Source organism: Arvicola amphibius, chromosome 5 (genome assembly GCF_903992535.2).
Source record: "Arvicola amphibius chromosome 5, mArvAmp1.2, whole genome shotgun sequence".
Lineage (NCBI taxonomy): Eukaryota > Metazoa > Chordata > Mammalia > Rodentia > Cricetidae > Arvicola > Arvicola amphibius.
Window position 1 is genome coordinate 11,680,644 of NC_052051.1, and position 225,529 is coordinate 11,906,172.

The 225,529-nt window shown below is 44.3% G+C and overlaps 3 protein-coding genes across 6 annotated transcripts; 1 reads left to right on the forward strand and 2 right to left on the reverse strand.

Moving 5' to 3' along the window:
- Positions 1–6,328: 6,328 nt before the first annotated feature.
- On the forward strand, positions 6,329–45,982 carry Stau1 (staufen double-stranded RNA binding protein 1). Of its 3 annotated transcripts, XM_038330001.2 has the most exons (13): positions 6,329–6,550; positions 12,794–12,894; positions 29,803–29,941; positions 30,881–31,046; positions 33,903–34,001; positions 36,841–37,071; positions 38,755–38,898; positions 39,588–39,734; positions 40,622–40,697; positions 40,863–41,182; positions 41,777–41,899; positions 42,731–42,816; positions 43,432–45,982. In XM_038330001.2, the coding sequence occupies exons 3-13, from the start codon at positions 29,862–29,864 to the stop codon at positions 43,445–43,447; spliced, it is 1,488 nt and encodes a 495-aa protein (XP_038185929.1). In that variant the 5' UTR covers positions 6,329–6,550; positions 12,794–12,894; positions 29,803–29,861; the 3' UTR covers positions 43,448–45,982. The 3 variants fall into 3 exon arrangements, with proteins under 3 accessions (XP_038185929.1, XP_038185928.1, XP_038185930.1); XM_038330000.2 differs by lacking the exon at positions 12,794–12,894 and having other exon boundaries at positions 6,330–6,550; XM_038330002.2 differs by lacking the exon at positions 12,794–12,894 and having other exon boundaries at positions 6,330–6,550; positions 36,859–37,071.
- A 2,869-nt stretch (positions 45,983–48,851) lies between these two features.
- Cse1l (chromosome segregation 1 like) lies at positions 48,852–96,343 on the reverse strand. Its single transcript, XM_038330386.1, has 25 exons — positions 96,211–96,343; positions 89,262–89,356; positions 82,875–83,017; positions 75,977–76,078; positions 75,745–75,890; positions 75,188–75,278; positions 72,662–72,769; positions 70,739–70,831; positions 67,717–67,884; positions 67,485–67,614; positions 66,700–66,765; positions 65,823–66,025; positions 65,083–65,167; positions 63,235–63,296; positions 60,090–60,226; positions 58,995–59,098; positions 57,564–57,661; positions 54,790–54,940; positions 54,479–54,687; positions 53,934–54,031; positions 53,751–53,836; positions 53,303–53,384; positions 51,857–52,003; positions 50,437–50,668; positions 48,852–49,375 (listed from the first exon to the last, which is right to left on the reverse strand). The coding sequence occupies exons 2-25, from the start codon at positions 89,344–89,346 to the stop codon at positions 49,286–49,288; spliced, it is 2,916 nt and encodes a 971-aa protein (XP_038186314.1). The 5' UTR covers positions 89,347–89,356; positions 96,211–96,343; the 3' UTR covers positions 48,852–49,285.
- Positions 96,344–102,770: 6,427 nt separating this feature from the next.
- Positions 102,771–184,965, reverse strand: Arfgef2 (ADP ribosylation factor guanine nucleotide exchange factor 2). Of its 2 annotated transcripts, none has more exons than XM_038329669.2 (39): positions 184,677–184,965; positions 169,694–169,724; positions 168,966–169,089; positions 162,375–162,521; positions 161,046–161,225; positions 160,436–160,691; positions 156,653–156,721; positions 154,403–154,551; positions 150,252–150,382; positions 147,312–147,546; positions 146,479–146,578; positions 145,012–145,151; positions 143,222–143,330; positions 141,788–141,971; positions 138,918–139,029; positions 138,251–138,456; positions 136,006–136,090; positions 135,731–135,902; positions 134,737–134,888; positions 132,711–132,839; positions 131,532–131,690; positions 130,413–130,560; positions 129,463–129,562; positions 129,267–129,307; positions 129,004–129,173; positions 127,405–127,556; positions 126,446–126,618; positions 125,473–125,633; positions 124,326–124,456; positions 124,067–124,196; positions 123,185–123,320; positions 121,991–122,129; positions 121,832–121,886; positions 119,380–119,494; positions 115,926–116,056; positions 112,246–112,414; positions 110,044–110,182; positions 107,093–107,210; positions 102,771–106,289 (listed from the first exon to the last, which is right to left on the reverse strand). In XM_038329669.2, exons 1-39 carry the CDS (start codon positions 184,795–184,797, stop codon positions 106,113–106,115), a joined length of 5,376 nt encoding a protein of 1,791 aa, XP_038185597.1. In that variant the 5' UTR covers positions 184,798–184,965; the 3' UTR covers positions 102,771–106,112. The 2 variants fall into 2 exon arrangements, with proteins under 2 accessions (XP_038185597.1, XP_038185596.1); XM_038329668.2 differs by having other exon boundaries at positions 154,403–154,554.
- Positions 184,966–225,529: the final 40,564 nt, after the last annotated feature.

Below are 225,529 nucleotides of genomic sequence, written 5' to 3' on the forward strand. Positions count from 1 at the left end.
AAACTGTATTATTACAACACTGTTTGGCCCATTAGCTCTCGTTTCTAATTGGCTAGTTCTTACATCTTAAATTAACCCATTTTTATTAATCTGTGAATCACCATGTGGTTGTGGTCCTCCTGTAAGCTTTTGTCCAACATCCCTCGTGGCGGCTACATGACTTCTTTTTTACTCCACCTGCTCTCTCTCTCTACACCTGTCTGCCTGGAATTCCTGCCTTGCCCTATTCTGCACTGCAATAGGCCCCAAACAGCTTCTTTATTCACCAAATATATTCCCAGCATACAGAGGGGAATCCCACATCAATGCAGTGGGCAGAAGAGGAGTTTATTCTTAGATACAAAGTTTATTCTTTATTCTTGGCACTTTGTAACAAGTCTTTCTCCATCCTGCCAGCTCCCAAATAAAGACATGATGAGACTTACTAGCCATGAAAGCTTGGCCTTAGCTTAGGCTTGTCCCACTAGCTCTAAAATGTAACTGGAAGTTTTTCTTCCACCTACCAGTTTCCAAATAAGCATTCAGAGGCATAATATTAATTACAAACTGTTTGGCCTATTAACTCAAGTTTATCAAATAGCTCTCATAACTTAAATTAACCCATTTCTATTATTCTATATTTTACCATGAGATTCGTGGTTTTTTACTTCACATCTTGCTTCCCCTGTAGCTGCTGGTGTCTCCCAGATTCTGCCTTCTTTCTCCCTTTATTCAGTTTGCCTTTCTGACCTAGCTCTATTCTGCCTTGTCATAGACCAAAGCAGCTTTATTCATCAACCAATAAAAGCAACACATATTTGCAGCATACAGAAGGGCATCCCACATCACTTACAATTTAAATTAACCCATTTATAGTAATCTACATTCTGCCACATGGCTTGTGGCTGTTACCTCTCTTCCTGCACATTCTTGCTCTGTCTCCTGGCATATCCCCCTTTCTTCTTCCCAGAGTCCTCTCTGTCCCTGGAAGTTGCACCTATACCTCCTGCCTAGCTAATGGCTAGTCATCTCTTTATCACACCAATCACAGGAATACATCTTCACACAGTGTCCAAATATCCCACAACAGCAGTTTGCTTTGTCTTTATGAAGACACTCTTTTCCCGGAACCTTGAAGGAAGTTGGGGACACAAGCCCAGGGCATTTTCAGTCATTACCAGGTATTATAATCTTTTGGTCAGTATTGTGCAACAGTTTCTTCTGAGGTTGAAACATTCTATCCTGCAGGGAGCTCCTTAGGCAGGAAGGTAAGGAACTCAAAATAGGTTCAGGAAGCCCCTGAAGCTGAGCAGATCTCCTAGGCCCCATCCTGCCAAAATAATCAGTAAAAGCTTCAAAGAAGAGTCTCAGACAAGACAAGCTACAAAGACCGAAACCTGACAAAACAGCTGCCTGAGAGATGCAGAAACCAGTCCAGTTGCTGGAAGAGGTTTAGACAGATGGAGGCACCTGGAAAGAACACTCTGCAACCTGTGTAGTGTGCTCTAGGTTCCCAGCTTTTGTGAGTTGTGGCCCATGCAGTGGTGGGCCCCGATGATGGAGCTGCGTTTGAGTCATTTCTGTTCCTGTAAGTAACCCCAATAAAATTCATTGGTTCACCAAGTTGGATTTGGTGGTATCTTTACTTTGCTCTGTGGCGGATTTCTTATCTGGGGTGAGTGGACATGTGTGTTGTGTTGCCCCAGGAAAAGGTTTTTCACATGAGAATCAGGGCAGATGCAGCGGCACACGCTTTTCTTCCCAGCACTTGCGAGTGTGAGGCAGGGGGATCTCTGTGAATTTGGGGCCAGCCTGGTCTATAGTGAGTTTCGGGACATCAAAGCCTATACAGAGAATTCCTGACTTGAAAAACAAAACACATTCTCTTGACTACTGGACTGTCCCAGGCAGTCTTAGTCCAGCAATTTTCTTTTCATTTTGGTTTTTTTCTTTTCTTTTTTTCGAGACAGGGTTTCACTGTAGTTTTAGAGCCTGTCCTGGAACTAGCTCTTGTAGACCAGGCTGGCCTCGAACTTGCAGAGATCCGCCTGCCTCTGCCTCCCGAGTGCTGGGATTAAAGGCGTGCGCCACCACCGCCCGGCTTTGTTTTTCTTTTTTTTTTTTTTTTAAAAAAGATTTATTTATTTTGTTTGCAGTGTTCTGTCTGCATGTATAATTTAATACTTTAAATTACTATTGTTGTTTTGTTTTTTTTTGACAGGGTTTCTCTGTAGCTTTGGCACGTGCCCTGGAACTCACTCTGTAGACCAGGCTGGCCTCGAACTCACAGAGATCTGCCTGTCTCTACCTCCTAAATGCTGGGATTATAGGCATGCACCACCACCACCCAGCTTTTTTTTTTTTTTTAGCTTTATCTATTTATTATGTATACAGTGTTCTGCCTGCACGTCTGCCTGTAGGTCAGAAGAGGGCACCAGATCTCCTTATAGATGGTTGTGAGCCATCACGTGGTTGCTGGGGATTGAACTAAGGACCTCTGGAAGAGCAGCTCTTAACCTCTGGGCCATCTCTCCAGCCCCTGGCAATTTCATTTGACTGACCGTGGTAAGAGATAAAACCTCTACGTTTGACTGAAAACTTGCTTGGTGGGTTGCTGGCCTAGCATGGACAAAACCCCAGATTCCATCCCCAGAGCTGTATAAACTGAGCAGAGTGACACACGTCTTTAATTTCAGCACTCTGTAGATGGAGAAAAGAATATCTGGCCAGGTGGTGGTGGCGCACGCCTTTAATCCCAGCACTCAGGAAGCAGAGGCAGGCAGATCTCTGTGAGTTTGAGACTATCCTGGTCTACCAGAGCTAGTTTCAGGACAGGCTCCAAAGCCACAGAGAAACCCTGTCTCGAAAAAAAAAAAAAGAATATCTGAAATTCAAGTTGTCCTAGGCTACATAGCAAACTGAAGGCTAACTCGGGCTATGTGAGGCTGCATCTAAAAAAACAAAACAAAAACCCAGGGCTGTGGAGATGGCTCAGTGGACGATGTGCTTGCCCTGGAAGGGTGAGGACATGAGTTGGGGTCCTCGGAATCCACATAAAATACAGTAACGCAGACCTGGAGATGGGAAGCAGATGGGAGAATCTTGCTTGTGGGCCAGGTAGCCTAGTGTACTCAGTGGGAAGAAGCGGAGACGCTGTTGGCCAGACCAGATGTCTTTGGCCTAAAGCATCTGCTGCCAAGCTTCACAAGAGTTTGATCCCCAAGACCTACATGGTGGCAGGAGAGAACCAGTTCAGGAATGTTGGTCTTTTCTTTCTATACATGTCATGATACACGTATGTACAATGTACATATACACACAAATAATTCTTTTTTTTTTCGAGACAGGGTTTCTCAGTAGCTTTGGATCCTGCCCTGGAACTAGCTCTTGTAGGCCTGGCTGACCTCATACTCACAAATATCCACCTGTTTCTGCCTCCCAAGTGCTGGGGTTAAAGCCATGTGCCACCACCGCCCGGGAACAAATAATTTTTTAAACATGTGTGCTGAAGAATTGACTCAGCAGTTAACCCTTGCTGCTCTTACAGAGGACCTGAGTTCGATTCCCAGATCCTACATGGTAGCTCATGGTCACCTGTAACTCTAGTCTCAGGGGCTCTGATAGCATCTTCTGACCTCCCTGGCACTAGGCACATATGTGGTGCTCATACATTCATGCAAAACACTCATACATATAAAATAACATTTTCAAAAAATTCCTTTAGGAGTATTTTTTGACTCCATGTGGTAGTGTACACCAGCACTAAGAAAGCAGAGGCAGAAGGATCTCTGTGAGTTCGAGGCCAGCCTGGTCTACAGAGTGAGTTCCAGGACAGCCAGGGATATATAGAGTGATACTGCCTCAAAAAGACAGACAAACAGATAGACAGACAGACAGACAGACAGAGAAAAAGAAAGAAAACAAAACCCAAAAAACTACATTTTAAAACTTACATACTACAGGGCAGTGGTATACATGCCTTTAATTCCAGCACTCTGGAAATAGGCAGGTGGATCTGAGTTCAAGGCTAGCTTGGTCTACAGAGCTAGTTCCAGGACAGCTAGGTTTACACAAAGAAACCCTGTCTCAAAAAGAATATTATGTACTAAGACAGAAATTAACCTGTGTGTGCTATTCATCATGAGTGTGGGTTCTTGGTCGCAGAATGAGTTCTAATATAGCCTAGTCTACAGAGTTAGATCCTGTATCAAAAACAAAACCCAAAGCAGACACCAAAAAACAAAACCCAAAAGAAACAAAAAATTCAAACAATCATGCAAGTTATCTCAAGACTGGGTAGACCTGAGCTCTTATGTGTGTATAAGTGTCGGGTGCACACTTGTGTGCACGTGTATGGAGGCCAGAGGTCATTGTTGAGTATCTTCTTCAATCCCTCTCAAACTCCTTATTTTATATACATTACATACATACATATATTTCAAGATAGTGTTTCTCTGTCTGTCTGTCCTTGAATTTACTCTGTAGATCAGGCTGGCCTTGAACTCAGAGATCCACCTGCCTCTGCCTCTCCAGTGCTGTGACTAAAGGCATGGGCCACCCTACCCAGCTCAAACTCGTTTTTAAAGAGTTTCTTACTGGGGCCTAGAACTTACCAATTCAGCCATCCTGACTGGCCAGTGAGTGCCAGGAACCCTCTTCTTAGCACCAGGGGCACAGACAGGCACCTTAGAGCCTGGCTTTTGCATGGATTCAGATCCGCAGGCTTTCATAGGAAGGATTGAGCCATCTCTCCCAAACTTTTGGTGATCTTTCTGACTTTATTTGGGAGATGGGTGGTGGGCCCCCAAAGGAGCCAGAGAGTAAAAGTTAAAAAACCACCAATCACATTGCTGGGCGGTGGTGGCACAGGACTTTAATCTCAGCACTTGGGAGGCAGAGGCAGGTGAATCCCTGTGAGTTCGAGGCCAGCCTGGTCTACAAGAGCTAGTTCCAGGACAGCTAGGGCTGTTAAAAAGGGAAACCCTGTCTTGAAAAACAAAACAAAAAACAAACAAACAAACAAAAAACCCAACCAACCACATACAACCTTCTGTAACTCTCTTTCCAGGGGACCCAACACCTTCTTCTGCTCTCTGCTCCAGGTAAAACACATGCAGGCAAAACACTCCCACACATAAAGAAAAACATATAAACTAAAAGATAAATTCTTGGGCACAGAGATGGTTCAGTGGTTGAAGCACTTGTTGCTCTTCCAAGGGGTCTGGAATTGATTACCAACACCCACATGGGGCTTACAAGCAGTATATACATACTGGCAGCAGTCTCTTTATGAGAGAAGTTCAATAAGTACCATAGGCTGGCCTTGAACCCAGCAATCCTGCTACAGCCTCCCAAGTGCTGGAATTTGCAGTGTGAGCCAGGACTTCCAGCTTTTCTCATTGCTTTCTAAAGAAGCCTTTCTTCTGTGACATCTTCTTGCTATTGACCCTCTAACATGTAGAAATAGTCCAGTGTAATAAGTTTCCAGCAAATTTGGGAACTGCTTATCTGGACTTAGAAGTGCTTTTCAATCTTGCTTCCCTCATATAACACACACGTGAAGTGAGCTAAACACGCTCTCACATACATACTTTAAAAAATTAAAACAAGGGGCTGGAGAAATGGCTCAGAGGTTAAGAGCACTGACTGCTCTTCCAGAGGTCCTGAGTTCAATTCCTGGCAACCACATGGTGGCTCACAAACCATCTATAATGAGATCTGGTGCCCTCTTCTGACGCAGGTATACATGTAGGCAGAACACTATACATAATAAATAAACAAATTTTTAAAAACAAAAACAAAACAAAACAAAAACCTACATGGTGAGCGGGAAATAGAACTCAGTGGTAGAAGTTTGGCTCAATCCCCAGGACCACATCAAATAAAACCGCACCAGCCTCTGTCCACAGAATCACACTCTGTTTAGAGTCCTGTGACAGCAACCAGTAAACACCTGTTCCGCACTAGAATGTGAACTCCACGAGAGCACGGACCTGCGCACTCTCGCCGTTTTCTCGGCTTCTGACCTTGCACACGGCAGCAGGTTCACAGATGTTGACATAAAGGAGTGTCTGCCTAGAAGGAAACACAAAGCCGAGAGAGAAAGGAAGATAGGCCTGCTTTCCCGGCTCAGCTTGAGCTCCTGCAAAACTACAACTCCCAGCATGCCCCGACCAGACGGAACCATGCCGGCCCCTGACGCACCAGCATGTCTAGAGGGCGCAGGCAGGCTGCGGCGCCCGCCGGGACTTGTGGTCCCAGCCGCGGTGGGGGTGGGGCCGATATGGAGGCGGGCGGGGGCTGGGGGCGGGCGCGGCCCCTCCCCCGTCACTTCCTGCCGGGCTGCGGGCGCCGGAGCCGCTCTTCAGCGTTTGCGCTGTCGGTCGTCGCTTCTGTGTCGTCTCCCCCCCCCCCTTCTGATCCCCGGCCCGGCGGCTCCCGCCTCCTCCGCGGCTACACCGCCTCTTTCCTCCCCTGGTCCCTTCTTCCTCGCCCTCCTCCTTTGCTCCTTCCCTTCCTCGCCGCCGCCCAGGACCGCCGGCCCGGGTACGAGCTCCGGGGAAGCAGCCAGGTGAGGCGGCCAGGCCGGGCCTCGGCAGGGCCCCGTAGGCACGGCGGCAGCGGGAGGTGGGCGGCGGGTGGGCTAGGCCTCGCGGGCGCGCGAGCTGCGGCCCAGGCCCGTCTCCGCCCGCGGGGCCTTCCCGGAGGAGGCGGGCCCTCCGCTGCGCTCGTGGGCCCGGTGCCCGAGTTAGGCGGGGGTGCGGGCAGGGGCTGGGCCGATCCGGAGCCCCCCAGGTCTCGGCGCCGTGCACAGTGCACAGTGTTGCGGCCACTGCCGAGCCATGGGACGTGGTGCCAAATCCCGGCTCTGCCCCCTTCGCAAGTCATTTCATACTCTTTTGTTTTTCAGTTGTGAGGGGAAGCGGAGTGGGGGGGGGGAGGTAGAAGACTAATCCCGTCCCGGTCCTGTCCCTGCCTCTTCAGACTGTGAAGGTGCAGTGAAATGGGGCGTGTAAAGCGCTTATCAGCGTGCCAGACCCACATCGTGTCCCAATAAACGGTTTGCATAATTTATTAGCGTGATATGAAGGTATAATTTAGGGTGCAGACTGGACAGAAGTTGACCTACCTTCCCATTTGGGTTTCCTCCGAGGCAGAAGAACCCGCGTGCCCACTGCCAGCGCTTGGGCATTGTGCTTGCCTAGCATCAGAAAGGGGCGCGCGCTTAATTGGGACACTGTAGCAGGCAAAGTATGTATGTAGACATAGCCGTCCTTCTGTAGAACCAGCTGTGGGGACTTGGTCGGTTCCCCCAAGCTCAACAATCTGTCCCATGTTTCCCAGTCACCATCCAGAACCTTGTGATTTCTTTTTCTGTGGAAGTTGCTGGCACAGGCGCCCGTTGGGCTCAGCAGACCTTTCTGGAGCTCTCCTGTGTGTTAGGCTCTGGAGAGGGAGTGTGCAAAAGTGTGAAAGCCCTGCCTTTCTGGTCGCGTCCACAGCTTTTCACGTTCTTTGACTGAACTTTTCTCTCACTCCGGGGTCGCATTTAGCAGTTTCCCTGAAGTCCTGGCCGCACCTCCCTCACTGTGCCAACACTGCTGGCTCTTGTGGAAGCTTTATTTTGTTCCGTTTTACCCGGCGTGATGTGGGGGCACTTTTTCATCTGTCTGTTTACATCTGCTCGCAACTGTAATTCTTGAGAAGGTGTTAGCAGAGTTAGAAACTAGGTCTTTTAGGCATCTCTGCCTACCAAATGTAAATTATGAACGACTTCGACTTCGTTACTTGTTGAAGGGAAAACTGAAAACTGTAGTTGGTGAGTGTGGAGGGAGCAGTCTTGGCTGTTCTGGTGAGTTTTAGAGGACCATCTTTTCTTTTCTGACTCAGCCTTTCTCTCTTTTAGTAAGATGAAGTTCTTCTGTTTTTATTTTTGAGTGTAATAGCAGCAGCAGCTGTGTGGACTTCGGAAGACAACTTTTGGGGTTCAGTAGGTTGTCTGGGCTCCGTGCTGCACAAGCACTTTATATGCTGAGCTGTCTCAAAAGTGTCTGCTCTTTGTTTGTTTGTTTTAAATCTGCTTAGTGACATTGGCTACCCTTAAAGACACGCACACGCAGATTTACGGAAGTAATATAGTGTGTTTGCTGTGCTCAACGACTTTTCTATGCCATAGGATTATTTTGTGTATGTTAGTGTGTGTGTGTGTGTGTGTGTGTTTTACCTTTGTGATAGCGTGTACACATGTGCATGACCCTGTGTGCCTGTGGAGACCAGAGATCAACCTCTGGTGTCTTGCTTTTCTGTGTTATTTTCAGAGACAGTATCTCTGTGCATGATGCTTCTCCTGACCTACCCATCTCTTCAGCCCTCTACCATCAGATTGTTTGGAGCAGTCAATTTCCTTAGTAATTGGAGATGGTTATATCACAGCCATCTCAATAATGCAAGGCAGCCTCTGTTTTTGTTTTGACTCTTCGTAAAATTTGTAACAGTCAGGAAATAGTTTCTAGCATAAATTGTTGAGTACATAGCTCTTTTTTTGGTTGCTTGGTTGTTTTTTTTTCCAAGACAGGGTTTCTCTGTGTAGCTTTATAGCCTGTCCTGGCACTCGTTCTGTAGACCAGGCTGGCCTCAAACTCAGAGATCCGCCTGCCTCTGCCTCCCTAGTGCTGGCATTAAAGGTGTGGGCCACCACTGCCCTGGTGAGTGTAATAACTTTTTAACAGCCCCTAAACAAACGATTCTGCAAGCAGCTCTGAGCATATCCTTTGCCACATCGACAATTAAGGCACTTCCAGGAAAGTGAAGTTATTTTGTTTAGTTTTTTCTTTTTTTTTTTTTTTTTTTTTTTTTTTTTGATGGTGCCTCTAGTTTAGGCTGAGTCCTCCTGTCTCATCCACAGAGGTTCAGAGATTACAGGTGTGAGCCATCAAGCCTGGCTTCTGAAGTTATTTTTAAGTATGAAAATTGAACACTATAGAGGGCACTGTGAGTTGGTTGCCCAGTTTTGGCAATTATCAACTCCTACCTAAGGTCAGTCTCCTTTTTTCTTGAACTCCCTCCTTTAAGATGACTTATTTTGAAACAAACCTTAAACTTACCATAATCTTACTCATTTTGACTTTAACCAGATCACCTTAGGTTAACTGTTAAACTGTTAATAAAATCCAAAATGCCATTTCTCAGTATATTAGAACTGACAGTCTGTCCATCCATCTGTCTTTTTTTTTTTTTTTTTTTTTTTTTTTTAGAGACAGGGTTTCTCTGTAGCTTTGGTGCCTATCCTGGAACTAGCTCTTGTAGACCAGGCTAGCCTCGAACTCACAGAGATCCACCTGCCTCTGCCTCCTGAGTGCTGGGATTAAAGGCATGTGCCACCACCTGTCAGGCTCTTTCTTCTTTTGTCTGGCTTCTTCATTGACCTGTGCTTTATGCACAGCAGGGAAGCAGCTGTAGAGTTAGCAGATTCCCCTCCTCAATGTAGAGCCCAGATTTCAGTCTTTCTTTCTGTTTATGAACTGAGTCAATGTTCCTCAGCTATTGATGACTAATTGAAATGCTGAGCAGTGGTGAATGCCTTTGATCCTAGCTCTTGGGAGACCAAGGCAGGCAGAGAGACCCTGTCTCAGAAGTAAAAAGAAAAGGGTTTTGGAGCTGTAGCTCAGTAGTGGGATACTTGCTTAGCACGCACAAGGCTCCAGGATTAATCTCTAATATTGCAAAACTCCAAACCATGTGTTGTTGAATTGCTGTCTGAAGGGCCCCTGCAGTGTTTACAAACAACGTATTCTTAGCTTTGTGAGCAGTGTGCAACCCCAAGTTAGGGATTGGTATTTCCCTTGTCTAAAAGCAGATCTCTCCCAACGTTGAGGTTGACCAGAATGTTGTAAATGTTTGCTGCTGTTACTCAATTTTCCCTGTGACTGTTATTTCTGGGCTGCACGTGTCCATCAGAGTTTGGTCAGTGCCAGTGCTCTGCCACTCCAGTTGTCACAGCCTGAGTGGCGAAGAGGGGCTGCCTCTTCATATCAATTTAAGAGCCTGTTTTTTAAAAATAATTTATTTATTACCATTTTATGTATATTGGTGTTTTGCCTGTAAGTATATCCATGAGAGGGAGTCAGATTCCCTAGAATGGAGTCACAGATGGTTGTGAGCTTTGTGAGCTGTCATGTGGGTGCTGGGAATTGAACCCAGGTCCTCTGAAAGAGCAGCCAGTGCTCTTAACTGCTAAACCATCTCTCCAGCCCCTAGGAGCCTCTTCTTAATCCCTGAATTCCATGTCTAAGAAGGAAGAAAATATTTAAAAACACTTGGTCTACCAGGTGGTGGTGGCGGCGCACCCTTTAATCCCAGCATTTGGGAGGCAGAGACTGGTATATCTTTGTGAGTTTGAGGCCAGCCTGGTTTACAGAGTGAGTTCCAGGACAACCATGTCTACACAGAGAAACTCTGTCTCAAAAAAACAAAACAAAACCTGTTGCAGTATGTCTTCACTAGCCCAGAATGGAGTATAATAAAAGTTTATGTACTAGGGGTAAAACTCACAGAATTTATTAGGGGATAAACTCACAGAAAGAGTAGTGATCCACAGTCCTCTGTGTGTGTGGGGGGGGGCTGGATTCGACTTCAACAGTCAAGCCCCCCCTTTTTGTCTGCATATGTAGTACATAAGACCACGCCCAAAGTAGGCCAGTATCGTAAAGGTTTTTGGTTGAAGGAGTTCCCACAGCAAAATCCCAAGTCCACTTGGTCTTTCCCATTAGACTTAATGTAAATTTTGGAGTACTTATAATTTTTGCTGTAGTCAAAATACATGTCCTTAAGTTTCAGCCATAAAACATTTATATATAAATTATTTTAAGTTTAGCCATGAACTTGATTCATGGATCCCCTGGCTCGTTGTTTAAACCAGAGCGTCATTTCTGTTGTAATCATGGCTGCTCAGACAGCAGGAACCAGTGTGGGCACCTTTCCTGGAGGCTCTCTACCTAGCCTCTGGGGAACAGGTGTCTTCAGAGTTGACCTGCTCGGTTTTCCAGGCTGCACGTTTTTGAAAACCATCGAACTTACTAGTTTTCTTTGGTAGTTTGTGTGCACTGCAGTCTGACTGCTCCTCACGGCTCCCTCCCAGGGGTGTTATGACGTCCATGCTGTATGGGGCCATCTTAAGTGATACTGTTGCACCCTCAGTTGACAGCTTTTGGAGCTGCTTGCAAGGCCTTCTCTTAGCCTGGAGTTTTAGAGACTTCAAAACTGTCTATGCGGGGGGTGGGGGGGTGGGAAAGTTGGGGGGGGTGGGGGGGGAGGGACTGGAGAAATGGCTCAGCGGTTAAGAGCACCAGAGGACCCAGGTTCAATTCCCAGCACTCACATGGTAGTTCACAACTGTCTGTAACTCCAGTTTTCTGGGATCTGATGTCTTCACGCCAATGCACTTAAAATAAAGTTAAATAAATTATTTAAAAAAAAAAAAACTATCGACAGGATTTTCTTGACTTGTTTCACAGCAGACCTGTTAGTGGATAATGTGTGTGGAATTTTCCATGGGTTTTTTTTTTTTTTTTTTAAACACAAAAGCAAAAACTCCTTACTAGAATCAAAGCTGTGGTGTTATACTGCTCTAAAGTACAGAAATTGCAAGCTAAAGGACTGAACATGAGAAGACCTGTGAGTTGCTATGGTTACTTTCTCCCAACATTTTATTAGAAAGTTTCCAACACATACCGAAGTTTCTAAAATTTTAGTCTTGGCGCTTTGGGTCCCTCCTACTGTACCATTATCACCGACTCCACTTGCACTAACACGCTTGTCTGTTTTGCGCCAGCTGGCGCAGCAGCATAGACACGCTTCAGATGATGCTCACTGGGTTTGTGGCTTATTGCGCTGTGCTGAGGGTGGGCCAAATGCCCCACCGCTTAGCTCCATCTCAGCTGTTAAGGTTTATTTTATTTATTTTTTTTAGTTTTCTCTTTTTGAGATAGGGTCTTTCTTTGTAGCCCTGGCTGTCCTGGAACTTGCCATGTAAATCAGGCTGGCATCCAACTCAAAGAGATCCACCTGCCTCTGCCTCCTGGGTGCTAGGATTTAAAGGTATGCACAACCATGCCCAGCCTGCATCTTTTTTAAAAGTTAAGAGCTTCATTGATTTTAACTTCCAGTTAGGTTTTGACTGAAAAATCTCTGCTTTTAAGGCTAATTGTTTGTTGAACTTTTGCACCAGGAAAATGTTGACCAAATTTTTTGTTCTCACCCTCAGGAAATGGTAGGGTTAGAAGTAGCTCCATGGGGGCTTGTCAAAGGGTCCAGGTGAGGGCTTGACTAGCTCCTGCTGGCAGCTCAGTGCTCTGAACTAAATTAAACCACTGTGAACTGTTTTCAAGGGAGTTAAAGGAAATTTCCTGCCAGTACCTAATATTAATATTTTCATTCTCAAACTAGTGACAGGTTGATTTATTTACTTATTTATTTTGGGCAGGCTGATTTAAAACTGATGTCACCTTATAAGTGGAGGTGACAAACCCCAGGGGTGGGTCTTGTGTTCATTTCTTTAATAAAAGTACACTCCAAAAGCATAGATGGGACGCATTTGCATCTCACTTCCAGGCATGGGGGCACGCATTTTTATTTCAGCAGATGGGAGGCAGATGCAGAGGCAGGCAGATCTCTGAGTTCGAGGCAAGCTTGGTCTATTGAGTGAGTTCGAGGACAGCCAAGGCTACACAGAGAAACCCTGCCTCAGACAAAACAAACCAATCAAAACAAACAAGTGTGCACTCAGAAACAACATTCTTGTGTTCTGTTTGTTCAGTGCTTCATCCTCAGCAGACAGGTGCTGTCTAAACACTGCCACAGTGAAGTTTACTCTGCAGTAAACTAAAAGGACTCCCTGACTACTTGCCTGTCATCCAGGTAAGGGGTCATGGCGCCTCAGGGGGTGGAGTTAGTAAATTGGGCAACAGATCTGTAGGCTTCAAATCTAATCTGCCTTCGCTGGGTATGTTAGCCTCTGACAGAGAGGGCTGCCCAGCATTCTGTATATTACAACATCAGCAAGCAGTATTCCCATTTCTATCAGGGAATTCAAAACTTCAGTTAATTCTACTTATGGAAAGCATGGATTTCAGGCAAGTGTAGTAACCTAAGCCTGTAATCCTGGCATCTGGAAGGTGGGATAGGAACATCAGGAATCCAAGGCCAATTGTGACTGCACGCCACGTGTGAGATTGTTCCGGTTTCCATGAGACCTGTCTCTCTCACACCCTCCAAAAAAGATGTGGAGCTGTACAGGGGCGCACACCTCTAATCTCAGCACTCGGGAGGCAGAGGCAGGCGGATCTCTGGATCTCTGTAAATTCGGCCTGGTCTACAAGAGCTAGTTCCAGGGCAGGCTCCAAAGCTACAGAGAAACCCTTTCTCAAAAAAAAAAAAAAAAAAAAAGACTTTCTTTTGAATTATAATATTCTGCTTTATTGGAAAACACTAAGATTAATTAACTTTTGAAGGCTGTTGGAATTAAACTTTTTTTTTTTAAATAGGGTTTCTATGTAATCTCAGTAGTACTAGAACTCACAGAGATCCTCTTGCTTCTGCCTCCTGTGCGCCACTGGTGATGCATAGCTTTGGAATTAAATTAGTTTTTTAAACTTTTGTTTGGGGTAATGGTTTTTCTGGGAGGAACAATTAACGATGACTTCTCATTTATGATATGTATTTTTATTTTTTTTTTTATTTTTTATTTATTTATTTATTTTTTTGGTTTTTCGAGACAGTGTATTTTTATTTAAATGTATTTATTTTATTTGAATGAGTGATATACATGTGTGTACCACATGCTTGCCTGGTTCTTGTGGGGATCAGGAGACAGCATTAGATCTCCTGAAAAATGTGACATACCATGTGGGTGTTAAACATCTAACCTGGGTCCTCTGTGAGAGCAACAAGTGCCATCTTGTGAGCCATCTCTCTAGCCCAGTGACTCTCAACCTGTGTGGTGTGACCCCTTTGAGGGAGGTCCAACAACCCTTTCACAGGGGTCTCTTAAGACCTTTGGAAAACAGATATTTTACACTATGATTCATAACAGCAAAATTATAGTTACAAAGTAGCAATGAAAATAATTTTATGGTTGGGGGTCACTACAATATGAGGAACCCTTCTAGAGGTTGAGAACCACTGCTCTAGACCCTAGAGCAGGCCACCCAAGAGTTAACGCTTGTATACAGAAGAGTCCTCCTTGCCTACTTGACTTTGGCAAATGTGATATGGGACCACATTCAAGGCTTGATTTGTGTGCAGAGATCTGAGCAGTCAGGTGTTTGCAGGCATCAGTTGTAGATAGTTTTGTTGTCTAGCAAGTGAGTGGGAGTAGGACTCCTTAAGTTAACCTTTCCTGTCTTTGTTTCTCTTGAGTCCTAAGTACATAGTGGAATGTCTTGTAGTTATATGGTTACATTTCTTTCTTGTGCAGTTATTTATGTATCCAGGACTGTGATCAAACACTGACTTGACATTGATCTTAAAGCAGTCATTTTGGGAATTATTGTGTAGGAAGCTAATAATGACTGACATATATCTGTGCTCATGGCTGTCCTTGCTACAGCTGTTTGGATGATATTGGAGTTTGTGGATTGTTTCCTGGGAGGGGAGGGGAAGGCAACAGTGAGAGGTGAGTTTTAATTTCAGAAAACAACTGAATTGCAGTTAGGGTAAACATGTCTTAGATAAGGGTCTTAGATGGAGTGGTGACTTAGTGGTTGAGAGCTTTTCCTGTGCTTCCCGAGGACCCGATTTAGTTCCAGCACCCAGATTGAGGGCTTACTACCACCTGCAGTTCTAGCTCCAGGGATCCTGTGCCCTCTTTGACCTTTGTGGTTACCTGCACTCAGGTGCACATATCTGCCCACACTCTACACACACACACACTAAACAATAAATCTTACAAAAAAATGAATAAAAGGTTTCTTTAGAATTGAGATCACTTCTACAAAGGGGAATGATGTGTTGATTATACAGAAACATAAATACTACATTACCTGCGTTAATTAGTGAAAAGTTGGTTAATTAGAAGTCTCCATGGTAAGCAAGATGGCTCAGTGGTTAAAAGTGCTTGCTGGGCAAGCCTGATGACCTGATTTCAATCCCTGAATCCCATGATGGAAAGAGAGAACCCATTCCTGCAAGTTAATCTTCTGACATCCACACACATGCTGTGGTATATGTGTGCCTATACACACAACACACACACACACACACCCACTGCTAATTTCTTCTTAAGGGTTTATCTAATCTTGGTGCCTCGTGCCTGTGATTCCCAACACCCAAGAAGTAAAGACAGAGGATTGCCACCAGGCCAGCCTGGACTGTGTAGTGAGTCCTTGTTTAAAACAACAACAACAACAACACCAAACCACGACAAAAAGTGCTTAACTCGTTGCATACTACTAATAAGACTTGGGCTGGGCGGAGTCCCAGCACATGGAAGGCAGAGGTAGGCAGATCTCTGTCAGTTCCAGGCCAGCCTGGTCTACAAAGCAAGTTATAGAAGAGCCCAAGGCGAGAAACCCAATCTCCAAAAAAAAAAAACAAAAACAAAAAACAAGACAAAACAAAACAAAAGAATTGGAAATTGTATTTGAAAGTTAGTAAGACTAATGGCCATTGCACATAACTCTGGCCTCTTCTGACCTGTTCCTTGTGTATTAAATCATTCCAGTGTGCTCAGTGTCATCAAGTGGTCCTGCATTTACAGCCGAGTGAGGAACATATTTGCACCTTGCCACTTTGTAGCACATTATTATGCAATTAAAAAACAAAGGAACAAGGTTTTTGTGAGGTTTACATGCTAATGTACTTTCTTCATACCAGAAAAGGTGCTTTACACTGTAAAGTGGTATCTGTCAATTAAGGTGAGGCTCTACTCTTGTTTTTATTATTACTTCTTTGCATGTGTGTTTGTATGTATGTATGTATGTGTATATATATGTGTGTGTATGTATGTATGTATTTGTGTGTGTATAAGTCTATTTTAGCTAAGACCTCACTGTGTAGTTCAGGTTGTCATCAAATGAGTCTCTTGTCTCAGCTGTGTTGTATGAGGCCGCTTGTTTGTTCCCGACTGCTTAGCCCCCAAATAACCACACAGAAACCATATTATTTGCAATACTGTTTGGCCAATAGCTTAAGTGTATTTCTGGCTAACTCTTATCTTAAATTAACCCATCTTCATTAATCTGTATATCGCTAGGAGGTTGTGGCTTACTGTGTAAAGTTCCGGCATCTGTCTCTAGCAGGGCTACATGGCGTCTCTCTGACTCAGCCTTCTTTCTCCCACAGTCATTTCTCTGTGGGTCCTGCATGTCCAGTTCATACAACATAACATTAAGCAGTCCAGGCAAGAACAGTTTCCTGCCCAAATGGCTAGCAAACTCCCTAAGGAGCCTCTTCAAGGCCCATCATCCTTTTGACATATTGGTGCTGCCAGGAGCAGATATGTCTCATTGTCATGAAAAGTCCTAAATTCTTTTCAAAGTCCTAATCTCTTTTCAAAAGCAACATATCCTTAGACTCAAATTCTGAAGTCAAGATGCCTTTATGTTAGTTTAACTTAAAGGTCCATACAGCAAAATGTTTCTCATTACATAGCTCTTTAACAGTCAAAAAATTCAAAGAAAACACAATAATATACATAATCTAGACTCTCTGTGAATTTTCCATCTTTAAGTGGCTTGTTTTTACTCTATTACTTTAATATTTATTTTATTATCTTTATTCCTTTAATCTATGACTGTCTGTACTCTGTCCCTTTAAAGACTTTGTTTTATTATTTTAAAACCATTTACTTCTTTTTATAACTCTCTATACTCTTCTTTCCCAATCCTATATACATTTTTAAAAACACACTGTGACCCATTTAGAGGTCTTTTTCATTTGAATCTGCCTTTACTGCATATCTGTAATCGTTTTCTGACCAGAACTACTTTTTTCTTTTTTAATTAAATGCTAAGCAGGCATGGCTAGCACCAACATGGCCCTGCCTGGTGGCTCCACCTGGTCCAACATGGAGAAAGCATGTTTACTGCCTCTGTGACTGCCCGGTGGGAGTCATCCTCACCACCTCAACTCTGGTAACCAGTGGGCCCATGCTGCCACCAAATAACTGGCAACACGCTGCCCACAAACCCCATTTAAATGCTTGTTCTCTTGAAAGAGCCAGAGTTCGCACTGGCAGCACGGTCCAGAAAGCCATTGTTTCAAAAAGGCAGGGCTTTTTTTTCCTGCTACCACTGAATCAGAAAAACCTCCCTTAAAGTAGCTGTGATGTTAAGCTGTGTTTAACTCTTTTTTTGAAATTATTATTTAAATCACTGCTTGGCCCATTAGCTCTAGCTTCTTATTGGCTAACTCTTACATCTTAATTTAACCCATTTCTATTCTGTGTATTGGCATGAGACTTTGGCTTACCAGGTAAAGTTCCTGCATCTGTCTCCAATGGGGCTACATGGCCTCCTTCTGACTCTGCCTATTTCTCCCAGCATTCAGTTTAATTTTCCCTGCCTAGCTCTACTCTACCCTATCACAGGCCCAAAACAGCTTCTTTATTATTAACCAATGATATTCACAGCATACAGAGGGGAATCTGCTCTACCCTATCACAGCTGAGTGCTAAGATTATGGATGCCTGTCATTTTTCCCAGTGAGACTGTATGAGGCTTTTTTTTTGTTTTTGTTTGTTCGTTTTAAGACAGGGTCTCTGTGTAGCCCTGACTGGCCCTGGTGCTCAGATGAAAGATACATGTTTTTATGATACTCTGGTGTCAGCAAGCTCATATGAGGCCCTGGTGTTCAGCAGATGAAGATCTTTGAAAGAAGTGCTCTAAGCTCCTCCGTGTCATTCTTCTGTGTTGCGGTGCTTGTGTGTAAGTAAATGTCGGCCTGAAAGGAAAATGCTCTCCAGCTGGGCTCTAAAGTCCTTCAGTAGGCGATGGCGATGCGGGACAATGGAGGAAGTTGGACCCTCACAGACAGGTGCCTAGTGAGCCCTAAGGATACTCGTTCCAAGCTCCTAGCCTCCTTTGTCTATGAGTGACAGTTTGATCTCTCACAAGGCCCTCATGTACCAGATAGGAAACAACCCTGAAAGGTAGGTTTAAAGGAAGGTGGTTTGTGTGAAGGGTTATAGCTGCAGCAGTGGAGATGCTAAGATGCCGACAGCAGTTGGAATGCCATGGTCCTCAGGACTGCTTTTAACTCGACAGATGCCAGTAGTGGAGAGCTTTGTTCTCTGAGCGGCTGACTACATGGCGTATTTTCCACATTTACAACTGTGTGTTTGTACTGGTGCACCGGTTCCTCTGCCCTCTAGATATATGAGGTCACTTTTACATTGATCAGATGTGACAATCAGAAATACCCCGCCATTGCCAGATGTTCCTGGAGGAACAGAGTTGTTCTCTTAACAGCATTGCCTATCATTCTCTCTTCAGGATCAAACATGATACCCAGGGTTACATTAGTAAGTAATTAAAGAGTGACTAGCAAATGAGTATTGCTTGGTGTCTATTATTATTATTATTATTATTATTATTATTATTATTTTGCCTGGGTCTGTGACTGAATCTAGAGACCTCCTTATATATGCACAGCAAGTGCAACTTCACCAGCCTCCACCCCTAGCTTCTTGCCTGGTGAGTTTTAGTGCTGACTATGTGAGAATTTAAAGCTTATCGAGTTGTTGTATACTACGTTTTTTTCTTGTGTGTTTTTGTTTTTTGAGACAGAGTTTCTCTGTAACACAGTCCTGGATGTCATGAAACTCACTTTGTAGATAGACCAGGCTAGCCTTGAACTCATAGAGATCTGCCTGCCTCTGCCCCCTGAGTGCTGGGATTAAAGGTGTGCATCACCACCGCCCAGCTACATATCATGTTTTAACTGCCCCCTGTCCCATGTGTCATGAGAGGCAGTGGTGGCCAGGCCAGAGCTTGACACTTGGTGTCTTCATTTTGCCATATACCTTATCCATCCATCCATCCATCCATCCATCCATCCATCCATCCATCCTTTTTTTTTAAATATTTATTTATTATGTATACAATATTCTGTCTGTGTGTATACCTGCAGGCCAGAAGAGGGCACCAGACCCCATTACAGATGGTTGTGAGCCACCATATGGTTGCTGGGAATTGAACTCAGGACCTTTGGAAGAGCAGGCAGTGCTCTTAACCTCTGAGCCATCTCTCCAGCCCCTCCATCCATCCTTCTATCGACATGTTCTTGTTTGGATTCTGGAGCTTGCTGATTGGCTAGACTATCTGGGCAGCAAACCCAGGGTTCTTCCCCAACACTGGGATGAGTAGCTGTGTTCTGTCACTGGTCTTGACTTTTTGTGAGTTCTGGGGATCAAATTCAGGTCCTCATGTTCACATGGCAAGCACAGCTCACTGAGCCACCTATACTTTTTTCTTCTCGTTTTTTTTTAAAGATTTATTTATTTATTATGTATACAACATTACTTCCATGTATGCTTGCAAGCCAGAAGAGGGCACAAGATCTCATTATAGATGGTTGTGAGCCACCATGTGGTTACTGAGAATTGAACTCAGGACCTCTGGAAGATCAGTCAGTGCTCTCTTAACCTCAGAGCCATCTCTCCAGCCCTCCCCTCAAGTTTTTAGCTGCTTATTTCAACCAGTCGTTAACTCTTTGAGGTGTATTTGAGACTAGCATTTTGGGGGCAGTCTCATTGAAAGCCTGTTTGTTCTGAGCTTGTAAAATCCTCATGTATTTATGTCTGGAGCTGGAAATGTTGTCATTGGGCCTGCTTTATATAGTAGGAGCCAAAAAGGATTCCTTTGGGCCCCACCCTTTCTAAGTTTAAACATTCATTCAGTCTAAGTTCTGCCACAGGTTGGGATGATCCTGTTGGGATGGGCTTTGTTTTAGTCCTTTTCTGCTCCTGACTCTGGTTGGTGTTTACATTAGGAGTAAACTGATTGGCTCCTGCCAGTGAGTAAAGCTTTCAAGAAAGACTTCAGGGAGACTGGGAGTGAGCCAGGGAAAGAGAGGAGCTCTTTCTCCAGAACAAGGGCACACTCGTGAGTCCACACTGGCAGCTTGTCTGCTAAGAACAGTGCTGCATCTTGGATGGTAGTAACTTTTTTTTGTTCCACTCCCAGAGTAAACATGTGGTGCAGTACAGCAGCACTGGGGACTGAGGGCGCGAGGTCGGTCAAGCTAGGCTCTGGGGCGCTTCTTTGGGGGTTTGCTTCCAGTAACTTACTTGTTCTGGTTTATCTGTGGGAGAGGCATGGTGGTAAAAGTCATCGTGTGGTTTTTCTGCCAGGGCATGGTTAGATAGTTGGTGTGTGCTGGAGGCTGCCTGGCTGCCTGTTTCCATAAAATCCTAGCACTTTCAGCTCCCTTCAAACTTCCTCTGCTTTGTGAGAAATGGTCATAAGTGTGTATGGAATTGTTCCTACTCTTATATTTTTATTTTATGTATATATGTCTTACTTGCATGTATATTTGTGTATGATGTGTATGCAGTGCCCATGGCAGTCCGAAGAATTGGAGTTATATGTGGTTGTGAGCCACCATGTGGGTGCTGGCCACAATCTGGAACTCTTAATCACTGAGCCAACTCTCCAAACCCCCCACTGTTTGTTTTATTTTGTTTTGGGAATAGGGTCTCCATAGGCTTGTTAGTCTAGAACTCATTGTGTATACCAGCTGGTCTCCAACTCAGAGATCCACCTGCCTGTGCTTCCTGAGTGCTGGGATTGAAAGTGTGAGCCACTATGCCTGACTTTTTATTTTTTATTTTCTAAATTATTTTATTGTATTTTGCCTATAGATTGATGTCTGTGCCAGCTATGTGAGCATGGTAGCTGTGGAGGCCAGAAGGGATGTTGGACTTCCTGGAGCTGGAGTTAGAGTGGATGTGAGCCTCCATGTGGGTGCTGGGAATAGAACCCGAGTCCTCAGCAAGAGCAGCCACTACTGAGCCCCTCTTCAGCCCACCCCAGCCCCTGTTTCCTGCAGCCTTGCCATTCTGCAGTCCATCACTCGCACCTGCAGTGGTCCTAGGGCAGCACAGGGTCTATTCAAGTCACTCCAGGATTGTGAGCCTCGAGGTTGGTGCAGTGATTTTCTGGCTTAGAATCTATAATTAGATGAACCTCCTAATAAAGAGAAAGAACCAGCAACAGTGAGAAACGCCTCCTGTAAGTCAAATGATGAGAGACAACAGTAGTTCCTAGTGACCAGCTAATGGTGTCACTACCCAGGTTGCTTTCAATTTCTCACAGGTTTGAGACAAGGAGGCCTTTCCATATCCTATAAATATTAAGCACTACACATCGCCGATTGTCTTTGCAGCGTGACCACACATTGCATGGGTATGGCAAATCATCTTAAATCACTGCAGGAAATGCAAACCAGGATGAAGTTGCATGAGAAAGAGCTGTAGACTTCTAACTGATCAGCATAGCTACATGTTGCGTGAACTGTTTTTGTAACTGAGGTAATGCCAGGATTGACTGGCATTTCAGCAATTACTTTTCTGCCTCTGTAATTTAGCTTTTTATTTTCTTTCCCTCGCTACTTTCATGCAGAGCTTTAGATTCCATCGCTCTGGCTTTAGCTGCATCGAAAGCTGTTAGTCTGCACGTTGTTCATTTTTCTGAGAGTGGCCTGTCTCATGGTGAAGTTTTTATTCAGACTGTATCTGCTGCTTGCTCTGGGAGCCAGACACCGAACAAGGACGGGTGTCTTCTTGCGGGCTTTCCTCCCCACACCTGCACTTAGACCAGCTCACAGCCCTGCAGCACGTCATCCAGCACAGCAAAGAAGGGCTCGGCCTCTCCTCATCTGGCTTCCTATCTGACAGGCAGCTTCCAGAGGTGGTGCTGAGGTGCTCCACTTTCCTTTTAGGAAGCAGAAGGAGGTATTGCTGTCTACTCTTCTGTGTCCAGATAGGGAACCCTAGTTGGATATGGGGTAGACAGACATGTAACTGCTCCAACCCAAACCTCCTCTGTTTCAGAGTCTTGGAAACTGGCAGAAAGACATGGTTTACTAAGCTAACGCTAGGACAGCTAGGGCTACACAGAAAAACCCTGTCTCAAAAGCAAGCCAAACAAACAAACACAGAAACACATTAATTGATTGATTAAATAATTCATTAATTAATTGAAGTACCATGACCAAAGCAACATGGAAAGGAAAGGGTTTATTTGGCTTACACTTTCATAGTTATTGTTTCCCACTGAAGGAGGTCAGGGCAGGAACTCCAAACATGACAGAAACCTAGAGGCAGGAGCTGATGCAGAGGCCATGGAAGGGTGCTACTTACTGGCTTGCTCAGCCTGCTTTCTTTTGGAAGCCAGGACTACCAGCCCAGGAATGGTACCACCTGCAATGTTTGGCCCCACTCCCCATCAATCACTAATTAAGAAAATGCCCCACAGGCCTGCCTACAGCCCAATCTTACGGAAACATTTTCTCAAGTGAGGATCCCTCTTCTCCTGTGTCATGACTCTAGCTTTTGTGGTGTGGGAGGTCCTTCTGTCTATGTGTTGCTTTTATTGGTTAGTGAATAAAGAACTGGCTTGGCCTATAGCGTGGGAGAAAGAAGGCGGAGTTAGAGACACCATGGAGCCGCCAGAGACAGATGTGCTGCAGCTTTGCTGGTAGGCCATAACCTTGTGATACACAGATTAATAGAAATGGGTTAAATTAATACATAAGAGTTAGCCAATAAGAAGCTAGAGCTAATGGGCCAAGCGGTGATTTAATTAATACAGTTTCTGTGTGATTATTTTGGGTCTGAGCAGCCGGATGGCCCTTTCCTCCAGCACTTTGTCAAGTTGTGTCAAGTGTTAACCAGGACACTTGATGAGGCTTTGTTCTCTCTTATCGTGTTGTTCCAGATTTGGCATCCAAAGCTTTTGTTCACCAAGTTGTCTTGTATGTAGGCCCTTAATTTTTATTTTGAATTAAAGTGAGTTTAAGTCAGGAAAATTGTAGGGTAGTTCAGAGCACGTAAGGAGGGCTGGTTAGAAACTAAAGAAAGAAACAGATTTCTTTTGAAAAGGGATGCATTTAAAGGTTTTCAGATCTGGTCACTAGGAAATGAAGAATAACTAAAGATGTCATGAGTTAGGAAATCTTGACACACTTGGAGGAAGAACGTACAGGTGGTTCCTTTTTCCTTAGTGTGATGAGATCATTGCACACGAGTGTGAGTGTGAGTGCTCCTACACCAGGGCACCCTAGCAAACTTTACAGCCCTGCCTGGCCGCTACCCTTCTGTGGACACCGTCTTTTCTCATTTTTTTAAAATAAATCTGTCCATTAAAAACATTGTTTTACTTTAATAAATCGTGTGTGCGCGTGTGTGGACACTTGTGTGAGTATGGAGGTCAAAGGACAATTTAAGACTCAGCTCATCTGGCTTATTGGCAAAGGTCTTTACTCTCTGAGCATATTTGCCTGACGTGTAAATCTGTTCTTTATTTTTTAATCTGTGCAGCCCTGGCTGTCCTGGAACTCACTCTATAGACCAGGCTGGCCTCAAATTCAGAACTTTACCTGCCTCTGCCTCCTGAGTGCTGCGATTAAAAGGCGTGCAAGTCTGTTAAGATACTGGCTCTTTCTGCTTAGCTGTTCCACAGCTTAACCTGCTACATCAGAATCCTTTAGCCCGCCTCACAGGATGACATTCCTGATTGTCACCTCACTTCTCTCCAGATGTGTTTGACTGTCCTAAAGGGAAAAGCACAGACTGTTGTACTCCCCTGGGATTTACTGCTTTTTCTTTTATTTGTTTATTTTTTGAGATAGGATCCCTTTATGTAGCTCTGACTGTCCAGGAAATATGTAGACCAGGTTGGCCTCAAACTCATTGAGATCCATGTGCCTCTATTTCCCAGGTGCTGGGATTGAAGGTCTGCTTCACCACACCCTTCCGCTATGTTTTGTTTCAGTGTGTTCTTTGCTTGCCTGGAGAAGTGCCTTACCATAAAGCCCAGGAGGGCTTGAACTCCGGGTAACCTAGCCTGTCCTTGAACTCAGAGCAGTTTTCATGAGTCAGCCTCCTGAATGTTGGGATTACAGTTGGGTTTTGTTTTGTTTGCTTGCTTGCTTTCTTTCCTTCCTTCCTTCCTTCCTTCCTTCCTTCCTTCCTTCCTTCCTTCCTTCCTTTTTTTTTTGAGATAGGGTCTCATTATGTAGTTTTGGCTACACTGGAACTCACTGGGCAGACCAGGCTGGTCACAAATTTACAAAGCTATGCTTGTCTTTGCCTCCCATTTGCCAGATTAAATGCCTACATCTCTATGCCTGGCTACAGGTGTAGTTTTAAAGAGCTAAATTATTTATTGTGTATCCTACATGTATACACCTATGCCATACCTTGCACGTGGAGGTTAGAGGACCGCTCTGTAGAGTCAGCTCTCTTCCTGCCTTCCAGGCTTCAAACTTAGCCGTCAGCCTCACTGAGCTATCTTGCCAGCCGTGTGTGTGCTCTTCCGTTTGCATGTGGTTCACTTTGTAAGACTCCCACCATGGTCATGGCGTTTTACTTAGATAACTGTCAAAAGTAGATCACAGTGGAGAACAGCAGGCATGACTGGGAGATAGAGATGCACCCTTAGCTGAGCTTTGGCATGGCAGCCTGCTCAGGGACCCTGCTGTGGGCTTACAGGCTGCTCCAGCAGCAGTGCTTTGTCAGGCTCCGGATTTGCCCATCCTAGGTGTGTGCTTTCTCTGTTGTTGTTAGTTCGCAGTGCTGGGTATGGAACCTACCACTTAATGTATGCTAGGTCAGGGCTGTTTCAATGAACGGTAGCCCTAGCCCTATGAAGACACAGTACTCACTCACTTTCCTAGGTTTCTCGGCTATAGGTGGTTCAGGAATGATTCTGGTTTTGTCTTCTCTAAGCATACATTCTCAGCATGCTTTGCAGTTTTCCATCCCTGGGAAACTAGAAGTCATACTGCTGCTAATGTCCATGAATTTGGTTACTTTTCAATTTATTTCAACATGGAAAATCCAAGGAGAAAAATGCAAATTTATCTTGTGAATGAGTCAGCTGTCAGCATGGTTTAGCCTGAAAATGATTGTCCAGCCTTCTCTGATGGCGTATACAGACAAAGTTGTCTGGTTCTGTACTACTGCACATGGGACTGTGGCTCAAAATACAAATTTTCAAACTGCTAAGAATAAGCTCACAGATTTTAGACAATTGCCTTTATTTTTATTTCTTTTGGATTTTCGAGGCATGGTTTCTTTGTGTAGCCCTGACTGTCCTGACCTAGACCAGGGTGGTTTTGAACTCCCCGATCTGCCTCTGCCTCCCAAATGTGCACCACTATGCCTGGCTCACTGAGAATTGCCTCCACTTTTTTTTTCTTCTTTTTTTGGTTTTTCGAGACAGGGTTTCTCCGTAGCTTTGGAGCCTCTCCTGGAACTAGCTCTTGTAGACCAGGCCGGCCTTGTACTCACAGAGATCCACCTGTGCCTGTCTCCCAAGTTGCCCAACCAATTGCCTCTACCCTTGCAAGGTAGATCAAGAAAATACATGCTCTCTTGGAGTATTTGGCTCTTTCTTTTCCTTCCAGATTTATTTATTTTATGTATGAGTTGCTCTATTTGTATGTACACCTTTATAACAGACAAGGTCATCCGGTCCCACTGTAGATGGTTGTGAGCCACCATGTGGTTGCTGGGAATTGAATTTAAATCTCTGGAAGAGCAGCCAGTGCTCTTAACCACTGAGCCATCTCTCTAGCCCAGAGTATTTGGCTCTAAGTCACATGAGATTGTGTAGGATTTGGAATAAACAATTCCCAAGTGCTATGATTGATTTGCCATAAATGTTCTAACCCTTGGGACCTCTTGTTGTCTGCAGCCTTCCTCAGGTCTTTCCTGCGTACTTCCCTTCTGGGGAAGGAGAGGAGGTGGGAAGTCGGTGAGGCTGCTCGTCAGCAGTCTGGGTGGGGCTGCTGGTGCACGGGACCTTTGTCTCTAGGGAGATTGGGCCTCCTCAGTTATCTTTTTCTTTTTTAACCTTGGAGAATAAAAGACTATCATGTGAGACAGTTGTTAGAGATTCCATACTTTATGTGTGTATGCGTGTACATGCAGGAGTTTATGTGTACCTTGTGGGGATCAGAGAGCAAACATGGGGTTAGAGACAGTTGTGAGCTGCCTGGTGTGAGTGCTCAGAACTGAGTCTAGGTCTTCTGCATGAGCAGCATGTGCTCTCAGTCTGAGCCAGCTCCCATCCCTTGCTTGAATTGTCACTGCCTTTAGTTCTTTCAGTCTGTCTGATATCTGATTAAAATTAGGAGCGAGAGCCGTTAAAAGCAGAGAGCTTAGTGGTTAAAAGAAGTCACTGTTCTTCCAGAGGACATGGGTTCAGTTCCCAGCACCATATGGCAGTTCTCAACTGTTTGTCACCCCAGTTAGGGGATACTACACATTCTTTGGTCTCCTCAGGCACTAGGCACACATGTGGTATACATACAGGCAAAACATCCATACACATAAAATAAAAATCAGTCTTTACAAACAAGCATAATTGTATTTGAAGGGTCTCTTTCTGTTGGTGCGTTACAATAATGTGAGATTGTCTCAAAACGAGAAGTGAAAAAATATCTATGTTGTTGGGCAGTCCTTTTAAACCACACCCACCAGAAGTGCCCAGGGTCCAGGTTGGCAGCCGTACGCTGCACAGTGGGCCACTCTCCTCGGCCCTGGAGGTAGTTTGTGCTTGTTCTCAGTACAGCTGCTGACACTTGGAGAGATGCTCAGGGGTGTTGATGGAACCAGCTTTTAAAACTAGGCACAACTGCTGCCACAGCTGGGGAAAGGAAGGGCTTTCTTAAAAGCACGGGAAGGGAGGAATCTGGCAGTCTGTCTGGGCTAAGAAAGTCTTCTTTCAAAAATGTGTCTTGAGGCTGCCCAGTATGTCCTGATGGCTTCCTTAGCGTCGGTCCTCCACTGTGAATGGCAGATTCCTCCTCGCCATCTCAGTCTGTGGTCCCTGACTGGGTGGTCTCAGAGGACTCATGCAGAGATGCTTCCCCATACAGTGTTTTAGGTTGAGGACAAGCATGGTGAGGTGCCTTTTCCCTGGGAAATGCTGTGTAGTTTGTTCTGAGCGCAGGTTTTTAGTAGAACCATGTCAGCGTAGTATGGCAGTGTTGCTTATCATAGTCCATCAGCAGTGTTGCTTCTGTATCTCCTGATGATTAATAAGGGTGAGAAGACCCTGCCTACATGCAACCTGCTGGATCATAGTGCTTCAAACAAGGGCCTGAAGCAAATTAGGAACCTAGGGATGTGTTTGGGAGGCACTTGCAGGAGGCTGTGGCTGGTGGGCTCTAGTTACAGTCCCCAGTCCTTGGTTATCAGGAGAAATTTCGAGCATCTCAGGTCAACCTTTTTGCCTTTGATTTCTCTGTGGTGGTCTTTATCTTCTCTCTCAGTCACAGCTGTTCAAAGTGATTGAGGGTTTCTCATTCTGTAGACCTTGAACTCATAGATCAGCCTGCCTCTCTGCCTTTTGAGTGCTGGGATATAAGGTGTGTTCCAACACTGCCCAGCAGTTGAGGGTGTTCTTAAAATGCAATTATGTCTGTCTGTCTGTCTGTCTGTCTGTCTGTCTGTCTGTCTGTCTGTCTCTCTCTCTCTCTCTCTCTCTCTCTCTCTCTCTCTCTCTCTCTCTGTCTCTCTCTCTCTGTCTCTCTGTCTCTCTCACACACACAGACACTGAATTCTGTTATGAGGAAGAACAGTAACTCATTTGACCTTGTGATTGTGCAAGCCCATTCATATTCTTAATGAATTTGATTCATAGTCTAAATTTAGTTGAGCCAGTTTTAATATAAAATCAAAATCATTCTTATTTTTCTGTACATAATATCTTAAAGGCATTTAAAGGTGAATTTTCTTTTCTTTCTTTCTTTCTTTTTTTTTTTTTTTTTTTTTGAGATAGGATTTCTCTTTGTAGCCCTGGCTGTCCTGTAACTCACTCTGTAGACCAGACAGGCTTTGAATTTAAGAGAATTGCCTGTCTCTGCCTCCTAAGTGCTGGGATTAAAGGCGTGTGCCACCACTACCCTGCTGCTGCTGCTGCTGCTGCTGCTGCTGCTGCTGCTGCTGCTGCTGCTGCTGCTGCTGCTGCTGCTGCTGCTGCTGCTGCTGCTTCTTCTTCTTCTTCTTCTTCTTCTTCTTCTTCTTCTTCTTCTTCTTCTTCTTCTTCTTCTTCTTCTTCTTCTTCTTCTTCTTCTTCTTCTTCTTCTTCTTCTTCTTCTTCTTCTATGTATATTGTTTTGCCTGAATATATGTCTGTTTAGTACTTGTGCACTTGGTGCTTTTGGAAGCCAGAAGAGGGTGTTAGATTTCTTGGAACTGGAGCTACAGATCTTTGTAAGCAACCAGGTGGTGCTGGGAATCAAATCTGTGTACTTGGGAAGAACAACCAATGCTCTTAACCACTACTCCATCTCTCCAGTTCCCGGCATTAATCAAGCTTGCTATTGCTAGTGTTGTTCTGTTTGTTGTGCTTGTTTGTTTGTTGTTAATTATTACGTATACACTGTTCTGCCTCTGTGTACACCTGCATGCCAGAAGAGGGCACCAGATCTCATTACAGATGGTTTTGAGCCACCATGTGGTTGCTTGGAATTGAACTCAGAACCTTTGGAAGAGCAGCTAGTGCTCTAAACCATTGAGCCATTGAGATAAGCAGCTCAGGCTGGTCTCATTTATAATCCTTCTGCCTTAGCCTCCCTAGTGCTGAGATTATAGGAAAGCAAGTGTTTGTACTTGTATGACAGTGCTGAGTGGAGGTAGTGGACAACTTGCCTGCATTGCTTATTGAGATCTTCAGGTTAGACAGTAAGCACCTTAACCTGCTGTGTCATCTCCAAGGACCAGAAGGGGTGTTTTCTCATTTTTAATTACTGATTTATGTGTGCAAGTGTTTACCTGCCTACCACTGTTGCCTGGTGCTTCCAGAGGCCAGCAGAGGGTGTTAGATCCTTGGGAGCTGGAGTTAGAGTTTCATCTTGTAGGTACAAAGAATTAAACCTGGAACCTCTGGAAGGGGCACCTAGTGCTTTTGATGGCTCAGCATCTGTCTAGCCCACCCTACTCTGTGTTGTTTACGATGGGGTGTGGAGTGACAGTAATCTCTTCAGGCTGTTTGAACGGTATGTGCAGATGTGTGTGCTATGCGTGGCGTTCAGAGGTAGCATCAGGTGATTTCTCATGTAGGAACCTATCCCTACAGCTCAGGCTCATGTTCTCAGCTAGGTTGGAAGCCTGCAATCCTCCTATTAGAGCTGGGGTTACAGGTGTGTGTGGGAGCCAGGTTCCTTATGTTGGTGCAGGGATCTAAACTGGCCTCATGATTAGACCGCAAGTGGTCTTCCTGCTGAACTCTGTCTCTAGCCCTAGTCTCTGTTTTCTCATGTGGATGATTTTGAGGTAAAATCTCTCTCTTGGTGTATATGAAAATGAACTAGGTTTCCTGTCATCTGGGACCGTAGTTCAGCCCTACTGTAATGTCAAGTCAGAGACATCTGGATGTTTCCTGGTTCTTATTTGTCTTCTCCAGACAATCTGCTTGCCTCGTCTTTCTCAGGTTTTACCTGTGGTTCTGTACACTGTAGATTGTTGGGTTTCCTGATGGATGTCCAGGGGTAGAGGACTCGGCTCTTTTCAGTACATTCTCTGAGTCTGATTTACAGGCATGCTCATCAGTGTCCAGGACCTGAAACTGTTCTTTGTATGATTTTGTGTTGCAGAAAGTATAGCTCCTACCACTGAGCTCAATGTACTTTGCGTGAAACTGGAAAGAAAACCAATGTATAAGCCTGTGGACCCCCACTCTCGGATGCAGTCCACCTACAGCTACGGAATGCGTGGAGGCGCCTATCCCCCCAGGTATGTGCTGGGGTGGAAATAGCTGGGATGTCTGTAAATTGTGACAGGAGTCATGATTTGGCCTGACTGAGGCTGTCACTGGGGTTAGGGTGTGCCATTGGTGCTGTCTTGGCAGATGGCCGGAGCAGGTTCCTCGGGAGCAGCTGCTCACACTCAACCGTCTGGCCACCCTTCTGAGCATGCAAGGCTTCCTGTCTACTGTTTGCTGACTATTGTACTTTGTCAGACACTAAGACTGATGAACACTGAGAAGTACTGAAACCTAGTGTGCTTCCAGAATGCCTGTAATCCCAGCACTCAAGAGGTGGAGAGGTGGAGGCCGAAAGATCACCTGCTGCATAGTAGCCTGGCCAGCCTGGGCTACATGAGATCCTGAAGTGTTGTTGCAAGCCTTTGTTGTAAGGAGTGAGATGTTAGTGAATAGATCAGTGATCAAAGTAGACGTTTTATTTTCCTCCCTTCCATTGATGAAGTGGGAAGTGGCAAAACCTCAAAAATACAGACTTTGAAGTTGAAGGAACCGACTCTTGAATTTGGTGTTACTGAAATTTCAGAAATGAGGGTCCTTTCTAAAAGGCTTCACCCTTAAAACCCCCAGATTCCTTGGGAGATGTGCGAGTGCACACTGAAGGCTCGAGAGCGTAAAGTGAGCTGAGTTTGTCTGAACGCACCCTGTCTATCCTGGCCCCTGTCAGTACAGCCGTGCACGGAGAGTCAGCCATGAGCTTGACGTCAGTGTGACTCGTCCCCTGCTTGTCTGTCCTCTGCAGCAGCTGCAGTTCAGTGTGAGCCTTGAGGCAGCCTCCACTGTGCTGAGCAGGAGGTATTTGTAGCTGCAAACACAAAGAAGAGACCACAGTACAGGAAATGTGGGATTTGCTGAAGAAGGCATGGGTGACTTACCAACTGGAGACTGAAACCCCCACCCTCTATTTGTAGGTACTTTTACCCATTTCCTGTTCCGCCGTTACTCTACCAAGTTGAGCTTTCCGTGGGAGGACAGCAGTTTAACGGGAAAGGAAAGACGAGACAAGCTGTGAAGCACGATGCTACCGCCAGAGCATTGAGGACTCTGCAGAACGAGCCTCTACCAGAGAGGCTGGAGGTGGGTGGACACAGGCCTGGGACAGCCAGCTGCTCCTGACACTGTCGGTAGTTATAGGCTGATAGCCATCGACATTCTGTGGCCTGCAGATGTCTCCTAAATATCTCCACAAGAAAGCTGAGCAGCCTTTCCTTTCTTTCTACTCTGGCCCAGCCCGAGTGACATGGGCATGACGGGAGTGTGCTGGGGAGGCTGGGGGCTTCCTCAGTGCTGACACCTGAGCTGTTGGAGCTGCTCTCTTTCTCTCTCCTTCCTTTCACTGTGTAGCTCTGGTTGGCCAGAACTGGCAATGTAGACCAGGCTGGCCTCAGACTCACAGAGCTCTGCCTGCCTCTGCCTTCTAGTGCTGAAATCAAAGCTGTGAAGCCAGCACACCCAGCTAGAACCCACTGATTTATGGTATTAAGTTAGAGAATTGCTGTCTTTCTAGCACACTGTCCCAGAACACGGTACAGGTTTTTGCTCACCCTGCAGCTTGGCAGGGTTATAGGTGTGGCAGCTTGTGCGCTCTGCTTAGTTTTGGCACAGGAAGCTCACCAGGACTTGGGAGGGCCTAGTGACAAAATGACTCCCTCTGGCAGCGACCTTAGTTCCTGTTTAGTTCCCTCTGCAGGGACTGTTTGCACTTCCTCACAGTTTGGTGACTGCTTCCTTGGGCTGGAGAGATGGCTCAGTGGTTAAGAGCACTGACAGCTTTTCCAGAGGACCTGGGTTCAGTTCCCAGCACCCACATGGTGACTGTCTGTAACTTCAGTTCCAGAAAATCCAACACTTTCACAGACATACGCAAAGGCAAAATACCAGTGCATATAAACTAAAAATAATTAAAAAAAAAAAAAGAGCATCTTTGAAGACAGGAAATGGAAACTGGTTCTTAAGGCTCATTCCCAGAAATCACAGCCTGGCTCCTGCCATGTTTTATAGGCTAGGCAGGCCTGGAGCCAGAGGAGGGAGACAAGGAGCCTTATGTTTTATGTTGTTTTTATTAAAGGTCACATTAGATAAACTCACAGCTTAATTCTTGTACATGTATAATCCAACTGTTTCTTGGGCATTCTCAGTGTGGAGAAGCCACTTCTGGAAGAGAGGAGTGTTTGTGAATTTGGGGCCTTTGTCTTATTCTCCTGTTGTGAAAGGTTGGTGCTGACCACACACTGAGCTACGCTGTCAGCCCTGCGCTGCAGCTTAAGACTTCCATGGTTAGGAAAGGAATCTGAATGTTTTGTTTTTCTTTTCTGTGACTGAAGAGTAATTCTTTTTTTTTTTTTTTTTTTTTTTTTTTTTTTTTTTTTTTCCTGGTTTATTTGAGACAGTGTTTCTCTCTGTAGCCTTGTCCTTTGTCAGCCTTGGAACTCACTAGACCAGGCTGGCCTCCAACTCAGAGCTCTGCCTGCCTTTGTCTCCCAAGTGCTGGGATTAAAGGCGTGTGCCACCTCTGCCTGGCAAGAAGAGTAATTCTTAAATTGTCAGTCAGTAGCTGCTTGAGCAGCTCCGTGCTAGTGAGAGTGTCTCAGAGAAGGGCGGGGCCTGGTTCCTTCACAGAAAGTTCAATTTCAAACTAAACCTTTTAGATGCTCAGCTTTCTAAGGCACTTGGTTGTAAAATGGGCTTTAAGAAGTGCACTATAAGAAGCAGGCGCAAGACCAGGGAGTGGTGTGCCCCTCTGTTCCCAGCTGATTAGGAGGTTGAGGCAGGAGTGTCCCTTGAGTCCAGCTTGAGCAATATGGCAAGCCCATAAGGAAAAGAAGGCCAGGGCCCTTCCTGTTGAGGAGTAAGTACCCATCCAGGCACTGGACACACGGTGCTGATGAGGCTGCAGTGAAAGAGCCCTTGCTAGGAAGGAAGCGAACGCATTGTTGAGGAGGAGGAGAAAGCACTGGTGTGGATCTGTAATAAACAGGTGTACTGCTGTGGAGTCTGCCTGGATGGTGTCTATGGGTTAGTGGTCAGTGCCCAGGAGCTTTGCTTCTCTTATCTTACGTGACCTTTACGGCTTGCTTGCTCTTTTGTGGGCGGGTCTGCTTGATGAACTGACCCACACAGCAAAGCCTGTTAGTAAGTTCAGCCAGGAGTTCCTGTTAGGGCTAATCCTGGAAACAGAAGTTGACAAATTTGGCAAAAGAAAGCTACGGTGCTAGGCTAGCAGCTCTGGCCAGGTCCAGATCTGCTGGTGCTGTGTTGAGCTAGCTGTCCAGAGTCTGCTAAACTCTGTAGAACCCATATTCCCAGCTAAAGAGGTGGCCTTGGGCCCCTCTGAACCCTCCTGCCAGGAATGAGGACTGGTGAACTTTGGTACCAAGGTGGACTCTACCCTGGTTGAGGAGACTTTATTGGTTTGTGCCTTGGCTGTTTGCCTGCTGCACTGTGTGAGCCAGCGCTATTGGGCATTCTGGTCCTCTGCATTATTTACAGACATGGTTTCCAAGGCCTCTATAGTATGCCTGTGCGCCATCACCAAGGGCTTTTCCTCCGACTGACTCTGGCTTGTGGACTTGGCCATTCTTACTCTCCCTAGAAGCACTGGTGCCTTCTATAGCACCACCAGGCCCATTGTACCCCAAGGCACTGCTGTGGCTTATTATAGTGGGTTTACTAGCTGAATTTGGACAGTATTTGATATGAAGCTGAAGGTTCAGTTCCATATGGCCTCCATCTCTGGTTCATTGCTAACTCTGTAAAGCTGAGGTTCAGTTACTATAGATGGATTAACTGAAAATTGAGTATTTTTTATTTTTTATTTATTTATTTTTTTTTGAGACTATAAAGTTCTGGCTATCTTAGAACTCAGCCTGTAAACCAGGCTGGCCTTGAACTCAGGGATACACCTGCCTCTGACTCCTGATTATTTTTCTGTAGATGAATGGAAGAGAATCAGAAGAGGAAAACCTCAATAAATCAGAAATAAGCCAAGTGTTTGAAATCGCACTGAAGCGGAATTTGCCTGTGAATTTTGAGGTAAGACATGCACAACATTGTCTTTACCAGATCCTGTTAGGATTCGTGATGGGGTCCACTTGCTCCTAAATCCTGGAGTAGTGCTTAGCTAAGGTGGCCCTTGATACTGATGGGCTAGACGGTCCCCTCAGAGCAGGGGTCACTGTCTTCCTGCCAGTGCCTGTGGTCTCTGCCCCGAGGAACATGAGCGCGCTATACTCGTCTTCACACTGCACACAGGCCCTGCCTCCCCTTGCTCTTTACCTCCCAGATCCGCCTCCCTAGGTGTAGACTCAGTGAGACTGCTGTGTGACACGTACCCAACAGTAATAGCCTGAAGGAGGATTGTTGGTTTTTTGTTTGTTTGTTTTTTTCCTTCCTTCGAGACAGGGTTTCTCTATAGCTTTGGTGGAGCTAGCTCTTGTAGACCAGGCTGGCCTTGAACTCACAGAGATCCACCTGCCTCTGCCTCTCAAGGGTTGGGATTAATTGCCTGGCATGAAGCTGTTATCTTGTAGAATATTTTAATTCTGCATTTATAATGTCCCCTCATTTTATTTCATAAAATGCATATCTTCTCCTGATGCATGCTTCCCATTCACCCTTCATCCCATAGCCAGGTCAGGGTAACTGTCCTATGATCTGGCAGGTGATGTCTACTTCCCACCATGGGGCAGAGGCAGGGTGATCTGTGCTTGCCTCCCAGACCAGCCTGTGTGAGGACTGTCCTTGTTCCCTGCTTCAGAAATCAGATACTCCTGTCTTACATGCTGTTTTCCCTTGGGGAGGCACTGTGTTGCTGGTAGGGTAGGAAGGAGACATGACACAGAATGACAGGGCTAGTTAGTTGCTGGGTGGAAGCTGTATCCCAGACTCTCCCTGAGTGTTCCCTGTAAGAAAAGGAAAACATGCCCTTTCTTAGGGTAGTATGGCACGAGAATGCAGCTTTAGAAACAGGAGAGAGTATGACCACTATGAAGGGGTCCGGCTCCCCGGATCCCTGCTCAGGATCACCCCTGAATTCCTGATAAGTTTGTCAGCCATTTTTACTGGTCACTGCCCTGCCTGAGTCTCAGAGCTTTTTGGTGCCTTTTATTGTGGTGGCATCTGGGGATTAGATTACCCCCTCTTCCACGTTCACAACTTGCTTTTAGAAATAGGTAGCATTCCAGAGACATGTCAAGCAGCCACCAAAGAGAAATCATCAGGGTGCCCCCTAGTGATGGTCTTGTAAGGTGTACTACTTTTTTCTTTTTCTCTTTCTTTCTTTCTTTCTTTCTTTCTTTCTTTCTTTCTTTCTTTCTTTCTTTCAGATTTTATTTATTATGTATACAACATTCTTCCTCTATGTAAGCCCGCACGCCAGAAGAGGGCGCCAGATCTCATTACAGATGGTTGTGAGCCACCATGTGGTTGCTGGGAATTGAACTCAGGAACTTTGGAAGAGCAGACAATGCTCTTAACCTCTGAGCCATCTCTCCAGCCCCTACTACTTTTTTCATGCTGTACTAAGATACTACAACCAAGGCAAAAAGAGTTTGTTTGGGCTTCTGCATCCAGAGCAGTAAGAGTCCATCCATCATGGCAGCAAGTGGGTAGACGGGGCTGAAAGAGCAGGTGCTAAGTCTATGTCTTCAGTGGCAAACATGAAACAGAGAGGTGGAATAGGACGAAGCTCTGTATTCCCAATGCTTATCCATGGTGATGTGCTACTTCCTCAGCACCTCCTTGACCTCTTCAGACAGTGCCACCATCTGGGTACCAAGTGTGTTCTAGTGCCTGTGGCTGTGGGGATATTTTCATGCAAATCAGTACATGAGGTAATGATGTGGAAACATTGTGGTTCATCTCTAGGTGGTGCTGGTTGAAATATTCCTGCTGAGTGACTGTCGGGTCAGAAGGGTCACAGCCGTATCTGTTGGTGGAGTGAGCAGGGCCTGCCTTTTCTGTTGCTTGTGGCAGATTGTCTGGCCCATACTGGATTCTCAGAAAGTATTGTTGAATAAATGAACACAATAGTTAATTTCCAGTCAGGTTCAGTGTGGGCTGTGAGGTCAGAGTAAGCCAACATATATTAATTTGATCTGAGTACGTGTGCACCTGTGGGCTCTTCTCCCATGAACAGCTGTTTCTTTGACGAACTTTGTTTCTTGGGCATTTCTTTCAACTGCTTTCACAACTGTCAGATTTGACAGGACAGCCTGAAGCAGGACAGGTGTGTGACCGGAAGGACGTTAAGCCCATGCCGTGATCGTACAGGAAACTGAGCTCTGCTGTCACCTCACACGCCCTCTTCCTGCACTCTCCACTGTTCTTGGGGTGTTTTTACTGTTCTGCCATGCAGCCCAGGGCCTTCTTTCAGTCTTGTCTTTGTGGTCACCTTTCATCTCTGACAATCCTCAGCCTCGTTCTTCATGCATGAGCTTGGTGTGTTGGAAGGCTAGTTGAGTGCTCTCGTTCTGAGGGACTAGATCAGGATGTGCATCTTTTCAAAGGTAGAGTCCTTCTCAGAGCACCGTGCACCACCACTGTCCACTGGTGCGTTGGGTCAGGGCTCTACAATGGATGTGGTCCTTGCAGAGAGTCTCTTTCTTTCCTTGGGATGTGGGACCTTTTGAGGACACCCTTGAGTCTGGGAATTAGTGAGCATTCCCAGTGTCATCTGTGGGGTTGTCACTGACAACCGTCTGAATTTCTAAGCCTCTGCTCTGCTGTCAATTAAACCTGTCCTTTCTCTCCTTTGATATTCTGCATGTGTTCACAGATGGTATCAGATCCTCCACATGCATTTCTTCGAAACAAGTGTGCCAAGCAGTGTGCCCTACCACCTTTAACAAGTGTCTGTCACGCTTTCACTCAGTCTTTCCCTCTGACACAGGTGGCCCGGGAGAGTGGCCCACCCCACATGAAGAACTTTGTGACCAGGGTTTCAGTCGGGGAGTTTGTAGGGGAAGGAGAGGGCAAAAGCAAGAAGATCTCCAAGAAGAATGCAGCAAGGGCCGTGCTGGAGCAGCTGAGGAGGCTGCCACCTCTGCCTTCTGTGGAGCGGGTGAAGCCCAGAATCAAGAAGAAAAGTCAGCCTGCATGCAAGGTGAGAGCCTGTATGGCAGGGCTGCAGTGTTGCAGTAGTTGGGGTAGAAGCTTGGCTGCTGTCCAGCATCACAGTTTGCAGTAGATGCTTCCCAGGCAGCACATGAGCTGCAGGTGGAGTAGAGATGGTTGAGAACAAGCACATCCAAGTGTCAGGTTCATATGGGGGTGGGCATCAAAGCTTATTGGTCTCTGTGGAATGGGTGGGGCAGTAGACCACCTGTGGATTCTTATCTTGAGCCACCTCTAATTCAGGGCTCAAAGTGGAATTGGCACACACTGGGCTGGGTCTTAGGGAGTAGAGCCCATAGAGACTGTTCTGAAAGAGTTTTGGATATTTGAATGAAACTTAATGGGTCTATAAAAAAACAATGACCGAGCCCATGTGGGTGGGGGGGAGACAACATTGACCAGCTGGGTAGTGGTGGTGCACACCTTTAATCCTAGCACTCAGGAGGCAGAGGCAGATGGATCTCTGAGTTCAGGGCCGGCCTGGTCTACAAAATGAGTTCTAGGACAGCCAGGACTGTTACACAGAGAAACCCTGTCTCACAAACAAACAAACGCAACGTTGAACATTGACCCAGGGGGCTGGAGCAGCAGTTAAATGGCTCAGTAGTTAAAAGCACTGGCTGCTCTAGCAGAGGATCCTATCCCGGTTCAGTGCCACCTGGTGACTCACAATTGTCTGTAACTACGATTCTAGGGGTTGTGACTCCTTCTCTCCGTGGACACCAGGCACACATGTGGTAATACATGCAAACCAAACATTCATACACATAAGATAAAAATAAATTTTTATTAAAAACAAAAAAATGTTGACCCCTGTTCAGCACTTAAAGGGACAGGACTTGGGTCATCCACTGCTCATTTTCTTACATCTTACCATGCCTCTGCCACTTTACCAGTTTTCACCTGTGGTGTCAAGTCATTTTAGTCACCTGACACATGCTTTGGGGAAGGAGCCTCCTTTCCCAGGCTTCAGCTGGCATGTGTTTAATTCATAATATTGTTTTGTTTTTGCAGTACTGGGGATTGAATGAGGGCCACAGGTTTGCTGGCCATGCCCTCTACCACTGAGCTGCATCTTCCAGTTAAGGGCTTACACAAGCTTTAGTGGTTTCTAGGTTTTAGTGACTGAGAAAGCTAGATTGTGGGCCCTGTGCCTATTCAGCCAAACACGGGTGATGGCCCTGACTCCATCTTCCCTTTCTGTCATTCTCGACCAAACACTGTGGTCCCACAGCCCTTTTTTACATGGCAAATTCCAGTAGGTGAATGTCCCCAGTCATGAGGACTCCTCTTCATCACGCAAGAAGTGGAAGAAGACACGTGCGAACATTGCATGTTGTGCCGGGTTGGGGCATGCAAAGGGATTCTGTCCTTGGGGGATCCTGGAAGTTTTCTGAGCAAATTTTGGGGGGAAAAATTCCTTTTCCATTTTCTGTGAAGACATGAGTGCTTTCCCCTCACAATGAAATGTTGAAGTCCATTTTCTATGACACAAAAATTGTTTTAGTATGACTATAAAGCACGTTCAGTTTTTAAAGGGTTTGATTCTGAGCCATTACACCAACACTGAGATTTTTGTCTCCTGTCAACTGTTGACTCTGGATGGCTGATTTCTTCCTGTGAAATAGAAACTATAACGTAGCACACTGTGTCTGCACTGTTTGCTCTTCAGCTACAGACAGCCCCGGATTATGGCCAGGGGATGAATCCTATTAGCAGACTGGCACAGATTCAGCAGGCCAAAAAGGAAAAGGAGCCGGAGTACGTGCTCCTTACAGAGCGAGGCCTTCCACGTCGCAGGGAGTTTGTGATGCAGGTGGGTTGGTGCAGCTGTGGACAGCCCTTCCCCAACCATATCAGTCCCCGATGGTCCATACTCTACCAGCACATACTGTCAGTCAGGCCATGTTGCAGTTCATTGGGCCTGGCAGTGCATGCATTTAATCTCAGTACTCTCCAGGCAGGTGGGTCTGAGTTTGAGGCTGGCCTGGTCTACACAGCAAGACCCTACCTCAAAAACCAAACCGAAACAAAGGCAAGAAAATGAGGATCCATATGGTAAGAGGAAGTTAGACTGGCAATTTGCCTTAAGTGATTGGTCTAGACTCTGCCTAGGCCAGGGAAGGAGTCCCTGTTAACCCTCTCAGTGTTCTGGCAGATTTTGATTTTTAGCAGCCAGATACCTGTGGTTGGAATAGCTTTAAAAGAGAATGCTGGAACTTGTCCAATAGCCAGCCCTCAGGAGAGTGGAGGAGGAGGCTTCACTGTGGTTAGATCTAGACACATACCTGTCTTTGTAAATATGCTTTTGGGATTGTGGCACACATTTCCATATAGTATTCTTTAGTATAGATTTTAAACATTTCTAACTTGATTGTGGCTATCACAGGTATAGTTTTAGAGTACACAAAACATGTAGCAAAGTCATTCTCGGGCTTTTGGCAGCAACCAACCAGTTCCTGTTGTGTCTTAGGTTTAGTCACAGGTCTTTGATGTTTTCCATAGGTAAAGGTTGGGAATCACACTGCAGAAGGAGCGGGTACCAATAAGAAGGTGGCCAAACGCAATGCTGCCGAGAACATGCTGGAGATCCTGGGGTTCAAAGTTCCCCAGGCGCAGCCTGCCAAGCCAGCACTCAAATCAGAAGAGAAGGTGACTGCTGGGACTCTCACTGCCAGGTGGCCTAGCTCCCTGCATGGGCAAGCCTGGGGCAAGGCTTCATCTTCCCTGCAGTAAGCAGCCTGCCCCCTGGGGTTCGTCCGTTGTTTGCAGGAGGGAAGGTTCCTGTCCAGTTCACCGTGTCCCACGCGTGGTTTGAAGTCTGTTTAGTGTCACTGTGGGGTGGATGTGCATTTCTGGAGGATGTCCTGCTCTCTCCTGATGGGTAGTTGGGATTGGAACGAACAAGTATGGCTGTCATTTGTGCTTCACGGGGGTCTGCATGATGTAGTCTTCTGCTCCTGTGGATCTGGCTTTGGCTTTTTTTGGGACTAGATAGCATGGTTAATAACAGGCCAGATCTATAGTTTGGCTCCAACCATTGTCTTGTTGGGGTTGACTAAAGTAGGACTGAGTCTCTTCTGAGCTCTGCCATTTCGTGACCAAGAAATAGCTCCCACTGTGCCTGTGAAGTCAGTACCTGGGACCCAGACATTCCATATGGAATTTGCATAGACCTGGATTTGGCCTTCAGAGTTCTCATTTGAAAATCCTGTAGAGTACATGTAAGCACCCTTGCCTTGTGTCTGACAGTTATGCACTAAATGCCTCTGTGTCCTTTGTGGAAGTACTGTTTCTGGATGTTAGTTCTGGGTATTGTAAGACATACACACTTAGCACCAGTATAGACCCTACTGGGCTGAGCACTTTCAAGCCAGCATTCTCTGGTCCTTGGCACAGAGTCAGCTCTTCATTCATGATCTGCTCCATGTGATTGCCATCATGGGCAGGCATGAGAGTTTGTGTGGTGGGGGACATGACAGACTATGCACACAGACCCCAGTGCTTGTCCATGCTCACTGTCATTTTTCTTTCTTAAGACCCCAGTAAAGAAACCAGGAGACGGAAGGAAAGTAACGTTTTTTGAACCTAGCCATGGGGATGAAAATGGAACTAGTAAGTGTAACCCTAACCCTCTTGGTCCAATGTGCTCTGGGTTTGCATGGTTCTTGTGTGACAGTGTGAAGCACCAGTAGGCACCACCTTCCTAGTACTGGGATGGTGGGAAAGGTGGCACTGTAACTTCTTGGGTGGCTGTGGTGACCTGTATGTCCCTTATAGGTAATAAGGAGGATGAGTTCAGGATGCCTTATCTTAGCCATCAGCAGCTGCCAGCTGGAATCCTCCCCATGGTGCCGGAGGTTGCCCAGGCTGTTGGGGTTAGTCAAGGACACCACACCAAAGATTTCACCAGGGCAGCTCCGAATCCTGCCAAGGCCACGGTAACTGCCATGATAGCTCGCGAGTTGTTGTACGGGGGCACCTCGCCCACAGCCGAGACCATTTTAAAGAGTAACATCTCTTCAGGCCACGTACCCCATGGACCTCGCACAAGACCCTCTGAGCAACTATACTACCTTTCCAGAGCCCAGGGATTCCAGGTGACCGTTTGTCTTTTTTATAGCATCTTTAAGTCAGGTTCTTTCTGCATAAGATCACTTTTGTAGTGTTTGCAAGATCCTGGGTTCTGTCCCCAGCACCACAGAAACCAGAAAAAGTGAGATCATATGCTTTGTCTAAAAGATTGGAAGTACAGCATGATTTTTTGCACAGAAGTAAAACAGGAATAGTTGTGGGGTATGACAAGGTAAAGGTGCATAATCAAACCTTGAGTTTTGGGGCTGGAGAAATGGCCTTAGAGGTTAAGAGCACTGGCTGCTCTTCCTAGAGGATCTGAGTTCAATTCCCAGCAACCACATGGTGGCTCACAACCATCTGTAATGAGATCCGGTGCCCTCTTCTGGAATGCCAGCAGAACAGTGTGTACATAATAAATAAATCTTTAAAAACAACAAGAACAAAAAAACCCCTTGAGTTTGATTGTTGGTGGGAAGAAAACCAACTCCAGCAAGTTGTCCTTTAGGTCTACAGGAAGAGAAGATATTTTTCCTTAGGAAGCAGCATCAGCATTTAAAACCTAAGTAGGCTCCTGAAGGACTCTGGGCTGTGTCCCACATGGTGCTCTTTCTCCTTAGGTTGAATACAAAGACTTCCCCAAGAACAACAAGAACGAATGTGTCTCTCTCATCAATTGCTCCTCGCAGCCGCCCCTCATCAGCCATGGCATTGGCAAGGATGTGGAGTCTTGTCATGACATGGTACGTTGGCCCCAGAGGTGCCTCAAAAAGCTGACTGGGGCTGGGCGGTAGTGGTGCACGCCTTTAATCCCAGCACTTGGGAGGCAGAGGTAGGCGGATCTCTGTGAGTTCGAGGCCAGCCTGGTCTACAAGAGCTAGTTCCAGGACAGGCTTTAAAAAAGCTACAGAGAAACCCTGTCTCGAAAAACAAAAAAAAAGAAAAACAAAAACAAAAACAAAAAAAAAAAAAAAAAAAAGCTGACTGGGCACCCGGCACGTTCCTTCTTTGGGCTGTTAGTGGTCTCAGGAAGAGAGACAAAGTTCTGTAATCTTACTCACTTCCGCCCCTGTTCTGGCAGCTGTAGAAAGCCCCCTTTTAGGGAGTCTGTTCAGATAAAGTTAAACCCTAAAAGAGAAGAGCCCCCACACGAGCTTTGTCACTTACTGGATGATAATGCTGCATGAAGCGGAACATGGGAGTCTTGTTGAGAGCATGGTAGGTTACTGTCAGGTGAAAAGCCAAAAGTAAATATGTGGTATAAGAGGAAAATGGCAGTTTGGTGCCTTATCTTAAAAATTCAAACATTTTATCTGGGCAGTGGTGAAGCATGCCTTTAATCCCAGCAGAGACAGGCAGATCTTTGTGAGTTCAAGGCCAGTCTGGTCTACAAAGTGAGTTCCAGGTCAGCCAGGGATACAGAGAAACCCTGTCTTGGTTGTTTGTGGTAGGGTACTTAGAACTTTTTTCTTCCCAATAAAATATGTAAGAAGTTGCTAGCAGTTTGTTGGCATCCCTTTCCATGTGAGTTTAGCCTGTGCTCTATGATTTGACTGTTCCTTCCCCTCTCTTAGGCTGCATTGAACATTTTAAAGTTGCTGTCTGAGCTGGACCAACAGAGCACAGAGATGCCGAGAACAGGAAATGGACCAGTGTCAGCGTGAGTGAGCATATGCAGAAATTGTTGCCACTGTTGGTTGACTCTGAGGAAGTATTTGCCAGAACTGCATTCTGGCTTTAACACCTACCTGCAGGGCCCCAGAAGTACCCTTCTTTATCTGACTCTCCATAGTCACATGATCACGATTTTAATAATACATGGTGACACACCTTGCCTTCATTCAGTCCCTCCTCCAAGGACTTCTCCAAGTCCTTCTCACATATTATTTTTATTTACTTTTTTTTATATGTAAGGGTATTTTGTCTGCACAGGCCAGAACGAGTATTAGAGTTATAGATTGTTGAGATGCCATGCTCTAGAAGAACAGCCAGTGCAGAAACTCCAGCCTTTCCTGTGTTTATGGAAATAACCCTTTTAACTAAATATTTTTATGGAGATGGTGGGGACTAAACCCAGAGTCCTTGGTCATGTCAGGCAAGTGTCCCCAGGAGCGCACTGTCTCTTTCCTCAGACACAGAATACATTCCTTCCTCCCTCCAGTTCTAGGATGACTATGCTCAGCTCCCACAAATGGGGCCCTATATTTGCACGCTGCATGTAGTCAGCTTTAGTTCTCATTTCAACATTCTTGCCTTTGTCATTTTTCTCTTAAAGGTGTGGGAGGTGCTGAACCTTTTCTGGCCACAAACCATTATAAATCCCAACATGTATACTGAAAATACTGGGAACTGCTTTCAAAATTTGGAATTTCTGATAACTCTAGTGGGCCGAGACATGAATATAGAAGGTGGCAGCAGTAGCAAAGAAGACACAGAGACTCCAGGTGGTGTGGCCTTGGTTGTGCTGGGCTGCTAGTGACAATGCTGTGCTCTGCCAGCCATCAAGAGAGACCAGCCCCATCACCTTCAATTTTTATATTGTGATAAAAGAGAAACAGAAAGCACGGCCTATTCTCATGCTGGCTCATTCAGATACTTCGGACAAACCTGGACAGCCACGCCAGAGAGGCCCCGGAGCGAAAAGCACCAGAGAAAAGCCAGTTCTTCCTATCCTGCATAACAGACTCAGCGTGCTCAGCCTGCCGCAAGTAGTGCCCAGCTACTGTAACCACTGCTTTCTCAACAGTGATACTGTTTCATTTTTCCTTCGGTTGATATGACACTATATAATTTTCTTTTCAGTTCCTCAGTTGCATCTACTTATCTAGCACAGTTTAGAAACTTGTCTGAGACCGATGCTATCAGTCTAGCAAAGATCACAGGCCTGCTTGGTGATGCGTCTGTCCCTCAGAATCCTTTACAGCCCCCCAATCCCCTGTATAAATTGGACAGCTTAGGAAATTTAAACTTTAGGTGATCTTTTTATTTTATTTTAAGCAGCAGACTTAAAAAAATGAGCCCAGACCTTTAAAGATTATTACATAAATCGTCAGTGGGCATGTCTTTTAAGGAGGTAGCTTTTTACCACACTACCGGACATTACCTATGGGTCCAGACCCTGCAGGCTGGTGTCCCTGGAGTGCCTAATGCAGTCAATTCCAACCTCCTTGGAGGGGAAAGGTTTCCTGGTGCTGTGCTGCTGTGCACAGATGCAGGTAGGTGAGCTGGCCCTGGTGGAGAGCATTGCAACCTCAGACTCAGCACTGCTTCCATATTTGGTTTAGCTGGAACCTTTTCACCCATGGAATGTAAGTAGTCTTTGTCAACAATAAATGGTAATACTAAATTTTTTTTTAATTTATTTTCAAACACCACTACTTCTAGATCAAACCTCTTCTGGTTCATTACCCATCCCTCTTTTTTTAAAACAAAAAGGAGAATATTTGTAATGCTTGTAAATCTGGGCAAAAATCTGAAGACCTAAAAATCTCTTTATATTAAACTATTGATCAATAAACAGCTACTAAGAAAGTCTTTTTCCAGTTGAGCAGTAACTGAAGAAGGCTGTGAGGAAGGGATGTGGCAGCTGGGGGAGTCAGACTGAAGATTAAAATAGGGGATTACTTTTTTTGTGTGTGGTTATTTGAAACAGGGTTTCTCAGCCTTGGTTTACTGTCCCGAAACTCGCTTTGTAAACCAGGCTGATCTCAAATTCAGAGATCCACCTTCCTTCTGAGTGCTGGGATTGAAGTCCTGCACCACCATGCTGACGAAATTCACTTTTAAAGGCCACATGTATGAAAAATTAATGGCATATATTCAACATGAATGCAGCAAAATGAGACATTTTATCTTCAAAATAAAAATCTGCCATAAGCCAGTAGTTCCCTTTGAGACTCCCTAGTGCACAGACTGTTAGGCAAATCATACTCAAATATTTTCACCAACTGGGGACCAAGTATTCAAATACATGAGCATGTGGAAGCCATTCTGATTCATACCCACATGGCTTACAGGGACACAGGTACCTTGCCAACTGAAGAATACGACTAAACCACTGATGAAAATCGTCCTTCCTCCAGTAACCACACCTGCCTATAGATCCTCCTGTGCCCCTTTTGCAGCCAGACATCTGAACTGAAAGGAGCACGCCAGCCCAGCCCTCCTGCAGAGCTCATTCTCTGTGGCCCATGCTGCTGTGTTCTCTGAACGCTTTTCATTTAACTTTTACCCACAAGATGTGCTTCATGGCTCCTGATGAGCTAGAGAGCACTAGAGGTTACATTTTGAAGATACTACACAGTATTTCTGAGTCAGGATCTCTGAGCTTCAGACACCAAGGCACAATGGCTACACAGACCCCTTTACCTCTTTAGGCTAGGGATGGTTTTATCTCCCTGCCCTTGCATGTTTTATTGTCCTGTAAAAGTTATTTCACTGAACTTCCTCGGACACTTTTGACCTTGTCCTCACAGGATCTTTGTTGATACTTAAAAACTCAACATGCCCACTTATTCAGAAGTGTTCAAGTGTCCTTTAGAAACTTTGGCAATACTTAAAAATGGGGGGAGGAGGACCCAAGAAGATGAAATGCCAGTTGACAAGTAAATGGATTTGAATATTGTGGTGTATTTCCCAATATAACATTATACAAAATAAGAGCAAACTAACTGATTATTGCCATAGTCAACAACAGATATGCTTGGGTAAGCAATGTTAAATCCATTTAAGCAAAAAAGTTTGTGTGTGTGTGTGTATGAAAATAACTCAGGCACGGCTTTGACACTCTTTAACAGCAATAAAGTCAATACAAATGGAGTCTAAAATGTGACCTCATCTGCTAAATTTCCATGGCTGGAGAAGCTAGTGTCAACCCAGTAAAGATGAGAAGAAGAGCAGCATTAAAGCTATCTAGTCACACCCCGGGTGTTCCCAGAGCAGCAAGCAGATAGACTACACTGTTATGAAAGGAGGCTTTATCAAGTGGGAAAGCAAGACAGAGGACTGGCATCAAGCAAGAAATACTGAGATACTATCATCAACAAACAATTATCAGCAAAGAATGACAGGAGCTCTGAAGACCAGATAAACTGTAACCTGTTCAGTTTTGGTCCCTTATTTATTTTTTGAGACAGGCTTTCTGTGTATAGCCCTGGGTTTCCTGGAACTTGCTCTGTAGACCAGACTGATCTTAAACTCAGAGATCCACCTGTTTCTGCTTCCCAAGTGCCACCACTGCCCAGATCCCTCTTCAGTTTTTTAACTAAAGAAACAAGTCTAAGAAGAACAAAGAAAGAACACAGAAAAGCTTAGTACACTGTGGGTTTTGGGCTGAGGATGCATTTTTATACCAACGGGCACAGAAAGGGAGGCTGCCAGCAATACATGCTTCTAGAATGAAAGTGGATAGGCAGCCCAGGACACTGGAAGAAGTCATGTGGGAATCCCAGCAACTGAACCATTTAACTGAGAAAAGTGTCACCAACACCCGGCAAAAAGATAAATCTTAAGGCATAATTTTTACAGGGTAGTGGCAGGGCACACTTAATCCCAGCACTCAGGAGGCAGAGGCATCTCCAAGTTTGAGGTCAACCTGGTCTGCAGAGCTAGTTCCAGTACAGTCAGGGCTGTCATACAGAGAAACCCTGTCTCAAAAACAAAGCCAAATGAAGAAAGGACTTTCAGTATCATAGAAAAAGGCAAGAACCAACCAAAAAAAAGCCAAAGGGAGAATTTGTCATGATTGCAAATTTATGAGGGTACACACCTGAATTTTGATCAGGGGGTAGAAACAGGATCAGCCAGTCAGAAAATGCCCAACTCCAGGTTTAGTGGGAAACTGTGCCTCAGTAAAATCATGCAACAAAGAAAAATATTTTGAAATTATTTTAAAAGTCCCTTTGTGTTTGGCAATTTAATCCCAATACTTGGGAGGTAGACACAGATGGATCTCTGAGTTCAAGGCCAGCCTGAACTACAGAGCTAGTCCTAGGACACCCAAAGCTACCCAGACATCCCATCTCAAAAAAAAAAAAAAAAAAAAAAAAAAAAAAAAAAAAAAAAAGTCTTGCTAAAATAAGACAGAATCACATTATCAGAGAGAATGGACCCAGAGGCAGCTATGAGGGACACTGTGACATTACTCTGTAAAGTAAGGCCCTCATTTGATGCACTTGTCAGCCGTGGTATCATCAGAAAGATGGGGTGGTAGTGGTCAGCAAGCTCAGCGAGAATGAGCCTCTGCTCACAACCTGCCCCTGGCCTCCACCAACACAGACCATGGACCAGCAGCCTTCAGTGCTGGTCCCCACAGGTTTTCTGCTTTCACCGCTTTGTGTCCATTATTTGTCTCTCAGCCTGAGGTGGCTATTGACACCTGCTTCACAGTAAAGCACAATTAAGAGGCCAAGTCGAGTGTTACAGCTGCAGCTGTAGTGATACTTTGTTTGTATTTTAATGAAGCCTTTCTGAAGTACAGAGAGTAAAACAGCTGCAATGGTCAACCTTACAGACCGGGCAGTGGTGACACACACCTTTAATCCCAGCGCTAGAGAGGAATGTAAGATGGGAGGACACAGTCTCATCCTGAGATTCCTGGAGGCAGGACTGGACTGAGGTAGAGGTAAGAACTACTTTGCCTTGCTTTTCTGACCTTCAGGTTGAGCTCCAAAATTCTGTCTCTGGGTTTTTATTAATCGTGCTACAGACAGCCAGTGCAGACTTAACTTAAAGCTCCCCTACCGTCTGTCAGCGCACCTCACCACCTGACCTGTTAGGGGCAGACACCTGGCAGGTTAGATAAGTGCTCTACCACTGAACTATATCCCAAAGCCTTACCTACCCAGATTTTAAAACTCTACTGGAGAATGGCATCATAGAATCTTATCAAAAACACATTTAAGCAGAGGTCAATGAGATGGCCTAATGCATGGTTCTCAAATTGTCCTAATATGGCTCCTCATGTTGTGGGGACCCCCATCATAAAATTATTTTGTTCATAAATGTAAATTTGGCACTGTTATGAACCAAAATGCAAACATCTGATCTGCGACTACTAAAGGGGTTGAGAACCACTGGCCTAATGGGTTAAGGCACCTGCAGCCAAGCCTGATGACATGATTGATTCTGAGGACTAGAATGTTAGGAGAGGACTACAAGTGCAGGGTGTGCACACGTGCTAAAAATAAGATGTAATAAATATACTAAGTGGACACGGAACAGGAGGTAAGAGCATTGGCTATGCAAACCTAAGGTATGAGTTTGTTCACAGCATCTGGTATAAAAAGGACGTAGCACAGTCCCTGAAGCTGTCTTAACTCCACAGGACCTCCAATGGTCAGCACACAGACACAGAAGCTGCAGTCTCCCTTCCACAAACAACCCCAAAACACACTTCCTCTGTGTTCACAGATGAACTGAGGAAGGAAAAACTGAATTGTCAGTTCTGGGTGCACCCAATGCCTTCCATGTTACTGCTGCACCTATGCAATCTGTACTCCATGATTTGCCAAGAGCTAATTACATAAAAGACTCTGAGCTACACACACCAAGTCCAGAGGGGAAAGTGGAAAGATTTAAAGAAATTCTTCATTTTTATGAAAGCACCAAAACCCTGTCCTGAAGATGCTCTTAGATACACATTTTGTGTTTTTAGTTGCTGATTATAGACTTCAACTATGAAATGTGCACAGCATGGTAAGTCAACAAGTGATCCTTTACTTTTTCGCATTTCCAATAAAAGCTTAATGAAACGGACAACAGTACAAATGACGAGAGAAATACAAGCTTTAAAAGAAAGGGCTTAGAAACAAGTCTCCAAAGGGAAGGTCTGCCAAAAATCTGAAATAATCCAAACCGTGCAAATGCTCAACATAGACCCACCCATGGCCATACATGGCATTGTAAATACTTGTCCCATGAAGCCACAAACCAGACAAGATACCAGTTATGTTGATGTTCAACACAAACAGCCTCGTTTGCTTAGAGCAGTATTTACTGTCCTCTGTAAGATGGAGTTTGTCACAAATTCAAGAGGTTGAAAACCTTAACTGTTTCACCAGAGCTGTGCTGAGGAGTCCACATGGTTCCTAAGAAACCATCCTGGGCCCATGGGGTCAGGAAGAAGCCATTCACAGCAGGGTAACGCTGGCTGCCTGCAGGTAGCCTTGAAGGTACTGCAATGCTTCTGCGTTGAGGCTGGTGCTCACCATGGAGGGAACCTGTGAAGGAAAGGAAGCACATGGTGTTGGGAGGCTCTTGTGTTACACACAGACTGGGACCTGAATGAATGCTTGCCGCTAGGTGGGGAAGGGCAGCTAGTTCCTGTTCCTGTTCCTGTCCACAGGAGGTAGAAATAACTGACTTCATTCCTTCTAAACGGCTGGGCTTAAGGCAGGTGAGAAAAGGTACTGTATGGGTAGAGGTAAGTTTAATCCCCAGGACTCATTTAGCAGAAGGAGAAAACTGACTAGTTGTCCGGTGACCTCTACAAACGTCTCAAAAACTAAGGTAGATGGCCTCTGAAAAATCCAAGATTGCCCTCTGGCCTACACATACACATATATACATGGTAGACCCATAAAGAATTACTGTTAGGGGTGCTTTGGCTGATAAAAGATCTTTGTTGTTTTTGTTTGTTTAAATGGGTAAGAGCTGTCCTGCAACCAGGCTATCCTGAACTCCTGACTCTGCCTCCTAAGTGCTGGGATTAAAGGCTTGTATCACTAACACCTGATAAGGTTTTTATGTTCTTTTAGTTTATGGACAAATTATGTATCCCAGGTTAGCCTAAAACTCAGCTATCCACCCACCTCATCTTTGCAAGGATGCACCTACTACCCATGTTTGGCAAAAGAATAGTTAACAAAGCCTAATTAAGTACTTCTGTGTACTTATAAAACAAGTAATTTACAAGATGTTGGTAATTATTTTAACTGGGTTTGTCATGCTGTTTTTATAGGTGAAAAAGAAACTAATATAGTAGAAAAATGCTGAAAGACTAGCTAAATACAGCTAAAAGGCCAGGATTAGATTGAATCCATGATCTATTACCTAATTTCTGAGTATGTTGCAGGTTTTTTGTTTGTCTGTTTTTATTTTTTGGAACAGGGTTTTCTGTGTAGCCCTGACTGTCCTGGAACTCAGAGATTCACCTGCCTCTGCCTCCTGAGTGCTGGAACTATGGGTGAGAGAGTTCCTCAGAATCCCAAGGTGTAAGAGTAAGAGCTACTGATGTCCTGACTGGCCAGTCTTGCCCCCAAGAATGAGACAGCACACTTACCCTTCCCGGACAAGCCGTAGACAGTTTGTGAAGTGACTGTGCCAGGTGGATTTTGGGGTTGTTAACCATCTGACCCACAGGGTCATGTTCTTTTTTACCAGCAAACGCTAGCTGTGAGAAGGCAGTCTGGTACCCTGGCGTATCTTCTATGTCAATAAAATGCTCTTCATCAGGAATGGTATCATCTTCAGGTAGCTCAAAAAGGCCAATAAGAGATTGTAACAAAGGAGTCCTGGATGTAAAAAGGAAAGAAAAGCACAGAAAATCATGTATTTATTTTTAATTTTTGTGTAACAGCCCTAGCTGACCTAGAGCTAGCTCTTGTAGAACAGGTTGGCCTCGAACTCAAAGAGATCCACCTGCCTCCTGAGTGCTGGGATTAAAGGCGTGCGCCACTACCATCCAGATAGATAGATGGCTTATGTACAAAATTCCAGAAATAAAAGAAATGAAAGAAGCTGGGTGGTGGTGGCGCACGCCTTTAATCCCAGCACTCAGAGGCAGAGGCAGGCGGATCTCTGTGAGTTCAAGACCAGCCTGGTCTACAAGAGCTAGTTCCAGGACAGGCTCTAAAGCTACAGAGAAACCTTGTCTGGGGAAAAAAGAAAAAAACAAACAAAACAAAAAAGAAATGAAGGCATGAAGACCTCAGTGGTTTCCAGACCAGCCTATGCTACATAGTAACAATCTATCCCAAAATAAAATGGCTAGGGATAAACAGTACTGAATAACAAGCTTGGAGAGAACCAGAGTCCAATTACTAAAGCAAGACAGGTTGGTAAGGCAGCCTTGGTGGCATCAGCAAGCTTCTGGTTCAACAAGAGACCAAGCCTCAATAAAGTGTGAATGAGGAACACATCCCAAAGGTCAACTCTGGACAATATACAAATGAACCCAGACAGGTGTAGGTTCATACACACATGAACACATCTATAAACATATCCCTCCAAATCAAGAACTAAGGCCACTGACTGGGGCTGGAAAGATAGCTAAGTGGTTAAAAGCAATGGCTGATCTTCCAGAGGTCCTGAGTTCAGTTCCCAGCACTTACCCAGTACTTAACTATCTGTAATGGGATCTGATGAGCTCTTCTATAGAGTGCTCACCTACATAAGTAAATATAAATCTTAAAAACAAAAAAATCAAGGTCCTAGTCAGAAGGTGGTGGTGCATTCCTTTAATCCCAGCATTTGGGAGGCAGAGGAAGGGAGTTCAAAGCCAGCCTGGTCTACAGAGCAAGTTCTACAACAGCAAAACCTGTCTTAAAAAAAAAAAAATTTAAGAACCAAAACCAGGTCTACCATTAGCACTAGGAGTTGTAGGTAGTTGTAGTTGTTAAAACTGACTAGATCAGAACACAATCTGCAGCCACAGACACGGAACACTTCACTTTCCCCTACTCTCAAAAGGGAGGACTCACCACAGCTTGGTGTACTCAGTGTCCATCATTGGTGGACATTCGGTAAGTAATTTGGTTATGCCAACTGCACAGATTTTTTTCTCCACATTTCCAGATACTTTCTGAATCTCTGGAATAATGATTTTTTCCAAAACCATTCCAAACATTCTATTAATAAAAGCAAAACACATCACTCAGTATCAGACAAGCACTAAGTGAAATAATTAGATGTTGTTTCTATTCAGTGGTTTTAAATAAATGAAATAAAGTACTACTGTCTCAACTGACTGCCACGGTATCTTGATTAACACACTATAAGCCTTTCTTTAAGCAAAATCTTTGCAGCTTTTGGGGGCAGTGCAGGTGGGAAGAATTACACGCTTAAAATGTTACTCAAAAATTCCCAATTTTTTTTTAAAGTTGCTCAAGAAATTTTTAAAAAATTAAGAACACAGCTAAGATACAAAAGCCAGAGCACCTACCACTGGCAAGGACCAGTGTACCAGTTCTGGATTAGGAAGTTTCTGTCTGTCTTTGCTTAAACACCTATAAGCACATAAATGCTGATAGTGCATTTGATCAGTCCTTGAATATGCTTTTGATAACATTATGGAAGTAAAACTTCTCACATTCTAATTAATGCAAAATCCTTATTTTGTAGGTTTCAAATTATCTTAAGTACAGAAAATAGATCAAAGGTGGGGTCTTTACTGCCTTATATCAAGAGGACATTAAAAAAAAGATTTATTTATTATGTATACAATGGTCTGCCCGCATGTATCCCTGCAGACAGAAGTTGGCACCAGATCTTACTACCGGTGGTTGTGAGCCACATACGGTTGCTGGGAATTGAACTCAGGACCTCTGGAAGAGCAGTCAATTCTCTTAACCACTGAGCCATCTCTCCAGCCCCAAGAGAAAATGTTTTGCTCTGTGTAAAAGGGTCCCAAAGGGCAATGGATAAGCTTCAGACTGCCCCACGATCCCCTACTACTAGAAATTGCATTTTCTTATACTAACTTTCCAAGATAATTGATTTTAAAGTCAATCTGCACAGTTTTGGGATATTTTCTCACATGATTTTCCCCTTAACAGCTGTCCTCTATCTCTTCTATGTTAGTCTCCTAGTTCCTTATAGGTCACAATATCAAACACATTCTGTGAAGTCAGAACCAAGCTTCACCAACTGCAAGGTTCTATCACTGCCACCAGCTGCTGCCCTTGAACAGTGCATCTCTTAGTAGATAAGTCTTTTAGTAGATGCTGAGCTGTGTGAAAAAAATGTCAGAAGAAAGAAACTTGGGAAATGATGCATTTCTATGTCCAGGAAGGCTTCCAAAACCTATCCCCAAACCAGAACAACAAAGTCACCGTCACCATCACACACACACACACACACACACACACAACTAGTTCATACTAAAGAGGTCAAACAATTTTCTTCTTATAAACAAAGCCGTAACTCACTTAGGTTGTATGCCATCAAATATTTCTTGTAATGCTAATGCTCCATACTTAATGCAATATAAATTAATAAACACTAAGAAACCTGTAGAAAAAGAGACAAAGTATTATTAGTGGAATTAACTGAAATTTTAAGAAATTTCTCTTAAAACCTGCCAAGGGAATGTATATATCAGTTCAGTACTTGCTCCCAAGACACCCCAGAGTGGCCTCCTTGTCAGGACCACAGTCTTCTGCATCTCCACATCACTATTTCTACTGAGAGGGGTTTTTCTCCCTACACTTACACAAACCAAACACCAAACTTTGGAACATAATGCATTTCAAACTAAGCAATTGTTTGGGAAACAAACATTCTCCCAGATATTTATATGTAATATTTATGACTGATAAAAGGTTTGCCCACCACCAAGAGTCTCAAAATACTCAGTTTTCCAAAAGATGCGCTTACTCTTGATAAACTTGGTGGTCTTGGAACTCTGCAGTCTCTGGAACAGTAGAATAAAGATCTGCTTCCTGTACTGGTCAACTGACTCACTAAATACCCGAAGAGAAGAACACAGATCATCAGGTCAGGCCTATGAGCACGTAACACAATCTTTACTTCAATACACAGAGGGTTAATATGACTCACGGAGGCATGTGCTCTATTATGCTGTTGAGAAGATAGAAGCCTTGGTGATCATTTGCTTTGGATGCAATTAGCTTCTGGAAAACACCCAGTAACCCAGGCTGCAACAAATCAGATAAAAAAATGAGCACCCAAAGAGGTTGTTACTTTGGAAAGTGGTTACCACTGAACAATGCAACCAGCCTCACTCTTTTGCTCTTACTAGTGAACTGAAAATCATGTAGCATTGGCCAAAGATGGAGCCAAAGATGACTTTGAACTTTTAATCCCCCTGCTCCATCTCCCCAGAACTGGGATTCTATCTGTGTACAACCATTCCCAGCCTTTCCTAGCTCTTATTTTTGAACTGTAAAGGGGTGAAGATGACACCCTCTTACCATAATAACCCATTCAAGGTAAACCTTTGAAATTAACCTACTGGCTCTTATTTTTCAACTACAGATATAATAAGCAAATAATAGCTGATATCAACAAAGTATACATTACCATTCCTATTAATCACATCTCATTTTATTGAATTTAATTATTTTAAGGAAATCCTGACTCACAATTTTGTCAGCTGCAGCACTTGCTATTGTACTTGAGCCTCGTTCTAAGAATGCCTGGAGCAGCCTCACTAGAGCAGGAATGTTTCCTGTTCTTTCCCAGAGCACTGGCTGAAGGAGGTGTGGAAACAAGGCCATATATGAAGATGGGATATCATTTTTGTGTGTTTCCAGAAGCAAAGACATCACTTGAAAGACGTAGGGAATAAATTCTGTTGATGAAATTCAAAGAGAACCGTTACTGGCAGCCTGCACAGCTGTGGTGTAAAGGGCAGCACTGTATAACCACAGTCTCAGCACATCTGCTAGCTTACCTTGTACATCATTTTGTAAGATTTCAGTGAACACTAAGAACAAAGCCTCCTCAAAATTCACAACAGCAGCAGGGTTAGCTTTGCAGGTTATTCTTATAGATAAGCATATTGCTTCAAACATGTAGTGATTAAAATGAGGTTTGCTGGGATTCTGAAATAATAAAACCAACGAAATACCATCAGAAAAATCCAAGTGACTATATCACCTAGATAGAGCACAACACACTTGATCCTCCTAAAAACCGGTAAAATAGATGTTAGCTCCTTTTAAAATGGCATCAAAGGGGGGCATGGTGAGACACACCTTTAATCCTAGCACAAGGGAGGCTGAGACTGGCAGAATTCTCTGAGCTCTGGGCCAACTACATAGGTAGTTCCAGGCTAGCCAGGGATACACAGTGAGACCCCGTCTTAATGAAATAAAATGAAATAAAACAGTGGAGCTCAAGCTATGACTCAGTGGTTCTGAACACTGGCTGCTTTTACAGAGGACCTGGTTTTGTTCCCAGCACTTGGGAGTGTGGTGGCTCACATCCATCTGTAAAATTCAGTTCTAAGGAATCTGACACACCCCTCTTTTGAATTTGGTGGATACCAAGTATGCACACAGTACAAACACTCATACACAGAAAAACAAGTAAATTACCAGTAAGAACGAAGGAAAAAAAAAAGAACTAAACCAGTGTGTGTTTCTTGTTTTTTATTTTGGGAGTGTTAATGCTGGGAATGAAACCCAAGGCTTGGCACACTCTAGGGAAGTGCTCTACCACTTAGCTAGCTAGGTCCTTCACAGTTCCATTTGGATTAGGTAAGCTGTAGTCCCCAGGTCTATAAGAGTTATCTTAAAGCCAATTGTCCTCAGAGACCCACACTACAGGCAGTGGGAACAGCCCACTCTGGCCCTACCCGTCCAGGACACCTGTGTGTCGGGGCTGCAGACTCAACAACAGCAGTCCTATCTTCTCAAGCGCTCTTGCAAAGTCACCACGAGCTGGCTAGAGCAGAAGGGAGCACACACAAGATGTGTGTGTGCTCACACAACCCTGCCTTGTTCTCCCTCCATTCCTGAAGTCCCAAAGCAGTTCTACACTAAGAAAGGAGGCAGAAGATAATCAGTCTGCTGTCAAACTAATACTCTCTCACTTTTTAAGAGAAAAGGTCTCACTATGCAATCTTGGCTGGCCTGAACCTTAGAGACCCTCCTGCCTCTGCTTCCTGAGTGCTGGCATGAAAGGTGTGAGCTATCATACCTCACCAACTCTACTACTTCTTATGAATTCAAATACTTTTCAGAGCATATCATGTGTGTGTCCCCATACTTTCATAAAAGCATGCCAACATGAGGCCAGAAAATGCTCAGACCTCCTTGTTTGAGCTGCTGCGGGCCATGATGCAAATACTGCAGATGTCAGCCCACCAGATGAGTAATTCTCTGATGGAGGAGAACCCAGTTCAAGCAAAGCTTACAGGACCGTAGACTCTGGAGACTGGCTGCTTTTGTCTATAAATTCACATGTGCAAAAACAACAATGTGGAATCTCCCCATTATTCTGCATTTTCATGTAACTTGTACATGTAATTTCATGACTACATCTCAATCTTATGGGCACATATATCTGTACATGGACAGGAAGATAACTTCCTAAGATGTATTATTCAGATAAACAGAAATACACTAAGATATGCTTCATAACTAGATCTATTGTTCCACGAGGACTGGAAAACACTTAGAAGCCTGTTTTCTTTACTCAGACTAATGTAGAAAACCATTTCTCCCCAGTCCAAAACAAGCTACATACATTTAGCTGATTTAAAACCTCAAGATCAGTCGGGCGGTGGTGGCGTACGCAATTAATCCTAGCACTTGGGAGGCAGAGATTAAGGCCACCCTGGTCGAAAGAGTTCCAGGACACGTTCCAAAGCTACAGTGAAAGCTAGTCTCTTAAAGCAAACAAAAAATTAAAACATTCAGGAGCAAATTCAAACTAGACTGTCTCTGTAAACAGATCTTAAGTTAAAAACTTTGCAGATATGCACAAAGACTGAGTTACAGGTGTCTAACCAAGGTTATTAGCACAAGCAACCTAAAATACTATGCCTGCTTCTCTTGCCAAGTCTGACTGGTAAAGACCCACTCCCTATGTGAATTCCTTAGCAGCTTGTCTCTTTGGCACTATATATATACCCCTGGCCTCAGGTCACAGCCTAGACACCAGAAACCCAGAAGCCAGCTGTTGTCATAGTTACTCCCCTCAGATGTTGCATTTGTAACCTTTTTTTTTTTTTTTTTTTTAATTGAAAATAGTTTGTTGTTGAACTTGTATATAGGAGAGAATTGTAACTAGAGAACAAAAGCTGGGAATAAAGAGCATGACCCCCAGAGGAGTCTCCTTCCCTCAGATAGACAGGACATTTTTCTAAGCCCTGCTGTTCTGAAGGCATTCTTTCTGCAACCCTGGTGTAATTCAGGGAGCTGGTCTCAGGCTGCAGGACCTTCTACAACACCTGGCCTGGTGCCCAGGGGCACTGAGCCCAAACATTTCACAGGAAATTTAAAAGCAATCCCATGGGCTGGCAAGAATGCCCAGCAGGGTGAAGGCACTTTCTGGCAAGCCTGACAGTATGAGTTCAATATCCAGAGTATGAGTTCAACATGGCATAAGGAGAGAACTTCTGCAAGTTGTCCTCTCACTTCCACACACATCATAGCATCAGTGTGCCCACATACACAGTCAATGTTTTTTAACATGCACTCTCATTCTCAGGGCCGTTACCTTACTAACAGCTAACAGCTTCTGTGTGAGCTGACTGATGAGAGTTGCGATGTAGGGGATTATGGCTTCTTGCAGGAGGGAGAAACTTCTCATGATAGCTGTAAAATATAAAAACCGCACAAACAGTTTAGTTAATCATTAAAATAAAAGTGAATGGAGGAAAAGGCCACTACTTAATCAAATAAAAATCTAAGATGCTTAAATATTCCCTATATACCATCCTCCATTTAAAAATGTCTCCCTTCTTTTATATCAGGCTAAAGGTTGGCAACATTTAGGTGGAGAATATTAAAGCACATCTACGAGACCAAGGTTTAAATAATTCAACAGGGAACAATAAAAACATTACTAGATAAGTAAAGGAGCCAATAAAGGAGGAGGAAGGCACAGTGGGGTGGCAAGGATAGCAAACCAGAGCATTCAGTAACAGACCTCAATCTCATGATTTTCAATTAGAAACCACTGGAAGAACTATTAGCCAAGATCTAAAATAAACAATCTCAGCTCACAGGAAAGTAGAAGAAAACTCTGGCTACTGATCTCCTTAAAGACATTAAAAAAGCAAAATACAGAGTCCATACTATAAAAACTCTGCACATTAACAGGTGCCTAAAAATACGTGGCACAGGAAAGGCATATACTGGTAAGCTAAATATGACTATTATCATTACATAGACTAATTTCCAGATTCAGTGTTTACTAAAAACCCCTGCTACGACATGCTAGTCCCAAGCAACAGAATCCATTATCTCTTCGTTCCAAGTTGTGCACAAGGTGTTTCCTCTACCTGAACAAACACACACATCAACACAGCCTAAGTTAAGGCAGTCAAAGGATGTGACACTATTTTTTTGAAAAGGTAATGTACCATGCACACTAGGAACACAGTAACAAAGACCATAGATCATTTTGTTGTCCTCATGGTGTTGAAGCCCACATATATAAAGTCCCAAAATCCTGATGGGAGCTGCAAGATCAGGGAGTTCCTTTGGCAAGCAAATGCCATGACCTAAGAGCACTAAGGCGTTTGAGGTGTGACAGTGAGAAAGAAAGATTGCTCCCAGAAGATAAAGCTGGTATAAGGGACTTTCCTAAGGCAGTGCATGGCAGATCACTACTGCTGCCAGTATTCCCACTCAGCAGAACACAGCTGACTTTGCCCTCTAAAAGTAACTCTAGGAAAGGAAAAATGAAATTTTGCTACATTTTTTACACAAGGAATAGCACTTCATCAACCTAAACTAAAACATTTTTGAAAAACTGTTAGTTAATAAAGTAACATAAAAAAAAAAAAAAAACCAAACAACCACCTTTTTTGGACAAACAGAACCTGGTTCTTAAAGTATGAAACCTAATGTATAACTAAAGTGTTTACCTTGTAATCTGAGGTTAGATACTTAGTTATGGTCTGTACACCAGGGAAACGCCTACCTTTCATAATATATTCATTTTCTGAAGAGCCAGGAAGTGTGAGAGCTTTGAAAAGGTTTGTTAGCAGAATCTCAACAAACGGTGCGATTTCTGCAGCTGTAAAACTATAGATGAAAAAACAGCTTTCAGTCACTGCCAACTGTCAAGCTTTTCAGTGGGGAGCCCTGGGCACCTACTGCAGCACACTCCTTGGCATAAAGCAAGCATCTTTAACCACCGAGAACTGGTGCGCAACACTGATAAATAACTGCTTACATGTGCACATGTCACATTCCTAATTAGGCATACTGGAGTAACTGAACAAATAAACACACCAGGTGAACCGAGTATCATCGCAACCTGCAGTCTTCTTGGTTCCTATCTACCACCATGGAGAACACCACCCACAATCAGGAGGGTTTCAGGCACCCTCTTTTCTTGGAGGTGCAGCACGTGCCTGAAGATGGCTCACAGGCCAATCTTTCATCCTGAGTGGTAACTGAGAGTGTTTGTGCTCAAGGCTGGGTGAAGAGCAGGGCCTAAGACTGTGTTCCATGTCTTACCTAGAGCTTGGTTTCAAGAAATAACACTTGAAAGATGGCGTGAGAAACCACAGAGACCCCTCCTCTGCATTTCATCCTCATCAGGCCACAAGAGCTGTTTTCTTGGCACCTACCGAATGACTCACTCGACTGAACTGTAAGTCTAGGCTGAGATCAAGGAGACACTGCAGAGATAGGCTGCTACACACACTGAGCTGCCCTCTGCTTTAGTCTCAATCTCATGGACACTGAATACTCAAGTCTCCCTCCATGTTTTCCTCTCTCCTTTGGGTGCTAGAAGATTACGAATAAAATTTGCAGCCTCTTCATTATTTAAGGCCTCTGACATACCAGTTTCCATTAACCACACTACTGTTATTTTCCTTTGCTCTAATCCATTATCACAATGAGTCTTTTTGGAATGAAAGAAGGTAAATGAACAAAAATTACACATGTACATTTTTCTGAAGACTAATGACATTATGAACACATCCAAAGACATTTCAAAGCAGTAAGGTATACCCTCGGCCCTAAGCTAGAAAGTATGGGAATGAATCAGAAATCAAATACTTACAGAGTGGCATTATTTGGACCTCTCATAGTAAACAGCCTTTCGAGAGCATGTGCAGCGTAAGTATGAACAACAATGCTTTCAGCCTGCAGATGACTAATCAAGAGAGGAATAGAAACTAAAAGGTGCTCTTTTGGTACCTGAAAAACACATTAACAAATCTTCTAAATACAATTATTACTTTTTAATAAAAGACAATAGAAAAATGGGGTGTACTGACATTAAAAACAGCACCCCCCTCCACCAAACTCTGCTGTACTGTAGAACGATATATTGTTAAAAACGTGAAACATGAATGGTTTGAAACCCACTAATTTTTAAAAAGATTTTTTTGTGGGGTTGGGGGAGTTCTGACAGGGTTTCCCTGTATAGCCCTGACTGTCCTGAACTCACTCTGTAGGTCAGGCTGGCCTTGAACTCACAGAGAACGACCTGCCTCTGCCTTCCCAGTGCTGGGATTAAAGGCATGCACTATCACCACCCCGCTGAATAGATTAATTCATGTATAAGAGTGCATACATACTACATGCACACAGGAGCCTGTTTGTCAGAAGAGGGAGTAAGAGCTCCACAAACTGGAGTTACATAGAAGTTGTAAACCACTTTTCTAGCTACTAACCTCACTGAATTTTTTTCCTCTCCAATTCTTTTTTTTTTTTTTTAAATTCATTTATTCGTGCATTTTATGTATATGAGTGCTGATTCTGGTCCCATTATGGATAGCTGTGAGCCATCATATGGGAATTGAACTCAGTACCTCTGGAAGAGCAGTCAAGTGCTCTTAACCACTGAGCCATCTCTCCAGCCCCCGAATTCTTTTCTGAACACAAAATCATACAGGCAAAATCTAATAGATAAGTGAATACACCAAAAGAGCTTTCAACAATTTGAAGAACTATACTTTAAAATAATTCAAAGTTATTTTAAACATACTTTAAATGTTTTAGTTTTGTGTTTGTGATGGCACGTGGAGGTGACAGTACAGCTTACAGAGGGCTGCTCTGCTCTGTTCTATTTGGGTTTTCAGAACTGAATTCTGGGTGCCTAGCTGGGCCACAGGTGCATGTCTTTATCCTTGAAGCAGCTAAAAATCTGCTAAGGGAAACACCACAGATAAAGGCTAGAAATATGGCTCAGCAGTTAAGAGCTCTAACTGCTCTTCCATAGGACCTGGGTTTAGTTTCCAGCATCCATATGGTGGCTCACAACCATTTATAACACCAGTACCAGAGAAGATGATATCCTATTTCTGACCGTCAAGGGTAACAGGCATATATGATCTACACATAAAATAGTAAAATAAATTTAAAGACATTTTCTTTGGATATCACAAATAAACAGCATTCAGTTGTCTTCCTTAGTGAGAACACTGGTAGTTATTTTGAAGCCACATACTTACATTTTAGGGTAAATTAAAGAAATATAAATAGAATATGATTAACGTTACATAAAAGCTGAGTATGATGGTGCATATTTATAATTCTTGGAAGGAGTCTGTGGAATTTAAGGACAACCTGGTCTGATAGTCAGTCCTACGCTAGTCTGGAAAATAGTAGGACAATGTTGTAAAGACAAAACAAAAAAACTCAAAACAAGGGGAAATTTTTTTCTTATGGTAAATTTATTTCCTTTCCAATTCTCCCTATGAAAAAGCCTTGATCCAATGACATCTCACTGGCAATATCCCTGGAGCCACTGGGTGGTCTTCTCCAAGCTGCTGTTTGAGACAAAATATCCCTAAGGAGCTTTGGCTGATATGAGCCTTACTCCATCCTGCTCTGCTTCTCAGGCTCCTTACAGGGATTACAGATATGGCATCAGATGGTGGTCTTTGAATAAAATTTTAACCTTTGAGAGGAGTTCTAGGAAGAAAATGTACAAGAGGAGCCTGGAATATTTTGTCATTTGAGAAAAACTCTCAGAGGTTATAGAGTCTATATCAAGAAGACACAGAAACCTACACAGAAGAGGCTTGTTGGCCAAAAATCGGCAGCTAAAACACCCTAAAGCCTGCATGTGTAACCCTACAAGAGTGTTTTCTTCTGTAGAGACCGATAATTATACTATTCATTGACGCAATAATGGTGATGTTAAGATACAGTAAAAATCACAAGTGTACATGTTTTGAAAGAGTAAGTTAAGATTATTCAAAAAATACCAGGAAAGATTAAAATGCTATTAAAAAATGAATTGGCGATAGCAATTTTTCTTCACATGAACCAACTGATAAATGTTATTTCTAAAAGTGGACAGCTGTGATTGTGTCTGCTCTGATGGAATGAAAGAAGATGTATCTAATACATTTCTCTTCTCTTGGGAGGCCACATCCAATCCAACTACCAGCTCCAACAAGATCAAAATACATATCAATTTTTGGGTAAAGGTGCTTGCAGCCATGCCTGACATTTCATACACATGGCAGAAAGAGGGACCACTCCATCCAGTATTCCTCTGACCTCTGTATTTGTGCTGTGGCATGCCTACCTACCCAAAATAAATTTATTACTTCAAAATAGCAATACAGAGACTAGAGGAATACGATACTACCATAAGGATGCAATCAACAAAAGCAGAATGTGCGACTCTGCGATTTCAGTGACTATTCTGACAAATACGGTAAGTAGAGCAGGTCTATGACAAAGTAGGCAATATCAGAATTGTCAACTATAAGCAACCTAGTTTGGATCAATTTTTTTTTTTTTTTTTTGTTTATTTGTCGAAACAGGTTTCTCCGTGTGGTCCTGGCTGTCCTGGAACTAGCTCTGTAGACCAGGGTAGCCTTGAACTCAGAGATCTGCCTGACTTAGCCTCCTGAGTGTTGAGATTAAAGGTGTCTGCCACCACCACCCAGTCAAATTTTTAATAAAACTGTTATAAAAACACAAGATACTAAGGTGGGTTATAGAGATCAACACATGAGAACGCTTGCTTGTTAGCATGTGTGAAAACATGAGTTCAGTTTTCAGGGTAAAAAGTGGAAAAACAAGACATTTAAGGGAAATTAAGCATCATCTGGAATCACAGGTTATTAAAGAGAATTTTTTTTTTTTTTAGTTAGCTGCAGATGTCAAATACTGATTACACAGGAGACTGGAGAAGTTGCTGCATAAAACTATTAAATGCCAGGTGGGGAAAAAGCACTACTTACTTGATTCCTAAAAATCATAATATATTTGATACCATCAGCTTTAAGAACAGGAAACTCATTCACTATTAAAAAAAAAACAAAAAACAAAAACACAATTACATAAGATTACTCACAAATCAGTGACATCAGAGCTTAAACAATGGAGCTACTACTGGTCAAGTGACTGGAGTTTGGCTGCTGCGCAATGTATGTCAGTGTCCCAACAATTAAGCTGTTCTGAACTCACATCATTCAGTTGGGATTTGCTTTCAATTCCTCTAGTGAAAGAAAAACAAATTGGTGATAATAAAATACCAGCCAGCTGTTGCTAATCATAAAGCCAGCTGGACAATGGAGGCATAGAAGCTTATCGAACTACTGTTGACCCCTGTGTGTATATATACTTTCACTGTGTAACTCTGCCTAGTCTGCAACTTGATATGTATATGTGTATATATATATATATGTGTGTGTGTACATGTATGTGTGTGTGTGTGTGTATACATACATACAGAGGGAGAGGGAGAGAGAGAGGGAGGGAGGGAGGAGGAGAGAGAGGGAAGAGGGGAGAGATAGGGAAGGAGGGAGAGAGGGAGGGAGGGAGAAAGCATGCATGAGTGGGCTGGCCACAAACTCATAGAAAGTTGGCTGCCTCTTGGTAAGGGGATTAAAGGCATGCTCCAGAGATATCCTGAGTTTGTGCATAGCACTGTCCTTCCTATCATGGTTGCCATGGGAGAACAGCAGCCATGGCCTTGCACTACCCAATGGCCATGGGCCTCAGCAAGGATGATAAGGGGACAAAGAACATCAGCATGCCGACACACAGCCAGCGATAAAGGCACCTCACCAAGCACCCAAGTTCTTGCGGGACATGAGGCTTTGTAGCCTATGAGTGGCGTGCCATGGAGCTGCTCAAGGTGTCCAAGGACAAACTCGGTATGCACTCGGTATGCACAAGCAGGAAGAGCTAAGCAACGTGCTAGTGGCCATGGGAAGGTGGTAGCCAAAGACTGATGACTCCCACCCCCATAAACGCTGGTGACACACACATACACACAAGAAGGTATGTTCCAGAATGCCTGGCTATATACATTCCTCTTACCAAAAAAGTTTAAGGAATTATCTCAATTTACATCAGCATATTCATAAACATGGGAAACTTTTCTTATCAATTTCACATACTTTGAAACTAAATTTGATTTCTTTCCTTGTTTTTTCAAGGCAGAATATGCTCCATCCCCATATGGCCTTGAACTTGTCCTGCTGCTTTAGAAGTCTATGAACTCCTTAGTCTTCTTGCCTTAGTTTTGAAAATGCTGGGATTACAGACATATCCCACACCCACCCACCCACCCACCTACCCATCCATCCATCTACCTGTGACAGGGTCTCACTATGTAGCTACAGTTATCCTGGAACTCAAGTCTAGATCAGACTGGCCTAGAACTCAGAGACCTGGTGCCTCATGGGTGTTGACAATAAATCCATGTGTTACCAAAACTGGCTAAAATTTTTATTTAATGTGTTTTGCCTGCACTTAAATGTGTGCTAGAATTAAAGATGTTCACCACCACAACCATCTTAGAACTTTTAATTTACTTTCTTTTCCTTCCTATATAAAAATCACAGTAAGAATATAGCAGGATAACAAAGCTGAGTTTCAGTCTGCCTCCTTACTACTAGTTTCTTCTAAAACAAAGTATTGTCAAGTTAATTTTACATAGAAAGGAGCTGAGGAAACCCCGTCATTACTGCCTCTGAAAATTCCAATGACACAGAGCCCTGAACTTCTGCCATATTATTGTAGCAAAAACTGAAGGTACAACATTATAAGTTATAGAAAAGAAACAATTTCACAAAACTCACCATTATTTGACTTTAAATCAGGAAGTATGTGATTCACAAAAAATTCAGTTAGGTTTACAAGTTCATTGGCTTGTGTGATTCCATGCTGAAAAAAATACATAACAGTAAAATAACACAAAATATCTGCATACAATAGCACAAACTTAGGAGATGAGAACTTCATTTAACCCTCTATTGTTGTTAAGTATAAATGTTTTACTTCATCTATGTCTATGCCCCACATGTATGTCAGGTGCCTGAGGAGGCCAGAAGAGGCTATCCAGTCCCATGCAATTGAAGTTACAGAAGGCATGAACCATGTAGATGCTGGGATTTGAACCCAGGTCTTCTGGAAAAATAGCCGGTACATTTAACAACAAAGCTATCTCTCCATTGTTTTTCCTTTTTCTTTCATGAGCCAGGATCTCACTACATAGCACTGAGGGTCTTGAGCTCATGGTTCTCCTCTAGCCTCTTGTGTGCTGGTATTATCTCTTCAGTCCAGAGATGAACACTTCAATACCCAAGTTCTTAGATATAAAACAAAAGTGTCTTAAGACAATAAATGTTCCTAAACCAATTAGTTTGGCTAAATTATGTTTTATACAGTGAAGTAAGAATGGGCAGTGTGGATCAAGAGGCAAGTACGCAGTTCATCCACATATTAAGAGCAAGAGGCTGCATTAGCAGATAGACATTTCTTTTTGAGTCCTGTGGTAGCTAAGCTGTTTCAGAAACAAAACCAACAAGAAAAGATTTACCTTCTGTGTTTGGGCTTTGGATGCCAAAGACGTGACAAGGTAAATGGCTGCATCTTTGTGTTTCCAGTTGACAGAAGGATTTTTTGCATATTCCTGGAGCATAGAATTAACATAACCAGAGAAGATTCCTGTCACAGGACCTTCAAAAAATTTGCATAATCCTCGTACAAGATCACAAGCAGCCCTGCGTCTAGTATCAATATCTATAAAATTGAAAGAAAATGTATCTTGGGACAAAGAAGCAATCAACCAGTCCAGTTTTTAAGAAACTGTCAGCAACACAACAAAAAGAACACACTTTTTCCCCTAAAAAAAACACAAAATGAGAATGAAGCTAAAGTGGTTATAATATCATAAATTCTACAATAATTTGAAAAGACAAAAGATTTAAGACTGTTTTATTTTGATAAAGACTGAACCCAAGCAATCAACGTAGCAATGTAATCAATATAAGGGTTCTACTATGAGCTATATCCCCAGTCTCTAAGAATTGGATCTTTCGAAACAGGACCTCATATAGCATATGATGGCTTCAAACTCGCTGTGTACCCGAGGATGACAATCTTTTGCATGCAGTGGGTACATATATGTATGTTTCTGTGCATGCACAGGCATTTTTAGTGTGTACAGGCTAGAGGTCAATGTTGAATGTCTTCCTTGATCACTTAATACCTTTTTGTGTATATGAGTGTGAAAGCAGATGAGGGGACGAAAGGAAGGAAGGAGACAGACAGACACAAAGGTCAGAGTTAGAGAAGGAAAAGACTCTTAATAAAAGCTGAAGCTATACTATTATCTATTTCCCAATTTATTAGAAAAAAAAAGCCTTAAAATTGGCTTGCTAGGTGACTAATAACTAAGAAAACCAAATACATACCAGAGCCTTCTAAATCCCTTCTTATGTACTCCTCAGAATTATCTTCAAATGCCTCTTCATCAGCAGCTACACAGAAAGTTGATTATTTGAGACGGCCTCCAGAGAACACGTCATCACAATCTACACATGAACTGCTGTTCTACAAGTATTCTTTCACTGTGACTTTAGCAGCAAACACCCCAAAAAGTGAGTATTCGACAAATCATGATTGTAATAAATATTCTTTATTATTTATTATTCCTAAAACCCACCTTCATCGCCAACATTCAAAAGTTTAGGCATCATTCTAGGAATGCCTTCTATTTTGCCAGTAAGTACATTAAAAAAAAAAAATGCAACTGTACTCACTATTATTTGATAAAATATTTCATGGATAAACACAAGTAGCACAGACATCAGAATAAAGATATGTCCTTCAGATGTGTCTTGAAAACTCACAATTGAAACAACAATAGCTAGATGGTGGTGGTGCACACCTTTAATCCAGCATTTAGGAGGCAGAGGCAGGAAAATCTCTGTGAGTTCAAGGCCAGTCTGGTCTACAGAGTGAGCTCCAGGACAGGCTTCAAATTTACACAGAGAAACCCTTTTCAAAATACCAAAAGAAAAAAGAATAACTGCACACACATACACACACAAAATCATAACAATCAGAAGAAGACATCTTATTAAATTAATGTTAAACACCTTTAAATAGGGGAGGAGGGGGATCTCAGCTCCCAAGTTTATACTTTAAAGAATAGCTTTTACTCCCCTGAAAACCCTTTCCACTCTCCCATAATTACCTCTAAATTCCATGTTAGGCACAATAACCTTTTCACAGATACTTGTCAGCGTGTTCTGGTCCTCAAACAGATTCTTATAATGAGGTCTTTCGCAAACTGAAGCCAGAAATTGAATTGCATTGCTTACCAACTGAAACAAAAGACAAAAATAATATATTTAAAAGCAAAACTACTTTATTTTTTTATGAAATAAACAAGGAAGAAATATTTCTTGTCTCTAACATCATCTTACCAAATCGTATTTAACCTCTTGACCTGTTGTAACTAGTAAATTCCAAATGGCTGTGACAAAGCGAGGCAGGTATCGCTGAAACTCCTCATCATACTTCTGTGCATAGAGCGCAGCATTATCACAAATCTGAGACTTTAAAAGCTCCAATAAGCCTGCTTCCTCTTCATCCTCACATGAGAGAAAAGACAAAACTCAAAAACATACAACTTTTAGGTTGATATAAAGGAAGGAGAGAAGCTGTAATTCAGGCATAGGCATCTTTAAAAATTAAATCCAAATCAAGTATTGTACTGCACGTGTGCTGGCATCACTCTATGCTAGGTTTTCAAAGAAACAAGTGATAAAACCATTACTTACAAATCACTGACAGTAACTCTTAACACCTCCTACCTTTTGATTTTTAAGACAAGGTTTCTCCATGTAGCCCTGGCTAACCTGAAACTAGCTCTGTAGACCAGGCTGTCCTCAAATTCACATAACTCTGCCTGTCTCTGCCTCCTAAAGGCGAGCGCCACCACTGCCTGCCCCCCCTTAAAAATAGTCTTTCAATATGTACTAGGCTAGCCTCAAACTAATGATCCTTTGACTTCAACATCCCGAGCATCAGAAGACCTACATCCTCACATATTTGAGCTGAGTAAGCCTTTTTCTCCTTGTTGTTGATAATGAAGCATTTAAAATGAGACTGAAAAATATGTGGAGACTAAAGAAACATCTCAGTGTTGAAGAGCACTTCCCCTTCCTGCTGAGGACCCAGGTCAATTCCTAGAAGCCAAATGTTAAGTTCATGACCAACGAAAATCTCAGTTCCAGGATGTGATATACATTTGCATGTGTGAGGAAAATACACAAAAAATAAAAGTTAAAAATCTAAAACAGAAAAAAATACTATAGAAGCTTGAACAGTAATTATATATACTTCCTGTAGCATGGGTTTTTAAAATCTATATTATTTTCAAGTTTTATGTGCACAGGTGTTTTGCCTGTATGAATGCCTGTGCTTCACGTGTATTCCTGATGCCAGTGGAGATCAGCAGGGAGCATTGGATTCCCCTAGAACTGGAACTACAGATGGCTGTGAACAAGTATGTGGGCACTGGGAACTAAACACAGGTCCTCTGTGTCAGAGCTGCTGATGCTTTTAACCATTAGGCAATCACATCAGTGCACTCCCATTTTACTATTATGTTGCTACTCCACAGAGGATTATCATTTTATTACTAAGTATACTAATATGTGCAATGCCCTATCTCCAAACAAAGTAACACTATAAGGTTTGTATGAACACTTTGCTATAAAATATTTAACAGCAGGGGGAACACTTGCTCCTCTTGCAGCCCTGGGTTCACTTGCCAGTATCCAAACAGAAGTTCATAACCTTTGGCAATTCCAGTTCCAGGGGATCAAACATCCTTTTCTGACCTCCGCAGGCACAGCACGAATGTGGTGCATATATGTATGCAGGCAAACACTGACACACATAAAATATTTTTAAAATAGCAGAATGCCTTTAATTAATATAACTTTAAGTAGGGTTCACCAACTGCATTGAAACTTATTAGTGCAGTCTCTCCTTGTGCCCCTCATGCTTTGAGTTCAAACCTGAGTGACTCTGGCACATTTTTGATTAGCTGTATGGACCAGTTTCTCCTCCACAGAGTTAGACGTTTCTCAACTCTTAAGAACTTTGCAAATATATGCTAGAAAATAAATTAACAATAAACTAAATATAGAGTTGGGAATGGTGAAGCATGCCTTTAATAACCTAACTTAGGAGGCAGAGGCAAAAGCATGTGAGTTCAAGGCTAGCCAGGTCTACAAGAGAGTTCCAGGAAAGCCGGGGCTACCCAGAAGAACCCTGCCTCAAAGGGAGAGAAAATAAATAAAGTCATCAAGCATGGCAACAAATGCTATTTGCTGAGCTATCTTACAAGATCCCCAACCCACTTTTTTTGTTTCATAAGACAGGGTCTTATAGACGAAAATAGGAACATATTCAATACAATTTAAGTTTATATCAATATACAAGAATCTAAATCAATGTAAATAGCCTATAAATAATAGCCCACAAGTATTCACTCTATTATTTGCTATTATTAGTGTAGACTCAGGGATCTTTTTAAAAAAGGGAGGGGAGCCGGGCGGTGGTGGTGCACGCCTTTAATCCCAGCACTCGGGAGGCAGAGGCAGGCGGATCTCTGAGTTTGAGGCCAGCCTGGTCTACAAGAGCTAGTTCCAGGACAGGCTCTAGAAACTACAGGGAAACCCTATCTCGAAAAACCAAAAAATAAAGGGGGGGGGGGATTGGATGGGATAATAGATTAGTGTGAGCTTACTCACACTAATAATAATAGTGAGTAATAGAATGCATGCATTCTCTCTCTCTTCCAGCTGTGGGAATTGGTTGCAGTTCCCCAATCAAGCAGAGGACTGTGATCTGTGAGTCTACCCCTAAATAAATAACCCTTTATTACACTCAATTCTGAGCTAGTGTGGGATTTCTTTTTAGCATCCGTCTTCAGGGTCTCATAAACCTGAGAATGACACTGAACTCCAAATCTTCTAACGCTGACGGTGCTGAGATTACAGGAAAGTAGGCCCAACTACGGTAAGAAATTCCCTACATATTACATAGTCAAATTTCTTACATTTGTGGAATTTTACCTAGTAACAATCCATGAGTAAGTAAGTCTTCAGACTAATTTTTTTTTTCCTTTTACTGCTGTTGAACCCAGGGCCCACTCATGCCAAACAAACATTTCAACACTGCATTTCATCTATACACCAATATAATTCTTTTTTTTTTTTTTTTTTTTTTGGTTTTTCGAGACAGGGTTTCTCTGCAGCTTTAGAGCCTTTCCTGGAGCTAGCTCTTGTAGACCAGGCTGGTCTCGAACTCACAGAGATCCGCCTGCCTCTGCCTCCCGAGTGCTGGGATTAAAGGCGTGCGCCACCACCGCCCGGCCCAATATAATTCTTAATGAAGGGAAAAAAAAACTTTGACAATATTTTAAATACTTACATCAGTCTGTAGGAGCTTATTATCCAATGTCAAAAGGGTATGAAAGTTGTTCATCCAAGTTTCCATATTATCTTCAAAGAATTCAGGGAGATCCTAAAGAATAATCGTGGACTTGAAACTTTTGATAAAATGGCGAGAGTAACCTATTTCCCCACTACGATAAAACATCTGGCCATGCCTCTGGGCTCACATATGGACTGGTCCATCTGTGACTGTGGCAGCTGATGTCTGTCCTGCAGTCTCAGGCCTCTGAAAATCACACCACGGTACCTACTGTGTTTCCCCAGTCTATACCCACAGATTTCTTAGAGATTCGATGAGGACTGGCATGAAGCCCATGCTCACAAAGCACACTCATTACCAACACAACCCCCTTCCCTTCCAATTAGTGATCTTATTGTAAGATGACCACAGTCCAGACTCTGGTTTCTTGTAGAGTTGCTGATTTTCTCTAGCATAGTACAGTACAGTCTTCTGAAGAAATAGGCTTCCTATCTGTGACAACTCAAGCTTATTTTTCCTGATTTTTCAGATAAACAAAACAAAATGACAACAACAAAAACTCAGTAGTACTCACTTAAGAATTTTGCTATCCAGTTTAATACATACATTGTTTGAAGACATTTGTCACCTTCACCTAATAAAAATGCAATTTCTTTGGCGAGGGCTCCCTGACCACTGCAAATACTACCATGTTCTAAATGTTAAGAACAGGCAGACACTATGCAGTACAAAGGACAAATTCAGTTTTTCTATCTTGGTGCATGAATGTGCACCAGTTAATATCCCTTCCTTGTCCTGAAGTTCTGATTCAAGAATCCCTGCATCAAGAACAGGCATACACCATGTGCATGCATGCACACAGAAAAACAAACCTAAAGAAAGAAAGCTTAAGAGAAGCTCAGGTTAAGAGCACATCCTGCTCTTAGAAGGGTCAGAGTCTGGGTCCCAACACGCATGTGGTGAGTCCCAAACATCTGCAACTCCAGTTTTGGAATCCAAATCTAGTCCTGACCTCTAAAGACATCACACTTAGCACATACTCAGACACACAATAAATAAAAATAAAAAATAGGTAATTTTTAAAAAGCCCGAAAGGAATAACTGGAGATGGTATCTTGATAACAAGCACGACAGACATTTCTTGCTGTAGTGCAGTGGTCACCAGCACTCCCTCTGATATATCTACGGTTCTTATTCCTGTCAGAGCTTTCCCCATCTCTCACCAGCCTGCAATGAGATGGTTCAGTGGTTAAGATCACTAGCACCCACATAGTGACTCACCACTACCTGTAACTCCAGCCCACTCCTGGCCTCCTCAGGCACCCACCCAAACATGGCAAACATTCACACATACAAATAAATAAAAACTCAAAAATCACATTGATTTATTAATTTTTGTCTCTGTAATGCTTTTAAAATTTAGGGCAGAGATGTGAGGTGGAGGAAGGAGATGCTGAAGGGACGGCTAAGTGATTTTTGGTTCCCAGAACTTAGCCATTTCTCCAACCCCTAATTTTAAAATGATGTTAAGATTTTTGAGGACTTCCTCTTGTTCACTGACATAAATATATAGTTTTTTATTATCTATTATCTTTATAGCTTGTTCAAAGTAGACCCGTTGTAGAGAGAAAACGTCCTGACAGCAGTTTCATGAGAAAATGAAGCTGTTCCCCACCACCACCACCTCCAAGAACTATTAACAAATAGAGAGAAAAAAAGGAAAGAAAGAAAGAAAGAAAGAAAGAAAGAAAGAGAGAAAGAAAGAAAGAAAGAAAAGAAAAAGGCTTGGGGGTGGGGCTACAGAGATGGTTCAGTGGTATGGAGCACTGGGGTAGACTGTACATTTAAAGTTGAAAGAGAGAGAATGAGAATGAGAGAGGAAAAATGAGAACCAAAAGCAAGAAATCAAATGAAACTTACCTGAAAGTTTAAACTATAGAACAATTTCGAGATCAAGATCAAAGAAGAAAAAAGAATCCTCAGGGCAGAGGCGTCATTTGCATGGGTGCTGCACAGTTCAATGGTAGCCTTGGAAGGGAATTTAGGAACATGGTTTTAGTGTATCATAAAATCAGCATGCTGAGCTTAATGAAATAGCCTTATGCTATGCTGAGACTACACTAATTTCTTCTCCAAATAAGGCCTTTAAATAGCATATATTCACTTAAGAGATTCTGAAAAACAAGTTAAAAGTATATATTTTTAATTTGACTGTAAGAGTATTACTGAAGAATCCAAATTGTAACACTGAGCATCTTTCCATCAGCTATGGGCACATATATAAATACGAAGCAAAAACAGTTTCCACATGCTGTTATTAAGAAACTTCTACTGTTTGGCATTTAGATCATTTCCAACTGAGCATTATACTAATGCAGCAATGCGTTTATCTTTACAATGTTCTGCATGCCTCTACTTCTGAGTCAGATTCTACATGAGTTGTGCAAAGCGGCACATAAACAGCACAGGAATGAGTTTGGGAGGCCAAGAGATCTGCATAGAACCTAGACTCCATCATTCATAAGGAATATTACTCTAGTAGTGCGTTACAGCTGGGTGTGATAAGGCAAGTCGAATCCAAGTACAAGTAGAAAGATTCCAAGATTCAAGGGACATTTGGAATACAACCACGACATGCATGAAGCCAAGGGTTTGATCTTCAGCACCACACAACCTTGTCGGGGTAGTGAAAGCATGAAACCTAGCTACTTGGGAGGTGAAGACAAAATCCTCAGATGTTCAATGTCATCACTGATTATATAATAAGTTCAAGGAGAGCCTGAACTATAAGAGACTACCTTAAAAACAAACAAACAATAGCCAGGTGTACCTCACACCTTTAATGCCAGCACTAAAAGTACAGGTAGGACACTGAGTTTGAGGCCAACTTGGTCTACAGTAAGTCTAAGTTCTAGGCCTGTTAGGGCTACATAGTGAGATCCTGGGAGGAAAAAATGTGGTGTCACCCAACTTCTAATTCCTGAACTCAAAGGCTGGGAGATCTCTTCTGTTTGAGGCCACAATGGTCTACAGAGTGAGTTCAGGCTAACCAGAGCTACATAGAATAGAGAGGAGGGCTACAGAGACAACTCAGTACCACAGTGGGTAAGAACCTATAGTTCCAGAGAATCCTAAAGGCTTACACATAGTGCATATACATGCAGGCAGGCAAAACATTCATATACAAATAGAAAAATAATCTAAGAAAGGAGACACCCTGTCTCAAAGCCACTGAAAGAATGCCTATTGTGTAGAGAATGTATAAATATTAAACAATAGGATTTTTATATGCTAAAATTTCCTGTGCTTTGCACATATATAAGAGGTAAGTAAATGTTACTTTATTCTGGAATGCAGAATTTAAAATATTAAGGTTTTCTCAATGAACTGCAACACCCAAGAAAAGTGGCAACATTTCTAACAGAATATGCAAAACAATGTGGTCATTTCATACACTGTAATCTGGATAGAGCTTTTTTCTTTTCCAGACAGTCTCACCATAGAAACCAAGCTGATGGGGAGGGAACCTGCTCAGATATCCCAGATAGCTTAAAATTTCCAATCCTCTTGCGTCTGCTTCCCATGCGCTGGGATTACAGACATGTGAACTATACCCAGCCCCTGACTAAGACTTTTTACATTGTTAGTAAATAAAAATCTTTGCCAATCTAAAGTTGGAAAACTGATTACATTGCCTTAATTTCTGAAGAAAAAATTATTCAAACACTAAAAACCCTTATATAAGTTCTATATCTGAGTACTGACTACAACACAACTATTCTCTGTGAAGGTAAGAAATGAAAAGCATTTCTGTCATCAAAGAAGTCAGACTTAAGCCGATGGGCTTAAGTTGCATTTTACTAACAGTATTTGTGCAATCTTGTCTGAGAAAAAAAATGTTAAATTTTCTTTCAATTTTATAGGATTCTTATAAACACTAAGAACATTCTAAAGAAAGTACCCTGTGCTCTGTAAAATGACGTAATTAATTAAATTCCACATGTGTCAAAAATATCAATCTCTCTTTACAAATATAAATTCACTTACTTGGGTGAAATGATAGGATGCTTCGTTTTGTTTTTAAGTATCTCTACAAAAATAAGGGAGCAGACTAAAAAAGTGTCAGTAACATAATACTTGTACAACATGGAAGCTCACTCCTCACCATGTCCATTTCTGCACAGGGTTGCAATTTTTTTAAAGGAAATACTTCAGCACTTGGGAGTCAGAGACAGGCAGACCTATGTGAGGTCAAGCCAGCCTGGTCTAAAGAGCAAGTTTCAGGACAGACTCCAAAGCTACAAAAACACCATCTTGAAAAAAAAAAAAAAAAAAAAAAAAAAAGGCACTATCACCAAGCTTTAAAAGAAAAAAAAAAAATCTCTAAAATGTATACACATATTTCATCAATTTAAAATACTAGGTAATTTTCAAGACATACCATACCTTAAACAGATTAGTCAAAGGCAAAGCAAAGGCATCCAAAACAAGTTTAATTTCAGTCCATAACTCGTTTGACTTAAACTCATGCCGGTATCTAGAAAAGGAAGAGGAAGTATAGGAGTACAACTTTCTGTTAATTTAGATGACCAAGGACAGACGATTAGACACCTTCAACCAGACAGCCTTCTGAATTCAATGTACAAATATCTAATAACATAATAGAAAATAGGGCAGTGTGAGATAAATGTCCTTTTCTGTTTGTTTGTTTTTTCAAGACAGGCTTTCTCTGTAGCTTTCAAGCCCGTCCTAAAACTAGCTCTACAGACCAGGCTGGCCTTGAACTCAGAGATCTGCCTGCCTCTGCCTCCCAAGTGCTGGGATTAAAGGCACGCACCATGCACCACCACTGCCGGTTGAGATGAACATTCTTAAGAAGCAAACACAATAATGCTCTGCCACTTAAGGATGTTCATACTCAAAGGAGTAAGAAGTTACACCACAGAAAGTTATACTAATGTAACAGAAAAAGCATACTAAAGAATAAACTTGCATATTAATACCTTTTAAAAAGTGAATGTGCTGTACGAAGGACTCCATTAATAACATGGAAATCTCCACTCTGAAAGCGATTCACCATTTCTGTCAACAAGTCAGGCCATTTCTGAGGGAAATCTTCTCTCCCTATGATGCTAATAGCGTCACTCAGCTAGGGAAGGAAAGGTTTAATTAGCAGAGAGCCTCAGAAAGGCGCACCCACCTTCATGGGCCTAGCCTACAAGTAAGAATCATCACCTGCTTCTGAATCTGCTCTGGGCTGCTCAGCATCAGATGTACTATATTGGCTTTAATAGCCACTCGATCAGCCTCACAAATTTTATTTGGTTCATCTTCAACCTAAAAGAGAAACATCAACAACCAAGTGATGCAGGATCCACATTCACATTCATCTGAGTTCACAGGTAAAAGACAACTAATTTTTGTTATCTCAGGTTACCAAGGAAAATAGAGAATGTGGCCATTCCTCAGACTCCTCCTACAGGAATAACAACAGATTTTAATAATGGCAAAAGCATGAACTTTTTCCTTAGAGAAATGTATATTTTGATTATACCAGAGAAGTCTATGCTCAGGGTCTATCTTTCCAAGTATCTCTTTTTCTCTTAAGCTTCATGTTTAAATTCTACATTAATTTTTTTTCCTTTTTGGTGTTTTCAAACAGGGTTTCTCTGTATAACAGCCCTGGATGCCCTGGAACCTGCTCTGTAGACCAGGCTGGTCTTGAACTCAGAGATCTGCCTGTCTTTGCCTCCCAAGTACTGGGATTAAAGGTATGTGCCACTACCACCTGTCTTAAAATATCTTAAACTGTTTCAAAAAGAAAGAGAGAGAGGGAGGAAGAAAGGAAGGAAGGAAACAAATACATATTCTTTTCTAAATGTAGTATCTGGTATAAAAACTACTGGGCTCTCTGACTCCCTGATGACAATTAAGAATTCTGTTTCTTGCCAGGCATGGTGGCGCATGCCTTTAATCCCAGCACTTGGGAGGTGGAGGCAGAGGCAGGCAGAACTCTGTGAGTTCGAGGTCATCCTGGTCTACAATGCAAGTTCCAGGATAGCTAGAGTTACGCGGAGAAACCCTGCGTTGAAAACAAAACAAACCAAAAAATAATACTGGGTTCTGAGCTGGAGATTGTTGAACAGGTAAAAGCATGTACTACTCTTGCACAGTAGACGGGCTTGGTTCCCAATACCCACAGTGGCTTACAACCATCTATAAATCTAGTTCCAGAGATCTGACACCCTCTTCTGGCCTCCTTGGGTACCAAGTAGGCAAGAGGTATGCAGACATACATGCAGGCAAAAAAATCCACAAGCATTTTTTTAAAAAGAATTTTACTTCTTAGATGAAACATAGAGATGGACATCTGCAATTCCAGCACATAAAGGATGTGACAGGTACTGCTTCACCGAAGAGTGAGTGTAAAGTCTATACTGTCCCTAAATTAAAAAAAAAAAAAAAAATGGATGGATGGAGATGGTTAGTGAGATGGTTCTACTAACAGTGAGTTTAAGGGTTGTGTTGTCCCTAAATAAATAAATGGATGTATGGATGGAGATGGTTCAATGGGTATAAATGTTTGCCAGGCAAATGTGAGGACCTGTGTTCAAGCAAATTCCTCAAATCCAGATCTATAGCATGAACATCTATTGTCCTAGTGCTACCCAGAGATGAGAGATGAGAGAGGGCAGAAGCCCTAGAAGCCCAGGGCCAGTAGAACATGCAGAAGAAAACTAACAAAATGAACATAGAAGGTAAGGACAAAACTCAGATGCTATTCTCTGACCTCCAAATGTGTACTGTGGCCCTCTTGCATATGCACTTACACTAAGTACCCGGATGTGCTTGCATGTGCATGCTTGAGCCCACAGCATATGAACACGAACACAGACACAGACACAGACACACACACACACACACACACACACACACACACACACACACACACGGGAGGGGGTGCTGAGAGCATGGATAATAGGAAGAATGCTTGCACAGCACACACAAAGTTCTAGGTTCACTTTAAAGTACTAAATAAATTAGGCATGGTGATGCATGCCTGGAATCCTAGCACTCAGAAAGTACAGGCAGATGCGTTAGGAATTTAAGGTTATTCTTGGGGACACAACATATTTTGAGGTCACTCTGGGTTATGTGAGACCTGGTATAAAAAAAAAAAGAGTTGGGCAGTGATGGTGCATGTCTTTAATCCCAGCACTCGGGAGTAGAAACAGGCAATTCAAGGCCAGCCTGGTCTACAGAGATAGTTCCAGGACAGCCAGGGCTACACAGAGAAACCCTGTCTCGAGGTGGAAAAAAAGGGAGAGAAAGAAAAGGAACAATCAGAAAATAATTTGAGGTCTAGGGTGTGGGTATATTCTGGAAAACATGGCTAGGATGCATAAAACCTTAGGGTTGATCCCTAGTAACACCAAAAAGAAGAGAAGAAGGGAGGGAGGGAGGGAGGAAGGAAGGAAGGAAGGGAGGGAGGGAGGCACACAGGCAGGTAGCAAGGATGATGTGGGATGCCCTTCTTTATGCTGTGATCATATCTTATTACCACTGGTTAATAAAGAAACTGATTTGGCCAATAGCCAGGCAGAATATAGATAGCTGGGAAATCCAAGCAGAGGCAGAGGGAGAAAGAAGGCAGGGTTGGGGGCTGGAGAGATGGCTCAGAGGTTAAGAGCACTGACTGCTCTTCCAGAGGTCCTGAGTTCAATTACCAGCAATCACATGGCTGCTCACATCCATCTATAATGAGATCTGGTGCCCTCTTCTGGTATGCAAGCATATATGGAAGGAATGTTGTATACATAATAAATAAATCATAAAAAAAAAGGCAGGGTTGGGGAGAGACACCACCAGCTGCCAGGGAAGCAACATGTTAAGGGAACAAAATACAAGCTCAGGAGCCTCATGATAAAATATAAACTAACAGAAATGGATTAATTTAAGAAGTAAAAGCTAGTTGGGAATATTCCTAAACCACTGGCCAAATAGTTGGTAATTAATTTAAGTTTCTGTGTGATTACTTGGGACTGGACGGCTGAGAAATTAAAGCGCAGTCTCCAATTACAGAAGGAAGATTTCAGTTTACATGTAAGCTAATCAGCAAGTGATTAAAATCTATAGATTTGTCAATGCATGTTAAGTAGTCATCTTGTGTTGTTGGGGGTTTACTTGTTTTTTGAGATAGGGTCTCTATGTAGCTCTGGCTGGTCTTGAATTAAAGTTTCACTTGTCTGTCTCCAAAGGCTGAAATAAAAGGCGCATGCCATCATGCTTGGTCTATTAAGAGTCACCTTTAAAAGCAACAATTTTATTCTCATCTTAAAGATCTGTCCTATGAAAACTCCTTGTCTGTTACTAGTTAAGAGTATACTCAGAGGTACACCTCTTAAAGATTACCATAGGGGTTGGAGAGACGGCTCAGAAGCTAATCTAGAAGATTACTCATCCAGAAGTCCAAAGTTCAATTCCCAGAATTCCCAGCAACCAACCACAAGGCAGCTCAAAACCATCTATAATGAGATCTGGTGCCCTCTTCTGGTGTGCAGGCACAACACTATACATAATAAATAAATAAATATTAAAAAAGATATTATAGACTCTCTTTGGTTTTAAAGATAGAGACACTCAGAATGCTGACGCACAAGGAATGCTCATGAATTTGAGGACTGCCTATGCTACAAAAACAGACAGCCTCAAAAAGCCCTTCCATCCCTCCTACCCTACAGAAAAGCTAGCATGCCTGCAAACTGCATGGACTTTCTAAGATTTAAAATTATTTCTTCACCACATAGAACAATATTTAATGAATAATATAAACTTTAACTGCATCCAAAATGGGGGCATGTAATCCCACACTGGATCTGAGAAAGCTTAAAAGAAAAAGTTCCAAACACACAAATATAGTGATATTATTTATAATTTATATATTTATCTATTTATAATTTATATGTATAGTTTATAATTTATATGTATTTATAACATTAAGAGCTTTCCTCGAGATCAGAGTGCAAAGCTAGCCACACTAGTCAGCCATGGTGGTGCACACTTTTAATCCCAGCACTAGAGAGGAATATAAAGTGGCATGAAACAAGAACACGCTCTTTTCAGTCTAAAGATTTCATAGCGGGGGCTGGAGAGATGGCTCAGCGGTTAAAAGCACCGACTCTTCTTCCAGAGGTCCTGAGTTCAATTCCCAGCAACCACATGGTGGCTCACAACCATCTATAATGAGATCTGGTGCCCTCTTCTGGGGTGCAGGTACATATGCAGGCAGAATGCTGTATACATAATAAATAAATAAATAAATCTTTTTTTAAAAAGATTTTCGTAGAGGTAAGAGCTCTCTAGTGTTTGGTTGCTTTGCTTCTCTGATCTTCATCTTGAACCCCAGTATGTGTCTCTGGGTTTTTATTATTTGTGCTTATGTTATGTTAGGTTATGTTTTCAAGGGGTAAACAGAGATATATTTTAGATAGCCTACAAACACTTCAAAGATACACAGACATTTAAGATGTTTTTTTTTTTTTAGAAAATGGTTTACATTTAAGATGTTTTAATGACCTAAGACTTTTCATGAGAGTTAGACACATCTGCTCCTGGCAGCACTAATTTAACTCAAAAGAGGATGATGGGCATTAAAGAACCTCTATATGGATGGAGTTTGCTTTGGTTGTGGCAAAATTAGTCACTTGGCAAGAAACTGCCCTTGCCTTGACTGGTGACAGTATGCTGTCCAAATTGGATGGGCAGGACACAAAATAATGCAATTGCTGAAATTTGTCAAGACAAGTTAAGATAGTCTATCAGACATGCTAAGTCTGAAGGCTGAAGATGGATGCTCCAACAGAGGAACCTAGGCAGCCAGCTGCATCTAGCTTTTCTATAGTTTTGGAGGTTGTTTGCTTTGCACTTCCTGTTTAATTAGATAATATATCCTCAGGTCTCTGATGGGGTTGAAGATTGGATAGTTATAGTTTTCTGTAGCTTTAATAGAAAATAAATCAGGGGGGACTGGAGAGATGGCTCAGAGGTTAAAAGCACTGGCTGCTCTTCCAGAGGTTCTGAGTTCAATTACCAGCAACCACATGGTGGCTCACAGCCATCTATAATGAGATCTGGTGCCCTCTTCTGGCATGCAAGCATACATGGAAGGAATGCTGTATACACAATAAATAAATAAATAAGTAAATAGAAAGTAAATCAGGTACAAAACTTTGACTCACTAAATAGATAATATCTCTTGGACTCCATCAATAGATAATGGAGTATTTTCTTTAAATTTGCCAAATACTAATGGACTAAACATTGTAAATGTATTTCTTTCTTGATAATTGTTCTTATTGCATATAATTTTACTGTATTAGGTTTTAAATCTTTCCTTCTTATTTAGACTAAAAGGGGGAAACGTTGCAGAATATTTGTTTAAACTATGAAGAGGTAGGTGTCTTTGCCAAGGTGCCTTCTGATTGGTTTAAAAGCTGAATGGCCAATAGGTAGGCAGGGAAAGGTTAGACAGGACTTCCTGTGAAAGAGACAACTCTGGGAAGAAGAAAGGTAGAGTCACCAGCCAGACACAGAAGCAGAATGGGCAGTACAGAGAGATGAGGTAAGGAGCGATGAGATACAACATAGATTAACATAGACGGGTTAATTTAGTTGAAGAACTAGTTAGAAACAAGGTTAAGTTATAGATCGAACTTTCACAATTAGTGAGCTGGCAGTCCAAAGAAAAATCTGTTTACACTTGAAGATATTTGTTTTATAAACTTTTTCTCTTTTTTTTAATTTGTGTTAGTGTCTTGCCTACATAAGTATACGTGCACCATCTGCAGGCAAGAGCCCCTTGAAGAAAAGGGCATCAGATCCCCTGAAGCTTCAATTCTAGGCAGTTGCAAGCCAGGCAGGTACTGACAATCAAACCTGGGTTCTCTGTAAGAGCAGTAAGTATTCTTAAACTGTCGGGCCATCTTTACAGACCTGTTTTATAAATTCTTATGTCATCAACCCAAAAGACTACAAATAAGAATTTTATCTTTAGGCCGGGCGGTGGTGGCACACGCCTTTAATCCCAGCACTCGGGAGGCAGAGGCAGGCGGATCTCTGAGTTCAAGGCCAGCCTGGTCTACAAGAGCTAGTTCCAGGACAGGCTCTAGAAACTACAGGGAAACCCTGTCTTGAAAAAATAAATAAATAAATAAATAAATAAATAAATAATTTAAAAAAAAAAAAAGAATTTTATCTTTAGACAACACACACTATAAACAGATATTTAGATAGGTAGTGATACAGTGAGTTCCAGACCAGCCAGGGCTACACAGTAAGACCCTGTTGTGAGCGACTAAGGAAATCTTAATTACTTTAAATTTTACTTTTTGAGATGGGATTTCACTGTGCTACCCGGATGTCAAGACCTCAGTATCCTTCTATTTCAACCTTAGAAGCTGGGGTTACAGAAACATAACATACCCATCTTAAACTCCTTTAATTATCCATTTAAACTGTCTTCCCATCCTAGGTCTGTCTCTTAACTCTCTTAACAACCTGAGTAATAAAGTTTAAGAAAGTTATGTGGAACTTAAATAACAGGAGTTTTGGAGAAAGAGACTGTTTATCATGAATCTACATCTGAATATACTAAGAGAATTTATATAAACTGTAGTGAGAGCAGCAGGCTGCTTCCTGCCGCCCTGCTCTCGGCCGCCTGGCTAGCTTACGCCCCGAAATAACAACACACAAACTGTATTCATTTAAACACTGCCCAGCCCATTAGTTTCAGCCTCTTATTAGCTAATTCTCACATATCTTGCTTTAACGCACATCTAATAATCTATGTAGCACCACGAGGTGGTGGCTTACCGGGAAGATTCTAGCATATGTCCATTTTGGGCCAGAGCTTCATCGCATCTGACCCAGAGAGAGGAGGCAGGGCAATTGCCCGAGGCATCTGCCTCACTCCCAGCATCCTGTTCTGTCTACTCCACCCACCTATGTTCTAACCTATCAGGTCAAGCAGTTTCTTTATTAATTAACCAATGAAACAGCAGATAGATAGAAACACTCCTACAATAAACCATATCAAATATATGAGTATTTAATTTTGTATGCCCAAAATACTTACAATTCTCCAGTTTCTTTTAATGTAGTTCTTGAAGGTTACTGAAGCACATACTTTAATGACGTTATCCTGTGACTTTTCCAGTAATGTTAAAAGCAACAGTGGGTAATTCTGATTTCCTTCTACAGATTCAAGAAATTTCTCAGCTGTGAAAGAACTTCATGTTAGACTTGTTATAATTAAAAACATTCACACTCTATACTTATAATGAACTATGTCGTTATTTAAAGTATAAAAATAAGGCAGTGGTGGTACACACCTTTAATCCCAGCACTGGGGAGGCAGAGGCAGGTGGATCTCTGTGAGTTGGAGGTCAACCTGGTCTACAAGAGCTAGTTCCAGGACAGGCTCCAAAGCTACAGAGAAGTCCTAGCTTGAAAAACCAATAAAGAAAAGAAGAAAGGAAAGGAGGGAGGGAGGGAGGGAGGGCTGGAGAGATGGCTCAGAGGTTATGAGCACTGACTGCTCTTCCAGAGGTTCCAGCAACCACATGGTGGCTCACAACCATCTATGAGATCTGGTGCCCTCTTCTGGACTGCAGGTGTACATGCAGGCAGAACACTATACATAATAAATAAAATAAAAAAAAGTATAAAAATATATTTAAAAAGGAAAGATTAGATGATGAATGATGGTTCAAGATTTAAGCTGAGCTCCTAGGAGAGGGTCTAGGCCAACCCAGGAACTTTTTGAACTTTAGGCCAACTGGAGCCTTACAAACAAAACCCAGATACATACATAGAACCAACCAACAAACCACTGCAAAGATTAAAACATTTTTCCTACAGGGTAACATTTGTGTTAGTCATTAAATAGTTTTACACATATTAGATGAAATGTATACCAAAGCCTTTGTTTTCAAATGACCTCAACTCAATTCTCCCACATTTATGGTGGCCTACTCAGATGATTGCCCACCCAAAGTTGCTGCTTCCCAAGAAAGTACTAGATGTTACTGTAAGTTAGTTACACACCCTGCTTCCTTCCACCACGATTATTAGATTATTAAGATTATTTATATGAACAGCTATTACCAGTGAGCTAAACTGTCACTATCACCCATAAAGCCTGTGACTATAAGCTCATCTAAGATCGCAAAACTAAGACAAAAGATTTTTACTTCTTTTTAAAAAGACTTATTTATGCTCCAGATTAATAGTTTACAGCTTTGATCTCAGCACTTGGGAGGCAGAGGCAGGTGGGTCTCTTTGAGCTTAAGGACAACCTGATCTACACACTGAGATCCTATCTCAAACAAATAAACAAAACCAAAAAACAAACAAGGATAGGAGAAAGATTTTTTAAAAAATTGAACATGTATGAGCATTTTCCTGCATGTATGCACATGTGACTGCAGCAACCACATTGGCTTCCCCAAACCTTGTTTTTCACCTACCATGTCCTTCATAAAGAATTCAATGCTGAATAAAAATTATAATGTTGGTTTTCTTGTTTGGGGTGCTTATGTGATTTTAAAAATTTGTTTATATTTACCTATTTTTAAACTGTGTGTCTGTTTGCCCAGCTTATGTGTGATGATATTCTCTTCCACCATATTAGTTCCAGAGACCAAACCCAAGTCAGCCAGCTTGGCAGCAAAGCACCTTTACCCACTAAGCCATCTGGTCTACTCTCATTTACTCACAGACAGGGTTTCATGTAGCCTCAGCAGCCTCTAATTTGCTATGAAGCTAAGAATGAACCTGAGTATCTGATCAAAAGCTGGGATTACAGACATGGGCTACCATGCCCAAACTATGAAGTGCTGAGGACCAAATCTCCAGGTTCAAGCATGCTAGACAAGAACTCTACCTACACCCACCCCTAGCCCTCAAGCATTCTTCTCAAAAGTTCATGTTTTTGTGTTTCCTTTAACCCACTGATGGTAAGACAGTTTAGTGTAGAAGGCACTTTACCACATGTCTGAACTAGTCTAACAACCCAGGTTCTATCTTTGGGAACCAGGTAAAGATAGGAAGAGAGAACCAACTCTACAAAGTTGTTCTCTGCTCAGTCCATAGAAATGTGCAGTGATTTCAGCTGATAAAACAGAAGGTCAACCCACCAGAATGAATGCATTCTGATGAAGGTAAACCCAGATGAAGGGCTACAGCCTTTGAATAACAGCTGTTCTTAAAAGCAAATTTCTTTTTTTTTAATTATTTATTTATTATGTACACATATTCTGTTTTGTGTGTATGCCTGCAGGCCAGAAGAGGGCACCAGACCTCATTACAGATGGTTGTGAGCCAGCATGTGGTTGCTGGAAATTGAACTCAGGACCTTTGGAAGAGCAGGCAATGCTTTAACTGCTGAGCTATCTCTCCAGCCCCAAAAGCAAATTTCTTGTGATGCCATAAACAAACACTCTTTCTCCAAGTGGAACTCAACACAAAAGATTCAGCAGTGTATAAATTATTATTATTAATTATTATTATTATTATTTGAGACAGGGTTTCTGTGTGTAGCCCTAGCTGGCCTCGAACTCAGAGATCTACCTGCCTCTTTAATCCCAAATGCTGGGGTTAAAAGTGTGTGCCGTCACCACCTGGCTTGGAATATAAACTATGGAGCACAATTTTTCCCATGTACTGGTGTACTGGGTGACTTCTCCCCTACTCTGTGGGACCTCCAGTGAGAAATTTAGTCATGCAGTCAAAATTCTTGGTTTCCACAGTCTAATCTACACTCCACTCCCTGAGATAAATTTAGAAGCCAGCTCCCTGCAATTATTTTGGCAGGACATTTGATCGAGAAAAGTGTTTTTCAAATAGGTCACATTTGGAACCTTCAAGGGTAGAGGTTGGCATGTCCAAGCTTGTTTGATTCCTAGTCCTTCCTGATAAGGAGACTGGGTGTTCCAAATTCACCTGCAGCTGACTTAGGAAAGTACTAACCCAGAAAAAGCTATTAATTCCTTACACTTACTTTCACCTCAAACTTATTGATACAGGACTTTAACCTAGGAAATTGACTGTTAACAGGAAAAAGGCATCATTTTTCTAGCAAGCTCTGGAGAAAAGTAATCCCTTTCACACAGGTGGCATGAGGACAAGCACTGACAATTGGCATGGCAGTGGAAAATTGTCAGGCCCTGAATTTTGTACTATATAACCATAATTTCCCCATGTTCTAACCATTTAGGGTGATGGATGTAATTCCTAGATCTGAGAAGTCCCTTTTAGCTAGCTGCATTCGCGAAAATGCTAATGTAGACCACACTCCCCATATCTGATGTCAGCATCAACCCTGATCACAGGCACCACAGCCTGGCAGGTAGACAGAGGGAGACTGCCAATCACTGTGTCCTTCATCCCTTTTACATTTATCTATCACAAACCTCTAGTTTAATGAATTACTCCTACAAATGTAGTATCATGCATGATTTCCCCTAGTCCCTTCCTAGGATTTAAAGCTTCCTAAATCAGTTCTTTTGCCTCTTAATGCTGCCTGGGAGTCTTTCTAACCATGCCTTCCTGGGACCATAAAGCAAGCTGACAAGTGTTATTCTGGGTAGTTCTCATCTATTTTGATGGCCCTGAGAAATTCAAGGCTTGTAACTTTGCTATTACCAGAGAATAGCCATTGTGTGTGGGTGTACATATAAACTGGAAGCTTTGCAGCACAACAGAATAAAGAAACTGGCATGAAGAAGTACAGAGTGAGATTCATTTTTTGCCCTCTGATCCCAAGCCTTCCGCTGGCTATAGATTTCTGAACCTTGAAGAGTGCCTTGGGAATGGACCTCAAAGGCTCTCGTTAGTCCTCTGCCACAAATACACTGTGACATATCATCTGTCCACCTACCCTAAATTAATTAAAACTTTTCCATGTTGACATGTATCTGCATAATCAAGAAACCTCAAAAGTCTTCCAATTCCAGGCACGGTGATGACCAAAGTTTCTCCTATAACCCTAGTGTTTGAAAGGCAGAGACATGAGGATCTGTAGGGCTCACTGGATAGCAAGTCTAGCCAATGGGTAAGTTAGGTTCAGTAAGAGATTCTGTCTCAAAAAAATAGATGGTGGTGCATGACTTTAATCCCAGTACTTGGGAGGCAGAGGCAGGTGGATCTGAGTTTGAGGCCAGTCTAGTCTACTGCAGAATGAATTCCAGGACAGTCAGAGCTACAAAGAAACCCTATCTCAAAAAGCAAAACAAAAACAAAAGGTGTGACAGAGGTAGAAACTTAATGCTGACCTCTGGCCTCCATAGACAACAGAGTCTTCCAATATCTATATGCATCCATATGGCTGTTGCCTCCCAATCAGAGCTGGTATCCAGCACACAATGTATCTTTATTACATCATAAAGTTATAGACAGTCTAGCAAGCATGGGGCCTTGGATTCCATTCTCAGCACTGAGACAAGGGGGTGGGAGGTCCGCTCAGATACATACAGACTTTTATCAATCTTTAATGTTAAATTTTTTTTAGTGAGTGTCAACATAGGCTTTCTGGGAAATTCTAATAAGATTAAAGCAATTAATTTTCTTTTATTCAGGAGCACATCAGGACATCAGTGTGACTTCTCAGAAAAACAGACTGGCCATGGAGGTGGCTCAGTTAGGTAAGTGCTTGTCACTCAAGAATATGCACCTGAGTTCCATTCCCAGGACCCACATAAAAAACTGGGTACAAGAGAAGAGAAGATGGCTGTAATCCCAGGGCTATTCAAATAAGAACAGGTGGATCCTTGGGCTTGCTGGCCTGGATGGCCAAATCATTGAGCTCCTGGTTCAGAGACCCTATCTGAAAAAATATCACGGAAAGGAATTAGACAGCTGGCAATTAAGAAGAGCCCTTGATTCTCTCCAGAGGACCCAAGTTCAATTCCTAGTACCCATGTGGCACCATACAACCATCTGTAACTCCAGCTCCAAGAGATAAAATTCCCTCTTCTAGTCTCCTTGGGCACCAGGCACACACATAGTGTATATACACAAACACAGGCAAAACTGGTATACACATAAATCTTTTTAAAAAAGAGGAAGATAGGGCTGGAGAGATGGCTCAGAGGTTAAGAGCATTGCCTGCTCTTCCAAAGGTCCTGAGTTCAATTCCCAGCAACCACATGGTGGCTCACAACCATCTGTAATGGGGTCTGGTGCCCTCTTCTGGCCTGCAGACATACATGGAAGGAATGCTGCATACATAATAAATAAATAAATAAATAAATAAATAAATAAATAAATAAATAAAATTTTTTTGGGGGGAGATTACCAACTGTCTGTTCATAGACCTTTCTGAACCACCACATTTTCAAAGTCTTTTGAAGTTCGCTGTCATCATTCAAAAATAAAGGTAACTCATATTGGTATCCTTATTTTTCAGGCAAAGTTGAAAATGTGACCATATAAAGCTGATTTGCATCATCCTTAGAGTTAACATATCTCAAACAAATCAGGCAGTGGTGACATACTCCTTTAATCCCAGTGCTCGGGAGGCATAGACAGGTGGACTTCTAAATTTGAGGCCATTCTGGTCTACAGAACGAGTTCCAGGGCAGCCAAGGTTACACAAAGAAACCCTGTCTCAAAAAACAAAAACAAAAAAAATATTCCAAACAATTACCTTCCCTTAACAAGGACACATATTACATTCTAACCTGGCTAGAATCCCTTCATTTACTTTTGTATCTGACTCTTATGAGCATATGAGGTTGAAACTCCAAGTTTATACAAGTTACTCTAGGTCTTTGACAAGACCAATTAAATCAAAGTACCAGAGAAGAAAAGGATCTTAGTACTTGATTTCATTCATGTAATCACCTTTTCGGAATTACCCCCATCTTGATGCCTTTATTGTTATGCTCCTAAACTTGGCAGATTTAAATGAGATTTTCAGAAAGTTCATGAGACAAAGTTTTCTAAACACACTAGTATTTTTTTTACACAAGAAGATGTCAAATAAAAGCTACTTTACAACAAATATTCCACCATGTGTTATAGCTACTGTAAACAGTCAACCATGTCACATGAGCCAGCCCTGAGAAAATAAGCAAACACACACACCTTTATTTATTTGTTTATTTATTGATTTGTTTTTTTGAGACAGGGTTTCTCTGTAGTTTTGGTGCCTGTCCTGGAACTAGCTCTTGTAGACCAGACTGGCCTCAAACTCACAGAGATCCGCCTGCCTCTGCCTCCCAAGTGCTGGGATTAAAGGTGTACACCATCACTGCCCAGTCTCCTCCTCCTCCTCTTCCTCCTTCTCCTCCTCCTCCTCCTCATCATCATCATTATTTGGTTTTTCAAGACAGGGCTTCTCTGTAGCTTTGGAGTATTATTATTTTTTTAAGATACCACCAGGTAGACTGCACAAAAGCACAAAAGATTTGTGCCACGTGTCTCAAAGAATGAATCAACTAAAGAACAAAGACATCTTTACCTGGACGTCTAATAGCAGGATCAGGATCCAAGGTTTTCTTCAAATACTCTGTTAGTGTCTGCAAATTTGCATCACTGAGCTCCATTGCTCTGTATCTAAAATTTAAAAACAGTCCGTTAAGTGATCAACTGAGGAAAAAGTAAATAACAAATAAATCTTTTTGTTACTGTTTTCTTCTATTTTGCTTGAGGCAGGTGAGCCTAGAATACTGTTAGCAGGTCAGCCCAAAACTCATTAGACCAGGTAGCCTTGAACTTGTGCCATAATTCTGCTTCTGTATCTTTATAAAGTACATGAATCAGCACACTCGTCTATGAATAGTTTTATATCACAACCCTTTTCTAAAATTATACAGTTGGAGTGGGTTTTTTTTTTTTAAATTGAAGTGGTAGGGGCAGGATCTTTGAGACAGTTTTTCTTACAGACCAGTCTAACTCTGAACTAGATATTTAGCTGATGATGACCCAAACCTTTATAAATAAAATGTCAAAATTTTGCTTATCTGGGTGTTTTGCTTGTATGTATGTATGTGTCTGCAGGACATACATGACGACAAGAGAGAACTCCTGCAAGTTGTCTTCTGACCTCTACATGACACAGCACACACATCAAAGTAAAATGTAAACCAGGCAGTGGTGGCAACCACCTTTAATTCCAGCACTTGGGAAGCAGAGGCAGGCAGATTTCAGAAAACCTCTCTCTGCCTCCCCAGTGCTGGCAATTAAAGGCCTATGTTACCACAGCTTTTTCTTAAACCAAAATTAATCTTCTTGCCTGGAACAATAATAAACAAAAAGAGACCACACACACACACCCCAACAATATGCTGTAAAATTTAAAAATAGGGGCTGGGCAGATAGTTCAGCAGTGCTTGTACACTACTAGTCCTGCAGAAGATCTATTTCAGTTCCCAGTACCCACACATCAGGCAGCTCAAACGTCTCTAATTCCAGTTCCAACAGATATGATACCTTCTGGCACACATAGTCACATGAGCATACACGTAACTATTTTATTGATTAAACAAAATGAGGGGCTGGAGAGATGACTTAGAGATTAAGGGCACTGGCTGTTCTTCCAGAGGTTCTGAGTTCAATTCCCAGCAACCACATGGTGGCTCACAACCATCTTCGATGAGATCTGGTACCCTCTTCTGGTATGCAGACATACATGCATGCAGAACACTGTATACATAAAAAATAAATAATTAAAAAAACATAAAATGAATTACAAAAAAACAAATGTACAGGCCAGCAAGAAGATTCAGGGGAATCTAGGTTTGATTTCTGGAACTCATTTAAGGGGGGAAAACACACACACACACACACACACACACACACACACACACACACACACACACACAAAATTATCCTTTGATACCTGACATAGAATGTGATCCCCAAATATTTATATAAAAATACCAGTGAAATAGCTCTGTAAGTTAAGGCACTTTCTACTAAGCCTGATCAGAAACAACACAGTACAAAAAGAGAACCAACTCCCTCAACTGGTCTTAATTTCCACACATAAGCCATGGGCATGGATGTGCACACAACAAAAAAAAAAAATTTTTGTTTGTTATGGTTTTGTATTTTGAGACAGGGTTTCTCTGTGTACCCCTGGCTGTCCTGGAACTCCCTTTGTAGACCAGGATGGCCTCAAACTCAGATATCCATCTGCTTCTGCCTCCAGAATACTGGGATCAAAGGTGTGCACCACCACCGCTGGACTGAGAAAAAAATTTAATTCTTATAATTCTCCTGTGCTAGAAATGAACAAATGCTAAACACACATACATCCCACTGAACTACATCCCCAGTCCTCACATTACAAAGCTAAATAAATGGCTGACATAGATATAGCTGATAAAGAAAAACACAGCCCAGGAAACTGCAGAGCATGTGACCATGGTCAATAATAGTGACTTTAGGCACAGAGAATAGGTTTTAAGTGTTCTAACACATAAAACAGGAGGTTAACTAGAAGAATGAGCACTTGAGACTCTGGGTTCAGTCATATCACTTAGCTTACAAAAGAGCTGTTAAGGCTGCAGGTGATTTCTAAAGCCAGACTAGTAATGGATACAGAGTAGTTAACTATTAAACTCAGCAGAACAGTGCATTTAAAATAGATGAATTATATGGTATATACAACATACCTCAATAAGCCTTTTTAAAACCCACTTTGGGGGACAGCAAGATGGTTCAGTAGGTAAAAAGCACTTGCTGCTCAAATCTGAATTTCATCCAAACCCCAAATAATGGTGGAAAAAACTACACCCAATTGTCCTCTGACATGCATGCCATGACATAGGGTCTACCCCACTCCACCCCACCCATCATACACACAAAATAAATAAAAGTAAAAAGTGAAATAAAAACCATACTTCTGCTTAGATTTGATTATGTTGTTGGTAGCTTGTAGACCCCAACACATGCTAACAAACTGAGAAAAGAAGCCTTTCCTAGGAAATCATACACCAAATTATCCTTAGGCTAGTTACAGAGGAGAAAAAAAAAATTTGTTCAACTGGGCAGTGGTGGCCTTTAGTTCCAGCAGTCAGATCTCGTGCCACAAGGACATGTGCTCAACTATGTTTATAGCAGCATTACTTGTCATAGCTAGAACCTGGAAACAACCTAAATGCCCCTCGACTGAAGAAAAGATAAAGACGTGGTACATTTACACAATGGAGTACTACACAGCAGAAAAAAATGACATCTTGAAATTTGCAGGCAAATGATGAATCTAGAAAACATCATTTTGAATGAGGTTATCCAGACCCAGAAAAACAAACATATGTACTCACTCATAAGAGGCTTTTAAACATAAAGCAAAGAAAAACCAGCCTACAAGTCACAATCCCAGAGAACCTAGAAAACAAAGAGGACCCTAAGAGAGATATACATGGATCCAATCTACATGAGAAGTAGAAAAAGACAAGATCTTATGAGTAAACTGGGAGAATTGGGATCATGGAAGAGGGCAGAAGGAGAGAGGGGAGGAAGGAAAGGGAGCGGAGAAAAATATATAGCTCAATAAAAACAAAAATTTTTGGTGTTGGGGAGATGGCTCAGCAGTTAAGAGCACTGGCTGCTTGCTTGAGTATGCTTTCTATTGCTGTGGTAAATACCACGCTCAAACTTGGCAGGCCGTGGTGGCACTTGCCTTTAATCCCAGCACTCAGGAGGCAGACGCAGGTGAATTTCTTGAGTTCGAGGTCAGCCTGGTCTACAAAGTTCCAGGACAGCCAGAGCAAAACAGAGAAACTTGGTCTCAAAAAACAAAAACAAAATGCCATGCTCAAAAAGAAACATGGGAAGAAAGAGTTTATTTTATCCCTGTTGTAATACATCAGGCAGGGGAGTCAGGGCAGGAACTCAAGGCAGGAACCTGGAGGTAAGAAATGAAGCAAAGGGCACATGCTTGTAATCCCAGCACTCAGGCGGATCTGTGTCTACAGAGCGTGTTTCAGGTCAGTCAGAACTCTTACACAGAGAAACCCTGTCTCTAAAAAACCAAAAACGAACAAACAAAAAAAAAGTGAAACAGCAGAGGCCATGTAGGAGTGCTATTTATTGGCTTGCCCAGCTTGCTCTTATACAACCTGTCCAGAAATGGCACCACCAATAGTAGGCTAGGCCCTCCTGTATTAATCACTCATCAAAAAAATTAATAATAAGCCGGGCGGTGGTGGCACACGCCTTTAATCCCAGCACTCGGGAGGCAGAGGCAGGCGGATCTCTGTGAGTTCGAGGCCAGCCTGGTCTACAAGAGCTAGTTCCAGGACAGGCTCTAAAAAAAAAGCTGCAGACGCCGGGCAGTGGTGGCGCACGCCTTTAATCCCAGCACTCGGGAGGCAGAGGCAGGCGGATCTCTGAGTTTGAGGCCAGCCTGGTCTACACGAGCTAGTTCCAGGACAGGCTCTAGAAACTACAGGGAAACCCTGTCTAGAAAAACCAAAAAAAAAAAAAAAAAAAAAAGCTGCAGAGAAACCCTGTCTCGAAAAACCAAAAAAAGAAAAAAAAAGAAAAAGAATTAATAATAATCCCAGAGACTTGCCTACAGGCAACCTGATGGAGACAACCCATCAACTAAGGCTCCCTCTTACCCAATGACTCTTGCTTAGTCAAAGTGCTTTAAGAGGAGGACCTGGACTTGTTCTCAGTGCCCACACTGCAACTCACAACTGTCTGTAACTCCAGTTCCAGGGAATTTTGTGCCCTTTCTGGTATCCTCAGGCATAAGGCACACACACCCGTGGTACATGAAGACAAATACTTATACACACAAAAAATAAACACACCTTTTAAAAAAAATCTTGAATGAGGAGCTGAAAGTCTAGCCTCTTCCTATAGGTCCTCAGTTATAAATGAAGGTTTTGGGAATGTTACATCCCAAGGCCATCTTAAAGAAACCCATAATAAAATGACCCAAGATGTCTGTCTTTTCCTCAGATATGTCTACTGCACTAAGAGAAGCATTTCTGGGAAGAGGGAAAGAAACCCAATACAAAAACGCGTAATAGCCAGGCGGTGGTGGCGCACGCCTTTAATCCCAGCACTCGGGAGGCAGAGGCAGGAGGATCTCTGAGTTCGAGACCAGCCTGGTATACAAGAGCTAGCTCCAGGACAGGCTTATCTAAAGCTGCAGAGAAACCCTGCCTCGAAAAACAAACAAACAAAAAAAAACCCAAAAAACAAAAAACAAAAACCCGTAATATACATTTAAGAGTATACCTACCCTTGCCTTAAAATTTTTACAAATTTATGTGTATATCTCTCTTTGCATGTTTCTGATTTCATGTATGTACACCTGAGCGCTGATGCCCAAGGAAACCAGAGGCCATCAGATTCCCTGGAGCTAGAAGTAGGGGCAATAGTAAGCCACCTGTGAGTTGTTGGAAACCTACCTCCAGTCCTCTGCAAGGGCAATACATACTTTGACTGCTAAGCCATCTCTCCTGTCCCCCAAAATTTCACCATATGCATTTATTGTGTGCCACATCATATGTGCAGAAATTGGAAGACAATGTGCAGAAGTCAGTTCTCTCCTTCAACCATGTGTATCACAGAGAACAAACCCAGGTTGTCTAGCTAGGTAAGGGTTACTTACCCTCAATCCATTTTGCCTACCCTCTCCTTAGCTTTTTTAAAGAACAGTTAATAAGTACACTTCAAGAGAACAACAGTACGTTGGACAGTAACTTGAGTACCTACTGCCTTTCTCTGATTCTACTCACAGTAATCCACCACTCTATCAAATAAATCCACACTCCTTACACTACCTACAAAGTCCCATGAGATCTCTCTCCTTCATTTACTGGATTTTCCCATAATATCCCAACATTCCCTTAGTTTCTGTCCTTGAAAATTTGCATGCTATTCCCTCTGCCTGGAATACTGTTCCCTCACTCTTTCCTAGATAGTCTCTGTTCAAATGCCACCTGTTCAGAGACTTCTGTCACTTGTCACTATCTGAAATAATCTAATTCGTGTTCTCGCCCCAACTAGAAAATGAGGTCCCCAAAGAGAGAAACCGTGTCCATTTCTGCCCCTTCACTGTATCCCTAGGGTTAAGTAGAATGAAGCTTTTAAACAAATAAAACAATAAATCAATTCCACAATTAGAGTACTGTTCGCTCACACATCCAATCCCGGGTGGAGAATGGTTTCCCAAATCCCAACTAAAAATCTAAGCAGCCCAGAGGAGGGAAAAATTCCTATGTGCACATGGAAAGGTGAAAAAGGGTTGACTGTAGTAGCCTACACTTGCAGAAAGATGAATCTGGGGTCAGCTTGGGCTATGTAAGACCCTTTATCTATAACTTAAAAAAAAAAAAAGGCCTTCCATGTCTTCATGAAATAACAACAGGGGTATCCGTCATGTGGCACACAGCAACAAAGATTATTTTTGAAGGGTTTACATCAGAGCAGACAAGAAAGGCGAGGAACAAACAGTAAGAACTATCTATAAGGTCAGTGCTGCGGAGCAAAGCCATCTGGGTGATGAGAGCCGAGAAGTGAGAACTGATGCCTAGGAGGGGAACCTGAAAGGCACGGAGGCAGCCTCCAGCCTCGCCCAGACCTAAGATCACGGAAGGCGGGGACGTCTGTAGTAGGACGGGGCCGAGAATCTTAAGAGCAGGCCAGCATGTCTACAACGCCGCTGGAGAAGCGGACAGGAGGCGGGCGGCAGCTCAGGTGAGCCCTCTGGGAAGCACAACCAGCCATCGGGGGAACCGTGAAGCCACATCACCCAGGGTGCAAGTGTTTGATTTGAGGTGCGGGTAAAAACGCCATCTCAGAGATCGCTAACCTCTGCGAGAACACGGGAGCCACCCCCAGCATCACATCATCAAAACACGAAAATTTTCGTAGAGCGGCAACGACTGGCCGTGAATTACACGGCTAGGGAGACACTAAGTGTGCAAGAGGCCAGATTTTCCGACTCGAAAGCCGGTGCGCCCCAGGAAGGGGGAACCCCATTTGACTGTACTAGGAGCACGAACGATTCAGCCAGGCGAGACCCCGAGGCCCAGGTCCACTGTGGTGGAGACCGAAGGCCCGCGAAGCCTCCTTCCAACCCAGGGACCGGACCCACCCGACCAACTCAGGCCTCGGCGCCCAACACCGTTCACGCTGCGGGCCCCAGCGCGCCGAGAACGGACGCGCGGGCGTGACCAATCAGCGGACGCCTACGGAGCGAAGGGCGGCGGCGCGGCCATCCAGCGCGGCGCTGGAGGGGAAGGGGCGGGAGCTGCGGAAGCTCGCGTGAGGCCGAGCCTCGGGCTGCCCTCGCTTCCCGGAGCGGTCAGGCCCGGCCCTGAAGCGGCGTGCGGGGAGGCGCCGGCGTGCGGCCTCCAGCACAGGCCCGGACCCACTTCCCAGAGCTCGTCCCCCTCCCTCAGCCGCGCCCCCGCAGCCACCCTGTTCACTCCGTGCCTCACCTCGTGCGGACACCGAGACCGAGACGGGAATCCCAAGCGAGAGCTGCAGCCGACGCTACCCACTCCTGCCGCTGCTCCGCCTCACATTCAAACCCCGGCAAAATGGCGCGGTGGCAAAGGTGGCGGCCACAGCGCATGTGCGAGCGAGGCCGAGCACGGGGCGTGGCCAGGGATAGTTTTGGTCCCACCCCTACTGGAAGGGCCAATCGGAACCCCGCTCTGGTCTGCGGTGCCGTCGCAAGACACCGTGCCCTTTGACGCAGGCTGCTGGTGTGGATTTCTGGGCTCAGACCATGGTGTGTTCTACAAGTGGTTTTAATGGCTCTTAACTGTTGGATGGAATGTGCTCGTTCCCGTCAGAGAAGGGAGAGACCGTCCATCCTAAGACAAGCAGAATAACCGAATGAGTAAGAATTTCAAGCTAAGGGACAGCCGCGCAATTAAGACATAAAACCAGCCTGGGCTGCCTGACTGTAGTAATCCCGCAGGAGGGAAGGCAGATACAGGAAGATTCCTGGGGCTAGTTGGCCGGCCAGTTTAGCTAATCGGTGAGCTCCTGTTTCCATAAGAGATACTGCCTCAAAAAAAAAAAAAAAAAAAAAAAAAAAAAAAAAAGTTGGGAGGAACTGAAGCAGACACGCACACACACACAACACACGATTTTAGACAGAAGCTGGAGATGATAGCACGTGCCTGTTATCACTTGGCACGTAAGAGGCAGAAGCAGGAGAATCACCATCTAATCACCAACGTGGTCTACATAGTGAATTTGAGGCCAATCAGAGCTAGGGAGTGAGATCCTTTCTCAAAATATTTTTTTCAGGTGATGTAACCGGTTTCAGCTTGAAGATAACTGGGATAAACAGGGGAGGCCCCTGAACAAGAGAACATTACCTTTTTTTTTTTTTTTTTTTTTTTGGTTTTTCGAGACAGGGTTTCTCTGTAGCTTTGGAGCCTGTCCTGGAACTAGCTCTTGTAGACCAGGCTGGCCTCGAACTCACAGAGATCCGCCTGCCTCTGCCTCCCGAGTGCTGGGATTAAAGGCGTGCGCCACCGCCGCCCGGCGAGAACATTACCTTTTTTAAAAGCCAGGAGACAGCGGTGTGATGTCGGCCTGACAAGCACTGGGCAGAATAGCTGTTGGAAGCCAGCCTGAGCTAGACTTCGGACTAGAGAAAAGATTCGGACCAAATGCGGGGTGGGGAACACGGATTCAGCAGCCAGCTCAGCTTCCTTTCTCTGTTCCTCCCAGCTCCAAGCTTACCCCACTTCACAGCATTAATATTTGCTGCTACCACCTCTGCCTGGATGCTCTTCTAGATCCAACAAAGCCTGGCACCCTTTGCATTTGGTTGCAGGACAATGACAGCTCCCCAGGGATGCTTTATCCCTCTGAAACTGCCCACTCCACCTTAACTTGAACTCGACAGCACACCATTTAGCCCTTAAAAGATTACTCAACTTTACTTGAATTTCAGGGAACACTTATTTTTATAATGGATATTAATTGAGACCATTAATAACCCTAAGAAAGCATTATTTATATAAGGTTCCCATTAAGCTGGACATATTTTGTTTTGGTTTTGGATTTTCTAGACAGACTTTCTTTATAGAATGCTGGCTGTCCTGGAACTCACTCTGTAAACCAGGCTTATCTCAAACTCTCAGAGATTCGCCTCCCTTTGCCTTCTGAGCGCTAGGATTAAAGGTGTGCGCAGCCACCACCCAGCTGGACATTCTGTGTTTTATCTAGCAGGCTTGATTTCATTATATCTTTCTTTTTTTTTTTCTTTTTGGTTTTTCGAGACAGGGTTTCTCTGTGGCTTTGGAGCCTGTCCTGGAACTAGCTCTGTAGACCAGGCAGGTCTCGAACTCACAGAGATCTGCCTGCCTCTGCCTCCCGAGTGCTGGGATTAAAGGCATGCGCCACCATCGCCCAGCCTCATTATATCTTTCCGAGTTAAAATGTTTTTAAAGATTTATTTATCCAGGGGAGGGGTACCTGGGTGCATGGTACACGTGCGAAGGTTAGAGTACAACTAGTGAGAGTCAGTTTTCTCCAGCTTGTAGGTTCCAGGGATTGAACTCTGGTCCTCAGTCTTGGCAGCAAGCACCTTTACCCTCAGAACCAGCCCTCATTATGCCTTCTGTATGGCTTTTATAGGTCTCTGCAATTAATTATCACCCACCAGCCCAAGAACTCTTATGAAAGTGCTCAGGGCTTACTACTGTTGTTTATAACTGTGACCCCAATACCTAGCCCAACCTAGCTGTTCAATAAAGATGTGTTGAATAAATTTTTTTAAAGATTTACTTCTTTTTATTTTCTGTGCACCATGCATACAGTGCACGAGGAGGGCAGAAGTAGGCGTTTGTTCCCCTGGACCTGGAGGTTAAGGATGCTTATGAGCCACCATATGGAAGCTAGGAACTGAACCTGGGTTCTCTGAAAGAGCAGTCAGTGCTTTTAACTGCGGAGCCCCCTCTCTGGCCCTGTGTATTGGGTATTCCCACAGGAATAGGTGAAATGCCGTGTACAAATACAGCACATTTACTGTTGGGGCATTAATACAGATAATGGTCGCTGGAGCTGGAACTTGATGCTTCGTTCCTGCTAGCAAGCACTCTGCCACTGAGCTACACCACCAGCCCATAAACAATTATCTTAATCATACTAACCTACTTCTCCCAAACAACTATTTTCTTCTAGCCCTGGGAAGTAGAAAGCTAATGAGTTGCTGTCTTTCATCTTTGAGGCCATTCCTAAGGCCTGGAGCTAAAACTCAGACAGAGCATTGCCTGGCCTGAGCAAGGCCCTGGATTTTGTTAGAAACATAAGTTCAAGGTTCTGAAGAAAGAGACCGCCACTCCCATTGAAATGTCTCAACAAGGCAAAATTTTACTTTGATCTAGAGTCTAGACCCATGATTCTCAGCCTTCCTTATGTTGTGACCCCCCCAAACATAAAATTATTTTCGTTACTACTTCAGAACTGTAAGATTTTGCTACTGTTATAAATTGTAAGGTACATATCTGTGTTTTTTGATGGTCTTAGGCAACCCCTGTGAAAGGGTCATTCGAGCACCAGGTTGAGAACCGCTGCTCTAGGCTATGGATTCTAGAGTGTGTTGCTCACAGAAGAGCAAGCAAGGGGTAGCAGGCAGTAAGTGTGCTACATTTTCTTTTTTGGGGGGGGGGTTCGAGACAGGGTTTCCCTGTGTAGTTTTGGTAACTGTCCTAGAACTAGCTCTTATAGACCAGGCTGGCCTCAAACTCACAGAGATCCACCTGCCTCTGCCTCCCAAGTGCTGGGATTAAAGGCTTGCGCCACAGCCGCCCGGCATGTGCTATGGTTTTAATTCTGTGCAAGTGGTAACTGTGTCTTTTCCTCATTGGCTGGGGTCTGACCACACATTCTTTCTCCACTGGCTAGTTTCAAAAGGAACTGAAGAGTCAGGCAAGGTGGCACACACCTTTAATCCAAGTTGAAGTCAGTTTAGTCTGTAGAGCGAGTTCCAGAACAGCCAGAGCTAAACAGAGAAATCTTGTCTCAAACAAACAAACAAACAAACAAAAAATCAAAACAACAAAAAAAACAAAATGGAATGAAGGAAACTAAAGTAAATAAAGAAGAGGTAAAGAGATTTGATTTTTTTGTCATAAAGATAAATGTTACAGTGTATTATAAAAAGACTCTTAAGATTTCTTACAGGATTCTTACAATTTGATGCTCAATCCCAATATCACACACACCACACATACAAAAACACTCACCATCACCACACCCAACACACACACACACATACCACATATACATATGTACACCACACACACGCACCACACATACCCTGAATGTAGGCTGATGTTCTGCATCTAGCATCAGTCAATAACTGCAGCTTTGGTAGGTAGCTCTCAAGCTGAGCCTAAATGATCGGGTCTGTGTAAGGATAAGCGCCCCCCCCCCCCACGTATGTCTCTGTAGCAACAGAAGAACCCTGCAGTGGGTGCCTCAGAAAGGCTGATTGCATGGTGAAGCTTCACAAACACTAACACCTATGTTTAGTGTTGGCTAAAACTGCTAACGATTGTTACACAGGAAAACCCTGTCTTGAAAAACCAAATGATTATGTTGGAAGCAAAGACAGTAACTGAGCAGAATTTCCAAGTATTCATTCATACTGTTATCTTTATTTCCAAATACTAACAAAGCAATCTGTCTGAAGTACGGAAAATCACCCTGCAAAGATGCATTTCCTACTGTACTCCCCGGGAAGATCATCTTTATCTGGATTCAGAAGGGCGTGGGTATATCTGCTTGTGCTTGCAGAGAACAAGCCTTCTTTTGGCTCCATCACACATTTAAAGCCCAACTAGGATGAAAGAGTGGCCATCACTAAAATCAAGAAGCATCCACTGGGGTTTTGTTTGTTTTAAATAGAGGCAGAGGACTAGAGAGAGAGCTTAGCAGTTAAGAGTTGTCGCTGCTTTTGAAGATGAGTTCAGATCCCAGCACCACTCAGTGCCTGACAACTGACTGTAACTCCAGTTCCATGGGTCCAACTCCCTCTCCTGTCTCCACAGGCACTGCACTCATGTGATACACAAATCCATTCAGGCGAAACGCCCATTCGCATCGCATCAAATAAGAATAAATCTTTTAACAACAAAGAGGGGTCTTTAGTTCTTACTGAGTACAGTCAATGTGGCAGAAACACCCCCACTGTCCAGCTCAGGATGTGGGCTGGATAGAAAAAAATGATGTGACGTCTTGAACTCAGAGTGCTGGGATTAAAGGCACGTGCCACCACCACTGCACGGCCTTGAAGTAAGTTTAGAACTGCTACAGCTGCAGTTCATTTGCTTGTCTAGCATACACTAACCCCCGAGTTTCATTCCCAGTGCTCCATAAAACCAGGTCTGGGGTGTGTTCCTGTAGTTCCAGCATTTGAAAGACAGAGGTAGAGGGACTGCTATGAGTTCAAGGCCAGCCCGAGTTACAGACTAAGACCCTGTCACAACCAGCCAACCAAATAAATGAGGTAGCTGAGATTGCAAGTATGCACCACCAGGCTGAGTTACTGTTTTTGTAGTGTTAGAGATTAAACACAGGATTCAACGCATGCTAAACACACTCTACTGCTGAGCTACGTATACCACCTCAGGCCCACCCATATTTTTCATGAAACCTTTCCCAACACCATCACTGCCGAATCCTCATTCTCACAGGTGATGCTTCCTGAGACCAGTGCCCTCCTTGGAAGGCTTCATTCCGGCCCTGTTCTACCTTCTCCCTCCTCACAGGTAGTCTGTCCACAGGCCAAGGTTAGCTCATCCAGACAGTGGTTCTTTAAGGTCTCCCTGAAGTCACACAGATCTGTGGAGAGACCTCTTGCTCAGTCACTTCTAGGGGGTGTGCTAGGAGGGACAGACACATACACACACACACAGCTTTGCAGTACTGACCGAAGATTGAGGAAATGCCGGCCATGGGCCACTCCTCCCACGCTGCCATGTGTCGGTGTGCAGCCTGGTGGAGCCTGAGAATTCTACCTTTGAAGCTGTTGTTGTTATAGTTCATTGGTAAAGCCAGCACGCATGAAATCTTGGATTTGATCCCCAGAACTCCATAAAGACCAGTGCAGTGCACCCCTCATAATGACAGCATTATGGGTATGTGGGGGCAGGAGAATCAGAAGTTCAAGGTCATCCTTTGCTACATAGCAAGTTCAAAGGCTAATTTGGGATATAAGAAATCCACTCCATAGGGAGGGGGAGGTAAACAGGAGGTGGGGAGGAGGCAGAAATTTTTAATAAAATTAAAAAAAAAGAAATCCACTCCATAAATAATAAATACTGAAAAAGACTGGGGACGTAACTCAGCGACAGCGCCTGTCCTGCCTGGCCTCTGGAGCTCACCCCTCGCCATCAGACTCAAAGGGGCCATTGGTTTTATCATCGTCTCCCTTCCACATCCAAGGGCCGTCATGGAGGAGAAGGCAGAAGGAACTTGAGGACTAGGAACGGGGGCGTGTTGGCACTGTGTGCTGTCGCACTCTGGGACTCACAACGGCTGTGCAAGAAGCATGAGGATGATACACTGTGATGATCAGACCACCCCAACAATGGACCCCAAGAAATTAGAATCCTCCAGGGAAGCTCAAGCTAGGAAAGGAGAAGGCATAAAGCCTGGGCAAGCCGGAGGGAACCCCACCACACACTTGACTGCCCTGCCAGGTCAGTGACTGGTGAGACCATGCCTCGGCCAGGACTGCTGTGACGCAGACTTCTTGCCCTCTACTTTCATTTCTATTTTGTTAATGTGTGGGTGTGTGGAGCGCCAAGTGTGGAGTGGTCTCTGTCTCCACCTTCATGTGGGTCCCAGGGGTCAGGCTCAGCTCACCAGGCTTGCAGATCAAATCCTTTATAAGCCATGTCCTCTGCCTGGAGCCAAGTCCCACCACCAACTGGGAATGACAAGTTTGTATCAGCTCTGGCAACAAACTCAACCCAGTCCAACCTATACGGCTTGACAGAATATAAAGTATGACATTAGGATCAGCTTTACTTTTTAAAACTTTATTGATTTTCCACCTGATCAAAGCATGGGGTATTTAACAGTATTATACATAATATTTTTACATAGAAAACTTTACATAGCATTTCATATTATATAATTCTGCTTTATTCTTTCAAAAATGTTTACATCCATTGGGCAAGGAATGCTTTTCATTAAATTATCAATATTAAATGCACTTAATCATTGTGTATAGATGAAATCAAAGTAGCTAGTAACTAACTTTTAGGCATTTTCAAAGAGGAAAAACATACATTTTGCACATAAAGAAATGTTTGAGGCAAATATGCAAGATAAAATTTTTTAAAAAATTAGAACACTGAGAAAACCCACACATTTGATGAGTGTCATTTTCTGAGAGCAAGGATTTTCAGATGGAGTCATTCTTTACGATGCTCAGCTTTGGTTTTTTGTGTTTTGTCTTTATGCTTCCCAAACCACAAAGCTGCTAGTAGACAACTCCAACTGCATGTGAGCTTTAGCTGTGTCTACTGTGTCTACCCTCCCACAGTGAAACAGAGTTCAGGAGGATCCAGTGCCTACTTCCACCAGTATCCACTAGCATTGTAGCAACAAACACCTGAGTGGGGCGGCCACATCTGCATGTGCCAGCATGTTCTTTTAGAAGGAGAAAGACAACTAAATATATAGCCATAATCACAAAAGAACAACAAAACTTTTTTTTGAAGGTGGTGTCTTTATAGTTTTTCTCATTTCTTTTTCACAAAAGTCACCTGTTGGAGGAAAGTGTTGTGTTTCCAGATATCACTATACAACTTTCCTAATGTCCGCTTTATACAGGATGTTATACAAGATGAGGGAAGGTGTGCTTGACTCTAGGGTGCACACCAGACATCGCATCCCCACTCTCTGTTTGTTGCTCAGATGCCAAAGCTGGTGATTTCCTTAACAGAACTGCTTGGAACCGCAGCTTGGGAACAGAAACTTCTTCAGAGACCAACACTTAAAGCATTCTGATAAAGAAATAAGGCCTTGGAAGATAAGCTGTTCCGCCCTTCCTCCTCTGTTGCAGCCAGGCAGCATCTGCCTGTGAGGGTACACAGCTGTTCCCACTCTGCACTGATGTCAGTGGGCTCAAGCTACATTTGCCATGGGAAAGTCTAGAGTTGTTCATCACAAAGAATTTATACCGAATGGCTTGTTTCTGGAGGTCAGGGACACCACTGTCCACTGACAAGAAAAGTTACCCTGAATGGTTTTACACTGCTTTTAAAAGATCTATTGCTGTACAATTCAAATGCATCATTCAGAAACATCAATCTTTTTACACAACAAAATGATAAAGAAATTCAAGCCCGAAAAAGTCAGTAAGAAAACACACTGACACACTCCCCACCCTGTAAGGGACAAAAATTACAGAGGAGGCAGGGAACACTAGGGGCAAAGGGCTGGTGTAGATGGGTGGAATGTCACATGACAGGGGAGGAGAGACACCAGCCAGGGACACAGCTTAGGCAGGATGCACCCACTGAACATACATGCATGTTCCCTGATTACATGTGTAGTACAAATACTGCAGGGACCACTGAGAGCTGAGGTCATGCTGAGTGGCAACACCAGGGAGGACATCTCAGGTGCAGGTCTGCGGTGCAGCAAAAGCTGTAACAGACTCGAAGACACGTCAGTCACATGTGCTCACACGTGCACTTACACCAACATTCTCCCACAATCCCGCCCTGCGAGGTCATGGCCCTCTCAGCTGATGTGTTAGTAATGATCTCAACCTGCTGCTTTTTTTTTCTTTGGTAAAGAAATTAAAATACTTTTTGGGAAATAAAAGCATAAACACAAGTTCTGCTGGCCGAACTGAGCATGTGGCGAGGCTGTCAAAAACAAGAGAAAAAAACAACAAAAGCACCAGGAATCCCTCTCTAGAAAGAAAAAAGGGTCCAATTCTACAGACGCACTCCCAAGGGATGACTAACTTCTAAGGCACCAGAGTTGACAGAATACAACCCCAATTTGTAGGACTTGATGCAGGCAGAAGTCTGGATGTTTCCACTGCATTTCATGACACAGCTTAGCACTCAGTGCTGCCCCAGGTGAACAGTGGGGGAGGGCAGACAAGGAATCGTGTGTTGTCTTTTTCACCGGCTCCAGATCGATTAAGCTTCCTCTAGCTTTGCTGCTGTGGGTGTTGGGAGCGCTCAGAATTCTCTCTATGCAGTTCTGGGCATGACACCCTTACCAGTGTAAGGACCCCAGAATCTAATCTCGCCAAAGACGCCAGCTCCTGGCTCTAGTTAACAGAAGCTCTAGGTGCCACCCCAGCCATTGTCACAGTCCAGCTGTGCTGGCCCCACAGAAGCTCTAGATCCACTCATGGCAGGGTGGGGGGCACCAGAGTGACCCTTATTACTCTAAGTTACTGTCCCCTCCTCTGATGGTCCCTCTAACAGGGACGGCAAAGCAGCCACACTAACCATCAGACACTCTGCTGAGGAAAAACTACAAAGGTTTACTCAAGGATAAACAAACTCTGGGTCAGGTGTTTCATTTTCATTACTATTTCATACTAGAGATTTCAGAGAGATGTGCAATGCATTCTGGAAAATTTATCTAGAAAATTTAACGGAACACTCACCCACAAATACTTCAAGGAAGGCTAACACCTTCATTAAATTCTTTTTTCCCTACAGACTTTGTCTCCCCACCTTACTAAAACAGGGAGCCATGAGGCACTACATTTTCTTCAAACCTTGCAAGCTCTTTACATCTACTAAGTTCTGCCTTTAATCAAATCTTCAATAATATAACTTTGTAAAATACTTTAGAAATCACTCAGACAATAACAAAACATAAGAAATAACATTCTTTTCCCTACCTTTCTTAATCTAAATAGGCTGAGCCAAAACTGACACAAACATTCAAACTTCTCTAATACATTCAAACAACAAAACACCCAGCGTACTTAGGCGGCAGTTAGCCTTTACAAGGAATTTTATTAACACACTCTCCAATAAACACGAATCTATACAGCGATGTTCATTACATCCAAGGAGAACGACTTCCTCCAACAAAACATTTATCGCCAGTCTTGGAACTCTGCGAGGAAACGGTGGTTTTCACGACAGATATGTCAGCGAAACGGAAAGACAGATGGAGAACTGACTCTCCATCACTCTGTTACTGGTATGCAATGGGTTAATGAGACACCATGAGCCTCTGCTGGAGACTGAGGAGGCCAGTGTACAGGTCACCACTATCCAGGTCTGAACCCCAACAGGGTGGGTGGCTCCCTGTTTGCCAGCCAGGATGTCATGACGGATACTCTGAAGAACCATAGCAGTGACCATGGGAGCCAGTGCTACCATGTCGATGACAGTGCTGCGGGCACTTGTGATGGCTCTTCTGGAATCCATATCTTATACACCAGGCCTATCCGCAGGAAGAACTTCCGAAGAACTGCTCGGAGCTCAGGAATCAGGTCAAACTGCATGATTTCACACAAGTAGGGGTAGTATACTGAAGCGTGTGCTTTGAACTTGCAGTGGGAAAGCAGAAAGCCAAGTTAGACACAGAACATTTCTTTGGTTTTGCACCAGTTTTCCAAAGGTATTTATCTCAGTCTAAACAACAATATTCAACAACACTGCTGCAGCTTTTTCTTATTAAAACTTGCTGCAGCTAAAATTTGTTTTAGCTGGGAGACGTGGCATATGACTAAAGCAGAAAGACTGCAGGTTCTGGGCCAGTCTGGGCTACATAGTAAGACTTCTCATGGCCAGGCAGTCGTAGCACACTCATGAAAACGAGATCTGGGTGTGACTTAGTTGGTAGAGTGCTTACCTAGCATGCATGGGGCCTTGAGTTCAATCCCAAACACCCCCAACACCACACAAATCAATAAGTAAATAAATCTTTTTTTTCCTGGAACTCACTCTGTAGACCAGGCTGCCTCTGCCTCCTGAGTGCTAGGATTAAAGACGTGTGCCACCACTGGCCGGCTTGTAAATAAATCTTATAATGCTGCAGAAGTAGAGGCAGAAGGATCAGGTGATCTTCAGCTCACAGGGAGTCCTAGGTTAGACTGGGCTATATGAGGCTCTATCACAAAACACCCTCAACGAACCTGTCCATTTTAATGATACTGAGTTTTAGTCTTGCTGTCCCCAACAGCCACACACATGGTTCACACTTCATCCCTTCTCAGCTGGGGTTCCTGGGAAAGGCCCTGTCATCAGAAGGCACCCACTTTCCTAACGAGCTGTCTACACAGTCATCTCAACTGGAGGAAAAGCACCTACCCCGACCAGAGTCTGCAGGAGACATTAGCATTCACTGTACCTTTTCATCGTTAATTTTGAGGGTTTTGGTTAGGAGTAACAGCAGGAGATTCGTCCATGCTTCCCGATGGCTTTCAGAGTTCACAGTAGTGAAATAGGCAAGTGCTTCACTGCAAACCCTGGAATTAAGAGACAGGCGTGTCAAGACAGTAGTTGGCATTTCACATCCAGTGAAGAGTCAGATTCCTTCAGTGCCCTACTGAATACCTACACTGGCTGTGCCAACCTGGGCAAACCACCAGGTCTTCATTTTTTCTGTCACATGAAAGCTTGGCTCTGGCAAAGGCCAATGTGAAGCTCGGTCAGTCTGTAGCACATGAGGTACTGAGGACTTCTTCACTGTATATATTAACTGTCTCCCTTCTCACCCGTACCATGTGAAATTGCTCCAGACTTAAATGTTGTGCGGCAGCCCTGACAAGAGATGCTAGGAGCCTACGCTTTAGGCTTGATTTAATGACAAGGGTATGGAGAAAATAAGGCGGGAGAATTATGAGTTCAAACTAGCCAGTTTTCGGTGGTATATAAGGAGATTCTGTCCCAAGGAAGGGTGAAGAAGAACCATTGTAGCTCATAAAATCAAATAATTCTTTCAGTCAAGACTTAGTTCTGGGGTTGGTGGCACACACCTGTAATCCCAACATTTAGGAGGCAGAGGAAGGAGACCAGGAGTTCAAGGTCATCCTTGGCTATGTGGTCAGTCTAAGGCAGCCTGGGCTACATGAGATCCTATTTCAAAAGATCAAACAAAAGTCTATTATAATATTCTCACTGTAAGACAGCTGGAAAGGGTATAAAATTATTACCGTAAGAGAGAAGAAAGGAACTCCATTGTTTTAAAGGACACATGACAATATTTTATAGCTGATTTCTCCTCTTTCATCTCTTTTTATGGGTGTGTGTGTGTCCATGTAATGCTAAAAAATGACCCTATGATGTCTACCACTGCACTATGTAGTCAGCCCCTCCTCCCCAAATAGCTGTCAATATTTCATTATAGGAATATACCAAAATCAAAATATCGAAAATTGATACACCCACTTGACAGTTAAGATCCCCAGAATGATGTTTCTGTGTGCCACTACTAGTTGTGTTGGAGACTGCTGCCTTAGTGCAGGGAGCCAATGATGTGCGTTACTGTAGATTTCAGAAGAGTAAAAGAGAACCTGGGGACTTGAGGTGCAGCTCAGTGGTAGAGAATGTACTTAGCCTGTTGAGGTCAAATTCACGCCCCAGCATCAAAGAGAACTAGGAAACATGAGGCTCAGCAGCCTTTTGGTAATGGCCAGGAAGTGGGTGGAAACTGGCCTGCAGTTTACACTGCTACACTTCTGTGTGATGAACCTGCTAATTCTATGACCCTGTATCTTCCTGGAAAGAAGGAATGACAGGATGTCAGGGCTGACAGCAACTCCTTGGACCTCCTCACAGGAGAAACCTACCCACCTGGGTACCAGCCAGAGCCAGGACTTCCCTCAGTCTCAGCACTCAGAGGTCAGAAAACTTTTTACAATTCCAAGGTGGGGTTGGAATGCAGAGGAATAGCCCTGCCTATTCTTTTCAGGATTCTAGGACCTGAATGGATGAGGCAGTAGAAGCCAATCACAGAATTATGCTGAGTAGGAATTTCTCTCCTACGCTTTTGTATGTAATCCTGGCTGGCCTGCTACTCAAAGGGATCCACTTGCTTCTGCCTCCCAAGTTCAGGACAAAAAGTGTGTGCCACCACACCTGGCTTTTTTTTTTTTTAATTTATTATGTATGCAGTGTTCTGTCTACACATATGCCTGCAGGCCAGAAGATGGCACCAGATCTCATTCTAGGTGGTTGTGAGCCACTAGGTGGTTTCTGGAAACTGAACTTGGGACCTCTGGAAGAGCAGTCAGTGCACTTAACTGTTGGGAAATATTATTTTCAGGTGTGTGACTTTTGTTTACGCTGCTTATGTTCAACTCTGTGAAGCTGTGATTCTTTGCCTGTTTAAAACACCTGATGGCCTAATAAAGCGCTGAATGGACAATAGTGAGGCAGGAGCCAGGACAGGCGGGGGCTGGTGTTATGATCCAGCTGCCCTCACTCCCCTGACCGACAGTAAACTACCTTGTGGTCTATAATTGACAAGGATGTTTGTCTTCTTTCTGGCCGGTGGTTTTTCCACAGAAGCAGTAGAGGTATAAAAGGCTTTAGCTGGGGCAAAATAAAGGTTGTTGTTTTTCCACCTGAAAAGAAGCCTCCATGTCTCAATCCAGCACCCTCCCTCCCCGCACCAGTCTTGGCATCCATGCTGCGTTGGTGCGGCAGGCTAGCAGGCAGAGAGTAAAAATAGAAGGAGAAATCTGGGAGGAGAGGGAACGAGGAGCAAGAAAACAAAGAGAGGCTGGGTGGTGGTGGCGCACGCCTTTAATCCTAGCACTCGGAGGCAGAGGCAGAGGCAGGCAGATCTCTTGAGTTCGAGGCCAGCCTGGTCTACAAGAGCTAGTTCTAGGACAGGTTTCTAGAAACTACAGGGAAACCCTGTCTCGAAAAACCAAAAAAAAAGAAAGAAAGAAAGAAAGAAAGAAAGAAAGAAAGAAAGAAAGAAAGAAAGAAAGAAAGAAAAGGAGAGGAAGACATCAGGGGCCAGCCACCCAGCTACATAGCAAGCCACAGAGAAAGCAGTAAAGGAAGGTCTACAGAAATAGAGAAAGAGAAAAGTCCAGAGGCCAAAGAAAGTCAGGATAATTTAAGATAAGAAAAGCTGGCAAGAAACAAGCTGAGCTCAGGCCACAAGTTTATAGCTAAGAATGAGCCTCCATGTGTGATTTATTTGGGAGCTGGGTGGCGGGCCTCTCAAAAAAAGTCAAAAGAGTAAAATACCCACAACACTTAACCCCTGATCTATCACTCTGGCCCTCTCCTATTCCTTTTAATTCATAGAATTATTATGTAAAATTAATGGGAAAACAATCTTACGTTAAAAGTCGCTGCTGTATTTCACCCCAAGAATTCCTGCGGTCCTCGTCGACATACATTCTAAACAAGATCCTCAAACAACAGGCCAAGCTGCTGGTTTCTTGTTTGAGAAGATTGGGTTTGGACTTGCCCTTGAAGCCTAGAGAGACAAGGCAATCAGGTCAGCAGTGCACATTACCAGCCTGGACAATTGAGATGCCATGGGAGAGGTAGTCCTCTAGTTACGCCAAGAAACCGTGAGGCAGATGGTGGCAGTTATGACTCTCCAGCGTGACCTGTGCAGGTGCAGTGCTTCTTCCATTTAGTGTGATAAATATGTCAGTCTATCTCAGACCCAACAGCTCTATTAAGAATTCTAGCACTCATGTCAGGCGGTGGTGGCGCACACCTTTAATCCCAGCACTCGGGAGGCAGAAGCAGGCGGATCTCTGTGAGTTTGAGGCCAGCTTGGTCTACAAGAGCTAATTCCAGGACAGGCTCCAAAACTGCAGAGAAACCCTGTCTCAAAAAACCAAAAAAGAAAAAAAGAATTCTAGAGATCAGGCTGGCAAGAAAGCCCAGTGAGAAAAGGCACTTACTGTGTAAGCCTAGAGACCTGAGTTGACTCCACAAAGTTGTCTTCTGACAGCCACAACACACATGCTATCGTATGTACACACCTTCATGTTATGCACACACAATAGTTTTTAAATTTTCAGAAAGAAAGAAAGAATTTCCTTTAATCCCAGCACTTGGGAGGCAGAGACAGGTGAATTTTTGTGAGTTCAAGTTCTAGGATAGCCAGGCCAACATAGTGAAAGCCCATATCACCAAAAAAAAAAAAAAAAAAAAAAAAGATTGATGTGAGATTCCTCTCTGTATGCTGTGAATACCATTGGTTAATAAAGAAACTAGTTTGGCCTGATAAGGTAGGTAAGTGGGGAAAATTAAACTGAATGCTGGAGAAAGGAGGCAGGGTCAGAGAGAAGCTATGTAGCCCTACCAGAGACAGATGCCAGAACATTACTGGTAAGCCACTGCCACATGGTGATAACACAGATTAATGGAGATGGGTTAAATTTATATGTAAGAGTTAGCCAAGAGGAAGCTATAGATAATGGGCCAAGTAGTGATTTAGTTAATATAGTATCTGTGTGGTTATTTTGGGTCTGAGCTGCCCTGCAGCTGGGAAAACAAACTAAAGGCCTTCCCTTCAACAGATGATGGATGTTTTTTGCCTACAAAGCACCACAGGTTTTTTTTAAAGTATGAAAATATGTTTTATATATGATAGATAAAATATTAATGTAAAATTAATAATTACATTCATAATTAGAATTATCAAAATGTTAGTATATAAAATATTAATATATATAAAAAACAATCAGCCAGAGATGTGCCAATTACTCTGGACAAAACCTTCCCACAGGCAATGGGCATGGACAACAGTCATTTAAGATGGGTAAGGTAGCGCGTGCCTTTAATCCCAGCACTCAACGTAGAGGCAGAAAGATCTTTGAGGGTCTACAGAGTGAGTTCCAGGATACCCAGGTCTACACAGAGAAACCCTGTACCAAAACCCAAACCAAACCAAACCAAACCCACACAAAACAAACTAAACAACAACAACAACAACAACAACAAACCCTCAGAGTCAGGCCTAGTGGCCACAGCTGTAATCTTATCAATCAGGAGGCTGAGATGGGGACTACCATGTGTTTCAGGTTGGACTGAGCTACTAGCAGGTTCTAGGATAGCCTGGGCTCACAGCAAACAATTTTGTTTCGACAAAACAAGGTATCTGGGGAGAAGGTTAAGGGATCCGTAACAAAAGTCTGTAGTATGTTTTGGCAAAGTTCAGAATTGTAAGACTCCTACACTCTCTATCCCTGGAAAAATATATAAATATCATATAGGCTGGTCAGATGGTTCAGTGGTCAAGAGCACTGGCTGCTCTTCCAGAGCACCCAGCTTCAGTACCCAGCACCCACATGGAGGCTCACAGCTGACTGCAACTCCATTCTGAGAGGATGCAGTGCCCTCTTCTGACTTTCTTGGACATCAGGCATGTGGTACACCAACATACATGCAGGTAAAATGCTCATACACATAAAAACAAACAATAAATTAAAACAATATTAACATCAGAACGCTCTCCAAAGACTTTAGCATTTTAGGATGGTAGCTGGTATGGCTTGTCACAAGCCTGTCTATGTGCCTCACCTGCTCTCCAGAGAACAGTTCGCTGCTCATAGTTGGAATTAAAGGCCTTGGAGAACGAATGGGACTCCTGCAGGCAGTCCAACAGCTTGAAGAGGTGCTGGGAAGACATGAACTTGTACATGCCCTGATTCTCCGTCTCGATGTGGATATCTGCATCCAGTGTGTCTTGCTGGAGGGAAGAGAGAAGATGGCTGAGTGAAGACTTTAGCATTGTTATGGCAGATAGACAAGACAGTCCAAGTCTCTCAGAATCACTCTTGGAGTGCTTCCACTCAGAGTCTGTCTCTGGCTGCATTGTGGCGGGCTCGGGGCCCATGTTTCCAAGTTGTCAGTCAGTACTGTCTGCTGCATAAGCAGAGAGTGTGCTTCAGTACCTCGCTACAACACTGTGCTTTCTCTTTTCAAATGCGATCAAAGTGGCAGAAGGCCAGAGTCCCAAGCTAACAAGGACAGGGAGAGGAGAGCTAAGCCCATGGCTATTGGAGCTCAGTCAGATGACCACTCAAGCCCAGCGATGGCCTTAAGACTGGCTAAACATGTGTGCAGTGCTCCAAACTGTAAGTCAATGTGCAGCCTGAAATCTGACACACGCTCAAGAGACTTTTATATTTCTGGAAATTTCTAGGAATTGGCCATCCTCCCTGTAAGAGGCTGAGGAGGAAAGACTGTAAAATGTCCTAAGTTGATCTAAAACTCTGGAGCAGTTGTTGTCAAAACCCCAGCTGATGCCAGATGTACTGACACACACCTACCTGCTATCCCAGCTGAGACAGGATGATCAGGACTAGCCTGGGCTACCCAGTGAGTTCGAGGCTGAGCTGTACAGTGAGACCCTAATTTAAAAAGCGGATGCTAAACTCCATACAAGATTTGGATTGGTAGAGAAATCTTGAAAACATACAAGATTGGAGGGCTGACATTCCCAGCTTCTAAAACACTAAAAAGCTACAGTAATCAGGTTAGCATTCTGCTGGCACATAGATGGCAATGAATTAAGCAGCATGGGGACACAGAAATAGGTAAAGTGGCATCTGAGACAAATGCCAGGAAAAGAAAGACTGCATCCGTGCTGAGGGCGCAAGACCATCACACACCAGAGACAAAAACTGGGTTCCCACCTTACACAGTATACAAGAACCAAAGCATGTTTGAAGATCTAAGGAAACATCATGTAGAGCACTCTTTCTTTTTTTTTTTTTTTTTTTTTTTTTTTTGTTTTACGAGACAGGGTTTCTCTGTAGCTTTGAAGGAGCCTGTCCTGGAACTAGCTCTTGTAGACCAGGCTGGTCTCGAACTCACAGAGATCCGCCTGCCTCTGCCTCCCGAGTGCTGGGATTAAAGGCGTGCGCCACCGCCGCCCGGCTCTAGAGCACTCTTTCTTTTGAGACAGGGTCTCTTTTATGTAACCCTGGCCATCCTGAAACTCACTCTGTAGACTAGGCCAGCCTTGAATTCAGAGAGCTCCTCCTGCCTCTGCCTCTAGAGCGCTACGATTAGAGGTGTGCACCAGCACCTCTGGTCACTCATATAAACATCTTAAAACAGCTAGAGAGGGGGCTCAGCAGTTAAAGAGCTCTGGCTGTAACTCACATGTTGGCTCTCAACTGACTGTAACTCCAGTTCTAGGAGATCTAACGACCTCTCCTGGCCTCCTTGGGCAGCAGGCACTTTATGCACAGATACATACGCAGACAAAACTCCCATACACATAAAATAAAAAAAAAAAACTCTTAAAACATGGTTCTATAGCTAAGTATTGTGGGGTGCACCTGTAACCCTAGCACTGGGGATGTAAAGGCAGGAGATGGAATATAGCCCAGCCTAAGCTAGGAAGCAAGTTCAATGCCAGTCTTGGCAGACATGAGAGCCTGTCTCAAAAAAACAAACAAGCCAGGTGGTGGTGGCATACTCCTTGAATCGCAGCATTTGGGAGGCAGAGGCAGGTGGATCTTTTGAGTTTGAGGCCAGCCTGGTCTGCAGAGGGAGTTTTCTAGGACAGTCAAGGCTACACAGAGAAATTCTGTCTTGAAAAAAATTAAAACCAAAACCAAAAACTGAAAACACACATAGAAAGGGAGAGGAGTTTCCGGTCATAACTGATAAGGAATGAGCATGTGTTATACACACATAACTTGGAGTTTAACAGTAAAGCAGTAGTTATAAAATGGTGAAGTGCCCACCAAATTAGATGGTAAACTCTACTACTGTTAAACACACCACATGAGGGGTGGAGATGGGACATTTTCTTTTTTAGTGAGTAAGACTACTGTACTGCTGTGTAGTGGCCTGTTTTAGCTTCTGCAGCACTGGGATTACAGGCAAGCACTGCCACACCCAGTATTAGTCATCATGGCCAGAGGAGCAACTGTGCTATGGAATGGCCACAGCAGAATAGTATGTGGCTATATGTCAAAGAGACACTGCTGTGCTGTGTAATACAAATGAACTCAAAACTCCCTGCTAATTTAAAGGATCACACCCCAAAGTTCACACTCTGTACTCTTTATATGAGATGCTCTCAACAGGCAAATCCAGAGACAGAAAGCCGATGAGTAACTCGCAGGGTCAGAAAGGGGGATGATGGGGACTGCTGATGGCCATGGTACTGTTTTCACAGGAAAAAATTCTCAAGTGACAGTGTCTACACGCCTTTGTAAAAACAAAGGACTGGACTGCTTAGCTTAAAAAAATGAAAAGGACAGAACGTGCAGCTGTGTTAAATTTAGCAGTACTTATCCACTTAGGTGGCGACAGGGCGGAGGCTCTGCCTGGTTACAGGTTGCTGGCTGACTGCAGCCCCTCACTCAGAGCATGCTAGCCTCAAGCAGCAAAGTCTCCAATGCAGCATAAGGTTATTGCCTGGATGCTGGACACTAGTTCTGCTTCTAGAATCGTTTACATGCAGAGAGCCTCACATACAATACAAAGATATGCTTCCTAAAGAAAAGCTGGGGATGCTACGTTTATTTTGTGTGTGCATGGGTACCACAGCATGTGTCTGGAGGTCAGAAGGAGTCACTTCCCTCCTATTACCATGTAGGCCCTGGGCCCCAACTCAGGCTGTCAGGGTCAGTGGCAAATGCTTCATTCACTGAGCCATCTCACTGGCTTCAGGGGTTTTTATATACATATTGTCCTTCTCACATTTTTGTTGTAGTTTTCTTTGTAATCCCCTGGCTTGCTTTTGTTTCTGTTTGTGATTTCTGAAACAAGGTCTTATGTAGCTCAAGCTAGTTGCAAAATTACTGAGTAGCCCAGGCAGGCCTTGAACTCATGACAACTCTCTGGCCTTAGCCTACTGAGCACTGGGATCTCACACATGTGCCACCACACAGCCTTCTCAGTTATTGATGATAAAGCTTTATAGCAAAGGTGGGGAGTTTCCCTGAGATAAATAAACCTTTCCCTAGCACCAAGAGAGGGTGGTACCTGGACAGTGCTATGCTGGTGAGCCAACTCTCAGGGGAATAAAGACCTTTGCCTTTCAGTGTTCTCTGTGGTATATGTTGTTTCACTGTGCCCAACTGCCAGTGACCAGCACAATGTTTCTAAATGTAAGGGTGGACAGAGATGAGCATGATGGGATCGGGACTGCCCATCTGTGCTGGCTTCAACATGCTGCTGGTACTCACAGCCTCCCATGGACAAGAGTGTCCCAGCCCAGGCCCTGGGGTAGTTACCTGGGCAGCAACCATGTGCTCTGCATCCTCCTTTTTGCTGGTCGCAGGGTAAAACACGATGTTGTCAATGGTCTGTATCAACTCCAGCTGAACCACACACTTGATGAGGAGACTGGCCAACAGCTTCTGATCTACATAGATGATAAACATCAACCCTGACAATGACTCAGTACTCTTCACTGAGCTCTTCCTGTGTGCCCAGAACACTTGGTGCTGTGGCATGGCAATGAATGAAAACCCTGCTCCCCCAACTCCCACAGTACCCAATAGGTAGGACCTAAGAGTGGTGTTCGGTGGCCTGACAGGGTAGAGAGAGGTGAACCACCAGGGTTATGTTGCAAGCTTAAGCAAAATGCCAAATGTCTCCCCCCAAAAGTGGTTATGAAACAACAAAAGAAAAAGGAAAGCAGAAAAGGAGGGAAATTCAGGAAAATTGAAAAGGAAAGTAAGAGAAATTGAACAAAGATCTGAAGGTGAGAGAATCAACTGCAGAACCTGTGTCTTCCAGCAAGTTTCACCGTCAGCCACAGCTCTCCTACATTGCAACTGTGGGCTGCGCCCTCATGGCAGGCAGCCAGGGTGCCGACACCAGCTAGCTTCTGCAAGCAGGCATACCTCAGTTTATAAGGGTCCGGGGAGCTCTTCTAAATTCTTAGTTTCTTGGCCACTTTTGTCCATCTTGGAAGTGGTGCAGCTTTCTGCATCTCCTGCTTCTCTACATCTTTGACATGCTCTTTAGGGCACTTGTACCCATGAGGTTCTAGATTTGATCCCCACCCCTGGGGTGGGGTATGAGGAGGTGCTCTTTTACCCCGTGGAATAGTGAACCTTTGCCTAATCACAGTTCTTTATTCTGACTGTTCCCTATTCTACAATGCAGTCCTGCCATGAGAGGCTGACTCCATGTCTCCTGTGTCTCCAGCTCAAGGGCTTGAGCATCTCAAAAGTGCTGTCCGATTCGTGGTCCACTAGGTAAAGTGAGACTCTCTCTCAGCGCATGAGAGAACTAGAATGTTGGAAAGTCCAGAGCAGCAACAGGAAGATGGAAAGCAGTTGTCTTTTTAAACGTGGGTGTATAAGTCTACAACCGTGTAACAACTCTCTCTGCAGAATGTTCCAACTTTCGTGGGAATGAAGAGGAGTCAGTTCAGGGGTAGAATGTTTCCCTAGCATGTAAAGCCATGGGTTCAATCTCCAGAAACACCTAAAATAGGTCTTTTTTTTGTTTTGTTTTGTTTTGTTTGTTTGTTTGTTTTTTGGTGGGGGGAGGATTTTTTTAATGTATATGAATGTTTTCCCCGCACAGACATTTGTGTTGCATGTGCATTACTGGTACCCAAGGAGGCCAGAAGAGGGCATCAAATCCCCTGGAGCTGGAGTTATAGAAGAGTTATAGAACTTCCAAGTAGAAGTGGACCCAAATTTAGGTACCTATAAGAGCAGGCAGTGCTCTTAACTGCTGGCCACCTTACTTTCCAGCCCCCTAATCAAACTTTAATTTTAAAAAATACAAAGTCATCTAGGTGTGGTGGCACACACCTATGATCCCCAGTGCTCAGGCAGCAGAGGCAGGTGGATCTCCTTGAGTTCAAGACCAACCTGGTCAAAACAAGTACCAGAAAAGCCAAGGCTACACAGAGAAACTCTGACTCAAAAAACAGAAACAAAACAAAAACACAGTGACATTAGCTGGGCATGGTGGCACACCTTTAATTCCACACTTGGAGGCAGAGCTCTAAATAGCAAACTCTGACCTAATAGCAAGCTCCAGGACAGCCATGACTACATGCAGAGAACTTGTCTCCAACAAAAATTATAAAGAAGTTGTAGCTAACGGTAGTAAAAAAACCAAACTATTCAACCAGGGATGGTGGCCATATCCTGGAGGCTGAAGCAGGAGTTGGGAAGACTGTAAGTTTCAGACCAGCAGGACTAAAGTTAGATTGTGGTTCACAAAACAAAACAAAAAAAAGAATCTGTGCAGATATTTTGGGCTCAAAAGGGAGGCTGAGTTGGGAAAGCAGGAGAAGAATTAACTGCTGCCAGCAGGCACAGCAGGGACTCTAGTCCCAAATACCTCTCCAAATGCAGACATCTTGCTCAGAGGGTCTCCTACTCAGAGGAATTTATACCTGACCCCATCCAACTAATGACCTGATTTAGAGGTGATGACAAATCAGGAACCTTTAATCCTCTGGCTATGAGCAGTCACCAAATGACAGGACCTCAGTACCAGGGGCCTTCTTTCAAGGATACTTATTCCTTCAAAAGGTAACAGGGATCACATACTGTCTTGTCCTACTGTGATGCTTCAGAAATCAAGTCAGTGTTTACTTCACAGCCTGGCATGTGGAGAATGGGGTGGAACTGCTCTGAAGACAAACCACGGGGAACACCACTTCAGACAGAACTGGGACACTGTGAAGTGTCAAAACTGTCTGGCCCTGTCTACTACACATTGGTAAGTTATAGCACCTGCCATTCAAATGCAAAGTGGCATTCTTCAAAGGCCAGCAGAAAGACCAATGAACTCACACATGGAACAGGACAGCGTGTGGCACATCAACAGGGTCATACAGTGCAGCCCTGGATAGCATGGAACTATCTATACAGATCAGGATAGGAGCGTCAAACCCAGAAATCCACTGCTAGAATTAAAGGCATGTGTCACCATGCTCAACGCTACAGACCAGGTGTGTTTTCTTTGAAGTCACTGGAATTGGTTTGCAGAGCACTTACAGCCCCAGGTGGGCATGACAGACACAGAGAGCAGGTTCTCACAGAAATGGGAAAAGGCTCTGGTCAATCATAATTAAACAGGAAATCACTCTAGAGACATATAATTTTATTGAGATATTCTCAAAGATCATGCAAACAGGAGCAACCTTAACAGATGGCAATCTGGAAGCATCCATCAAAATACCAAATGTTCTTACCCTCTAACCCCACTGCTAGTTAATTTCTAGGAATTTTCTAATGATGTGTGTTAAAATATGTCATGCAGAACAGTACACAAGGGTGACAGTCACAAATGAAGCAATAATTAAACAATAACTGTCCATTATTAAGATTCATTTAAACAAAGATGCATCTATATACTGGGGTACAGATAACAGTAGGAAGGAATGTAAAAACTATGTATTGATAGTGAATAATGCATTAAGTGAAAACGCACTATCACATACTATCCTATAACTGGTATAAAAAGGAGAGGAAGACATGTGTGTGTAGGTACATATGTGAATATGTACATGCATGTATTTGCAAGTATATGGATAAAATGACTTGAGAGAGGCTGAAGTGAGCCTGGCAACACTGTGGCATTGGAAAGAGGAAGAGCAGGAAGAGTAGTGTTTGTTGGCACTTCTGTGCTTTCCAAACATCTGAGTCACATAAATGTCTGGTCCAGTTAAAATAACTAAATGGCAACACACCCAGAACAAAAGAGTCTTACTTGCATATGGTGCACCCTTCCAGCTGTCATCAGTGGGGTTGGAGAACTGGCTCTGTCCTCTCTCAGAGGCATTTCTGTCTATGCTGCTCAAAGACTGACGGTCCAGGTCCAAATCCTAATGTAAATCAGAAAAAACAAAAAGACAATGTTTGCTTCTCTTTGGTGTCCAGCACAGATGTGACTTTTAACCAACTTTTAACACCTATGGCTCATGTTAAATTAGTTAAAATTTCAGTCTCCTATTTAAACTCAAGACATTTCTTTACACATTATAATGATGAGTGTGACAGGTTTTTAATTAGGTCAAGTTCAAAAATAAACCAGCAATGTTATAGCTTCTGATATTAAAATGAATATTTAAAGACAGAACTAAAATGATGAACCAACAAGATGGCACAGCAGGTAAAAGTACTTGCTGCTGAACCTTGTTACTTTAGGTTTTTAGAGACAAGGTCCCCCTATATAGCCCTGGTTGTTCTTGAGTTTACTATATGGTCCAGGCTGGGTTTGAACTTACAGAGATCCATCCACATCTGAGCACCACCATACCCAGCAAACCCAGAAAATATTTAAATACCATGCTTTACTTTAAACTGAATAAACTCTTGGGCCAGTGAGATGGCTCAGTAGGTAAAAGCACTGGCCACTATATCTACTGTTCAATCCTTGGAATCCACATTATGAACTGAGAAGCACTTCTCCAAGTAGTCCTTTAGATACAGGCGGGCACACAAACACACACAATTAAACAACCTAGGGCTGGAGAGATAGCTCAGTGGTTAAGAGCACTTGCTGCTCTTCCAGAAGAAGTCCTGAGTTCAATTCCCAGCAACTACATGGTAGCTCACAACCATCTGTAGTGAGATCTGGTGGTCACTTCTGGCCTGCAAGGATACATGCAGGCAGAACACTGTATACATAATAAATAAATAAATGTAAAAAAATCTGAAAATAAAAATTGAATATACGTTGACTTCATCTATCTTCATGTTTAAGGCCCAAATCCTTTTAAAATCTAATGTTCTTAGTGTTATTTGGGAATGCAAATGAATCACACACCTTCCTAAAATACCAAAACAAAAATTGTTTTTGTTTGTTTTTGTTTTTCAAGACAGGGTTTCTCTGTGTAGCCCTAGATGTCCTGGAACTTGCTCTGTATTGGGAACTCACAGAGATCCGCCTGCCTCTGCCTCCTGAATGCTGGTATTAAAGGTTTATGCCACTACTGCCCAGCTCAAAACAAATAATTTTAAAGAGATATTTAAATTAGAATTTTTCAGTTAAGAGCATTTGACTGTTCTTTCAGAGGAACAGAGTTTGATCCCCAGTACACAAGTCAGGCAGCTTCACAACCACCTGTAACTCCAGTTCCAGGGGATCCGAATCCCTTTTCTGGACTCCATGGGCACTGTACTCACATGCACAAATCCATACTCATACACAAAGATATACACATATCACAGTTTTTTAAATTAAAATTTATGTGACTTCATACAAAAAATACCTGGGTGGTGGTGGCGTACGCCTTTAATCCCAGCCCTCAGGAGGCAGAGGCAGGAGGATCTCTGTGAGTTAGAAGCCAGCCTGGTCTACAGAGTGAGTTCCAGGACAGTCAGTTCTACACAGGGAGACCATGGCTCAAAAAAACCCAACAACATCACTAAATAAATAAATAAAACAAAAAATAAGATGATCACTTCTTTGGTGAGCAGGGCACTGTTAATTCAGGACAACAATAAGCAAGGAGCTGTTTGAGGATTTCAACAGTACTGCGCAGCTCCTGAGAAGACCTTCTTAAAAAGACACAGAGACATACTCACAAGGCTCTGCACTCACCTACCTGCATAGAGTGCGAGCCCATGGCATGTGCAGACACAAAGGACAAGAAATGCACGTGGGTTTTTAATGCAGGAGACTTATTTTAAACACTTCTGTATTTTGTAGGAAATGATAAAGGCCTACTTAGTTCTTGGGGAGATGAGGCAGAGGGGCTCACTATGTATCCCCTGGCTAGTCTGGAACTCACAGAGATCTGCCTGCTTCTGTCTTGAGCACAGGGATCAAAGGTGTGCACTACCACACCAAGCAGGCATGTTAACAGGAGATCTTGTGAACCTTGTGAACTTTTTCACTCCTGTAAGAAAACTATAAAGCATATAGGCTGATCGTTTGATGTGGGTTTTTCCCCCCCCAAGGCAGGGTTTCTCTGTGTGTTAACTGATGTTTTAAATTACATTTTATTTGTTTATTTTAAGTGTTGGGGTGGCCTAGGAAGGGGAGGGTGTGCCATTGTGCACCTGTAGGAGTCAGTCCTCTGCCTCTACCATGTGAGTCTAGGGCACTGAACTCAGGCCATCAGGCTTGGTAGCAAGTGCCTTTACCCAGTGAGCCACCTTGTTAGCCTAGGCTGACTAACCTTATTAAGATATGAGAAGAGAATAAAGGAACCTACCAAATGTTTATCTGATGAATCCTCCTCCATTCCCGCAGGTCTCCATGTGAGCAAACTTAAGGGAATAGGAGACAAGGCAAGGATCAGCATAAGTTGCACCCGGGAGCCAGGCAATATGTCCCCTGGACACACGAACATGGTAACCGCCTTAGCACTTACACATGTGGAATGGTGGTTTTGAAAATATCCAACATGCAATTGCAGGTTTCGTCCCAAACAGCAGGGCTGAACTTCTCTCCATTGGATATCACTAGGTTCTCTAAGCAATTAGTACCTGATCGCGCCAACTGCTCATTATCTGCAAAATCCAACAGCATCTGCCATTAAACTTTAACTGTTGTCCTGACACCAACCAAATGGAATCCAGGTCTGATTGAGCCATGGTCTTTATCTGATACTGTGAGGTAAGGATTGGAGCTGGAGGTCTGTAGGTTTTAATGAAACCAGGCTATAAAGAATCACATATTATAGCTGAAGTATGCCATTAAGAGGCCCAAATTGGGTTTGGAGAGACAGCTCAGTAGTTAATAACACTGGCTGCTTTTCCAGAGAATTTGGATTAAATTCCCAGCATCCACATGATAGCCCACAACTACTGTAATTTCTACCCAAGGGATTCCTTTCATGGCCTTCATGGACATTTAGAACACACTTGGTACACAGACATACATGTAGGTAGAAAACTCATGCACATAAAATTTTAAAAATGTAAAAAAAATGTATTTTTAAAGAAACACAGTGATCCAGTCAGTTTTGCTGGTAGGGGTGGAGGAAGATGAGGGTTTTACTGCTTTAGTTAACTGGCTCACATACAGGAAAAAGCAGAATATGCAGAAAAATAGTGTTTCTGATTTAATCACTAACAACATTCCAATTTTTGCCATCAAAATAATATAGCTGTTTGCTGCCTACCTTAAAATGGAGTCACTTTTCAAAAATCTTACATGAATTTAATTAAGTTTTCCCAGGCCAAAATGGGATCCAGGTCTTACTAATCCATGATCTTTATCTGATATATAGCAACATGAACATATAACTACTCAAACGAAGGATGTCCACAAGTCCACTGATGAAGCTGTTGATTTTGATTCCAAAAATACTTTTAAAAATATTGGACTATCAAAAATTACAATATATAAAATCCGAAAGCACAAAAGTACATATCATCTTTTAGAACAAAAGCAGTGAAATCCATCTTTAAAATGTGCTGCATAAAACAACCTGGGAAGGGACTAGTGGATTAAATTATACACAGTATCCCTTGGCATTACATCTATACTTTCATAGAAAGAAAATTAATATTTCATTAGGCTCCGTAAGGGAATGTTACCCCCTCCCCAACTTAATGAATACCTTGTTTAACGCACCACTGCAGCTGCGCAAACACATCAGAGAGAAGCACTTCATTCAATGCCTCGTAGAACTGGGTGAAGACGTCACAGATAGCATACAGTGCATGATTGCAGGTGGTTGTCATCCACTCTGATTTCTGGGAAAAAAGAAAAAGATGAATCTTCAAAACCAGCCTCTGTAGTGAGATGACTACTCCTGTAGCTAGAACATCATTTAGTGGAAAGTACAAACATCTCAACACTGTCTGCAACACTCACTCAGAACCACTATCTACAGAAACAGCCGTGTGAGCAAACGTTCACTGAGGAAGATGTTCAACACCATGACAGTCATACGCAGAACAGTATGACTGGAGAAGGGCTTGTCGTGTCCATGTTGTGTCCGGCTGTTATGTCACTGCGAGTCCTTAGGGACCAGATGATAGGACAAAACAACAAAGGTGAGCAGCCAGGAGCCTGCAGAGCTGGCAGGCAGACTCCAGGGCCAGGTGGGAAAACCATAAATTACTCCTTTCCTTTCTCTCCCCAGAAAGAGATCTCCCAGGACTAGCTGACGCTGGTCTAGGAGGGACATCCATCTGTCTACTTGACAAAACACCTTAAGAATTCAGTGTTTTCAGCCGGGCTGTGGTGGCGCACGCCTTTAATCCCAGCACTCGGGAGGCAGAGGCAGCGGATCTCTGAGTTTGAGACCAGCCTGGTCTACAAGAGCTAGCTCCAGGACAGGCTCTAAAGCTGCAAAGAAACCCCGTCTTGAAAAAAAAAAAAAAAAAAGAATTCAGTGTTTTCAAACCCCTGCTATTTGGCAATGCAACCCCAGGAAGGTCGGCCAGGCTTTGGGCCTATCACATCCACTTGTAGGCAATGTCCTAGCTCCACCCACCTCTGACTGTTGCTCAGGGAGTTTCATGTTGTCAAAAATCCGAAACACGATTCTGAACAGGTCCTGCCACCAGTGTTTTGCAAAGGTGTGGCCATAGCTCTTCATGATCTCAAACATGACGGTGAGTCCTCTGCAGGAAAGGCAAAGGAGAGCCGGTGGGGAAAACACCAAACCAAGATGGGGGAGGGAATGAAGCCAGGGACAAGAAGCTGACTTATTTTAATGACGTCAAGGTCCAGCTGCCCTGAGGACCCGTTACCTGGTGCGCACATCTAACTTGCATCTGTTAATGATGCAGGAGAGCTCAAACAGGATGGGAAACCAGCCTCTGACCCAGACTCTGTCACCAGGAGCTACATTCATGTCATCGCTTGTGTATTCTTGCAGTACCTGCAACGGAAATCATTTCTCAGATGCAGCCTAAGCAAGCAGTAGTGATCAGAAAGGCAACCATACATGGACTGAGCTCCAGACAACCACTTTTCCCCAAATTCTCTGTTCAACAGCATTAAAGGGGAAGTCCCAGAGAGACTGAGAAAGATATTGACCTGCCCATTTGAGGTGTTATTCCCCTATGAACCTATGAACCTGAGTGAGGAAGCTCACAAAAGCACTGGGGCAGAGAGTGTTATATTAAGAGTTGTGCTAAAGGGCTGGAGAAATAGTTCAAAGGTTAAGAGCACAGGCTGCTCTTCCAAAAGTTCTGAGTTCAATTCCCAGTAACTACATGGTGGCTCGCAACCATCTGTAATGAGATTTGGTGCCCTCTTCTGGAATGCAAGCAGAACACTGTAGACATAGTAAATAAATCTTTATAAAGAGAGAAATAAAAAAAGAACTGTGCTGGGCTGGAGAGATGGCTCAGCAGTTAAGAGCATTGCCTGCTCTTCCAAAGGTCTTGAGTTCAATTCCCGGCAACCACATGGTGGCTCACAACTATCTGTAATGAGGTCTGGTGCCCTCTTCTGGCCTGCAGATATACACACAGACAGAATATTGCATACTAAATAAATAAATAAATAAATATTAAAAAAAAGAACTGTGCTAAAGATCAAAGGCTGCTAACCAAGTACCCAGAATACCTTGTGTCCAGAACATTACTGCAAGACACAATACTCAATAGCAGTGTCTACTAGTTACTAAGTGCTTGCTATGTGCCCATTTACTGAGAAGCTGCCCAAGGTCAGGTAGCCAGGGTCTTACAGGCTCTGTAGACCAGGATGGCTTTGAACTTAGAAATCAGCCTGCCTCTGCCTCCTGAGTGCTGGGATTAAAGGTGTGCACCACTATGCCATGTATTGGACACACTTTTCTAACACACTGATGGGAAGGGCTTTGTCAACAGCAAGGGTATTGGCTCCACAACTTTCTGGTTCTTCCCACAGAAACAAAGACGGGAGACACACCCGAGGCCTCTCTGAGACATATTTCCCACAGAAGCGGATGAGCCGGATGGCCTCCATGCTGGTGTCAGGGAAAGCAGCATTGCAGGCAAACTCTGACAAGCACTTCACAGCATCCTGGAAGGAGTCGATGGCTGCAGGGAAGTGGTGCTGGAAGATGGTTGCTGGGGAGACATAAGGAAGCAGGGTTTGGAAATGGAGGGCAGAGCCAACTGTCTTCATGAATCAGGGCCTCTGGAGAAGCCTTTTCACAGCGGTTCTACTTTTTCTGTGCCCCAATTTCTTCTTTGACAAAGTGGAAAAAACAAAGATTACCCATTGTAGTTCTGTTTATAATTTCCATGAACACAAATAAGAAACACTAAACATCTGCTCCCATGGGAAGTAGGAGCTTTCTGTGAGCCTGTTGTGTTCTCATCAACCAGTGATCACGAGCCTTTTTCAGCTGTGTTCTTGACGCCTTGTGTACTGTTAAGGTATCAACACTGAACCAGCAACCAACAGAACTGCAACTCCTGCCTATAGCAAACTTGTCTTTCGGAACAAGACATATCAGTATATAGTCAGAGCTCAACACCATGCTCTAGGTCATTTCCAAACTGAAAGCACCAACAGAAAGCACAAACAGGTGAAAACTGCACTTGGCAGACTGCAGAGACGACCCCTGCTTGCCGTGAGGAGGGCGCCACCTTGTTCTACCTCAGTTCAGAGTGTGTCTTGAGTGGCTTGGGTTTTCTACACTGTAGTGAGTCTGTACCTTCAGACATAGGACTTGCAAGGTTGAGAACTGGCTGTATCGCCTTCATTGGGTTGTTGTGAAGATGAACACATGCTTCTAACCCTGCCCAGCATGTTTATTCCAACACAACAGAACTAGAACAAGGAAGCTCCCATAACAGTAAGATGAACAATTAAGAAGGGGTTATCTGCTAGACTTCAAGAGGGATGTCAGAGGGGAGGAAACCGAGACACTTACAGACAATGTGGCCAGTGGTTTGGAAGGCCAGTTCCACAATGTTCCCATCGTGGTCAGAGGCTGCCTGGTGGAACACAGCAAAGATGTTCTTCCAGCCTGAGCGGATGTTGGCGGCTTGGGAGCTCACCATCTGGGCGATGCAGCGGATCACCATGTCCCGGATGGTAGGGGACCTTGGCAAGAGGTGGGAGGGTAGGAAGATAAGACACATTCTGCCCTTTCAGGCAGCACATTAGAAAACCATGTTTTAAAGCACATAGTAACGCATATTTGATTAGGCTCAGCTTCTCCTCCTACACCACTATAGAATTAGAGCAACTGACCATCCTGCAATCACAGAACCATAAGGTCAAGGAAAAAGTGCTACTTGGTGTCCAGCAGAAATAAGGAATGGACAAGTCTGGATTTATAAGGATTTGTGCTGTGGAACCAGAGTTGGGACTATTTCTGACTTCTTGTTCATTGACAATGAACAGGCTGCAAAGGCCTGTGTTCACTGACCACATGGCAGCCATTCAGAGAAGGCAGAGAGAAAGTCTACAATGTAAAGATGCAACGTACAACAAATAAAGACTGACTGCTTACCTAGCCAATTTCAAAATCCCAGGAAACAGAATTCCTGATTTTTTTTTTTTGCCACAGACTTTTCAAACTTGCTGGAGATATGTATGCATATAAATTTATACATATACACACAGATGCACATGTACATAAATCAGTGTGTGTATGTGGTGGTGCTGGGGAATGCATGCTGGGGATTGTAATAGGACTGCAGACATTCTAAGCAGGGGCTAAGCTAATTCCAAGCCCTTGGACTATGTGTTGATTAAAGAGGTTTTTACGCAGTTGTTCAACCTACTACCAAGAAGAGAAAGAATCCATCATGTGGTTGGTGGTGGGAGAGACTTTCAGACAGCAACAGGAAAGCTGACAAGGGTCTTTACAGTAAAGTGCATTACCTATTTTTCTTCATTATATGCTCAAAAGGCCTCAGAAAATCCTTCTGAAATCTGAAGTTGGCTAATTCTCCTTTCTCCAGAAACTTCATGGAGAGTTGCCTCAGTGAATCAACAGCAAAGATGGCCACATCTTCATTGGGGTTACAGCCAACCTAGCAGAACAGGAAGTGAAAAACAGGTTCAGTGGAAGTGTTGTGGATGTGGGTTCTACATCAAAGGCAGGCAATCTACCTGCCCACTCTCTGGGAGACACATCTACAAAGACAAAGAATGTTATTTCTTGGCTGAGGGATGTCAAATGTCAACTGTCACAATTAAAGACCAGCGAGCCTCCAGCCTCTTTCCTGGGCTGGGATTACAGGTATGCACTGCATTCTAGCATGTGGTTGTTCTTTCTTTTAAGTATTTATTTATTTTTGGTATGTATATGGTATATGTATACATGTGTGCAGTGCATGTGAGGTGAAATGTTGACATCTTCTTCTATTGTTTTCCCCTTATTGCCTCAGACAAGGTTGCTTACCAATCCTGAGCCCACCAATTGGCTAGGACAGCTGGCCAATGAGCTCTACGAGCTGGTCTCTGCCACTACCTGGGGATACAATGTGCACTGCCTAGTCCAGCTTTTATGCGGGTTCTAGGGATCAAACTCAGGGGCATGATCATGCTTGCATAGCAGGACTTTGCAGACCAAGTCATATCCCAGATCTCTGAATAGAATGAAATCTGGAGTGGAGAAATGAAGCCATGGCTGGCTTACTCCAGCACCTGTCTGTTTTAAAACAGCTGTTTGTTCTAGATGTCTTTGGCTTGTCTCTGACTTAAAATAAATCATAGCTTTTCCAACAAGGTTTTGGAAGAGGAGTGGCAATGAAGCCTGTGTATAAGAAGTTCTGATACTGAATAGTGTGTGAACACGGCTCTACTATGATCAGTAGGAAGGGACTGTAGAATTTCATGCCTCCAAGCACCAGCAGGTTTGTCCAGCTACTATAATGGTGTTACCCTGTCCTGAATGAGTTTATTTTTAAAACAGAGTCGCAATAATATATGCAAATTGGCTGCACATGATGGTATATGCCTTTAATTCCAGTACTTGGGAGGCAGAGGCAGGCCAACCTGGTCTACATAGTGAGTTTCAGGACATCTAGAGCTACACAGTGAGACTCTGTCTCAAGAGACCTTTAAAACAAAGAAAAAAGAAAAAGAAAGGGTTATATCCAGGTTGGCCTACAACTTGCTATACAGCCAAGGATGACTGTCAACTCCATGCTGGATTACGGCATGCGCCACCATGTCCTATTTGTGTAGTGCTAGGGACTGAACCCAGGGCTCTGTGCATGATGGGCAATCACTCTACCAAGTGAGCTACTGTTCCAGTCATGGGTATGGATAGGAAAGTATCTTCATACTATTGGACTTTTAATTCATTTTACATGACTCCTATCCAAACATAAGCACAAGATTTATTCCTATCAAGCTGTCCTTGATTTCACAGGGAAAAATGAATTGAGGGCAAATTCCCCAAATGGAGCCAACTCTTCCCATTCCTGCTTTCTATCAGTTGCTGCTAAGTGCTCTTTAGAAACGAGCAGTTACCTTGTTGAAGTGCTCTCCAATGACATGCCATATCCGAGACCACTGCAGCCGGATTCGGCTCATGTTGTAGTAAGATATCTCCACAATCTTCTGCAGGCTGAACATCCGGGGATGGTGAGGGGAGGCCAGCTCATCCATGGACACAGCACACAGCCAGCGGACAAAGTCAACTGGAGACAGCAATGCATGGGAAGCCCGGTGAGAGACATTCACACCATCACAACAGGAGGCATATACAGTTCTCACAAGAGTAAGACACATACCTATTGCATTTCCATCCAGTCTGGTAGAGCCAGTAAAAATTCTAGGGAAGAAATTGAAATTTCTCAAGTACTCAGATAAGGAAGAGAGAAAACATTAACAGTTAAACAGATTGGATTCACCACACCCAGAAGCTAATAAATGACACCAGGTGCAGGTGGTGTCCTGCACGGAGTCCATGGAGAACACAAGCATTACCTGTCCACTGCAACAACCACACTCTGGGAGCTGGTTTCACCAACAGACTCCTGGAAGCTCGCCATCTGTCTTTTATCAACACCACCACTCACCAAATTACCTAAAATACAATGCACAAAATTTAGGCTGAGCAACAGTGGGGCACACCTGTATTCCCAGCACTAAGTGGGAGAGGCATAAGGATTACAAGTTCAAGGCCAGCCTCTGCTACAAGTAAGTTAGAGGCCAGCACAGGACACGGGAAACTGCCTCAAAAAAGCAAAGCACATAAACAACAGGAAACACCCTTGGCCTCAGGCAAATACCACCCGTGCCCCAAAACTTAAACTGTACTGGCTGCACTGTGCCACTCCACTGTACTTGGACCAAGCAGCCTCGGCTACCTCCCTACCACGTGACTCTGCTCAAGTCACTTCCCCTGTGCTTTAGTTTCTCAGTTCTACACAAAGGGAAGGCAGCAGCTCCCATATCATTGGATCATTATGAGGATCAAATAAGCTAAAATACTTAAACTGGATGCTCAGAATGTGGCCTGGCACATTTGCTTGACGTTTTGACTATTATAATCATTACAGAGCTGACCAGAGTCCTTTAATCCATAGCAGAGATGGGAACAACCATTTACTCTAAGAACATGGATGAAGTGTAGTCAGGATCTAGCCTCTCCCAAGTTGAGACACAGACAACAGTGAAGCCCCTACTGCAGGGGGCCCCAGCAAGGCCCCAGGTGGAGAAGGAACAGGAACAGCACCCTACTCATGCTGGAGAACCAGATGCTTTACTCAACTCAATCACATCAAGGCAGCTGAAGCAGCATGCCCATGGAGACACACACATGGCTGCAGCTGCACAGGAAGAGGACGGACACAGGGCAATCCTGATGTGACAAGGAGAGCATCATCACTGTTAACCTGTGAATCTGTGCTGGCCAGCTGGGCCTGGTGTCTTACCGAGGCCAAGACCCAGGAATTCTTCTCCTGCCAATGTGTGGCCCTTCAGGCTCCCTTCTCTTTCCCGCCCGGAGCCAGACAGATAGCGAGTCTTCACCCCAGTTCCTATCAGCTGAGCGAGCTCCAGCTGGCTGATGCACTTCAAGATCTAAGAAGAAGGGGTGAGAAGTGAAGCCTTTACAGCCAAAGAGAGGATGCCTAAGTCTTCAGTCTCTGTGTTTCCTGGAACACACAGTTTTTCACACTAAGAATAAAACAGGCCCTTCAGATGGCTTCCCTAAGGTCAGAATCGCTGGCTAAGCAGTAGCAAGAGTCCTGTCTATACAACTATGATTGTGGTTTTAAAAGCACACTATTAGACACCATTGTTTTCTAACTATTAAAAAGCAAACAAACAGCCAGTGGTGGTGGCGCGTGCCTTTAATCCCTGCACTCAGGACACAGAGGCAGGTGGATCTCTGAGAATTCAAGACCGGCCTGGTCTACAGAGCTAGTTCCAGGACAGTTAGGGCCACAGAGGGAAACCCTGCCTCAACAAACAAATAAAGAGCAAACAATAAACAGAAGTATTGGTACAGCAGGGTTACACACATGGTCAAAAATACACGTGTATGTGTAAACCTTGATTGAAGCAGGGTGCTATTTCCCATGAAACTCAACCTGTGTGGTTGGACCTAGCTTCTACTCCCCAACCTGTCTACTTTCGTCCTCGGACACTGCACAGAGCCTCCCTGGTTTCCACACTATTCCTTCATCTTGTCGCCTGTCTTGCCCGGGGGGTCTTCGCATTTCTGTTTTTCATGTTTTGAATAGTACTTCTCTCAGTCCATTCCTTCAGCTGTAATCAGATATGTGCCCCACCAAAAAAAGTTTCTTAAAACTCTCCTGATCCCACCCCAACACCAGCCCAAGTTGCACTCATTGCTGTCTGTCATTATGCCATGTGTCTGCTGATTGTTATCTGCCATCAGTGTCAAGAGGGCATAAACTCTGTACTCACAGGCAACTTTCAGACTCATGAGGTAAAGGAAGGATTAACTTAATCAACAGAACTAAGCAGAAGAGGAAAAGAAATAAATAAGAGGCTGAGCTATCCCAAGAAAAGGCAGGGACGCATACCTCATGCCAAGAGTTGCCAAGGTAGTTGCCATCAGTGTGAGCCACAGTGATGAGCGTCTTTATGGTGTCAATGTTCTTCTGCTTCATTTCTGTGATGCTGGAGCTGGCTGTCAGCAGGGAGAAGCGAGCAAGGGCCTGAACATAGGCATCTCGTTCCAGCTGAAAGAGAAGCCCAGAGAGCACTGTGATGCCACCCTCAGTACAGCCACTCACATAGTAGGCTGGTATACTGAGCTTTTTTCTGCTGTTTCCAAATGTACACAGCAGGCTTTTGGCTCACCAGCCCTCCAGCCATCCCATGCTGGCCTCCTTCCACCACTGGACCACCTGAGGCTCTCTGCGCACAAGCACAGGTGAGAACTAGCTCTTTGCAGCGACAAATCACACACTATCTGTCCTGTGTTCTAATCTCTTTGCTGGATGCCAAGACTGTCAAATAAATGCTATTATTTACAGCAATTCTGTAAGGTGGATATAAATAAGGAGCTAAACAGTGCCTCCAACAGTGTTGGAGGGAGGGGCAACATCACCTGGCTAGAGAAGTACCAGAGTGGGCTTTGAAACTTCAGAACCTCAGGTCTTGATACAAAAGAAAAATCCCTAGAAAGATGGATGGGGACAGAAGACTGAAGTTGTTAGAACAAACTAATGGGCACATTTTCACTGACCTAGAAGCAAGGTGTGGAACAGACACCAACCTTGTGACTGCACAACTGCTCAAGACTGCATTGATGTTGAATGTTTCAGGATTCAAACAAGGTTTATATCAATGTTGTATTCAACCATCTGCTTCCTCAGAACAGGGTAGGAGATAGGGAAATCATAGTAAAAATGGGTTATAAAAAGCAGCAGCAGCAGCTGGGGGAATGCTGAAATAACACTGAGAGCTTCCAGGCAGCTGATCACACCATGCACTTTACTAGGGAGCGATGCCCTCACCAGACACTTCAGCACCAGGGCATGTAAGTGCAGCACATGGACAAAGAGGCTGTTCTGTCATTGCTAGCTGAGTAGTTAGTTTTGATCTGGACCTAGAGTATTCCCCCAAGCCACAGTTGTTACTCAGTGGGAATGAATAAGCGGTTTGCTAAAACAGTCAACAGGAAATGCCTGGTAGTTCAAAGCTTTTACAATCTGCAAAAACACACCATCTCTGGAACCCCATTCACTTCTACCCACCTGCATTCCAAAGATGCAGGCGATGCGGACTGCACACCTGATGCCTTCCAAACACAGGGAGGCCACCTCTGTGTCATCACAGTTCTGCAGGCCAATGCTATAGGCTGCCAGTAGCGGCGTCCACACCAGCTGCCAAGGAAGCAAGTTTCAATAACATCCAGAATTTCAGCATGGCAAGAGCACTTAGAACAGTGGTTCCCAACCTTTCTAATGCTGTTAACACAGTTCCTCAAGTTGTAGTGACCCCCCCCAAACCATAAAATTATTTTTGTTCTTACTTCATAACTACAATTTTGCTATTGTTATAAATTGTAAATATCTGATAGGCAGGATCTTTGATATGTGAGCCCTGTTAAAAGGTCAGTTGACCCCCAAAGGGGTCAAGACCCACAGGTTGAGAACCAATGACTTAGCGTCTATTGTGTCAGTTAGAGGAATAGCCAAGACGCCATGTTCACTGTAACTCTGACTTCAATCTATTCCATTAACAATATAAAACTGCTTATGAACTGTGATCACTATAAATGAATGTACTATTTAATAAACAGTGTCAGATTCCCATGAAACTGGAGTTCTGGACGGTTGCTAGGAGTGGAACCCTGGCCGTTTGCATGAGCAGCCAGTGCACTTAATGGCTGAGCCATCTCTCTAGTACCCCAGAGTCAGTTCTCTCCACAGACATTAGCGATCAGAATGATGTGTACAACAAAGCATGTAAGTGAGCTGGACTAGGTGTACACGCCTTCAAACCTGATCAAATTTAGTGGATCTCTGTACTCAGAGGCCAGCCTGGTCTACTGGTCTACTTAATAACCTCCAGGCCAGTCAAGGCTACATAGTGAAAAAAAAAAAAAAACCACTGAAATAAAAACAGCTAAGAGAAAAAAGATGTTGCAAGGTAAGCTCCGTGGGTAAAGAAGCTTCTGCCCAGCAGAAGACACAAGCTCAACCCAAGGACTCACATGGTAGAAACAGACTGATGCCAACAAGCTGTGCTCTGACCTTCAAAGGCAGGCTGGGGCAAATGCATTTTTAAAATTACACTATTTGTGTGTGTGTGAGGGTGTGTGTGTCTTTTCTAAACATTTGAAAGTAGAGACCAACTGCTATCTCTTTTCTTCCACCTGTTCTTACCTGATAAACTAACCCTGAAGCCAATAGGGTGAGCTCACATGAAAACTGGCCTTTTATGGCTGAGGAGAGGGCTTAGTGAGTAAGGGCACTCACACTCGCCTCCAAACCTGACAGCCTAAATTCAACCCCTGGAACCCACATGATAAAAGAAAAGCACTCGGGCTGGAGAGATGGCTCAGCGGTTAAGAGCACTGACTAATCTTCCAGAGGTCCTGAGTTCAATTCCCAGCAACCACATGGTGGCTCACATCCACCTATAATGAGATCTGGTGCCCTACAGGCAGATACTGTATAAATAAATAAATCTTTAAAAAAAAAAAGAAAAAGAAAAGCACTCATTCCTCTCACCTCCCTAAACTCTATGGTGTGCATGCACACAATAAAAGTACTATTAAAAACGAAATGGTCCTGCTAGGTGGTGCTGGCGCATGTCTTTAATCCCAGCATTTGGGAGACAGAGGCAGGTGATCTCTGTGAGTTCAAGGCCAGCTTGGTCTACACAGCTAGTTCTGTAAGGACAGCCAAGATTACACAAAGAAACTCTGTCTCAAAACAAAACAAAACAAAAAACCCAAAACAGTCCTTTCATAGTGTCATGTGCCTGAACAATTATTAATTTGCTCAGTCCCCATCAAACCAAATAGTTAAAAGATGGAGAGTGACAGACCTGACCAAGGCCAGCCACATGGCTACAAAGTAGCAAAGCCAGGATTCAAACCCAGATGGTAGAGAGCAGAGGCCATGGCTGTGCTGGCATCTGCAGAAGGGACTCCCTGTTGAAGCACCCCAGTTTTCCTCTCCATTCTCTCCCACTATGGCCTTGCCAGCTAATTTAGAGCAGAACAAGTGCAGAATTAGGCCTGGCAACATGCCAGTTTCCTAGGATACTCACTTTGAACATTGGGCGGACATGGTCCAAGTGTGTGGCACTGGTAAACGGAGCTTTGGCATGGCTCACGGCCTCCATAAGCGCTTTGGCCGTTTTAGCCATCTGCTCCATTTCCATATTGTACAGTAGTCGCCGCTGCTTTTCACTAGCTACGTCTGCAAAGAAGGAAGAGCACATACAGAGTGCGTGCCGTGTGCCAGGAACTGCCTCAGGTCTTAATGATCAACTCTTAAGTCTCCCAATCAGTTTATAAGCCTGTTACAAATATCCCCATTTTACAGATGGGGATGATGAGGCTGACTGGTTAGGTGTCAGGGCTCAGAACTAACAAAGCTGCAGCTTGGCCGGGGTAGTTAGGCTCCAGGTCCTGTGCTCTAGGCATTGCACCTGAGCTTTTCAAACAGAGACTGATGGCACCACAGAGAGAATTAAGAGTTCCAGCCACAACTGACAAAATCATCATGAGTTCAAGCTTTGCGAAGCACTTTGGGGAAGACAATTTAGCTCTTGGAATATGCATTTTAAATTCCTTCTTGTTCCTAATTACAAATGTAGGAAGAATGAAGAACCACATAATCATAATTAATTTAATCACATTACTATTCGGGTGTCTAGATATGCAAATTAAATTTATCACCAGCAGTGTACTTAATCATACTTTCTGATGTACTCAAAAGGCAGAGCTGAGCCCCACGCTGAGACAAAGACTTACAAGCAGCTAAGGACTGCTCTGGGGAGAACTAGTTTCCCCAGGTTGAGAACTAGCTCTGAAATCATAGACTTACAAGCAACACTAAACGGCCTCAGCAGGTTGTATTTATGTATTTGTATGTATATGTAACAATGACAGAAAAGAGGTCCTGAATCTGAAAGGGAATGGGGTGGGGGAGTTCTAGGAGGGGACAAAGGAGGAAAGGGACAGGGAAAATAATGCAATTATACTTTAATGACAGAAAAGTTAGTGCTGATGGGCAAGTCTGCAGAAGGCAAGCCTTACTCTGCTTGGTAGATTTGGTTGCAATTGTGTGCTCTTTTGTCTCCTTCATTGCAATCTTCTTGCCTTCTATTTCTTCGTAGATGCTGGACAGATACTCCTCTGGTAGGTCTTTACTATCATTGATACCCCGGTTCATTTTAATATATTGTTCTTTTGTCATTTTATTCTTTACCTGAAATTTAAAAAAAATTAAAAAAAAATTTTAAAACACTGAAATACCCACACAAATTCAGTTATGTCTGTGGTTATCATATATGAATCACAAGGCATTTTACCTGAGGGCTGTGCAAATCCGTAGTTAGCATAATAATGGAATATGCCAGGACGTACGCAGTGTCAGCACTAGCAAACAGGGTTTGCCTAGAAGAAAAGAGCCCAGATATGAAGCACAGCCAGTGATGTCAGGCAGGAAGAATGGCAGTAGTGGGGTCCTGGTTACCAAAAGCAGGCCTGCTGCACCAGATGATGTGGAATCAAGGAAGAGTTTTCTGAACAGGAATTATCACTACACAGGAGTTAACAGTCCAGCGTACAAAGGGAGCTAAACAGCTTCAAGTAAATTTTTTCTTTTTTTAGTTTTTTGAGACAGGACTTCTCTGTAGCTTTGGTACCTGTCCTGGAACTAGCTCTTGTAGACCAGGCTGGCCTCAAATTCACAGAGATCCACCTGCCCCTGCCTCCCAAGTGCTGGGATTAAAGGTGTGCACCACCACCGCCCAGCTAAAGTAATTAAAAAAAAAAAAAGCTTTAAGGAGCACTGTGGGCAGAGTGCAGGCAAACAAGCGCAGGCTGCCAGGAGAGGCCTGCAGCACCAAGCCTGCTAGGGGCTGAGCTGGGATGAACAAACAACTCTATCCTTTGTATGCTAGGAGCTTCTTGGGCCTCCACTGAAGAGCATTACTTATGGCACAGGAGCATCACATAAATTCTTTCTTAGTTATTATTTACTGATTCCATTACCCATTGTGATACTTAACAGCAGAAACACAAAGCAAAATATTTATATTGTTTTAAAGCATATGCCTGAGGTCTGACATTTTTGTGTTAGGCAAAGAAAGAAAGGCAAAACTATGCAGACACTAAGCCACATTAAATGTGAACTGGAGATGGAAAAATTGATCTATACACACTACCCTACCAGGAAAAAGAAATCCCAGGATGTACAGCAAAAGGAGAGCCAATAGGATCTGATCAACTGACTAGAGCAAGGTCTCCAGGCTACAAACCACTGCATCTTCACATCAAGTTGTCATGTCTGTTGGGGTCAGATCACCAGAGGCTGCCTTTTGGCCACATACTGGCAGGATTGGGACTGATAAATATGAAAATGGAATTGACCTGGGACAAAAGCGTCATCAAAATGTTTCCCTGAGAGTCCCCGTAGTATGTATGCTCACAGTGCACTCACTCACACTGCTCGTGCAGGGAGGTCCATGAGGCCTCAGACAAATTCAGACTTCTTGGCTTGGCTAGTTATTAGCTGACTAATTTTGGACTGGATTCTCAATCTTTCAGAGAGCCTCAGTTTCCCATCCGTAACACAGGCCTGCCACTGATTCAGCACAGCAAATGAATAGCAGGGCTTAATGACACTTAGCCCTTTCTAAGTTTGGGTCAGGACACAAAGCAATGGGTCCCACCAAGCTTCTCCGCACATACACATTTCCCCATGCAGCTTGCCTCCTCCCAGCTGGTTCTCTGCCTTCCCTAGTTAGTCCTCACTTTTGCTATATGACACTTACATCCCAGCTCTCTTTCTGCCTCTACCCCAGTTAGTATCAAAGTTTCTCTAGTTCCTATAAAAACAGCAACTGACTATTAAGCAACTATGATTAGGGCTGATGAGATGGTTCAGCAGGTAAAGGTACTTGTGTTGATGAACTGAGTTCAATTCCCAGAAATCACACTAAGGTAGAAGAAGTGAACTGGTTCCAAGTTGTCCTCTAGCTTCCACACCCAAGTCACGGCACTCGTGCCCCTCCACATACTAACATTATCATGTACAATAATGAACAAAATAAAATTTTAAACACCCAAGATAAAATCAAGTACTTGTTGGAAGGTTTTATAATGTTACACAGCCACTTCTATAGTTTATTTATCAGCATGTAATCAAAAAACCCTCTGCATTCTGCACCATGCTAGCTGTTGTTAGAGAAGAGGTGTTACTCACAAGTGAAAGAAGACTTTACCTTAGCTTTGTAACCTGCCCCCTTCAATGCTGGTATTGAACCATCCCTAGTCCTTGCTTTGTTTGTTTTAAGACAAGGTAGCTTAGGTTCTCCCCCACCTCTCACTTCCCTTTGCCTCTACCTCTTCAGTGTCAGCACGCCCAGCTAGCTACAAGATCTCAGGCAAGTTACTTAACCTCCTTGTCTACAGCATAGGAACATAGATAAGGTTGTTGCAAAGTCTTCTGGGGGATACTGCTTAGAAGAGCTTCAATAATTAAACCCAAACCCCAAGGGCAAAACCTCAAAGTGCAAAAAGGAGGAAGTAGTTGCCATAGCGCTCACTCACCCTTGGTTACATTCTATATATCGAGCAGCAAACTTCTCCATTAACCGGTCAATCTTCTGCGCTTCCCCAGGCAGGCGGAAGCCTTCCAGGAATGTCCTCAAGGCTGAGACAAACTCTTTTTCACAGAAGTCCAGTTGGTCCACATAGGCATACATCACCTCCTTGTTGAACCTCGTGCTATCACCCAGAAATTCGCCAACCTGGGTCTGAAATACATAGATTCACATCTAGAAACTGTCAAATGTGGGTGATGGCTGTGGTGCTGATGGCTGGAATACAAAGGTGCTAAAGAGCCCACAGCAGCTGACTTCTGGGAAGCAGGGAAAGATGGCCCCTGCTTCCGTATGCACGACAGCTTGTCAGAGAGAGGAAGAGAAGGAGAAACATGAGGCTTACATATGGAGGGCAAGAGACATACCCAGCAAAGAATAACTTCCAGCAGTCAAGGGCCACTTTGGACTCGGACACTGTCCCTCAAACAAGGAACTGTGGGTCAAAGTAGGATTCATTCTCATCAGAGAATGCTGTACAGTGCCAGGAGAGAGCAAGACTGCATGAGCCAGGGTACAAAGCAGTTTTCACTCAGGGCCAGTCAAGCTGGAGGTACAAGCCAGTGAGATACAACATCAGCCCATAGGGCCACATGCTGTGCCTAGCCCCGACTTACAGAATCTAGCCGCTCCTCCTGGTGCAGAAACTGGGCAATGTCCTCTACATCTGTCCCCAGCATGCCTTGCTCTTGGAGAAACTGGATTCCTCGCTTGGGCTTCTTGTTGAAGCTGTATCACAAGGAGAGGGGACAGGACACAGGTGGCTGACTTAAAACTCTGGGTAGAGAGAAAGCTAGCAGGGATACAGCAACTGCCCCACAGCTTTCCCAAGTTCTACCATCAAGTTTTTTCAATTTATTTATTAATTACTTATTTACATGTGTGCACATGTGATCAAGTGTGGACTTGGTCCTGAACCTTTTATGATCAAGTTTGACGTCAAGCGCTGTTCTGCTTTTGGTTTAGTGTTTTTTAAGACAGGATCTCACTTTGCAGTCCAGGCTGGCTTCAAATTCACAGGAACCCACCTGTCTCTCTGCCTTTGGAGTGCTGGGATTAAAGGTGTGTATCACTATACTTGGTCTTATATTTTGTTTTTCGAGACAAGGTCCTCACTGTATAATCCAAACTGGCCTTGAACCCATGGAAACCCTCCTGTCTAAGACTCTTGGGTACTGAGACCACAGTGAACCACCACACCTTAGCAGCTCTTAGTTTTTGATCCTCCAATTACAGACTTAGCTGTCTGTCAACCAAGTCACTCTCCCCATCTTTAACAGTAATAGAACCCTGGGCACTGAGCTGGGCACAGGAGCCATCTGGAAGACAGGAGAGTAGTAACACAAAATTCAAGCCACTGATGAGACAGCAGCAAGTATGGGGACTTCTGACTCAAATAAGGGTGTGTTCTAGCATATATGTGTGATGGCCGATACTGCCGCAGTCATCTGATATCAAAATAGGTCCTAGATATCCAGAAGACTTGTCATAACAGTCTCAAACTATCGCTTTGGCACTCCCATCCTTTGCAAAGTAGGTACTAAATAGTTACTTTATGCTTTCTAATAAGGAGAGGCAAAATTAATGGATGAGTTCATTTTGCCAAACTTGCATGGGAGAGGAACAAACACAAATAGGCAAGAGCCATGAAGACACAAATGAATAAGGACAGGAAAAATTGGACTTCTTTAATCAGCATGGCTGTGGGATGCCTCTTGGAGGAGAAAATAGTGTTCATGTCTGAGGGATTAGAATGACAAAGAACACTAAGAGAACAGAAGGAGCTCTTCGCCATGGTGACCAGGGGACTAACACCAGGCCATGTGTGCCAATGTGCTGTCAGAAGAGGAGGACAGGCAGGAGGCAGAGGAGGAATGAGGCTCATGTTTTCAACTATCATACCACTGTTCTCTCGGCAGTGAACTCCATAAAAACCTGTTATTTTAGTTGCCATGGGGAAAACAAAGCACCCCAGGGATGGTGAGGCAGGAAAACACAGAACTCAGCACTTCCATGCAAAGCCTGAGTACTTCGCTTCAACTGTTAAAGGGAGCTTGCTCATTATTCAAAAGTAAATAGCATAGAAGATAATGTGTTAAAGTGCACAGAAGACTAGGAAGAAACAAAGACTGAGCAATTATCACAAGGATGGGTCACCATAATGTGTAGAATGTCCTTAAGTTTCAAACATGTGTGTTCAAGTATGGTGATGGCTACAAATTACAAATGGTTCAGAAAAACTTACACACAGCTAAAGCAAACACAGTGAACATGAGTTTTCTGCTCAGGGAATAGACAGTGGCTTCTTCCAGATGCTTTTTGTTTTATTCTTAAATTTTTTTTGAGATTGCATTTATTGTTATTTTATGCATATGAGCATTTTGCCTGTATGTATGTCTACAAGCCACGCCCATGGTCGTGTTCCTCAGAGGCCAGAAGAGGGCATCAGACCCTCTGAGATGAGTTAACAGAAGGCTGTGTGTGAGCTATCAAATAAGTGTTGAACACTGAGCCTAGGTCATCTGGAAGAACAGCTAGTGCTCTTTTAACCAATGAGTCATCTCTCCAGTCCATTTAGTTTTTGGTGGTTTTGTTTTCTCAGAGTTTATAATGTAGCCCAATCTCAACTCAAGGCTATCCTCCTGCCTCAGCCTCTCAAAGACTAGGATTACAGGCCTCAGTCACTATGCGTGGACGTTTTCTAAAGTGTTTTTTTTTGTTGTCAGAAAAGGCAAAAAAAGGCCTCCTGAGCTGAACAAAGCTGCTCTGTACAAAGCGAGTCTCCTCCTTTCACACCCCTATGCTCTCTCCACACCTAGTAGCAAAGCAGGGCCCTCGTCACAGGTATTTCCCCTGCAAGAGTCAGCCTCCAGTTCCTTGCTGTGGAATAATCCCCTTCAACACAATTTATCACTTAAATTGGTATAATAAAACACTGACTGGCTAGTAGCCAGGCAGGAAGTATAGGTGGGGCGACCAAACTAAGGATGATGGGAAGGAAAAAGGTGGAGTCAGAATAGTTGCCAGCCAGAAGCAGAGAGAATAAGATGGGCATGATGCACCAAGAAAAGGTACTGCCACATGGCAGAGCTTAAATAAGGACTATGGATTAATTTAAAAATGTAAGAACTAGCCGGGCGGTGGTGGCGCATGCCTTTAATCCAGCACTCGGGAGGCAGAGGCAGGCGGATCTCTGAGTTCAAGACCAGCCTGGTCTACAAGAGCTAGTTCCAGGACAGGCTCTAGAAACTACAGGGAAACCCTGTCTTGAAAAAAACCAAAAAAAAAAAAAAAAAAAAAAAAAAAAGGTAAGAGCTAGTTAGTAATAAGCCTGAGCTACTGGCTGAGCATTTATAAGCAATATTAAGTCTCAGTGTGTTTATTTGGGAGTTGCTGGTGGGACAGAAACTTCTACCTACAGGTCCTAGAGAAAATGTAGCTTTGTCAAAAGCCCTGAGAGATGGCACAGCCCAGCAGCCACACTCACAGCTCGATGCCATGCTCAATGATTTCCTTCTGTTGTTTGATGACCTCAAACTGCTCTGGGTCATCCTGAATGGTTGTCTGAGTCCCTGAGGACACTGTGGATTCCACTGATGTCACACTGCACCGTCTTGCCATGTCAAGGCCTTTTCCATCTCCCATTTCCTGATCTGGGAGCCTCTCCTGACCTGCAGTGACATAAAAGCAAACAAAACCAACTAAGCAGATAGAATAGATGTGGTTGAGCAAGCTCCAGCTTTGGTGCCCCTTTCTCAGATCTACCACAGGTTTGCATTCTAAGGGGCAAAGATGCCAAGCCTATCACTTAAATACTTTCCTCAGTATCACACAGAAATTATTATTATTATTATTATTTTGGTTTTACGAGACAGGGTTTCCCTGTAGTTTCTAGAGCCTGTCCTGGAGCTAGCTCTTGTAGACCAGGCTGGCCTCGAACTCAGAGATCTGCCTGCCTCTGCCTCCCAAGTGCTGGGATTAAAGGCGTGCGCCACCACCGCCCGGCCACACAGAAATTATTTAACATAGAACTCAAATTACTTCTAAAATTCACAAGCAAAGAAAATGCCAAAGCAAGACACTTAATAATAAACGTAAGGACTTGCCTTACCAAAATCCAAACTTCCATCACTCTATATAATTCAGGAGTATGGTGCCTACGCAAGCATGGACAATTAGAAGAGAGCAAGAAGACTCAGTGAAATTCTCTGGAACCAGGCCTGACTCAGGGTGGTGGCAGGAATGAGTCAGGAATGGAGGCCCAGGTAGGGCCAGGTCATGGCACAGAAGAAGAAGCCTGCAATGTCTTCATGAAACTCCAGCTCCAGAGATCTGACACCCTCTTTTGGCCTTCTTGGGTACCCGCACTTGTGTGCACAAACTCATTCACAGACACAGACACAGAAATATATATATAGTTTGTTTGTTTGTTTTAAAGTAGGGCTGCAGAGATGCTCAGCAGTTAAGAGCACTTCCTGCTCTTCCAGAGGGCCCAGGTTGGAGTCTCACATCAAATAACTCACTCCAGTTCAGGAAATGTGGCCTCCTCAGGCACCCACACACATATGGCACACATACATAGAAAACAAAAGCAAATCCTTAAATAAATGAAATAAAATCAATCCTTTTGGCTGAGCAGCTCAGTGGTAAATCCCCTTACTAGCATACATGAGGCTCTACGCTCAGTCTCTAGCACCAAAAGAAGCAAAGCTCTTTCTTATTTACGTGCTATTGTTGGAGTATCTTAGCACAGCTACAGAAAAAGTGAACGAACACCCCACATGTATTAAAAAGCACGAGCTTTACAGTAACTGCAGGAATTTAGGAAACACAACAACTGTCTACCACAATCCCAGAATGACATATCCCCACCGTGGTGAGCTGCATCTGAAAGGAGGAGCTGCACACATTGCTCGCTTACCCAGGGTGGCCTGGTGGTTGGGGTTCACGTACAGATCCTTGCTCCATTCCACCATGCACTTCAGAATGGACACGAGACATTCCAGGCCTTTCTTCCTCAGACTGAGCTCCTAGAGGCCCAAAGTGAAGAGTACAGAGCCTTACCACACTTTACAGTGAGCAATCTGGGGCTCCTGGGCAGTCCTGTGAGGCTGCCAGGGAATCACTAACAATCAGCACTACTACAAACAAACCCAGGGAACTATTAAGAGTTGACATGTGCTAATGGTACTTCAAAAGCCCTAGTCATGACTCTAATAGTGTCATCACGGTAAGCATTCAAGTATGACCTGTGTGACTTCCTAAGTGCAAAGGGCTATCTGTATCTTTTTAAAATTGTCTCTGTGTGCATGCATGAATATGTACACATGTGCACACATGAATATGTGCATATGTGCACACCTGTGAATACCAGAGGACAACTAGAATATCATTCTCAGAAATGCCATTCACCTGGCTTTGGGTCTCTCATTAGCCTGGGGCTTACTAACTAGGCTAGACTGGCTGGATAGCAAATTCCAGGAATCCATCTGTCTCTGCCTCCACAGCACACTGGGGTTATAATGTGTGCCATCATGTGTGTATAATGTGTGCATGAGCTCTGGGGATCAGACTCTGTCTTCACGTTTTCCAGGCAAGCACTTTACCAACTGAACTCTCTTACCAGCCCCATTAGTTGAATTTTCTAAAGAAAGTTTAGGGCTGGAGAGACGGCTCAGTAGTTAAGAGTATTTGTCATGCAATCATGAGGACCAGAGTTTGGACATCAGCAGCCATTAACAAGCTTGGTGGCCTGCCCATGCCTGAAACCCTGGCTTTGTTAGGGGCAAGACATGAGGCTTGCTGGAGATGCAGGCTTCCTGCCTAGCCAAGAAAATAAGAGCTTCAGCTTCAGAGAGACCCTGCCTCCAAGGACCAGGAAGGAAGGAAGGAAGGAAGGATGGACGGACGGACGTACTCTGTTCACTGCTTGTGGAATAAAATACTTGCAAGAAAAACAAAACCTGATAATATTTTAAATAACAGTCTTAACTTGTGATCTAAAAAAAATTCAATTACTTAGCACATAAAAATTCTGGATAGAACATATACCCTAAATACTGACAACTGCATTTCATTTTAAGGTAAACTACAGATAAATAAGAATACTAATTTTACTTAAATAGGGTTTTTGTTTTTTTGAAATAGAGTCTCAATATATATGCCAGGCCTGCTAAGAAATTGTGACCCTCCTGCCTCAGCATCCTGAGTGCTGGAATTATAGGACTGTGCCATTATACCTGCTACATAGTTAGAATTTCTTACATTTAAAAAATGAACACAAGTTATAGACAATCTCGAAAAAAAAAAGGGAAGAAAAAGAAAAAAAAGCCACTGTTTTAGACTCACAATACTTTAGGCAGCACAAATCTTCCTGTGGTCTTAAGGATGGCTCTGGCCTTCCTCCAAGTTTTTCTTTTTTCTTTCTTTCTTTTTTTTTGCCCAGATGCCAAGATTCTGCACATGCCACTCAGGGACTGAAAACTGCTTTTCCCCCAGGGTACTCTAATGGAGACTTAACACAGGCACTCTCCTCTCCGCAGCACATCAACTGACAACTCACCTCTTTACTGTCCTTTCACAACAGCAGAAGCTGTGTGTCTGTCTTTTGTCCCTTAATGTAGGGCAAACCCAGTGATAACTGTATGGCGCAGTCTATGACGTCTATTTCAGAGTAAACTTGACAGACAGCATGTACCTTGGAAGTTTTACCTGTAGAGGCGTCATCCCCAGCTCATGTCCACTTCTTCCCTGAGCGATTTTGGATAAATCATTTACTAGACGCTCGAAAATGTTAGCAGCATTTAAGTCACAGTCATAGTTGACATAAATATCCACAACACACTGGGCATCTTGGAAAATAACACACACATATTAGAAATCTGGATCAAAGACAAACGATTACATTTTCTTTCTTTCTCTTTCTTTTTTATTGTTGTCAGTATGGGTACAGAACCCATGGCTTTATGAATACTAGACAAGAACTCTACCACTAAGCCCAGCTGTACTTTCTTTGCTAAAAATAGACTCTGTGAACCTTTGCCCAAGGTGGCCACACCTTAAGAAATACGCATCAGTAGCATGGGGTGGGGTAGTCTACTGTTCTGAGGCCTGCCCACCTCTGTCCTCTCAGGAACTCCATTTCACCTTGCAGCAGGGGTCAAAAGGCAGTGTTTGCCTGTCTGCAGAGTCCTGGGATGTCAGGCCCAGAGGAGAGCAGCACCAAAACCAATCTGCCATGATTACTAAATTTCTAGAATTTACAAAACCTGGTGCTAACATCAAAGATCCCCTGAGCCAGTTCTTCTACAAGACAGGTGAGGTGGGCCTTTCTCAGTCAGTATGAATGAACCTTTTTAAAGAGATTAAAAGGCATATATTTTGCTGGCAGTAGTGGTGTACACCTTTACACCTTTAACCCCAGAACTTGGCAGGCAGGGGCAGGGGGATCTCTGAATTTGAGCCCAGCCTGATCTACAGAGTAAGTTCTAGGATAGCCAGGGCTACACAGAGACACTCTGTCTCTGCATGGAAACTCCCATCCCCAAATATATATTTTTTATTAATTTTTTAAAAAGTATGTGTAAGCCGGGTGGTAGTGGAGCACACTTTTAATCCCAGCACTTGGGAGGCAGAGGCAGGTGGATCTCTGTGAGTTCGAAGCCAGCCTGGTCTACAAGAGCTAGTTCCTGGACAGGCTCCAAAGCTACAGAGAAACCCTGTCTCAAAACAACAACAACAACAACAACAACAAAAAAAAACTATGTGTAAGTTGGGTATGGTAGTACAGACTTTAAACCCCAACACAAAGAAGGCAGAGGCAGGGGGATCCTGGGCTACATAAGTAAGACTCTGTCTCAAAAGGGAAAACAATGTATATATGTTGGTTTGAAAGTTTCTGCATATGGATGTAGTGCCTAAAGAGGCAAGAGGATGTCAGATGCCCTGGCAGTTGTGAGCTACCTAATGTGGGTGCTGGGAAGAAAACTTGAGTCCTCTATAAGAGAAGGAAGGGCTCTAAACAGCTGAGCTATCACTCTAGCCCTGCAAATGAACTCTGTAATGGAAAGACTTTCTCAATCATTCACTAAAACACTACAAAAAGGAACTGATGATCTTGATACGTGCTTGGCAGACAAAAGCTTCAGAAGCTGTTCTGAGTGTCCTGGGTGAACGTACCTGCACAAATCCTCGTCAGGGTCTGAATGACCATCCAGCGGTGCTCAAAAGAACTTGTGGATGTTTCTAAAATGTTTAGGAAAATCTCTTTGAAAAAGACCTGTGTGACATGAAGACAAGGAAGAGCAATGAGCAGTCTCCATTTAGGACTCAAGATGCCAACACCTTTGGGCCAGGCAGCTTTTCCACTATGCAGAGCAGCCCAGACAGATGCAAATTGGGAGTCCAGCCTGGATGGTGGACCGTTAGCAGGGCCTCTACCCAGAGCTCAGGAGCTAGGACAGGGTCCGCATGTGTTGTAACTTGAGAAAACCCAGAAATTTGTATTTGTGAAATATAATGTATCAATCTGACAACTAATTCAAATTATTTCAAACAATTTGAGCCCAGACAGACATTGGAGTGGGGATGGGGTGGGATCTGAGCTGAGAATATAGACCATGACCTTAAATCGCTGGTGAACAGAACTTTTCTGACAAGGTCTTTCCCACTCACTCAGGTTCCACTAGGAGGGCTGGCTAGTAAAAGGGGTATCTTACTATGGTGGCTAGGCCACCAGCAGCTTACTTGCTTGCTTTTTCTGGAGACAGGATCTCATGTAGCTCAGGCTAGTCCCAAGTGAACTACATAGCTTAGGCTGTCCTTGACCTCCTGATTGCTCGGCTTCTAGCTCATTAGTGCTAGGATTACAGGCCTGTGTCATGCCTGACTCACAAGCAGGCTTCTTATCTGGCATAGGATTACAGGTCTGTGTTATGCCTGACTCACAAGGAGGCTTCTCATCTGGCATTAATGTCCCCAAATAAAAAACACTAACTGAAGTATGTATGTACCTCTATCTGCATTTTCAAGTGCATCTTGAAGTTTGAAAGGAGAGTAAGAAAAATAGCAAGTGAGAGCTCAAAGACATCAGGTACTGAGGACACGCCATTCTTGGACAGGGCCACACACAGGTACTGCTTAATGGCAGTGACAAACATCTCATGGCTCCTGAAGACTGGGCCAGCGTTCTGCAGCACAGAGAGCAGCAGCTGCAGGGAAACCACCTTGGAACGTAGCTCGTGGGACCTGCAAAGGCAACAAAAGACAGTGATGGTGTGCTAGTAGGTGGAATGTTAGACCGGAGGATGCTTTTAGTTTTGTTTTGAGACAGGTTCTCATTATGTATAGCAGACCTGGAACTTGTGATCCTGCCTCTGCCTGCCAAATATTGGGCACAGACCAAAACAGTATATTACTTGAAAAGCCTTTGATTTTTTACCAGCTACTATGTGACCAAGGATGATCTCTAACTCCTGATCTGCCTGCCTCTGTCTCCCAAGGTTCAGTACTACAGAGATGCATACCATGCTCAGCCACGCAGAACCTCCTGAGGCCAAGATTTAAGAATTAGAAACAGCAGAAGCTAGAAAGATGGCTCAGAGGTTAAGAGCACTGGCTACTTTTCCAGAGGTCCTGAGTTCAATTCCCAGCAACCTCATGGTGGCTCACAACCATCTGTAATGAGATCTGGTGCCCTATTCTGGCCTGTAGGCATATATGCATTCAGAACATTGAAAACATAATAAACAAATCTTTAAAAAAAAAATAGAAACAACATCTACATGCCAACAGGATAAAGGCAGAGAGGATAAGATGGGCCCCTCAGAACCTGTAGGCCCTCTGAGAACAAAAATGATTCCTTTTTGTCTGTTTCCAACACAAAGTGGAAACGGGCAGAACAAGGTGAGAGTTGAGTCTGGAGAGCCAGCTCTAGGCTGGATCCATGCAATTACTTCACAATATTCTGCTGCAGATTCAGCCCCATACTCTTCACTCTCCACCTGCATGAAGACAGGGCTGTAATAACACTGTTGCCCTCACAGGATCTAGAATCATCTAGGAGATAAGCCTCTGAGTGTGACTATGGGGGGGTTAGATTAATTAAGGGCAGGACCAACCTGTAATACGGTGCCATGCCATGGGCGAGGGTACAAGACTGCATAGAAAGGAGGGAGGAGCCAAGCACCAGAATCCATCATTCTCTACTTCCTGGCAGTAGATGCAAAGTGACCAGCTGCCTAAAGCTCCTGCCACCATGCCTTCCCCACCATAATGAACTGGACCCTCAAACTGTGAGCCAAAACAAACACCTTGTCTTCTGTCAGGAATTTTGTCATAGTAATTAGAAGAGTGTCCAATCCAGGACTCTTTATCCACCAGCCTCACAGACTCCTCCTACCACTAGCCCAAGCAGGGTTGTTAAGAAAATTCACCAGGTACCATGGTGTACTTCTTTAATCCCAGCACTTGGATAACAGAGGCAGTTGGATCTCTGTGAGTTATCAGTCCAGCCTGGTCTACATAGTAAATTCCAGGCTAATCAGGACTACATGGGACCCTGTCTCAAAATACAAACAAACAAACAACAACAATTAAAAAAAGAGCAGGTGGAGAGATGGCTCAGTGGCTAAGAGCACTTGTTGCTTGAAGACTCAGGTTCAATTCCCAGCACCTATAATTCCCCTCCAGTTCCAGGGAATCTGGAACTCTTCTGATCTCCAAGGTCACCAGGCACATACCTGGTACACATACATACATGTAGGCCAAATAATTGTACACATAACATAAAATAAATGAATCTTCAGGTCTAGAAAGATGGCTCAGAAGTTAAGAACACTTGCTGCTCTTTCAGAGGATCCAGGTTCAGTCCCCAGCACCCACATGGTGACTCACAACCTTCAATGACCCCGGTTCCAGAGGATACAAGAGGCACCCACATGGTGTACACACATGCATACAGGCAAAACATTAACATGTACAAAGCTAAAATAACAATAGAGAGAAAATGATTTTTTTCTAGCTGGGTAGTAAATTCCTGTTATCCGATCACTTGGGAAGTTGGGGCAAGAGGATGCTGAGATGAATTAGGTCAGACTAAGTAACATAAAGAGAAGCTGTCTCAGAAGGGCAGCTGTAGGGAGAGTGGGTGAGTCGGGGGAGGAAATGGCTCAGCAGGTAATGGTACTTGCTGCCTGAGGACCTGAGTTTGGTCCCTGGAATCCAGGTAAAGGTGGAGGAGAGAACTGATGCCACAAAGTTGTATAATGATTTCTGTGCACACCAACACAATCACACACACATACAATCATAAAATAAAGTTTGAAAAAATGGAAAACATTCATAGCCCTTTTCCTAATGGTTGTTATGATGCTCAACAGAAAGACTGAGGGTTATAATGATGAGCAGCCGGGATACCAACAGCAGAGACTGGGAAGTATACCACCCTGTACGTAGAACAACATCTACTTCACTTCACTGTTTTTCACTGTAGTTCATCACTTGGGCAGCCCTGGAGTTGCCCTGCAGTGAAGGATATAAGAACTAGAATCGGCTCTAAATAAAGCCGGTTTTCTTCTCTCCACAGTACAGACACTGTTGGCCAGCCACTTCACTGGGAAGAGACGCTAGGCTCTAGGGCTTAAATCTTTGTTCATGGAGCTGAGGTTTCCAGTCAGGGCCAGGAATGGAGTCTATAGGCATCTTGTCCCTTCACAGCCTCACAAGGAAATTAAGGCCTTAGTCAGTACAAGACAAACAAAGCAAGAACAAATCTGAGTAAGATTATGGATAGTGGAGACATCGCAGGGGAACGGGGAGGTGTAGGGACTGCTTGAGTCTGGAGAAATGTGAAACTATCCCATACCTACACTGTGGGAAACGGGAGGACAAAACACAGAACACAAACTCCCAGGTTACAGGGTAGCAGATGACCATAGCTGCTGCAAGCTTACTTTGGATCTGGGGGTCCTTCCCCGAGAGGTTTCATGGACAGCTTGCACAGGGAACGAAACACCAGGAAGGCATCCTTCTGCAGAATGTGAGAGAACCTAGCAGCCACTTGATGTCCTTGAACATCTGGTTCCTAAAGTTAGAAACAAAGGGAAATTCAGGAAGAAAAGAATTATGTCATGAAAACCTAAATTCCTGTATTTATTCAACTGGAAGGTAGAGTGGGGGGAGAAGACACAAAATAGATGCCCCAGTTGTGTCATCAGAGAAACTGTAGACCTTGTGAGCCAGGCGGACACACACACACCCCTGTCGTCCCAGCACTGGGAATGGAGGCTGAGGATCAGGAGTGTAAAGTCCTTCTCAGCTACACAGTGAGTTCCAGCTCATAGAGGCTGTTCAAGAACCTGTCTCAAACAAACAGAAAAACAGCCAGGCAATGATGGCGCACGCCTTTAATCCCAGCACTCAGGAGGCAGAGGTAGGCAGAACTCTCTGAGTTCAAGACCAGTCTGATCTACAAAAACAGTTCCACAACAGTCAAGGCTACATACAGAAATCCAGTCCTTTTATAAACACACACACACATATGTTTATTTATTTATTATGTACACACTGTTTTGCCTGCATTCCAGAAGAGGGCACGGGATCTCATTACAGATGGTTGTGAGCCACCATGTGGTTGCTGGGAATTGAACTCACGTCCTCTAGGAAGAGCAGCCAGTGCTCTTAACCTCTGAGCCATCTCTCCAGCCCCAGAAATCCTGTCTTGAAAAACAAACAAAAAACCCAAAAACCACAGTGGCCAGCAAGATAGCTCAATGGGTAACAGCTCTTGCCATTCAAGCCTGAAAAACTGAGTTTGATCCCTGGAACTCACATAGCAGTAGAAGGGCAGAGAGCCAACTCTAGAGTTGTCCTCTGATCTCTTATATGTGTGCTGTGGCATCCAATGCCAAAATATAATTACACACATCATACACATACGCTCTCAAGAAATGAAGGAAGGAAGGAGAGAGGAGAGAGAGAGACTGGGTAATGGTGGTGCACATCATTAATCCTAGTATTCAAGAGGCAGAGACAAGCTGATCTCTATGAATTGGAGGCCAGCCTGGTCTACAGAGCAAGTTCCAGGACAGCCAGGGCTATATAAAGAAACCCTGGTGTGGGGGAAGGAGAAGAAAACAAAAACAAAAAAGATATTTGTAAGAACTCTAAAGCAGAATGATTGGGGAAAACATGACATGTACTTCAAAATCGACTTAAAAATATTACATTTAGCCAGGTGTGGTAGTGCACACCTTTAATCACAATATTCAGAGATGGAGGCTGGCAGATCTCTGTGACTCTGAGGCTAGCCTGATCTACACAGTAAGTTCCACACCAGCCACGGATATCAGACCCTGCCTCAAAAAGTAAGTAAATAAATACATTTAGGGTATATATAGAGAGGTTGCTCATTAGTTAGGAGAACTTGATACATTTCCAGACAACCAGTTTGATTCCCAGAACCAAAATGGAAGTTCAAATCATGTGTAACTCTAATCCTAGGGAATTACATGCCCTCTTTGGCCCTCCCCAGGCACCAGGCATGCACATGGTGTTCAGATATTCATGTAGGAAAAACACTCAATACACATAAAAATAGATTTTAAAAATTATATTTAAGCATAATAAAGTAAATATATACAACATATAACAAAGATCAACAGCCTTTACACACAGAGATTCTTAGAATTGATTACAGAAATGTAGAAACCCTCCTCTAAAATGAAAACTGGGCAAAACAGACGAGTAAGTAATTACTAAGAAAGTCAAATAGAGGGCTGGAGAGATGGCTCAGAGGTTAAGAGCACTGTTTGCAGTTCCAGAGGCTCGAAGTTCAATTACTAGCAACCACAGGGTAGCTCACAACCATCTATGATAAGATCTGGTGCCCTCTTCTGGCGTGCAGACATACAATAAGGCAGAACACTATGTACATAATAAATAACTAAATCTTAAAAAATAAATAAATAAACGTAGCAGGGTGTGGGATCACATGCCTTTAAGGCCAGTATAGGCAGAGGCGGGCAGATCTTTGTGAGTTTGAGGCCAGCCTGGTCTACAAAGTGAGTTTCAGGACAGCCAGGGCTGTTACAAAGAAACTGTCTTGAAAAAACAAAGAAAAGAAAAAGAAAATCTAAACTTAAATAATGATATTAGGGTGGGATTGTTCTCTTGTCAGAATATAAGGATTCAAATGAATGCTGTCACTCAGTTTTAATGCAAGAAGAGAAAATGGCTTTCAACAGACTAGAGGAGGGAGGGTAGGATATGAGCGGTACCTTCCCAATTGACTAAAGGCATAAAGCTTTCAAATCATTCATTTGTTGGTAACAGTCTACACACACACACACACACACACACACACACACACACACACACACACACCCCTCCCTACCTCGGTACTGCTCAGCCTCCAAAATGCTGGCCCATCAGGCATGTGTTAGCATGTTCATTTAAAACATTTCCTCTCTTGCTCTGTGTGTTATGTGTATATGCACTTTTTTAGAAATTAAATTCAGTTATATTTCACTCTGAACCAGAGCCTAGTTCATGCTAGACAAGCACTCTGCCTCTGGGATAATTCCTCAGCCCAGAACTACCAACTCCTGACTCAGTGACACTGCTTAGAGAAATTTACCCTTAAAAGAATGAAGGGCTGAGGAGATGGCACACAAGCATGAGAACTTGAGTTCAGATTCCCAGCACTCACATCAGAGTCAGGTACGGGAGCAGGTATCTGTAACTCAGGTGTTGGGAGGTGTGAACAGACAGATCCTGGGCTCGTTAACCAGCCAGTCTAGCCAATCACCGAGTTCCAGACTCAGAGACTTTCTTTCAAAAAAGTAAGGTGGAAAACAACAGAGAAAGACACCCAGCATTGACCTCTGGCCTCCACATTGATGTAGGCGGGTCTTCTGTCTATGTGTTACTTTCATTGGTCAAATAAAGAGACTGCCTTGGTCTTTGATAGGGCAGCAGCTTAGATAGGCAGAGTAGACAGAACAGAATGCTGGGAGAAAGAAGCAGTCAGGCAGACGCCATGATTCTCCTTCCCCCAAAAGGATGCTGGCTAGACTTACGCCGGTAAGCCACGACCTCATGGTGCTACATAGATTATTAGATTTGGGTTAGTCAAGATGTGAGAATTAGCCAATAAGAGGCTAGAATTAGTGGGCCAGGCAGTGTTTAAATGAATACAATTTGTGTGTTGTTATTTCAGGTGTTAAGTTAGCCATGCAGAAACCAGACGGGATGAAAAGCAGGCCTGCTCGCCTCATCACTAAAGAGTGGCGCCCTTGGGCACCAATTGTAGAAGGAGCTGTGGGCCACTTCCAGCTGCCCAGCTCCTGACCACCGGCTAGCTTTACCCAAAATAATTACACAGAAACTGTATTCATTTAAACACTGCCTGGTCCATTAGCTCTAGCCTCTTACTAGCTAACTCTCACATCTTGATTAACCCATTTCTATTAATGTGTGTAGCACCATGAGATTGTGGCTTGTCGTGGCTTACTGGCATGAGTCTAGCCAGTGTCCGTGTCAGGAAGGGGAATCATGGCATCTGCCTGACTGCTTCTCTCTCCCAGCATTCTGTTCTGACTACTCTGCCTATCTAAGCCGCTGTCCTATCAAAGGACAGTCTCTTTATTTGACCAATGAAAGTAACATATAGACAGAAGACCCACCTACATCACCACATAAGCATAGGCAAGCACACATACACATATGCATTTGCTTCTCTCTCCTCTCCTCCCTCTCTCTCTCTCTCTCTCTCTCTCTCTCACACACACACACACACACAGGATTAGGCATATATATTCATAAAAGAGACAGAAGCAGACAGATCTCTGTGTGAGGCTAGCCTAGCTATATAGTGAGACCTGGTTGCAAAGAAAAAAGTTCAATAGTGACAGTGTGTATAACCAACGTTAGCAAAGGCAACTGTGCTTCACAGAGTATGAGACCAGGTCTGTGCGACAAACACCTGCAGGGCCCTCTTGCATAGCCATTTCTCTGACAGAGACCTAATTCTGTAACCTCTAAAAGCGTGCAAATGAAAGGGTGTCCGTATGGGATATGGAATATGAGATGCACAATGACATACCAGATTATCTGCTGAGGACAGTGACTGCCTGTCGTCGGCTATGCCATTGGTCTGTGAGTTTTCATCAACTCCTGGGTGAACAGCGTATTCCTGGCATTCTAGGGTACCCAGAACTCGGTCAGGCTCCATCAGACCATGCTTTTCTGCTGCTTCTTAAGACATAAGTACAAAGTCATTGCCCAGTGAGTGTACCCCAAAAGGCTGCATGAACCAGACAGCACTTGCTCACTGACTCAGTGCTGCATGCCCCCTCTTCCTAATCCCTACAACACAGTGCTGCTTAGGCTTCCTGCCTTACTCTTACCCACAACCTCACCACCAGGGCCACAGCAGTGCCTATCTCCCCACAGGGGTTCACTCATAGCACCTGCAAAGCTGTGAGGTACAGCAGTTCTGCCCACCCATCCACTTCTGAAAAAGACAGGAAGTAGCAAAACATGAAAACCAAGATTTTATTTAAAGGGTGAAGGTTAGTAACACAAGAATTAAGACACAGTTTAAAAAAACCAAAAAACAAACAAACAAAAAAACTTAGTCTCAAGGAAAAACAGACCTGAGCTTCCTGGAAATCAGGTAAAAAACAGAAATTACATAAATGTTATCATTCAACTAAAGAAAACATATCTATTCCTGAGCAAAACAATGACTGTGGGAGGAATCTATTACATATCTTCCTCATATATGCACATGACACTGAAGAAGAACTCAAGCAGTCTTCAAAATGTTTTTTGTTTTGTTTTGTTTTTCGAAGACAGGGTTTCTCTGTGTAACAGTCCTGGCCATCCTGGAACTTACTCTGTAGACCAAGCTGGCCTTGAACTCAGAGATCCACCTGCCTCTGCCTCCTGAGTGCTGGGATTAAAGGTGTGCGCCACCACACCCAGCTTCAAAATGTTTTTCTAAATAGAAAATATCTTAAAATTATATCTATTTACTGTGGGGGGGGGGGCAGAAGACAACTTGTGGGAGTCAGCGCGCTCCTTCCACCATGAGGGTCTCAGGGACTGAATGCAAGTCCTCAGGATTGGTGGCAGATACACCTTTCCCTGCCAAGTGATCTCAATGGCCAGTAATAGTTTTATAAAGCATATATTTACTCGACATGTAATTGACCCAGTGCTACTACACAATAGGCTGAGGTGTGACACGGTTGACACGGCCTGTGTGATGGATGGCAGGAGCTACTTAGTTGCTACAGGGCTAAGTTCTGGGATCTCTGGAAGAGCTTGGCTGCACCCTAGTTAACAAACAGAAGGCTCAGAGATATGGCCTTCAAACTATGACATGAGGCTGGGATGTAACTCAATGGCAGTGTGGTATGTATAAGGCCCTGGACTTAAGTCCAGCTTGGAACTCACTATGGGTTCTCCTGCCTCAGTCTCCCAAGTGTGGAGTATATGCATGGGCCACAACACTCATACAGAATTGAATGTAGGAGGTGGAGAGATGGTTCAATGGTTAGGAGCACCGGCTGCCTTTCCAGAGGATCCGGATTCAAACAGTCCCAGCACCCACATGGTAGCTCACAACTGTCTGTAACTCAGTTTGGATCAGGAATCTAACACCGTCACACCAATGTGCTTAAAATTAAATAAACTTAAAAAAAAAAAAAGAATTGAATGTAAACCATGCCCCAGTCTGAACACATACACATAAAAAACCTGAAACACAGTATGAAAAGAATGAACATTTCCATGCCTCATGTATCCAACTACATAATTGTTTGTGTTCTATTCTCTCTCTCATTTAAAAAAAACTCTTGATTGCAAGCTGCTACCATTTTTTTTTTAAGATTTCTTGTCCAATTAATGGCACTGGAACAGTATTCTACATGCAGCCACTGACTGAGTACAGAGTAAAGACAAAGGAAACAGCATCAAGGCTAGCTCTATAAGCTGACCAGCACTGAGCGCACCATGAGAGGCAGCACTGGAGGCTCCCAGTGAGCACCACCTTCCTGTGTGCCTAACACCTACTGCTGTGTGGACTGGACACATAATGTCCGGTCTTGACATCTTAGCAGTTCTGCAGCAGAAGACATATGGAGTGGACCCCTGTGTCTCCAGGTAGAGCTTCTAATACTCCTTTACCTCAACAGAACAGAACTAATCACTGTGTGTCAAGTGCAGGCTGGGAGGCAACAGCAACTCGGTTTCCAAGAATTCCAAGAGTTCACTGAGGAGAACCAGATGCTGCCTGAGGGGCTCCACACACAAAGAGGCGTGAGTAAAGGCAGGGCTGTCCACTCACCTTTCACAGCAGATGTGACCACATCCTCTAAGATGTCCTTCACCACCTCCTGGGCTCCATCATCAGTGCCTACATACACCCCAAACACGAACACAGAGAGGGTGTTTCCAGGGAAAGAAAGGAAGGAGGAGATTATGGCAATGGTCTTCTAGAGTCCTGTTCTAAAGCTCAGAGGTACAAATGTGTTCCCTCCACTGCCATCTGCCAGCAGAAAGGACCCCCTCAGATGTAGAACCTAAGGGAAGGATCTGCTTGGATTTCAAGACTCACTCTCCAGAGCACTGAAACCCTGTCCTGTCCTCTGCTCCTTCCTATGACCCAGCTGCTCAGCCCAGGCCGTCCCAGTCCCAGTGAGAACCAGAGTTGATTGGGTTTCTCTGTGCCTGCACCAAGCAGCTCTGGCGAGTGCCATGTTAAACTCCCTGAGTCAAGCCTGCCTAGAATTCAGCATGAGCTTCCTAACCTGACACTTGAGGATTGACTGCATTGAGGCGTTTATGGAGTGAAGAGAATGAACAAGCTCTGACTAGAATATGGAAATTATATCACTGGTTAGAAAACACCATATTAAGCAAAGGTATCATCTTGAATGAGCAACAACAAAGAGCGTGAGAGTGCTTCCTCAGTGAGGACTCAGTTCACCACCACTTCTGCCAGACCTGAGCTTGGTCTTTGAGGTTCTGGGGAACAGTGCTAAGCATGTTCATCTTCAACTGTCACTGAACACCCATAATCAAATCCACTCACATGAGATTACTGACATCATATCCTTCTTTTGGAGCAAAGAACCTGAATGGAAACTAAGAAATGACCCAGTTACAACCAAAATCTTCTAAATTCATTTCTCTATCTCAAAACCATGATTTAGACTGGATTAGTTACCCAAGCCTCTAGTTGAGTTTTCACACCATCCTTCATGACTTTTGCCCCATTTATGCTCCACTTACATCATCACAATGCAATGACATTCAATTTCCCTTAAACAGTGAACAAATATCAACATAGCAGGTGCTAATTATACTGTAGCAATACATGCTAAAGTGTGTAACTATTAAAATACAAATTGCTCACTTACCACCCATATAATCATCTACATTATGATATGTAAATATTAAGGCTAGATATTCCAGACCTGGCTCTTCCACCTTCTCGTACGGGGGACTGAACCAGGGCCTCGCATATTGGACAAATGCTCTACCATGAAGCTCCACTCTAGCCCATGACTAGGCATTTCTTTTTGTTCATTCTTTCTTTCTCTCTTTCTTTTGTTTGCTTTTCAAGACAGGATTTCTCTGTATAGCTTTGGCATATGTCCTGGAACTTGCTCCATAGACCAGGCTGACCTCAAACTCACAGAAATCCACCTGTCTCTGCCTCCCGAGTGCTGGGATTAAAGGTCTGCAGCACCACTGTCCAGTGACTAGGTATTTCTAGGTTCCTATTTAGTTCCAACACACTGATGCTAGGACTTCATAAAATTATGCTGATCATTTCTAAATTGTACTATCTGCTGCACAGCACCTTGTACACAGTCAATGTCCAAGAGACATAAAGTCATATTATCAGAGGCTTGGGTGGCTCAGTGTGACCAGAGGCTATAAAGTGATAGCTGACAGAAGCAGGCTTGCAGGTGTGTGTCATTTCCTTACCAATTGCTCATAAAATCTTTGAATCAGTGACTAATAATTGTTAACTGAAAGACTGTTCAATAAGTAACACATCTGGCATCTATTAGAAAACCTGAAGCCAAAGCTGGGTGGGTGGTGGTGGCACCTGCCTATAATCCCAGCACTCGAGAAGCAGAGGCAGGTGGATCTCTGTGAGTTTGAGGCCAGCTTGATTTATATATTGAGTTCCAAACAGCCAGGGCTACATAGTGAGACCTAGTCTCAGGAGGAAAAGAGAGAGAGACCCTGTCTCAAAACAATAGTAAAAACATCTCTGAAGTCAGGCCTGGGGGGTTGGGGGGTGTTAAGGCTGCAGCACTAACTACAGGGACGTTTAAAGCAGAAAGATCACAAATTAAAGAACCCCTTTAATTCCAGCACTTGGGGGGGGGGGCGGTGTAAAAGCAGATGGAGCTCCGTAGGTTCTAGGCCAGCCTGGTCTACTACACAGTAGGTGCCAGGGCAGCCAGAGCTATAAAGTAATACTCTGCCCAAAAAAGGAGGAAGAGGAGGAGGTAGAGGAGGAGGAGGCAGTGGTAGTAGAAAGAGAAGAGAAGTAGAAGAAAACGGTTCTTTTAATAAAAGACTAGAGAGAACTGTTTCGCACAAAAGTAGGTTCAATAGGGGCCTAAGGTGAAGGCTCTGGAGATGGTGTGCTTGGCCTGCTTCCCAGTGTGGGGATTTAAGTCCCTCAAGCTTCCAAGCTTCCATCCCTCACCTGTAAACTCCGAGTGAGTGTGCTGGGAGAAGGCACTCATGCCCCTCCTAAGGAGGACTGCTCATTCCTGTCACCTCTCTGGCCCCAGAGACTAAGTCCATAATGAAAATTTCCAATTAACCAAAAAGAAAGCACTTTCAATTTGCTAAAGCCTTCTCATTTCCAAAAAGAACAGTAAAAGTTCCACATCAACATTGCAGACTTTCCATTTAGACGGCAGCAGGGTCGCCCTTTGGCTCTGTACCCAAGGGCTCCACACCCACTGTCAGCGACATGCAGACAGGGAATAGTGGGGGAAAGCACATCTGTACTAACAGGCAGAGGTACCACCACCATCATCACTGGCAAAACAATACGGTTCACCATCTGCACAGCACTGACTTGGACAGCATAGCCTGATTCACTATGAAGAGGATGAAGCTAACATACAGAAGAATGCCATACAATGATGTTCTTTATCACCATGACAGACAGTAAGAAGGCCAACACCAGAAGACCAGACTTCATCCTTGACCTTGGTCCAAGACTGTGAGTCAAAATAAAACTCTTTTTTTTCTTTATGATTTAAAAAAGAAGCTGGGTGGTGGTGGTGGCATCATCAGTCATGTGACTGAAGCAGAGATGACATCAGCTGAAAAGACAGATCAGATACACTATGTAGAGCAAAGGCCGTGAGTGAAGAATTAGAATCATCCAGGAAGACAAGGTTTTGAAAGCCGATGGCTTTTGGATCTGGTTCAGACCACTGGCTTAAGAAGAGATGCAGATATTCCTAGCTCATCACCATTTTTTGCTTAATAAATCATTTACTATCTGATTATAACCATATATTGGCATATTATTTTGTTTAAAAATGGAAACAAAGGGCCAGTAAGATGACCTCCTGCCAAGCCTGACTCCCACAAGTAGGAGTCTAACCTCTATAGGTGCTCTGCAGCACATGCATAGCCATGCTCATACACAAGTGCACACAAACACACAAACCAAACAAAAAAAAATTAAAGCAAAAAAAAAAAAATCAAGTGAATTTTGTTTGATGACTAGAAGACAACAAAGCTGTCTCCATGCCATCAACCTACCTGCCCATCTGGTGTCCTAGCTCCTCACAGGGGCTATGCATGGCACCAGACTGCCAAGTACTAATTAATCACCTAGTTAACTCCCTGTGGAGATGAAGGGCCCCAAACTGCACCTACTGTGCTAAGGCTGACAGGAGCAGCAGCAGGCAGTTCCATTCCAGAACGTCCATCAGGCCTCAATGGCCGTGCCCCACATAGTCAACAGAAAAGGGGAGGCTAAGAAAAAGTCCAGAATGGACAACCTGCACCCAGGGGTTTCCTTAACTGCTAGCCCACACTTCCTGGTGTGCCCCACAACCTCAGGAGGATACCTACTCACCCCTGGAAGGCTCAGTGGAACCAGAGAATGATGAACCTCTTTCTCGGTTAGCCTCTCCATTTTCTGAGCTCACTTTTCCTAGGCCATTCCTGGCATGATCACCGTTGGGCAATTCTGTTTTTTCAGGAGTCGTTGGTTTGCTCTGGGCCTGGCTCTGTTTCAATCGGCTGAATTTGGGAGATCCTGCTGTCGCCTGGATCACAGGGGACTGAGGTTTAGACTGGATTGGTTTTTCCAATTCTCTGGCTTCCTGTAACTAAAGCACAATAGAGAAGGTTTCCATCTAAATGGTTCTAGCATCATAGTAAGAAACAAAACTTTCAACAAGCTAATAAAACTTCTGTGCTGTTTTCCTGGGCACTGGGGTTAAACCTAGGGCCTTGTATATAATAGGGAAGGGCTCCACCACTCAGCTATATCCCCAGCTCAGGAAGTTAAGTCTAAAGCAGACTTAGAAATGTGAGGACCAAACTATAAAGATCCATGCTCAAGCTGCCCCCTGGTTTTAAAATCATAAGTCTCAGGAAGGGATAAACTTCCAGGGCCAGTGGCCCTGCACATGCATGAGTTGATATCAGCAGGATACTTGGCTAGCCCAGCTGTCACTCACCACTTGGTTTTCCATGCGGGTAAAGATGACATTCAGCATTTGGGTAAGTGTGGCCTTGGCAGTGGTTTGATTGATGAGGTTTTTGCTGGCCAGATAGATATTGTAGCATGTCCTCACTGTTTGCAGGATAGTGCCCTCATGGATTTCAATGTGTGGGGACGTCACAGCAGTCAGAAGAGCCTGAGACAGCAGAAACGGTCACCTTCTAGAATGCCCATATTCCCCCTGGTCAAACCTTTCTAGAATAGTTGAGGTGTCCTGAAACTTGTTATATACAGGCTGGCCTCAAACTTTCAGCAATCCTCCTGCCTCTGTTCCCCAAGTGCTAAGATCACACATTTGTACCAACACAATTAGCCTGATTTCTCTCAATTCTCAGATGGTCCTTCAAAATCATCTGGATGATTAATACCCAGAGCCAGTTTCCTATTGTTCGGAATTTAAAAAGCAATTGCTAATTCCCATCATTTGAAGTAATTAAGCTGTGATGAAATAGGTGTTCTAGTGGCTATTTTTTTTTTTAAAAAAAAAAAAGTGCTTGGCAATGGTGGCTCACACCTTTAATGTGAGTGAGCACTCAGGGGGCAGAGGCAAGAGAGTCTCTTAGTTTGAGGCCAGCCTGGTCTACAGAGTAAGTTCCAGGATGGCCAGTGTTACACAAATAAACCCTATCTTGAAAAACCAAAGTTAAAAAAAAAAACCCTGAAAATTCTAAATGCTAATATTGGTTTAAAAAAAAAAACAACTAAAATGAAAACTAGACTGTCCCCTCACAAAACACACTCCCTGACTTCATCCACAGGAACCATGAGTACCAATGTTCCGAGGCTCCCAGATTCCTATCAGGTTCAAAAAGATTTAAGACAAGTTCACTCCCACACAGCTGAGATACTCAGGACCTAAGATCTGGAAGGAGGCCTTTATCCCTCCCTCTCATTCCCTGACACACTGGTGGTACCCGTTCGTGCCAAGCCCTTCCTGACAGTAACCATGGAACAGGGAAGAAGAGATGGGAAGAAGACAGGAGCGAGTTCTGGCGTTAAGAATACCAATGAAGACTTACAGAGCAATGGTTGGCTAGAACCCAGAATCTCCAGAGAATCTCAAGCAATTAAGTTCACAGGTGATTAGAGCATTGTGGGTGGGACTATTTACTAGGGACATACCTGGTTCTACTCCTCTGGGCTTACGGCATGCTCGTAAGTCATGATGCTAACAGGAGCTCTATGTAACTCTTCACATCTTCTGTTCCAGCTCAACATCACCCAACCAACACATGGTAAATTAAAACCCCATATTCCCAAACCCAGACCCTGCAAATAGAAATACCTTAATTATTTGTAGCTGAACCCCTTCATCTGTCTGAGGGCCCTGAAAACAACTGCAAATGGTTTCAACAATCCTGTCGATCAGCCGCTTCCCAGGAGCTCCACTGTCGGGGGCGTTGCCAGTGATGTGCCCATACGCGATGAGTTTCTACACAAAGACAAGCAAAGGTTACAAGTTTCTGCCTGGCTAAACAAGACAGGAGGGATGATGGTCTTGAATGAAATATGGCAGCAGCTGCTCCCGGGAGCCAGGCAAGCACAGCTGTTCTGAGTGGAACTTCTAGCTATCTCCCAGGGGATGAGCTGCTTTTCAGAGGCTACCTGCCTGTAGCACCTTATACTCGACCTGGCCCATGGCAAGAGAGAGATCCATGAGACAAAAGTCAGGGTGAGCTCTACACCTGGCTGAGATTCAGACTCATGCAGAGGAGCCTGTAAAATCGCAGTCTCCTGGACCTTGATCCAGACCTACTGAACTGAAGTTATAGGGCAGAAGCTCAGAATCTGTTCTTTTCTCAGCTGTCTAGGCTATTCTAGAGGTCAGCCACCATAAGGCCCAGGCTTCTAAGGCATACTGTGCTTCCAGGAGCTGGTTAAGGATGTGAATGTGCTGCTGTTCCAGATGTAGATGTGCTTCCTACCTTTGCCTACACAGGTAGACACGTGTTCCTGAGGTTGCCCACAGAGCCACCACCACAGTATTAGGACGATGGCCACCCTGCAGAAGCCTGCAACATTTCTGAGTGGCTTTCTTCATCACTAGCTACAAAGCACCTTCATTCAATAAGCATAAAAAGATTAAGAGTGGCTTGAACCAGGCAGTGGTGGTGCACACCTTTGATCCCAGCACTGGGGAGGCAGAGGCAGGTGGATCTCTGAGTTCAAAACCAGCCTGGTCTAAAAGGATACACGGTGGGGGGAGAGGCTTAAAGCAGAAACACAGTATACAATGGGATTACAGAAGGAACAGAATGTCTGCCCCCTCTGCTGCTCCAGCCTAATTCTGGCACCTTGAAGGAAGTGGGTAGAATGGAAGACAAGCAAGAACTGTTCACCCCCACCCTGACCTGCTGCGCTGGGCAGGCTACTGAGAGGGTACGGCTAGCTTCAGGTGGACAAGTGCTTCTCCCTCTTGACACTGGGGTTCAAGTTGTCAGAGCACTAGGATTTGAGTGGATGAGTCACAACTCCCAAAATAACAAGGTTGGAAAAGAAAGTCCCTGGACGGGGCTGGAGAGATGGCTCAGCGGTTAAGAGCATTGCCTGCTCTTCCGAAAGTCCTGAGTTCAGTTCCCAGCAACCACATGGTGGCTCACAATGAGGTCTGGTATCCTCTTCTGGCCTGTAGAACATAGACAGAATATTGTATACATAATAAATAAATAAATTTTTTTTTTTTTTTTTAAAAAAAAGAAAGTCCCTGGACCAAAAAGTAGCTTGCTGCTTCAGAATCACACCTGGGTTCCATGCTGAGCACCAAAACAAGAGAAAACAGGCTTCCAGTTGAACATGGTTACACAGGCTTGTAATCCAAGCACTTGGGAAGTTGTGGCAGAAAGATTATGAATTTGACGCCAGCCTAGGCTACATAGCAAGCAAGAGCTTGTATCAAAACCAAAAACAGGGCCAGGTGTGATGGTCACACATTTTTTATTTTTTGGTTTTTCGAGACAGGGTTTCCCTGTAGTTTCTAGAGCCTGTCCTAGAACTAGCTCTTGTAGACCAGGCTGGCCTCGAACTCAGAGATCCTCCTGCCTCTGCCTCCCGAGTGCTGGGATTAAAGGCGTGCGCCACCACCGCCCGGCTATGGTCACACATTTTTAATTCCAGCACCTGAAAGGCAGAGGCAGGCAGATCTCTGGACTACGTAGTAAGCTCCATGCTAACCAGGAATAGATAATGAGATCCTGTCTCAAAAATAATAATAATATTAAATAATTAACTTTAATTAAGGGCTGGGGAAACAGTTCAGTTATGAAGTGCTTGCCACATAAGCATGAAGACCTAAATTTGATCCCAGCAAAAAGCCAAGTGTAGTGGTTGACATGGCCGTGTAATTCCAGTGTCAGGAGGTGGAGACAGGCAGATCCCGGAGGCCTGCTGGCCTGACAGCCTATCCTTATTACTGAGCCCCAGTTGCTACTGAGAGACCCTGTCTCAAAGTAGACAGCTCCTAAAGAACAACCCAAGAATCATCTCCTGCCTCTACATACATACATGTGCACAACCCACATACATGTGCACAACCCACCACAAACACACATAAAGCCAACCAACAAAAAGAGCTAAAATACAACATCTGTGATATAAATAGGACAACCTAGGCCAATGATTTCCTACAGGATTCACTGGGATTTAAAGAAAACAACATTCTACTTTTTATCTTTTTTCTTTTGAAACAGAGACTTATCTATACCAATCCTGAACTTTTAATCCTTCAGTCTCTGTATCCTGAGTGCTGGGATTACACGTTTGCATCACCATGCCCATTCTATTGTGCTGGAGACTGAATCCAGAATCTCATGCAAGTTAGACAAGCACTCTACTAGCTGAGTCATACCCCTAGCACTAATTTTGTATCTAATTTTTAAAAAATTATTTTTTGGCCAGGCAGTGGTGTCACACACCTTTAATCCCAGCACACAGGAGGCAAGACTAACCTGGTATATACAGTGAGTTTCAGGACAGCCAGGACTGAACAAAGACATCCTGTCTTGAAAAAAAATTTTTTTTTATGTGTGGGGGTGTTTTGCCTACACATATGTCTGGTACCTGTGGAGAAGAGGGCATCAGATTCCCTGGAACTGGAGTTACAGATGGTTTTAGCCACCATATAGGTGTTGGAATTGAACCTGGGGCCTCTGGAAGAGTAGTCAGTGCTCTTAATCACCCAGACATCTCTGCTCCACTGCTCTTACTGCTTTTGAGAAAAGGTCTCACTGTGTAGGACTACCTGGCCTCCATCTCACAGAACTCCCCCGTCTGCCTCTACACAACTTGCATTTAATTTTTATCTTGACCTTTTAAAAGTTCTATAGAGAACAAAATTTAGTAAATTAAAATTTTAAGTTAAAATATACTAAAGTATATTACAAAAATATTAATATATAACCAGAAAAACATTGGCTTAGTTAAGACAAGTCCTGCCCTGGGGTAGTGTGGGCCACCACGTGCAAAAGGAAAGGAGCACAGGACTCCTAGTATTGCAGAAGCTGCAGCAGAGAAGTCACTAGGTGTCTTCCAGCAGGAGAGAACTGTGCCAACTGTGCCTATCACAAAGCAAACCCTAAAGCACCTTTGTCCTTGTCACCTCTCCAAGATAAATGAATGATAAGGCACAGTGTAGGTAACTTCAGCTGGCTTCACTTCTTTCCAAATCAGACTTCATCCCTAGATTCTGGCCTTTGGTTTCCAGGACATGAGTTTCCTCAACTGCCAGGAAATTCCAGTCAAGCAGGCTTGACAAGGCAGCAGAGGGTGAGCTCCCTTGCCATTCAGTCTTCCAGGGTGCCCATCCACTTCCTAAAGTCATAAAAGGATAGTGCACTTAACACCTGCATACCAAACAAAGAGACCCCAGTAAACCTACTAAACGCTGAAGAATCCCATTCAAAAGGAGAACCATACACCTTAAGCCTCAAGACTCCCTGTGAGCTGAAGGTGTTTGAAATCATGGACACACAGAGTTCCAGGAAGACACTAATGTCATCATTGAAAAGCCAGGTCACAGGGTGACAGCAAAGCAAGGCTGATAGGTGTGGTAGTGCACGACTTTCGTCCCAGCACTCAGCGGGCAGAGGCAGGTGAGTTTGAGGCCAGCCTGGTCTACAGAGTGGGCTCCAGGAGAGCCAGGGCTACAAAGAAAATCCTTTCTTGAAAAACAAACAAACAAACAAACAAAAAAAGAGCAAAGTCAGCCATCTATCCAGAGAAGACCAGGAACTGAGTACACAGGTCAGGTGGTCTCCACTGCAGCTACTCACTGAAGCTCAGTGGTGGGACAGCAGCCTCAGATTAGCAAATAAATATGCATCTCTCTGTTGCTATGACTGGAAGCTATGTTCCCCAGATCCATATTTTTTTTTTAAAAACGTGTATTAGTGTTTTGCCATGGGTTTCTGGTTCCCTAAAGCTGGAATTTAAAGACAGTTGTGATCTGACATTTGGGTGCTGGGAATTAAACCTAAGTCCTCTGGAAGAGCAGTCAGTGCTCTTAACTACTGAGCCATCTCTCCAGTTTCCTAGATTCATATATTTTAGTCCCAGAACCCAATGACCATTGTGGGGCCCTCACAATGGCCTCTGTGCTTTATAAGAAAAGACCAGAGGGCTAGCTGGTACTCTAACACACTAGGGCACAGTGAGAATACGGCAGTCTACAAGTTGAGCCAAAGTCCTCACCAAGTCAGGCAGGGCCTTCAACTTGGACTGCTCACCCTCTGGAGCTATGAGAGAGCTGGAGTTCTGTAAGGCTCAGTTATCACAGCCCAAACTAAGACAACTGTGCTCCAACAAAACTGTCCACAGAGCCTGCTTTCAATAAGATCTTAAGTGTGCATTATAGAGTCCTACATACCCACCAACCCTGTTACTTAGAGGGCAGACGATCTTGAGCTTGACTAGCCACCTTTTTAGCTAAGCCTCAGATTCCTTGACTCAAAACAAGAATGAAAACGGACACCTTAGAGGGTTCTTGTGAAGCTTAAACAGGTGATGGAAATGAGGTACCTGGGCAGAGGGTGGGTTGAGGCGAGAGACAGCCCTGTGAAGGGTGTGAGTTATCGCTGTCTCAGGACATCGATGTGTTAGCCATCAGGACCAGTTCCCAAACTAAACCTTGTCATGGGGAAAAACAACTAAAATTAAACTATGTCAGATTTCCTTGGGAAACAGTCACAGCATCAAATATCTTAGGATAGAAGTAGGACTGAGCCTGCTATTTAAGAATTCTTGGCTCATTAGATGCTTCACATAGGACAATCTGTACAGAATTATCTGGAATGAAAGAAATAGTTTTTCATTTGGAAGAACAGCTTTTGTGAGAGAAAAAAAAAACCCTGTCATCAATTCTAAAGTGTATACATATTAAAGAAAAGAGATTAATTGAGTGAATACTAGATCGAGGATGCCAAAAACGTGATATGCCCTGCCACTTTGCAGTTCTTTGCCTTGGCAGACAGAACTAATCAATGACAACATTCTTCCTCAAGAAATGTGGGCCTACGTGAGGCTTCACGGCCCTTTTAACACACTCTCTAGACAACCCTAACAGCATCTGTTCACAGCTCCCTGCTTCATGATACAGCCAATACTTCTGCACTGGCAGGACTGCCTGCTAAGCTAAGAGGTGGTCAGGAACCTGGGGTAATCTAGAAAAACAAAAATCAAAAAGTATAGCTTAGGAACTAAGGCACCTGAGCTGTCCCATCTCTTATGACATTGTCAGACAGGCTCCCTACTTCTGCATTTCTATGTCCTCAGCAGCTGGAGATCATCTGAGGACACTACAGAACTCTAACTGTGCTCAATCCTCATTTTCAGACTGCTGCTTTCAAATACGCTCACTGACTCCTCACTCAACGTATCTGAAAGCCCCCAAATCAGAAGGGTGGAACTTCTGTGGTCACTTGGAGGACAGTGACAACCCCGAATCACAGCAGAGGACAAGATGACACTGCTTTCTTTCAGGTATTCACTGTCTTTTCTGTGATGTTTTTATTGCAGGGCTTTCACAGGCTTGTTCTTTATGCTCTTGAAAATGCCCCCCTATGGGGGCTGGAGAGATGGTTCAGCAGTTAAGAGCATTGCCTGCTCTTCCAAAGGTCCTGAGTTCAATTCCCAGCAACCACATGGTGGCTCACAACCATTTGTAATGAGATCTGGTGCCCTCTTCTGGCCTGGCCTGCAGGCATACATGCAGACAGAATATTGTATACATAATAAATAAAAATTAAAAAAAAAGAAAATGCCTCCCTAGTGTGTGAGAAAGTGCTTCCTAGCATTAAGGAGCAAGAAGGCTGGGGCTGCCTTAGAACTGTAGGTGTTAGACTTGGTTCAAGAGCGCTATCAATGCTCCTGGCTGTGAAGTCAATGTTAATGAGCCAATGGTACATATTAAGAGGTATCCTTAAATAGACGCATACAGAAAATGAAGTTATAGATTCATCAGCTGGCCTAAATTGGAGACCTGGGAAACCCAAGCCTTCATTCCTTCATTTCTCAGGGCTGGCTAGTTCATGTTCATAGAGACCGTAGACCGAAACTACCACAAATAATCAGGTGTGACTGTACCTGTTTCTACACTGATCCTGCACATTAATGCCATCAACAATGAGGCTGGGAGCACATCATATGCCCGTGTATATCAAACACAATCGACTTACAAATAATACACTTCTGGGGAAATGTGTATTATAACTAAGGAACACAGACCTACCCCTCTTCCCACCAACATGAGATCTTCACAAAGGAAGATTTGAACACTTTTACACCACCACCTCCAAGGGCATCCTCAGTGCCAGAGCAGCATGGCTATGGGTAAGGAGAGCCTGTGGCTCTGAAGGGCCCCTTGCACCAAGTTTACATGTGGTACCTGCAAGCAATCCAGGGATGTGCTGACGACCCGGGGAGACTTAGACTGGCAGGCCAGCTCGAATGGAAGGAAATACTTGTCGGCTTCAATGAAGTTTGCCTTTGGCGGAGCTGCAGCACCAAGCCTGGAAGAGCAGGAAAGGGTGGAAAGGAAAAATGAAAAAAAAAAACAAGAAAGAAAGAAAAAAAAGCTCACTTCTCTCCACCTTACTCTATTTTCCCACTCTGCTTGTAAGCACTCAACTCAAAGTACTCCAAGCTCCATCTTGTGGTTACTACGAGCTGACTACATGTAACCCGAGAAAGAAAACTCCAGAATGTCATGTGTAGAAAGCAAGAGCTCTGACTTATAACGGACTCACTGTCATCATTGTTTGATGCTGCTGCAGCCATGCCAGAGCCAGGTTTCTAAACTATGACTGGCTGACTCCCACCATCGAGATAAGGAGCAGGCACCCGTGCAAGATTCCCCTCGACACACAAGACAAGGCTTCTGCCTCCTTCTCAAGAGGTTAAAGGCATCAACTTGCCCTTCTTTAACCTCCCTCCAAGTACACAAGCCCACAAGCCCCGGGCCTGTCACTTGCCCAGACCAGGAGTTCCACCGTGCGAGCACTGTGCTAACAGGGGTGTGCTGTCCCTTTAAATATAAGAGTAAACATGCGTGGAAAGGAGTTCCCATGGCCGCCACCTGCAGTACTCCCAAAAGGAGGAAGCACTGCTACTTACCTCTGTTTTTCTATTTCTGCTTTAATTTCATCTGGTGGAAGAAGAAAAAGCATATTAGGAGCATGTAATACTTACAGAAAAGGAAGATTTGCTACAGGCATCTGGAAACCACTGGAAAGAGTACTTATGAGACTATGCAACATTCAAATATACTATAAAGTGAAGCAAGGACTTATTACAGCAGCAACTGCCAGCCCATGAGTTACTGTGCTAGGCATGAGTTCACTTAACACCCACAGGACTCTGTGGGTGGGCACTACTGACACTCTGGAGCCATCCTGTGCATGTCTCTACCCACTACATAACAGCAGCACTTCTCGTCTCCTGAGTGTGGTTTGTGATAAGGTCTTTTTATGCAGCCAATGTTAATTGGGAATTCAGAATCCTCCTGCCTCGGCCTATGCAGTGTTACTAGCAGGTACTAGCATGCTCCCTCACAGTCCTGAATACCAAGCGGTCTCTGAGCAAACTCCCTCTAATGAGAATGAAAGATTTTAACGAGGAAACTCAGACATAGTGAGAACAGAGAATTTCCCCCACGTTAAGAACTGGGGGTAACTACCAGGGTGGTGGTGGCACATGTCTTTAATCCCAGCACTTGGGAGGCAAAGGCAGGCGGATCTCTGTGAGTTCAAGGCCAGCCTGGTCTACAGAGTGAGTTCCAGGACAGTCAAGGCTACACACACACACACACACACACACACACACACACACACACACACACACAAAACCCTATCTAAAAAAATCCAAAAACAAAACTGGGGGAGTCAGAATTTGAATCCAGGTCATGGCTCTGTGGTCTACAATCTACCTTCTCTCCATAGCAGATGTATGGTAAAATAGTTAACACAAAACATCTAACTATGCAAAAAACCATATACAGAAGACTGGAAACAGGATAAGAGAATACTGAAACAGGCAAATATTGGAAGTTATCTAAATAGTGGAGTAGTGATGTTTTATTTATTCAGTTAACTGGGGGAAGGGCAACAGTGTGTATGTGAAAATCAGAGAACAACTACTGGTTGTCTGTTCACTACTTCTACCAAGTGGGTCCCAGGGATTGAACTTAGATCACCAGGTTTGGCAGCAAGCACCTTCACCTGATGAGCCATCGTGCTGGCCCATGTTCCGTTTTTTTTCATATTTTTTTTCTTCTTTCATGTGTAGGAGTGTTTGCCTGCATATATATCTGGGCACATGCATGCTTGATGTCCAAAGAGGCCAGAAGAAGGCAAAAAATCCCCTGCAACTGGAGTTACAGACTGCTGGGAGCCACCATGTGGGTGCTGGGAATCAAACCCAGGTCCTCTGCTTAAGTCCAGTGTGGCTCAGTTAAAGAGCAACAAGCAAAGCAGGCCAGGATACAAGGCCAGACTCTGTATAAATCTTAGATTAGCAAACAAAAGCCAGAAAAGGTTCAGGTAAAGGAGGGATGAATCCAGAAAATCAGTCTAGAGAGCCCGTGTTCATAAGCTCATATGTCCCCAGCTCTCAAAGCATGCACTGAGAATTAATCTGTAAACTATAAAAACATAAATGTAGTTTTGTTCTCACTAACACAAACCACAAAGGAAAAACACAGGCGCTTTTCCCACTCTGGCAGCTCTTCCAGCCGGGAGCTGGTTTACAACTCAGGTATGGAATCTCCCAGTCACCTTTCCCATCAGGACCAGGGTAAAAGTACACTCTAGTTTTCCTAAAGTGCCAGGGAAGTCTCCGGCCTTCCATGGACAGCAAGCAGCCTGGGGAAACATGAGGCCTCTCCCATGAGCAAATGCTACCAGGGAATTCAAGAAATCTCCAATGGCTGAGCATGGTGGTGCACACCTTTAATTCAGCATTCAGGAGGCAGAGGTAAGGGGATCTCTGTGAATTTGAAGCCAGCCTGGTCTACACAGAGACTTCCAGAACAGCCAGGGCTATGTACAGAGATCATGTCCCCAAAACAAACAAAACAAAAAGCAAATCTCAGATGCAAATTCCACAATCACAGACTTTTAATTTGAGCCTTAAGTGTTAAGAATTAGGAATTGTTGCACTTCCTAAACGACTTCTGTTGAAGAAAAAAAAAAAAACCACCCTGAAATCCTGTCCACTCAGCACAAGGGCACAGCATGGCACAGATAGTGCAATACCTTCATAGAAGCAGGAAGCTCCTGAGCCTGCCTACCATGGGGCAGCTTATACTGGCCATGAGTGTAAAGAGGAAGGCAGGACAAAAGCCAAGGTTAGCCAAGAGATAATTACACAGGCCAGTTAGAGTGCTGAGTCCATGTGCAAATCATCCAGGCAGAGAAGCAGCAGCAAATAGGCTGACAGAGCCTTTTTCACAGGCTGGACACGTCCAAGAAATGGTTCTGGTGTCCATGGTTCTAGCTGATTGATGGGCCTTGGATATGCCATGATTCCAGTTGAGAGGTGGGCCCTGAATATAATATGATTCTGACTCAGACAGGCCTTGAATATACCATACCGTGGTTCTGGCTAAGACAAACTCTGGGTACATTTAGAAAACACAACTGTTTTCTCACTAAAAAGAGGGAGAATTAAGAATCAGAGCAAGTGTGGGGTAGAACCACACTGACAGTCTGTGAGTGTAAGATTCAAACACAGCCAGGTACCAAGCCAGACATGGTCAAACCTGTCAGCTGAGTGACATCAAGCCTCCTGAATCTTGACTTCCTATTGCAAAAATTTTGGATGACAAGAAGCAGCCCCAGACCCCAGAGACTGCAAGATGACTTGGGTGCAGCTAACTGTATGAAAACCTCAGGAAAGAAGTCTTGTCACAATGTGACAGGGGCAGAGCAGGCACACAGCACGTGGGCAGTGTCACTTTAGCTCTTACCTTAAATCAAAGCCAGTGGGAATGCACACTCTGTAGTGCCCTAAAAGAAGAGAACACTTGGGACAGCTGCTGGCAGTACTAGCAACAATGCTGTGTACTCTGCAACCCAGGGTGGCAAACAAGATCCATTCATTAGCCAGTGTGATATATATGAAGCCCACAGTCCTTTCAGTGGGGACCTCTTAGCAGGCCACCTAATCCAGGGCACACACACTCCACCCACTTAAAAAGATGACAGGAGGATGACAGGGAGAGAGGGCAGCTGGTGGGACTCTCACCCCTGTACTTCACTCCTCCACATGCTAATACCCCTGCATCTCCCAGTTGAAAAACAGCAACCAGCAGCAGTAAATGAGCAGGTTGCAAACAGGGAGACAGGGCTGAGCTAGGGCAGCTGCAGCTAGAAAGCCACAGAACTCCCCAGAGATCATTTCTGGGTGTTGCCATTACCTACAGAAACAACACCCCCATTCACTAGCAACCTGGCAGCAGGCTCACACTCTCCTTCCCAACAATGACCATCGCAATCCTCACATCCAACCCTGCCCAACAAGTCCATCATCAGCCACTGCCCTCAGATCCCAGAGATCTCTTCTAACAGGACAGCCACATATCCCTGCTATCCTAATCAGTCCTGTCTCCCTTCAAGTCTCTCTCAACCACCTGTTCCTCCACCCCAAATCCACCTACAATGGCTGGTCACACTGTGAAGCTTGGCCCTGTGAGGAACTGGGACACTTGCAGCTCCTTGCTACCCTCTGTACATGTCCTCCTCTCTTTTCAGCTAGCCCACCTATCCACATGCTCCCAGAGGACCGTACTCTGGCCTGCCAGCCCTTCCCATGACTGATCCTTCAGTTTTCCTCTTCCTACATTTTCCAGGTGGAGCCCTTCAGCAGGACTGCTGTCGGATGAGGCACTCTGTAGCCATGGCGTCTGACCTCTAGTCTCAATTTCTGGCACAATCCCATCCTCTGGTGACCTGTCTCCACCCAAACAGACATCCAACAACATGCTGGTCTATGATGTAGCCATCACCAGCCTCAGAGAGAGCCTGAATACTGTCAGCCTGTCCCTCCCATCCTGTTTCTGCACCATACTTTGCTCTCCTTGGTCTCTCTCACTAACTGCCATCATGAGAGCCTTCCCTCACAGCTGGGGTAGCAGCATCTCCTTCACAGAGAAGTTAGAAGCTATCACAAGAGACTCCCTCAACTTCCTGTTAGCAAGCCTACAAAGGGACCTGCCTGTGCCCACCCTCTGATCCCCTTGTGTTGGGGTGAGGCACCCATGCCTACCTGCTTCCTTGGGGACTTCACGTTCTCAGGACTAGTCACTCTGACCGCTTCTCACCACAAGGTCCCATCACCGCCACATTTAATTGCCTAACTATTCTGCTTCTAGTTTTTCCCTTCCCTCTCTCCCACCCTATAGCTCTTCTCTACACAGCAGTCAGAAAACCTGTCTTAGAGTGTGTGACAGTTAATACTATCAATTTGACGAGATCTAGAATCACATAGTAGACAAGCCTCTGGGCATACTTGAGAGACTGCCTACATTAGGCTGGCTGAGGCAGGAGGACCCACCTAACTGTGGGCAGTACCATTCTACAGACTGGAGTCCTGGTGCTAAGCATCAGCAACCACTGCTCTCTGCTTCCTGGTTGTGGACATATGACCAGGGCCTCGAGCTTCTGAAACAATCAATGCACTGGACATCAAACCTGAAACAAACTCTTCCTTCCAGAAGCTGCCTGCTGCAGCAAGGAAGTAAACAATGTGGGAAGTGCCTCACAGAGTGGAGCCAATGGCCCTCATTTGCTCAGCTCTCTCCCATAGCACATGGTAAGCTCAGAATCCTTATGGCTGCCAAGCCTCTATGATTTGACTCCAGTAACCCCTCTGGCCTCCCCATTCACCACAACTCTGGATACCACCCTCCACCCCAACCATATCCCACGGCTCTCCTTTCAGTCCTAGGATCACACTTTACCACTCTAAAAGGCCTTTTAGCATCACTAACAACTGCCACCTGGTAGCTCCTGCTCCTGCTCCGCAGCTCCCTAGCCCTTTATGTTTCACTCCGGTTTCCTCCTCTCATCTTTCTTCAGAGTACTGGTCACCCTTGACACACTGTGTCAGCTCCTTCATACCCGCTTCCTCAGCAGGGGAGAAGCCCTACAACAAGCCCGTCCACAATGCCCATAAGAATGTACAGCAGACAGGAGCAGGCCCTCTGTGTGCGCTCAACACCTGTGCAAATCGTTCTTTTCCTTTCCTGTATTATTTAACCTCTCCCTCCGTGAATCCCTTTTCAATGACATTTAGAAAATTCCAAGTGTCTAATAGGACAGAATTTATCCCTAGTGCATGAACTGGCTTTTTGGAGCCCATTCTCTATGGAGGGATACCTTGCTCAGCTTAGATACTTGGGGGGAGGGCCTTGGTCCTGCCTCAAAGTGATGTGTCAGGCTTTGTTGACTCCCCATGGGAAGCCTTACCCTCTCTGAGGAGTGGATGGGGAGTGGGGTGGATGGAAGGTGGGGGGAGTAGGAGGAGGGGAAGGAGTGGGAACTGGGATTGGTATGTAAAATGAGAAAAGATTATTCTAAAATAAATAAATAAATAAATAAATAAATAAATAAATAGAAAAAAAATTCCAAGCATCTTCTACCTTAAAGAAAGAAAACTAAGTCGGGTGGTGGTGGTAGCGGCATACGCCTTTAATCCCAGCATTTGGGAGCCTGAGAAAGAGCCGTCACAAGTACCAGGCCCACCACCACTACATAGCAAAATTGCTTCAAAACCAAAGAAAAGAATTAAGCCTTCTATGGGCCACCCCCCCCCTGACAGCAGCCCAAACAAAGCCTGCGCCTCACTCTGTTTCCTCATCTCCCACACTTACTTCTGACCACAAGGATTTCACCTGCAGCACCCCACCCAAACAGTTCAAGAGGCCACAGTGACCACATTCCCTAACCTGATAGGCATGCTTCCAGTCTCCATCTGACTGGCCTCCCTCAGCACCCAGAATTTTTCTCTGCATCTGCCCTGCGCTTCTCACCAGTTTCTGCTCTAGCTCCCTCTGCCCAGGCAGGAAGAGCTGGAGATCCTCACACCAGGCCCCCACCCCCAGACTCCAGTCTCAGGCTTATCTATGCAGTCGCTTCCTATTTCAGGTGTCTAACAGGATGATGCTAGATATGGTTTGTATATAGCACGTCCTCCAAAGGGCCAAGTTTTAAAGACGTGGTCCCCAGATGGTAGAGCCAACCACTGAGAGGTGATTAGCTCGTGAGGGTGCTAACTGCACAATAAGTTAATTCACTGGTGAGTTCATCCATCAAAAGTGGACCTGGCTGGAGACCAGTGGAAGGAGTGGATCACTCAGGGATGTGCCTCTGAAGGCTGGCTTCTTCCTGGTACCTGTTTCTCTCACCTTCCTGGCCAGCTCTTAACCTACCACATTCTTCTACCCTGATGCTCTGCCTCACCTCAGACCCAAAACAATGAAACTAGCCACAAACAGTCTGAAGCCTCTGAAACCATGACCCAAAGTTTTCCTCCTTTAACCTATTCCTCTAAGATATTTGCCACAACAATGAAACACTGACTAATGAAAAGTCCAAAGGCAGATTTAGGTTCCAGCTCAGATGAATCTACCCCTCTTCCTGCCCATATGGTCTTCCCTCTTTTCATCTGATAGTTCAGATCACTGAGTCAGCAATCTGGAGCTGGCTGAACAACTCCAGTTCTTATACCCTTAGCAACTCGTCATCGGATTACCTTAGCTCTACTTTTCAGGCAGGCCAACAATCTATCCACTTAGCTCTGTTTGCGTTGTCATCAGCCCAAGCCACCCACCCACTCACCAACATGATACTGTCTCTTACTCGATCCCGAGCAATCCCTTTAGCCTCTCTGTAATATGTGAACACTGGTCAAAGAGGCTTCAAAACACAAGCCTGACTGTGCCAGCACATTTCTTGTTTCGGGCTCTTCCATGTCACCCCACTGCTTTTGATCATGATCCTATGGGTCTCTGACCAGCCTCTCCTACCTTACTCCCAAGTATACTGTGCCTCAGCCATATGCTGCTCTGTCACAAAGCCTTTCCTTAGGCTGGTCCCTCTCCTGAAGGGCCTCCCACCCAACCTCTGCATCTGCATTCATCATTCAGATCTCCCTCCTCCTTGGGGCCGCCACTCAAGTCAGTGTCCAGTGCTCTGAAAGGGCAGGCTTCTTGCTGGCGTGGCCCAGAGGGTGTGATTCTGGCTGCACCAGAGCACAGTTTATTTTATTCCCCTTGTTTATTTTACTCATCTGGCATCATGATCCCAAGACATCCCTCTAAACGAAAGTCAGATTGTCTGGACAACAGACAAAAACAAAACTAAACTGCAACAGATATGCAGAGACAGCTCCCTAGCACTGAGGGGAAAATCCTTTTTTGTTTGTTTGTTGGTTGGTTGGTTTGGAGACAGGGTTTCTCTGTGTAGCTTTGGAGCTTTGAAGTCACAGAGATCTGCCTGCCTCTGCCTCCTGAGTGCTGAGATTAAAGGTGTGAGCCACCACTGCCTGGCAGTGGTAATCCTTTACATCCCATCACAGAAGGCCTGTTTTCCCCATAAACCATAAAACCTAGAATGCACGCTAACCAAGACTAGCCTGGCAGAAAGAGTCCAAGAGTGAATCAGCAAATGTAAAACTATTTTCTAAGCTAACCTCATTGGAAAGAAACCTGCCAAGCAGTCTCCTGGTGGGTCACTTGCACGTGCATAGAGCCATGATAAGGAAACCCGCCCGAGCTACTCAAGACTCCGCATCCTGTGATGAAGCACACGCTTTCACAGGTCTGTTCTCAGTAATCACCCTGGCACTGCCTTAACTCTCCCAAGATTTACAGGTACAGAGCACAGGTCTGGATTCATTCGCTCAGCCAGTCAGAGTCCTGAGCTCTACAGACCAACTCATGAGGCAGAGAAGGGGGAGCACCCAGGTCCTCCTTCTTGGCCACACAGGCCTGAGAAACAGCAGGTCACCACCTGCTCCTGTCTGTACCCCTTCTTCATGGCACTAGCCGCGTTAGCTCACTTCGGCCGGGTCAGTAGATATTCTCATCTCAGAAACAAGGCACCAAGAAGCTAGATTAGCTTACTTGTATAAGCAGAGGGTCAGTCTTTCCCACTGATCTTGACCTACATTTTAATTATCAACACAACACAATGTTCAGCTGCTGTTGCTCTAAGGTGAGCTCCCTCCTGGAAATACTATAAAACTTCTCAACAAAGAGTAATCTGCAGGAAGCTGGAGAGATGGCTCAGCAGTTAAGAGCACATTCTGCTCCTGTAGAGATCTGAGTTTTGTTCCTACCACCCACCCATGACAGGCACCTATAACTCTTCTTCCAGGGGATCTGGTATCCTCCTCTAACTTTCATGAGCACTTATACACATACATGTGCACACACAATAAAAATAAATCTTTTTAAAAATGGAAGTTTATATTTTAAGTTATTTTATTATTTTGTATGTATGGGTGTATTGCCTGCATGTCTACACACAATGTATGTGCAAGGTACTGAGAGCGCATCTGATCTCCTGGAACTGGAGTTACAAATGACTGTGAGCCACCCATGTAAGTCAAACCCAGGTCCTCTTACAGTCTGTGGTTTTAACCAATGAGCCATCAATACCATTTCCTATGTTTTGGTTTCTTTTTTCTTTTCTTTCTTTCTTTTTTTTTTTCACCTTTTGTTTGTTTTTCAAGACAGGGTTTCTCTATGTAACCCTGGCTGTCCTGGAGCTTGCTCTGTAGACCACACTGGCCTCAAACTTACAGTCTGCCTCTGCCTCCTTAGTGCTGGGATTAAGAGCATGCACTACCTATCTTGGTCTTTTTGTTTGTTCAGTTGTTTGTTTTAAAGAGTAATCTGTAGAGGTCATGAGCCTTGCCAGTTCAGGTTTTGTTTTGGTTTTTGGTTTTTCAAGACAAGGTTTCTCTGTAGAGCCTTGGTTGTCCTGGAACTGGCTCTGTAGACAGGCTGATCTCTAACTCAGAGATCCACTTGCCTCTGCCTCCCAAGGGCTGGGATTAAAGGCTTGCACTACCACCTCCCAGCTTCAGTTCAGTTTTTAATGTAGTATATCACTTGTAGACAAACTTCCTAATCCAAACACCAGAATTTACTAAAATTGAAGGCTTTATTATAAACAGTTTCAATTAGTTATTCTATTTTTGGATTTTGAGATAAAAGTTTGTCATAGAACCTGGGCTAGTACAGAACTCACTCTGTAAATCAAGATGGCCTCAAACTACAGCAACCTTCTGTTCTAGCTCTCAAGTTTTGAGATTAGAGGTGTACACCCTGATGCATCAAATGTTGTCATTTCTGAGACAGAATCTCAATAGATAGGAGAGCATGGCTTCCGACTCATCATATTCCTACCTCAGCTTCCAGAATGCTGGAATTACAGGTATATGCCACATTAAGCAAGTCGCAGTATTTTTAACATTTTTCAAATTTCACACTTAAGGTTCTTCCTAACAGTGACAAGAGGATTTTTGTGCTGTGAATAGGACGACGCACATGCTAGACAAACACTGTACTGAGCACATCTCTAGGCCTAAATGCTGACTATTCCTACACAGCTAGAGCTTATAAATATATCTGGTAATTGTTTCTTCTGGATGACATTTAAACAAGCTCAACCAACAAACCAACAGACCCACCCACACGCCACCTCTCCTTCGTCCTCTTCACAGTACAGCTAACCCTGGAAAAAGCCCTGCTTGTGCTTACTATGTCCCCATCTCCTCCCACACCTCCTCCCACACCAGTCTGCCTTTCATCTGCAGTGTGTCACTCAAATAGCTCAATGGATGGCCACCCATGACCCACAAGTCTCAAAATTCTGGTATCAAACAGAAAGCAGCATGCCTAAGACTGGACTTCATCCTCCACAGGTTAGATAAATGGGAGTTGCAGCTTCCTTTGTCCACCCACTGTGTAGCTGTGGGCAAACCACTCTCTTTTGTTTCCCACTGCACAGGTACCCCAAACAGTCATCATTCTGTAGGACAGAGCTCAATGTGGCTGATGCAGACAAACATCACAAATCAGAAAAAGCTAGCTCAATGATGCTCATATGAAACCACCTACCAGCACAACAAAGACAGAGTAAAATGCTACAGAGAGAAAAGATCTTTTGTAGCATATGCCTCCTTTAATCCCAACACTCAGAAGGCAGAGGTAGAAGGATCTCTGTGAGTTTGAGGCCAGCCTGGTTTAAAGAGTCAGTTCCAGGACAGCCAGAGCTACAGAGAGAAACCCTGTCTCAAAACAAAACAAAACAAAACAAAACATTTTGACCATAAGCTTTCAAATGTATCTCAGAATTCAGCTATAGAAAACAATCTCTTCACTGAAACGTCACCAGTGTAAGACTGTTTTCAAAGACACGTAACTACAGTTATGTGTTATATAAAAAATAGATACACGTTTATTCTTAGATTTTCATGACTGAGCATGACAGCATTTACAGAACACTTTGACCCTTTCATAGTACTTTCTGCATACTAAATTATTAAACCCTCTATCTCTCTCTCACACACAGAAGGGGGGATAGTTAGAATGATCCAGTTAAACTGTAGATAAATCTTTCCATATTCAATTTAAAAACACTTAGGATTTTTTATTCCTTTTGGTCAACCTTCCAAATGTCATACAATTTAAGAACAGAAATATAGAGACATCGAGAAAGGGGTCCTAAGTAAGACAATTATAAAAGGAAGGCTTTAAGAATGGCATTAAATTCTCCAATTGAGGACTGAAAGGTTGGAGCTTATTAACGCAATCCAGGCATCATTAAAGAGACACAAACAACAATGTCCTTGGGTGAAGAATACTCTCACAGGCTCTTGATTTCTCCTGACAGAGTTAGAAGGACACCATCCCCGATTTGGATCGCCATCTATCTATGTGTTTGATATTTAGAGAGATGACTCATTAGGTCACTCCAATCTTGTTCCATCCCGATCATCCCTGCTTTTACAAGATATAACTCCTGTCTTCACTGCACTTAGCAAGTTAACACTTTAACAAGCATAGCCTATCCATCATGTAATCACATTTTTAAAGAAAAGATTTATTTATTTTTATTTTATTTGGATGAGTGTTTGTCTACATGTAGATATGAATACCGTATGTGTGCCCACAGACGCAGGAAGAGGGTGTTAGATCTCTTGGCACCCATAGTTTGTTGTGAGCCACCATGTGAGTAATAGGAATAGAGCCCAGGTCTGAAAAGGCAGTCAGCACTCCTAACACTCCTTAACTGCTAAAGCCAGCTCTCTGGTCCCATAATTACATTCATTTATTTTATCTACAAACCAAGCAGATCAATAAGTGACTCTTGAAAGACCTAACCAAGGCTAAATAAGCACCACATCAGGGTGCTTAGATTCTGTGGTAACAATCACGGCAACATGCATCTGCTGAGCATCCAGCTAACTTCACCTTACCGGTAACCCTGACAAATGTGAAAGAACAAAAAACACAGCAAGTAAAGGCAGCTGATTTGAACCCAGATGATCTTGAATCCCAGAAGGCTCAGAGCTTCTCACAGACATGAGATACAGCCCTGAAACCCTAACACTGCCTCCCATCCTCCTCACCCCACTGTAACTGGCAGGAACCTGTCACAGAAACAGTTTCTGGTAAGGACTCTTTACCAACTAATCACTTCAGCTTTCGTTGGTCACTTACAGTTCTTACCAAAATTAATGATAATCTACACATTATCTTTAAAACATATTATACTTTTGGGGGTTGGAGAGATAGTTCAGTGGTTAAGAACACTGGCTGTTTTTGAGGACTGGGAGTTCAATTCCCAGCAGCCACATGGTGGTTCACAACTGTCTCGTTCTGTAACTCCAGTTTTAAGGGATCCGACACCCTCACACAGACATACTTGCCAGCAAAACACCAATGCACATAAAATAAAAATAAATCACTTTTTAAAAAAGTAAAGCAAGGGCCGGGCGGTGGTGGTGCACGCCTTTAATCCCAGCACTCGGGAGGCAGAGGCAGGCATATCTCTGTGAGTTCGAGGCCAGCCTGGTCTACAAGAGCTAGTTCCAGGACAGGCTCCAAAGCTACAAAGAAACCCTGTCTCGAAAAACCAAAAAAAAAAAAAAAAAAAAAAAAAAAAAAAAAAAAAAAAAAAAAAAAGTAAAGCAAGGGGAAAAAATCCTGCTTTAAAAATAAATAAAGCTGGGAAGTAACCTTTAAACCCAGCACTCGGGAGGCAGAGGCAGAGGTAGGTGAATCTCTGTGAGTTCGAGGCCAGCCTGGTCTGCAGAGTGAATTCCAGGACAAGCTCCAAAGCTACAGAGAAACCCTGTCTTGAAAAACAAAAATAAATAAACAAAATGCATTATACTTTGTACCCACTTCCACACTTCAGTCATTTTTCCTTATTTCTTCCTCTTTTTTGTACATACATGTGGTACACATTCAGAGTATGCATGGTCACGTGTGAGAGTGTATACTCTCACCCTTATGCATGGAGGCCCAAAGTTGATGCTGAATTTCTTTCTTGATTGCTCTCCAGTTCCCCAGGCAGTGTCTCCCACTGAACCAGAACTTACCAATTCAGCTCATTAGCTAACCAGCTTGCCCCAAGAACTCCCTATCTCTACCTCCCAAGTGCTTGTGCTATAGGCAGTCACCACACCTGCTTGTCTTATATACACGTGGGTTCTGGGGAGCTGAACTCTAGTCTTCACACTCATGCTGCATGCACTTTATCCACTGAGCTGTCTTCCAGCCCCACACATTTCTCTTCTTAAATGGAATTACTTAGACCAAGACAAGGTCTTGAGATACAGAGTGAAGGAACACTACATATGCTATGATGTTTTTACTGCTCAGAAATAAAAGCAAGTCTTTTGACTAACTATGCACACGGCTACTCTCTTAAAGGATGGTTCCCTTAAAGCAGTCTGTGTGAATTCCCTAATCACTGGTAACAAGGAGCCTTCCCTCCAGTTTCACATAACCTGGAGTCAATTACTTCCTGTGTATGTAGTGTGCATGCATGTATGCATGCTCACATGTGGACACACATGTAGAGTAATTCAAATGTGCATTTCTACATCCTGACTTTCAAAAATCTGAACCTCTAAACAAAAACATGATCCAAGAATATCTAATAGTGCACCAATGCTATGGCCCACGGGATAATTTTATTAGTAGGTCCTAGCAGTGTGATATTTGATGTTAAAATTTTTTTAAGATTTATTTATTTATTATGTGTACAGCATTCCTTCCATGTGTGCCCGCATGCCAGAAGGGGGTGCCGGGTCTCATTATAGATGACTGTGAGTCACCATGTGGTTGCTGGGAATTGAACTCAGGACCTCTGGAAGAGCAGTCAGTGCTCTTAACCACTGAACCATTTCTCCAGCCCGATGTTAAAATTTCTAAACAGGAAATATTCTATGGGTAGAATGGAGTCCAGGCAGGTTTCACCCTGAGGCTCCTGCCATTATAACTCACAGGCTGCTTTTCTAATGCTTCCCCTACATTCCCGGCAAACCAAACCCAACTCTCAGCCCTGCTTTTTGAAACAGAAAAGCTTTAAAGATTTAGGTCTCAGTAACTGCCTTCCACAGAGCCCAAATTCCACAAGATTAGCTGCTTCTGGATTACACAGGCAGCAAGCACCTCCTCCCAACAACAACAGGACTCACAAATGCTTCCCACAAGGCCTAGACCTTCCACGGGGAAATGCAAAGATCCCAAGTCCATTCCAAGGTCTCAAGTGAACTCTCTCCTTGCACCAAATGGAGAAATTTGACTGTAACAGAAAAGCAGCCTTTCTATTTGCTCAATGTGTTAGGAAAACAGTCCCTTTAAAAAGATCCCCACAGAGAGCCAGGCACACACGTTTAATCCCTGCACTTGTGAGATTGGGGCCAGCCTGGTCTACAGAGTGAGTTCCAGGACAGCCAAAGCTGTTACACGGAGAAACCCTGTCTCTGAAAACAACAGCAGCAGCAAAGATCCTAACATGGAATTGCACAGGCCTTAGGGTGGTGAATTAGTAGGAAGACAGATCTGGTCAAATGTTCTGGTGCTTTCCACCCACAACTTTTCCTCTCGAAGCTCCACATGGTAGACAACAACTTGCTTTTTAGAAGTGGGCTCAAACGTCACATCCAATCTAAAGCAGATCTGGGTCCTCTGGATCACTTTCTGCTCTTTTATCTCACAGCAGTATCTGTTAGTATTGTTTTGTCTGCGCTCCCAGAATGTAAGCGCCACAGGAGTCAGCAAGGACTCCACTTCCCCCTCATGGCCATGTCCTCAGTGTCTGGTACACTAGCACTTGATAAGTAACTAAGACAGGAGACTGATGCTGGCTGGTGTCAACTACCAAGCTTTTACCTAGTTAGACGCTAGAGACGTCTCTCTTTCCATAATCCATGGGTCCATTCAACAAGCATATATTTACTGAGAAACTATTATATGCCAAATACTGTCATAGGTGCACAGGACACCGCACTGAACAAATCAGACAAGTATCTTTGCTGGGCAGGAACCTGCCCTAAACTGAGGCGATGTCTTGCACACTGTACAGTGCCTAGAATATAGATCACCCTGCACGCCTGCGAGGTGAAGAACTCAGAGTCCGGGTGTTCTCCAGTGGGACATTTTCAAATCAAGCCTCTGGGGCTTCTCAGCACCAACTGGGCAGCTCTCTCACCTGCTCTGCTCGCTCACGTGGGAGAGCCCCAACCAGAACAGCCCAGGCAAAGGAAAAACTTAAGAGCAAAGGCGACTGCTTCTGAGGACTTGGAGATGGTTGAAGGGAGGAACCAGGAAACGGGACAAGAAGTCGTGGCAAGGCCCTAGGCAAGGAGGCTGGAGAACCAGCTCTGGCTGTCACCAAGTTGCTAGGTGACCTTGGGCAGTCTCGGCCGCCCCGACACCAGCTCCCCCAGGACAGGAGGCGGAAGAAGCCGGGAGGGTGGGATTCGGGTTGGGGAAAGCGGAGGCCAGCAGGCCCGGAGGGTAACGGCCGGCGCGGGGAGGCCGGTGCGGGCCAGGCCGGGGCGGCTCACTCACCGAGCGCCACCTGGCAGGCCCTACGCAGCTGGGAGTGCTGGGGCCGCTTCACCTCCTTGTCGGCTAGGATCTTCTCCAGGGCCCGGGACACGAACATGCTCTTGGTCTGGCTTTCCTGCATGGCCCCGGCCGGCGGGGACCGGCAGCCCCGCGACCCGGCGGCGCGAGCGAGCAGGAGAGCGAGGCTGAGGGACCAGGCGTCCCGGCCGGCACCAGCCGCGTCCGTGCGCGCCGCCCTGTCAGGAAGAGACGGCCCGGCCCCACGGCGCCGCCATGTTGAGGCGCGTCACGTGACCACGTGACGGGCGGTGTCGCTACGTCTGCTGTGTGTCAGTCGACCCTATGACCCCAAGGGCGGGGGCCAGCCCGGGGGCGGGGTCGGGATAAGGGCAGGGCTCTGCTCTGTGGGGGCGTGGTGGGTGGGAGGGGGATTTAGGGGGAAGGGCGGTGGTGGGCGTGGTCTTTTGGTTGGGCGGGGCCTACACCGGTTGGGGTGGGTTGACGACCTGCCATAGTATGCAGGACTGGTCCAAGTGGGATGGGTCAGGTAGGGGGCGTGATGGTCACGGGTGAAAGGCTGGAGAAGTGGGCAGCCCTGAAGGGGGGAGGAGGGAAGTGAGGTGACAGAGAGCATGAGACAAATAAACTGAGAAAAGAGAAAGAGGGAAAGAGTAAAAAGTTGTAAAAAGGAATTATTGAGAGTGATAATAAGCAAGAGAGGTCAAAGGGGAGAGAAAGGAATGAAGTGACAGAGAGTAGGGACAGTGAAGAGAAAGGATTAACCAGGCAATGGAGGATAGGAAGATGACGAGGAGGGGGATGCAAGAAGGGCAGGGAAAGCGTGAGCGGAAAGAGGAGGCTCAGGGAAGTGAAAACCGAGGCTGAGAATGAAGCCAGGAGGTGAGGGTGGGTATGAGAGGAGGCAGGAAGAGAGGGACAGGGCAGCCCTTCAGGATTTTCATCCCTGTCAAGAAGCCAAACCAGTCCTGTTGCCCCAGGGGAGACAGCTCCTGCTTGGGTAATTTGGAGGCTTCAGCTTGATTTTTTGTTTGTTTTTATTTTTTGTCTGATTGTTTTGTTTTTGTTTTTACACAGAGCCTTACTTTGTAGTTTTGGCTAGCCTGAAACTCATATAGACCAGGCTAGCCTTGAATTTGCACTAATCCTTCTGTCTCTGCAAGTGCTAGGATGAAGGAAGGGCACACAGCACCACCTTGGTTAGGAGTTTGTTTACTTGCTGCCTTGTTTATTTGTTATACAAGCCCTGGTGTGTCCCAGGCTGACCTTGACCTTGAACCCCCCACCCCCACTCAACTGGGATTGTAGGAGTTTGCCAGCACACTTGAATGTCTGCCTTCTAAGTGGCAGTCTTTGGCGATGCTGCCAAGAAGGAATCTCTCCCTTTTTTCCTGATCAGTTTTCATCAGCCTCACGTTCTCACAGGATGCAGGACAAGACAGGAGCTTTTGGAGCACTTGACAAGAGAAGAAACTGACTCAGAAGGCCAGTGTGGCCCCGGTCTGTACCCGAGTGGAAGATAGAGGCACTGACCCCAGGGCAGTTTCCACCCCATGGCTCAGCAGTACTAATGTCTTGGCAGTACTGATGCCCCACGTCTGCCTCCCCATAGGGCAGCCTTGATTCTTCAGCTCACAAGCAAACGGTTATTCCTTATGGTAATTTTGGGAATGACCCATGCCAACACGTTCAAATGCTCAGCTCAAACATCCCTTGTTACCTGTGTCTCCCTAGCTGGTATTTCTAACAGCATTTGCAGACCTTTAGTGTTTGCCATTTTGTTGGGCTCAGTCCCTGGACGTGGTCCAGAGCCAGGTGGAACATTTCAAGACTGTAGAGTCCATTGATTCCAATGTGACTTCGAAGTGCCTGTCAATAGGAAGTAGTTTGTTTCTCCACGCCCCTGAGCCTGGGCTCCCCTCATGACTGTCCTGACCTACAGAGTGGCAGGGTGTGAGGCTGGGCACAGGGAGGCCTGGCCCATATCTTCCTTGGCAGGGTGTTGCATTATTCTCAGAAGAGTCCCAGAACAAAGAGCACATAGAGAGAACCCAGTTTTCCCAGCTTTAGCCAGCCCTCAGCCAACCTGTATTCAGCAGGAGAATACAGCAGCATGAGACACTCTAGTGAGACCAGCAGAGTTGCTCAGAAAACCCATATACTGGAGGGAAACAGCAAACACTTAGCTCACTAATAGCTTTGGGGGGGTGCTTGTTACACAGCAGTCAACCACTGGAATCTCTTGATCCTTATGCCTTGAATGAATGAATGAATGAACAAATGCACGAATGTGTGAAATTCTCAAACTACAGCACCAGGTGGAAAAGTTACATTTTGAGCTGCATATTCTGCAGGGAGGTCAGACTGAGATGTTTAGGGCTCAGTGCGAGGGACCCAAAGGCAAACAAGCTCAATGTCCTTAACTGCTGGTTGTTGAGAGGATGCTTTCAACAGCCTTGACAAGACACCAGGGAGGGTCACAGGCAAACAAGCGAAGACAGGGGGGACTGTTGCCAAGGGGTACCTTGTTCCATACAATGCCCTTTGAAGCCCCCAGATCAGTCCAGAAAGCACACAGACAAGCTCTGAAGGCAAAAGTCACCTGTTGGTTGACCTAAATGTCATTAATTTTGGAGCGGTGCATTATGAGCCTCCCCGTAGCTTCCTTGCGGATGACACTGCTGTGTGCCTTATGGTAATAGTTGCCTGGTTACTTTTGCAGACACCCAAAGGCCACTTTTGCTACAGTGGTGACTCCTAGAGCTGCAGGACCCGATGGGCATCTGAGATGGAACAAAACTCTGGGTAGCTCCATCTTCAGACCATATCTGGCCCTGTTAACTAACTCAACCACTAAGCCAGATTCTATTCAGTTAATAAGCTGGGAAATGTTTTATCCAAGACAACAATCCAAGGCAGACTTGACCTCATGTCCACTGGAGCCAATATGTGATTCTTGTGTTTCACCCTTGACAAACCAAACACCCCTAGTCTTTCAGCCTTGTTATAGAATAGGCCCAGACTCAACCACAGCTGGAAGAGGACAGCTACGAGAGAAACACAACACTTCCTGAGCACTCTGTTCCCACCAAACACAAAGCCAAGATGTGTGTGGACAAGAACATCTCTCCTTCTGATCCTCTTGCCTCTTCCTCTCCACTGCTGGGATTCCAGACATATGTTATCGTGCCTTGTCTACATAGTTTTGGCGCTCAAATCCAGAGTTTCATGCATGCTAGGCAAGTACTCAGTTGAGACACATCTCCAGCCCAAACATTGCATGAATAATGAACGGACAACTGCCAAACTTTACCCTGTTCCCCTAAGAAAATCAATAGAGACCTGCACTTTCCTTTGTCAGGCAGGTGTTTGGGAACCTCTGGTTTCCCTAGGCTTGAGTGACAGTAAAGGAACCCTGCCTGTCTCATGCCTTGGTCTCCTTTCTCCCGTTTATACACTATATGATCTGCCATCCAATATGAAGATCATGCCACCCCTCTACTTAAAACCCAGAGGTGGCTCCCTGTTAGCTGTGGAGCTGACTCTCAATACCATTCTACAGTGACAAGCTGGCATGGGCCCCCTAAGCTCTCAGACCTCATCTCCCATCTTTTCCTCCTTCTCGGGGATGGCAGGCTGCTCTAGGCTCCTTCGTGTCCCTTTAAGAGTTTGGCCTTTAGCCAGGTGATGGTGATACATCCCTTTAATCCTAGCACTCAGAAGGAAGGGGAAGGCAGGCATGAGCTTTCTGAGTTTGAGGCCAGCCTGGTCTACAGAATGCGCTCCAGGACAGCCAGGGCTACAAAGAAAAGCGTTGTCCCAAAAACAGAGGGGGGGGGCAGGCTTCTGAACTCCTGTGCCTCTCAATCAGTGTTTCTCTATAAAGGCCAAGGTCCCCAAAGGTGTTTTGAAATTTGGGGGTGGAGTAATGGGGACTGAACCCATGTATGCGCTTGGCTGTTGATATATCAGTGAGCTACACCCTCAGTCTTCGTTTTTTTAAAAAAATATTTATTTATTATGTATACAATATTCTGTATGTGTGTACGCCTGTGGGCCAGAGGAGGGCACCAGACCCCATTACAGATGGTTGTGAGCTACCATATGGTTGCTGGGAATTGAACTCAGGACCTTTGGTAGAGCAGGCAATGCTCTTAACCTCTGAGCCATCTCTCCAGCTCCTCAGTCTTTGTTTTATATTTTACTTTGAGACAGGTTCTCACCAAATTACATAGGTCTTGAAATCAAGGTGGGCTTCCTGAGTATCTGGGGCTGCAGGCCTGGGCCACAGCCGGCATTTTGCTGGAATTATACTGTCCAGATCTGGGTCAGCCCATAAAACAAGGATTGCATGTGCCATGTGGCTGGACAATCCTGGAACTGAGGAGTGTATTAACAGGGACAGGACCTAGGAATGGAGTCTACTTTCCATAAAAGCACACAGTATGTTTTGCATAGTTTGGGTCCATCCCCCCTTCTAGAGACAGGGTCACATGTAACCCAGATTAGACTTGAACTCGGTATGTAGCTGAGGATGATTTGAACTCTTGATTCTCCTGCCTCCGCTCCCCAGGTGCTGGGATTCCAGGTGTGTCCTATTACTTCCAGCTGTAATTTGAATACTGTAAAGCGCTCCAGAAATAAAAACTCTCATTGTAAGTCAAGGGGCCATGACGTTTTGTCTGGAATCTCACCGCACAGTGCTTGCCACCTGATGTATTTGAAAGCACAACGATCGTGTGTTTCAAGTGGGGGCCATTCCTTTCAGAAGGCTGAGCCATCTTTAAGGTGCAGCCTTGCTGAAGGAAGTGGGGGTGTAACAGCCCTGTCTGTCCTGGAACTTGCTCTGTAGACCAGGCTGGCCTCGAACTCACAGAGATCAGCCTGCCTCTGCCTCCTGAGTGCTGGGATTAAAGATGTGTGTGAGGCCGGGTGGTGGTGGTGCACGCCTTTAATCCCAGCACTCGGGAGGCAGAGGCAGGCGGATCTCTGAGTTCAAGACCAGCCTGGTCTACAAGAGCTAGTTCCAGGACAGGCTCTAGAAACTACAGGGAAACCCTGTCTTGAAAAACCAAACAAAAAATAAAATAAAATAAAAATAAAGATGTGTGTGACCACCACTGGCTGGGGCTCGAGGTTTTATAGACTGGCCTCTCTACCTGTCTGCTCTTTGCTTGTGGACTACCAGTGTGGCATGATGGGCTGTAGCCCTTCTCACATCCGAGGCTGAACAAACCCTTCCTCCTTTAAGTTACCTCTTGTCGGATACTAAAGTAACTAACTATCACCTGACAATCTGAGCACCATCGTTCCTGCTAGTGACTGGTGCGGTACTGGTGGGTCGGTAGCTGCAGCTGCAGTGGGTGAGGCTGGCAGATGCTGCCTGTGGGTGGCAGCTCCATCCTGTCTTCTACTGTAATTGTGCCTGCTTATCTATTGAAATAAAATTAGTAAATTATACACTGCTTTCTTTTGGCTTATCTTTTAAGGTCATTATCATTTATTAAAACTATGAGTGTAGGAAGATGCTATTATCTATGAGTTTCTTTTCAAATTTGTTCCTGGAGGCCTTTGGGTATGAAATGAGATGTTATACTACCTACTGAGACTGTAAGCATGCCTTTGGCCCCTTCCTGTCATCTCTGTTCTCAGCTCAGTATCACAAACAGGCCTTCTCCATCCCATCTGAAACCCCTCCTTCATCACCTGGTTCCACATTATCCTGACCACTTTCTTACTTACAACGAGCTTAATTTGAAAAGACAGTATCTAACTGCTGTATACTATTTATTGCTATACATCAAGTGATCTGAATAACTAATGGTTTAAAATTATGCATCAGAACCAGGTGCACATCTGTGATGCCACCTACTCAGATGCCAAGCAGAAGGAGAGTGAGTTCAAGGCTAGCTTGGGCAACTTGGTCAGATTAAAAATTAATAGTAATAATAACTGGGTATGGTGATGTATGCCTTTAATCCTAGCACCCAGGAGGCAGAGGCAGGCAGATCTCTGAGCATTTGAAGTCAGCCTGATCAGCATAGTGAGTTTCAGGACAGACAGGGCCACAGAGAGAGATTCTGTCCCAAAATAAATAAATAAAAAGAATAACCTAAATGAAACCAGACATGGTAGTTCACACCTATGATTCTGGCACTCTGGAGAGCTGAGGCAGGAGAACTGATGCAAGTTTGAGGCCAGCTTGGGCTACATAGCAAGACACTGCCTTTAAAAAAAACTGTAAATAAAAAATGAACAAAAAATGAGGCATTATCATCTTATAGTTCCCATGGACTGGAAATTTGTGGCACTGTGGGCACTTCTCTTGGGAGGGTGAATTTCCAGAGTGGATGGAACCAGAACTGAGGAGGTTTTTTTTTTTTTTTTTGGTTTGGTTTGGTTTGGTCTGGTCTAGTTTGGTTTTTCAAGACAAGAATTTCTCTGTGGAACAGCCCTGGCTGCCCTGGCAATTTGGGTCATCAGGCTTGGCAGCAGGCATCTTTATCTGCTGAAGTCATCTCACTGGCCCGCCAGCAGCAGTCTTAATTGAACACTCTCCTTCCTCTAGTGCCCGGTGGGACTTTATTGTGTGGAGGCAATGACCTCTTTGCTCTTGGTGGACTAGGGGAGACTGCGGCTGCTCCCCTTCAATCCTGGGGGTCTAGGGCAGACTGTGGCTGTTCCCCTTCAGCCCTGGGGGACTAGGGGAGACTGCGGCTGCTCCCCTTCAGCCCTAGGGGAACTAGGGGTACTAGGGCAGACTGTGGCTGGTCCCCTTGATGCAGCCCTGGATAGACTGCTTCCTTGCCAGCATTTTCCTCCCTCTCTCCCAGTCCAGGTCAGTAATCACTGGCTCCTCTCCAGTTTGCCTTTTTCTACTACATGCTATCTGTGATCCCGTTGCTGTTTGTGCATCTCTCCCTTGTTCTCCGTCCCTGCCAGTCAATGTTCATTGCCAACTCGATTGGAGTTGGAATTGGAGTTGGATTCCCCTCTGTACGTTGTGAATATGTTTTATTGCCATTGGTTAATAAAGAAGATACTTTCAGCCATTGGCTTAACAGAGTAAAGTTTGGAAAATCCAAAAAGAGATGTAGAGAGAGAGTGTAGGCAGAGTCGAGGAGACGCCATAAGGCTGAAGGAGAAAGCAAGCTGAACACCTGACCCCATCTCTTGGCTTCCACTTACAAAAGCCTTCCACCTTCGCTTGAGGTCACTACTGTGCCTTCCCACCATGAACTGCATCCTCTCAACCTCTGAGCCAAAGTGAACCCTGTCAGAGGCCATGGAAATATATAGCATATGGCAACTGATTATTCAGATGTCAACCCAACAGAGGAGTGACTCTCTGATGGAGGTGAATCTTCTCCAGGAAAGGCATGCATGACCATTGACTCTGGAAACTGATGCTCATTTTTTGCTAAAATAGCTTGGTGTCTCCCCAAGACCTGCACTGTAGTGTGTAATCTCATGTGATGTATATATGTAATCTCATGATGACATCTATTATAATGGGCACAGGTGGTCAGGAAGATGACTTTTCATTAAACGGCATGATTTTGATATATAGAATCTATACTGGGACATGCCTCATAACTAGATCTATTTGTCCCATGAGGACTGTAGATACTTAAAAACCTATTTTATTCCTTTTGCTCAGACTAACTGCGCACAATTAGCTCATTTTTACCTCAGAAAAAGTTCAAACTAGACTAAAGGCTTTTTGTAAATTGATCAAAAGTTTAAAACTTTGCAGTTATGGGGGCTGGAGAAATGGCTCAGAGGTTAAGAGCACTGGCTGCTCTTCCGGAGGTCCTGAGTTTAATTCCCAGCAACCACATGGTGGCTCACAACCACCTGTAATGAGATCTGGTGCTCTATTCTGGCCTGCAGGCATACATGTAGACAGAACATTGTATACATAATAAATCTTTTTTTTAAGGATTTATTTATTTATTATGTATACAACATTCTGCCTCCATGTATGCCCGCACGCCAGAGGAGGCCGCTAGATCTCAGTACAGATGGTTGTGAGCCACCATGTGGTTGCTGGGAATTGAACTCAGGACCTCCAGAAGAGCAGCCAGTGATCTTAACCTCTGAGCCATCTCTTCAGCCCAACATAATAAATCTTTAAAAATAAATCTTAAAAAAATCTTTACAGTTATGCACAAGGTTAGAGTCACAGATGTCCAACCAAGGTCGCTACACAAAGCACTCTAAGAAAAACATGCTAATGTTTCGCTTGCCAAGTCTAACTGATAAAATACCTATGGACACTGTGCCACTGGGCTCTGATCACACTCTTACTCCTGAAACCTTGAAACCTTGGTTGCCATAGTTAATGGCTTGGCTCCTTATCACTTACCCAAAAGGTCAAAAGGAATGTGCTTTTGACCAATTAGAGGTAACTCTTGTAATCTTTTTCTTTTCTTTTTTAAGACAGAATTTCTCTGTAGCTTTTAGAGCCTGTCCTGGAACTTGCTCTGTAGACCAGACTGGCCTTGAACTCAGAGAGATCTGTCTGCCTCTGCCTCTGCCTCTGCCTCCCAAGTGCTGGGATTAAAGGCGTGTGCAACCCATCCAGTTTGTAAACTTTTTCATTGCTTCCAGGCCCACATAGAGAGAGAATTTTTAGGCTAGAGGAGAAGAAGCTAAGAGACACTAAAACTGGGACAGGAGAATTAGAATAGAGGCAGAACAATAAAGAGACTGATTTGGGAAAACACAGCATGACAGAGCTCATTCATTACGTTATGCCCAAAGTCTGGAACTCCGAGATACCACCATGAGACCAAATCTAATGCAAAAGCAAAGAATCTTGATTGTGAGTTAACTCAAGCCTTCCTGTCCATCTGGAGTAGCAACAACAGTAGCAGGAGCAGAGCAGGAGAGACCCCAAGTAGTATGGGGAGTGGGGTTTTATAGTAGGGAAAGTTTGGGGGAATTTCAAGTTTACAGGCTTGGGATTGGCTGCCTCCTGGGATGGTTCCTGCTGGTTGGCTCCTCCCATTTTAGGGAGGAGTCCATGATGTCATGGTTCAGGGAGAGGTTATGCCTGTATACTAGAGGTTACTACTTCCCTGGGCTGAGGTCCAGAAATGGTCATGGCATGTTTCTAGGCTAGAAGTTACTACTTCCCTGCTCAGGGATTGTAGTACTACGGCCTGGATCTCTTAGTTGCCCTCTAATACCCTAAGAAAAAAGTGCTTTTTTACTTGCTGTAGCGTCTGATATGAACCCTTTAGAGAATCTTGGGACTGGACCCCAAAGAGACTCGATAGAACCCTTCTTACCTTAATCTCTTTGTCAGATAGTTAAAGCAATAAGGGAAATAATTCATAGATTTTGTCCCTCTCTTCTCCTGAGGTGATTAAGTATGCAAACATGAGATCCAGATAAACAAAAACATTTTAACTTGGGTTATGGTTCGAATGAGAAATGTCCTGAACCTGGAGAGGTGTTTGGCATTTTGGAAAGTTAGGCTCATTCTGAAGAGAGTATCTCAGCGTTCACACAAGACAGAATCTAGCACCTTTTTGTTTTGTTTTCTTCCTCTTGCAGTAATGGATTTCTCCCTGGTCTCCCTTTCCTGAGTAATGTCCCCACATGGCAAGGAAGCCAGTCCTGAGGTCTGGTGTCTGGGCACACGCCTGACTTTCCAGCAGCCTGTCTGCTCCCTCCCTGGCATACACAGGCCCTCCTTGTCCTCCTGCCACGCTGGACAGCCTGTCTCCTTGGGCCCTTGGATGCCTGTTCCTGCATCGCTGCTTAGCTGCTTTCCCCACACCGAGAAACAGTTTCTTTGTTGTTTGTTTTTTTGAGACAAGGTTGCATTTCTTGTTTTAAAATTATAAAATAATATTAATATATTAGAAATATTTTAAGGCAGGCAGCAGTAGGTACACACCTTTAATACCAGCATATAGGAGGTAGAGGAGAGGTGGATCTCTAAGTTCGAGGCCATTGGGGTCCAAGTGTGCCAGTGGGGTCCAAGGGTGTTGGATCCCCTGAAGTTGGGGGACACAGGAGGCTGTGAGCTACCCAATGTGGGAGCTGAGAACTCAGGTTCTTTAAGGGCAGTACATGCTCTTTATGGCTGAGACAACGAGCCAACAACATATTTTAGTGTGCAAATATACCCCTCCATGCCCACTAGAGTTGAGAGCAGGCTCAAAGCAGAAACACCGCTGCGATAGGACTTGCAGATTTTCTTCAAAGTCAAGAGTGCGTCTGTTCTCATCACCCACCCATCTTTCCACCTGTCACGACTTGTCCCATCATCCATCTCAGCTGTGCTGTATTTGTGTGTGCCATCTGCACTGAGGACATGTTCAAATGTAGCTATTTCAGACATTGCAGAAGCCAGAGGTGTCACGATGTGGTTTTTGTTTGTCTTGGCAGGGCCTCTCCAGGGCTGCAGGAGCTGCCCCTGCACACAGTGTAGAATAGGAAGGGAGGGCGGTTTCTTACGAAAATGAGCTACTCTGTCAAATGAGAGGACACGTACGCCAGGAGCTGCTGCAGCCTCTACACCCCTGCTTCCACTGAACTTAGAACCCAATCCCCACCAACAATAACGATGATCAAAATGATAATTAACATTATGTCAATCCAGGTTGATTACCCCTTCATTTGATGGTTCCAAATTGAAACCATGCATTGTGTAATCATACAGACTTAACTCTCTCCGTTGTAACAGTGTTTCCCGTTTTTTAACGTGGGGGGGGACCTCTCTTTTAACTAATTCCTCCCTTTAAGACAATTGTCTCACCAAATCTGATGGTGATGGCAGTGGAGCCGAAGACCGTGCAGCACATCTAACTGGAGCACAGCCTGGCTGAGGACTGTGCAACTACTGGCGTGTAGCCGTGAGCTGAAGGCGTGTAATGGTTGCAATAACAGCCTGAGCAGGTGTCAAGGCAGCTACCTAGTGTGCCGGCATCAGTCCAAGGAAGGTGTATGGGGGAGCCCACAACCCACAGGGGAGAGGGAGCCGGCTGTCTGAGAAACAACAGGTTTGAAGAGTGGTGGGAGCCTGCGGCCGGAGCTGCCTAAAGCCAGAGTAAGTTTGCCTGCAACATTTGAAGCCCATTTGAAGCCCACAGGCCTCTGGCGCTTGAGGCCTGTGGAGTTAGCTTCAGAGAGGCTACAACAAAAAAATTCCAAACTCGCTCAGAGGCTTGGGGAAAATTGGGAGAAAAGCTTAACAGGTGAGGCGGTAACTCCGGAGGGACCCCCTGCGTGTAGTTCCGCTGTGTGCCAGTGGCTGCAAAGCCATAGGCAAGCAGCCTTTTGGTGAATTCATGCCCTAAAGTTGGACACTAGATATTGCATGAATTCTAATTGGTCTTAATAATAAAAACCCAGAGTCAAACATTAGAGGGTGAAGGCTGGAAGATCAGAGAAGCAGAGCAGCCAACCACTAGAGTTCTTACCTCTACAAAATCCTCAGCCAAAAAGGGGCTGAGCTCCTATCTCCTCCCCCCTTTATTCCTCTCTCTGCCCAGCCATATCACTTCCTGTCTGTACAGACCTCCAGACCTCTATGGTTAACTAGTGGCTAGCTCTGCCCTCTGATCTTCAGGCAAGCTTTGTCAGAGTACAAAGAAGATATCAACATCCAGTTCTGCCTAGACCAGGCCTTGTGCACACTAAGCTACTGAGAACAGTGAACCGCAGGTGACAGTGGCACAGCACAATCGCAGGCCACTTATCAACGACCCCACTGCCTAGGCCCAGTCACACCCACAGCATTCTCAGGGGGAGACAGTTACTATAGCAACTCTGCTACCTGACCATGGACCACTTTCTCCCTCTCAGGTGCACTTCATCTAACTTCTTCAGCACTGGACCGGACTTTTTGGATGAAGTACCATAGCTCTTCAGAAAGGCTTCAAACACAGCCTCGGTGTGGGGGTGGGTGCTGAGGAAGGCCTTCTCCAGGACATAGAGGTCGACGCCTTTATCTTCCGGCAGTCCCGAAACTAAACTCAGCCCCAAGTCGATGAGCACGATGTGCAGCTGCTCCAGGGGCCGCTTCAGGAGCATGTTAGAGGTGGTGAGGTCCCCGTGAATGAGGTCTTCGTCATGCATTCTAGCCAGAACCTGCCCGATTCTCCTGGCCAAGCCCAGGAGGCACTGGGGGTCTTTTTTGGTCACCATAGTGGATTGGATATAATCTCGAACAGTCACCGAGTCTTCGATTTCTTCCATATATAAGCAGTTAGAAGCATAGTCCATGAAGAAGACAACCGGGGCAGCTATCCCTGCAGTGGACACACAGGTGCTAGTGAGAGCATCTGTATGAAGGAGGCGTCACCTGCTCAGGTAGGGCCAGTTTTCCAGTCTAAATCTACTTACTCTGGAGCAGGGTTGAGGAATACAGTGGGAATGATAGAACTTAACCAGAAGCTTGCCCAAGCCCTGTCCAAGTCCTGCCTAAGCCCTGCTCTACCCCTGCAGGACTATGGCCCAGCCCAGGGTGCATCTGCAAGTGTCGAAGCTTGCTCCTCTTTCTCAACTCATTTTAGGACTGGAATTCATTGCTACTCCCTTAAAAAAACAAAGGAAACAAGAATCCAGAAAGGAGAGCACCCTCCAGTCTGAGCAGCTACCTGACTAGCAGGAGGCTAAGCAGCAGGTCATCTCACAGACCCATCTTCTTCCCAGGACAGGCAGGTTCAAATCCCAGTTCCCTCCTTATTAGTGGTGAAACCTCAAGGTTCCATTAGCTTCTCTATATCTCGGTCTCCGATACTGTAATGTGGTGACAATAGCTCCAATTAACTCCAGGAGTCTCTCCTGAATGCCAACCTCGTCCAGGACACTTTCCTAGACACTGGAGACCTGTCGATGGGGATCAGGGTAGCCACCACCTCTGTCTGCTAAAACTTACAAAAGAAGGTGAAACAGAAAATATGGACAGTACTTTATAGTACTTTATAGCTCCATTGCGTCTGCTAGGACAGGAAAGTGCTGGCCTGTTCACTGCTGAGCTTCCCAAGGCTCCTGGCACCTATCAACCACTAAGGAGAAAACCGAAGGAGTGTAAAAGAGAAAGGCCCAGATCCCAGCTACAAAGCTAGGACACTTGGTTGTCTGCAGAACTTTGGGCATTTTCCCTCTTTGTGCCTAGTTTCTCTGGAGGACAAAGCTTTCTCGCAGGGAAGCAAAAGATGTTTTAAAGAAAAAATAAACACCCAGGAATAGTGGCTCACGCTTTAAATCCCAGCACTTGGGAAGCAGAGGCTGGCAGATCTTTATGGTTCCAGACCAGGCGAGGTAGTGAGGTCCAAGAAAGGCACAACAAACAAAAAAGAAACTATTATGAAGTCTGACGTTTATTGAATGCCATGGCAACATACAACCGTGATGTACATCCTGAGATGCGGCCTCGACTATGATTTCACATTACAGCTGAGGAAACTGAGGCAAGACAACTTACTAAAGGGCCACACGGGAAGCAGCACGGGTAGAATCTGAATCCGGCAAGCCTGGCTCCAGATACGCGCCTGTCAGGGCACCTGGTACTTTTTGTTTGTTTATTTTTCGAGACGGGGTTTCTCTGTGTAGCTTTAGAGTGTGTCCTGGAGCTTGCTCTGTAGACCAGGCTGGCCTCGAACTCACAGAGATCCTCCTGCCTCTGCCTTAAGAGTGTTAGGATGAAAGGTGTGCTCGACCACCTCCCAGCCAACATCAGTGCTTAAAACTACAGGTCCCCGAGACCAGCCTGGTCTACAAGAGCTAGTTCCAGGACAGGCTCCAAAGCCACAGAGAAACCCTGTCTCGAAAAAACAACAACAACAACAAAAAAAAACCCAAAAAACTACAGGTCCCAAAGCTAGACAGAGAAACAACAGCAGCAACAGCAACAATTAAACAAAAAACAAAAACAAAAACCCTATCAAATGGAGAGGGGACTACAGCAAGCAGAAACGGGGAAACTGAGGCTCCATGCGCTAAACGACACGTTCAAAGATAGCTACGGAGCAACAAACCAAACAGAAAGGCGTCCCGTGCGACGCCGGGAGTCCTTAAACACTGCCGTCTGGTCCCGTCTCCCGGGTCTCGGAGCCCTATGCAGTCCCGTCCCGTCCCGTCCCGTCCCGTCCCGTCCCGTCCCGTCCTGTCCGCATCATCTCCCGGGCCTCGGAGCCCCGTCCACCCCCGTTCCGTCCGCCTCACCCGCTCGGCGACAGAGGAGCAGCGCCCGCGCCTCCCGCACCGTCCTCCGCCGGCCGACCCGCGAGCCTCGGCGCCCTGCTGCACCAGCTCCAGGCCGCTAAGAACGAGCCGGCTCTGCCCTCCCGCTCCGAGGACTGCTCGACCTCCGCCTCCGGTTTGTCCCCCGCAGCGTGGCTTGCGCTCGCTTCGGAAATCGTCGCTTCCGAGCCACACGACACAGCCCCCACCCCTCTTCTGCTCTGCCCAACCTTTCCTTGCTCTGGCTTTCCAGACACGCGACTTGGCCCTTCCCGAAGCTCTTCTATCTCCGTGACCGCTCGGCAACTTTCGGTCAACAGCGTCTCACTTTCTGCTTTCTCCAGAAGTCGGTTGGTGATGCTCAGACTTTGGGAGCCGGCTCCAAGTTGGAGACATTTTAGGGTCTCCCTCCCCTCTACTACCCTACCCTTCTCTCCTTTCTCTCTCCTTACCCTTCTCCCCTCCTTTTCTTTTTTTCTTCTTTTTTGAGCAGGGTCTCAGTGTGTAACCCAGGTTAACATCGAACTCATGATCTTCCCACTTCAGTCTATGGAAACATTCTCTTTAAACCAGGTGGGAATGAACAGGACCAAGGAAAAACACCCTGACCCTGACTTGGGAACAGGGATTGAAATCCCACTAATCCTAGATATTCCTGAGTATAAAACCCCACCCCACCAACCCCTGACCATGTAATCCCACCAATCCCTGAGCCCCTGTGCACAAAAATCCACCAACCCCAGCCACCCTGGAAAACTCTGTAAACCCCCCCAAGCTTCCCAGAAATCCTATAAAGTTTGCTAAAGCCTCATCCCAGAGGCAGCCACCCTCCTGAATTCTTCCTTCCCCCCCAAAAAATCTCTTGAGTGAGGTTTGTTGTGTGGTATGACATTTTTGACTGAGCTAAGCCCAGCTGTAACAACTTTCTCTGGAGCCTGAGCCAGGGCAGAGCTAAGTAGAATGGTAACAGTTCCCTAACTGAGCAGAGTTGTTACAGGCAGGGGAACTTAAGCAGAGCTGTTAACACTGTAGCTGGGGAAACTTTTCCTTAAGCAGAACAGAGCTGTATGTAACACTTTACTGGACCTGAGCAGAGCTGTAGCAACGTCCCTGGAAAACCTTCCCCTGCCCTGCCGGGCAGAGCTGTTAACAGCAGGGAAACCTTTCCCTGGAGCAGAACTGTAAGCTGCTATGCTTACAGTGACTTTGTGGCATTCCTTGCCTCCCGACTGCCAGGATACATCACTGTCCAAGCTGCAAAGCTTACAGGGTAGAAGGGACTAGGTAGAGCTCTCTACCCAGATGCCACCAGTGTCTGGCATCAGCGTGACAGCAGCCAGCACCATCCCTCTGTGTTCAGTTTCCTCATCTTTAAAATGAGGATGATGCCGGGTTCTGCTGGGGCCAGGGTTTATCAGATTAAAAGAAGAGGGTGATTATGCAATGCCAGTGGACAGGGGCCCTCTTCACATGGCCTCTGACCTCCCTGCATCTGCCCTGTGCTCCTTGTGGTCCTGTTGAATATACAGAAGAGAAGCCCTTTGGACCAGGTTGCTATGGCACCAGCATCCTGGCTCTGTGGTCACTGGGTTTCGTTCACACTCATGACGGGACCCTTTCCACACATCAGACCCTTTGTGTGGGCTGAATGTTTTCCAGTAAAGCTCACCCAGAACCGATTCCCTTTATATCCCCCAGTGCTCGTTTGTAGCTTCATTATCATAACTGTTTGCGTCCACACGGCCATTACTATGGTGACCAAAACCATCTGAACCCTTTGCCTTAGAAATCTACAGTGCAAAGATGCTGACCAGAGCCAGGCTTGCTAAGTCAGACTGGGTTTAGCTCTTTAAACCTGAATAAAATATTCAATGACTTGTCACTGTGCTGAGGATAAAGTACCTACACCTTAATTCAGCCCATGAGGCCCTGCATGGGTGAAGAGTCTTAGAGACCCTTCCCTCACCAGACTGCTGCCCCCTATCCTCTGCCGAGAGGGCAGAATGTCTCAACATTGAACTCAGTACACCGAGAGCTGAGCCAACGTGCCCAGTACTGCTGGTACAGTGAAGTACAGGGCAGGGCATCTTGTATTATTTACCACCGCAGCAACAACCAAATGACACGCTTAAACGCCAGGGGAAATTATGCTAGACACAGACACATGGGGGCTCATGTAAGGCCATTCAAACTTCTATCCAGATGCTGCTCAAATCCTCCCTCTTCTCTGCCAGCTCTTTCCCCAATGGGAGTCACCTGAGGAACCGGCACCTGCTATTTACACCCCTCAATAGAGGTGACCCTCCTTCCTCAGTTTTCAATGGTGGCCATCAAAGTCCCTGAACACTTCTCACAGTTCTGGAGATCAGCAGTGTGGGTTGAATCTCCCTGGGGGAAAGGCCAATGTTGTAAGGAAGGCCGCTTGGCAGCTCGGACCCATAATAATCACACAGAAACTATATTATTTGCAATACTGTTTGGCCAATAGCTTAAGTGTATTTTTGGTTGACGCTTACATCTTATATTAACCTGTCTCCACTAATTTGTGTATCACCATGAGGCTATGGCTTACTGGGTAAAGTTCCACCATTTGTCTCCAGTGGGGTGACATGGCTTCTCTCTCACTCTGTCCTTCTTTCTCCCAGCATTCAGTTTAGTTTTCCCCGCCTATCTCTGTTCTACCCTATCACAAGCCCCAAAACAGCGTCTTTATTAACCAATGGTATTCACAGCATACAGAGGGGAATCCCACATCAGGCCAAGGCCAAGGTGCTAACAGTACTATCTCTTTCTGGATGCTCTGAAGACCATGTTTCCTTACCTTCTCACCTTTCTCCTTTTTTTTTTTTTTTTTTTTTTTGGTTTCTAGTGCCTGGTAGCCTTCCAAGCATACAGGAGGAACTTGATAGATTCAAAGAACAGATGGAAGCCAGGCGGTGGTGGCGCATGCACGCCTTTAATCCCAGCACTCGGGAGGCAGAGGCAGGTGGATCTCTGAGTTCAAGGCCAGCCTGGTCTACAAGAGCTAGTTCCAGGACAGGCTCTAGAAACTACAGGGAAACCCTGTCTCGAAAAACCAAAAAAAAAAAAAAAAAAAAAAAAAAAAAGAACAGATGGATAAAGAAAACAAGGAAACATTCGGCTCTGGTATGAATCAGGTCCTGCTTATCAGCACACCTTTACCTGCTCCACACTGTTGGTTCATAGATGCACACACATCCCAGATGGCCTTGAACTCAGAGATTAGCTTGTCGCTACATCCCTAGTGCTGAAATTAAAGGTCTGCACCACCACACCTGGACCAGAGAAATTCTTTCTTATTAGGAAAGTAAGCTACGGGAATGTGAGTCTGGGCTACCCCAGAAACCTGCCTGACAACAGGCAGGGAGGATTACTGTGTGCTGACAATGCTCCTTGGGACTGGATACAGCTGTGCCTGAAGCAGGTTTCAAACACAAGTGAACCAAGGAATTTCTACCTTTCTTCCATCACTTTACATCTCTCTTACTTGCAATTTAGAGCATGTCATCTCCAGGACGACAGACAGGTGGGCCAGCGCCCTTGACAGATGAAAGAGAGAGACCACAGCCTCACATAAGTGAGGGAAGTTGCCCGTGGGCCGTACCGGAGGCGATCCGAGTTGCAGTGGAAGTTCCAGGTGTCAGCCCAGCGGAAGGGAATCCTCTGATGGGCCGATCTCGTTTAGGCAAGTCCACAGAACTACAGACCCCCAAAAGAACGTCTTTTGCTTCTGCTGCGCCTTTACGTGTTTGCTGTGGCTCTCTTTCTCTGGTATCTAGCATGGTGTGAGCGCATGTGGGGAGGCCTCCACTGCCTGTGATATAGTGTGTTTATCTCTTGGAAACATCCCATTCTACTGGGTATTTTTACCTGTGGATTGTCAAGAAGACGACCCCTACCTAAGCTGTACTGTCTAATTTGATAATAATAATGATAACCTGTGCAGAGTTTTGAGGAATAAAAATAAATACAAGGATATGTTTCACAGTCAGGGTCTGTGAGTCTCACGTAAGAAGACACATGGATTGTCGCTCAAGTTAATGACTAACAGTTGAATCCCCAAAGCCCAGCTGGTTTAAATTCTATTTACCTTAATGTCAGGAGATGTGTTCCCAGGTCTCAGGGGGCATCACAGCTGGAACAAAACTGTGAAAACAGCAAAGTTAGACTAAGATGTTTTGCTAAATAACTTCGAGGTGAAAAACCCAAGAAGACAATCTCAAGTTTCAGAAAGGCACACAGTTGAATGCGGGACTCTTTAAGGTCAGGGAACAAGAACAAAGCAGCCCAATTATTAATGGCTGACGTACTCTCCTTGCTAGGTTTGGTTGATGACCAGGGGTGATGATTAATTCCTTATACCCATTTCTGTCTTGGGGGCCAGCCATGATAGGCTAAGCATGGACAGGTCACCCAGAGGAAGTTATTTCCAACCATTATCACCTGCCAGAGTAGAACTCTGGTCCTCAGTAAATTTAATGAGGCCAGAGTCTCAGTAGTTTACCCTGAAGCAATACCTGGTAGCAGGAAAGAAGCACAAGCTGAGATAACCCCACCACCGCCCAAGAGCAGACCATTAAAAAAAAATGCCACCTGCTGTCGATAAGCTCACCTGCCAGCGCACCTCACCAGGACATCCCTAGACAAATGTCAGCCAATCAGGGGTCCTAAACCTCAGAGACCCCTCATCCCCACCCTTACTACTATAAAAAGCCAATTCTACTTGAGCTCAGGGATCTCTGGTTATTCCAATAAGTTGGAGACACGGAGAGATCAAGTTTGCAAACGATTAAAATAAAGGCTCTTTGCTTTTACTTATGGGACTTGGTTTCCTTCTTGGCTTTTGTGGGGACTTTGCAGATTTGGGCATAACACTGTCCTCAATATCCTGATATAAAAAACTATTAATGAATGGATATGCACCCTAAAGATTTAAAGCAGAGCTCACTGATTCTTTTTCATATATAAAAGTTTGGGTTTGGGCTGGAGAGATGGCTCAGAGGTTAAGAGCATTGCCTGCTCTTCCAAAGGTCCTGAGTTCAATTCCCAGCAACCGCATGGTGGCTCACAACTATTTGTAATGAGATCTGGTGCCCTCTTCTGGCCTGCAGGTGTACATGCAGACAGAACGTTGTATACATAATAAATACATAAAATCTTTAAAAAAAGTTTGGGCCGGGCGATGTTGCGGCACACGCCTTTAATCCCAGCACTCGGGAGGCAGAGGCAGGCGGATCTCTGTGAGTTCGACACCTGGTCTACAGAGCTAGTTCCAGGACAGGCTCCAAAGCCACAGAGAAACCCTGTCTCGAAAAACAAAACAAAACAAAACAAACAAACAAACAAAAGTTTGGGTTTGTGATTTCTTTAAGACTCTTTATAAGATTACCTTTCAGGATAAGTAATAAAGTAATTGGCCCTTTCTTTGTAACTGCAAAATGCAGCCTGCCAGTAAGAGACCTGACAAGAACTCCTTGCTTGCCACATGGTTATTCTGTAACAAGTTGCTTGGGTATAAATGTATGTGGGTTCTTGAGATAATTTGTTTTCCACCTACAATACATATAACGTTTAAGCATGTGAGGGAGATGAAAGCATGTTTTTATCTATAATCATTCACTTGAAAAGTGGAACGCAACTGTTTGACTCCGTACTGCCTGGAAGATACTGCTGGGGTACAAAAGCTGTAAAGCAACATGAGCTGAGAGAGAGAATAGAGAGAGGATAAAGAAGAGCAAGAATAAAAAAGGAAAATATCAAGAGCGTGAGTGTTTCTTTCCTAACCCCCCTCAGATAGAAAAATTTAGCCTCGCTGACTTCGTGGATTCCTATCAAAGCCCTGTGCTGCTGGAGGCTGGTGCCCCAGACAGCAGTAGGAAGTGTTACAGAATTTGTGAGCCCTGGAAAAGACTATAGACTCAACCCAATTATAATTAAAAGATTTATTGATTAGCTGCTAACAGGACCAACAGTCTCTGAGCCAAAGTTGAGATTGCTGTGAAGGAAGAGTGTGGCAGTTTGAAAGAAAATGGCCCCAAAGGGAGTGGCACTGGTAAAAGGTGTGGTCTTGTTGAAGTGGGGGTGGTCTTGTTGGAGTAGGTGTGGTCTTTTTAGAGAAGTGTGTCACTGTGGGGGGGAGCTTTGAGGTCTCTTTTCTCAAGCTTCACTCAGTGTGACAGTCAGTTAACTTCCTGTTGCCTGAGTCAAGATGTCCGACTCTGTTCTGGCACCACATCTGCGAGCACGCTCACTGCCATGCTCCCCACATGATGTAATGGACTAAGCCTCTGAAACTGTAAGCAAGCCACCCTAATTAAATGTTTTCTTTAGAAGAATTGCCATGGTCATAGTGTCTCTTCACAGCAATAAAAACCATAACTAAGACTACCTAAGAGGTATGGGAGGGACTCTTAAAGGGGAAAACCACATGAAGACCTTCGTTATCTATGCAAGCAAGCAAAAACTGTTCTGTTCTGCCAAGTGAAGATGTTAAGGCAATTCAAAACAATCTTTGGGGGCTGGAGAGATGGCTCAGAGGTTAAGAGCACTGCCTGCTCTTCCAAAGGTCCTGAGTTCAATTCCCAGCAACCATCTGTAATGGGGTCTGGTGCCCTCTTCTGGCCTGCAGACATACACACAGACAGAATACTGTATACATAATAAATAAATAAATATTTAAAAAAAAAACAATCTTTGGGTATTTGTGCAAGCAGATCACAAAAGCGAAAAAAAAAAAGCAGTTAGTCATATCACAAGTCATGGCTGTTGTTTTGGGTGGCCTCACTGAGTCAAAGTTACTGAAACTTTTCTTCTAGACACCAGAGTCAGAGACAAATGGCTGGTGGGTACCGTTTATAGCTAGCATAAAACAGCTTCTTTAGCCATAAATTCCCCACTGGCCCTAGGTCATATGAATCAGATTATTGATTCACATTTACGTAGGGGTAAAGGTTGATATTCTAATTATTAAGCAATGCAATCAGATCTCAGCTCCCATCTTGAGGGACCCTTTTTGTAACTCTCTGATTTTAAGAGGTGTTTGTAATACTGAAGGTGCCTGGAAGCCAGCATGAGCTTTGGTACGCTAATAGGTACCATAGACATCCCTTTGTTTTCTTTTGGCAGTGATAGGGAAAAGGTTTCTTTGGTAGAAGGAAACTGCTTTCCTTTGAAACTAACCTTCCAGCCTTTTGTTTATGATAAGGGGGTGATATGTAGTCTCTTCTGTAACAGCTTCTCTGATGACCTAGGACAGTGTTGTCAGGCCCAGGAAGGCTGGAATGCTGGTCAAAGTCCTGGAGTGGGCAGGGTACATCTAGTTTGCCGTCCAGGTTTTGTTGTGTCATACGAGGCTAGTGAAGTATATAGGTAGCTTTGGAGCAGTCTGGAATGCTGGTCCAAAGCTGGGGCTCAAGCTGGTATGAAATATTGTGATAAGCATCTGGTTTACATTGGCCAGGACTTGGTAGTTTTGGAGGCCCTGAGGCTGGTGTGTTGCCGCAGTTTGCACTCTTTAGTTGATGGAAATCTGCTGGGACAAATATATAAACAAGGAACAGAAGTTAAAGTGTAGGAACTTAAAGGAAAATCTTACATTTGGAAGCCTATTATCTGGTAGTCAGGGAAGAAGAGGAGTCCCAAGATAAGGGGAAGAGAGAGAAACCCCATCCTCAGGGGTAGACAGTGGGGAAATTTAAGCTGTACTAATCTGGAGTCCACTTGACCTATGAGAGGGATCCAAGTCTTATGACTCCCTCGATTCCTTGAGCTTACATGAATTTTACATGATTTTTTTTACAAGAAGCGATAAAAGTTTTACCACTGTTTGTAATCTGTGCTAAAATCTACCTCGTAGAAAAGGCAGGTTACAGGTGTCTGTAACAGTTGTAACAGTTGGAGTAGGCTCACACATCTGAGTCATAGCAAAAGCTATGGAATTTGGGTTAAAAAGTATGAACATTTTTTCCTCTGTCCAGAGAGCCAGATATGTGTAGATTGGACAGAGATGTTTTAGTCTGATGAGAAGCACCTTTAAGTCTATACTTTGAAGACATCCAAAGGAAATTTAAAATCTTGAGCTGGTGACTAACTAGTAAGTAATAAGAGGTCTACCAGCTTGTCATAACTCCATTGATCAATATTAAAAACCCTGAAATTTTGAATCTTATTATAACAACAGCATAGAAGGGGGAAAGAAATCTGAAATATTTCCCATTTTTTACATCATAACATAAATAATTTTTATACCTTTTAAAATTGTATTTATATACTTTAAGTCATTTTCTTAGACCCTCATAACTTACTTAAACTTTTATATCCTCAAACTTTTATATACCTTAAATTATTTTCTTAGACCCAGATAACATATTTAAGTGTTTATATTCTTAGACCTTTAAAACTTGCATCCTAAATAATTTTCCTAGACCCTCACAGCATTTAGAAAACACAGATCTCTTTTAGTGTGAAGCCTGTCAGTGAGTAAACTGTATGAGTCTTTTCCAGCAAGAGACCTAGTAGCCCTAGAAAAAGCAAAAGTTGACTTTTACAAATGACACGGACTGACAAAGCAATTGGGTACTTGCTGTCTCTAAACTAATAAAGCTATAGTTGGCCACCAACATCCTCAGAGATCTGAGAAGATAAAATCTGAGCAGAAAGTGTAATTCCAGTAGCCTATATGTCAGTTAAAATGACAGAGATTTGCCCATTACCTAGATGGTCACCCCACCAGGCTCCTGTGGTGTTGAAGGCTTCGTTGGGAGCAGAGGTCCCAAGGCAACATCAGTCTTCAGCCTCCAGGCCTAGCTGATCTGAGAGGCTTTCCTGTGGAGGAGAAACTTGGGGGACTGGTCTTACTTTGTCTAGGCAAAGTGGGACAATCAGCTCTCTGATGTTCTGCTTGTCCACTGTTTGGACTGACTCTTGGTGGTAGATGAGGCATTTGCAACAGTTTTTCCCAGGGGTTAGCAATACCATATAATACAGGTGGAGTGGTTGTGCCCCACCATCTTCTTTGGAGACCCTGGGATCACCACTAGGATCTGGGGTCTCTCTATCATAGTAAACTTTTTTCTTTCTTTCTTTCTTTTTTCTTTTTCTTTTTTTCTTTTCAGTGTTTTAAGACAGGGTTTCTCTGTGTAGCTTTGAAGCCTGTCCTGGCACTCACTCTGTAGACGAGGCTGGCCTTGAACTCACATAGATCTGCTTACCTCTGCCTCCCAAGTGCTAGGATTAAAGGTTGTGGTGTACGCCACCACAACCTGGCCATAGTAAGCTTTTTCCATTAAACATTTTAAATGCTATATTCAGCAGATCTCTGACAAGTTTGAGGACCGTTATTTATTAAGTATATCTGAACTAAACAAACTTTGCTTGTTTTTAGTTATTTGCTTCAGGCTTAACCTTGAAAACATATGCAGAAAGCTAAGCAAAGCTTGTCCCTGAAAATGAATTACATTTGTACTTAGCACTATTACAAGCATAGTCTGAGCACATTAACGGATCTAATCATGTATAAGATGACCAAACAATAACTTGCACGTTCTAATTATCCTTAATAGGCTGTAAGAAACTAGCAACTTTCATAAAATTAGAATTATACAGTCTTATTCCTGTTACATTTTGGTGTTAAAAATTATAATTTCTGAATTGAAGCTCTCTTAGAATCAAAATAAAACTTTAAATTATAAATATAGCCCATAGAGAAACTGGAAATTTTATAAAACAATGAATATCACCCACAGAGAAATTGGAAACCTTATTTTTTTAATTCCTTTATAGTACACCATTACAGAGTATTCTTTCTTTCTTTCTTTTTTAAAGTTTTTTTTTTGAGATAGGGTTTGTTGTTGTTGTTTGTGTGTAGCTCTGACTGTCCTAAAACTCTGTCAACCAGGCTGGCCTCAAACTCGGAGATTCACCTACCTCTGCCTCCCAAGTGCTGGGATTAAAGGTGTGCACCATTATAGCTTGGCTAGTTTCTTCTGTGACTTAGTTTATCCAAATGGTTAAAGCTTAATAAAGTTAGGAAAGACAAAGAGGCTAGACATATATCTATCTAGATAGATAAATAGATTTATTTGTTTTTGAGACAGGGTTTCTCTGTAGTTTTTGGAGTCTGTCCTGGAACTTGCTCTTGTAGACCAGGCTGACCTTGAACTCACAGAGATCCACCTGCCTCTGCCTCTAGAGTGCTAGGATTAAAGGTCTGAGCCACAACCACCTGGCTAGACATGTATATTTTTAAGTGAATTATTGTTAATCAGAGTAGACCTTGGAATTTATAAACCTTATTTGTCAATACATATTATTATACATATGTTTTTATTTACAAATTTCAGAACAAAAATCATTATATAAAAATCTGTCTGCCGAGTGGTGGTGATACATACCTTTAATTCCAGCACTCAGGATGTGAGTTCGAAGCCAGCCTAGTCTACAGCGTGAGTTTCAGGACAGTCTCCAAAGCTACAGAGAAACCCTATCTCGAAAAACCAAAAAAGAAAAAAAAATTCTTGCTGGGCAGTGGTGGCACATGCCTTTAATCCCAGCACTAGGGAGGCAGATGCAGGCAGAGTCTGAGGCCAGCCTGGTCTACAGAACAAGTTCCAGGACATCCAAGGCTACACAGAGAAATCCTGTCTCGAAAAAAAATTGAACTAGCATGAGACATAACAGTAACAAATAAGTTTACCACCTATAAGAAAGTTTTTCCTAAGGGGGTGTTAGACAAGAACACTACCTTCCGCTCAGCCTCTCAGGAGACACGTGACAGTTTGAGCCACTCCCTGTGTCACGAGGTTGAAGCCGCACTTGGTTAAGGTAGTGTCTCCCAGTTCTCCCTCACTGTAATGCGAGCTGTTCTCTGGTGCAAATTATGGTATTTGAGAGACCACACCTGGGGACTGAACACCTTGTGACCTAAAACTCTTTTAGCCAGTGACATGGCAGGGCTCTTGACTTTGGTTTGCTCCTCTGAAAAGCAAGGACGACGCCCCCTCAACTGCTGGTCTTGAGGACCGGTGCTTAGAGCACAGTGGACACTCCATAGTAGTTTAAAAAGAATGAAGTCTTTAAAGAGGGGGTAAAATTGTTATGAGTCAGGCATTTACACAGACCTGCTCTTAGGGACCCGGTAGGACACAGCAACAGCAGCAGCCAAGATGTGGTACTGTAGCTACTGTAGCCACTAAGTAGAGCACTCTCCCTATGCGCATGCGCTATATCCCATTATAAACGGCAAGCCCTTCTTGACCTCCTTCTCTCCTTCTGGGTTGGCTCAGAGGCCGTCTCTGCACCTCCCCCAGTAAACCTCCCTTGTGACTTTGCGATACTCCTTGGCTCCAACTTCCCAAGGTTGCCTTCTGCCACTAAACTATTACAAAAATAATATTTTTTTAAAAAGTCACAAAAAGATGAGAAATACATTAACACAATGGAGTACTACACAGCAGAAAAAATAATGACATCTTGAAATTTGCAGGCAAATGGATGGAACTAGAAAATATCGTATTTCTGGGCAGTGGTGGCACAAGCCTTTAATCCCAGCACTCAGGAGTCAGAGGCAGACGGATCTCTGTGAGTTCGAGACCAGCCTTGTCTACAAGAGCTAGTTCCAGGACAGGTTCCAAAGCTACAGAGAAACCCTGTCTTGAAAAACCAAAAAAAAAAAAAAGAAAGAAAAGAAAAGAAAAGATCATATTGAGTGAGGTAACCCAGACCCAGAAAGACAAATATAATATGTACTCATTTATAAGTGGCTTTTAGACATAAAACAAAGAAAAACCAGCCTACAATTCACAATCTCAGAGAACCAAGACAACAAAGGGGACCCTAAGAGAGACATACATGGATCTAATCTACATGGGAAGTAGAAAAAGACAAGATCTGAGTAAATTGGGAGCATGGGGATCATGGGAGAGGATAGATGGGAACAGGGGAGGAAGGGAAGGGAGCGGAGAAAAATATATAGCTCAATAAAAACAATAAAAAAGAAAAAATGTAGAGAAACCCTCAGGGCCAATCTTCTGAAGGAAGAAGAACATTATGCATGTGGGAAAGGCAAGAAGGAAGAACCCAGAACCCCCCCCCCCCCTTTCATCAGAGCAGGCTAAACCGCTTTAGTGACTCACTGTTATGTGACAGAATGAGGCACAAGCTACAGAGGCATTGCAGCAACTTCCCTCAAGGCCTGGGCACCAGGCAGCCTGCAGCGTGGGAGCTGATCAGTCTGTGTTGTTTCAGTATCTGGGTGGGAGGGGTGTTTTGTTGCATGGTGGTTGTGTTGTGTGCTGTGAATAACAAGATAACATGCCTGACATTGAGTAGATAAAAATTAGAAATCACTTGAAAAGAAAAAGATGAGAATTACACAGGACAGCTGGATCTTGGTATGGTGCTTTGTTAACTTTGAATTTTAAAATGCTAATGAATAGAGAATGACAGCCTCTGAGAGACATTGGATTGTGGAAGGGACTGCTGAATTAAAGCAATATATATATATATATTATATATATATATAATATATATATATATAAGGGATTTCTTGGCTTCAAAATGGAAGTCAGACGGTATGTTGTATTGGGGGAGAGGTTTTGCTTTTGTTTCCACGGGAAATGAAAAGTGATGGATTCTTTTAAAGTTAATTGAGACCAGATTTGACTAGGGAAGACCTCCTAAGAATCTTGGTGCAGAGATGAGGGAAAAAGCCAAGAAAGACCACAAGACAGGTGACATATAAGTTGATCCCTCAACATGGGAACAGCTCTGATACTCGATGAGACATGACAAATCTTGTTGGTTGCAGAGTCCCCATGAGTTATTACATACTGTCCTTTCATATGGTACAAATAGAGCTTTATATTACAGTTTGCTTATATAGTCCAAACAAACTTATAAAGTTAACAGATGCCTTTTATCTGCTCAGACATAAAACAAAAAAAATCATCTTTAACTGACTTGTGAACACTACACATTCCATACTTATGTTAATGCAGATAAATTTGTTGCCTTTAAAAGTTTGTGTGTTTTCAGAACAAAAGACCAGACACCAACAAAGACAAGTAACCAGGTGATCTAGCCTCTCAGAATGCCTCTGCTGCAGTTTCCTCAAAAGCTGCTAGCTGAGATGGTCCAGTCTCACAAACTACTCTCGCAGGACTTTAGATAAGCCTTGTACTCAGATAAGCATTACACAGAGACTGGACAACACATGATACAACTAGCTCTCCCAGGTCGTGACAATTGCCCCAATTTTCTCAGGGTCCTCTAAAGATGCTATTGCCCCAGACAATAGGAAGCAGTCTAGAGAACATGACACCCACATTCCCAAGAGGGGTGGGTGGGTGATTTTTGGTCATTCAGTGGGTTATGGATACTTGTCATTGTTTAGGGGGACTGGTTACAAGTTGTTATTAGTCATGGTTAGGAAAAAAGTTCAATGAAGGAGATTATATTCAGGGATCTCTTTCTGAAGAAAAAAAGGGGGGATATAGTATAGAAATGATGGGATAAAAGGGTGGATTGTTGAGTCTACTTTTGAACAACCACTAGTCTCAAATACTTTCATTGGTATGGATTTTTGTATATTGATACAAATTAAAGGTTATTTTGTGTTATAACGTGTATATGTTTCTACTCTTGTTTAAGGTATCATACCTGTGCAGCTCATTTAAAAATGTAATATAAAGTTTTAGTCTTTAAAAACTATTTAGGTTATAAAGAAATACAGGTTAATAGTCAACTACAACAATCATAGTCATGCTAGGTATATTTTCAAAGTTATACTGAGTTACATTTTAGATAGCTGATTTTCAAATGTGTCAAAGATTACAGAATATGGCATTTAAAATGTTTTAATATCATAAGACTTTTCATGACAGACATGTCTGATCCTGGTGGCATTAATTTATGGCAAAAAAGGATGATGGGCATCAAAGAACTTCCATATGGACTTTCTTTGTGACAAAAGCAAGCCATTTGGGCAAAAGAATTGCCCTTTCCTCAACTGCTGACAGTATGCTGTCCAAACTGGACAAGCAGGACAAAAGAAGGTCACTGCTGAACTTTACCAAAACAAGTGGGAATTTCCTTCAAAATTCCTGCTTCATGGAAAAGTTTGTCAGATATTCTAGGCCTGTAGCCAAAGATAGGTGCCCCAACCTTACAGAGGAGCCTTGAGTGACTGTTCAGACATCCAGTTGTTTCTATCATTTCTCATCATTTTTGAAAGTTGCTTGTTCTACACTTCCTATTTACTTCTGTAATATTATATCCTTTTCAAGTCTTTGATGGTGTTGAAGATAATTGAAAGTAAATTATGTACAAAACTTTGGACTTAACAAGAGAAGATAGATAATAGAGTATTTTCTCTGAATTTGTCAAATTCAAATGGATTGGATATTGCAAATATAATTTTTACCTGGTAATTATTCTTATTATTTATAGTTTTATTATGTTATAGGTAAAAACCTTTCCTTTTTATGAAGATTTAAAAAAGGGAAATGTTACAGAATATTTCTTTACACTGTGTGAGGATATGTCACTGTGATTGGTTTAATAAAGAGCTGAATGACCAATAACTAGACAGGAAGAGGTTAGGTGGCACTTCTGGGGACAGAGAGGAAGAAATGCAGGTCATCAGTCAGATGGAGAGGAAACAGGATGGGAAGTACAGAGCAAAGATAACCAAGGTACATAAAGAATGTAGATTAAAAGATATGGGTTAATTTAAGTTATAAGAGCTAGTGGGACAAACCTAAGCTATAGGTCAAGCTTTCATAATTAACAATAAGTTTCTGTGCCTTTTTCTTTGAGCTGGTGACCCAAAGAAAAATCCATCTGCAACTACTTGTATGCGTGTATCTCTCTATGTGGGTATGTACATATTAGTCAAGCACATGTAGCGGCCAGAAGTATCAGATCCCCATGGGGCTGGAGTTACAGGTAACTGTCAGATGCCTAACAAGGGTGTGGGGAATTGAAGTTATGTCTTCTGGAAAAGCAGTACACACTCTTAACTTACTGAGTCATTTCTCCAGTCCCTTCTTCTCCCCTTGCTTTGTGTGTCTGTCCTGAACTAAGTGAGAATTTCAGCTAAATGACAAGTATGGTTTGTTAATACTGGTATGTGTTATAGTTCGAATGAGAAATGTCCCTCACAGACTCCTGTGTTCTAACCCTTGGTTCCCAGTTGGTGGCGCTGTTCTGAGAGCTTGCCTCCTAGGACCGTGACCTAGCTAATGGATGTCAGTGCAGTTTGGCCAAGCTCTGCTCTGTCTGGATATGAGGAGCTTCTGTCACATCAAACTGACCCACTCCCACCATGCTGCTCCCCTGCCAACCTGACTTGCGTGCTTCCCCACCACGGCGGACTATATCCCCTGAAACAATGGGCCAAAATAAATCTTTTCTCCCTTAAGACCTTTCAGTAAGTTGGTCACAACCACAAAAGTACACCACACTCATACAGTGATGGATCTGTAGTCACTGTAAAACCTATTTGCTCAATCAAAATACAGCTGGCACTGACCACAGGACCCTCTGTCCTACAGCCACACTGCACTCATGAGTCCTGTCAGTAAAACACAAATTGCTGCCATCAGAGCCAACAGTACAATCACCGAGGTCTCTGGCCATCTGGAAGGCTAGGCTGATTCTGAGGAGCGAATCTCAGCTTTCACAGGAGAATCCAGCACCTTTTATTTTGTTTTCTTTCCCTTGCAGTTATCAATAGTAGAGCTGTCTCCAGGCTCTCCCTGGCCCCTGCTTTCCTCTGAGTAACATCTCCAATGTCCCCACTGTACACACGCCTGACTTTCCAGCAGGCTGTCTGCTTTCTCCCCAGCACACACAGCCTCTCCTTGTTCTCCTACCTTGGGCTCTGTCCCTGCATCATTGCTTAACTGCCTTCCCCACATTTTGAAACTGGATTTTGAAAATATCTTCTTTTAAGCAGGGTGGTGTGGCACACACTTTAAATTCCAGCACTTGGGAGGCAGAAGCAGGTGGATCTTTCTGAGTTTGAAGTCAGCCTGGTCTACAGAGTGAGTTCCAGGACAGTCAAGGCTGTTACACAGAGAAACTCTGTCTCAAAAAAAGTCTTTTAAATTTATTTTATGTGTTTATCCATTTTGCCTGCATTTGCATCCATGCACCTTGTCCTAAAGATGTCAGAAGAGACTGGCAATGTTAGTGCACCCTTTAATCCCAGCACTAGGGAAGCAGAGGCAGGGGGATCTCTATGAGTTCAAGGCCAGCCTGGTCTACAGAGAGATTTCCAGGACAGCCAAAGCTACACCAAAAAACCCTGTCTCAAACCCTCTCCCACAAAAAAAAAAAACAGGTCAGAAGAGGACATTGGAGCCCCTACAACTAGATTTTCGAATGGAATGGGTTCTAGGAACCTAACTCAGGTCCTCTGCAAGAACAAGTGCTCTTAACTGCTGAGCCATCTCTTCAGTCCCCGAGACAGTGCTTTGTTTGTTTGTTTGATTGACTGATTTTGTGACGTGTTTTCTCTGTGTACCTTGGCTGTCCTGGAACTCTTTCTGTAGAACAGGCAAGCCTCAAACTCACAAAGGTCCACCTGCCTCTTCCTCCTGAATGTCCTTAGCTGGAACTAAGGACATACACCAGCCCTGACCAATTGAAACAGCGCTTTTTAAAATATGCAATTAAGGGAAACCTCAAATGCACCTTCCCTGGGCCTTCTAGGGCTCAGAGTGGCATTTGAGGCAAAAGCTTCATTAGGTCGGGCCCCAGTTAGGAGCAGAAAAGAGGATTTGGGGATTTTCCCCAAGGCAAGATAGATCTGTTCTCTAAGTACCATCCATCTACCTATCTACTATGTATGTATCTATCTGTCCATCTATCCATCCATCCATCCATCCATCCATCCACCCATCTGCTTATCCATCCACTCACCCTCCCAACCACCCATTCATGGATTCAACAATTCACTCCCCCACTCCCCTACCCAGTGGTCTGAGTTTTTTAGAGAATGAGGTAAGTGTAGGGCCATTTACCGAGTGCAGAAAAGGAGACTCGAGACTCAGGCCCAATGTTACACTTGCGGATGAATACTTCCAGAAGCGATGCCACTTCTAGCAGCTCATCTTTTGTCATGGCTAGAATTGGAAAGGAAGCCAGTGCCCATTAAGTCCATTTTCTCCACCTCAACGTCATTTCCATCTTGTCCACCAGAGGGCGGAAGTGCCCCGGTAGTTCCTGCCGGCTCCACGCCTGGTTTTACTCTTTTAAATGGCTGAAGGTTCTAGCTTCCTTTTCTTCTCTTAGACTCCAACTCAAAAGCCAGAGGAAAATCTGACGTCACATCACGTATGACGAGAAGTTTACTACTGACCTGTTTAGTGCGCAGAACAAAATCTCTCCTGGTGCTTGAGCCCTTCTTGAAGGCTACAGGAGACTAACGCTTAGTGATCCTGCGTGGCAGCCTTAGGTGAGGCGCTACAAGGTGTGATCCTGATAACCGGTATTTTCTCTAGGATACCTGTGCGTCACCCATGCATGATTTGTTCTCCCCAGTTTTTGAAGTCCCTGGAAAGCCGGAGGTTGATTCCCTCACCATGGCGTCAACCTCAGCTTCCTCCCACCGCATATTCATCAAGGGGACTTGAGAACTTGAGTGTCCCTGGGAGTGTCAGCTGTGCCGGTGTGCCTCCCTTTACTGGCGATTCCAAAGCCCACCAATTCCCTTCTCCATCTGCACTGCAGGTGACTGAGTTGAAGTCATGGAAGCTCCTGGGACCGGAGGTGAGGGCACCAAACCCCCACCGTTTTCACCAAAGCCCCGAATGGAAGAGATTATCGGCAACAGACCCTGCTCCAAAGTACCAAGCCTGTAGGAACTGCAGATCCTCTCTGGTCTAAGTTATCCTCCAGACTGTGGGCGTGGAGTTCATCTCTGCCATCTGGGTCTGCAGAGAGCTTTGCTGCAGACCTGATCTCCTCCCCAGCGCCCTACACAGATCTGGCTCCTGCTCTCTCCATGCCTTCATGAAAGCGGCTGCCCTGGCTTTTTATACTGTCAGCCCGAAAAGGGCTGAGGGTAAGAACTGTTTCTTATTTCTCAGATTCCTTAGAACTGGGGTGTTAACCACCTCGCCCCCATTCTCAGTAGACCGTAGTCCATGAGGATGTTCTTTTGTTGGTTTTCCCACTTCGTAGTACGTTGGGAAAAACACAGTATGTGGCTAAACTTTTATAAACGCCAAATGCTGTTTCATATTTTAATTTTCCATTGGTGGCAGTGATATTGATGTTATTTAAAACATTCTATTTAAGGGCCTGGAGAGGTGGCTCAGCTGGTGGATTTCTTGCCTAGCATGCAGAGGGACCGGAGCTTGATTCCCCAACAGCACATAAAACAAAACATAACAAAAAATGACGGCACAGGCCTGCGATCCCAGCACCGAGGAAGCAGAAGCAGGAGGGTTAAATTCAAGGTCATTCCCAGTTCTATAGAAAGCTTGGGGCCAGCCTGAGATACAGGCAACGCTGTCTAAAAATAATTCTGTTTTTATTTACTTTTTTCATTGTTTAAGATCTCTTGTAGTCCTGTCATCAAGCTATGTGTTTAAGGTTGGCCTTGAATGCCCAATCCTTCTGCCTTTGCCTTCCAAATGCTGGGATTATAGGCATCGACCACCATGCCCTGCTCTTACATAGTTTTTCATTGTGAAGTACTAGTGTAAATATTTCTTTCCTTTCCTTTCCTTTTCTTTCTTTTGTTCTTTTTATCTCTCTCTCTTTCTTTCTTTTTCTTTTTCTTTTTTTTTGAGACAGGGTCTCATTATGTTGCTCTGACTGTCTTGGAATTCACACTGTAGACTAGGCTAGCCTCACACTCAACAGAGATCTACTTGCCTCTGTGTTCCAAGTTCTGGGATCAAAGGTGTGCACCCACCATGCTCAGATAGTACAAATATTTCTGTTTGTTTTGGGAGTTTTACCCTAAGCTTTTACTTGTCTATATAAAAAGTAGGCTATCCTTAAGTTGACCTTCCAGGCATGCATTTTGTTTTTAAGACATCCAAAAGGCTAGAGATCATTGTCCCTTCATACCTAGCTCAGACCCCAAAGAAGAGCTGACATCAGAAAACACTGGATTGCCATACTATACAACAACATCACTCTATTCCTGACTATTTAGTCAAGAAAACAGAAAGCAAGACAGAAACTTATACATGAAGACTCATGGCAAGGTTATTCCAAGGAGAGAAACAATGCTAAGATCACGTGTCCGCAATGAGATGAGATGAATGGGTAAATGAAGTGTGGGTCATCTGACTGGGCACGGTGGTGCACACCTTCAGTTCCAGCACTTGAGAGGTGGATCTCTATGAGTTTGAGACCAGTCTAGTCGACAGGGCAAGTTCTAGGATAGCCAGGGCTACAGGAAGAAACCCTGTCTCAAAAAGAAAAACAAAAAGAAAAACAACAACAATAAAAAAACAAATAAAACAATCAACAACAAAAGGTATTCTTTTTTGCTTCTAAAATCATTGGGTTAGGTTTTCTGTCACTTGCAGTCAAGAGTCCTGGCGGCCAAACATGCATTTCCATGGCGAGGCGACTGTTCCAGGTGTTGCCAAGAGTTCATCGTTCTGATTGTTATCTCCTAGGGAGCCAAATTCTAATTAATGATCAGGTGATCCATCAGAGAAGCAGAACTGTGGGTATTCCAACAGGCAGTGTAATTCAGGGAGTTGCCTATGGGTGGCAGAAATGAGGCAACAACAGCATTCCAACCAGTGAATAGCCACAGAGGGTGAAAACGGCTGCCTTGGGGTGGGGCAGGATAGGGTGGGGTGTCCGTGACCAGGAGAAGCTGCACTGCAGAGCTAACCTGGGGTCCTGTGATGAAAGCTGGAACCTGAGGGATGGAAAGCATCCTGAATATAGTTCAGGGATGTAACAAAGCAGCTGTGAAAGATAATGCGCACACACAAATGCTTATATATATATATTCTTTGGCTCTTTTGGGGATCCATGACCCAGGTCCCAAATAAATCACACGGAGTCCGGTTGTAGCCTGGCTTATTTCTAGCCAGTTTTTCTTATCTTAAATTAGCCCATCTACCTTTTGCCCCTGGGCTTTTATCTTCCTCTATTCTATGTACCTTTCTTTACTTCTTATTCCATGGCTTGCTGTGTGGCTGTGTGACTGGCCCCTGATGTCTTCCTTCTTTTCTTGCTCCTTCATCTTTCTTTCCCCAGATTTCTCTTCCTATTTATTCTCTCTGTTTGGCAGTCCTGCCTATCCTTTCTCCTGTTTAACTATTGACTGGTCAGCTCTTTATTAGACCAGTGAGGTGTTTGAGGCAGGCAAAGTAACACAGCTTCACACAGTTAAACAAATACAACATAAAAGAATGCAATACATCTTTGCATCATTAAACAAGTGTTGTTCATCATAAACAAAGGCAACATATCGTTAATATTCTACAACACATCTGGTATTCTACAACACATATATGTACATGCAAACACACACAAAGATGCACACACAAATCCTCATACAGCACACACACAGATGCATGAGGCTCATACACACATGCATGTACACATGTGTGCATGAAGATGCAAGTATTTTTTAAAGATTTGTTTTTATGTGCATTGGTGTTTTGTCTGCATGTATGCCTGTGTGAAGGTGTCAGATCCTCTGGAACTGGAGTTATTGTGAGCTGCCATGTGGGTGATGGTAATTGAATCCACTTTTAACAACTGCATCATCTCTCCTGTATCCCCAACCCACAATGAAATTTACTTATTTTATGTATATGGAAGTTTTATCTGCATATACATATACACCTGAATATCAGAAGAGGGTATCAGATCCCATAGGACTACAGCTATAGATGGTTGTGAGCCACCATGTGGGTGCTGGGAATTGGGACCTCTGGAAGAGCAGTCAGTGCCTGCTGAACCATCTCTCCAGAGAGGAGGCAAATATCCCCACTCCCTCTTCCTCTCCTTCCCTTCCACCACTGACCAAACACCCTCAAAACTAGGCAGCTCCCACAGGCACTGCTCCTCTCTGCCTCCTGTAAGCCTTTGGGAGCTGCTGGTCAAACTCAGATATGGAGACAGCCTCTCCACGAGGTTAAGTATGGTAGTGGTGGTGCTGGTGTTGCACACGCAGGATGGGCTGTGGGGCTGGACCAGATGATGCATGAAGCATAAACAGCCATTAGCACACAGTTAAGTGTTCGAGAAATGTGCTACAAAATAGGCCAGTCCTCGCGGCTGCCATCCACTGCAGCATTGCCGTCATTACGGTCCCGGGTTGACAGTGAGGCTTAATTAGATTGAGAGCCCAAGTTTTCACTAGGGGGAGAACCTCCCTCCAGAGCCACTTTTGGTTGTCACGAGTGGGGGAAGGGCGCTGCTGGCATCTACAGGAACTTAGAGATGTGGTGGCCAAATGCTCCAATCCAGGACAGCCTCAGAAGGGTGTGGCGAATGCTTTAGATACTAGCCCCAAATCAAGGAACTTAAAGAGAGTGAGCCCCCCAAGGTGTGCAGACCACATTCCTCCCAGGCCTAGCTCCTCCACTGTTCCTGTTAACATCTTGGTCCTCAGCAGGCAGCCATCCTCCTTGGAGACAGTCCCTCTCCCCTGTCACAGCTGCCACTGACCACACTTGGTACTTCCTTTTTCCTTCAAGCCCCTTTCAATTCCCCACTGATGTCTTCTGGGAAGTCTTTCTTTCTGTTTCTGGAAGGGGAGGCTTGGAGGGTCCCTCATCATGCCAGGCCCTCCGCAGAAAGTTGTGTCCGTCATCCCATCAGCTGTGCAAGAGCCCTGCGAGGGTTTGCAGAGATGAATTCAGGTCAGGGCTCAGAGAGGAGAATGAATTCCCACAGGCACACAGCAGAGATCAGCTGAAGTTAGGATTCAAACCCAGGGCTGTATCACACTGCAGGATGGCTGCAGGCCACCCCACCTTACCAGGAAACTTCCCACCCCTGAAACACTTCCAGAAAGATGCAGAAATGGAAGAAACAAAAACAAAACCAAAACAAAAAAGCCAACCCACCCCATCTCCTTTATCGTTCACTGGACAATAAGAAGACTCAAATCCTACAGCTTGGGTGCTGGAACTACTAGGGAGGCAGGGATTCCTGCTGAAAGGGGCTCTGGTTGGCGCTGGAGGAGTCAGAGGAACTTCCGTAGGGGATGACGTTACCTGCAAGGAGGAACTTGTGCAGTGCTGGAGAGGGCCCTTCTGTCTGAGATGTAGATACTGGGATGTAGGACTTGGCCATCAGAGGAATGATGCTCACCTTCTCCTGGAGGGAAGGGAAGCTTGGGAAAGCACTAGCACAGCCCCAGAGTGGTGGCAACAGGAGACTGCCCTTGCACATTGTAGGAAGAAGGCAAACCCTTACCTGGCAGGGGATGGGTGGGTGGCAGTTCCAGGGGACGGCTAGCTAGCCAGTCAGTGCTGAGCAGGGTTGGGTATAGAAGATCCCAGTGCAGAGTGAGGTTCTCAATAGCGATGGGAAGGCCTCAGCTGGCTGAGGCCCCCTTGGGCCTCATTCTTCCCCTGGCCTGGGGCACCGTGGCACCCAAAGTGAGTCTGGGAGCGTTAAGGAGGAGGCGCCCTGGAGCTGCTGGACAGCCAACTTCAATGCCAGTCCTTTCCCCTGTTGTTTATGCCAGCACAGTGACATTCATGACAACTGGCCTTGTCCCTCCCTGCTCCAAATTCATAGCTTAGATCTACCATAAAAAACACAAAAGCACTCTGCCTGTTTGTCCTTTATAGACTGGCTATACCATGGCTTATCTATCTTTGGCTTATTGCCATTACAAAGCCACTATAAGCAGGGCATAAGTGCATGTTTCCATGGGTGACCAGAGATAACAGGAGGTGAGATAGCCTCACCAGGAGTCTGTTCTGGGCTACACTGCAAATTTGAGACCAACCTGAGCTATATGAGACCCTGTTTGTTTGGCTGTTTGGTAGGTTTATTTGTTTGGTTGTTTTGATGTGTGTGTGTGTGTGTGTGTGTGTGACAGGTTCTGACTATGTAGCTTTGGCTGGCCTGGAACTCAATACGTAGATCAGGTCTTAGAGAGTTCCACCTGCCTCTACCTCCCTGAGTGCTAGGATTAAAAATGTAGTCTACCATGCCTGACTGAGACCTTGCCTTTAAAAAGAGAAAGAGATGGGACTGGAGAAATGGCTCAGTAGTAGTTAAAAGCACTGGCTGCTCTTCCAGGATTCTGTTCCCAGCACCCACATGGCAGCTTACAACTGTTTGTAACTTCAGTCCCAAGGGATCTGACAGCCTCTTCTGACCACCATAAGCACCAGATACTCAAAGACCTGTGTGCAGGCAAAACACCCAGACGCATAAAGTAAACCTCAAAAAATTTAAAAAGAAGGAGAGAGAGAGAGAGAGAGAGAGAGAGAGAGAGAGAGAGAGAGAGAGAGGGAGAGGGAGAGGGAGAGGGAGAGGGAGAGGGAGGGGGAGGGAGAGAGAGAGGGGGAGGAAGAGGGAGGGAGAGAGAGAGGGAGAGGAAGAGGGAGGGAGAGGGAGAAGGAGAGGGAGAGGGAGAGGGAGAGGGAGAGGGAGGGAGGGAGGGAGAGGGAGAGAGAGAGAGAAACAGGGGTTGGTAGGAGAGGAAACAGCACAGCTGAGGGCGATGCAATTTTAATTTCATAAAACCAAAAATTTCCCTCCAAAAGATGGTGTCAGCTTACCGGAACTTATGATCGTGTTTTCTGGTTGTCACCAGCGCGTGACAACATGAACTTCCACAGTGTGGATTTCACAACCTTTGAGGCTGAGGCATCTCATCAACTCTCTGCCATCTGCTTCTCCCCTCTGACGCTGCCTGGCACCCTCCTTCACCTCCTGCTGTATCCGGCAGTTTGTCTCTCATGATACGAAGCTGCAACATTGGCTCTCAACCCAGGGGTAGAACATTCACTCAGAATGCATCAGGCTCTTTGTTCGATCCCTACTCCTCACCATCATCCCCCTCCAAAGATGCCTGCAGTTGCTGTATGGGACATATTTATAAAACATTTTTGGGGAAGCAGCTATGGAGAGAACCTGGTATTCTGCCACTGAGCCACTTCCCCCATCTTATTTATAAAGTGCCTCCCCCCAGCTGCTTTTTAAGACATTATCTGATAAAGCCTAGCCTGGGCTAAAAAATCACTAAGTAGCTAAGGTTGGCCTTGAACTCCTGATCCTCCAGTTTTCATTCCCACATGTTGGAACTGCAGGTGTACGCCACCAGACCTGGTGTTATGGGGTGTCAGGGATTGAACCCAGGCTTTTCATGCATGTACCTGCATTTAATCCCAGCACTTGGGAGGCAGAGGCAGGCGGATCTCTGTGAGTTCAAGGCCAGCCTGGTCTACAGAGCGAGTTCCAGGACAGGCTCCAAAGCTACACAGAGAAACCCTATCTTGAAAAATCAAACCAAACCAAACAAAAAGGTATGGTTCTCATCTCTAGCCTTTGTATATCTAAATGTCCACTATCCACTGTGTAGCCCAGCAAAGCCTGGGGCAAAGTCAGTAGGTCAGCACCCGGGTTGCCCTGGCAATCCTGACCCAAAGTCTGTTTCTCTGAGGATTCATCTCATCTGGGCCTAGCTTCTGGTGCTTCCTGGGAGACAGGCTATGGGTCACACAGCCATTGCTTCTGGGGGTCAGATCTGGCTGAACAGTGGCCAGATGGAGGCCATTGACTAACAGAAGACAAGTCCTGAGCGTGGACTGGATCAGGCTTCTCTTTCACTAGATTGAGCAAGTGGCTTGGGTACAGCGGAAGGAAGTGAGAGGCTCTGTCTCAGGACAACCAGTGTCTGGAGGCAGAGCTAAGCAGAAACACTGCCAGGCACCTGGCCAGATGCTGGAGGCTTCCAGAGTCTCTTCCTACATCCACATTCTCTTTCCTTCTTTCTTATCTATCTGTCTGTCTGTCTGTCTGTCTGTCTGTCCGTCCGTCCGTCCGTCCGTCCGTCCATCCATCTATCTATTTTTTTGAGACAGGGTTTCTCTGCGTAGCAGTCCTGACTATACTGGAACTTGCTCTTGTAGACCAGGCTGGCCTCAAACTCACAGAGTTCCTCCTGCCTCTGCCTCTCAAGTGCTGGGATTAAAGGTGTGCATCACCACTGCCTGGCAGCAGCCAATTTTCTTTAGGTTTATAGATTGGGCAGTCAGAACAGAAAGTCACACGTGCATGGCCACTCTACTGCTGAACCCTGAACCTCAGTGGTCCTCGTTACACCATAAGGCTCCTACAATGACACAATGTCACTGAAGGTCCATGTGTAAGTGCAGGTCCATTCTGTGGGTTGTATCCTTTTGTTAAAATGTGGGCAACCAGGGGTGGAGAGATGGCTTAGTCTTTAAGAGTACTGGCTGCTCTTCCAGAGGACCCAGGTTCAACTCTCAGCACCTGAATGGTGGCTCACAACCTTCTGTAATTTCAGTTCCAGGCTATCTGATGCTGTCTTCTGGCCTCCTCAGGCACTGAATGCATGTGGCACACAGACATGCATGAAGGCAAAACACCCAGACATATAAAATAAATGAATAATGTTTTAAGACGTGAGCGGCTTTCTAGATGTGCATGCCATCCTTGCGAATCTCCGCTGAACTGTCCCCGTTCTTGTGTGCCTGCTGCCCAAGTGGGCACTGGACTTGTGGCTTTGATGAGTTCCAACAAATGCCTAATGCCAAGCCACCACTGGGAATGTGAGTGGTCACACACATTTATCTTTCTGCTTCAGAGCCCTCCACACCCCTCGGTTCTCCTTCAACCCTGGCAACTGCTGATCTGTTTGTTTATTTTTTTGGGGGGGAAGGTATTTTTCCCAATACAGGCTTTCCTCGTGTAGTCTTGACTGTCCTGGAACTAACTCTGTAGACCTGGCTGGCCTTGAACTCCTTGAACTCAGAGATCCACCTGTCTCTGCTTCCCAAGTGCTCTGACTAAAGGCATGTATCACCGCCACCTGGCTTGTTTATTTTTTTTGTATTGTTTTTGTTTGATTTGGCTTTTTGAGACAGGGTTTCTCTGTGTAGTTCTGGCTGTCCTGGAACTCGCTCTGTAGACTGGGTTGGCCTCAAACTCAGAGATCTGCCTGCTCCACCACACCCGACTTGATCTGTCCATTTGTCATGGCTTTTGGTATTTTCAGAAAACTGTGGCTCATGTGTGCATGAGTGTGTGGGTTTGCATGCATATGTGGATGTGTGCATGTGTGTGTGGATGTATGCACATGAATACAAGCATTCATGAGGGCCATAGGACTGCTCTCTGAAGAGTTAGGGTCCCTCTTGCTTCTGCCACTGTGCAGGGTGCTCCAGGCTAGCAGGCCCTCTCCCTTCAGCTAGTTCCCATCTGTCTCCCATCTCTCCGGAATCTAGAATTACAGCTGTGTGCCACCACCTCTGGCTTTTTACAGAGGCTCCAGGGATCTGAGCCAGGTCATCAGGCTTGCATGCCAAGTGCTGGTTACCTCCTGAGCCATCTCACCGGCCTCCACGCTGTTTCCAGACTGTCATGTGCTTGGGACTGTACAGCGTGCTGCTTTCCAGAAAAAGGCTTCC

Excerpts from the sequence above, each read along its gene's own strand:
- Stau1 (XM_038330001.2), top strand. The coding sequence starts at position 29,862 with ATGTATAAGCCTGTGGACCCCCACTCTCGGATGCAGTCCACCTACAGC. Across the intron at positions 37,072-38,754 it reads AAAGTCAGCCTGCATGCAAG|CTACAGACAGCCCCGGATTA; the intron begins GTGAGAGCCTGT and ends TTTGCTCTTCAG. Across the intron at positions 41,183-41,776 it reads CCAGAGCCCAGGGATTCCAG|GTTGAATACAAAGACTTCCC; the intron begins GTGACCGTTTGT and ends CTTTCTCCTTAG.
- Arfgef2 (XM_038329668.2), bottom strand. The coding sequence starts at position 184,797 with ATGCAGGAAAGCCAGACCAAGAGCATGTTCGTGTCCCGGGCCCTGGAG. Across the intron at positions 126,619-127,404 it reads CATATAATGAAGAAAAATAG|GTCCCCTACCATCCGGGACA; the intron begins GTAATGCACTTT and ends CCTCTTGCCAAG. Across the intron at positions 110,183-112,245 it reads AACTGTTCTCTGGAGAGCAG|GCTTCAAGGGCAAGTCCAAA; the intron begins GTGAGGCACATA and ends TTGTCTCTCTAG.
- Cse1l (XM_038330386.1), bottom strand. The coding sequence starts at position 89,346 with ATGGAGCTCAGTGATGCAAATTTGCAGACACTAACAGAGTATTTGAAG. Across the intron at positions 63,297-65,082 it reads TGATTTAAAGTCAAATAATG|TGAATGAGTTTCCTGTTCTT; the intron begins GTGAGTTTTGTG and ends TTTTTTTAATAG. Across the intron at positions 54,941-57,563 it reads AGCTGTTAGCTGTTAGTAAG|AATCCCAGCAAACCTCATTT; the intron begins GTAACGGCCCTG and ends TTATTATTTCAG.